The sequence below is a fragment of the Mangifera indica genome, chromosome 17 (genome assembly GCF_011075055.1).
Source record: "Mangifera indica cultivar Alphonso chromosome 17, CATAS_Mindica_2.1, whole genome shotgun sequence".
In the NCBI taxonomy this organism is placed as follows: Eukaryota; Viridiplantae; Streptophyta; class Magnoliopsida; order Sapindales; family Anacardiaceae; genus Mangifera; species Mangifera indica.
The window spans coordinates 370380-644220 of NC_058153.1; the positions used below are offsets into that span (position 1 = coordinate 370380).

Here is a 273841-nt window from a genome sequence, read left to right on the forward strand (position 1 = left end):
TTACTTCATTTTCTATATCTCTATATGGCTCTGGAACACCAAAAAAAGGATTTGAACCATGATGTGTTGAAGTTTCATGCACTAACCCTGATGGACCAATCCCTGTGTTATCGACACCTTCTTCGGGACCATTAATATTATTGACACAATTATAATCGATACCACCATCGTCATGAGCATGATATTCATCTTCTCCGCCAGAACGAAAATCATTTGTTGGTAAGTCGCCCATTTGATAACATCCTTCAGCTGTATCTCTTTCGTCATATGTCCAATCTTGATGAGGATTCCAACTAACACCAACCTCAATATCATCACGATTAACGTCGCCTATTTGATCACATCCTTCTGTTTTTGGATGTTGTTGTTGATTGTTAGCTTGTATATCTTCTACATGTTGCTCAATTTGGTTTGCTACCACTTCAAGAAATACAGAAGACTTTCTCTGTGAGCTAGACAACTTCATCATCATCTTAATATCATAATCATCTTTTAATAAATATGGCAAATCACTATATTCGGTTGGATTTGGCATATAAATTTTTACTTCAAAAGAACTTGTATCGATATTTAAACGAGAAGATACTGCTTCAATAAATCTATTGTAATCGATTTTTCTACTTACTGAAACTAACGATTGAACTCCACCAATATATTTTAAATCATGATGACCTTCTTTATGCCATTGCCCGCCAAATCCAAGCATGAATATCATCTTTATCAAAATTTTCAATTAACCAGATGAAATATCAATTGAAACAAGTGAAATGAGACAAAGATGAATCAGAGAAAGTCAACTGATAAAAGTGAAATAAAGAATGAAAAGGTGAAACTGTGTTTGCGGAGTAAATATCTTCATCTGCCTTCAAGCTAACAATTTAATGCATTAATTATTCAAATCAATTTTTATTTTTAAATTTGTTTGTAGTTGATTAACAATAATCAATTTTTTAGTTATGCAGTTCACGCACTTCGCACGCATCGCGCGCACTCGGAGCGCACCGCGCGCACTCCGCGCACCGCACGCACCGCGCGCACTCCGCGCACTGCAAACGCACTCCGCGCACTGTGCACGCACCGCGCGCACTTCGCACGCACCCTATACGTACTGACCATCCCATAAACTTATTCAAAAACTTCCCGCGCTAGGCTACGCTGACACCTACAGGGCCGAAGGGTATTTTTGAGATTAAAAATGCATTTGCTTATAAAAGTCAAAGAACTGTGCGTGTGCCTAAAAAGGTATAAACGGAAAAAAAATATGCTTATTTTAATTAATATCCCACTAAAAACATTATTTATGTGACGATCACGGGGATGATACGTACACATCTTATTCTCTCATTTATGTATTTTGATAAAAAAATATATTATATAATATGATCTATAATTAAAGTTTAGTCGTGCTCCCCACTAATCATAGCATATTAGCTATAATTCTGCTTTTTAGGATTATTGTATAATTAAATTCTCTGGTCAATAATTACCATGTGTATCACGATAATTGTATTTAATTCTTGGACAAAACTATTTATGGGTAGTTTTGTATGCTAAATTGACTATTAAAATAATATATTATTATGTAATTTTGAATTAGATAACATATCATTTGGATATTTATTTTAATATTTAAAACTAAATATATATATTATTATTCTTAATATTTAGTCAAAAGAGTTTGATTAAGGATGAATTTGATTCAAATTACTCAAATTTAAATTTTAATTTAGATCAAACAAGTCAAATTCAAGTTAAGAATTGAATATTTTGGATTTATTTTCATAAATGAACTGAGTTCAAACCGATTTAAATATTTGAGTTTGAGCTAGTCAAATATAATCTAATACTAAATTATTTTCGAATCCAATTTAAATCTTAACTCATTAATTTTAAACCGATATTGAGTTTGTTCTTTTTTTATTTAAATTGATTTTGAATTTTATCTTATTCAAACTTAGCTTAAATCAAATTTAGTCCTTAGTTTAGTTTGATCATTCAATTGGAGTTGGCCATTCATTACCAAGATAAATAGTTGCTTTTACTATTATAATTATATCGTGTATAGTACAATTTATTATATAACATTATCATGTTACCCTAGTGGTTGAAGTGTGATTCAAAATGATTTGTCTAATTAAACTTGAGTCTATGAGTAGCGCTAAATCCAATTCAAGCTAACTCAATTTAACTTATATACATTTATATCAAACTTAAATTAAATTCAAGTCAAGAGGATACACTTGTTTATGAAATTGAGACTATGAGAGAACTAGAACTTGAATAAGTTTGACTTGGTTTGACAAATTAATTGAGTGATGAATATATTCAGTTTTAAGTTTGATTTACGACTTAATTTGAGTCATATAAGACAATTATCAAAATTACGTTGTTTGTTTATTATTAATTAAAACAATATCATTTTATTAATAAACTATAAATTTGAATTATAAATTTAAGTCGAGTTTTAAATTTCGAAATTAAGAATTAAATCATACTTAAGTCTGTGAGTGACTTGACTCAATTATTATACACCCAATAACTAATATCAATGTATTTCTAATATATATGATAATTAATTTTATCAAACTAATTTTAATACGATCTATCGTGTCTAAAGATTGGATTATGCATAAGACTATACAAGTCTAACAAACTGGCAAGTCTCACGACACTACCCATGACCTTTGGACCGTGCCTTTGTGAATCCTTGATAAGTCCTTACCAACAAAATTATACATATATATATATATATATATATATATATATATATATATATATATATATATATATATATATATATATATATATATTTTTTTTAAATTTAATTAATTTAAAATATTTATAATTTTTGAAAGGATTATTTCGAATTGACTTATAGGACTTCTTCCAACAACCCTAATATGGTCCCGCAGGTATCATATGATCCGTAATTTTGCAGACCGTGATCCATGGGCCGTACAAAAAGTAGCGGCAGGGCAGGGCCCTGCCATGTCCTTCAGGTTTTAAAACACAGATCTAGAACCTCAGTCTCCAAAAATTTCAAAGAAACGAAATAAACAATTTCTTCAATGTTATTCTCTGCTTTCAAAATAAACAAATGGCTTCGAGAAGGCTAGCAAAGTGCCGCTTTAAAATCCTCGAAAACACTTGAACTCTCTGTCGCACAATACGGTTGCCGGTTTTCTAGCTCTCGCCGTCATTCTTCTTCCACATGTTCTTTCTCTAATTCTCTTTCTCGTCCTCCTATTTTCCTCTCGTTTCCTCAGAACGGTGTCGTTTCTGCCGAGTTATTGGCGAACGCTTTCACTCTTCTTCGCTCTTACGCTACAAGCGCCTTCCTGCTTCTTATACCTTTTATTACATTCAATGTATATACGTATTGATATTGTATTAATTAGGCTATTTTTTAAGCTAATATGTTATTTATAAGTATCGTTTTGAGTTTTTTTTTAAAGCTTGTATTAAGCTTTTTTTACTGCAATTCATAGTTCTGAGCTGAATGTGTTGAGGTTGCCTCCATCTGCACATAACAGGTCACTTAAAACCGGGAGGTATTGTCCGCTTTGAGCTTCCATGGTCATATCGCGAGGGGGAGAGATTTTGAGATTGGCATCAGCAGAATGTATTTGGAGAAAGTGAGGATGTTGACGACTTATTACGGAACTCAATTGATACTTCATGTTCTTTATGGAATAGAATTTTCAGCTCTTAATTGTGTCCAAGTCGCTCATTGATTCGTTGCTAAAAGGCTTTTCCAGTTTATTAATACGGGATGTTGATAATTTTTGTGCTTATGTGTCATCAGGCTAATCCAACTGAGTACTCTGAGATGGCATGAGAGGGCGTCGCTGCTGCTGTTGATGCCGCAAGAGTTAGCAGCACCAAGTGGTGGAATCTAAACGTTTGATGTGGGCCCTTTTGGGGCAAAGGACGGTTTAGCTCAAAGAATATTCACTAAGGCGGGGATTGACAACACCTCAATTTTGAAGGCTACAGACGAAGTTATATCCCAGCACCCAAAGGTGTTTTTAACAAATTTTTGATAGATATACTGATTTTAACTGGCTTTGATGATCATCCTTTGCCTTATGGTGATTTAGTTTGTTGGTTTTGTAACTATGATTAGTTTTATTTTGTTGTTGTAGGTTATACACCAGGGGGCCTGTATTAGGATTGCATCTTAGTTCACTACTGGATAATTCTCGAACGTATAAAAAAGATATGGGAAATGATTTTGTGTCTGTTGAGCATCTTTTGTTAACATTTTATTCTGATAAGAGGTTTGGGCAAAACAATTATTCAAGAACCTTTAGCTTAACAAGAAGGACTTGAAGGAGGCCATCAAAGCTATTTGTGAAAATGACAGAGTAACAGTCTAACAGATCAAAGTATGACTAACTTCTTTCTTTTGGGGTTTTATGTTTAATTGTATTATTAGGAAGAAAACTGATCATTTTTTTTTCATGACTGTGTGACAACTTGAGTGCACGGTGCACCATTATTCATAATTATCCTTAATTTTATAGCACCTTAGATACTGCTGCCTTCACATGTCATTTCATTCACATATATAGATCCTGAAGGAAAATATGAGGCACTGGACAAATATTGGAATGATTTGACAGAGCTTGCTAGGCGGGGCAAACATGATCGGGTTACGTGTTGAGATGATGAAATTTAGAGGTGTATGCAGATATTATCTCAAAGAACCATAAATAATCCTATTATTATTGGCAAGCCTGGTGCTGAGGGGTATGTTGTTTGAAACACTTTTTTTGTTTTTTATATTTTGAGAATTTAACTTTGTCAAGACTCTTTTGAGGATTGTAAAATATGTTGTTCCCTTGACATTTATAAGTGAATTATTTCAATATTTCCTCTTTTCTGCTGCAAGTGCATAGGTTATTTTGTAAGTTGAATTGATTTGGTATACCTTCAATTCAAAGCCTGTGGTTTATTCTTGTAATGTAATCTATCATCTATGTAAAAATAATTAATTGATGGGGAGGGAAAATGTTAGTTTGTAAATATTTAACCATTTACATTATCAATAAAAGTAAAACATTCTCCTCATTCTTAGATGATGTTTGAAATAGGTTTAAATTAGTATTTTTCATTCTTATGCAGATTACCTCAACATACTGTGAGAGGGGACGTTCCAGAACCATTGTTGAACAGAAAGGTTTTGATTCTATTTTACTCTTAGCTATACTTTCCTGATTGAAGAAAGACTTAGTTGGAAAAAGATTTGTTTGACATAAGTATGTGACAATTTTGTTCAAAAGTTAGATATGTTCTTTCATAGATATCCCTAGTTGCTGAGCATTTGTCTTTTTTGGACTGTTGTCCCATGGCAGCTGATATCAACTTGGTTGAGTTTGGGTTGTTGAAACATTTTTTGTGAAAATTACTACATTGCCAATGATAATTGTCCCTCTATGATCAACTTTGTATCTTATTTTTGCATTTGCTCTTGTACTATATTATTGATCTCCTTGGCTATGGGTTCATCGGTTGCTGGTGCCAAGTTTCATGGAGATTTTGAGGAAAGATTGAAAGCTGCTGTTGTAGGAGTTTACTGCTTCAAATGCGCAAATTATCTTATTCATTGATGAGATCCATACAGTAGTTTGTGCAGGTTTGCACATCAATCTTCACAGTACGAAAGAAGCTGTTGAGCTTCTGGGTACATCAGGCTTTGGGCCAAGGCCAGTTAAGAGGGTGATACAGCAGTTGGTTGAGAATGAAATTGCAACATGTTGAGAGGAGATTTCAAGGAGGACTCTGTTATTGTCAATGTTGATGATTTCCCATCTTCCAAAGAATGTATGACCCAAAACTGGTTATGCATCAAGTATATGGACAACACTTCTCCCTTTGTTACCATGGTTGCTAACGACTGATTTTGCCCTCTGGAGTTGTACATGTCTTATAAATGAAGTTTTGTGTTTTATCTTTGTCAATATCCAGGATTTTAGTGACTAGATATACACACCAAAAACTAATTCAGTTTTTGGGGACACATCTAAGTAAAACACAAAATAGTTTGTCTTCTTTCTTCTAACCCAAGTGAAATTGTTTTGTACCAAGTCTTTTTGTTTTACATTTTTCGCTTTACTAGTACAAAGAAAGTATTAGTGCAATGGCAGATAAATTTCAAATTTTAGTGAATGTTGGCTTAAGTATGGGTGCCATGGTAATTACCAGTACGCCTTGATCTAATAGCTTCTTTGTTTTCTTATTTACAGACAAGTATGCAAATCCAAGCACCCAGAACATCCCAAAACTTGGTGCATATGCATTTGTCACATGGTAGAAAGGTAAAGCTCTTTACTCTTTGATGATATAGTACATTATCCATTTAATAAATGGTAATAATTTATGTACTCACAGATGGGTATTAACAAATTAATATGTTATCATATAATTAGATGATTTTAAATTAAAATAAATAATTAAATCACCCAATCATGACACGTTATCTATTGGTACTCATTCATTAGTACTTATTGTAATACTCTTCTATAAAGTTCTAACAAGAGATGTCTGACTTTGTAAAATGAGAATGCCCTTTTCTCCTAATTACTATTATTATTCATAATTTTAATTGTAACACCTCTAGGCAATACTTACATCAATGAAACATGATAGACTTATTAGGTATGTATAAATATTTCATATCGTCTAGGAATAATAAGAGAAGATTGGCAAAGCAATATTGGTTAAATAGTTAAATGAACTCTTAAGTTGTTTTACATGTTTTGAGTTATGATAAAGGGTCCTTGACCCAAAACCTAAGCTAACACGACATGGATACGATCTAATGTTAACCCAAAACTTAAATTAACATAATATAAATACGATTTGATGATATTAACTGACAAATCTAAACCAAACTCAATATTAATGGTTTAATATTAGTTTGAATTTGGTTGGGTGAAGAAAGCAATTGAGACGAACTGCCAGGGTTGAGCCAAACTCTATGTTAATGGGTTAATGATAGTTTGAATTTGGCTAGGTGAAGAAAGCGGTTGACACGAAAATCATTTATTGGAATTAAGCTTCTTAGCTGGAGCGAAACTGGGTGTGGCTCATTATCCTCCCAACCTAAGTCTAACTAATTATTGAATTCTTTTAAACTTTAGAAAAAGGCATTCAACAAATTTGTGAGAGGGACATAAATAATGTGCCTTAATTTTTTGTATTGAGTTTAAAAATAAATAATGGATATGGAGACCAAGAAACAAGCTGACAAATTATAGAATTATTAACATTTTCTCACCCAGTGCATTTAGTATAAATCACATTGTTATATAACATAAAGTTAACTTTAAATTCAACTGTAAAAGAGCATTATAGTTATTTTTATTTAATAGAATTAAAAATTAACCTTTTGTTTTATTGTCCTTTTTCGTTTCTCTCTATCCATGTTCCACCTATTTTCATTAACCAATCTTTCTCTCCCCATCTTTACAACCAACCTCTCCCCATTACGAATTTTACTTGCCTTGCCTTAAGCTATTGGATATGTTAAAAGGCGATTAAAGATGCAAACCATAAAATCATTGTCTAATTCTTACTAGCTTCCTTCATTGTGTTCTGCAAAATTTTCAAGCAAATGATAAATATAAAGGGCATAGGGTTCGATTTAATTTGAATTGAGTCCAAACAAGATTTTGTTTGATATTAGTTAGAGATTGGTGAACTAAGGGTTAAGCTCGATTAAAAAGTTATTTGATTTTAGATTTAACTCAAGTTAGCTGGAACTTGAATGTTCAGATCTATTCAAATTCAACTTATTGTATGAAAGTTAGCATAATTTTCAGCTTGAGTTTGGTTTGTTTACTTTAAACTCAAATAAATCAGATTGAATCTTGTCTTGAATCGGTAACTTTAAAATTTTTTGGATACAATAATTTTATATAAACATTATCCAATGTGTTTGAGGGCTATTCAAAGTTGATTAGACAAAAAGGTTTGTTGAAGAAAAAAAATTGTTGGAACTCTTTTGGGCAAAATAATGTTAGTCTTGTATAATGTAAGTTCAAGTTTGAGGGATGTCAATGATTTTTCTGTTTGAACTCTTTTTGCAATAATTCTTTTTCTTTGACGATTCATCTCCATGTCTAATAGTTTCTTTTTTTTTTTCGACGATTCTTATTTTCTCTTTGGGTGTATTATTGTCTTCTCCTACATTATTTTTCACCATTTTAATCCATTCAAATTTGAACCGAAAACAAGCTTTAATTGTTTATGCTTAACTTGATTAATTTTGAATCCATTTGTGCCATTTGTGCAAACTTGACACAAAAAATTAAAATATCAGTAAATTACTATTTCCCGTCCAAGGTTTGGGCAAATATGCATTCCCACTTGAATCTAAAAACCACAGACTGCCACCCAAATTTCAACCTCACGATCTTGCTGAATTTGGCCAATGCTCACGTGATTATAAATTTATTGTTTACTCAAAGTAAATGTTTGAAATATTTGCACAAACATGTTTTATGATGTAATTGCTTTGCTTGTTGAAGAATATTGCATTTCAAATGCTTCAATCAAATTACATTTTTGTGGGTTAAATGCTTTACACTACTAATCCACTAAACTCTAATCATCTTGACGATTACTAGTGATGGTATGAAATAAGAGTGACAAAATAATGTTTTCAAGGAAAATTATCAATAACATCCCACACCATGTGCTCTGAATTTTGACTTTTAAGCCCCTTATTTTCCATGCTGTCATTATTTATCACACCGTAATTTGTTGAAACTCTCGTTCCAGTTTTAAATTTTATTTTGGACAAATTTATCCTTCAGATTGTAGCTATCAATGGATTCAAAATAATTTATACAAGTTTAATTTGTATTTAGAATAGTTAATTTAAGATCAAATTTGATTTATATGAATGATTAGTGAAGAGGAAAAAAGTCAGTGATGATATAGCTTCAGTGCACTAAGAGGATTTAAGATCGAGCATCATGGCACCATAGATCGAATTCTCTCCTGGTAACAAAATAACAAAATGTTGAAAGAAAAAAAAAAAGAGAAACAAAGGGGAAAAAAAAAAAAAAACTTGGTCGCCTAGAGTCTAGAGACTTGTTTCCCTTTCGTCACTAATATTTTAGTGGCATTAATGTAATTAACTATAGCGTTAAGTCCTACAATTAAGAGGGAAAAAGATCTTTGAGTGTGTGAGTTAGGTCAGCAATTGTACGCATCTACCTTCATTGAAGTCAGAGAAGGGTGCTCATGCTTCTACGCCACTGCTTTACTTACACGGTACACCTCAATCCCTACTCTCCTCTCCACCGTATTAAATCTACACCCAACTCCAATCCTATTAGATTTTCAACGGCCCCACAAATCTCTAAAATCTGGCCCACACGAAGAAGCCGATTACCTGGATGGCACAGATGATGCATGATGTAAGTTACTACTGTGGAATGCAAAGTAGTGTAGTACAAATTACACGTCTCCCTATGCCACTAAAGAAAATAATGGACCGGGGTCACCTTGGCTTGTTTACCAAGCTTTTCTCTCTCTTCCACCCGCGTCTTCTTTTTCAAGCCTCTAAATATATTTTTTTATTTTCAATTAAAAAAAAAAACAAGGCCTTGTTTGGAGTTGAAAATGTTTATTTATTTATTTCTTCTTGCTATTGAATATTGATTAGTATTTCCACAAAGGAAAGAGCTTTCGAATTTTAATTGTAAAATAAACTGGATTTAATTGTAAAAATAAATAGTAATAAATCTCGTTGAATTCAATCTAGCTATTCAAACTCTCAATCTTATTCATTCTTGACATAGATTGAATTCTCTAATATTCATTAGAAATTTGTTAACAAAATTATCTTTTCCGACAACTTGCTTTTTCTTTGACTTATTCTCTAGTATTTTTTTTCTCTTACTTTTTCTTTAATAATAATTTTTTTCAATGTTTTTTAACAGTTTCTCATATTAAATTCGAATTAATTTTTATTCAAACTTGATTTAACTCAAATTTACACCTAATCTCCCTTTGAAAAATTGAGAAAGAGATTTAATCTCCTTAGGTATATTCAGAAAAGGCTTATACAAAAATAGTAAAAAGTAATAATAATATTTGGCTGATAGAATATGTTTTCATTTTTTTTTAATTTTTAATATTTTTGTGGGAAATTGATGGTCGTCTTTTGAACATTATTCTCAAAAGGCTATCCAAACGTGGCGTTAGATATTACTGTGTCACAGTCACTGTCTCTTTATCTAGCCTCTAGACAGACTCTGAGAGTGAGGCTGTTTGAACATTTTCTCTGCCATTATAAATTGACAATCAGAAGCTCTTCACTTCAACTCTCTCTCTAGAAGCCAACCGAATCTCAGTTCGGGTCGGGTTGGTTGTACTGCGTGGTGTCTTGTTTTAAATGAAATCAATGTAGTTCGTTGTAATAGCAACATTATCGGTAATGGCGAAGATTCATCAAAACAATGTCAGATCCTTGGTCCTCGACCACCATTCCACCGCCACCGCCAACCATCACCACCACCGTTTCTGGACCGCCGCTTCATTCCGCCGAAAAATCTTCGACGCCGTCAGTTGCGGCGGCAGTTCTCGGTTGCGCCAAGAGTTTCAAGAGGAGGATAATATTTCGATCACTACAAGTTCAAAGAATTTGGAGAGTAAAAATGAAGAAAAGCCGAAACGACGTAGTAAAGGTTCGGAGAAGCTATCGGATCTTCTGAGTTTGGCTGCTGACGCGGAAAGGGAAAGTACTGAGATTGAAACGAGAAAGAAAGAGGAGGCGTTGGAGGAGTTGAAACATGTGGTGAAGGAGCTGCAGGTTGAAGACGAAGTGAAGCGAAGAGAAGGAGCTTGTAAAGTGAGGTTACTTGCGAAGGAAAACTCGGAAGCAAGGGTCACTCTTGCCATGTTAGGAGCCATCCCACCTTTAGCTGGAATGCTTGATTTCGAAGATGTTGATTCTCAAGTTGCTGCTCTCTATGCTCTTCTGAATCTTGGGATCGGCAACGATGTGTGAGTTCAGTTTAGCAGTTTTCTTAGTTCATATGTTTTTATTTTTCTGTAAATTGTTGTAGCTCTTAAACTGAAATTATTAACTAAGACATGCCACTTTCCATGCTTCCATTTGCAGGAACAAAGCAGCCATTGTCAAAGCAGGAGCTGTGCACAAGATGCTACAGTTGATTGACTCTCCAAATGCTCAAAACCCTTCAGTCTCAGAAGGGATAGTAGCAAATTTCTTGGGCTTGAGTGCTTTGGATTCAAATAAGCCTATCATTGGATCTTCTGGTGCTGTCCCATTCTTGGTGAAGACCCTCAAGAATTCAGATGGCAAAAGTAGTTCACAAGCTAAACATGACGCACTTCGAGCTCTGTACAATCTGTCAATATTTCCAGCAAACACTTCGTATATTCTGGAAACCGATTTGATCCCATTTGTGTTGAACACGTTGGGTGACATGGATTTGAGTGAAAGAATTCTATCAGTTTTGAGCAATGTGGTATCGACTTCAGAAGGTCGGAAGGCAATTAGTGTGGTGCCTGATGCATTTCCGATTTTGGTTGACGTTTTAAATTGGACTGATTCTCCAGGGTGCCAGGAGAAATCATGCTACATTTTGATGGTGATGGCGCATAAGTCATATGGAGATAGACACGCTATGATTGAAGCTGGAATAGCTTCATCATTGCTTGAATTAACACTTCTAGGAAGCACATTGGCACAGAAGAGAGCTTCAAGGATTTTGGAATGTTTGCAAGTAGATAAGGGGAAGCAAGTATCAGAGAGTTATGGAGGTGAGAATTTGAGCGCCACAGTTTCAGCTCCCATTTTCGGATCTTCATCAGCATCTACTAATACAGGCGGGGTTACCATAGACGAAGAAGAAGACATGATGAGCGAGGAGAAGAAAGCTGTGAAACAATTAGTCCAGCAAAGTTTGCAGAACAACATGAGAAGAATCGTTAAAAGGGCCAATTTGCCGCAAGAATTTGTTCCATCAGAACACTTCAAGTCCCTCACAGCTAGTTCAACTTCTAAGAGCTTGCCATTTTGATTGAAGAGAACTCGACGTTAGTCTTCTTTTCATAATCTTATTACAGTCACGAGTCTTGTAGCTCTGTTAATGTATGTAGAAAATTATCTCTTTTTTCGAGTTTGTTAATATCTATGAATGAAGTAAATCATGTCCATTATGTGAGATGGATTTTGGCTTGGGATTGGATCTGAACATATCAATTTACCCTGATAAGAGCAAAAACTTGTTGAGAAGTTAATTTGAAGAATACAATCTTTATGGTGGTAGCGGTCATTTCAAGTTAAGCCTTATTAGGGGTTGGTTAGAGATTGATTAGAATACATAAAATGAGACGCGACGGATAAAAAAAGATATTGTTGGTGAAGAAATCGGAGAAGATGGCTACCGTCTATGAAAATTTGTTTGAAAAAAAAAATGAAAATAGGGTTAGACCTGAGCTAAATCGGGCTGATGTTGAAAATAAGGTTTTCTCTAAGTTCATTTATTAAATTTAGATTGAATTTAAATCAGATTCAAACTAAAAAAAATTCAGTTTGATGTAACTTGTGGGTCAATTGTTTGATTTGATTCATTTGAGTTTGGTTGTAGCTCAATTTGAATCAAATAAAAGGATGTCGATTTCATTAGTTTCAAAACTATATTATTTTAGTTAAATCATTCTTTTTAATTAATAAAATGACGTAGTCTTAATATTTATAAATAAACTTCAACCACAAACTCTAAGTCAAGTAGTGAACTTTGAATTTTCTTCTTGATTTGAACTCAAACTTCTTCTAAAATTAAGTCGACAAATTTTAGTAATCTCTTGAGTTAACTTATGCTTGGGGTTTTGCTTTGCTTCTATCTAAATGCATATAAAACACCATTTAAAAGAAGATAAATGTGATAATGATCCGACGAAATTATGTTGCTTTAATGTGAATTCGAGCTGATAATATTTAAGCTTGACTTCAAATTTGTTTAAATCAAATACCGAACTGAACTACGCCCAAGCTGGATTTTGAGGCATGAGAAATGCTTTATAAAAATCGAAGCATTTGACGAGATGCTTTTCTAGAAATGCTTGGCTGTCAGTGTCATGTCATGGGATGGATTACTAGGAAATCAGAGGCTAAATTTTGTTATGAATTATGAGCACCAAGGACCTATTTTCAACTTATTATTGCGACATTTTTGTCCAACTCTCTGGCCCTACTCTTTAATGTCATACGTTGAAATACTCCTAATTGCTCAAATGTGGTGTCGGTCTTTTTCTTCCACGTACATAACAGCGACTATTAAGCCTTTATTTCCATCAGGGAATCCATTTCTTTGTTGGTTTTTTAATCCTGAATGTTATGTTTCCAACAAAACTTTGGTTCTTTACCCTTTTTTCTTCTCTTCAAATGATTTAAACAAATTTGATTTCAAATTAATTATTTTAAATTTGAACTAAATGTGAATTGAGTTTTATATAAGATTAGATTTAAACTAAGTTAACTTGGCTCAGTTTGAGTCTCTCTCCAGTTATATTATTCATTTTATCGGTGATATTATTCATTCTGTCGGTAACTTTTTTATTTTACTAACAATAACTTCTGTCAATTTAAACAAACTTAAATTGACTATTATTGATTTGAACTAAATTCGATTCAACTTATGTTTGGGTTTGGTTAGACTCAAATCTACTCTTACCTTTGTTAAGGTTTGGTTAGCAAAGAATGTAGATTATAGAAGAAGATTTGGTGAATTCATTTACTCTCTATGGCTGTCCTCCCTGGTATTGTACAATGGTGTGAAGCTTCGTTTATTGTTGTCTACATAGGAGTTTCTATCAGAAAATTTTGGGACCATCACAGACATGTTCATTTACATTATTGAATTCGTACGAGACAAAAGCTCAAGAAATGGGTCTTTTTCGTTTTCATTAAATAAGAATCCAATGTTTCACTTGCATCCATAATGAGAGGAAACTTCCTCATTGTGATTCAAGGTTGAAATTAGTTGGTAGTAGACTAAAACTTAGAGTTGACATTTTTTCTGGATTCGGTTCGATTCAAATTTACTTCTCTTATGCCTATTGAAATTTTTAATCAGAAAACAAAAAAAAAAAAAAACATAAATGAGCAATTGATTTTTGTATGGAAACATACGTTTTGGGAAGTTTAAAGATTCGGGTACTGACAGAAAGGCAATATGAGATTGTCTGGTTTCATTTGTAAATAAATGAAAGAGTGGAAATTGAAATAAATGAAGAGCTTTATAGAATTTAGTGTAAGATTTCTGTGTTTCATCAAGCTGTAAGGTATCAATTTGTCAACAATATGCAAAGCCCAAGTGGGAAAGCAAGAAGAATGACATTGACGGATTGGAAAAAGTTTTGCCTTCAGTTGAAAAGACATATATTAAGATGTATTGAAAATTTACAGTGTATAGTATATGGATGGTAGAAGACAAGTTATGGAAGTATTTGTTGTGGTGGCCCAAACCGAGAAAGATTGGCTCACCAGGTTTGGTCAGAAAAAAATGGCTGTCCAATAAATTAATTTTGGTAACATCTCTCAGATCAGATCTAAACACTGAGGTTGGCTGGTGAAAGAACCCATAGAAATGAAGAGCTTTGCCGAGCATTTGCGAGCTCTGGGGCCCAGACCAACAAATTTTCGATTTGAGTGTCATGGAAGTCGGCGTGATTCTCTTTTCATTGTTACTTTTTTTTTTTTTTTAATAATGTAACAAGTAATTGCATTCCATGTTAGGAATAGATTCATAACAAACCAAATTAAGATCAAATAAGTGTTAATTTAAGTTTAATTTAAATTCAAAATAATTAATTTGAAATCAAACTCGAGCCGCGCAAACTAGCCAATATTAATATTGGAGATGAAAAAAATTCATTAACAAGGAAGATGAAGAACAACTAAAAAATGAATTTTAGTATGATAAAATTCGTAAGGCATTGATCCCAAGAGCAACAACCTGAAATGAAAGGCTCTTGAACTCAACTCATTCAAAGTTCAAACCAAACAATGATTTGAGTTTAAACTAATTCAAATCAAATCCTTAATCATTTCTTACAAAAGCCACAAAAACCAATTAGAGAAAAGTAGAAATGGATACAATATGAATTGACTTGACTTAAATGAAAATATCTTGAGATGAAACTCTAGTTTAACTCAATATTGACTTATTTGTCAATATTATAACATTTTTTTATCTTGCCAATGATACTATTCATTCTTCCAATAATATCATTCACTTTGTCAATAATTTTTTGGTAATACTATACACCAATTCGAACAAGTTTGAATTTGACATTATAAATTCAAACTCAAGCTAACCTCATACTTGATTTAACTCGATTTTAATTTACCTCTAATGAAAAGGTAAAGTAGAAGGCCTAATAAATTGGGGTGGGCTACCTAAAGCAAAAGAAGAAAGAGGTTCTTCAGAGGCCAAACGACTATTTCCCACCCAAAGTATGCTGAAATGTCAAGTTTCCACCTTTTATCTTTGATAATACCAAACACCCACCCATGAACAGTTAAAATTAACGGTGGTAAGGGTAAAATCGTCATTTTTTCTATAATATTAAAAATAAACTAAAATATAATCTATTTTTACCCCTCTAAACTTTAAAAACTAAAATTTGCCCCCAGCCTAAGTATTAAAAAATGACAGTTTCACCCTAGGGGTTCTTTTTGAAATCTTCGACGAAGTCCTTCGTCTTCGTCTTCCCCGACGAAGTTCTTCGTCTTCCAAGGCATCTCTGACGCCGATCGGGGCTCCAAATGGGAGGAAAGAGATCGCCAAAAGGAGAGGATGCTTCGAGAGGGAGATACCGTCGGCAATGGAACCGGAGATGTCGTTGGAGATTTCAAAAAAAAACCCTAGGGTGAAACTGTTATTTTTTAAAACTTAGGCTGAGGAAAACTTTTAGTTTTTAAAATTTTCGAGAGCAAAAGGAGATAAAATTTCAAGGGGTTAGGGTTCCGTTAATTTTAACTGTTCATGGGTGGGTGTTTGGTATTATCAAAGATAAAAGGTGAAAACTTAACATTTCAGCATACCTTGGTGGGAAATAGTCCTTTGGCCTTCTTCAGAAGGCTACTTTTTGGGCAAATGGTTGGCCCCTTTATCAGCCCAACAATTCGTGCTTACAAGATGGGCTTTGGTTTAACTTAAAATGCTTTTAAGTCTTTTAAATTATTGAGCGGTGCTAAACAGCCATAACAAAGAAAAAACAAAATTGAAAATTTCAGAAATGCAAAATCCTCAAACACGCCCAAACTTTTGTCACCCAAGAAGGCCAATAATTAGAAAACAATGCATCAATGAACTCCTTAAAATTCAAAATCCTCCAACACGCCCAAACTTTTGTAACCCAAGAAGGCCACAACACATAAAATCTAATGTCCAAGTACATGATACAAATGGTTGCGCACAAATGCCACAAGATTTGCATATGGAACATCCCTAGATTGAAGATGCTGTTTAATTTGCCTTCTATTCAACAATCATGAACAAAATACTGGTTATGAGTTATGCTACGATGAGTATTCTCTGATGGTCCGATATTACGGCCAGAGTACACATGATGACATTTAAAAAGCAAAATGTTATATAATCTAACATAAGCATAAAAACAGGTGCCAGCCACCTAAGAGTCAAAATCCATGCACCTGGTTTCAGGGAGACTCCCCCAAGATGTCTACTTGCTTATGGAAACAGGGAGGTATACCCCTTCAGCTGCCAACCATACATTATCAGCTCGCTTCTCTCGGACACCACATACCTATACATAAATGCAGAGAAAATTAAATGGTTGGTAGCCGATATAAATTGTACAAATGTGAATGCAATGTTTGTTTCTCACCTCCTGTTGCCCCCCGGCTATCCGCTGATATTTTTTGTCATGACTGTGCAAATAGCCACCAGTGTCAACATGTTGCAGCCGGACCCTCTGATCTTGCTTCCATGTCTCACCACTCCCTTCAATCGTAAGCCTAACAGACATTGCCCCAATATGAAGCATCAGACAAACAGAATCATGACAGGTAGCCAACTTGAAAAAAAGTTAGATTTTTGGTCTCACCTCCAATAATCCCCAGTATCAGATTCATGTTCTCCCCCAAAGCAGCTAACCTACACCCAGCACAATGTGTCTTGCATTAGCAATAAAACAGAAATAACAACTTGATTTTTAAAAAGGCTGATTCCAGGTCAGGCCAAACCAATTAACAGTTTTGTCAGCATTGGAATGGAGTGTGGCAATTGTATCTTCATATCGCATACATACAACTGAGATTATTTGGAATTTCACTACCATATGCAGGCAGTGCTGAAATAAGAGCATAAGAAGAACCCAACTAACCTCAAGGTTGCCTGAAATTGGGGATGCATGCAAATGGCTGTGCATCCACTTTCGAGTCCTCATGTGCTGCAGACGGATGATGGTCCCAGTAGTAATGGTGTCACCTTGTTTGGCAGATGTCCCTGGGACAGGCCTAACAATCTGCACCACAAATTCTTACTTCTTATGCAAAAAGAAAATATATACAAAACTATTTTATAGAAAAGTTTTATTCAACATAAGTTTCACCAAGTTTCCATATGCAAAACCAAAGGAACCAGGAAGATATCTACCGAGTGCAAAGAGGAAATACGCTGAGTCTGCTGTGCAAAGATATCGAAGTGATTTAAAATCTTTCCAGACGAACATAAAATTTGTTTTCCATTTCAAACATTTGCTTTATGAGAGAACATAATATTTCCTAGACAAAAGTTATTTATTTTATTCAAGAATTTGAAGGCCAGCAAATCACATAATCGGCAATAATGTAATGCAATATGGACTTAGGGGTGAGCAAATGTCCCGGCAGGAACTGTTAGGTACCAGGCATTTCGGATTTGCTTCTCACTTGGAACCGACTTATCTCAGGTATATTCCATTTCCGGTTTTCAACCTCTTAGAAATCAGATTCGGGACTGACCCAAAAACCCTATCCGATTCCTCAATCGGATTCGGTTCCAACCAGGCACCGCCTGTTTCTGTTTCAGTTCCCCTTTTTTAGCAGGTATCAGACGCGCTCACCCTAATTCACTTCTACAAGAAACTATATTGCCTTAAATGCTGTAATAGTAATAAATAAGAATTTTAACAGAACGCAGAGAAAACAGTACCCAGTAGCTATTTGAGTCGTCAACATTGGGGAAACCAGTGACGGACTGCTGGCCACTACCAGAGCCGTACGGCACATCGTGTGAGTGCAGCCGAAATTTCGTTCGTTCATGCATCAACTTAAGAGCAGTCCCATAAGTAATCTGGCAAGACATTCCAAAGTGTCAATAAGTTTCTTCAACTGAAAGATTCCACAAATCAGATGATCAATGATGACATTGCAAGAAAAATAAGGTCGAAATGCGAAATTCGAACCTCGACTCCTTCAGAGGAAGCAGCAGACGCAGACGAGGGAGACATGTCGTCGACATTGAGACCGAGGAAGAGAAAGATAGCGAGAGCGAAGAAAGCCATGGCGAGGAGGAAGAGTAAAGCTAAGAACCAATTCTGTTGCCAAAACGGAAAATCAGAAGGCGATTGCGATTGTAATAAACTTCTTCTCGCGGTAGTAGTTGACGACGACGACGACGTTTTTCTTCTCTGAGTGAGGCCTTGCGGTGGCCCTGTGGGAGCCACGGTTCGATCCAAGGCTTTATCCAGAGTTCAATGAGAGCGAGCGATAGAAAGATTAAGGCTTGATTCTTAGGGTTTCGATCAGAAAATGCTGGACCTGAATCTGTAAAATTTGCTTGGGGGGGAGGACGAGGATGACACGTAGGATGACTTGGTCTCTACAAATGGGAAAAGTACACGTGGAATTTCAGGTGACGTGGATGTTTCCTATTGAATGGAAGACTCTTGCCCGAAACTAAAATGTGGAAGCAAAAGCCAATTAGGCTGGCTTTGAGTTGAATCCAAGCGTGTGATTATCCACTTTTGGTTTACATAATTAATAATTAGTGGAAGTTCGAATTTTTAATCGTTTTAACTAATTAAAAATATTATTTAAGGCTGTATGTGAAACAAATAATAATATCATTATAAAATAATTATTATTGATAAAATAAATAATATTTTAAAAAATAAATTAAATTATCATTTTAACTTAAATTTAATTTTAATTAAATATAACACCAATTAAATTAAATTAATTCAATTTGAATATATGGTAAGCCAATCCTGCCCTTTTGGGCCAATTTATAGGCCTGTCTCTGATTCAAGTAAAGGGAATATTAACCATATTTTTATTCTTTTGATACAAAAGTAAATATAGGGGGGAGGTCAAAATAATTTAACAATAAAAAAAAGCAAAAAATTAAAAGATGGTGATGCATTTTATTTGACCCATTATTTTATTTCATATCATAATGCAAAGTAAGTATAGCTCAGTTACCTCAATATGAATAAAATCATTATTATTTTATGGCCAAAGGACTTATTTTCACTCAAATTTTGGGTACTTTCTAAACTTTTAGAGTTTTAAAAATCTAAATATTTACTTATAAGTTACTAACTTTAATTGAAATAATTAATTATAAGAGATAAAATTATTATTTTATTATTAAATTTTAAAATTTTATATATTTTTTTATAATTTAAAAAACTAATAAATTTTTTCACCTAAAATTAGAAAATTTTATTTTTTTCCTTAAGATTTTTTTTCATTCTCTAACTATTGAAATTTGTTGTCGTTGTCAACTGGCCATCCCAACATCTTCTTCTTCGATCGTCGACTTTTCCACCAAAATAGGTTCATCAGACGAAGACTCTTCTGATGCCGATTTGACTCGTCTTCATCTAACGAACCTGCTTTAATGAAAAGGCCAACGGTTAGAGAAGAATATGTTGAGGTGATCGACTAATGATAACAATGGATTTTGGTTGTTGGAGAATGAAGAAAAAATTTTAGAGGGAAAAATGAAATTTTCAAACTTTTGGGTTAGAGAAAAATTGTTAATTTTTTAAACTATGAGAAGAAAATGATATAAATTTATAGAGTTTTAGAGTTTAGTAATAAAATAATGATTTTATTTCCTATAACTAACAATTTTAGTTAAAGTTAACAATTCATAATGGAATATTAAAATTTTTAAGATCTCATAAATGATATTTTAGGATTGCATCCAAACCTTGTGGGAATAAGTCCTTTGGCTTTATTTTATTTCCATAAAGATACGCAACATTTTTACCCTTTTTCAAAGCAAACAATTATCTTCTAATTAAAAATAATTTATCATTTGTCTCCATTAGTTTATTCCTTGAAAGCTTGTGTTCCAAATCTAATTCTGGTCCAAATTATAATTTTTATAAAATAAATGCAAAATTATAAAAGTCATTTTAGTGTTATAAATTTTTAAAAGGGAAAAAGACTATTTCCCACCCATATTTTAGGCCTATCTCAAACTCATATCCACGGAAGATGAAAATCTAGTTTTCTCACCCATGACCAAACTGTCGTCAAATTTCTCAGTTAGTGGTAGGGGTAAAATCGATATTTTATTGTTTAAAACTTTAAAATTCACCATTTCCCCCCTCCAGGTTTAAAAACTGTAACTAAACCCATCATCAAAGTTTAAAAAGTTTAGATTTTATCCCTAGGGTTTGTTTCCTTCTCCGGCCACCACCGACGGTCGACGCATTCCATCGATCTCGCATCTCCAACTACAAAGGACGACTCTTCGTCACCCAGATTTGGACGATGAAGCGTCACCCAAATTTGGAAGAGTAGACGAAGGACGACGCTTCGTCATCCTTCGTCATCGCGTCAGGATGACTGGACCAACAACGAAGCGTCGTCCTTCGTCGTCTAATGGAGCGATGAAGAGAGACATTTTCGTCGCACGGTGGTGCAACAAGGAGATGAAGATCTTTTCGTCGCACCACCGCCGTCACACCAAGAGAATGAGGAGGCCGGTGACAACGTCAGAAGATGAAATTAAAGAATGGGGGTGAAACTGCTATTTTTGAAAGTTATGGGAGACGGCTGCATTTTGAAAAATATGGAAACCCTAGGTTTGGGGGTGAAAATGTTAGTTTTCAAAGTTTAAAAACTTTGGTTAAAGATGAAATGTTAGTTTCTAAAACCTAAGGGGAGTGAAAAGTAATTAACTTTATAACTTTTTAATATAAACTGTAAAATATCGGTTTTGCCCCTGTCCCTAACTGAGAAATTTGACGACAGTTTGGTCATGGGTGGGAAAACTAGATTTTCATCTCCCATGGGTATGAATTTGAGATAGATCTAAAAAATGGGTGGGAAATAGTCCTTTTTCCTTTTTAAAAAATAAAAAAATAAAATAAAAAATCAAACAAAATCAATTTGTTGATCACATCTTGACCAATATGATTCAAATCGAATCTAACCAAAGTATTGATGACCGGTTTGAGGTCCAAAATGGAAAATGCATAAATTTGGTTATAATTAAATGTAATTTAAATTTTATATCTATCACGTACTCACATCTTGGCTAATATGATTCAAATCAAATCTAACCAAAGTATCGATAATCAATTTCAGGCCCAAAATGGAGAATGCACAAATTTGGTTATGAGTAAATATAATTTGAATTTTATATTTATTGCATTTTATCAAATTATAATTATGTTTTCCTCACAAATTTCAGTCAAATAATTTTTTATTTGAATTGAATTAAAATTAAAAACATATAAATTTAATTATATTTATATCTATTTATATTCATATTATTATTTATTTAAAAAAATTACCGATACAAACTGGTATATATCAAAATCTTTTTTTTTTTTTTCATACACCCCAAAATCCATATGTTTTTGCCCAAACACGCTAGTGTTTTTGATCGTAAAATATGGTATCCATGCAAATGCAAACGAACAGTCCATCTCAGAGTATGGAAAAAAAGAGCCGTTTAAGAATCAAGCAATCCAGGTTATTCCACGTGGCTCCCACAGTCTGCAAAAATCCAAAAGGCGGATTTCAAACCCCAATTTAACTCAAGATCATAAACACGAGGGAATCCGCGTAGGTAAACCATCGCTAGATTCTGCTTTAAAAGTGGAAGAAGAAAAACCATTATTATTTTATCATATATTACATATATAAATATTTTACAGTCTTCGAAAATTATCTCTATCTGGTATCTACATATTAAAAAAAAATAAAAAAAATTACTCATTCACTCTCTCTGTCTTTCAAACAAACCCTAAGACCTCTCGCTGGCTCGAATCTGGCTCTTGCATATTCGATTCCTGGCTCGTTCTGTGAGTTTTAGGGTTTTAATAGTGTGAAATCAGGGCTAAAGTGTGAGAATTCGAAAGATCTGTAGAAAATTTTGTTGTTTGTTGAAGGCGGAAGCATGGCTTCCTCAAATGATGAGCTCGAGCAACAGCTCGTGGAGGCTGGAAATAGGCTTCTACAATCTCCTTCGTCAGTGGATGAACTCCTTCCTCTTCTTGATGTAAGACCTCTATGTTTCATAGCATGTGAAGTGTGTGTGTGTGTTGTGATCTGTATTGGCTTATTGTGGTTCTGTTTCCGTTATTATTCTAATAAATTGTGATATTTGTGCTGTTAGTTTTATGGTGAATGGGTGCTTCAAGCAGTGATCATTTTAATTTATTCGTGAATATATTGCTTTGTTTGTGTGCTTATGTTGATTTAGATTGTAATATGTAGGTTTATGTGTTTATATTTATTTAGATTGTAATAAACTTTGTCAACATGCTTAACCGACTAATGAGCTGTATTAGTTCTGTTATGTGTTTTCTGATGATGATATCTTGTTTCTGACTTGTTGTTGGTCAACTTGGTGTTAAATTTGAATTTGAAGCATTCTTCTGTTGTTGTGAACTTCTGGAAGTTGTTATTTGTGTGAAGGAGAGTGCGTATTTCAAATAAGAATGTGTGTGCATTTTTTTGAATGTGGGTAAACGATTTTGATTCTGCGGTAAATTAAAAGTTCATATATGTTAATGTCTGAAAAGGAAGGCTTATTGCAAATTAGTGTTATGCCTGGTTGGGGGAATTTGAATTGGTAGAATTAAATTATGCATTTTGTATATATGATTAATTAAATGAAAGGTGCCAGGTTATAAGTATCTGGTGATAGGATAGTTGTCTAATGAATTTCTTACGATAATTAGAAGATCGTATGTTGGGCTTACATATCAAACTTCATTAACATTTATTAATTATATTGAAGCTGGAGATTTTGTTAAAATTCCTTGTTGTCATTTTCTTTGGCTATTTAAAGGAGGGATTAATTGAAGGGATCGTTCGATTTTTTATATAAATCTTCCAGAAAAGGAGAAATGGTTATTATTTTTGGCTTTTCTATTCCATCTTTGTGCTTTAATCACACTAGAGGCTTAAATGTCAATTCATGAATTCTTTCCTTAATTGTTGGTTTTATCTTTCCAAAAAATGAATCGGGAAGAGGCGTTTATTTTTCCCTCATTTCTATTTGCGCTTTTTTACTTTTGACAAGTGTCAAATGGTTTAATTTACCTGAGCTGTGGTTGTAGCAAGTTGAGAATTGTCTGGCAAGGGTGGAACAGTCGCCTGCAGAATCCATGCAAAAGGCACTTTCTTCATCGCAGAAAGCTTTGCTTGCTGATCAACTTTTCAGGCATTCAGACATTGATGTGAAAGTTTGTGTGGCTTCATGCATCAGTGAGATAACAAGAATAACTGCACCTGATGCACCTTATAATGATGAGCAGATGAAGGTGCTTCAAATACATTATCTGGATGTCTAGACGAGCTTTTCATAATAACTGCTATCTGTCTTTGTAATATTCTTCTTCATATGATATTGGCCTTTCATTGTTCCATGTTTTGCATGCGTTGTGTGTGCAGGAAGTATTTCAGCTGATTGTATCATCATTTGAAAACTTATCTGACAAATCCAGTCGATCATATGCTAAGAGAACATCAATTCTTGAAACTGTTGCCAAGGTCAGGTCGTGTGTTGTTATGTTGGATCTTGAATGTGATACTCTAATTATTGAGATGTTCCGGCATTTCCTCAAGACAATAAGGTATGGCCTGACTTGTTTGGCTGTTTTTTTGGTTGTCCTTGTTCCTCCTTCCTCATTGAATGATATGTATTTTTCTGCAAATGGCTCAATTGCTGATAATATGTCACATGGTTCAACATATTTATGTAATATATAAATTTGGGAACAATGAGAAGCACTGGTTTCATTATATAAGTTAATTTACAAATCTCCAATTTCTTAAAAATGAAGCTAGATTTTATGTCTGTGCAATTGATATTATTTATAACTATGGATAATTTGGTTAATTAGCCATCAGAAGATTGTTCATTGTCATAAACTCAGAATTTGTTTTCTTAAGCTTTATTGGTCAATGATTGACTCCCTGAGTTTTATGAGATTTTCTTTGTCTTTTTGGTAATGAAACATCTGGTAAGAGTACATTGGTCAATTTAAAGCTCCTGATTGTGCATCGTTTTGAGGTTATTTTGCTCATTAGTCTTTGAGCATTTCTAGCGGAGGAAAATTAAGGCTTTTACATGTTTCTTTTTTTATATGTGTGTGCCCATCTTTTTAATGCTAATAGTAAAACTTAGTAAAGTTTTTCAAAAGCAAAATGATAATCCTCTAGCAGGATAAACAGTGGTGCTGCCTTCTTTAGAAGTCTTAGGTAAACTGTTAGGTACCTGAGTGGATTTCGGCTGCAGTTCCCCCAAGTATTGGAGTTTCCAGAATAAACAATGTAATCCCAAATTCAATGTAATTGGATTCCCAGCAATAAAGGATCTGCTTTTATATGGAATATCTATTACATGTTATCATTTCCTTTCTCCTCAACTCATTCTAACATTTCCAGGCATAATTCATAAGATCACAACTAACACACAATGACAAAAGGGCTCCTTTTTCATTAATATCACCCAAAAGTTACAGGTATACATGTTTATATCAGTAAAGAGATAATTACAGGAGTTCCAATCACTACAACAGCACAATACTTCCCAAAAATATACAATAAAGCTGCAATACATCAAAATTACACTGTGGCAGTCTCCCAGGCACTTCGAGAGGCCTCATTTAGCTCTGCTACCCGATGCCATTCCCTTCTGAATTCTCTTCTGACTCTTCAGTCTGCATTTGCCCCTTTTTGTTGCTCCCATCTACCAACCCTCTCACAGAAGTCTCCTGTTGCTTCACTGTGATTGGCTGCACTGGTTCTTGTAAACTTGCTACCAGCTTTAGTTTCAAATTGTCAGGTGTACTCATTCTCTTGTCTCCCTTTCTGCTGTTCATTTGGGCCTTTTGTGTGGAATATAAACCTGAGACCTAACATAAACACCCCATTAATTAGTGCTTTAATTTTTGTCATTGACCACCAAAAGAAAATGACCTCCATCAATATTATGGCTAGTATCTGCGAAATTGCAATACCACCGTAAATGGAATCCATTTGGTCTGGTTTTCTAAAATTGACTTTTCTAGGACTCTTGGATCCAACTCTTATTTTCTTGCCTCTGTTTTCTTGGTTCGATTGATAGGGAGAAGTGAAGAGAGACTATAGGTTGAAGATGAAATGGATAAGATAACCCTTGCATTTTTCTGAATTAATTAGTTGTTTAAATAATTCCAAGCATATGCGGGTTCACCCGGTCTATCCATAAAATACTAACGTTTTTGGGTACATGTTTAAACGGGTACAAGTTCAAAAATTGCTATTCTGCAAGTGATGGTCATTAATTGATTGAGAAATAATTTTTGTTCATCTGTGTATGTATGTATTTGTATTTTGATGATTCCTTTTGATTCTTTTTTAGGGATTATCACCCTGAGAATGTCTTTTCATCCATGGAGACAATTATGACTCTTGTTGTTGAAGAAAGTGAAGATATATCTATAGAGCTACTATTGCCAATCTTAGAGTGTTTAAGAAAGGAGAATAAGGTTAGCTATCATTCAAGTGGCCATTTGCCTTATGTTTTTGCTCTTCTATATTTATGATTTGACAAAGAGCTTTGATTATTTTCCAGGAAGTACTGCCTATTGCTCGGAAGTTGGGGGAGAGAGTGCTTGAAGCCTGTGCTGCAAAGCTTAGACCATACCTATTAGAAGCAGTTAAATCCACTGGCATTTCTTTAGAAGATTACAGTACCGTCGTTGCTTCTATCTATCAAGAGTCTGCTGGTTCTGTTGACCAGAATGATGTTTCTAATGAACTTAAGGTAAAATTCGCATAATTTGCTGGATGCTGTTCTATTTTAACTTGAGCACGTCAAATTTTCATTATGGTAATTATTTCTGTCGGTATTATTAGTTTTATGAGTATTTGATTGTAAAGGCTTTTTGTTGTTTATCTTTAATAGGGTGGATGTTTCAATGGAATTTACTTGATCTAATGCTTTTTTCCTCTTGACTTTCTTCACTATTGTTTTGCACTAGATTAAGTGTTTGTATGTGTACAATGATGTGATGCTAGTGCAGTTAAATAATCTTTTCTCTGTGGTTTGTTAATATTCCTTTAATAAAGCTACCTTCACTTCGTTATAGACAACTGATGGGGATAACACTTCTTAGTTATACTAGAGACCATATCTAGCCAGCTTTGCCCCTGCAACCTGAATGCTGTCTCTATAACTACACTGCTGCTGTGACTTCTCTTATCCCAAACCCATCATATCTTGTTAGCATAGCTATTAGTCATTGCTTTCTTTTGAATGTTTCTTGAGAACATCACCTCCAATCTGCTGCCTCAGTCTATCCTCATATTCAGGATTTCATCCATCACTTGATCTACTGAACATAATTGTGTGTGCTTTAATCTTTTCGTTCTATAAGAACTCTTCAACTGAGCTGCATTATTATATCTTTGGACAGAGCTCTTGGCTGTATCTGCTTTATGTTGCATTTTTTCAGAGACCGTGTCTACTACTGGCTAGCATTATTTTTTATTTTTGCTGGATGGTGTAAAAATTAATTTCTTTTTTATTGCATGGAAGCCCAATTTTTAGTGTTTAAATCTGTTGAATACTGATCCTGTTTGCATTACAGGAGTGAATTTGAAATTGGAAGCTAGTATTAATCCTCTGTGAGAGACCTAATTTATTTGTGCAATCTAACATCTGGCTCAGTAGTCATGACATTGATTTATTTCAGTATGCATTTATCTTTTCTGTGTGGATGTTATCTTTATTTGGTTCTATTACTAATTGTGCACAGCATGTCTGCAGGTAGACGAGAATGAAAGCAAGTCATTAGGGGCATCAGTGGATGTGCCAGATCAGGTATTTTTGCTGTGAAATTAAGTCTGATTGTTCTGTTTTGCCTATTAATCTATCTCTCAACATTAAATGTTTTCATCCCTTGTCTTGGTATCTCTAACCTGGAAATGGTAATTTATGTGTCCTTGCAACCATCATTAGGTGGGCAAAGAAATTGCAAGAGAGGCAGCTTCTACTGAGGAAATTGAACCTGCTAATGACAGTTCATCCAAGTCAGTTGTCAACAATGGTGTAACACAGAGCAAAGAAGATGACTCTTCAAAGAAGGAAGAGCATGTTCTTCATGATGAACAGTTCAAAAGTGTTGATACATCAAGCAATGCAGAACCTGATATTTCGGGCACTGATAAAGTGGTTAATGCTGAATGTAAGTCTGAACAAACTACCAAGAGGAGAGGAAGGAAACCTAGTTCTTTGGTCAAAATGACAGAACCTTCCAACACTTCTAATATTGATTGCGAAAAGGAAGTTGAGACACTTAGGGATCATAAAAGCGGCAGCAAGGATGTTCCTAGTTCACCTCCTGGTTTACCATCTGTTGGGGAGGCTGTGTCTTTAGAAACTGAAAAAGAGACTATTATTAAGATTTCATCCCCTAAGCCTGCAGAGAGTGAATCCATAGATGCTGTTTCCCCTTCTGCAAGTGGAGGCCTTCCTAATGAAGGTCGTGCCCAAAGGAGCAGCCGAGCAAAGAGAAAAGAAAGTTTGAAAGAGGCTACACCGTCTGCTGATGATGTTTCTAGAAAGGCATCTGAAGGAACAAGTGATTCAGAAGCAAAACCACATAAGCAGTTGGAGAAAAAGGTGCTTACTGTTTCTGGTAATGAGGATGAAATTCCAACTGGAGAAGGTTCAAAGAAAGAGAGTGGCACCCTTAATGATTCAGAAGCAAAGCTGTTCAAGTCAGCTAAAAAGGTTCATGTCAGCAGTAATAATGGAGACAGATCTATGTTAAAGAGGAAGGAAAAAGCTATTTCTGGAAAAGATTTAACAAAATCATTAACAAAAGAGGATAAAGTACTCCACTTTGGCTTCTTAATTGCAATCTTGCTGTTTGTTAATTTTGTTATGTATAATCATTGCATACCAAATTTAATGTACTGAATCGGAGAGTTGTTCTTAATATTTTTAGGAATTGGTTTCTTCACCAAAGTCAGCTGCAAAACCAATTAAAGATCAGCATCACTCAGAGGATACCCCTAAGACGAATTCCAAGAGGAAGCAGACTCCGGGGAAAGAAAAGGTATGTGTTCTTAGATCAAGGTTGTAATGTGTTTTGTCTTTTCCTCTTTTTTTTTTTTTGTAATTTTTGGGTATCATTATTTAGGTGGACTGATTAACAAAAAAATGTTTTGTACTAGCCATTCTTTTTATCATATGGTACCTTCGCAGTTTGTAGCGAGTAAAGTCCTCTTTAATTTTAGGTTTCTGTTCTTATCAAAACTATCCATGGTTGCTCATATTGAGCTTGTTAAAGTTGATATAACAGACTGAAAATTTATATGTTGACACAACTTGACTCCACAGCTTTTAATTTTTTTTGGGATTCAGTGCTCCAAATCCTTCTTTGTAATTAGACCAAAGATTGTCCATCTTGATAATGACAAGTTATTTGTTCTCCTTGCTGTTTTGGCCTTATTCTGATGGCCTTTCCTTTAGCTTGTGGCTGTTAGTATCAACTGCATGTGCACATATTTTATTTGGTTGACTTCTGCTTGCCTTGACATAATCATTCTTCAGGAAAGGAAATATATGCGGATTCTTGTAAGCTTGGAGCCTCACCTGTTTACCTTTGCAGTTGATTCTTATTAATTGATTGTTGTGGCAGGGAACTGATACTAAGGAATTCGGTGAGAATCTGGTTGGCTCAAGGGTCAAAATCTGGTGGCCAAAAGATCGAATGTCAGTATTGCCTTTTTTTCATCATTTTTCCTGTTGAATATTCACTGTCACACCATATCGTATATATGAGAATTTATATGTAATATCACATTAGGCTGATATTGTGCATCTCTTCAACATTATTGTGGTAACAGCTCCTCAAAATGTATATTCTATCTTGCAGCCTCTCTTTGAGTTTGCTTTGCATAAGATCTTTATTCACACTATTTAGTTTTAGTAAAATGCCTGCTTCGTTTACCTTTTTACTGACTCCAGATTAATTTATGTTTTTCTAATATTTTTGTGAAGCTTGGACTTTAATTAATGAATTCTTTTATTCATTGCTGGCTACTGCGTTTTCAACATGTGCATTTTGTTTTTCACAGGTTTTATAAAGGTGTTATTAAGTCATTTGATTCTACTAAAAAGAAGCACAAGGTGATGCTTCTATTACCGATTCTAGGCCTCATGCCTCCATATTTTTTCTTTATTATTTCATGAAATGGTATTTACTAATACTGTCATTCTTATGTAGGTTCACTATGATGATGGTGATAAAGAGACTTTGAATCTTAAAAGGGAGAAATGGGAGTTAATTGACAACGATTCTGATGAGGTGGGTGGTTTCGGGATCTTTGTATTATTGTCTTTAGTTTTGATACTTGGTTATGAATATAAACTGATAAATTTTTAACAGGATCAAGCAACTGACAGCCCAAGTCCTGATGCTTCCTCTGAAATGTAAGTACTGCATTCTTCCTATTTAGTTTTTTTTTTTTTTTTTTACTCTGAATTGCTGATTTATGTTGCTCCATGTAGACAAAAAATTTTAAATCTTTGGTCTTCTCGCTCTTAATTAGGTTTATATATTATGGTCTAGTAACATGAATGCTACTAGATGTTTGCTTTAACTTATAGAGATGCTGTATGCTTACATTTTATCTGTGTTGCTGTTTATTTCCTGAGTGTGGCCTTTATAATGCCCACTTTCTTATTTGAAGTGATGAAATGATTTTCGGAAGTGTTTTTGAACCATTTCTTAAACTTCAAAATCTCACTCCAAATTTTCCATTCTTACCATAATTTGTTTTGTTTCATGAGTTGTCTAACAGCCAAACTGTGTGGTTGTATAATTTGTTACCTTATCTAATCTTTTGGACTCCTTGGTCACTATTGTCATCATATGATTTTGTAGAGAGTATCTTATGTTAAGAGAGTTTTTGCCTGAATAGAAGTCTTTTACATCATATATTCAGTTTTCCTTAATATGATTATGTTACTCTTCAGCTGCTCTATTTTTTCGCAAGTTTTTGGATCTATTAGTGTTACAGCCAAGGTTGATAATAGAGTGATTGAATCCCCTAGTGCACTTTGAACCATAATATAAAACGGTAATTTTTGCTCTTGTAATTCATTTCACATTACCTTTTCTGAACGAATTGTTTTCAGGCCACTGAAGAAGAAATTGAAAACAAGTTCTGATCAGTCTACTAAGCAGGGGAAGACAGATGCTTCACCAAAGAGGTCAGTGATTTATTCTACCCCACTGTTGCTTCTAGTTTTACTTATGAGTTCTGAAGTTCAATAATTTATTTCTAGGGTTGGAGGGGCTTCTTCTAGCAAATCCAAAGGTGAATCCTTGAAATCTAGTCGTAAGTCCAAGGAGGAAAGTAAAGTTGATGGCAAATCCAGAGATGGTTCTAAGAGTATTACTAAATTAGAAAATGAGAATGTTCTCAAAAGTAAGGATCATGCATCAAAAAGTGGCAGTACATCAGTTGATGTTTCTTCAAAGTCAGCAAGCAAATCCAAGAATGATGCCATTGAAATTGCTAAGTCTAGCAAATCCAAGGAGGGTGGTTCTGGCACACCCAAAACTACTACCAAATCCAAGCAAGACACCCCTAAGACTGGCAAGTCCAGGCAAGAAAGTCCTAAGATATCTTCCATTGTAAAGGCTAAATCCCCTAGAACTGTTGGAAAATCTACTGCTAATGGAAAATCGAAATCTAGTTCATCAAAGTTGAAAGAAATTGAGGATGTGAAGGATTCACCTGATTCTGGTAAAGTGTCAGAAAGTACAAAGGGGAAATCTTCAAGTCCTTCCAAAATTCAAGGAAGTGAGACAAAGACTGGAAAGAAGCGACAAAGAGGATCAAAAAGCTGACCATCTACTTAAAATGTAGTGAAGCTGTTTGTTCTTGTTCTCTTCATATCATTTTGGAACCTGGATCTCCTTATTGCAGCTTTCATCCATGTCCCAAGTGCTGCACTCACAGTAAGCCATTGCGTTTGGTTTTTGTTATTCTCTGTGAGATGATATCCTGGACATGGCTAGCTATTCATGTGGCATCCACAGTTAGTCTTAGCTTACAGTGGTTGTAGGTTTAAGTTAGTTTTATGACTCTAAATTGGAATTTATAATGTTGCCTAAGCCACAGTAGTATACAATGGATTAGCTTTTGTTAAAGAAATTGCTTTAATAGATAGTGTGATGGAGTCAGATACTTGCTCTCCCCATACCCTTTGACCTAATTGCGGTGTCTTTTACATTTTTAGTAGCTTCCAAATCTTCCAATCTGTATTTGTTCCAGGCGAGGTGATTGACTTTTGTTACGATGATATAGAGAGTTATACATCCAAGTGCGGGCGCCCGCATGTGGTACATTGTTTGGGCTAAGCCGACTGGAGTAGTATCCAGTTCACAAGCACATGCCAGGACTCTCTATTTGTTATGTAACAATGGTGTTAGATGTATTCGTCTTGGAATTGTTTTCTTTCTGTTTTCTCACTGGAGTGACGGCTATAAATGGAGGGACAAATGTTGTGTGATCATCTGTTATTTTATCAAAATTAATTAATCATATAAAGACATGTCAGCGTTTGCATCTGTGCTTATATTTAGTGCATGAAGTGTTATTGCTTTTTGAAATATGGAACACAGGGCAGCTGCCATACAAGGAATTTGTGTTTAATTTTAAGGTGCGCATTTGATAGTATTATTTATAGCTAGAGATGATCAAATTAACTATAAGGAAATTGGATGAAAGCTAACTATGGCTATGTATCTATCATTGCTACTAATTCTGATTTACCCGTAATCTGTTAAACTTCCGGAGATTTTCGGACTCTGGTCCGATATGATTTTGGGTCCAACAAATGGAGACGATCACTGCAGGATGTTTGGCCAAATGGTAGGAAATTTACCATTGTTGGTTTCATGTATATTGTTTGTTGTTTTAGAAAATCCAGAACTTGGATCAACCCTGTACAATTATAGGGCTTGCAAGGACACATTTTACTTTGTGTATTATGCATTGGCACGGTTGAATAATTTGATGTCTTAGATGGTCTTTATGGGCGGATTTAAATTTGAGATGAGTTTAAATAAGGGTCAATCCGAGTTTCATTTGAAAATAGAGTGATCAGTGCCAGCTCAAATTTGAGTTTGTGTTGACTCAAATTCAAATCCTGCTGGAGTCCAAGAGCACATTCGAGAAAAAGAGACAATAGATGTGATCCTCGGAGGCTAGAGAATCTGTCGTACCCGCTGACCCTTTTCAGCTAAACTTAATATGTATAGCTAAGCCCACTTCAAATTCTTTATCACATCACCTGCATGGACTTGACTACACTATATATATATATATATATATATATATATATAGTCAAAATTTGAAGTGATTCCACGCAAAGAATCTTATGAATAAAAAAACACTAATTACTATCATGCTTATCATGCTATGATTTGACATGATATGATATGATTTAACGATAATCATTTAAACTTTAGTGAAGACTAAGCCCGCAATCCCCACATTAATATATATGTATATATATATGTGTGTGTGTGTGTAATTCGGCATCAGCCACTGGCATGGTTGTACTGCTCACTTAGTTAGCCTTTTGTTTGTTCGTTGGGTTGTTCCATGAATAGACGGTACCTGAAGACTCAATTTTCTTTTTTTAAATAATAAATATTAGCAGGTATTAATAAATTTATTGATAGCTTTAATTGTTTATCTTATTTTTAATTAAAAATTGTTTGATTATATGATACATGAATTTACTTATTAATATATATAAAATATTATTCTTATTTCATTAGTTATTTATATCTAATTTTTTTTCCTCTATAACATTATTATTATTATATAGCCAAATGTTACTGTAAAAGTGCAAACCTTGTTATATGGTATCTTTAAAAGGACAAGAGAGTTGAAATAAGTTTAAACATAATCACTCTTGGTGGAACTTTGAGCTAAGTCTAAGTCACTTTAAGCCAATAACCTTGAGTGCCTATAATTCATGTACAAGCATTGCAAACTCATGATCAATTGCACAAAATTTATTAAACTCTAACTATTTCTCAAAGATGAACACCCCAAAACCTAGTGGAAAGAATTAGATATTCAATTAAAAGAACAATTTACTATTGTGGAAAAACACTTTGAAGGGCATCACAGAAGGCGTATTGGGTAGAAAATAGAAATGACTGACATATCATAAGTTGTATCATATCAAAGTCTAAAAAAATACATATCTTGGTCAACTACATCACCCCACCAAACCTCAATGTTTGATATGGGGTTGTGCCTATGTAGGCTTTTTTGTGGGGTAGCTTGTAAAAAAATATTTTTTTAATTTATAATCCTTAAAAATTTTTACGGATCACACCGTGCTATCTCATGGGTCTTCCTGTGGAGGTCCTAACAAAGTCCATAAATTCATAGGTTATGCCCAAATTTTACGGGTCGTGCCAACCAGCCCACTATCTCTTCTAGGGCAGCAACATACCCTACCCTTCAATATAAATTGCATCCAAATGGACATTTTGTGATATGAGGTTGGGCTATATTCATCAACCTTGGCCTAATGAATAACAAAAGAGGTCCTAATAGGACAAGATTCTATACAAGTTGAGTCTGAATAAGTCATAGTTTGAGATTTTTGTTGAGATCAATAAGCAGAACTTCAAACTTCACTGAAAAATAATTTAATTTTGGAATCAATCTAAATTGACTTGAAGTTAAATTTATAGATCAATTTGAACTCAACTCATTTATGAAAACAAGTCTAATTTTCAACTTAAACTCAATTCCTTTTATTCGAATTTAAATTTAAACTTGAGTAACTTAGACCCAGTCTAATCCTACTAAATATCAAAGGTAAGAATGAATTTTTTCCAGCAAAAATGGGTAATACATGAAGATAACATATTTATTAATTAATGGGTAGTCAGGCTTGACTGCAACCTCGAGAAATTAATTAAGTAAGATGGATGATTCTAGTGAGAATGAGAACACGAAGAATGAAGTTTTTTGTTGTTTCCCAGCTGAAATGTGAGTGTATGATACTGCGAAGCTATGAATATGGTGAGTTTATTTTATTTTTTTCCTGATGGGGTCGTCTTGGAATTGGAATTATGAGCGGCAGTGGTCCTTCTTGCTAGTTGCATAAATGAAGATGAATGAGAGCGTGGTCTCTGCTTCCCATAAATCCTGATAAACTTTTCCAGTCTGTTTATTCATATATTTGTACTGATTCATTCTTATTTTATCATTATTACTCATCAAGAATATAATAAAATCCTTAATCTTTTTCAATGTGATTTATCATCATGTTTATCTCAGATGTTTTAAAACTCAGATCAAGACTAATCAAACTATCAGACAATTGCAAGGGAATCACCATGTCACAACAGCTTTAAAATATAGACTGAACCGGTCGACTTTATCATGTCTATTATTCGTCTCAATGTTTGAAAATCCGAATCAGATTGGTCGGACCATCATGTTGTCTTCCATTCAACATTGAGTCCTAATAATTGTAAGGGAAGACACTATACGACCAAACCATGAATTTGTGTCTTGAAGTCTTATGCTTTCAGTCAGCATTTAGTTCCAACAATTGCAAAAGAATGCATTATTTCATCAGGCCACCATTTTGCATCATGAAGTTGGCTTAGTGAAAAATGTTACAGATGTTAAGACTCATCTCAAGTCTAACTGGTAAAGGATATGCATCACATACTACAATACAGCAATTTTTATTGGTTAATATTGTTTTAATATTTATGTATTTAGTCATTAATTTGGTTGTCGATTTGATCAATCAAGGTCTAAAATAACCTTTTAATAGGATCAATATTCGATCTAGATTTAAAAACATTAGACTTGATGAGTAAATTTGAATAATATTATGTGTATTTATAATGAGTATTGATTTGGATACTAATAAGGATATGTCATTATATAATTAAATATTAATTTTTTTAAATGACCTAATAACATTATGAAACATCATCATTCTCATATAAATTGAAACTCATTATAAGTACTCATAATTTAAAAAGAACACCTACCCCTTTTGTTATCTTTACATTGGTAAATCCCAAGTATAATTGGAATATCATAAATGAATTTGACCATCTCATTTTGTAATTTACTTCTCAATAAAATTATGTATACATACTTTTGGTACATAATTTACGTATATAGATGAAGTATCATCATGTGATTTAGTAGTTTTAAATTAAAGATAAACTAATATCTAATCATATGATAACACATCATCTGTGTATATAAATTGTGTACCAAAAATATGTATATAACATTGCTCTTTATTTTCCCCCTCATTAAGGCCATGTGAAATCACTATCATTTAATTTGTATTAATTCATTTTTACCTTAAAATAGAAATGATTGAGAATCACTCTCTTGGATAATTTCTTTGTAGGAAACTTTTGATAACCATTTTTATAATAATATTATATGTATCTAAATATAAATAAGATATAAATTAAATTTTAAATCATCATAAAATTAAGTAATTTAATTATTTACTTTAATTATAATTCAATTTTAAATTCCAATTCTTGAAATAAGAAAGATGCATTAGCATTTATATTTTAATTAATTCATAATTGGTACCCATTTGTTGGAACAAGCATAACTAATTTTGCAAACAATGCAACATCCTCCTTTTTGTTTATGCAATGATAATTAATGGGTAAACATATTTTTATTGTATTTAAAAACATGAAAATGCGAGTGGGTTTCATATATAATGAGTGTTCATTCGTTCATAATAGAAACTTAATAATAACTTAAAAATTTATTAATATAGAAAGTTCAAAATTAGTGCCCCATCGTCGCGTCCTTTTCCTTGCAACGTGGAAATAGTACAAATGTTGTACGCCTGCCCGCCCTGTACAAAAACTAGTACACCAAACGAAAAAGAGAGTCCTAGCCTTACTTCATGAGTCAAAACATGCACTGCCCCTTTTGGTAGTGTTTTACTTCAGCTTATCATCTTCTTAGTTACAGCTCACATTTACAGACAAAAAATAGTACAATTTTTGGTCCCCCTCAGTTTAAAACGCAAAGCTATTTCTTAGAAGGAATACTTCATATAGGATTAGATCTGAATTACATTGGTTCAAATTTGAGTTAGAATCAATTTGAGCAAACCAAATTCTGAGTTGGGGAAAGATCTCATCTTGAGTTAAAAGTCAAGCCAACTTAAACAGGGCAAAAGACTTGTTCCCACTCAAAGTATAATAAAATCTCAAAGTTTTATTTTTTAATTTTTAAAAATTTAAATATCTATCTATAAGTAAATTTTTGTTAAAATTTTTAGTTAAAATTAAAGGTAAAATTGTTATTTTAATAATAATATTAAAAATATATATAATTCATTATTATTTCCCCTCTAGATTTTAAAAACTAAGTATTTCACTCATATACAAAGTTTCTTAACTTTAAAAACTCACATTTTTCTCCCAAATCTAAGGTTTCAATATTTTTCTAATTTCAGTTGTCCCCCATAACTTTTAAAAACTAAAACTGTGTTTCACTTCCCTTTTTAAACTTTAGTTTTCGACATCCTCCTTCGTTTGAGCCGAGCTGATGTTATTCTTATCTTGCTCAAACTCCATCGATGATGGAAAAATACCGTGCGACGAAAAGAAGTCTCCTTGTCACACCATGTGACAAAGAAATGTCACTTTGTCACACTGAAAATATCTATGCGATAGAAATATCTCTGTTTATTTATTACATTATGCAACAAAAGAGATATAGATCTTTTTGGCATACAGTATTTTCTCATCATCAATGGATAGAATGACAAGACAAAGTTGACATCGACTTGACTCAGACGAAGGAGGACACCAGAGATGGACGAAAAGGAGGCCAAAAACTGAAGTTCAAGAAAGGGATGAAACTATAGTTTTTAAAAGTTATTAGGGTGGCTGAAATTGGAAAAAAATGAAAACCATAGGTTTGGGGGGAAAATGTGATTTTTTTTAAAGTTAAGAAACTTTGGACAAGGGTGAAATAGTTAGTTTTTAAAATTTAGAGGGAAAATATAATGAATTATATATATTTTTAATAATATTATTAAAATAGCAATTTTACCTTTAATCCTAATTAAAAATTTTAACAGAAATTTATTTATAGGTAGGTATTTGAGTTTTTAAAAATTGGAGAATAAAACTTTCAGATTTCATTACACCTTAGGTAGGAACAAGTCTTTTGGCCATCTAAATATTTTAACAAATCATAAAAAATTTATTGATAGAATCATCTTTTTTAGTGACTTTTAATATATCTTTTTTCTTGACTTTTTCTTTAGTGATTCTTCATTTCTAGCAACCTTTTTATTTTTTCTTCTCTAACACTTTTTGATGGTTTATTTGGAAACCTCATTGTTAAGTCAGGTAAACTCAAATAAGGATGAACTAACTTGAATTCACTCTTAACTACATGTACTATCAATGAATACAAACATAAATAAAATTTCTAACATGTCAATTAAGTGTTATTTTGTCTACATTAACCAATCACATATGGACACTTTTGTCTCATCAGTTATTTGTTTGATGTCTTACACCAAACTCTAGTTGTTACCTTCTCAAGCTGCTCAAAAAGTGAGAAGTAGATCTTTCAATGCCAACAATGATTAAGGGATTATTTGACAAATTTGCCCATTGTGTGTTGTAGTGTTAGAATGAAGAGACAAAGAAAAGTTGCAATGGTAATGGCTGTTGATAAACATGGATATTATTCAAATCGATGTAATTGAATTCATAATTTTGTTTAAATGAGTAAATTTTAAGCCAAAATTATTTATTTTATTGATTATATTTTTATCTTATATTGATTACCTATCAACCATATTCTAATGTTATTGTATATCAATTCAATTGAACTCAAATTTAAACAAAAATTAATCAAACTTTTTTCAATCAAATGCACCTTGATGTTGAGTTGGTCATTTGGACAGATGGGTTTGAGCTGTCTCCTCATATGGCGCAGTCCCATAACTCAAATTCCAACAAGACCGCCAATGACAAATCACCCCAACATTATTATTCAGAATTGAATGGCAGATAAGAGGGACCTCAAAAAGTCTAATCAACGGTTGTAAATCAATCAGAGGTCATAGGCCCCCATGAAAGAGACACGTATATCATAGAAAAATTCTCAGCCAAACAATCATATGTATCTACCAATATGAAACATTTTTGGCCACTCCATTTCTTTCATCTCTTCTTTCTTCAGTTGAAACATCAGCGTTATATAGATAAACAATAATTTATTATTTAATTTAATAATTTTAAATTAAAAATAAATTAACTCTCAATTATATAATATCAATTATATACACCGTAAATTGTTCACGTAATTTTATTATTCTCCCAAATGCTTCTCTGTCGGTTTTCCAATAGGACAATGTTATGTATATTTATTTTCGGATATATAATTCATATATACAATGATATATCATCATACAATTAGGTGATTTTAAAATATGTATTATCATATGATAAAAAAATATTTAATCATATGATGATATCTTATTTGTGTATATAAATTATGTATAAAAAATAAATACACAATAGTTTTATTGTTTCCAATAAAAACCCCACGCCATTATACACGCGCTCAAACTCTATAAGATACCTCGAAGCAAAGCAAAGTAACGACACTTTGTACGAGCATCGACACCTGTACCTCCTGCATGAGTGAGAGAGAACACTGTAGGAGCCTCGGCAAGGCCAATGATAGTCAACGAGATAGAGGAAGAGATTATCCATCTGGGTTAATGTTATTATCATATTAAATCTTGCTTTTTTTTGTTCTTGGTCTGAAAAAACCCTAAGATCGAATTCGTCGTTCAGATCATTATTGAAAGTGTTAGCTTTTATGTTCATGGAGGCTTTTTGTATCTTTCTTTTAATGGATTTCTCTTTGTGCTTAGATCTGACTCATATCTTTTGCTTGTAAATTCCCTTTTCTTCATTTATGTTTTCGGGGTTTCTATTTATAGAAAGTTTTATCTTGATTCGTTTCTCTTTTTTATTTTCATTCTTGGAACATAGAAATTGACAGAAGAGAGTGAGCACACAGAGGCACTTGTATAAGATATATTTTTGCTTTTGCGTGCTCACTTCTCGTTCTGTCAGCTTCCAGTGCCGGGATCTGATCTATTTTCGTGCAGTTCTTGCCCCGTTTTTGTTCCAAATCAATCAACCACTCTACTGCCTCTCTCTCTCTCTCTATACCGGCCGTGTTGAGTACTTGAAGAAAGAAAGAAGACAAACAAAACACCACCTTAAACGATAACGGAGGAGGAGAAAAAGATGGTGAAAGGCTTGATCATGACAACTCTAGCGTCTATGTCTATTTCTTTTCATATTTAATGAAGATAAACAGCTTGAAAGCGTGCCTTTTGATTATTTTTTTTCTTTGACGGTAAGCCTGATCAGTGATTACTGTGCTGATTTTGCGGCAAATTCTGCTTAGCATGGGACCATTTCACGTTATCTAGTAGTAGTATGGTCCTTACATCTGACTTCTCTTCTTTCTTTCCCTTTTTTATTTCCAGCATCGCATGCCATGAATGAGGCACAATCGGGAGTCGATTTGATTCAGATTTGAGTCTGTTTTCACCTGAATCTAAAAAGAATCTGGTTGTTTTCTTTTATCTTTTGTTATAGGCTCTAAAACCCTAATATAGAACTGCTAATGGCTGCTTCTTTGAATGAGATTTGCAAGTTATTTGATGTGCTTATGTGTTTTCATGGTGATTTGATGTGACATATATATTGAGTTTTTGAGGGGAAAGGGAGGTTGATTTTGAATCTATATGTAATTCATCTTGATCTTATGTTTTGTTACAGAGCTGTGGAGTCTTCTAAAGAACCATAAATCCATTTACAGTTGAAATTTTTTCCTTCAATTGATAATCGATCACCCATTAGTGATTTTCAAGATCCTGTGGACTATTACCACCTGAAGTGGCGCAATCTATTTCATTTGGGTCGCATATAAGGTATAGCTAACTACCTATTAGTATTAATTTGTATATTAATAATAATTAATGACTTTGAATTAGAAATAAAATAATACATTATTATATAATGATACATATACAAATTATTTTCATTATTTCTCACATAGTTTTACACTATATAACTAACTGTCTTAACACTTACCATATAATTAACAAGTTCAAACTTAAGTGTCATAATTCATTGACAAGTTTCTACTTCTGCATCATAGTTTCCTTTGAGTTGAGTGGACCTTTGGTAGCTGAAATTGTTTACTTATTATTCTTGTACATAACGCATGATGGTACCCAGTAATATATACTAATAATAAGTTCAAACATTGATATGTTATCACGTATTTAGATGATATCAAATTGACAACATTTAATAACACAATGATATGTTAACATTTATACTCTTTGTTGGTGTAATACATCTAGTATTACTCATTATGTATAATAAAATAGATAAAACATATGTCACACATTCTTATGTGGGAAAATAAGTCTCTTGTCTTCCATTTCACATTTTGATTTGTGCATTCAACTGCTTCCGGGATCAAAAGGGAAATTGTATACACATGATACTGATGAATCAAATTTATTAAGTATGTAGTCATTCTCTAGCTGCCCCATGTAGTTTATGTATTGGTCATATTATATGTTAAGTTTAGGACATATGTTAGCTTATGTATAAAAGTTTCAACAAAGAATTGGCCATATTGGAAGGCTTTGTTTTTGTATATATTAGTAAATTTATTTTGGATGTTGCTTTCGGGATAGAAACACATCAACTAACTTCTTATAGTCATTGAATAATTTCACCTTATCTTCACCCATTCCATTAACTAAGAAAAGGAAATCAACAACTTCGATTATTTTATTTATATTTCATTGTTGACAATGTTTGCATTTGCATCTATGTGTTTCATTTTGGGGTATCATGTACCTATTGAGTTCATAACAATTAATATATATATATATATATCTATCTTACTAATTTATCCATACAAATTAACGTGACAAAATGTGATTCTAGTAGTTGGTATGAGAACTTTGAAGGTAATTAATTGTTGGATATATTTGAAAAACAACTTATAAGGATGACAAGTCAGTTTGTTGATACTCATTAAATGAAAGTGTGAAAATACAAATTTATTTTTAATTTAAAATCATTCAATTACATATACATGTTACTGATAATCATTATCATGTCTCTTTTTTTCTCTTCTTTGGAGTGGGGAGAATTGGAAAAGACACATTGGTAATGCAGTTTTTTGTTCACTGTGATGGTTGTATGTTCTATGAAGTTCATATTTCCATTTAGATTTAGGATTATAACTTCATAATTTACAATTTGCTTTTAATTTCTTAAATTGATAGGAAGGGTTTCCATTTAGTGTATGCATTTTTGTACTTAAACAAATAATTACATTGGAAATAAGGAAATTGACTTATATGGTATTTTTTAATTGAGCCATACCATATTTACAAATTTTTCTCTTACTAATGTCGTTATGTGATTAGATGATTTAATTAATTTTTTTATTTTTATTTTAACATAAGTTTGTATAAATATATTTAGGGAAAATTTGTAAATGAATTGTTATTCTTTTTTGCCTGTCATAGAACTATGCATTGGTGGCACCAAGTTCACGGAGAACCCTTTTTTTAAGGAAAGCCTGAAATGTATCTGTTGGGAAAGGTAACTTTTCTTGATCTTATTTTTCACTATTTACATGTATCTTTCAGTTTCCTAATTAAGTTTTTGGTTAAACTTTAGGTATTTATAAGTTAGATAGCGAACCACAGAATGTTTAAGTAGATATGAAGGTGTAATGTTTTTTCCATCAATGTTTAATTTAGTATTCAATTGAACTTTCAGCTTTGATAAATTTAGCAGTTGATAAATAAATATGAGCATGGTACCTCCATGCAGGAGTCTTATGGCATAGCTTTACTTCCATTGGTGATCTATGATGTCAACACTTATTGTCCATCATTAGTTTGTTGATAAATTCTGAACTGATAGTGATTGATCTTTGACTACGGAGCTGGGGCACAGAATTATATTTATAGCGTTTTGAGTGCAGACATTGCATGTACTTATATGGAGATTTTATCTTATTTACTTGGGCTTTAGCTTTGAACACCCCAAAATAGAGTTTAGCGGAGTCGTCAGCCCGAATCGTCAAAAAGTTGTTGGTAAATTCATCTTCCTTGACCTTTTTTCCTTCTTCAGTGACGTTCTTCTTCCCTGGTGCTTTTCAGTGGTTAGGTTACTCTTGGCGATCTCATTTTCAGCTTGAGCTTGAATCCACCCCTATTTTTCTGCATGAATAATGTCTCATGTTTTTTCTTTAGGTTGTGTTGTAGATGAAAGCATGCAGCGGGTGCAAATGGGTGTTGCTTGGTTCTGAATAATATTCCAAAGCTTACTGATGACCTAATTTTTGCATTTACTTCAGCTATTACATGCAGTGAAACACCAATGATCAATGTCTTCTGAGCATCTAAATGTTTCGGATGCCCAAAATAGCCCTTTAACGGAGTTGAATTCTGTTTACTTTGGGTTATGAGGATCTGTCGATAAGAATTGACAACTTTTCATTCTGTGGTTTTGTAAAGGAGTAAGCAAATTACTCGCCTGCACTAGAACTGTCAGGTATCTGGTTTTTGATTTCTACCCGGAGCAGGTTAACCCTCGGCAGGTTTTGGTTTCAATTTTTGTGGAACCTATTCCTGCTTTTATAGTGGCATACTCAGAACTCAGCTTTAATCTTAACAATTTTATGTATAAGCTAAAACAAAGATGACACATGAGTTGTGTTTTCTCTAGCTTTTGAATACGGTTCTCTCATGTCCGTACCATTCGTATCAGTTGTAATCATGCGAAACAATTTGTGATCTTGAATATTACAATGTTTACTGGTAGATAGTAGAGAGCTAGCGATAGCCAGTCTACATGGCTCTGAAATTGCATATTGTGGTGGTATATGACCAGTTCAAATATAAGATAAGAGACTTGAATTCTTTGTTAGATATTACAACTTACTAGTATGAGGTTTGTATTACTTTGAATTCTCCAGACATCGGTTTTTCCGAGTGGTTCTCCCAAGATTCTACACGAGGTTTGGTGGTAAACAACTGCGCGCTATGCAAAAATGCTTCATGATTTTGCGATGATATTCTGTAGCCATGCATGCATAAAATTGTTACAGTAAGAATTTGTGAAAATCGAATCATATGCAGCTAGTTTGGTTAGCAATTTTTACTTTAAAGATATGATTTTTACTGCGAATATTCATAGCACTTTGATGAGACTTCCGATCGCTAAAGTATTGTGGGTGTTGTACTTTGATGAGTTAGTTTTTTTTTTCCCATTTAAAAAAAAAACTGATTTTGAGTGTAGGATTTAACTTATTTTCAAAACAAGGAATTGGGTTTAAGTTTTTTTATATATTTAAGTTTAAATTGATTTAAATTAAATTATAAATAAATTTGATTTAAAATTTAGTTTCAATTTATTAAATTAGACCAGAGATAGATTTTTTTAAGTGAACTCAATTTAAAACTATAACAAAATTCAAATAAGTAAATCTTGAATTGAAAGTCTAATTCAATAGATTATATTAATATAGACAAAAACACTTTACACTAAATAGGTGAAACTCTTGGACCAATGAGTTACCGGCACCAGATCATTAGAATGTCTACTCCTGTCCTTTGAGAATTTCTCGCTCGTGCCAAGCTACCCTTTTCGGGGGCAGTGCATGGGATGTTGTAACATGACTCCAGGAACTTCGTTCTCTTCAGAGGAGGTTTCGGGAATTTTGCAAGTAAGAAGTCGGATATATTAAAAATGACGTGACAGTGTACTATACATGGCGGCAAAATATTTAGATGATACTCTTTACCATCGCCAGTGTCACTGTCCTCTCCAGTACTCTGGATTGATCCTTTCGGTTTTCGGACCCTTCCGGTTTTGCCCTAAGCAGGTCTCTTGGACCCAGTCAATTCAACAATTTTTATTTGCTTTTTTTCCGTACCATTTCCTATATATTGAATAAAAAATCTTCCAAATATTTTGGGTATGTCAAATGGCATTCCAGTAGAATTAACGCTAGATTAAACTCGGGCTCAATCTAAATAAAACCTAACTTCAAGACGAATTTGCACCTAAATAAATCAATTCCACTTCCATGACTTGAGACAGAAACTCAACTAAAAATAATTTAACTTTAAACTCAATTCAAGTTTAAACGTTCAATGTTTGGATTCAATCCAAAATGACCTATAATAACTCAGATCAAATCTAACCCTATGTTTAATTATTCAGCAAGTTTGTATAAATCTAATTTAACTTATACAACAAACTGCGGTCTTATCTACCATCTTACACAACATAAAAGTTTACGTAATACAATGAGAGTACCAAGCAAATTAAGACTCATTTTATTTAACAAAATTTTGCAAGTTACAGATGGCACAGATTGCCCTGCGAAAAAGGGACAAGAAATTATGATTTTACAGATACAATAGCAATGAAAAAGAATTTATTTTGATAGTACACCGGCAGCAAATAGTAGATTCCTCCGAGAAAACTGTTTTCAGGGAAACATTAGATCATGATCATTTTAAGCCATAGGGAGAAGAACAAAGAAAGGGAGAAAAAAGGTTCGAGCAATACCTGCACAGTATAGACTGGTGTCGACTTTGTTGGCAGAGTCTGCAATGATCTCAGTCTGTTGGGATTTCCACTTCTACAGAGAGTATAAAACCAAAAGGGAGTCAAAAATGGAAGAAGGGTAAATTCTGCTCAATTATCCTTTTAGGGATGAACTTACTTTTCTTCTGTCCTCAGCACCTTTGTGCTAGTAGTGACATCCCATAATTTTACAGTGCTATCAGCAGATCCAGATGCAAGAAGTGTAGCTTCACAACTGGCATGTATGGTAAAGATTTTTGTTAAAAATAATAAACCAGTTGATCCGTTTTTGAAATATTTATGACATCCACAGGTAACGAAAAAAACCTGAACGCAAGTGACCACACGCATGAAGTGTGACCCATCAGTGGCATGACACATCGACCACTTGCAAGGTCCCACATCATAATAGTACCATCTTCATCACCGGATGCCATATAGCGACCATCAGGTGACATTGCCAATGACAGAATCATACTTCTATGACCAATGAAGATCCTAACACAGTCCCCGCTCACAATGTCCCACAACCGAACTGTTTTGTCACTAGAACCAGTTGCAATATAGTTGGAATTGGCATGCCATCTGACACACTAAAACAAGCAATCTAACTATCATTGCTAACATATAACAAAAAAATAATCTAATTGACCAAAATGCATTTTGGTGACTTCTTGCAGGGAACAAGAGCTCCCATAAGAGTTTAATAAGAAGGATGCCATTTAAAGGCACACCAGATCAATTAAAGAACTGATAGCAGGCAAAATCAAGCCTCCATCACCATCGAACAATAACTTAATCAGTATCGTTTTTCAGTCAATGGGAGAGAAGTGAGAAAGAACAAATCTGCTCACGTCAACATCAGAGAGGTGCCCTGCTGCTATTCGTAAAGGCTGTATCCTATCCATAGACCAAACCCTTGCAGTTCGATCATGGGAACAGCTAGCAAAATAATGTCCTAGTGGAGAAAACTGCACCAAGAGATAACAATAAAGCACATTTAGTATAAATACATATGAAGAGGAAACAGACAACCAAGTTTTAAATAGTTGATGGAAGCTATGTTCATCCCTCTATAACCAAAGAAAGTAAACAAAAAATAAAGATCCACAGCTAGAGAACTCAACATAGATAGACGTTTAATAGCATCACCTAATCCAGCAATCTACAACTATTAAAAAGCCTCACACCTGATCACACCCAACCCCATAACAAAAATAATCAAACACTTTAAGAAAGTAAATTGGGCAATAACTGTGAGTTTGTGATGACTGTATCATATGTGAGATTGTCAGAGAAAAACAGTAGAGCAGATATCAGTTCATTGACCAGTAAAATCTAAGGCAATGTCAACTGCAGCAAGAACAAATGCATTTTATTATCAATAAGTTAAAGACTATAAATCATGAATCAAAAAACAAAAATATTACATAGGGAATGGCAACTATGTGTGTTAAGCAAAAACATTAATGTGCAGGATTACGATGGAAATAGTCCCGATCCTCCATATTACAAAAATATCCAATAAAGGGAATAATTTCACACTACTATTATGCTATATTTTAATAATATATAACAAATACCGTAGATTCAATGCAAAATATCAATGTGTACCTGAACATCCCAAACAGGATAGTTATGACCCTTGTAGCAAACAAGATTTGCATTTAGTTTTGTGCTCCATAATCGAACTGCAAGCACAGCAATGCCATTTTTTTGGTATAGAAAAGAACAAAAGGAAAAAAAAAACAGATATCAGCAATCTTTTATAATTGCCTAGAAGAGCATACTTGTTGCATCTGCTGAGCAGGAAAGAATATAATCCCCAAGAGGACTAAAACTGGCAGAATATACTGGCCCAGAATGACCCTGAAATAATGTATAAGCTCTTTTGCTACCATTTGCCCCTAAAGTATCTTCCTTTGCTGTAGTATCATTTTCACCCTGCAAAACAGCTGACACCAACACTGTTTAACAACAAAGTCTCTCATCATCTAAATATCTGAGCATGAAACAAATTCACATATAGGCATGTTAGCCTATTCACTATCACATCTGAAAAGAAGGCAATGATAGCTTACAAGAAGTAAATTGTAGCCAGCAAAGAAAAAAGGATAACCACAAGGAAAGGGAATAATATTTGTACAAACTTACAACTTCCAGTTTGTTGGCCAAGCTTTGCCATATCCCAAACCTATATAAGCAAAGTTCAAAATCAGCAATCAATCAAGCCACAAGATGTAAATTGTGAAAATTAGATAACATACAACCTTCAATGACGAGTCTGAGAATCCACCAGCAACCAAGGATCCATCATGGGATATTGATGCACAATTTAAACTGGAAAATATGAAATTTTGCACAAATAAAAACCATGAATGCCTGAACAAAGTTGACGATTGAACCACTAAAATTTGATTAGATATTACCTATTATGTGTGTTGATAAATGTATAAAAGCAGACAGATGGCAATGCAATACTGCTCAATTGCACACGATTTTTCAAGTCTTCAAGAAAAGACTGTTCCACCTCAGGTGGCCTGCAGCAAAGCAATGACAATCAATAGAATAATTGAAACATATCTAACTATAACCCTAGCTAACATTTTGAAAAAAAAAAAGTACTATGCATTAAAATACATCTATATAGCAGGTAACTCCAGTGATAGGATATAATAACTATATGAAAATATTTTTTAATCAATTGAAGAGGAAACGAGTGCAACAGTTCTACTAAAAGTATAGATAAACTTGGATTTTTTTTAGTTCAAACTATGTGCAACTGGAAACATACCCAAGATACTTCTAAATGTTGGTTACATACCCAAGATACAGGAAAATCATTAAAAACACTAGTAATTATTCATATTTTCTCATTGCATGTATGTGTAGGAGGTGGGATGCATTGAATGCAAATCGTGCTTTTAGACATCCATTTCTGAAAGACTAGTCAGCCATTACGTTTTCTTTTTCTTTTTTTTGAAAGGCTTACTTTTCCGATACAATTTCAATTGTTTGATGACCCTACATAAATTTTAAAAAAATATATTATCATGTCCTGTGTTGAAATATAATTTCAGCTTGAACCCAGATCAAACATCTATAGAGGAAAAATTAGATAGGGGATCTCTGAAAATACATTACGGGCAAAGCAAGCTCTGATTTCACTCGTCGAGCCACTGGCACAGTGTTAGCCTCTGGACGTGATGTTTTTGCTGTTGCATTGATAGCTTTGTCCTTCTTCGACTTTTTCATTGAAGTGCCTTGCTTTCCACCTTCTATTGATCTTTTCTGAACAAGAGACACATAAAAAGCAAAGGTATTAAGAAAAGGAGAACAATTATGATAATAAAAAATATTTCTATACGATAAATAAGAAATTTAAAGTTACTTCAATTATTCCAGTTCTTACATGGTTTCCAAAAGAAAGGCACAGATATTGACAAGTTACAGGCATTGAGGTAATATGTGTACCTTGTTCTCATCTACCTCAGCCTCTTTGTTTTCTCCTTCGGCTTTTTCAGAATCCGATAGTAAACCTCCTTGTTTCTCCACGCGGTCCTCTAAAGAATCTTCAAGCAACTTTAACAAGGATATAATGAAGGTTCAAAGTCAAACTATCATATAGATAGTACATTGGCTGTAATAGCCCTATAATTTTACAAAAAAGGTTTGACACATAATGACTGGGCTGGTAGAAAAAATTTAAGTTAAGCATCAAGTCATAACCGGCCACAAAACCTCTCAATTTTGGAATTGCACTTAACGAGTGGTGTGAATTTGAGAATGTGGTAAAGTATGTTCCAAACATTCAGATACCAATTTCTGGCATGTTAAGAAGAACCATAATAATCAGAGGCCAATTACTCTAAAGAGAAAACTGCAACAGAAATTATGATAAAATGTCGCAGAAGAGATAATACTTGCAGAATTCAAAAGAAACATATAGTTGTTGAAAGTAATCCTACAGAGGAAAAAATCAAAGAAGAGAACAATTCATATGAAACACCAAATATAAGCAGCTGCCCCACCAACTCACCCCCCAATGTACTTCCTTTTGATTTATTTTGTTAGCTGCATCCTGGTTGCTTCCAATAAGTGTAACCATCTCAGCATCATTGGAAATTGAGCTGGGCTTCCCTGGAGAAACTATTCCCAACAATCGAATAAAAGCATCACCCAAAAGGTAGATAAAAAATCTTATCACAATCCAAAAATAGCTATATTAATGCAATTAAACAGAAATGCAAAGCAGTTGCACCTTCGAAGTTAATACGTTCATTGATGATCCCAAGCATTTTAGTGCATTGTGTCTTGTGTAGATACTGTAGCAGAAGCTCATAGGAGTACTGTCAAAATGATAGATAGCAAGTTTAACAACTATTTGCGAGAATCAAAGAACACAGCTCCTGAACTTTCACCACATCCAATCAACCAAAATATTACCTGACATATCTTAATATTGACTTTGCTATGCCTCAGAGAATGAGCAAATTCCATCTCCTGAGTAACAATATCATTGTAAGACTTTTTTTTTCTTATCAGTAGTTTAACCATACTTATTTTAGGGTGTCAACTAACCTCCAGATGAGAGGGAGTAAGAACCCCTTCCAACTTCTGAAGGTCTCGTAAGTGCAGCATTTCATGGTCTTCACGAAAGCTATTGAAAAACGTTCTGGCTGGGGGCATCAACACAATTGCATAAATGCGTATACATATGAACAATCATTGAAATAAGCACAATTAGCGAAAGGACTTGAAGAAAGAGTTTAAAAACATACCATCTTGGATATACTTTTTAGCCACCAGATCCATGAAACAGTGGATAAAGACTGGATAGAGCACACGAAGTAACTCATGCTGAAAAATTCAAAGACAAATTAAGTTACTACTAAAATAAACTTATTCCAATGACCCTAACATAAATTACTAAAAAGCGAAAAAAAAAAAAAAAACTACTTACCTTGTACAAATCCAGTGAGCTATAAGTCCATAACCTCAGTTTGCTATATTCATCCTGGTATCGAGCAGGACCATCCTCTGATCTAAAAAGCATGAATATATATTATTCATTTAAAAATCACTCAAAATGGCAAGCCATAGTGACTATTCTTATGAACTTTGTACAGCCTATTCAAATTTCGCTTATCAAGGTCGCAAAACAAGTGATTCTGCACTATCTGAGGTACAAAAGAGTGCAAATTTGCTCTATACATACTGTCTACTTCAACTTTTAACTAAATACAGAGCACCTAAAACTCTTAAACTTCATCAATATTTTAAATTTTCATGAATTTTCAGCAGCATTTTGCTTCAAATTGCATTATTAAAATCTATCATTGAAGTCGTAAATTACTGAAGCAAACTGAACGAAGATGAACATAAAATACTTATGAATTTCAAAACTTGGAGGATAGATAAGAAATAACAGAGAAAATCAAAGAGATAAAAGAGTAAAGAAATACTCGGAGAAGGAGCGAAAGAACTTGGAGAGTTCGGGATCGTTGAGTACGTTGATGGACTCGTTGCCGGGGCTGTTATTGTTCTTGCGTTGAAGTTCAGCTCTAAGAGCAGTCTCGGCCTCGTTGAAGCCTTTCTTTTTCAGGAAAGTCGTGACGAAATCCGTCAAGCGCGAGTCGTCCATTCCGTCGTCGAAGCTCTGCCTCTGCTAGTATCAGACCGCATATTATTTAATTAAAATCATAAACTATTTCAAGGCTCAACACTTGTTGGGCCTCCACTTCGGCCCATAAAAGAAGCCCAGGCAAAGTTGTCAGAATAAGTAGATTTTGAATTAAAGCCCGAAAGTTCATTTTAGGGTTAATTTGTTTGTCTACCTAATAATATTATTATTATTTTTAACAGTATTATTTATTTTATAAATAACTTCTCAATGTATTATGGGTCAATTTAAGTTTAAATTAGATATTACGACTCTTTAACTTAATTAAAATCAAATCTGCCGATATAACGATATTGGATTGGATACTCGATAACTAAGATTGATACTCCATGTGCCCAAACTCTGGGCTTTCAAATGCCACCCCCCTTCTACATCCAACTATTTAGAGATTGTTATAATAATAATTATACATGGAGTAAAAATAATATTAGTATTAGTATAAATATATTATGTCATTATATTATTAAGTATGAGTATTTCTCATCCCAGGTTCGAAAAACTATAAAATTATATATATTTATTTTAAATATATATATTTATATATATTATTATATAATTAAATGATTTTAAATTAATAATAAAATAATATCAATCATATTATGATATATATAATTATGTGTATTTAAAATAAATATATATAATACTACTCTTGATAAAATAATATATTTTCGTTTTTTAAATTTCAAAAGTTTAAATTTTTATAAGTCATCGATTTTTATTAGTTTAATAAATTACCATTCTTGTAATCTTATCAAATAAATTTAATTTAAAATATTAAAGATATTTAATAAAAATAACGTTTGATCAATTAGAGCAATTTAGAGAAATGTAGTATTAATTTAAATTATAATCTTCGAGTAACACTCTTGTTTTGGCAATAACGGATTAACCACGCGCCCAGAGTTCAGGAATTTAATGGGTGAAAAGTAGCTTTTCCAAACCTTGGATGTAGAACAATTTGCAGAAAATTTTTTCAGATTCTCAAATATTAAATTTTCACTTTTCACTTTTTGTCTTTAAATACAAGTCATTATTATTAAAGTTTCAAGACTGTGTGCTTGCAGCTGGAAAAAGATTTAAACCAGGTGCTCCAATGGCTACTGGACACCGCCACAGCCAGTCCTGTTCTTATATTATCTTCAATGAACACTTTCCATTGGTAAAAATTTTATTTATAACCCATGTCATGGAATCCATAAAAATTTCAACTTTTATTTCTTAGATTGGATTATGCTGAGTAATGGACTGTCAGTCGGTGGAGATTGGCGAAGCCATGGAAGAGGAGAGGCACGTTCTGTTTGGAAAGTACGAAATGGGGAGGCTTCTCGGGAAAGGCACGTTTGCGAAAGTGTATTATGGAAAACATATTGTGTCCGGTGAAAGTGTCGCCATTAAAATTATCAACAAAGATCAGGTGAAGAGGGAAGGGATGATGGAGCAGATTCAGAGGGAAATTTCTGTATTGCGATTGGTTCGTCACCCGAATATCGTGGAGCTCAAAGAAGTGATGGCGACGAAGAAGAAGATCTTTTTTGTAATGGAGTATGTTAAAGGCGGAGAGCTCTTCGCGAAGGTTGCCAGAGGCAAGCTGAAAGAAGATTTAGCGAGAAAGTATTTTCAACAGTTGATAAGCGCGATTGATTTTTGTCACAGTAGAGGCGTCTCGCATCGAGATTTAAAGCCGGAGAATTTGTTGTTAGACGAAAACGGAGATCTGAAAATTTCGGATTTTGGTCTCTCGGCTTTGCCGGAACAGTTGAGAAACGACGGCCTACTCCACACGCAGTGCGGGACACCAGCTTATGTGGCGCCAGAAATTATAAGAAAGAAAGGCTACGACGGGGCCACGGCGGATATCTGGTCTTGTGGGGTGATTTTATACGTTCTTCTTGCAGGATTTTTGCCCTTTCAAGATGCCAATTTGATGAATATGTACAGGAAAATTTTCAAAGCCCAGTTTGAATGTCCTCTATGGATTTCACCTGAAGCAAAGCGATTGATTTCTAAACTTCTTGTATCTGATCCTGGAAGACGGATCACAATTCAAGCCATTATTCGAGTGCCCTGGTTTCAGAAAGGCTTCACTCGACCTCCATCGTTTTCCGTCGATCAAGAATCAGAAAAAGAGAAACAAGAGGAGGACAAAACGTCTAAAATTCCATCTCCAAAGTTTTTCAATGCGTTTGAGTTCATTTCCTCCATGGCTTCGGGTTTTAACCTGTCGAGTTTGTTCGAGAGCAAGAGGAAGACTGGATCCATGTTCACGTCTAAGTGCTCAGCAAGTGCTATCATGGAGAAGATTGAAGAAGCAGCAAAGGGGATGAGTTTTGAAGTAGCCAAAGTGAAGGATTTCAAAGTGAAGTTACATGGAGGATCAGAAGGAAGAAAAGGACGGCTGTCAGTGACTGTGGAGGTGTTTGAGGTAGCGCCGACGGTGGCAATCGTGGAGTTGTCAAAATCCTCCGGTGACACTTTGGAGTATGCTAAGTTTTGTGAGGAAGATGTTAGGCCAGCATTGAAAGACATTGTCTGGACATGGCAAGGTGACAATATCAGTAACGGTGAAGAATCATAGAGCAAATAGTTTTCTTACAAATCTGTACACTAGGTATAAGAGCTTGTGATTGGATAATATAATTATTGTATAGAGTCAATGCTCATCATAACTATGTCGATTGTAGATTAAATTTCATGAACATTAATTATGTTGTAAAACTCGTGAACAAGTAATTAAGATTTTACTTAGAAACCTAATTAGAGAAAAAAACATTGCAAAATTTTGGTAATCTAATATAAACATTACAAATTTATATGATTTAGAAAGGTTAAATCTCTTTTCTAACATCAGAATTAATTTTGATCTGAGTTGAATAAATAAATATTAGTTTAAATTTAATTTAAATCTTAAATAATTAATTTAAATTCAAATTTAACTTATTCAGGAAAAAATATCATTTGAAAATAAATACAAGAATAATTAATGAAATAATCTTTGTTATTATAATATCTATCAACTGTTGATTTGAGTTTATCTCAAAAATAATTGCTTTAGATTGTTGTGATTTGTGAATCAATTACCCAAAGAAACATAAAAACAAATTTTTTTCAATGATAAGTTAAGGCAAGGATTCCAAAGTCTAGACATACAGTAAAAGTTGAGCACATTGAGCAACATCTAACCGGGTCAATCTGGAAATGTGGCACCTTAAAAAATGCAACACACAAATTCCAAATCCAAACGAAACCTCTGCACATTAATTTCATGTTAATGTTAGTTGGGTGTGTGTTGGAGGTTTTACAGGTAGTTAACCTTTCATTTTCATTAGTACTTTCCATCCAAACTCCTTCTGGTGTCCATTTTCCACAAGTCTCCCACAACACTAGAATTTAAAGGTCGGAATAAGACTGGATAATATAATATATATACTTTTGAATATTTAATTAAATATTTAAATAATATATTATTATATAATTAAATATTATTTTATTTTTAATTGAAAATTATTCCCGTTTTCACTCTCCATATGGACACTAACGATAAGATTTGTTGACTTGAAACATTGGCTTACTTGACCAAGACAGGTTCACTACTGGACAAGTCTCAGCCTTGGAACCAGTCAAGTCAACTTGAATTGTCTTAATACCAGAAGTGATAACAGAATACTGATAGGCAGGCTTCATCCATATCATTTTTCATCACTTGGCAGACACAACATTTTTAGGTGTCTTTCAAATCTAATAAGCGACAACTCCTTGTGTCTCTGTCAGAAAGAAGTAGAAGCAACTTAACAAACATGATCAAGATCGAGTCTTTATTAGTACAGCAAGAGGATAGGGTTGCGAGTGCAGAGCGAGATTAACGAATTACTAAGAGAAGTAACACATATGCTTCTAATAGAAGCCTAGGGGAAAATGTCTACTCAATATTTTCATATAAGAGACCAGTTTGGATCTTGATTGGTCAGGTTAGAGATGTTAATGGGTCAAGTAAAACTGGTTCTAGCACAATTCATCGAATTTAAAGATTAAACTAGTTTAATTTAAAAAATATAGAAGTTCATAAGATTGAATTAGTAGCGCTTAAATACATAATTTTGTTAATTTAAGTAAAAAAATAATTTTTTATATTAATTAATTAATTATTTATTTAATTTCTCTATTATTCTAAATACATTTGCGGGTTGATCAGGCTGTCTTATAGGCCTGATTTCTAGGCCCATGGCTCAACTCACGAGCTTCTACTATATGAGTTAACCTCTTATAGGTCGAGCCATTTTAATGTACTTCAAATTGAGTTACAAACTGGTCTAACTTATTTATCATATCTAAATCTAATCATCACATTTGTTTTTAATAGAAACTCTAAGTAAAATAATCATGCTCAATGTTTTTATATTTGAATCGAGTACTGACCTATTCGAAGGGCTGGTCTTGGTATACTGATTCAATTGCAGCCATTGTATTATTCTTCGTCTGTTGATGATAATAATTCTTTCTAAGATTCAAGGTCTAGGGTTTATGATTGAAAATGTAGCGAGTCATTTCTTTTTAAAATCATTATTAATGTAAAATAATTTAGTTACACTAACAAGTCGTTGTAGTATAGTGGTAAGTATACCTGCCTGTCACGCAGGTGACCCGGGTTCGATCCCCGGCAACGGCGGATTATGTCTTTTCGCAAATTTTGTTAGCCCAGAATTCTTTATATTTTTATTTCCTCCTACGGTGGCATCCAATGTGAGCCCCATCAACCGAAATCATTTTCTCCTTTCCAACTAATCTGAGCCCAATAAGCCCAAAATCAATACTCATAGAGGAAGGTGGAGGACCAGAAAAATGTGTGAACCACTTTCATAGGTCCAAGAAATAGTTGAGCATTCAATAGTTTTAAAAAATCTCTCCGACCCATAACAATATTTTATGTATAAGCGATTAGATAATATATCTTATATGATTAATTTTAAATTAAAAATAAATAATTATATTATCCAATCAACACAACAGTTTATTTGTATTTATTAATATTTATTGATTATATATATAGTATTACTTAGCATTTATCAATCTCTCAGAGGCAAATAAAATAAACCCAGGTCGTATTTTTAGTATAAAAATAACTCTTAGATCAACATAAAGGATAATGAAAATCAATGCAAATAATACATCACGCTTTAAGTGTCCAATTACGTGTGAATTGAGATAATATCACCAATAAAGAATTTCATTTTAGAAATGAAGCGTAATTGACTGGAAAAAGGAAAAGTCGGCTATTCCAAATGTACTTGATGCGAATTTCCTCTATCTCACATTGGAACGAGAATTTTAGGTTGGAAAAAAGAAACATTAGCTTATAGTCATAGTGGCATAAACTTTGAAGTTTAAGATTGACAAGTAATGCATTGTAATATTAATGAATGACGTACTTGGATAATAAGTTATTGTGCTTGGATGACGATGAAAAATGACAACATCTTTCCTCGATTTTCCATAACAAAATTGTAAAGAAATCTGGATTTCCCCACGGCAGAAGAAGCCTGATGGTTTTATCATATGGGTTTATATTTTAAAATTGCTGATGTGCAGAAAAATTGATATTTAGTTTAGTTACCAACTTTTGGTGGGCTCTTATGGCCAACAAGGCAGATCAGAAACGACCTGCAATAGGTTTTAAAATATATTTGCATGCATTCATCGTCAACCTCACGTAATGAAGCTGATCTCAGGCTGGCGTCTCGTCGTCTCTGCTGGGTTGGTGGAGATTAAGTTAGGATGACTTTGCTTGACTTTTTAATATCCTAAAGATCAAGTCGACTTTTGTATTCTCTTTAAGATTTTATGATACTGGGGTGCATGCATGATTTTTTTACAGTTTCTGGAAACAGAATAGTTCATTAAAAATATTCTCTGTCATGAACTAAATAGCACAAACCAGAAAAATAATGGTGTTAACTGATGATAACCGCATATATTTCTTCAACATACAAAGGTAGGAGTGGATTCGAATTGAATCCAAATAAGAGCATGACTGAGCTTGACTCGAGTTTATAATGTCAAGCTCTAGCTCACATCTGTTTAAACTAGTATATAAAATCATTAAAGAGTTATATCGGCGAGATGATAGCATTTTTTACAATATAAACTGTGTTACTGATGAAAAACGAAACAAACTTGAATTTAAATCTGAAATAGCTCCGATAATGTGAAAGCCAGATTTGATATTGTAAATTGCTGCCATACACTGAATAGCAGATACAGGTGTGAATGTGATCAGATTCTCTATTCCATTTATAAAAGTCTTTGAGAAAAGAGACAGTAATTGCCTCTCAGTTTTCCTTCACTTTCACATTAACCAAACAGCCTTAACATGTAAATCCCAGTTCATCAAAACTCTTAAGAGTATCTTTCAACGCATTTGAATTTGATGAATAATATAAATTGAAAATTCATCAAGATGACGAAACTGCATTACGTTAATTGCTGATGTCCATCTCAAGACGCCACGATTATATCGTAAATTAGTATGGAATATTTGCAAAGACCTAGACTTCTTGGTCTACATTTTGCAGTCGGCTGATTATTTAGCTATCCAATCTCTTCAAATTAATTTTTATAATGACTTTTTAAGTAACAGAAATTATCTAGATCTTTCATATGCATGTCGATCCATAGAGCTTTTGGAGCTTTAATCAATGAAATTTTAAAGAAACTTAGATCAGTTTGTTCAATAATACTTTAATATAAATACAAATATTATCATGTCATAATATGATTAAATAATTTTGATTAGTGAATAATTTATTAAGAGTGTTATAAAAAATAATATCAAGTGAACACAGTTGAAGCATGTATACCTAGTTTTGAATATCTAATAAATTACTTATATATATTGTATTATTATGTGATTAGATAATTATAAATTAAAAATAAAGTAACATCAATCACATGATGACTCTATATCTGAATACCTAAATTTGTTTTATATAAATAAACTCTCAAAAAGACTGCAGTTGAAATAAGATTACTAATTCATCTCAAATCTAGTCTTGTTCACACCTAACACAATGAGACACATAAAATTGTATCGAAGTCTTGCTAGTTTTGGTTCCAATTGCCAACTTGGTGGTTTCACACTAGCTTGGAACTAATCGTGGTTATGATACCTAATTTGGAATTGATCAGTCAAACTTTTTTACAATAGAGGATCTCGTAACAGGCTGCTAATTCATGTTGTCCCTAATATAAGACAATGACGGTCAAAATTTTAATTTGTACCGTAACTTCAAACTCTTTTTTCTTTTCGATTTTCTATGACCTTTATACATTCATTGATTTTATTGTAATAGATATTTAGATAATATATCATTATATAATTATATATTATGTTTTATTTAATTTAAAATTATTTTATCATTACAAATAAGAAAAAAATTAGATATTAATTTGTTTCATTTTCATTTAAATTGAATTTGAGTTAAGAGATATTTAGATTTGATTGGATGGTAGCAAGACCTCCTTTCATCTGAGATTGAAAATAAGAAATAATGACAGAAGAAAGTGTATGGATAAGGAAGTCTAAGATTGGTTGAAAGCTGGGAAACGCAACTAGTTTCAAAGCCGCGTGGCCTTGGATGGGCATGTGTATGCCATTTTTTCAAGTCAACAATAAGCTGCTTGAATGGACAAGGACAACATCTTCTTATCCTCCTATTTCGTTGGGAAAAAAATTTAAAAAAATTACATTGACCTAATCTGAACTTTTGTGAATAGACGATCATCTTCAACATATTTCATATTTTCACATGCACTTCCACCATGGAGATGGAAAGAGTGGTGGATTTGAGTTAAATCAAAGATCCGCATGAATTTATAATATTAAATTTCAACTCAAACACATATAATATTGTTGAAAGATTATCAATTAAATAAAAAATATTGTCGACAAGATAAATGGTGTCATCAAAAAAATAAAAGAATCAAATTTGAGTTGAGCTTGATCTGCTTAATTGTAATAAGTTTATCGAGAAAGTCACTAGAAAACCACCAAAGAAGGAGAAGATAGATCATTGTGGATGAATTAAAAAAATAAAAATTATCATAAAAATGAATCTATCGATGACTTTTATATGATTTAATTGAGTTAAGTTGAGATATTATTATTTAAGTTTGACTCATTCGAATCAAATATCAATTTAAATTTGATTCAATTTGAATTATATTATGTCTTAAATGACAATAAGTTATTTACTGTATTATTTGGTTTTGTGATATGTATATAAATACTACCATATTATAATATTAATAATAAATATAAATATTAATATATGGTATTAATATTTTATTTTTAATTTAAAATAATTTAATTAGAAAAATTCCAAGTTTATAGCCGCACGAAGAAAGCTCGAGGAAATTGTGAAGTGAGTGAGATAAAATTGAAGTCAACTCAAGGTCCTCTTAAAATTGTAGCAGTATTCCTTCTTGAAGCCAACAAAACTCTTGACCTTGACAATGACAAAAGACAAAGACAAAGAATTCTGATCAATATTCAAAGATTGTCGACGTACATGACTTTCCTGAGTCTTTCTTCTAGATTACTTTATTATTGTCATCAATTTTTTAATTTTAATTTTGACTGTGACCTTACAACTTGATTGGCTTCCCTTGGCTGACTGCTGCTGCTTCCACCAACTTTCCTTCATCTTCTCCTATATATCTCATCTCCCTTTTCACCAATTTTCTCATTCATTTGACCCTCTTTCTGAATTCTCATTTCCAACTTTCTCCAGATTCGTCTTCTTCTTCATAACCCAAATCACCTCAGCCTTCTTCAATGGACTCAACACCATGGCTGGACTTGGACACCAGACTTGACCTCAATCTTAATTCTTTGCCTCACAGAGGTGAAGCTCCGGTGAGTTTTTTTTTATCTTCCTTGGATGTTTTGATCTGGGTTGTTGAAGGAATATATTCTTATGTAAGTTTCTTTTTGTTTCAGAAGAGAGAAATATTCCAGGGAGCTTTCGCTGGATTTGTGCAAAAACCTGAAGAAGTGAGTGAAAAATTCTGGGAATTAATATTTTCGTGGCTAGATTTTGATTTTGAGTTTCTTTGAATCGAGCTTACAGTTTTCTGTGATCAGACTAGCGTTTTGGTGGAGGAGTTGAATCGGATTAGCGGCGAGAACAAAAAGCTGACTGAAATGTTGACAGTTTTATGCGAGAATTACAGTGTTCTTCAAAAGCAGTACATGGATTTGATCGGGAAAAACAGTTCACCAGAAACGGAACTCACAACATCGAAGAAGAGAAAAAAATCTGACAGTGAAGATTGCAGCAAAATGACTGGATTGAATGGACAGATTGAGTGCAGTTCTAGTGATGAAGACTCATGTAAAAGGCCAAAAGAAAACACCAAGACAACTGTTTCCAGGATTTATATGCGCACCACTGCTTCTGATACAGGCCTCGTAAGTTCCCAACTCCATGATAGTCATTTTCCAACAATCTTTCTTGTTGAAGGGTTTCTTGTTATATAGAGGTAAACTTAGTTTTAGTAGCGGAGACGGATCACTCTTTTACTTGAGATTAATTCGAATGGAAAAATCGAGAAAATATGAGCCTCTAGAACAAAGTTAAGGGCAACTCAAATCAACTCCATCTCAAGTTTGAAGTTCAAAATTTAGTTTAAGTGCATGATTTAGATTTGCTATTTATTATAAAATAATATTGTTTTGATAATTATTTAATATAATTTGAATTAAGTAATAAATCAAACTTAAATAGTTATTCACTTTATTTATAAAGTAGACTAAATTAAATTTTTTTTAAAATCAACTCTTTTGATTCAAACTTAATTCGAATTTGATCTACCAGATTTAGTTAATTTAAGTTTAACCTTAGTTTATCAACTTTTTTGATTTAAACTTAATTCGAATTTAATTTACTGGATTTAGTTAATTTAAATCTAACCCTAGTTTATCTATTATTGACTAGCCCGTCTAACCACAACCACGTGTATTAACTCAGGTGGTCTAATCTCTTCCAGTTCAACCCACCATACTCAAAAGTCTTGGATCAACATACTTTGATATTATATTATATATAAATCTTAATTAAGATAAAATAAATCAATATAACTTCGATTTATATTTTCCAACAATTAGAACATAAATTGATTAGCTTGACTCTTGTTGTTTACAGACAGTGAAAGATGGATATCAATGGCGGAAATACGGCCAAAAAGTCACCAGAGATAACCCATCACCTAGAGCTTACTTTAGGTGCTCCTTCGCTCCCAGCTGCCCGGTCAAGAAGAAGGTAATTGCTTGAGCCAAATACTTTAAATTCACAACTGACAAACAAGTTTAAATTTCCTTTTTCCGATTTTTAAATATAAACTTTGTTCATATACATTCAGGTGCAAAGAAGTGCTGAAGAGCCATCTGTTTTGGTGGCCACCTACGAAGGAGAGCACAATCATCCGCAGCCTCCAAAACCTGAGCTATCGTTAAGTCCAAGCCAGGGCTCGACTATTGGACCCGTTTCACCGGCGAGGAGGTCTCCAAGTCAAGGTCCTGGCGGTGTAATGCTAAATATGTTCCAGGGTGGAGTGTTTGAGGAGGTCCAAAATGAAGTTGTGGCTCCTGGCATTCAACAGATTTTGGTTCAACGGATGGCCGCTTCTTTGACAAGAGATCCGAATTTTACAGCAGCGCTTGCAGCTGCCGTTTCAGGAAGATTTGACCAAGGAAGATCATAAAAATGGTAGCTTTAATAGCAAAATTGGATAAGGTTAAGATTTATTCTTGACTTATCTAATATAATGAATGAGATTAATTGTTAAATTCAATATTTTATCTATGTAGAATGCTCTAGCATGGTGAAACTGACAACTCAACCAGGGAGAGTTCTTAGTTCTGTATTTATTTGGCTTGCATTATTAAACTTGGAACATGAATGAAAGTATTCCGTTACGTTATGTTTATAAATTCTTCAAATTAATTAAAAAAACAGTCCTTTTCTTGCTAGCTTAAATTTTGTTGTTGCAAATTAGCAAAAGCAGCTCAAGCTCAGTGCATTTTGTCTGTTCAATAAGATGGAATCGCCTTGTATCTTTTCCTGGAATGTATCCGCGATTGAGTATACCATCAATGTATTTAGACTTCTGACTGCCAGTCTGGGTTAAAAAGGAATCTGTGGGTTAAAAAGGAAACAGAATCTATAGGTTTTTTTTTTTTTTTTTTAATTATTATTTATGAGATCCATTTATCCCTAAACCCCCAAAAGTTTTCTTATTAAATAAGTAATATTACATATATGAATACGTATTAACAAGTATTAACGGTTAACATGTCATCAAATAATTGAGTTATTTAATTGTTTGATTTATTATTAATTCAAAATCTTTTACTCATATGATATGTCAACCTATTAATATTGTTTAACATAATGGTCAGTTTTCTCTGATTGGTAAAAAAGAAATTCTTTGCCCTTGCAACAACTACTCATCCTAACAACATTACATCTCAACATTTACATCCCTATAACTCAAAAAAATATACAAAGACTAGTATAACATTGAAGAAAAATAAATCTAATATACCGATATGTTTATAGTCTCACTCGTAGCTTGCCGGGAAGATTTCATCAACTCCACCATTTCTGCTCCAAAAACAATGAACCATGTCAAAAGATGGCCGAACAAAAATACAATGATTCACTATAAAACATTTAAGTCCCAAAGGAAAACATTAAAATTGTTAGGCTTACTAATTAAAATGGGTATTTGTAATCCAAGGCTGGCTGATAAATGCCCTTATTCTACTTGAGTACCATTGCTCGTTTGTCTCTTGTTTGTTGTGTCGAATCCTAGTACAGTCTTCATACATTGCAGGAGCTTGTGTCAATCAACAAAAATTGCTGTATCTACCGAATGATGATCATTTGATGATGTTTCTCTCCAAGGGACTGTTTTCCGAGTGTAAAGAATCCTTTTTGGCAGAACTCATCTTCAACTTTTCACTTTCTGTTTCCTTCTGCGCTTTCTTCTTTTCAAGTTCAAGTTGCTTGCAGTTTTCCTCGTGTGCCCGGACAAACATCCGCACAAAGTTGAGCAGAGTAGACACAACTGCAAATTTCAGAAGTAAATGTGACACATACCAAAGAATAAGTCTGAATAAGAAACCCTAAAAGACTGCATGCTTGATCGTAGTGCTCAAGAACAACCAGAGGTGACAACCAGAATTCCTGCATCTAGTATGTTCTCAATTCTCAAATAAATTTGCAGAAGTAACTTTCTTTGTTAATTCTTGTCCAGCATAACAAAAGTGCAGGTAAATTAAAACAATCACAACAATTGTTATTAGTATTTTATGATACATGATACATATTGTACAATACAATACAAGTGAAATATAATAAACATCTTATAGTGTATCAAAAAATGGTATGATATAGTGAGTATCTTGTACAAGACAATATATATTACTAACATAGATTAATACACATTTTTTGGATTAGTGATAACACGATGAAGGTATTTTAAAAGTATTTGTGATATTTTTTAAGATGATAATGTGACAATTAAAATTTTTATTAGTTTATTACTATTACTTATAAAAAGACGCAGCCTACAATACGATATGATATGCGATAGACAATATAAAAAATTAGGTTTTCAATACACGATATGATACATCATTAGACTACCATGATCACAACCATACAGTACCTTGCTCAAAAGGGCACCAAGTTGGATCTTCACCAAAATATTGAGCCAATGCATCTGCATTTCTACCCTGAAAATATCCAAATTCTTAAGTATGTCCAATAATACATGCATCTTTGGTTACAAACATACTAAGTGTCAAATTATAACAAATAAGTAAATAAACATACATACCACACCAGAATAAAGTGATGCCAAAGACCTCACTTCACCTTCAGTAAAACTAAGGAACTCCTTTAGAATCTAAACATTTTTTCGAATGCCAAGAAAAAAAGTGTCAGCAATTAAAACAATTAGAATATAAACAACATGCAAGTATAAACATAATCAGCTAATGGAAGGTCATAATCATCAAGGTAACTAAAGTGTTCCTAATGGGAAAAAGGTCATATCCTCCTTGACTAGGGCTATGTCAAGGAAAATATTCTGCCCTAAAGGGAGAATAATGTAACTAGAATGGAAAAGCTTTCACATCATATCAACCAATATATGAAAAGTTGAAGCCAAATTGGTCACTATTCACAGCAAATGCTCAAAGCCAAATAGTTGTTGACACCAACAAATTCTCTAAGATATTAAGCTCATGAAAACACCTGATCAAACATATTTAAAGAACCAATATAAAGAAGATATTTGAAGGCCACACTGGTTACTAGCAACTAGCAACATATATCTCCATTCTCAGAGTTCTGGCTCATTCCATACTGTAGAATCATAAGTAAAATATTCCTTGAGATGTCCAAAGCTTTATTGTGAGCTTTACGAAACAGAAATTATATGCAATACGCATACTTAGGAACCTTCTACAAAGAAATGCATGTGCAGCAGTTGTCCAGGAATTACCTTGCAAAAATTCTCCGACACTTTACCATCATTTTCCGAGGCAGTAAATTCTTGTTCAACCTTCTCCAGTCCTTTACTAATAGCTTGCATTTCCTCTGCCAAATATTTTAGTTGTATCTGCATAATGATCAATCATTTAGCTAGGCAAGCTAAATATAGAAAATTAATTTTCACAAGAGCAAGAAATGGAAGAAAGGGAAGAAAAGAGAACCTTGGTTACAGCCTCCAAACTCACAAGATCTTTTGGAAAATCTAGAAGTTCTGGCAATTTTTCAGCAAGTACCTACAGCTTGCAAAGCCAAAAAATGATCACAAAGGTACAAACAATTCTGGTTTTCAGAGTAGCATCAAGACTGATCTATGGGCACACATGATGCATAAAGAACAAACAGAATAATTTTTATACCAAAAGTTAATATCTAATCACATCTCAACTGTACAGTAAATAAACTGAAGAAAGGAGTTATGCAAAAATTTAGAATTTCTGTTCATCGAATTCACTAAGGAAGAGAAGGCTGTTGAGAAGGGTGACTGATGAAGTTGGTAAAGGTGTTATGTATCAAACAAAAGCTTCCAAGACCTATGTTCTGTGCATTATAATTCCACTTAATTATTCTTGCTCATATGTACAAGGCAGTACAATGCAAGGATGCATATGACTTAAACTAATTGTACTACAGGCAGCTTTACCTCATTTTTCTCCACTTGACTTAATTAATAATAATGACAAAGTTAATAGGACCACACATTATGACTTTGTTCTCTTTTGGATGTTTTCTATCAAAAACTAGTAAAATGCAAAAGCTCACCCGTCACATTTTTCTGATAAGATTTTTGTAATAGGTCCTAATACAATAACCTACACCATAAATAATTTTTTTCCAATTTATAAAATCTCCCCATATAAAACAAGCCATAGTCATGGATATTAATTCCAATTAAAAGATACCAGATTGTGCGCTCATATTAGCATGGCACAATGACATAATATTAGAGATACTCACACATACAGCCGCATCAAATAGATACACATATAAACATTTGTCCAAAGTTAGAATCTAAGTAGGACAAAGAAAAGGTAATGTCATCTATCTTACTAAAAGTATAGACCCATGGACTGGAACAATGTGTACAAGCAGTACATATGTTACCAGGCATTCTACCTTACAAAGGTAGTGCATGAGAGTCATCTTGTTGTTCCGGGCTCGAGTTTCTGTGAGTTTGAGGAGACTATCTAATCGGAATCCCACAGCAGACCCTTCAGCAATAATATTGAAATCTCAACAAGGAAACAAATAACAACAGCATATATGAATGAATAGAATATCAATTGGCCAAAAACAATAATGTGTGAGCAAATGTATGCACCTTAGCTACCTATAACAAAAACCATGCTACATCCAGTACCAATAATAATTAAAAAATAACAGGAAAGTAAAGACAGTGTAAGAATCTATGGACCCAATCATTGAAGGTGGCACAGATACCATCAATGTTGTATAAGTTCTACTCTAAACCTTCAAAATTGTCTCATTCATGTCAGGGTGTTGCTCCTTTCTTTTACTTATACTAGCAAGTCTCTTGCTTTTCCATGAGTCCTAATTTATGTATTCACCCTCCATTTCTTGTCACTTTCAAGTTCATTTCATTCCTAACTTGAGATTGTAAGCTCATTAATTATCTTGTGATGAAATAAATTTAGCATGCAATGATACACAAATATCACTACTTCAGATGGTACACAAAGACAAGTGTTAACAGATGAGAAGTAACTCACCCCTTGCAGTTCCATGGTTCAAAGCATTACCCAGAGAAAGAATAGTTCGCATGATCCTTTTCAACTTGACCGAATTTCTGACCTGATGAACATAACAGTAGCAATGGTATGAAACATGGGAATGTTAAATGAAATTCTATCATTTAAAAAAGCTCCAAAATTAGAAAAGAGAAGCAACTTGCCTCTTCAGATGCAGAATTTATAGTACTCAAATTATTTCTGAGGTCAGAAACCTGAAAAAAGAAAAGAAAATGTTTCATGAACTCTGATAAAAACAACACTGAGAAGCATCATGTGAACAATAAGACCAAATAAATTGTCCTCTCACCTGAGTACGGAATTGTATTTTAAATGAGAAAACTCTGAGCTTTGATTCCACCCGTGGCACTTTCATCAGTTCAAAGAAGAACTGTCACAAAATACACAAGGCCGTTAATTGAAAAAAAAAAAAATAGAAGAGGCAGTTGAATGTTATTTTTTGCAAACCATATATGGCAACTCTACCACTTATAGCTCACAGATTATCATCATAGATCTTTTTCCACTGATTGATTGAAAGAAAGAACATGGAAAGGGCAAGGTAACACAATTTATTTGTAGTATCAGTTCATAAGGTTGGAAATAGCCAAACTGGACTGTGACATAAATTTGAAAGAGAAAGACATCATAAGCAAAAGAATATTTTACTCACTTGTTCACATTTTCCCAAGTTTTCCTTATTGCCATTATAATTCTGAACACAAATGTACAACTGTAAGTCTGAAGAAGCACCATTGCTTAAAAGAAAGATTTCTACTGATAGAAAAGGGAACTATACATGTTATTACTATGGAAAAGTGAACACATTTTCAATACCTTGAGTAATTTCATCTCTTCTTTAGTTGGACAAAACTTAATAAGGTTATCAACCTGATCAACATCCAATGCTGAATCATCCAATGAAAGGACTGCACTCTGTGAGACATTAGCAGGAAAGATACAAACATAAGAGAACTACCCCAAGGGCTCTAATATGTGAACAGCTGAACTGGTGGAAGAATAATTGTCTAATCAGTGAACTATGCTCTCATGAGAAATTAACTATGGAAGTTTTGGTATACATATACTTAGAGGCGTCAATTAGGCCAGCTTGGCCTGAAGCTCAGAAAAAAGCCCGGCACAGAAGGGCCCAACCCGACATGGCCCGTTACTGTTGGCATTTTAAAAAAAATTAATTAAAAATTTTTTTTTAAGAAAATGTAGGGCCTGACCCAGCCATTGGCCTTATACTTCCATCGTGCCTGCCCGACCCGTAAGGCCCACTACTGTGCGGGCCTTAGGCCAAGCCCAGCTCACTGCCGCCTTTATACACACTTTAAGAAGCAAAAAATTGTTTCAATTGTTTTTATTTAAGAAGGAAAAGGAATCAATGAGCAAGATTCACACCTAAGATTTACACCAACCCCATGGTGCCATCCACATAAAACCCAGGAGCAAGTTAATTAAAATGTACCATACAATATGTAAATTGGCTAAGAAAGCGAGAAAAAGCATGATAAGGAGCGATAAGCAAGTCCACAATGGTCAAACGTGCAATATGTTATCATTTTGAATTGAATTTCTTAGAGAACCTAGGTTTAGATAAATTTATCAAGAAGTTTACTTCTGAAAAAAAAAAAAAATCCAATAATTCAGCTTACCATCAAATCGGGCAAGGGGACTTTAATCTTTGAAAGCATAATTTCACAGTTATAAGCCCGCCGAAGTTCAACCTACAAAAACCAGAAAAATATGTGGTGACATGGAAATAAAAGACTTGATAAGAACAGATGATTGATCTTTAATTAAGAAAAGACGACGAAGCAAACAATGTCATCTCTAAGCCCATATGTTCAAAAACAATCAATAAAAATTGAACACTAATTACCAGCTGAACTTTCTCAGATTTGGGTCCTGAGGAACAACGATTTGACTTCCTACCTTTGCCCCCACTATCTGAATTTGGAGCAGCAGCTGAGAAAAGACTCTCCAGTTCTGTCATGTCAAACTCTGGAGCTCTGGCCCAAAAATAAATTAGAACAACAAAATGCCAACAAAATCACAAAGATCAAAATATTATTAGGCAAATGGAACCAAAGAAAGAACAAAAACTAACAACATGATGCATACTTGGAAGCTTCATCCAATTTCTGTGCTTCAGCCCATAAGCTTCCTTGCATTGCTCTGGTTAACTTTAACCAATGATATGGCTTCAAGTTGTTTTTCCTAGGTTGGGATTGACTTTTAGGATTTGAACGTGATATTCCTCGTCCCTTTGCACAGAATACAGGGGCAGAGGGAGGTCCAGGAATAGGAGGGATATTGCCATTACTAATTTCAAAATGAGATTGAGGAGAGACACCACTAGCTTTTGATAAAGGAGCTAGTGCAGGTGGCATAGGAGGAACATTTGTAGATTTATTTGGAGGAGGTGGTGGTGGTGCAGGTGTAGTAATAGAACTCCTAGACTTTAAAGGAGGTGGAGGTGGAGGTGGAGGTGGTGTTGAAGATGTAATAACAGAACCCTCAGACTTTAAAGGAAAGGGAGGTGGTGGAGGAGGTTTCAATGTAACAGCTAAACTCTTTCTAGAATCTGGCGAGGAAGCAACACAAGAAGCTGATGAAATAACTGGATGGGGTGGTGGAGGAGGGGGTGTTGAAAATGGTCCAGGAAAAAAAGGGGGTAGAGGAGGAGGAGATAGTGTTGGAAGTGAGTCCTTAACAATTGAAGATGGAGATGTTCTAGACAAAAGAGGTGGTGGGGGAGGAGGAGGGGGTTTGGAAACTGTGTTATTGACAGAGGAAACGGACATAGATGTACTTACAAACGGAGGTGAGTATGAAGGAGGCAAGAGAGTTGACAATGAATGTTCGGCCATCAGAGGTTGAGATGCCCCCAACAAAGAAGAGGGTGGAGGAGTTGAATGTGAGCTCTTGGTAACAGAAGATGATGCCTCTAAAGTAGAAAGCACTGGTGGTGGGGTAGATGGAACTGATAATGAATGCTCTTTGCTTTGTGATGTGCTTCCAGGAAGTTGTGATGTGCTTCTAGAAAGTTGTGATGGTAAAGATTGTGTTTCCTTAGGAGACGGTTGAGAAGGAGGAGGGGCTACATTTTTTATAGTTTTATGAGCCTCCAGTGAAGATTGCAATGAGGGAGGCAACTTTGGTGGTGACTGTGGTGAAGTAGGCACATGACTCAGCTGCAAAGGTTTCAGTATATTTGTGACGGAAGGAGATGAAATGGTTGCAGTAGGTAGAGGTCTTGTCACTTGATAAGGGACTTCTTCATTATCAGATACATCATGATCTTGCAATAGAGTTGTAATGCCAAGGTTTGCAGGTGCACTATGATATTTTGATATAGACACAGGTGACCCTTGCAAGGAATTGCCAAATGAAGTTGAGTGAGAGAGAGAAGTTTGAGATAATGGCTGAGAAATGATCTTAGATTTAGTAGGTCTTTGGAGAGTAATATGATGTTCTTGGGCTTCAATCTTCTTGGAGGGGGAATTTATATCAAGGGAAGGTTTATACGGTGGTGTAGATTGTTTAGCTTGCGCAATAGATCTAGGACTCTTGATGTTACTTTCTGATGCTTTCAATTTTGGTTTCTCCACAACTTTTTCAAGAGCTAATTCTAGGAAACCATTGCCTTTTATTTGACTTTGGGAAAGACCGTTGTCCAACTTTTCTTGGAGGATACTTGACAGTGTAACATGCTGAAGCATGCTTAGTGCAAAATCTGCCTTCAGATCTAGCCAATCAACATTGTTAAAAATTTCTTGAACTTTAGCAAATGCTTCTATAGGAAGACCATCCTTCTCCTCTACACCCGGCAAATCATATGAAACTAGAGAAGAAGTAGCATCCATCTCTAAGAAAAGAACCTTCATCCAGATACGATATATTAATTCCATAAAATATTAAATAGAATAAAAATATTCAAAAACAGAGGAAAGCCAGTACATACCTCCGCTCTGAACCCCTGAGGAAATTGATCCTTAGCATTCCACAAGATATCAATTTCCTCAAGATTAAGCATCAAAATATTTGATCTTATAAAGGCTGTATTAAACATGACCCGAAACATCATCTCTTCACGCTCTTGACCACTATCCAAACTAATACACTCAACTACAACATCACCTTGAACATGGCAATGGATATTAATTTTTACTAATTCACAATCTGCCTGTAACAACAAACGGGGGAGCTATATATGTGTATGATCAAGTTTGGGAAGAACAAAAGATACACCTTTGAATAAAAGTACTGGAAGAAAAAAAAATCTAGATAATTTATTATAGAAATTTATAAATCTATTGACGAATATCTAAAAGCAAATCTTCATAGATATTGTAAGAAATATTTGTTTTGGAGATTTAAATATTATATTACTTGTTTTAGCTAGATTTTAATCTTCCTAATCAAATTTTCGTTAGTGTTAGTGTATGTGTGGAATTCAGGTTGACTTCAGTACACTCTATATGCAGGACCTTGAGTTAGACTTGAATACAGGAATGCATAACTGAACACCGATATGGAATCTCTCCTTTTTTATATGGAATAACCCATGATTAAAATTGCACAATAACAGGACAAAAAAATAATATAAGTAAAGAAACTTAAAGGCACCTGCTTGTAATGCCGGACAACTTTGCTCTTTTTTGGCGTCGAGAACAAAACTTTGGGTGTTTGATCAGCAACCATTAGAGGATCCTGCCCATATGTCCTAAATATTGGGCAAAAACCCCCTTCTCCATCCAAACTAGGGATGACTCTAAAAATAATACAATCCAGTGTAAGTGCCCTATCCAGTGGAGGCCATTTAGAGGTTACATTCCTTCTTGAGACATACTGAAGGTATCTCAGCTGAGAGGGCAATGGATTCAGTGGTGACATCAACTGCACAAGCCCACGAGGTGCTTGCTTGTAAATCATGTCTAAAGTTTTCGTCTCCCCAGTGAACTGCTTTCTATATATCAAGAGGGCAGCAAGCATAAAGGCCAAGACTGGCCACCCACCTCTTTCACAATGCATCAACAGCACATTCTGTTGCCTGAGAGAGAGCCAGTTTTCACTTGACCTCAAGAAGTGATGCATCATCTCCATTGGGAGTAAGGGGCAACCTTCATACTGACGAGGATAATCCATTACAATCATATCATACTCAGACAATATATTAGAAATCTGGCTCTGATTCTCTCCTTCTCGAAAATTAAACACCATGAATGAAGCATCAGGAAAGTGGTCACGGAGTTTACCCACTATGCCTCCCATATACACCTTATATTCTTCATCCTCCAAAATGTCCATGGTGAAGCAGCAATCAAATACTAGATAGTTCAAAAGCGAAAGAAGAAGAGTTAGTGATTGCATTCTAAGATTACAATTAATGAGTTTTCATTGCAACAGCCACTATTACCTAGAAGAATTATAATCCAGCAACTCAACTTTTGCATGGCATTTGACAAAGACTAATCATGTTGTACCAGCATAGTATAAACTAGACTCAGTGTTGCTTTATTTATGAAATGAAGATGAGAATGATTATTAAACAAAAATGCTTCCATTTATATCTCACAAAGGTAACTATAAATCACAGAGAAACTTGCATGATGATATATCTTCCGTTAGCATAAGGAAAAAACATGTTACGTATAAAACAAATCTATTTTTCATCATCAAGATGTCTGGAGAAATATTAATGGCAAGGTCTCACCAAACTGTGTAACAACATTTAATTCCACTGAGGCATTTTCTATGTACTTCCTTTTACAGTAACATTATAAAATTTAGACAAGAGTAAATAAATATAACATCTCTACACTTGGTCTGTCATGCCAAATAAATAAAAGGCAAAAGGAAAAGAACAAGCATACCATAGACCCGTTCAGAGATCTCCAACAGCCCATCAGGCGGCTTCCTGTAAAAGAATTTCTTAAACAAAGCCATTGTTTTTCTTTTTCAGTGATCCAAAAATATCACCCAAATGTTCGACAAAGTGCCACGATGAAACAGGAGAAGAAAACAATCCAAACCCAAATAAATAAACGATGGGATTGAAGAGAGTGAGTGTAAATTGAGACAGAAGAGACATGAATGAATTTTGCCGGGTTTTCACGAAACACCCATGTGGGCATTACCATTGTTGTCTTGACATTCACACTTACTAGATAAACTTAGCTTTCAATCAACAGAGTTGCCTAAAAAAAGGAAAAAAAATAGAAATAAATGGGATACTCCATGTGGGTATTGAAGGGATAGACATGGCAAGTTTGTTATTGTGAATAAGAATAAGAATCCAAGCATCTGAGGCTGGTCTCTCAAGGTCTCTGTCCCCGTCGTGTGTATTTGTTCAATAGATAATGCTGATAATGACGTTCCTCCGTTACTTTATCATTCTTCTTTGTTTTTTAATTATTATTATAATTATTAGTTTGGCTTTCTCGCTTTACAAGAAATCAGACAAATTATACCAGTACTAGATTGCTTGACAGAGAAAGTAAGGGAGATACAGTTGAGCCGATTTTGAATACATTTGACATTTTATTAGAATAAAAAATAATTTAATTTAAATTTTTATATTAAAATTAAAATTAGTTTAAGTTTGAATTAATTCCTAAATTTAGAGTTTATAATTTAAATTTATAATTTATTAACAAAACAATTTTATTAAGCCTAATAATAAAAAAATTAAAGATAAAATCGTTCTCTTTTTTTTATTGTTCATTATCTTCGTTTGATTATAGAGAAATAATTAATGAAACGTTAAGATAAAAAAAAAAATCGTTGGAGATAAAAATAATAACTGAAGAGGTAAAACAAAATAACTTTAGATTTAAAAGAAAATTATTATTTTTTTAAATAAAAAATTTAAATGAGAATAAAGTTGTTAATTTTAAAACGGTGAAATTCGAAAAAACGGAAATAGAATTCGAATTCTAAAAGTTGAAAAACCTTAAAATGACAACAATCGAAAAATCCTTCGGAAATCTCGAAAATACGAGTCAAAATCTCGTAAAACAGTGAAATTCGAAAAAACGAAACTGAAATTCGAATTCTAAAATTTGAAAAACTCTAGATTAGTAACAATCGAAAATTCCTTCGAAAATCTAAAAAATACAAGTCAAAATCTCGTAAAACGGTAAAATTCGAAAAAGAAAACTGAAAATCGAATTATAAAAGTTGAAAAACTCTAGAATGACAACAATCGAAAAATCCTTCGGAAATTTGAAAAATACAAGTCGAAATCTCGTAAAATAATGAAATTCAAAAAAACGGAACTGAAATTCCAATTCTAAAAGTTGAAAACCCTAGAACAGAAAAAACGGATATAAAATTCGAAAACTACATGATTAGAAACCCTAGATAAGAAAATTCTCAATTTACCCCCTCATGAAAACTTATATTCAAACAGGTCCACTGTTATATGGCAAATATCAGAAAAGCCCGCTGTGTTCTAAGGAATCTACACGGCGTCCCAATATTTTAAAAAAGTTAATTTACCCCCCTAAAAAACGGCCAATTACTGCTGAACGTGGGATGAACGCACTTGACGTGGGAAATACTGTTCCCACGTCAGACTGCTGATCTCTTCGGCAGCCATTTTCGGCCAAAATCTGGTTGTTTCGGCCTCCGATTTCCACATAAAACAAATCTACATGTTGTATAACATAAAACCCCTCAATCAATTCAACCAAAACAACCAAGAATCGAAACATTTTAAGCATTGTTCAACATCGAAACCCTAAAATTTTAAAGCGCAAAATCTCAATCAAATCTCAATAATATGAGCAATAACTTGATTCAAATAAGATTACGGGAGATATACTAACCTTATTTGCCATTTGCGGATGTCGGAAAGAAATAAAATCGACGAAAATCTAGTCGGGCGTGAGATGAACGTGGTGGCGTGGAAAGTTATGATTTTTCTTTGAAATGCACAGTAAAATCGCAAAATTTACCATGGGAAATAAGTAATTTGGCTGTGTTTATATATAAGGGCATTTTTGTTATTTTGCCAAACTCACGTTGACGTGTCAAATTACAAAAAACCCGACGTGGGCTAAGGATCTCCCACGACGCCCCAATATTTTAAAAACGCTAATTTACCCTCCAAAAAAACGGTCAAAGTCTTCTGAATGTGGGATGCACGTGCTTGACATGGGAAACATTGTTCCCATGTCGGACTGCCGATCTCTTCGGCAGCCATTTTCGGCCATATTTTGGTCGTTTGGGAGTCGAATTTTCACAAAAATTAAATCTACACGTTGTATAACACAAAACCCCTCAATCAATTCAACGAAAATAACCAAGAATAAAAACATTTTAAGCATTATTCAAACCGTAAACTCTAAAATTTCAAACCCAAAAATCTCAATCAAATCTCAATAATATGAGCAATAACTTGATCCAAACAAGATTACAAGAGATATACTAACCTTCTTTGCCATTTTCGGTTGTCGGAAAGCAAGAAAATCAATCGAAATGATGTTCGCCATGGGATTGTCGTGGGAGGTGGGGTTTTCTTTGAATTGTACAGTGAAAATTTGCCGTGTTTATATATGGGGGCAGTTTTGTCATTTCACAAAACCTGGGCATTTTTGCTTAAACTTGAATTTTTTGGGCAATTTCGTTAGACCCCTTTAATTTTGCCTATTTTTAATAATTTTCCATTTAAAAAAATATATATAATATTTAATATATATATATATATATAAAACTATATTTAAGAGAAAATTTAAAAAATAAAATAATAAATAAATTTTCAAATTTTATAAAGAACAGTTTTAAAATACATTAAATCATAAATGAGAATAAAATTTTAAACTTTTATTAATTTCATATTGATACTGATTTTGAAAAAACAAACCTATTTAGTATGATTTAAAATTTCCCTCCAAAACCGGAAAGAAAAGGAGAAGCTCTGCCTCTGCCCTGTCATTTCTTCACTGCATTTAATTCTTCATACCGTTAGGTTGTATTGCTCGATCCCCAATATGTACCCTGCTTTTAATGACTCGTCTCCTCGTTTACGAATCGCAGACGTTCTATTAATTCAAGACGCAGTCCAAGAACAGGAGAACGACGGAGAACTGTTGCCGGTGGAGAGCTGTACCGGCGTTGTTTCACGGTGGCTTTCTCGGTTTAGAGCGGCTAAGTTGAAGAAGTTTCCTGGCCAAGTCGACGAGAGCGAGCAAGATGCGACGTCAGATGTCAAGTGTTCGACGGGTGTATTCAACTGCGGTGATTCGCCATGTACGGTCCCGAGGAATCATCAGTTAGGTGAATAGTAGTGAAATTTAGGAAATTCATGCCACTTTGTTCCCCTTTTTGTTGATTTCAATTCAAATATTTGCGTGAAATATGTTATATTGGATAGACATATGGATGACTACACAGTCAGTAGTTTCGACCTCAAGCTCCAGCTATAGAAATTATCCTGTCATACTCGCAAGCCTTTGCTTATGCAGATAAAACGACTTTGTTTTTGATAATTTAAAATGATTTCGTTTTGCATTTAGCTTACGTAAGGAGTGTTAAATGAAGTTCAAAAAAACATTTTTTGCTCTAAGTTTCTTGAGCTCGATTTTAACTTGTATGTATTTGAGTTATGGAGCTCATGTGACCTAAACTTGAGCATCATCCGTGATATCAAGTTCACGTGCAAATTCAAGTCCTTCAAAACTCGTCAAATTCGAGCTTACACTCTACTCAAGCTTGACTTCAATCTACCCATTAGGACACGGTAATAGACGATGGGGTGGTCTCACGTCATCTAATTCTTTTATTTGTGTATTTACTTTTCTTGGTTTGATGAAAGACAAATGGAAATTTACTCGTAGGCCTTCGCTTTCGTTGATGAATAACGTCTATATTTTGAGTTTATAGAAAATGTAAAGTTGCCGATGAAACCTCATGTATGCTGCTAGCCTTTTTTTTTTTCCATGCAAGTATTGCTCAGTGACTTTTATTTGTAATGTTAGGCTGTCCGACGACAGGGCCCTCTTTCAATATGGGAGTTGCTGGTTGTTTGTTATATCTGATTGCTGCAAGTAAGAATGAACTCAATAAGATGATGGAGTTCAGGACCCAGATGGAAATGCTTCTTCAAGATGCCAAAAAGGAGCTGGAAACCGAAGATACATTGACTGACCCGTTCAAGTCCAACGATGAATTTACTTATTCAACCATTGATGTTCGAGAAGAAGTGGGATCTAGTTCTCATCATTCTTTACGGAAACCATCTTATGTTTTACCAGAGTTACCAACAATGAGGATGTGAAATCAGTTTTTGACATGTGACAAGCGTAAATCAGAACATTGTGCAAAAGGAATGGATCGGCTTGAAGCAGAACTTGAGGCGGAATTTGAACAATTTTTGGTGCAATATGCTCAACAGCAAGGCATAGAGGTACCTGAAGTGTTTTCTCTTTTGTGAATGTGGTACTTTTTCTGAATGAACTGATATTAAATTTTGTGTTTCAGTAGACTACTAAACAAATGCGAGTTTAGGGAAGTGTAGGCCTGAAAATTATTTATATTAAATCCAAACGGATCAATTGTAAAAAAACCATGGAGCCACTGTATACTGAAGATCCATTTTATTTTTTAGATTTGAAATTGTGGAAAAGCTTCTGTTTATAATCAAGCAGAAAGCTTTTTGGTTTCCATAACAACGCTGGTGAATTTTGTTTGTGGATTCATAGTTTCCAATTAAATCCAAGCAGTTTAGGAGTAACTTCACTTTTTATGGTTCTCCAAGATTCATGCTCTTGTTTTACTTATAGACATCCATAATTGCATCATCTGAGTTTTAGAGTTGGCAGGTAAATAAGGACACTGATGCCCCGAAAAGTCGAAGTTTTAGTTCTGGAGAAGTAATTGACCCTCAAGTGGAAATACACAGAAGTAGATTATGGAGTTCCACTTCCACCCCAAGAACTTGAGAGAAGATTGCATGAAGTACTGGAGGCAAGGCAACAAGAGCAGATAAGAGAGCTAGAAGCTGCTTTGGAGAGTGCTAGGCACAAGCTTCGCGAGAAAGATCTTGAGATTTCTAGGTGGAAAGACACTGCAAAGTTTCTTTCGCAGCATAATCCGGCAACTTCACGGCCCTAATTCTTAGGATGAAAAAGACTGCAGTGTAGCCTTTGAGAGTGAGTTCTCGACTCTTCATCGTGTATGTTTGATGATTAATAGATAATTTTTCTTCCTGTTTTAGCTTCAGGATTGCACAGTGTGAAATGTAGTTAGAAGAAAGTATAACAGTGAAAAATGAAAAGGTGATGCAGAACTTAGAATTATAAACTGTAAACTGTCATCTTCCGACTGATTTTGTTCAATACATAGGAAGGCACATCAGACTTGTTTCTCTGCATCCACTCAATTTTTGACGTAGTAAGATATTGGCTAGACAGAAGACACCGGAGACAACTAAGGATTGCTGTTTTTTAAAATAAACTATTCTGGTAACCATAGATCATTTTCTTTAACAAACCAATGTTTCTATATATGTCAATGATTGTTTTCTTTCTTTATTTAGGTAGATTTGCTACCAAAAACTGATAACCAAATTGGATTTTTTGGCCAAACACTACCATATAAAGAGACTCTTAATTAGGATAGCTGTATCTGGACATGTTAAGGGGTTAGGTTGGCTTGTGGCCAGCCGGACCCTCTCTAAAAAGGCATGGCTCACGGGCTGTGCTGTATTATTTAGAAAACAAAATCAGAAGTCGTTTTCCATGTTCTTCTTCTTCTTCCCGTGTCCCCACCAACAGCAAACAAACAAACAAACAAGCAAGATTTCTAACATGGCGTCCTATTTTCCTCTTTTCCCAATTGCCTCGCTTTATTCAAGCTTCATAAATCTATCTATCTATGCCTCCCCTGACGCTAACATGGCGAAAACGGAGCCAGGATCATTTTCTGAGGGCATCATTACGCTTGAGTCTGTGAGGGAGTCGTTGATCAGACAAGAAGATACTATTGTTTTTAATCTTATTGAGCGAGCTAGATACCCGCGTAATTCTCCTCTTTATAATCAGTCTTACTCCATTCCTGGCTTCTCTGGTTCTTTGTTTCAATACATTGTTTCTCAATCAGAGAACCTCTATGCCAGGGTCAGTTTCTTTCTTTCTTTTTTTTTTTCATTCCATTCTTGGATTTTTGCATTGCATTTATTAACATTGTTGGAACCCGGTCAAAGGCCCGTCTGGGTTTTTCTTGGCTGGGCTCGTTGGAATGATGATCAGATGGATAGTCAAATCAATTATTTAAAAACACCGTTTAAATATACATTAGTAATATTCCACAAATTCATTTATGGTCTCACGGTGTTACACCATCACCAATTTGAAAAAAAAAAAAACTAGAAGTATGCTGATATCAACATGTTAAAATCTATGGTTTATTATGAACAACACTATTAACCCGATAGAACCATAATTTAAGGTGGTATAATGGCAAAAGCCAATAGATTGTTCAGTCGACCTTTCTTCTGTTAACAAATTAATAAATTGATCGAATATATTTACCCATGTTTAGTTATTTTTAGATTATTGAGATATTACTACACGTATACATGAATGAATAGAAAATGATACTATTTATTCATATCTTATTATATGATTGTATGAATGAGAACCCGTTAGTACCATCTTTGGTAAACAAAGTATTAGTGTTGTTTAATGTTTATATTGTCTGCAATAGAAAATCCCAACAAAAATACTAAATGATCTGTCATGTAACAGGCTGGGAGATACGAAAACCCTGAAGAAAATCCTTTCTTTCCTGATAATTTACCAGGTTCACTATTACCACCTTACAACTATCCTAAGGTAATTTGGTTTTTTGTTTTCTGCAATTTTACTTTTGAAGGAAATTAAGTTTTATCAACTTTTTAACTAATGCCAACTACAGATTTTGCATCCCCCAGCTGCTTCTATTAACATAAACAGCAACATATCAGATAAATATTTCAATCAATTGCTTCCAGTTTTGGTTTCTGATGGTGATGATGGCAACTATGCATCAACTGCCACCATTGATCTTCTCTGTCTACAGGTAAGGAACTGTTTTGGTTCTAATCAATATGAAGAATGAGGGAGGTCAGGTCATGCTTTGTTATGCTGATTGTAAAGGTAAATGGTTACTGATTGTGCCCAGGCTCTCTCCAGAAGAATACATTATGGAAAATTTGTAGCTGAGGTTAAATACAGGGAGGCCCCTCACCAGTATGAACCTTTGATTCGTGCTAAGGTATTAAAGTTTCTTGCTAAGCACTGAAGTAGTTTCCTGCTAGTTAATGTTAGTGTTTTCTTCTCAGCAATCTAAGGAACCAGTGAGACTTGAAAGTTTCCAGGATCAAAATAACTAATCCAGGAAAATAGAAACTGCATATGCATTGTATTTTGCTGCATTTGATGAAATCTCAGTTTACTTATTATCTTTCTATGGTTTGTGGATAATTTTGAACTCCACAAAGTATCATTTGGCATCTCCCATCTCAAAAGCTAATTTAAAATGGTGATATTTTCCCTCATACTTATATATCACAACTAACCAAATTCCTAATCGAAGTGAGATTTCTAACAATCCTCCCTTAATCACATTTGGGTAATCAATGCACTATCGCTCCCCCTCAAACTAGACTAAGCATGAGTTTAAACGTTGTCACAAAATACCCACACTTACCTATATCAGGCCAAACATGAGTTTACATGCGCTACAAAGAGTAAAAGGGTTGAAATCTTCCCTCAACTAGACCTTTAGGAATAGTCTAAATTGGAGCAAAAATTACATAGATCAGAAACCTCCCATTAGAGGGATTGTTCTTTAAACCTTGAATTCTGATAACACTTATTGGATCTCTCCTATCCCAAATGCTAGTTTTAGGGGTGGGTTTTCTCTCACTTATATACCCACACCTAACCTAATTCAAAACCAACGTGAGATTCTTTACATTTTTCTTATATGAAATTCAGTTGTTGTCCTATACAAATATTGAATGAATAAATTTTGCTAGTCTTTTCCTTGCAATTTCTTACTTTCATTTTCTAGAACTTCAGATAACCCACTAATAATCTGGCATATTACTAAGCTAATGTTTTGGTTCTCTCAGAACAGTGATGCTCTGATGAAGTTACTGACATTTGAGAAAGTAGAGGAGGAGGTGAAGAAGAGGGTTGAGAAGAAGGCAATGATATTTGGGCAAGAAGTGACTCTTAGCAGCAATGACACAAAAGGGAAGCGCAAGATTGATCCATCAGTACTTTCTAAGCTTTATGCAGATTGGGTAATTCCTCTTACCAAGGTTGTTGAAGTTGAGTACCTCCTCCACAGACTAGATTGAATTTGAGACAGCTCCTATTTTCTGTTCTTGTTCACTGGAAATAGAAATTTTCCATTCACTGTAACAGAAATCATCTAATTGGACATGGCTGATGTACAGCCAGGCTATTCAGTCGTGTATGCTTAAACCTCCTCTTTGATCAATAAATTGCAAATACTGCTAAATTGTTGCAGGGATTTCTACATCCCAAATGAATTAAGTAGTTGTGTTCTGTTTCTAGAATATATTTGCAAACATAATTCACTTTTGGGCAGCACGGTGGTCTTATATGTCATGGTTTAAAACTAGATCGAATTGATTGGTTCAATCGGTCTGATTGGGATCAAAAATTAATAATGGTTCTGAATGAAAGTTAGCATTAGATTGTTTTGAATTATAACTCAATCAAAAAAGTTATGAGTGAATTAACAATTTAACTACAATTCCTCAAATATCATGTAAATACTAAGAATGAGTCGTAAAAAATAAGAATACATAAAGGTGGTTGGAAAATGACAAGACCAACATGAGATGAAGTTATTTGAGGTGAGATGACACAAAGAGAATGGTGTGAGAGAAACTACCAAAAAGGAGATCGGCGAAAAAGAAGAAAATCTTAATACTATTAGTGTGTAGTTAGAGTTTTTACGATCTCATGTGTTTTTTACTCTTTAGATTATGTGTTTTACTCTTTAAGGAAAATTTTTTTATTTTTTATAAGGAATAAAAATAATAAAATCACTTTTAATATATATCAATTTTACCTTTAAATAAATTAAAAGAGACAAAATCACCCATATATAATTTATTGGTTTAATCACTAATTAGAACGAAGAGACTCAAATTTGAATTTTGCTTTTTATTAATAAGAAATCTAGTCTCTTACCATATTAATTGAAAAAACAATAATTAATTGTAAGATTATGATTGGTCACAAATAAGACTGTATTGTAAATATTTATTATTCAATTAATATATTTAATAAATCTGCTTTAAAATTTTAATTATTCATTGACCCAATCAATACTCGATCTAACTCTAAAATAATCACAAAGTTAACAGGTTCTACATCTAACAGACATTAAGTAAGGTTTTAGACATAAAAGGGTCCAGTAGGTCAGTTTGTGAACTATCAATTTTACCCTTACACAACGGCGTCGATTTCCAGTCCGGCTACAGAAGTTCAACGGCCAGCTCACTAGCGTCTTGTAACCAAGCACTTAACCGTACAGTATCCGTACCCTTCTCCTTTTACAATTCATACCTACAATTCGCACTTACTACGGCCATACCTCTCTAATCAGAGGACATAATTGTCATTCGCCTTACAGTGACATAAAAATTACAGCTTTTTCTCTGCGAATGTGTCTTGATAAAATGCAGTCTCCCACTCACTCTCTCAGATCACTCTCATTAACAAATTGTCTAACCGAGAGTAACTGAACCCTAGAGTGAAATTTTAGCAAGGGGTGTTTAGTGTTTTAATCAACAATCGATTTTACACTCGGAAGATCGAAGAACCTCAGTGTAAGTTTCATCTCTTTAGTTTTTTTTTTTTTTTGGTTAAATAATGGTTGGATGATGTAGTTTCAGTAATCAAGATGTGTCATTTTTTGTTGGGTTTTGTTTTTGGAGTTGATTGAGTGTAACCCACTTGTGTATTTGTGTTTAGTTGAATGCTAAGGAAGATTGTTTCATGTTTGAGTTTTTTGTATTTGAAAAGTTTTCTATTTTTTGTGTTTTGGGGATGAGATCGGTTGCTTTTATGCGTAAAAATGATTTTTGAGGAGTAAATATCGATAAACCTATCCTTGCATGCAGAATGTGATATCCTTTGTATCTCAACTTTTTTTCTTTTGCTGTGGGCCGTTTTATTGTGCGAGCGAGATTTTCAGATATTATGTATAAGGTAATATAATGTATTTAGTATGTGGTTCGATGTAAGTTTCTTTCTTTAGTCTTTTATTCTTCTCATTTTCAGGAGTGAACAATTGGTTATTTTTGTTATATAGAGTTGAGTGAGTGCAACCTGCTTGTGTGTTTGTGTTTAGTTGAAAACCAAAAAAAAAATTTTCATGTTTAAGTGTTTTGTCTCTGAAAAGTTTTCTACTGTTGTGCTCTGGGATTGAGATCATCCCCTTTTATGTGGAAGAATGATTTTTGAGGGTAAAATTCAGTAAAACTGCTTGCATAGTGAGTGTGATATCCTTTGAATCATTATGTATGTATATATGAGCGAGATTTTCAGATGTTGTCAATAAGGTAATGTAATGTATTTATTATGTGGTTCATTGTAAGTTTCATTCTTAGTCTTCTATTTTTTCATTTTCAGAGGTTTCAATAGGAATGAAAATTGATTTTTTTGGTTGGTTTTTGTTATTTAGAGTAGACTGAGTGTAATCCATCAATGCGTTTATGTTCAGTTGAAAACCCATCAAACTATTTCAGGTTGAAGTGCATATTTTTGGGGAAGGTGTGATTGACCTTTTAGGAGGGTGCTAGATAAGGCCTCAAAGCTGGAACTTTACTTTCATGCAGATTGTGATAATCCTTGTTTCTCTGTTTATGGTGTTGCTTTTTTACTGTGTATGTGGTGTCTTGTTTTTCAATATATGTGAGTTTTTTTAAGCTTAAGGTTCAACATAGGTTTTTTTTTTTTTTTATGTGTTCATTCTCAGAAGGAATTGTTTGAATGATTAAAAATGCCTTTTTTTTTTTCAACTAAAGGTGTGTTCGGTTCTAGTAATCTCTTGTTATCAGGAATGAAATATTACCATCAAGAAAAATTACTTGAAAGATTGCTGATTTTAAATTGTCATTATGTTTGGTAAAATTTGTATGTATAAATAATTATTGTATTTAGTTAACTGTCATAGACGAATACTGAAATATTATTTTACTTAAATGCCTTGAGAAGATTATTGGATATAATTTAGTATTGTGTTTAGTTAAACTAATATGTCTTAAGTTAAAATATTTCTTAATATTCTCCATGTTAATAATATATTAGTATTTTTAATGTGGTCAAATTAATTAATTTTTTTAGTTGTCATCGTATTGTCAATATATGTTTTTTCTAAAATATTATTCATGTTACTTGTTATTTTAATTGAAAAACAAGGGTATTTTTATCTTATAAAATTAATAAGTAAGAATAAAATTGTAACGAAATTAAAATTACCTACTTAAGGTAATGATGGTAATCAAATTACTCTCTATATTATCTACTACATCACATTTGGTAATAAAATATTATTAAAATTTTTTATTATTTGACAGACCAGACAAAGTAATGTCAATTATAAAAAGATAGATTACCGAGATAATGAAAGATTATCCCAAACGAAATGTGTCATTAGTGTTGACTGAGTGTAAACTCACACATGTATTTATGTTTAGTAGAAGCTGCATCATGTTTAAGTGGTTGGCTTAGAAAAAAATCTAACTTTTGTATTTTGGGAGTGAGATTTGCTGGGTTTATGGGTATTAATGACTTTGCAGAAGGAAAAATAGATAAAAGACCTAAAAATTGGAACTGGATCACTGCTTACAGGGGCAAATTGTGATAATCGTTGTATCTTTAATTTGGAGTATTTGGTGTTAATGTTCATTACACAATACCTTTTGTTTGATTGCACGGTTAATTTTCTGGCTTTTGTATTTTGATTTTGCATACTCTCTATCTAGTGAGGAATCATTGGATACCAAAGAAGACATAAATATGGCTAGTAAGGTTGAGAAGTGTTCAAGTGGTGTTGATATGGATATAGATGATGATGAAGTCGCTGACTTAAGCAGCATATATGATCTGGATGAAGAATCTGTTACAACTTTCTGCAGAAAGGCTTCTATGTCATTCTTTAATGAGTATGGGCTTATTAGCCACCAAATTAATTCATACAATGACTTCATTAAGAATGGTCTCCAGATGGTCTTTGATTCTCTTGGTGAGACTATAATTGAGCCTGGTTATGATCCATCGAAGAAGAAGGAGTCTTATTGGCAGTATGCTTCTGTAAGGTTTGGGAAGGTCTCTCTTGATAAGCCAAGCTTTTTTGCTGGTACTGAAGGAGGTGTTGAGCACAATATGCTTCCTAGGCATGCCAGGCTTCAGAATATGACATATTCATCCAGGATAAAAGTAAATGTTACTGTTGAGGTGAGTAAAGTTATTGTTATTTCCCGTAAAAGTTTGAATTTGTTAGTATATATATGCACATTTTCTAATGGTGTTTGATATAGTTTGTTGGATGTAATTCTTGATGCTTTCAGTTAAGTGCCCTCCTGATATATCTGAGTGTCTGATTCTAATCTATTTGCAATATTAAGTTTGAAGTTATGATTCTTACCAGAGGCATGTTATAACATTAGAACGGTTGGCTTGAAATTTGGGTTTTGATGTTGTTTTCTGATTATTTGATTTTTGATATATGTACTTCTATTTAGTGCAAATAAACTGCATACTAATCCCATTCTTAATTTACTTCTTTCGTGAATTTCCTCTTTATTGACTTGGTGGTGCAACTGTACTGTTGAAAATCTGAAGACTGTTTTCTTCCCTATCAAAGAACACCTGAGAGTTTCATGCCTTTCTGGAAATTTCTGCCTTTGTCTTTGAGTTTTTTGATAACTTGTATTTCGTTGCTTCTTTGTAATCGATCAGGTTTATACTCTGAAAAATGTCAGAAGTGACAAATTTAAAACTGGAAAAGAACAGTACATTAATAAGGAAGTTGTAAGGTTGGATAGTAAAGATATTTTGATTGGGAGGATTCCTGTGATGGTGAAGTCTGACCTCTGCTGGATGAAGGATTCTGATAAACGTGATTGTGATTTTGACCATGGTGGGTACTTTCTGATCAAAGGTGCAGAAAAGGTGAGTTTGGAGAATTTTGGTTTCTGCATTTTATTTTACCATGATTGCATCTTGCTCTGTTGGTTTTCATGTAAGAGTTAATTAAAATTTCCCTTTTATTTAGTTCTATATAATCAACTAGCTCTTATTGCAAGTTGGTTAGAGGTTTTTTTTCTCAACAATCAAAGGGACGCTGGTTTGAACCTTGAAGAAAGATTATAAAAAATTTGTACGCTTTCTTCTTCATTAGTAATAATACAATCTGTTGGCTGCAGACTTTTATTGCTCAAGAGCAGATTTGTATGAGAAGACTTTTGATATCAAATAGCCAAGGTTGGACTATTGCATACAAATCTGAAATAAAAAGAAACAGACTAATTGTGAGACTGGTAGAGCAGTCCAAAGTTGAAGGTATTGGAGGAGGTGATAAAGTCCTTGCCGTCTATTTCTTGTCAATGGAGATACCAATATGGGTGTTATTTTTTGCCCTTGGTGTCTCATCAGACAAGGAAATTATAGAGCTCATAGATTACCGAGCTGAAGAAGCAAACATTTTGAATATATTCTTTGCTTCTATCCATGATGCTGATAATAAATGCGAGGACTTCCGAATACACAATAATGCTCTCAACCACCTTAATAAGCTGATAAAGAGTACCATATTTCCACCTGGGGAAAGTGTTGAAGAGTGCATCAACATGTATATGTTTCCCAGTCTCCATGGCTCAAAGCAAAAGGCTCGCTTTCTTGGCTATATGGTGAAGTGCCTTTTACAGGCATATACAGGTCGTAGAAAGTGTGATAATCGGGACAATTTTAGAAACAAGAGGTTGGAGTTGGCAGGTGAGTTGCTTAAAAGAGAATTGAAAGTGCATATTAATCATGCTCGGAGGCGCATGATCAAGCTTTTGCAGAGAGACCTTTATCCAGATCGTACAATGCATCAAATTGATTACTATCTCGATGCGTCAATAGTAACCAATGGTCTTTCTAGAGCATTCTCCACTGGAGCATGGTCACATCCCTTTAGGCGAATGGAAAGGATCTCTGGTGTTGTGGCAACACTTGGCCGTACAAATCCCTTGCAGACCATGGTTGAATTGAGGAGAACAAGACAACAAGTTCAGTATACTGGGAAGGTTGGAGATGCCAGATACCCGTAAGTTATTTTGCTTTTTATAGTAGCATGTTGTTATATTGTTATGTCTTGTTTTCCCTGTTAATATTAATTGGTAGGTATAAACATGAAGAAACAACTACACAGACATGCATGAATTCTAGACAATAGTTTTTATGTGTAACATGCTGAAGCTTGCATTGGTATTCTTACATGCCTTGACCATTGAACTGGAGATGCTGTTTGACATAATTAACTGCAACTTGCTTGTTTGTGGATCTGTTATGTAATAGGCTACAATTTATTGTCATCATCATGGTGGTACATATATATTTACGAAGTCACATATAGATGTTTGTGTAATATATTGTTATTGCTTGTTATTTTCTCTTTTTTTTTCCACATATGTTATAGGTAGAAAGATGGATAGCTTTTGTAAAAAGTGAACATGATAGTGTGAGGTCTAATGCAATTACTGGTTTCTTGACTTTTGTTGTTCATAGTCCTTACATTATCGTTTTTTTGGTTAAATTTGCCCCTAAAGGATGGCAAGAAAAGGAATTTATGCTGTTGTAATTCATTATTTGGTCCTTGGGTTGCTGAATCATTTTGACTGTCATTAGTAGGTGAGATGTGTGTGGGGATGCTACTAACTCTCTGTAATATGATTTTCTTAATGCAGACATCCTTCTCATTGGGGTAAGGTTTGCTTTCTATCTACACCAGATGGTGAAAATTGTGGGCTTGTAAAAAATCTGGCAGTTACTGGACTTGTAAGTACAAATATAACGGAACCAATAGTTGATCAATTGTTTAAATGCGGAATGGAGAAACTGGTAGATGATACTTGTACTTCACTGGAAGGAATGGATAAAGTCTTCGTTAACGGGGACTGGGTTGGAGTTTGTAAGGATTCCCTTTCATTTGTTACTGAGCTAAGAAGTAAGCGGCGACATAGAGAGTTTCCACATCAGGTTCTCTCTATTCCATCCCAAAAGGCTTTTAAATTGTAAAATATATTCATTAATGATGTTAGCCATGTCTTTCTGTGCTATTGTTGTGACCAGTAGACTGAATCATGATGGAAAAAATTGATCTACATGGATTGTTACTATGCTATATTCATAATGTTTAGCTAGAACCCATTCTTCTTTCAACCAAGAATAATTTGCTATTATTGTTCTAAAATTTGGGTGACAGCATCTAAGATCTTAAGCTCTAGTCTACATTAGTTCTGTGTAGTCTGGATTTGCTTACAATTTTTTCCATGTAGATCAATGGTCTATATGCTCCTCTATTAATAATTAAGCCCATAATTAAACCTATATTGTATGAACTATTACTTGAATAGCAGAAGCAGTTTAAATTGAGCTTTTAACTGTTGTCTATTTAAGCTAATTTTTTGGGCGCTTATGAAATGTATATATCAGTTATCTTATTGTTTAATTTCAGACAAGCACTCTAGTTCATTTAAATGTTAATTCTCTCTATTAATGGTGATATAATATAAAGAATCATTTTGGGAATGAACACAGAATATTTATCTTTTCTATCTATTCATAATATTCTTTAAGGCCTGAAGCTTTGAATTTTCTTTATTTGCTCATCTTTGGCTCTTTAAATAGAGGGATTGTTGTGACGTGCTGTGTATGATCTTTTTGTTTGTTCTGGTTTAATTTTGTTTTTTTCCTAACCTATATAATATCAATTTTCTCTTGCAGATTGAAATAAAAAGAGATGAACATGAAGGTGAAGTACGAATATTTTCTGATGCTGGGAGGATATTGCGCCCTCTTTTGGTTGTTGAGAATTTGGGCAGAATTATCTCAATTAAAGGGAAGAGTTATAACTTCCAATCTCTTCTTGACATGGGAATTATCGAATTTATTGGAACTGAAGAAGAGGAGGATTGTTTCACTGCATGGGGTGTAAAATACCTTCTGAAGGAGTTGAAAGAAAAGAAACCGGTGAAATTCACTCATTGTGAACTTGATATGTCATTTTTATTAGGTTTGAGTTGTGGAATTATCCCATTTGCCAATCATGACCATGCAAGAAGGGTTTTATATCAGTCACAGAAACATTCTTCGCAGGCTATTGGTTTTCCCACAACAAATCCAAACATACGAGTGGATGCATTGTCGCATCAGCTGTATTATCCACAAAGGCCTCTATTTCAGACAATGACTTCTGATTGTCTTGGTAAACCTGGTTATGGGCTTAACAAAATACTGCCAAGACCAGAGCTCTACAATGGACAGAATGCCATTGTGGCTGTCAATATTCATCTGGGATACAACCAAGAGGATTCTTTGGTGATGAATCGAGCATCTATGGAACGTGGAATGTTTAGATCTGAGCACATCAGAAGTTACAAGGCTGAGGTTGATAACAAAGAATCAATGGGAAAGAAAAGGATGTCAGATGATATGGTGAATTTTGGGAAGATACAAAGTACTAGAGGACGTGTGGATTGTCTTGATGATGATGGTTTTCCTTATATTGGAGCTAACCTCCAGAGTGGTGACATTGTTATAGGGAAGTATGCTGATTCCGGGGATCACAGTATAAAACTAAAGCACACTGAAAGAGGCATGGTACAGAAAGTTGTTCTTTCTTCTAATGACGATGGGAAAAACTTTGCTGTGGTATCTCTGAGACAGGTAAGTTTGCCATGGTACTTCAACTTAATCACTATTTTCACTGACATGAATGTGAAAACACTTTTACTGGACCTGTAAATACCTGTAACAATGTATGCTGTGTATTATTTTTTCCATAAAGAAGATGGCATTTGGTGTATGATGGCAAACATAAAATCATATAGAAGGCGAGATAGCATTTAGAAGTGCCGCTGTCTGTTCTTAAATATGAGTATAATAGTTAGGGGATTAGACTATCGGGATGCTTTCTAGTTTATGGTCTTTATTATGCAGGTTCGATCTCCATGTCTTGGAGACAAGTTCTCAAGCATGCATGGGCAAAAGGGTGTTCTTGGTTTTCTGGAATCCCAAGAAAATTTTCCTTTTACAATACAAGGAATTGTCCCAGATATTGTTATAAACCCTCATGCTTTTCCTTCAAGACAAACTCCTGGTCAACTATTGGAGGCTGCTTTAGGGAAGGGGATTGCCTGTGGTGGTTTGTTGAGATATGCCACACCTTTCTCCACTCCGTCTGTTGAAGCCATCACGGAGCAGCTCCACAGGTACTATGTTGTGTCTGAGTATTTATTGTTACAATTCGACTGAACTATGCATGTTTTTTCTTCAGATTCCTGTCTCATGCAGTGATTGTAAGAAATAAAGATGTTTTGGAGGTGCTTTTCACGTTTAGGGGGTTTGAGTATGCATGCATCACGAAACTCAGTAACCAAACTCTACTTGCTTAGAATTTTTCATATTTTTATATTTGTGCTTCAAACCGGACCCATTTTGTTTGTGTTCAATCCCATGTTTCTGGCTTAGGAATTGTTTCGCATTTAAGTATGTGCATCTGATTTCTAGTGTAGAATGGTCATTGACTGAATTATAATTGTTGAATCTTTGGGCCAGGGCTGGATTTCAGAAGTGGGGATCAGAGAGAGTGTACAGCGGTCGTACTGGTGCAATGTGTAATTCAATGATATTTATGGGCCCTACATTCTATCAAAGATTGATTCACATGGCAGAAGACAAAGTAAAATTCAGAAACACTGGGCCAGTCCACCCGCTAACTCGACAACCTGTTGCAGATAGGAAACGTTTTGGTGGGATCAAGTTTGGTGAGATGGAACGTGATTGTCTCATCGCTCATGGAGCATCAGCCAACTTGTACGAACGGCTTTTTACCCTTAGCGATTGCTCTCAGATGCACATTTGTCGTAAATGCAAGAATGTGGCAAATGTGATCCAACGGACAGTGAGTGGTGGACGCAAGATTAGGGGGCCATACTGTCGAGTATGCGAATCAGTCGATGACATTATCAAAACAAATGTGCCTTATGGTGCCAAGTTACTATACCAGGAGCTGTTCAGTATGGGTATTAATCTGAAGTTTGAAACAGAATACTGTTAAGAGCTTTTAAGGAGATTCCCGGTTGACTATCTTGAATGTTGAATGTTCTTTTGGAACTTATTTCTTCTGACTTAATGTCTCTGTCGTGAATTTTAGATGTACATAAAACATGTTGTGAATCTTTAAAATACTCTTCAGAGGCCAAGTTTGATGTTCGAAGAGCTTTGCAATATCTGCCTTTTAAGAATTGATTTTGTTTTTAGGTTGGTCCGATACGTTGATCTCTATATATTGAATTTATGTTGAAAATTCTGACTTCCCTGGATAAGAATATCTTCCCATTAGGCATTATTTCTGATTTACCCGTGGTCACTAAAATTCTCAGCAAAATGGGTGGATCTTAGTCGCAGGGTCTCAGTCTTCGGTTCAAATGAGTTGAACTAGAGTTGAGGTAAGTTTGAGATCAAGTCAAACTAACTTGAGTTGTGCGAGTGTTTAACAACTTTTCAACTTCTCCATCCAATCATCTCCAACAACCTTTTCTATTCAGCTTCTTTACTGAAACTTGAGCTCAAGCTGAACTTTATGAGCTTGAGCTGAATTGTTTGGATAAACCGTCTACTGTTTAGGTTTAACTCAGTTCAAATCTACCCTAACTGCAAATTTAGCAGTTTTTGTTAGTCAATCGGACCAAGGGCTGTATTAAAACTAAGGAGTCCTAATCTGAATGTAGAAAATAAGAATGTAACCTGAGGCAGAGTGTTTTGGACCCCAAAATCCATAAATCAGACTGTCACAAGTAGTATAAATTTGAATAGTTGGTTGAAGTTGTGATATAAATTATCCAGTGCTAATCTTATTCAGCATCACAAGCCTATTCTAGACACATTTAGCTGCTAAGCAATTACAGCAGATTTATATTTTTAAAAAATCAAATATGGAAGATCATAGACTGTAAAATGGTAGAATCAGTTCAATCCTTGTGTAATCACTGCAGAAAAGTACAACAAAATTTTGGCGTTCCCTCTTCAGAAAGTATTAATCTATCTCAGACATAAGGTTCTCGCGTTGCGGTTGGAAGCTCCAGTTCTGGCTCCAATTCATTCAACGGCAAGAAATGACAGTCAACCATATCTTTACTTACATCTTCTAAACTAGGAGGATCCCACTGCATATTTACAATTCCAAAGCAATACATAATCTTATTAAGCATCGTTTAATAGAAATAAAAATAAAGTTTGGAGTTTTTGGTAACAGATTGTACCTTTGGAGCAAAATCTCTATCCACTAATCTAGCGCGCAGACCCTATCAACAAATGAATGAAAGCAGTAACGTCAGCATAGATTTAACAGAATGTTTGCTATGCTGAATTTTTAAAATGTCTATACCTCACAGAAGTCATTAGAGATCTTTTTGGAGATGCTATTGACGGTAATCCGATATTCACGTGCCAGGCACTGATCAAGAGATTGGAATCTACCTTCTCGTATCTAGAGGTGAGATAAAGAAACTTAGCTAAGCTGGTAATATTCCAAACTGAAACCAAAGATGTAAAGAAGTAGCCTTACAGATTGTAAAGTAACTTTCAAGCTCAATGGGGATGCTTCTTTCATTTTGTTGAGGGCTCTTGTACACCATTCATCATACGAGGAGGCTGCCTCATGTTTCTGAGCACATCAGAGATAAGAGATGAGCCAAAAAAATTCAATCTCAATAGAGTTTACGATTATTAGGAAACAAACAAAAGATTGCACTAAGACATTAAAAGAGATTGTGAATATCCACAAATTGCATGAATACATTGATATCTCCCACAGAAAAAGACTCAATTTTTGAAGTCAGAAACAAGGGAAAGCGAGCCATGCATCTGCTTTAAGCATTAGAGATAGAACGTTCCTCGCCACTGTGTAAGGGCTTCCACTGGTTTTACCATAATGACAAATTAGCCCAGAAAGAACTACATCTTTATACCCGAAAAAAAAAAAAAAACATTAAAATTAACCTCTCTTTCACAAGCAACTTCATCAGATTGCTAGAACCTGAAAATTACAAATGTTCAATGGTGAACTATATGAGTTTCAACCGATTAATCTGACAAGATTAAAACTCTCGACTAGGTGAAGACATTACAAGTTTTCAAATATTATTTCAGATCCATAAATCAGATTTCGGTTTATTCATACTTATGCAGTTTATTTAAACAGTAAACACAGAAAGAGGTTAAATTAAAAAAAAAACAATAAAGCATACCAGAGCATAAAAAATTTCCTCAACTGTGTCATGGCTGAAACATTTATCAATTGTTTCCATCCTGAAACCAAGTAATAAGAGAGTGATAAATATATATAAAAAATATCAATCATGATTTTCGCTTTTTCTTTTTGGCCATCAAGTGTAGCATTTTAAGCACTTGCAATCACCAAAGTGTTCCAAGGGGTGATAAATCACTAATAGAGCAGTGCTAGTCATCTAAAGGAAAAAGCATGTTTTACACTGTAAGATACTGTTCTTGCCTAGATTAATACTGTCTCAGGGGGTTCTAGTCTTACTGTTGTTTCTGAAAATCCACAAAAAAAATAATAATCTGACTTTTTTTTCCCCAAAAAGATGTATAAATGCTATAAAAAAGACTGTAACATAATAAGAAAATATATATTATGAAACATTACTTGTGAAGAACACTCTCTCTATCTGGATAGACGAGGTCACCATATTGAGCAAGAGAATTCTCTATGACAGAAGGAACGTCTGTAATCAATTTACCAAGGCGCTCCTCAACCAAAGCAAGTCTCTGTCAGGAAAAGTCCATAATTATAGGCAGCAATATTAAGAGGGAAAAGGAAAGAAACTGTGTATAGCAAGGTGCTGTAAGCACTAACAGCATTTAATGTATAGTGGGTTGCAAGACCAGAAGCAATCATTTCAACACCATTGAGCTTTTCTCCGGTTAGTGCTAAATATTCCCCTGAAAGAAGCAAAGCCCAAACTTGCAGGTCACTCTTACTGGGTTTACTAGAACAAGAGATATGTATCAAAATACATCAGCAACAATTTTGAATGCAATTACAAGATGGAAGTCACCTAAATAACCAGGTAGCCGAGACAGATAAAATGAAGCCCCTGCATCAGGATGGAACCCCAATTGAGTTTCTGGATGAGATAAAACCTGCAAAATTGCATGCACAATGGATAAATTTCTTCTGTGAATACATTGAACAAAATGATTGCACAAGATTATAAAAATACTAAATGATACAGGTTTTTAACAGTGATTTGCATACAAATTTATCTGAACATCAACAACAACCCATTTATTTCAATAGAGACAAGGACTAAATTAAGTAGATGCCTGAGGATGTATATTTGCATCATTTGAAACTACAGGCACAGAAATTAATTTATGTGATTAACAGAAGAAGAAATCCTCGCATAATATACTATTTCACATAAGTTTATTCCATTCATAATAAAAAATGACAAACCATCAAGAATCAAATTGACAACCTTTATTCAAAGCTGATTACTAAAGTATAGATCGAGTCACATACAGTTTTATCAGTTACCACACAAAACATCCCTTGGAGTGAAATTCCAGCTCCACATCCCATTGTGATACCATCCAATATAGCCACCTGTACAAATATCAACTAATCGTTCAGTCACTGCCCTTAAACTGTGATAACAACTTTCAATAGCTCATGTGAGAATAGGAAAAAATTGGCTTCAAGTAAAGAAGACAAGAACAATAATTGGCCATTTCCCCATGCAAATCACATATGGACTAAAAGTCAAACATCAAACCAATCTAAAATCTCGACAGAGAAATCCAAAAATGAGTTCAATTCTCACATGTGGCTTCAAATATGTTCCTTGAAGGTAAACAAATTTATATAACGTCTCAAAAAAGCTTTTGAAGTCTTCAACTTTCCCTGTGATAACAGTCAGCAAATTATATAAGAAACTGGTCAGGGAAATTGACAAAAGTATTATCCCCTGAAATGAAAACAAAAGAACCTAAACCAAATTGTTTTAGAAGTTGAAGATTGACAAGTATATGCTTGACTGTATACTTTTTTGCCAAATCTTCGAATATAAAAATCCTCGTGTTTTTCATGAGGAAGATGGTGATTAAAACTGAAATGTTCTTTGGTCTCTACACCAAATAAAAAAGTTCAAAACTTTGATTCTAACTATCATAGAAGATTGAAAAGTGATTCACCTTCATTAAGCAACCGATAAAGTGAAACAACATCAGCACCAGAGCAGAACGCCCTGCCACTACCCTTCAAAAAATTAAAAACAGCCACTTAGACACTAACAAATTACCAAATTAGAAGCAAAAAACATGAGCACCTCCACAAAAAACTAAATGAAACTAATACAAACTTTCAAAACTATATTTCAAAAAGTTGATCCAATTGGTACTTAACTCCTCAAAACTGTACAAAATATTCAAGAAGCTATAAAGAATGCCAGAAAAAAAAAAAAAAAGAAACAATGAGCTTATTTGTGTAAAGAAAATTTGTACCTTCATTAATACAAATCCGATATCTGGGTTCTCTTCCCATGATTCATACAATCTATTCAGCCGAGCCACCTTTACATAAAATTCAAGGAAACAAATTTCAATTCATTAAACCGAAACAACGCCATAACAAAAACCCACAAGCCAAAAATAAAACAAAGATACCGCAGAAGTATCAAGAGCATTGAGAGCAGAGGGTCTGTTGAGAATGGCCGCTCTTGATTTAGCTCTTCCTTCAACTAAAACCTGAAAAAATCATAAAGTTACAATCACTAACCCCCAAAAAAAAAACACTAGGAATTTCAAAGAATGAAGCAAATTTAAAACTTTAACATGTAAACTCAACCGGTTCTTGAAGATAATCATGTGGGACATAGTCTGGTAGAGCAGAAAAGCCCCTCAAAAACCCAAATTTCCTAGCAAATGAATGTCTTGCTCTTAATAAAACTTTCACTCTCTGCATCATTTTCTTCTAGGTTTCCAGTGAGAGATGTCGACGCTTACTTTTGGCTCTTCACAGAGGCGTAGTCCAGTTCCTCAAAGCTCTCAAGCGAGTACCGTTTGGGGTGTTGCTGCTCATATCTTGGGCGATCTCAGCCGTTCGATTTGATGACCATCTCCTAAAGTGTCAACTTTAGTTGCACTGTATAGTTCATAGGGTTTTGCTTGGGCCTGGAAAATGGGTTCCCAAAATTGTACATCCATGGGAGACAGATAATTGTCATATTAGCTTTTTTTTTTTTTTCTTTTCATAATATTTCATTTGGTTATAACTAATTGGTCATCTAAAATTCGGACTGGACGCTTTTGAAAACCGATGACAAATATGGTGCAGAATATAACTCGACTCGTTTTAATTATTAAATTAGATTAAACTAGATGAATCATGTTAAATCACAATTCAACTATAAAATTAGACCAATTCAATTATTATTCTAACGTTATTGATTTTTGTGACTGCTCTGACCAATGGACTCATAAATTAACCATTTGATTGAATTAATGTTCAATCTACCTCCAAAAATATTGTTTATAATTTATAAAAAATTAACAATCGTTATTAGTATAATTATTTTTTTGTCATTTTCTAGTTAAGTATTTGTTTCAGACATTCTAGAATAATATAGTCATCAAGTTCAATTAGAATTAAATTCAAATCGAATTACTTGACCTCAGATTGAATGAGTTAAGTTACTAAGGATTAAACTTATTTTATAAACAAATCGAACTTAAATTAATCTAAATATTTAAATTCAAATGGATTAAAACTGAATATAAATTAAAGTTGTCCAAATTTTAAATCATTGATTATTATAATCTTAAACTAACTTTTTTATATTTAAATTGATCTTAAACTAGGTTCACCCAGATTAAATCAAACCTTAATCCTTCCTAAACGTTCAACATGTTCTATCCAAAATGCATAGAATTTTCATCGAGCAAGAATGGCCATTCCTACATCTAGGTATGAATTGGCCTTTCTTTTCTTCAGTTGCCCGGAGCTGGGAGCTTTGTGAAACTTCCATCCAGGTAGACCAAATGGATCATTTGGTAGCCTGAAAAGGACCATTTGATGTGGCTTGTGAGTTTGAATACCTTTCCAGGTTATTGCAGCATTCAGGAGGGTATCCTGAATACCCTAATGAACCATCAGACCTTCCTCGAGGCAGACAAAATGTGCAGAATGTGACCTTAGTGATTGGTTGGGGTCAGGCAGTGTCCCCACCAAAGTCTGGATATCAGAGCCATGACATGAATATTGGATCTGCTACACAAGAATTGCATTGGACCAACAGTGAAAATTTTAGCTCTCACTTTCTTCATTCTGAAGATAGGCGCAGGTATGCAAATGAAGTTTGTTTGAAGCCAGACTGCTTAATCCTGAGCTACCGTTAGTCTGTTGCTATGAAATTCTTCCTATTGATTGTAGAAAAACTTGACAATTCGTATCATCAAATCACGATAGTTCAGGTTTCCACCCCTACCTATTAGTAAAAGAAATCGAAAGGGTAATTTAATATGAATGGGACTAATGAAACATGACAAGTAACAAATTTTTGCGGAAGCGCCCCTTCTTGATTCATGCTTTGTTTGCATAGTACAAAGATAAGCAACCATCAACCACAAAAAAATCCTTCTCTAAGATATGGAGTGCTTTGTGTGTCTGAAAGATGAACCAGATGACTTGGTATCTCCAGGAGCCAATGAAGTGCGGTTTGTGAACTCCCAGATGTCTCAGAGCTCCTGTTCTCTCCAAGTCCTTTACCAACAACCCACAACTTCTCAAATATTCTCCTTGACCGTGATGGCAACAACTGCACAATACTTTGGTTATTTTTGTTGCTCTTAATTAATTTTCCACTCTTCTGGAATTGTTCATCTTTTAACTTCATTCGATTCATCTGTTTCTTGAGTGGTCCATGGCGGTCATCTTCCTGTTCCACTGCCGCTTTCTCCTATTCTTCATTTGCGGTTGTTATGGACTGTGAAGCATCCTGGGTACTGTTGTTAGGGAAATGAACCCTGGCAGCAGCTCTAACCTCTTCAAAAAAGAGAACTTGCACCACAACTCAAAGTGGCAGTCATTCATTCTGTGCTGCATGCATAGATGCATCCATTGTCAGTTTTCTGACATCCATCAGCCCACATGTCTTCTTGCTTTCAGCCTTTGTTAAGCCTGGGTGCTCCAGATGATTTATAAAAAAACCAGCACTTCATCATCAGTAATGTATCTATTATGATCAAATTCACAAGAGTAAATATCTGTAAGGATTTAACAAAATAGGTGTTCAGATACAAGAGGTTTACCTTCAAGTACTCGTCAATGGCTTTGTACAGTCCATCGTGAATTGGTCTTGCAGCATAAGGAATTGACTCTGCCAAGTCGATGAAACCCGACAGAGAAAGATTTGAGTCATGCGTGATTTCCTTGAGGTAACCATCAATTAATTTTCCGACAGCCAAAAAGTGCCCATGCCCCAAAACAATATATCAGTTCCTTGGTCTTTCCTCTCAACATCCAAACCTCGGCTTGACTTTTCCTGCATCATATATTGGTTCAGAATGGAATGGACCAATTCAACATCATATAAAGTGGTTTGAGGAGATCGTGCTGGGATCAATAAATCTTTAACAGAAGCCTCGTGAAACTTTAAACTGATCCTCTTAACCAGATCGTCTCTTGATGAATCATCCACACCAACTAAGATGGCCACTTTCAAAAGTTTCAGCAAGAAACTACATGAACAACCGAGGCCTTTGTCTGAAGGCAATAAGCAAACAATTGTTTCCACCAGAAATTTGTATCTCCTGGTATAAGCATCAGAGAAATCAAAGTGTCAATAGAATCCGTCAACCATCTAACTGCATAGGTCCTCAGTGCCTCACCAATCACTGAACCATCCATTCTTCCTTTGGATTTCCAGTAACCATGACTCGCTTGTAAAGGTCAATCTCCAGCTCACATATATCTTCTACCCACCAATCCTTTGGAACAGAATCATTTTTCTCCCCAAACTTTACATGGTCCTCAAGTAATTTATCAGGCATTGATAATTTCCGGTTATATGTGTAGGACCATGTAGTGTTTGAAGGGTCCACAGAGGTTATTGATGCAATGGAATCTATACATCTTCCAGCAATCTTTAGATCTTCAGACCATGGAAGAAGGGATCTAGTGGTTTGGAGAACAATAATGGAATCTTTCCAGCTATGAAAAATACAGGAATTGAGAAACACATCAATTTTAAAAATTAAATTTCCTCGTTCTACATCCTCAGTCATCTCAAGATATTCAGCTGCGCAATGAGCAGCCACAACATTGTACGCATTAAGAGTAACTGTCATTCCATAGCAGAATTTTGCACAAATTTCAAAGGCTTTTGGCCCTCCAGGAAAATCAACCATATTAATTTCATCAGAATTTCCCTCACCAGCATTCTGCACTAGTTTCTGCAAGCGATTGCTCTTACACAAGAGTGGAAACTGCAAAGGCATATATGAGGAACAACATTATAAATCAGGGCACCCCATGCAGTGGTAAGGAAAAGGAAACTTTTCTGAGAATATATAATTATGATAATTTGAAACAAAGCATCATACTTTAGAAAGTCATTTCAACAGGCATTATTAGAGCTACAAGGCAATTATTAGCTAGAAAGATAACATAAAGAATCTCATGCTTCTACCATATTCAACCTTTGCAAAGAGGAATCTGTACCTTGTGAAGATAGAACTTCACTTCACCAACATTGATGACAACATCCATAGTCAGTTCAGATGTCACATACCTGCATGACAAAACTAAAGTGCTAAGCGCAAAAATAGAGATAGAGTAAGCCTGCAAACCATTTCATCTAATGTGAGACACCAGTAAAACCCAAGATTATCCAAAACACGAGCTACAATTAATTGCATGGCAAATTCAAACTCGTTACCAAGCAGCTATATGTTAACTCATTAATATGTTAATGAAGTAATAACAGACTCATTTGCAACTACAAGCACCCTGCTATCCAAAGAAATGAATAAGACTAAAACATCACAGATTCAACAAATGATTTATACTTTTATCTCTTTTAAAACAAGGGTTAAACCAAATATTAGATCTGGGGCGGTACTTGAAAAAACTTCTAGCAACTAAAAAATAGCACATTTCCTGGTAGCTCAGTCCCTCCACAGGTTAGGTACTCCATACACATGTTTTCAAGAGGCAAGGACCCAAAAAGAAAAAAGTTGAGTTCTAATAAGGTCATTAAAGCTATGATTCTAGCCCTTGTTAATATGCCACACCAAATAATTGAGGAAAAGATCAGTACTCTTCTCACTTATTATTTTCGTTGCTAGGTACAATCTAAGGTCTTTTACATTACAACCATATATCACTGGATTTTTAACTATGTTATTTATAGTTAACAACCTATAAAATATACTGAAAAGATCTCCACATTCTCTTTTCTAATCAACAAACCCAAAACCCAGTGTTTACTCTAAATCTACCAACCATCTTAACATGTGTTTGGACCTAGGGTTATGGAAGTCATCCCAATTCAAGAATAAGGCTGTTGATATAACGTGTAATTAGGGTTGTAGAAAGAGAGGGGAAGAAATGAGGGTTTAGGCAGCTTTAGCTTTGGGCAGCCTTAGGACAGATTTGGGACGTATCCAGCACCTTGAATAGCTGAAAGTAGGAGGCCCTGGCACATCAAATTGTTGGTTTGTCCTTATGAATACCCTTTATCAGTAAAATCAAAGTTAATTTACTCGTTTCCTCAAATTTCTTGCAGTGTTTGGGTGTGTTTACTATTGATTGATTGAATATCGGCTGGGTTCCTAACACCATGCATTTGAAAGGTAATGCACATGCAAGAGGTTCGTCATTCCATTATTAAAACTTTCCTTGTGACAACTCAACAAGGTGATAGTTAATACTATCCATCCCACATGCAAAAGTCTCTATCTCAACAGGGAGATAGATAATGTGTTCAATCCAAGATAAGTTAAAAACCACCTATCATTCCTTGTTAAAATAAGAAATTGTTAACTGTATGTGGAACAAAAACAACTGTTTACATAAAAGAAACACATTAATGATTAAACTCCTCCACCCTTTATGCCTTTACGACATCTGGGCCACTAAAATCTCTTAAAAAAGGACAGTTGGACCTCTGGACCATCCCCCAGATACCCTTCTCTCTTTTCTTCTCATCCACTTTTACTCTCACCCATCATAATACAAATTATAATAATCATGTTTCTTCAAAAACACCCATGTGGTTAAGCTCTTACTTTCTATCATTGAAGTGTTAAATCTCCATCGAGTAAAGCATCAACCTTGTGCACAACTCTAAATAATATCTTAAAAAATAAAAAAGAGAATTTAAGCCAAAAGGTAGAACATATTGCATCTAGCAAGCACAAGGTCAAGTTCATCGGCAACAAACAGAGAATTCTTTTTTCTTTTTTGAAACAAACAGAAATAAATGGGAATCAAAGGAGTGTTCTTGAAAGTATATTGAAATTGAGAAAAACAAAAGAGTAAAGCTTCTGACCTGATGCATTTGCTATCAGCTTGAAACGCATCAGGCTTGGAACCCAGCTTCATAAACTTCATTTTGTCCGGAAATTATTCTAACAAATTTCTTTAAAGAGTTGCAGCAAAAACCTTCAAGAAAGCATAAAAACAAAAACAAGGCTCCGGCTTTCGCTGAAACCACCCATCAAGTCTCTTCCTTGCTGTCGTATTCCAACACTTCCTCTCTCCGTTAATTACCAAACTAAGACAAAACCAGTTGAAGAAACCAAGAATAAAGACCACAAATGGCCTCTCTCTCTCTCTCTTTTTTTTTTATAACTCTTATCCCTGTCTATCCTAACATGGGACTGCACTCCTAAATAGCTCCCTTCTTAATCCTCCTCGAACCCATCCTCCATTTTGAGTCTTCGACGCTAGAATATTAAATAAAAACAAAGCTTTGCGTCAGAAGGAGAGGAAGAAGAAGACGAGAAAGAACAACTCTTTCTCCATCACTCTTATCTATAGATAAGAAATCATAAATTCTGGCCGCCTTTGGTTTAAATCAGCCTGATCCGCTGAAGATCTTCTCTTCTCTGTCTTCTCGCCTCAATCACTCACTAGCCACTCCTTTCCTTTCCCATCGACACGAATCTCAAAAATCAAACGTGACGAATCATTATCGTCCCATCTATCCACATCCTATTCTGACACACACACCACACCACACCACTCGTGTCAACAAATGAAAGCTTTTCGTGCTGTGATGTAGTGTGTCCGTGGCTTCTTCGTGGCAACGTAATGCAGTGAATGTGTATTGGGGAGGGAGAGCGAGAGGATTTTTTTGATTCCCCGTTTTGCCCTCACCGTTTTGGGTTTGGTTTATTCATCATGGATTCCAGCGGAATCAAGTTGTTTTACCTCAGCTTGAATCATCAGGATTCAATTCGAATATGAGTTCGTTTAAATTAGTGTACATTTTCATTGGAGATCTGTTGATAGTGAATGATACATTGAATTTGAATCATATTAGTTTGAGTTTAATTTACTTTTTTATATATAATTAATTTAAATTCATTGAAATTAGTCAAAAATGCTGTTAAAAATATTTAAAGATATTAAATTATATTATTAAAATAAAATTTTAAATTACATGTCAATTTAAATAAATTGATTAAACTATAATTCGATGTTAATAAATATTATTTTTGATAAAAATAAATAACTTAATAAAAAAATAAATAGAATTTATTGAATCATTTAACACATTTAAATAATTAAAACCGAGCTGACTAAGCTCGAATCAATCAGACTTCCTCCTTTTAGTTTGGTTTCGTTTCTTTCCGTTTGACGCGTTGCATTGTCTTTTGACCTTCTTTACGCCGAGCTGTTAGGTATGATCCACTGCTGCACCGGTATTTTACGGTTCTCTGATTCCCCCGGCTTTGTTCCGCCTCGTCTGCCTAAGGTCGGTATCTTCTGTTGCTTGCTTCATGCTCAAGTGGGCGTATACAGTAATACTCGCTTGTGTATTAGTAAAAATCCAACTAACAAAGATACTTCCGCTCAAAAATTTAAAAAAAAAAAAAATAATAATTAAAAATAATTACAGAAATTGATTAAGATTTATATATAACAAAAGTGCTATATGTACAAACTGATCATAATCCTACTATTTTATTGGTTTGATCAGTAGAATTAGATTTTATTTAAGTTTAAATTAAACAAACCGAAACGGAATTAAGAAAAAAAAACTATAATTAAAAAGAGTAGGCGTTGAAGAAACCATAAAAAATAAATAACTACGAGAAAAAGAGAAAAAGTTCCAAAACAGATGTAATGGGTGATAGCTCCGGTGGTGATGGTGTTTTGGTAGGGAATTTACCAAAATTGTTGGTGTTGCAGAAAGATCAGGGGTGAAAAGTTACTCTAGAATCAGAGAGCGAAGCTATGTGCAACTATTGGATCCGAGTCCACCCATGACGGGTCGATCCGATCCGATTTGATTAACTGTCAAATGGTAGTTATTAGCAGTTATTATTAGCAGTTGGACTTTTATATAAAGTCCTAACTGCCTCTGAAAACAAAATGATGAGAAGATGATAAATGAGAGAGAACGCCATTTTTACAGTAAACTTTTCTCTCATGTCAAAACCAGTGCACAGTAAATTAGTCTCTCAAATGAAAATCAGTACGTGGATAAATGACGTCGTGGAAATAGACTAACGTCAACACTTCGTGTAAAATTTGAAAACGTTTCATCGAAAACAGAAACGGGTACGTAAATTCGTATTTACAAATTTCACAGATTATGATCCTGACATGTTTAATTGTTTCTAATAGCAACATTGCATAAAAAGAAGTATAGAGCCCCAACACCTTCCTAGTTCAATTATATCTCACCTAAGATTAGGAGAAATACAAAGTATCGTCTACTCAATTTTCTAAACTCAAACACTAATTCAAAAGCCAATTTTCCTTTAGAAAAAAACAAATATAATAACATACTTATCATTTCTCTTTCCAAACTAAAAACAAAATAATAATAAATATAAATCATCATTTCTCACAAGAAAATGTGTGCTCTAACAAATACGATTTTACAAATTATATTTTTTTAACGTGATTCAAGCCTCAATCTTATCATATTAGGTGTGATTTCAATGATTCTAATTGGAAGTCGAATCTTGATTACAGTTTTGATCATTACACCTTAATTGATGCAAAGATTGAGTTAAATTGACAATAATAGTAATTAGGGGGTAATATGATAATTTTATAAAAATAAAATAGTTTAAATAGAATAATAATTTATTATATTAAATTTGTGACTGGTTTCTTCTGTTAGTAAAATTATATATGGCGGATGAAATTATAGTTTAGCCATTAAAGGGGTGAAAACGTGATGTTCCTGGATCTTGGGTGAAAATTTAATTTACTCTTTTGTACATGTACTAATAATGTTTATTCGATTGAGTATTAATTTATTTCTAATTTGAAATTGTCGGATTACATGACTAGAGATTGACATTAATTGAATCAAGTTTGAAAATGACTTAAATCTAATTTGAAAGAAAAATGAGATGGTTCAAATTTAACTCAAGTTTGTTGAATTAAAGTTAAGGGTAATTTAGAGTTTGACTTAACTTAAGTTTGTTGAAAGAATTGATACTGTCTAAATGACATAGATCCAAACAAAGAGTCTCGACTCTTTGTTTAGATTTCATCAAATTCATACATCGTCGACCGAAGGAAAAACATCAAAGGGAGAGTTGACATTGGGAGGAAGAAAGATCGACCATTGCTCACTGGAAATTCATTAGTGAAATTTGAAAACCTTATATAATGGGGAAAATATCATTTTTTAAAACTTAATTTTGGAGAAAAAATTATTAGTTTTTCAAATTAAAAGGTACAATGATATAAATTTTTATTTTTAAATATTATTGTTAAATAATAATTTTATCTTTAACTTGAAAATTTTAATAAAATTTAACTCATTGATAGGTATTTAAAATTTTGAAAGTTGAAGAATAGGAGTTTGAGATTTCACTATACATTGGATGAAAATTAATTTATTTTTAATTTGAAATTAACTGATTATATAATTAGGGATTGACATTAATTGAGTTAAGTTTGAACATGATTTAAATTCAATTCATAAGAATAATAAGGTTGTTCAAATTTAACTCAAGTTTGTTGAACTAAAGTTAAAGGTAACTCGAGTTTGATTTGATAATAAGTTTGAAGTTCTAAGCTCAACTTGAGTTTACAACATAAATTTATGATTTAAGTTTATAATTTATAGACAAAACGATACTGTTTTGTCCAATAACCAAAATAATATCATTTTTATAATTTTTTAATATAATTTAAAATAGATTATAAGTTAAATTTAAACCAAATTAAATCATTTACTAACTCCCGAAGATTAAACTGAATTTTCTGTAATTCAAATTTGATTGAATTTAAAAAATAAAATGACCATTCCAATTTAATCCGGACTCAAATTTGATCTATGCGAATCCAAATAGGCAAACCAAACCGATTCCAACCAGCGGTCCACCCTATTGACATAATGCTTAATAGACCTATGAGCTAATTAGCTGGTCCCACACGATGAGAAAAGGTCAGAAAGAGACCTAACGTGGCAAAATCAGAGGGGATCATGAAAATTCACCGTACCAATTAGCCCATATCAAACCGGAGAGAAGTCGAGGTTCTCCGGTCTCGTGTTCAGCGTCTGCTTTGCTCTCTTCCTCCATTTATATAAACACAACGGATCTATAAAATTTTCCCATCTATTTTCCCTGGAAACGAACGAACGCCATGGATTTTCGAAGAAGATCCACGACCATCTCTGCACTTCTTCTGCTTCTCAATCTCATACATGGCTCCTTCTGCTTCTACCTCCCCGGTGTCGCTCCCGAGGACTTCCTCAAGGTCAACTTTCGTCATTTGAATTATCTCTTGATGTTGTTTGATCTGAACTGAACCTTAGAGATTTGTTTTAGTTATCGATGATTTGGCTGTTTGCATTGGAAGTCGTTTTTGATTTTAGTGTTCGTTGGATGTAATGCTGATGGATTTGTGGTTAGTGTAGTGAAGAATCTGTTGATATTTTGATTGTGAAAACTATGATTATTGGTAAATAGAGTTAGATTCAAATGAGTTCAAAGTTTGTATTCATGGGATTCGATGTTCCATGATGAAACATTGTGGTAGCTTAGCTGAAATTGTTGAAATGACTTAAGAGCTTTGGTTGTTGGTGAATGGGATTCTGATAGGAGTCTCAACAATTATCCAATTCATCAACCAATGTAAATAAAGTAATTGACAAAGAAACGAATAAAATAGTTGTAATTTGTATTGAATGTTGCTGTGTTCACACAGAACAGTAAGGCTCTTACATGAGCATCCCCCACAATCAGTAAAAAGAAAGCTAAAACACTCCTAGGTTCAGCTTCCAAGAGGCTGAAATCTCTCCCTAAAATTGTCGAGCTCTTGAGAGGCTAGACATTCTCCCTTAATCAGCCAAAGCTGCCCTGAAAACTCAAAACAATAATACCTTCCTTTCCATACTTCCCATGCCTTCCCCTTTATTCCTTTCCCACCAATGTATTAACTCTGAATCTACAATGCAGTGGAAAATGTCATTTTGTATCTTATATTTCCGGATTTATTGCTAATAATTGAAGGCAGGAGTAAAAATTTGGAAATGATTTTTTATCATTAGTTGAAGTGAAAAGATTTTGATCAGTGTTTTGATATTGTATTCTTTCATATATTATTTATTTATTGGCATTCTGAAATATTGCTATTTGACTAATTCCAATTAGATTTAATTGGGAATTGGCTGTGATTAAAGGTTTTCTTTTTTTTTTTTTGGGTGCAGGGAGATGAGTTGAAGGTGAAAGTGAACAAATTGACCTCTACAAAGACCCAGCTTCCTTACTCTTATTATTCTCTTCCGTACTGTCCACCAAAAAAAATAGTGGACAGTGCTGAGAATCTTGGGGAAGTGCTTCGTGGTGATCGCATTGAAAACTCTCCTTATGTGGTTGGTTTCTACTGACACCATATTCTTCTAATTATGGTTGTTGGCATTTTTGCTGAGTCAAGATTTTGCAGTTAAAAATGAGGGAGCCACAAATGTGCAATACTGTTTGTCGGATTGTGCTTGATGCCAAAACTGCAAAGAAGTTCAAGGAGAAGATTAATGATGAATATCGCGTCAATATGTATGGGACTGATTTATTTAGATATTTGAATATAGCTTCTTATTTCATTGAGATATGTGTTGAAGTTGCTATTCTAACAATCTATCATGCACACTACAGGATCCTTGATAACCTTCCTCTGGTTGTTCCCATAAGAAGAAGAGATCAGGAATCTCCAACTGTTTATCAGCTTGGCTTTCATGTTGGTCTAAAAGGCCAATATACTGGGGTATATCCATTATTTGTTAGCGCTGAAGCTTCTTTTTTTCTTGTTCCTTTTTCGTTTTAATGCTCATTTTCTGCTTTTACTTACTTTCTCATGATTAAAATAGAGCAAGGATGAAAAATATTTTATCCACAACCATTTAGCATTTACTGTCAAGTATCACAAAGATTTGCAGACTGACTCTGCAAGAATTGTGGGATTTGAGGTTAAACCATTCAGGTTGGTTCTTCTGGGTTTTCTTCTTGTTTACTGTTCACTGTTATACTTGTGGTGATAGCATGTGTGTATGATTTTCCTGTAATTCGCAGTGTAAAACATGAATATGAAGGGAAATGGGATGACAAGGTTCGTTTAACAACTTGTGATCCCCATACCAAACACACGGTTGTTAATTCCAACTCTCCTCAAGAAGTTGCTGAGAACAAAGAAATAATATTCACATACGATGTTGAGTTCCAGGTGTGTTCCCGCATGTTGAACTTTTACCTGTTGTCTTTAGTACTTTGTGCTCAGTCACTTGAGCAAATTTTTTTTTTCCCAATTTGGGCTCATTACGCTCAAGCTTGAGTTAGGCAATCTGTGTTTCTACTTAATCTGGACCTTCCTGGCTGAGGGGTTGCTGAGCTTAAATTTATTTATCAAATCTTCCCATGTCAAGTGGCAGAGAATGATGGGCTGCTCCCTACAATATTAATTCTCATCTTTTAATGTCCTGATATCTTCCTTGCAGGAAAGTGATGTGAAGTGGGCGTCAAGATGGGATGCATATCTTCTAATGAACGATGACCAAATACACTGGTTCTCCATTGTCAATTCTTTGATGATAGTTCTATTCCTCTCAGGCATGGTGGCTATGATAATGCTACGGACACTATACCGTGACATTTCTAAGTACAATGAACTTGAAACCCAGGAAGAAGCTCAAGAAGAGACAGGGTGGAAGCTTGTCCACGGAGATGTTTTCAGGCCCCCAACCAATTCTGATCTACTGTGTATCTATGTTGGAACAGGTGTTCAGTTCTTTGGAATGCTACTTGTTACTATGATCTTTGCCGTTCTTGGCTTCCTCTCCCCTTCATTCCGAGGCGGGCTTATGACAGCCATGCTCCTTCTTTGGGTCTTTATGGGCCTTTTTGCTGGTTATGCCTCAGCTCGTCTGTACAAAATGTTCAAAGGATCAGACTGGAAGAAAACTGCTTTCAGAACTGCAATCATGTTCCCTGGAATTGTTTCTGCCATTTTCTTTGTCTTGAATGCTCTTATTTGGGGCCAGAAATCGTCAGGAGCAGTGCCATTTGGGACAATGTTTGCTCTGATTGTCCTATGGTTTGGTATATCACTCCCACTTGTATATGTGGGTAGTTATGTTGGTTTCAAGAAGGCAGCAATTGAGGATCCTGTGAAAACAAATAAAATCCCAAGGCAAATTCCAGAGCAGCCATGGTACATGAACCCGATCTTCTCAATTCTAATAGGAGGAATCCTTCCATTTGGAGCTGTCTTCATCGAACTCTTCTTCATCCTTACCTCAATCTGGCTGAATCAGTTTTACTACATCTTTGGCTTCCTCCTCATGGTCTTTTGTATTCTCATTGTTACTTGTGCTGAAATAACCATTGTGCTCTGCTACTTCCAGTTGTGCAGCGAGGACTACCTTTGGTGGTGGAGGTCATATCTCACCTCAGGCTCCTCTGCATTTTACCTCTTCCTTTATGCTACATTCTACTTCTTCACAAAGCTTGAAATCACCAAGCTGGTTTCTGGGGTGCTATACTTCGGATACATGCTGATTGCTTCTTATGCATTTTTTGTCCTAACCGGTACCATCGGATTTTATGCCTGCTTGTGGTTCACCCGGCTCATTTACTCATCGGTAAAAATCGATTGATTGATGCAACTGGGTACAGGGTCAGAGATTTCTTCTTCGCTTCATCATGGATCATCATCTCAAGGTGAGATATAAACTCTCATGTTCATTTTTGGATGGAGGAGATTACAAGTCTGTTTTATACAACATTTTATCTTTATTTTTGTTGAACACCTTTCTAATTTAGGTTGTGAGGAGGCTTGTGATTATATTCAATCTTATATTCTTTTTAGCCTGCTCTGGTAATCATTTTGAATCGAGTAGTGTTATGTGTACAATTTTGTGTAAAAATAATGACGTATCATTATGTGATTGGACAGTTGAAAATTAAAATAAAATAACATTCAATCATATAATAACACCTTATTGTTTGTACACATAGTATTATTATTTTGAATTATATTATCCATGTTTAATGTATTTGAATTGGTTCAAATTCAAGTGTAAGAATATCTGTTCTTGGGTGCTCTAGGAGACGAAACATTTGCATATACTGAATACACAAAATGCACCTTTTTGAATTTTACCGATATGAACCTGTGTAAAGAGTGTAATTAAGAAAGTTAACAGAAGAAAATTAGTAAAAGTTAATGGAGAATTAGGTTTTTGAAAATTACGATAGGCATTTGACTACCATCTAAGCAATGCAAATAATCACACCAGAACTTAGAAAACAGACTACTTCCTCGGATGAGTATCCTCCGGCCAGGCGACATTAGCCGACACCTTGGCAACATCACAGGCGTCAGCTTCAGGCTTTTTCTTAGCATATAGCATTAGGTATCCCAGCGTAGCAACGATGAGGAAGCCGGCAACTGCCATGGTGGTGGGGCTGAATGGCAGATTGCGTCTTTGGTGTAGCACTTCACCAGGGTGTTGACCTGGTGGCCGCCTGGATCCTTCCACACCTGCTTTCTTCACTTCTTCAGGACTCATCTTGTGGGTGTCTGCATTTCTTCTCCAGTCTTCTTCTTCCCCTGCCATGTCTCTCAACTTCTCTTGTTTTCTGAAACTGAATGGGGGTGGTTAAATCTGCCTCGGGGTGAAACTGTCTTGCCACGTTTGGGTAGTTGGTGCTAGCACCAAGGTTTCATTTCTCTACACGTACCGGTTGCGTGGTGTTGTTGCACACTGACAAGTCTCATCGCTGTATGACTTTATCAGTAAAATATTTATATATGTTAACATCATGGTTGTAAATATTGCACAATATCTGATACGAGTGGGACGATATGATCATAGATGGAAAATCATATGGATTTTAAAGTGCATCAAAATTAATAGATATGATGGTTGCATTGAAAGATATGATGTGTATCGATTTTTACCAATAATTTTATTAATACATCCTTATGAAGAAGTGACATGGCATTAGAGTTTATGTGAAGGATTATAAATTTTGAAAATATTTATGATATTTTTAAAAATAATATTATGATTTATAATACATTTTGCAATACATAATACAACAAATTAGCTATGATACTTGATTTGATTATATCATGGGTGATTTTTTTTGCATTGTTGACATTGAGTAGACTCAATTCTAATTTTTTTTTTAATTTATATTAATAAAAAAAGATGAAAAACTTTGTGGAAAACATGACGCAAATATAAAAAAAAACATTTGAGAGAGAGATTTTTTTTTTTGTTTTTTTACAAAGAAACTCTTACATAAATTGTAATATCTTTTAATTAAATGAAAATTTCTCAAATTTATTAATTGATATAATCGTTACATTAAATAAGTTTAATATCAATTTCTTTATAAGTAATTTTGAATCTATATCTCTATAGTTAAAGCAAACTTTTATTTGCATCTGTGCACTTTTTAGAAATCAAATTAATGAAATTTTAGGTGGTTGATTTTATAATTATTATCTTAAACAAGATAATAGTTTAGTTTTGATACCTTTTTTAATGGAAAACTAACTTTTTGCTACCTTTTTCATCTTTGCCCAATTTTTAGCCTTGGGAGTACTGGACAACTGAGACTTCTAGAATTTAGTGTAACAGTACAAAGATTTTAAAAAACGAATTTCACTTTTTCTTTCGACCGTTACCTGTGTCTTTACCGCCTTTTCAGAAACAAATTAACCGTTGCCTCCTTTCCTCGGCAACGTCCAAATACATACCCCACCAACATAGTCAGGAAAGGCCACGCGGCAGACCTGCCATCCTCTTGACGTTTGTAACGGCTACTTCTTCTCTCTTTTCTTTTCTATAAATTTAACAAAACGAAATCCTTCAAAAGCCATCAAAACATTCACACTTCCACATCCACCAATTCAAGCTGCTGCTGCTGCTTCTTCTTCTCTCAGTTCCTATGGCTTCTTTTTCAGTCATCCTCGCCTCCTGTGTGATGCTTCTTCTCTTCTTCACCTTCTGTGAAGCTAGAGATATCGTGGTCGGTGGCAAAACAGATGCATGGAAAGTCCCTTCTTCAGAATCTGATTCTCTCAATCACTGGGCTGAAAGTTTCCGTTTCCAAGTCGGAGATTCTCTTGGTAATATCACGTTCTTTCTTTCAATTTTAGTAAGTGATGCCGGTTAGAGCCTGCTGGCTTGAATTGTTGTATTCAAGTTAAAGTTTCAATACGGTTGTTTAGTTTAAGTTCGGTTTTTTTTTTTTTTTTTTTTTAAATATTGTTTATAATATTTGTTATGTCAATGAGATCTATTATTATTTGTCTTAATAATGATTTCGTCTTGAGTTTGACATAATCAATAAGACTTAAATTTAAGTTAATCTCATATTTAGGTTCAGTTTGTCCGAATTCAGTTTTAGTGTCGATGACTCACTCAGGTTTTGTTCCTATTTAGTAAAATTGATTCAAATCTGATTAGGTCAAAAAGTTAACTATCAAAATTATATTCGAAATGGATAATCCAATCCAAGGAAAGGTTACTACCGGCACTTATATTTGTTTACAAAATGTCCCATTAAACCTTTTTTTTTTTTTTTTTTTCTCTCTCTCCAGTGTGGAAATACGATGCTCAGAAAGACTCGGTGCTGCAAGTGGCCAAGGACGCATATGTTGATTGCAATACTACAAACCCAATTGCAGAGTACAAGGATGGGAACACCAAGGTGGAGCTGGACCGATCTGGGCCCTTCTACTTCATCAGTGGAGTGAAGGGAAACTGTGAGAAAGGTGAGAAGTTGGTTGTGGTGGTTCTGTCTTCAAGGCACAGACTCATTTCTCCGGCACCTTCTCCAGTGGAGTTTGACGGTCCGGCTGTCGCTCCAACAAGCGGCGCTTCAAGCCTGAAGAGTGCCTCGTTGGTTGTGTTAGGTGTTGCTTTTGCAGCCTGGGGGTTGTTTTAAATTTGGTTGAGCAGAGAAAAATTATTATTTCATTCTTTTTTGTTTATTTTTTATTCTTTTTATTATCATTTATTTTCTTTTAAGTTATGAATGATATTTGGCATCCCGATTAAAGAGTCAGTTTTAAGTATTGACCGGTGTTTTGAATGATGGCCTGACCTATGATCCATACAAGTTTTAAAACAATAATGCCAAAAAGGGCTTCCATTCATCACCTGAAAATTCAAGAAGATTGCAAAGGTGTGCTACAAGAGAAAAATTCATGTTGTCATTAAAAACAAGAACACAGAAGTATCACCAATTCAACGACCATTCAAGCTCGGATCAATGTTAAGCTTGATCCCTCTTGTTGCATCAACTTTACTGCATTAAAAAATTGATCCTGATGGTTTACTTTTTCTTCAATTGTTCATACAAAATTGATTTTGATTTTAAACTAACTGTTTTGAATTTAAACCAAACTTGAATAAGCCATTGTTCGGGTTCGAATCCACCCTGGCTTGGAAGTCCAAAATCATAAAAGATACTTTGGCAATTGAAGGGTGTCTAAAAATCCACCATTTCAAATGGTATTGTCATTTGTCAGATGTAGTTTCAATACCTGAGAAAAAAAAATTGTAAAAGCTATTATTGTCATTTGTCAAAGCTAAACAGACAACACACACCAACATGAGCAATGAAATTTTCTTCACATTTCATTTAGTCTTTTTCTCTTTCTGCACACAAATTTTTGATCCCTGATTTTCAAGCAAATGGAGGATTCCTATTTTGATACAACGGCAGCCACTTTTGAGTCATTTTTTCTTCAGATTTTGAATCAGAGTCAGTTGATCTGGATTGCGAGGATTGTTCACTGGCAGATGAAGTCGACTCAGTGGGTTTCTTGAACTGGACTATGATCATAGTCATATTGTCACATCCCTCGCCGCTGGCTGTTGATGGTGCCAAGCACCTCTCAAGCACTCTCTCACACACCACAGAAAGCTTGCTTTCCTGCAAGTTTTAGATTGTTCAGTGCTGCTAATAGAGTAAAATGAATAGTCATTGCCGCATAATTTAGACATTTTATATAGACAATTCTTTATGTACTCACTGAATGTAGTTGTTCATGGATAAAATCCACTAACTGCTGGCTTGACATGCAGTCCCTGAACACAATGAACAGAAACATCATTTCATTACTAAATTTAACCTTGACACAACCTTCCAGTTTGGGCAAAGATTGTCTATTCAATCCATGTTGTACACATTAATCACAGACATGAACAGTATCATTAAACATTGGTAACTAGAGGTGTAATAGAGCCGGGCTTGCCTTGATTATTGTCGAGCTGAACTCAAGCTTGAACTTGCTATTAGTCGGCTTGGCTAGAGTAAAAAAGAATAAACCCTTGAAAGTTTCATATATTTCATTTACACTTTTAAAATCTTTTTTCCTAAGTTTGAATATAGAGATAATTGATAAATATATAAATTATAGAATTTAAAAATAATTTTTTGAGCTGAACTCAAGTCAACTCAAGACAAACACTACTCGGCTCGATTGGATTACACCCCTATTGGTAACTTTTTGATGGAATTCTATGGTTATTTTGATACACGGGTTTCCCTACCAAGTTCATTTTGAATTCAAACAATTTATCAAAACACTGCAACATGTTGAACATCAGCATATAGTCTGCGTGCTTGTCCATTAACTACAAAATTAAGGGGATGGCTTTGTTTCTAGAGGCAGATAACACAAATATCGTCTACTCTTAACCTAAAGTGGAAAGGCATAAGATGCTTACCAGACTCCATCACATGCTAGCACAATGAAATCGTCATCATCACACAGCTCAACCTAAAAGACAATACAAAATGAAACAAATATATGACTATTGTTAAATTTTTAAACCAATGAACCAATCTTTCAGAATTTTTTTGGCTTTTCCTTTCATTAGGACTCATGTATACCATCAAAAGGTCAAAAAAAAAAAGGCCGGTGGCACAAAAGCAACTAAGGACCGCTTGAGAAGGGAGGACCATGTGGCTAGTGACAAATGAGGCAGTTATAGGAGAAAGAAAATTAAGAGAGGGGTGCATGAGAGTGCAGAAAGTAAGGAAATTTTGGGGAAGCACTAGGGAGAGAGTCTAGCCTCTCGAAAGCTGGTCCAAGGGTTGATTGTTATTGCTTGTGTGTTGCTGTCTTTTGTAAAGAAGTGCTGTCACTGTCTATCTATCAATTACAGAAAATAGTGAACATCGCACAAAGGAGAGAGTACATACAGTGTCTACGTCTGGATTGGCAGTTACAATTTGCTTTTCAGGTGGCAAAAATTTATTTTGCTTGAATTCCATGTCACCTGCAATTTGCAGAAGAATACAGTTGAAGAACCGATACTGCTCATCCATGCACATGTATACATGTTAGCATTTAACATGCCCACATATATGAATGAGTGAAAATTACTTCTAAACTGAAAGATGATGGCACTAGCCTTGTGCTCAATGCAATCTGAATGCTTTCTTTAGAAAAGCCCAAAATTTAACAACATAACTTCCCCAATTCCAACGTTGAAGATTGTGAGAAATCACAGGCAAGGCATGAGCAACTGATCATGCTACCAAAATTTTGGTGTAAATCTAGAAGAATTATTTAACTAAACGTAAATGCAGCAAGGTGAATTACCTATAGCTCTTGCAAGATTCAGACAACCGTTCACTCGTCCTGCATGTATAAATCCACCAGCTTTTAAAATCCTTTCCTTTTCAGCTTCAAGATCAGGTTTGTGATCCCTTGAGAGATTATATGCCTGCATATGATAAGATATGTTTAAAAAAAAGAAAAAAAAACCCACGATATTCAATCAGAATCTAGGGGAAAATCTATAAAAATAGCATATTTCCAGTGCTCATAATTCTGAAAACCATGACCAGTCTAATAATTAATGATCAAGTTTGGACAGAACATTAACTATGCATGGTGCAGACGCAACAACAATGTGAAAGTCACTGCCCAACACCTTCCAATTAAAATTTGAAAAAAAAAAATTGCATTCACAGAATCTGAACTGAGAAAAACCTAAAACATATTTCACTCAATCGAAAATTACCTGCCCCTTTCTAGATATGACACAGCGAGAATCACCAGCATTTGCAACAATGAGTTGATTGTTTCTGAATACTGCAACACAAGCTGTGCTCCCAGAAGTTGGTCCAGCAAAGTCAGAGTGAGGACCCTAATCGTAGCATTAAGAAAAGTTTAATTTACAGAATAAAACATAAAACTGCATAAAAGATTGACCAAAAACTTAGTAGTCACATATTTATGAGTGATGATTCATGCATGAAGATGATGAAGATGAAAGGTTGAGTGGTTTCCCTTCCAGTCAAAGAAAAAAGAGTGCACCAAACAGTTTTAACCAGTTATAGTAACTTGCACTATTGTAAAATAACATCACCATTATCTAATTTAAGGTAACTAACACCAATCAATGCTTAAACATGTATAAAACTGATAGAGTTCTTATAAAGTATGAGTTACCCAAAAGTTTTAAGAAAAAAATCCAATAAAAATATATGAATTACCATAGGAATTGCTATACCTGATTCAAAATGATGTTTGGTTAGTTCACTGTAGATAAGAATAATTTTAACATAATGCTTTCAGTTATACCTCCTCAAAAGCCCAATCATCAGGGTGATCATTACCACCACTTCTTGGAGGCCATATCAATCCTTCGATCATGCCTGTAAACTTATTTATTTTATCTCCCAAAACAGCTAATTCTCTCCATCCCCTTTGTCCGCGCATCATCTCATCCATTCTGCGCAAGCAAAATAAGCTTTCTGAACATGAACATCAAATTATCATAGATTATTTTTTGTCATCAAAGGGTGGGAATAAAGGTAACTACATCAATTTCTATGTAAGTTCTATTTTGTTATGCAACAAATATTCCACAAAGCATGATAATGGTAGCATAAAAAACTTTACATCATTTATCATAGACAGAACTGCAACTGACCATTGATCATTTTTAGGTTATCCATCATAAGCCTACCGGCTACCACAATTGACACCTCATTCCAAATATGTTAACATCTAAAAGTGTGTTATCAGCTTAAAAGAATTTTCAGAGAGAAGTGAAATGGGGCAAGAAACTCATGTAGTTAACCTGAAGAATGCTCTCTGAACAGAAGTTCCTATATCTCCAGCTTCATAAGCCTCATGCTTGAGGACTTGTATGTGAAGGAACTTTGCACAAAACTTCGCAACCACCTTACCTGCACCAAGTAGAAATAAATGCTAGTTAAACATTCACAGTAATAACTGTTGATGTGGAAAAATAGGTTCATGCCACTTCCTGGTGTGATGAATGTCTGAAAAAATAAAATACAATAAGTTTATAAAGTCTATTGCCAGCAGAGTCAGCATAATGGAGGAAAACCTTAAAGTAGATGTCTTCTATATAACCAAACAAAATCACCATTTAATAAATTAAAGCCCTGGGCCAGACCAAAATCTTCAGATACCCGTCTTGGTAAAAAGCTTGCAGATTCAATATTAAAAAAGGGTACCATCCTTGACATACTAAAAATATAATTTCACTTGCTTTGAGGTTTGACTGAAATACAGGCACACCAAGCTTTTAAGGTTTTTCATCAGTAACCACATAGTTTTCAGGATCTCAAGGTAAGTCCTTTCACAAAATTTTCAATCAACATGGTCTGTATACCCAAATTTCACAGGAAGTCAACGAATTTACTCTAGAATAAAATTTAAAAAAGAATCTGAGATTTCTATTTATATATATTGAAAAAAAAAAATCTAGGTCAACAACTCTGAGACCATGAACTGCAAACAACCTAGAGAATTTTCCTTGTTATGTCACAATTTGACTGCACAAGAAAAGGAGAAAAAAAAAAAAAAGAGAAAAGAGCCAATAAGGCAGTACAGTAAAGACCAGCTATAATCATACAAAATACCTGAACGGTACAACTCTTACCTCCATGGCCATCATAGACACCAAAGAAAGAAGTGGAATTGTCCAGATCAGGGAATGCTGCATGCTAAGAAAATAGATAAAAATTCAGTATGTAACAGCAGACACCTCCAATATCACGAAGAACTTACAATAAACCTATAATTATAATGTATTATTACTAATAGCATGAACATTAAAAAAATTGAGCTACAAGTAGAAAATGCCTACACTGTTTTTTACTACCCAGAAAGGACAGTGGTGGAAATTATAAGCTTTTAGAGACAAGGAATATAAAGAGAAAATAATCACTTAAGAAAAAATAAAGATCAACTGGATGCATACATTAAATAAATCTAGGGCAATCAAATACTCAGACTTCTACATATTGTGATTGTATTGTACTAGTGAAGGAGAAGAAAAAAAAGTCAAATTCTGATATATAACTCACAGCATCTTCCATGGTGGCACGCCACCCTTGCATGGATGATAAACCGTATCTGAGCTTATCATTTTCACCATCTTCTGAGAACTTCTCGGTCTTGGGACTGCTGAGATATATACCCATCTCTGTGTCAAATCAAACAAAAACATCCCAATCAACACATAAGAAAAGGACCTGCCATTGCATCCCACAGCAAAGCTAAATGCAAACTAGAAGTTCCTAACATCCTAACAACTCCAATGTTCAGTTTGATTTGACAGGCGAAATTTTCAAAATTTAGCCAATGAATCTTGTCGTAACAATAGGACCCTGATGAACCAAAACAGTCTGTCAAGTGAACATTAAGCAAGTCAATAACTGTATATCATAAATTGGACATCAAAGCCTTAGGTTTCAAACTCCATTTCATTTCTTTTCTCAGAAGTCCAGTGGCTGTTTAAGGAATATATTTGATCATATAAAACTGACAGCTGAGAGCACATCCTTAAAATTAGAACAACTATAGCAATGATCCAGAAAAAAAAAAAAAAAAAAAGACAAATTTTAATCAAAATATCAACTTGAACAGAAAAACTAGAAAGCCCAGGAGATAGTAAGTAAAGTTATGAATGAACAAATCAAGATCTACATGAAGGAGACTATGGACAAAAAAAACAGAGAGGTACAAGAATTACATTAAAACACATAAACAGCAACAATAACAATAACCAGTGAAATATAAAATAAGAAAATAACAACTACCCAGATGCTAAATTGAGATGCAGAATTCAAAAACAAAAAGATCCAGAGAAGAAATGGCTGAACAGAAGCTTTACGGGGTCCTCACTTACACGCACAAGTGAGATGTCAGTACAGAACAGAAACGATGAGACAAACAGAAAGTTGTGGATAAAACCAAGAAACAATTATTCCCAAAACTAACAAACACCCAGAAGAGAGAATTTTCAGGGAACCTGATAAGAAGATAAAAGAAGGTATTTCGATGACAAGAGCAAGAAAAATTTGACGAAAGAGACGGTGCATATAAACAGAAAGCTCAACAGAGAGAAACGAGGACTTCTTAAGACAAAAGCAGGAGACTATTAATGATCATTGAAGGACATTCACAGGTACAGTATAACTTCTTCTTTCTCTCTCTATTGAATGGAAGAAAATTAAGAAAACTGAAGCAACTGAGTGTGACGTCGTCCAACCATTAAAAAATGAAATAAAATAACAAAATACTACTAAAAATCCCATCTTATCACCGATATTATTCCGGAATTAAAAATAAAGAAAAAAATCATTCTTGTCTACCGTGTTCAAATGTAGCACACAACGGAAAACATGTCTTTTTGTGAAAAATTACATGCATTCATATTTTACTGTAAATAAGGACACGTGTTGTGAAGGGAGTCGCCGAATGATCACGGTTTTAATTCGATTTGACTAAAACATAGATAGAATATAAATATATAATATTCAACCCGCATCAATGGGGTAAACGGAGTGGATAAAATAAACAGTATTATCAGTTGCATAAACTAGATAATCTTAATTCAAACCAAAACTTTAACTTAACATAAATTTATTTGAACAAAACATTAAATTTGAACCGAGGAACTATTTCGATTTGATCGAAGTTGAAGATTCAAAGAAATTCTTGGGTCCACCCCTGACCATCACAGTGGATCAACTCAAAGTCCAAAGACTTACCACTTCTAACTGTTTCACCACTTGCATCCATACGAGTTGTATGAATCACTTACAAACGCCCAGTCATCGTATTTAAGACATGCACTCACAAACTGGTGTACATTTTCTTTTCTTTGATGTCTCTTTCAGGACAGTTCATATGTTAAAAGTTATTGGGTAAGGTTACCATTTGCATAAATGCTCTGTTTTGTTGTTGCAGAAAGGTCAAACTCATGTTCAGAGCCTTCATTTCGACACACTTACTAAGGCTAGACCACACCAAGCACGTTTGGTTTCAAAAAGTTAGCTTAATTTGATTTGGCTAAATTCAAATTCAAATTAAAAAAATCAACATGTTTTTGAAACTGAACTAAATTCAAGTTAAATGAAGTTTAATTTAATTCAATTCATGAGTCACATAATGATTCAATTCGATGCAAACTTAAATCATGATTCAACCCGAACCATAACAAGAAATTATCAAATAATGTCATTTTACCCATTATTAGATAAATCAACGTAGTTTTATCAATTAATCATAAATTCAAACTACAATTCTGAACTTTAAATTCAAATTGAACTTCAATCTTCAAACTATACCAAACCAAACTCAATGCAGCAAACTAAAGTCACATTAGTCTAAACTTGAACTCAGTTAGTTTGAATCCAACTATCCAACCCTATTTCAAATCACAAATCAATGAAGCAAAAGAGATCAGATAGGGCATGATGTAAACTAAAAATTACACTGTAAAAGCTGTCCAAGAAACTGAGAGGACATGAAGATAGATAACACAAACAAGCCAAAGACAAAAAGGTTCTTTATCCAATTGATTATCCTGTTGTGGCCAGGTAGGTGACAAAAACATGGTACATATGAATCCAGAATCTAATGAAGGAACAAGATCACAAAGTTCCTATTCATCTCGAGCATCCCAGGGAAGAACAATCTGGCAGCAATCGAGAGAACACATTATGTTTTTCACTTTGAACATTTGAAACAAAAAAATAAAAAGCATATACAGCAAATTAAGGCTGCTCCCTGGTCCATTGATAGTAAAATGTAAATTAAAGATGACAATTATAGGAAGTATAAGATGATACACCAGCCAACCTCTCATTATGTCCAAACGGGTTCCAATGAAATCAAGAGAGTAAACTTTCACAAGCCTGAATTTCAGCTACTTGCGCCTCCAAAAGTTCTTCCCCATAAGGGGTGGAACTGATGCTCCTCATAGCAGCATCGAAGATTGTCTTCCGGAAAAACTCCTTCTCTACCTTCTTCAAAACCTCTTTTACAACCTTGAAGTCCAAACCTCGAGCTAAAACCAACTTCCCAACCACCTCACCAAAGTTATTTGGTGCTTTTGGTAAATCTATAGCGATATCATCCAACAAAGAGCCATATAGAAGACACCCGGTTCCTATGTCTCTGGTCGTCAAGACATTCTTACTTAGCAAGAACTCGAGAAGCCTTCCTACTGGATCTACACATGGAGGGAACTTCCCCAGAGCAAGGGCAATAGCTTCTTTAACGACCTCAGGATAATATGTTGGGGATTTCAGTTCCAACACATGCTGTAGTGCTTCATTGAGAATTCGAACATCGAAATATTCTTCAAGCAGAGAGATGGTTTTCTCGCGAAGATCTGCGAGATTTAAGTTTGTTACAGGTGCCACTACCTTCTCAGGAGAAGCAACTACTGATACAGAAGGAGCAACAGTCTTAGAATACTGAGGTACAGGTTCAATTTCTGCACCAAATCCAGGTTGGGATGGTGCAGCACCAGCACCCTGAAACAAGGCACTAGTTTTCCCTGATAAAATACCACCACTGCCTAGAGGCAAAAGTTTTAAGTTGAGAGATGGTGTTTTGCTGATTAAAGGTGACTGGACCTGTCCTGCAAATTGGGTAGGACCTGTGCCATCACCTCTTGGCATCGATCGGGAACGAGGAACCTCCCAATTATTAGTATCAAGGCCCGGCATTCCAGGCATTTTCTTGGTTCCTGGCATTCCAGGCATAATACCCCCCAAACCAGGTCGTGTAACAGGTAAGTCTCTAGGGCTCATACCCCCCAGAGCCCCCGTACGACCGTTTCTCATCATTGCAGTTGCACCAGGACGCAAACCAAGATTCTTCTCTGCCTCTGAATGAATTTCAGTAATGGTCTTAGCTTTCACCTGTCAGAAAAGCCATCAATTAGACTATCAGATGCTAAAAATAACGAGAATGTATAAAGGAAATATGCAGCTGCGAACAGACAAGACAACATCTAAATGGGAAAAATGGTTCATTTGTCCAAAAATAAAATTATCCCAGCTACAAGACAAAGAAGAGGGAGAGAAATAATGCGTTGACAACATGTGAAAATTAACCTCTTCACGTCGAGGGACCCAGTTGTTGGTTCGCAGATCTAAAACATCGCGAACCATGAACCTCAAACGTGGGGCAAGTTGTTGATTTGTGGTCAACTCCTTCAACCTACTAATATAGCTATCATTGACACGCCTTGATTTTGGACTCTCATCCAGCTGCTTGCCAATGGTGTTAAAAAACTGACATATAGCCTCAACATTCTCCTCAACCGGGCATGCTTTACTGTCACTTCCTAAAAGCTCCTGCACCACACAAGAAAGATACTAAGCCACTGAACTAATCAATGAACTAAATGGAAAAGTCTGATGGCCTTTCAGAGGGACCTGAACAATATGGTGAACAATCTTTTCAGGCACCATCTTTTGCTTTAAAAGTTCCCCAATAAGGCGTATGTTCCCCAAAGTTCGCAGCTTAACAAGTCGCTCTTTATCCCGTCGTTCCATTTCTAATTCAGGGGCAGTCATCTGCCTAATTTCAGCTCTCAGGTTGTCAGCACCTTCAAATGCCTCCTGACACTGATTCAGAAGTATCCGCTTGAAAGTGATATCTTTACCACCAGGTTCATCAGATGGAAATGGAGGAAGCCTCGTGTTCAGGTCAGAGCATAAAAGAGCATACATGGGACAAAATGTAGGCTCTAGAACAGCCTTATCAAATATCAATGAGATGACACCCTGCTATGCAAACAGAATCCTCAATTTTGACTTACAAAAGAAAATAAAAAGGATAATTTGCTCCTCATCAAGACAACAAGGAATGTGATGTAAAGGAACCTTCAAAATATCTGGGGTTGTAATTCCAGAGTCAATCAGCTGACCTTTGAGAACATCAAACTTCTCTGGGGTCAATTTGTTCAGTATACTGCACAATAAGTAGAACAGATGTCATGATCATTCTATAAACCGCATTCTTAAAGTCACAATAAATATTATGTCTCCACAAATGAGCTTTCTGATAGACAATCCTTATTATACATCCTTGCCACAATTTTTTTGGGAAAATGTATCATACAAACTGTGATGTAACAAATTCAGGTAGGAATTACCCTTTGATTGTCTTCAGAACACGTTCCTTGTCTGAGAGATTTCCCCTTCGAACAGACCATGGAACTTGAGCCTTAATTAGAGCTGGAGCAGGTCCCACCTGGTTTTCATAGAAACTGGAATTATGTCATCTAGAAGCCAAAAATGTATGCTATTCTTTAATAGATAACATCAAAGCACTTACAACCCACACCACCAACCCACCATACTTGATCACTTGCATCATTAACAGAAAAAATTAAAACAACATCTTCTCATCAACAAAAAATAAATATGTTCCCATCCCTCGGAGAGAAATGAGTACATTTTTAAACTATGAAACTAAACCTCCTACACATCACTAACAGCAACAGAATCAAAATGTTTATATCAAGTTCAAATTTCATCAAACTAACAATACCAAAATTTTCTACAGCAAGCACAAATTTAAAGAGATTGTAAGAAGATATCTGCTAAGAAAATGTTACCCCTTGGTTAGAAGAGATTTGAGCCCTTGCAAACTGGGAATTTAGTTGGTCCTCACCAGCGTTGAATCCCTGTGGCTTCGACTCAAATTGACTGGAATCCTTCTCTTCTCCAGCAGATCTAGTACGCCAATCACGATTGTCTGTCTCGGAATAACGACTTTGGGACTGAGGTTGCAACTAAAGAATAGATAAATAAATAAAATTTCCAGACATCCATAAAGTTACAGAGAAGAATTATTAGATAGAAGTATAGAATCCATGAGAAGAAGGAAACACGGAACAGGTTGGAACCACAAAAGTATCTTGTGTGCAACAAATATTAATTCTACCAAGCAATATAAGCATTGATACTCCCAATAAAAAGTACTACTAGGAAATATAGCATGAGGAAACACTTACATTTCTATCTGCATGGCCACCCCAAGTTTGAACCTCGCCATCAAACTCAGACTCAATCTCTTGTTTAATCATTAAAATATCTTCAGGTATGTCAGAAACCTGAGGAAAGAGTCAGAAGAAACCACAATTTAAAACACTCAACATAACTAATGACCCAATGGAAAACTATTAAGAGAATATTAGTTACATAGTTTTAGCTCGACAGTTGAATTTGTAACCCTAGAGATAATATCCATGGAATTTAAGTCAACATTCTCTCTACTGCTCCATAATAAATGCTAAAAGAAAACATTTGAAAATTAGGAAATTAATACTGATAAGCACCTCCTTAAATTGCAACAGCTGGTCTCGGGTATATCGAACACATTCCTGACCTTCAAACCGCAAGTCCCCCTTCTATTAAAAAACATAAATCACGTGGTTCAAAATATGTAATATGTAATTAATGAATAACAAAATGTAATAATGCAAAACTATGTATGCACTCATTAAAAATTTGTCTACAGTACATCCATGTAAGGTAGGTTCTTTATGGGCATGAACATACTCATTACATGCCCACCTAAATTCCACACATTGCTATCTGTCCATATTTACAGCAGGTACACAAGCTTAAGTGCCCCACCAAGAATTAGGACAGCAAAATAAAAAAATAAAAAAACTCCATAAAATTAAACTCCTCAAGCTTATTAAACAGCCTACAGCTTTCAAGCAATGGGCAACAGAAAATCTTACTAATAATGATAAAAGGAACTTAAAAAACACGTCGCTGTCTTGCCTAGAACAAAATTTGGAAATGATAATATGAGTGATTATCTATAACATATTATGCTTAGAGTTGTACAATTTAGAAGAAAAAAAAATCCCATAAAGCTTACGAGAGGAAAACTATAACTCAAGAATTAAAACCCATGTATTCATTCAAATAAAAACCCTAATTATCCACAAGAACAAAAGAAGAGAAATAATAATAATAATAAGAAGAAGAAGCTATTAAAAACCATAGATCTGGAAACAAAATTATACACATAAAACGCATTTATAGATAAAGTTCTACATAAATGAGAACCAGGTTTTTCGAAAGGGGACCTTAAAGGCGGGATTGAGACCGCCATGAGAGAGCAGAGCTTGCGAATCAGAAGCAGACGAAGATGAAGCAGAAGAAGAATCGAAACGATGGATAAAGAATCTAGGTCCGAGCGGACCACTACCACCTCCTGGTCTCAAGCTTATCACCTTCTGATCTGACTGCATACCTTTAAAAAATCGTTGCTTCAGCGACAGCGAGGGAGAGAAAAAGGGCTTTTGAAGTGAGCTGAACAGGGTTTAGATTTTAATTATTATTTGTTCAAAAATTTAGAAAATTTGGTAAATACAGATAGAGATAGAGATTGCTGTAATATCTCTATCTGTATCTGCGTGCTGCTGAGTGATGAAGCGAAGGGCGGCTCTGAGAAACCCCTTTTTTTCTTTTATATTGATTTTTTAATTAATTTTTTTAAAATTAAATTATTTAAAATAAATTATAAAAAATTAATAAATAACTCGATTGAAAAAATATATTTTTAATATTTTTATTAAATATATTTAATAAACTTACAATTTAAGAATTTAAAGATGAAAACCTGTGATTTTTCGTGGAAATATTAAAGGAATTCTTCGGGTTCTCTTTGTAAAAGATAAATTTAAAATCTAAAATTTAATTTAGTCAGGATAATACTATCAAGTCAATCAATCAATCAGATGTGGGTCCGCCCTTTGATTGGATTAACACCTAACATTGTAGATTATAAAAAATTAAATTAAACAAGATTTTATTTTATAAAACAATCCTTTCATTTATTATTAATTAAAAAAAATCAGAGAAATAGACCGCGTGGAACATCTGCATCCACTGCCAAACTCATTCCAAAGGCCGTCGGCGCACCTCGCCTTTATTTCATTGAAGAGCTCTTTGAAAACGCCTAACTTCTCATCTTCTGCAACGTTTTGTAACTTGCTTCAAAGTTCATAATCAATGGCTTCTTCTATGCGTTTCTCTGCTACTTATTTGTCTACAGCTTTTCACGCTTTTGCACAATCCAAAACACACCCAACTTCTTCTTCTTCTTCTTCATGGCCTATCTTGGCTTCTTCATCGATTCCATCCCTCAAATCTTCACTTGAGTCCTCTAAATCCGCCTTTTTGCAACATGAGTTCTCTCTGCAATCCGTAACTCTTCCTGGGTTTTTCATTAAAGCTCGTTCCTTCGGTGTTTTTGCCAGAGCTGCTACGGAGATATGACTTTACATGACTTCACCGTTAAGTTAATTTGTTAGTAGTCAATGGACTTACTTGTCTTTATTTTTTAATGGCTGTATTTCTGAAGATTTTTAAACTCTTTATTATATTTGTGCTGCTTTCTCTTTGTGTGTGGGCTAGTCTGGTAATTAGTTCTTAGCTTTTAGCTTATTTGATACTGTGGAAAAAAAATCTAATTTGTTTCAGCAATCTAAACTCTTTATTATAACTTTGTTTGTTGAATGTGACTAGTATTGTGAATTGATACAGAAAATCAATCTTGTTGTCGTTATTTGCATTTGCTTATTGATGGTTAAAAGAAATCCTTTTTTACAGGTCTATCTCTCTCTGGTTGGATCTCATACTGCAAATCAAATAAGGAGGCAAACAATTGATAAACATTCCGAACCTGAGTCACGACTTCGTGATGGCGGAAAGGCTCTTACGCAACGTGTTGGAAAATTTCTCCAAAATGCGGAACAAGAGTTGAATGCAATAACTACTTTTGATCAATTGATTGAAGCAAAAGTCAAAATAGATGTAGTCATGTTTCTTGCTCGTTTTTCTACTGGGAGACATGTTGGGCTAGTTGCTGAAGACTGTTTTGGTATGTCATGGTGGCTTCTTGATAGTTTGCATCTACTTTATGTTTTCATTTCCATACAATGGTCCGAAGCCCATGAATAGGGATGGCAATGGGGAGGGGCGGGGAGGGGATATCAATCCCCGTCCCCGTCCCCGTAGGGGATATCAATCCCCGTCCCCGCCCCGTCCCCGTTACGGAGATAAAAAAGAATCCCCGTCCCCTCCCCGCGAAGGAAAATCTTCTTCCCATCCCCGCCCCATCCCTGCGGGAAAAAATCCCCTCCCCATACCCGTAAATATAAATTTTAATTCTTTTATGTCACTTTCTTCTTCAGGTCCTCCAGCGCCGCCTTCAACTGCTGAAGCTGCGGCATACTTAGCTCATTCACCGGATTCGCCCACCAGCACTGCACCTGAGTCGCCTTCCGTATCTGATTCAACTCTTCACCACGCTTCTTCTCCGCCTCCAACTCGCTCATCACCTGAAATAGTCATGTTTAACATTTATTATATCATCAAGACTCCTCCATGGCAAAATAATAATAACAATAAAAACTGTTTAGCACAGGTGTTAGGGTTTATCTCGGATTTTATTTTGCCCCTTGTTAATTGCACAACTCTACTCTGGAGCACAGTGATTGGATCAAGGGATTCCATTTTCGAATCTGGGTATATATATACATATATTTATATATATAAACTTGGGTGAGTTGCATGTTGAGCTCGCGAACGGTGGCGTTGCGGTGAGCCTCAATGAGTTGATGGGTGCCGGAGACCGGAGGGGTGGATTGGGTGAGATAACGGTCGATGACCGTCTCAACACAAGGGTGGCCAAAAGAGAAGACCTTTTTGCCGGGGGAGAAGACCACCAGGGCGACTTCAGCACCGCAGAGAGTGCAAAGTTCGTTGGCCTTTTTGAAGAGGCCAGAGCGGCGTTTCGAGAAGGTCACCTGGAGATTGCTTTCATTATTCATTTTCACCATCTCCACCTTTTGGCGACCCTTGCGCGTTCTTCTTCAGGGGATGGGCTGGGCCGGGCCAGGGCGAAGCGGGGAGGGGAGGGGCGGGGCGGGGCGGGGACATATGTATCCCCATCCCCGCCCCTTTCCCCGTTTTTATCGGGGAATCCCCTCTCCGTTAGAGTCGGGGAGGGTCGGGGCCCCTAAAATCGGGTTCAAATTGTCATCTCTACCCATGAATACTCGTCAGCTTTTCACCTTGAGGATAAAATAATTCTCAATAAGTGGGACAATGTTAGGGTGTATGCGGAGACGCTAAATGCAAAACAACAAAGAGGAAGGTTCAATTGGGTCAACAAACACACATGACAACTAAAGAGTGGAGCAGATGACAATCTAACAGCTAAAAGGCAAAGAAGTGGAGCAGATGGCAATTTCACAGTAGAGCAAGGACCACCAAATTTTGAGAGAGAACATGGCAATTCATGGGAAGGTTTGACTGTTATGAGGGTAAAAGGAGAAGGGAAGGAGACAAAAAGAATTAACAGAATATTGTGAATAAGTTGGGTTAAGGGTGAGCTCCTATCTGTTGAAAGTTGGAAGGAGGTTGCTGCAGTAATTTCGGGGTTTTACCTAAGAGATTTCTGGATTTTAATGTCATTGTTTCTGGTTTTCTTATTTAGCAGAGTGGTGAATAAGAAAGCTTGATGTAAAAACCTTTTTCTTTTTGGAGAAATTAAAAGATTTCATAAAAGAAAAAATATAGTACAAAATAAGAGGCGCATACCCCAAGTAATATTGATGCGCAAGACTAAAGCAAACACTAAGATGTCATAAACTGATAATAAAATAAAACCAAAAATATGAAAAACTTAAAAGAGAACTACCTTGGCAAATGTCATATAGCTCGAAACTGTGACAAGATATTATAACCATGCCCCATAGAGATGATCCTGACATGAACAACATCACAAATATCTTAAACAATCTCTTTGCAATGTCTATTAGCATGATAGAACACCCTGTTGTTGCTCTCATAGATGTAAAAACTCTTTTATTAATATTTCAAAATATAATTAATACAATTTTCTTTACTATTACATGTGAGTTTTAGATTACACAAGGAGTACATATACATTACAGTGTATGTTCAAATTTCCAACCCCAATACAATTTTTTATATATTACAAAGTATGTTCCCAATACAATTTTCTGGCAAGCATTCCAGTAAGTGAGTTCTTGGGCTGCAGCAGGAAGTCCAGTTGCTGAGTTTCCCAGGTTATCAGAAGACCAAACCAAGCTCATCTCCAGGTACCTATAAAAAAATAAGGTTCATTTGTCCAAAAAAAATAATAATAATCCCAGCTACAAGACAAAGAAGGGGGAGAGAAACAAAGCGTGAACAACATATGAAAATTAACCTCTGTGCGTCGAGGGACCCAATTGTTGGTTCGCAGATCTAAAACATCACAAACCATGAACCTCAAACGTGGGGCAAGTTGTTGATTTGTAGTCAACTCCTTCAACCTGCTAAAATAGGTATCAATGACATGCCTTGAATTTGGTCTCACATCCAGCTGCTTGCCAATGGTATTAAAAAGCTGACATATAGCCTCAACATTCTCCTCAACTGGGAATGCTTTACTGTCACTTCCTAAAAGCTCCTGCACCACACAAGAACAATACTAAGCCACGGGCTAATCAATGAACTAAATGGGAAAGTCTTATGGCCTTTCAGAAGGACCTGAACAATATGGTGAACAATCTTTTCAGGCACCATCTTCTGCTTAAAAAGTTCCCCAATAAAGCGTATGTTCCCCAAAGTTTGCAGCTTAACAAGTCGCTCTTTATCCCGCTGTTCCATTTCTAACTCAGGGGCAGTCATCTGCCTAATTTCAGCCCTCAGGTTGTCAGCACCTTCAAATGTCTGCTGACAAAGATTCAGAAGTAACTGCTTGAAAGTGATATATTTACCACCAGGTTCATCCGATGGAAATGGAGGAAGCTTCATGTTCAGTTCAGAGCATAAAAGAGCATACATGGGACAAAATGTAGGCTCTAGCACAGCCTTATCAAATATCAATGTGATGACACCCTGGTATGCAAACAGAATCCTCAATTTTGGCTTGCAAAAGAAAATAAAAAGGATAAGTTGCTTCTCATCAAGGCAATAAGAAATGTGATAAAAAGGAACCTGCAAAATATCTGGGGTTGTAATTCTGGAGTCAATCAGCTGACCTTTAAGAACATCAAACTTCTCTGGGGTCAATTTGTGAAGTATACTGCACAATAAGTAGAACAGAAGTCATGAAAATTCCATAAAGCGATGCATTCTAAAAGACACAACAAATATTACTTCTCCACAAATGAGCTTTCTAATAGACAATCCTTATTATACATCCTTGCCACAATTTTTTTGGGAAAATGTATCATACAAACTGTGATGTCATGTAATAAATTCAGGTAGAAATTACCCTTTGACTCTCTTCAGAACAAGTTCCTTGTCTGAGAGATTTCCCCTTCGAGCAGACCATGGAACTTCAGCCTTAATTAGAGCTGGCACAGGTCCCACCTGGTTTCCATAGAAACTGGAATTATACCATCCAGAAGCCAAAAATGCATGCTATGAGACTAGGCTTGTCTTTAATAGACAACATCAAAGCGCTTACAACCCACACCACCAACGCACTATACTTTGCATCATATGTATGCACTCATTTAAAATTTGTCTACAGTATCTCTATGTAACGTAGGTTCTTTATGGGCAGGAACATACTCATTACATGCCCACCTAAATCCCACACATTGCTCTCTGTCCATATTTACTGCAGGTACACATGCTTAAGTGCCCCACAAAGAATTAGGACAGCAAAATAAAAATATAAAATAATACTCCAGGTACCTATCAGAAAATAAGGTTCATTTGTCCAAAAAATAATTATCCCAGCAACAAGACAAAGAAGGGGGAGAGAAATAAAGCGTTAACAACATATGAAAATTAACCTCTTCACGTCCAGGGACCCAGTTGTTGTTTCGCAGATCTAAAACATCATGAACCATGAATCTCAAACGTGGGGCAAGTGGTTGATTTGTGGTCAACTCCTTCAACCTACTAAAATAGATATCATTGACAAGCCTTGATTTTGGACTCTCATCCAGCTGCTTGCCAATGGTTTTTAAAATCTGACATATAGCCTCAACATTCTCCTCAACTGGGCATGCTTTATTGTCACTTCCTAAAAGGTCCTGCACCACACAAGAATGATACTAAGCCACCAGGCTAATCAATGAACTAAATGGGAAAGTCCAATGGCCTTTCAGAAGGACCTGAACAATATGGTGAATAATCTTTTCAGGCACCATCTTCTGCTTAACAAGTTCCCCAATAAGGCGTATGTTCCCCAAAGTTCGCAGCTTAACAAGTCGCTCTTTATGCCGTCGTTCCATTTCTAATTCAGGGGCAGTCATCTGCCTAATTTCAGCCCTCAGGTTGTCAGCACCTTCAAATGTCTGCTGACAAAGATTCAGAAGTATCCGCTTGAAAGTGATATCTTTATCACCAGGTTCATCGGATGGAAATGGGGGAAGCTTCATGTTCAGTTCAGAGCATAGAAGAGCATACATGGGACAAAATGTAGGCTCTAGCACAGCCTTATCAAATATCAATGTGATGACACCCTGCTATGCAAACAGAATCCTCAATTTTGACTTGCAAAAGAAAATAAAATGGATAAGTTGCTTCTCATCAAGGCAATAAGAAATGTGATAAGAACGAACCTGCAAAATATCTGGGGTTGTAATTCCAGAGCCAATCAGCTGAACTTTGAGAACATCAAACTTCTCTCGGGTCAATTTGTGAAGTATACTGCACAATAAGTAGAACAGCAGTCATGATAATTCTATAAACCGATGCATTATAAAAGACACAATAAATATTACTTCTCCACAAATGAGCTTTCTAATAGACAATCCTTATTATAAATCCTCGCCACAATTTTTTTGGGAAAATGTATAATAAAAACTGTGATGTCATGGAATAAATTCGGGTAGGAATTACCCTTTGACTCTCTTCAGAAAACGTTCCTTCTCTGAGAGATTTCCCCTTCGAGCAGACCATGGAACTTCAGCCTTCATTAGAGCCGGAGCAGGTCCCACCTGGTTTCCATAGAAACTGGAATTATGCCACCTAGAAGCCAAAAATGCATGCTAAGAGACTAGGGTTCTCTTTAATAGATAACATGAAAGCACTTACAACCCACACCACCAACCCACTATACTTGATCACTTGCATTATACACATAATATACATTCAAAGATAAAGTTATACATAGATGAGGACTAGGGTTTTGGACAGGGGACCTTATAGGCGGGATTGAGACCGCTATGAGAGAGTAGAGCTTGAGAATCAGAAGTGGACGAAGATGAAGAAGAAGAAGAAGAATCAAAACGAGAGATAAAGAATCTGGGTCCGCGCGGACCAGCGCCATCTCCAGGTCTCAAGGTTGTCACCGTCTGATCTGTCTGCATACCTACAAACACCGTTGCTTCAGTAACAGCGAGGGAGAAAAATTAGGGGTTTTGAAGTGGGCTGAAAAGGGTCTAGGGTTTAATCATTATTTGTTCCAAAATTTAGAAAATTGGGGCAGATTCGGGTAGAGACGGGTGAATAAAAGGAGGAGGACTCTGGGAAAATTGGGGTGAACCCCTTTTTTCTTTTATATTAATATTTTAAATTAATTTTGTAAAATATAAATTAAAATTTTGATGTAATTATATGATAAAATAATAATTTTTAAAAATAATTTTATGAAAAATTTGAAACTTTATAATCTAAATATTATTATTAATATTGATATTTCATATTTATCTATTTGTTAATAAATTTTCAGATTGAAAATTTATTTTTAAAGATAATTTTTGTCTAAACGTATTTAACATGATTATAGGACAATTTTTCAATTGTGATATATAGTAAAATGGTTGTTTTTTATTTTATTTATTTATTTTTTTATTGATAAAGATATCAACACTAACAAAAAAAAAATATAATAAAACGTTGGCAAAATTCTATACAATGACTTGAAGAGATATAAAGATAAGTTGATAGTTGGTTTTAATATGGTTTTGCGAAAATTTTTTGAGCTCATGTTTATGATAATGGTATTTATACGAGTAATGTAGGTTGGAAATTATTAAAATTAAAATTAAAAACATATAATTAGTTAAGATTTTATTTCATAAAATAAAATCCTTTTTCATGTATTAATTAAAGAAAAAATAAATCAGAGAAACAGACCACGTGGAACATCTGCATCCACTGCCAAGCTCGTTCCAAAGACAGTCCGCGCACGTCGCCTTCACTTCATTGAAAAGCTCATTGAAACCGCCTAATTTCTTATCTTCCACAACATTCTGTAACTCGCTTCCAAGCTCATAATCAATGGCTTCTTCTATTTCTTTCTCTGCTACTTATATGTCTGCAGCTTTTCAGGCTTTTGCACAATCTGAAAGACACGCAACTTCTTCTTCTTCATGGCCTATCTTGGCGTCATCTTCACTTGGGTCCACTAAATCTGCCTTTTTGCAACATGGGTTCTCTCTGCAATCCGTAACTCTTCCTGGGTTTTTCATTAAAGCTCGTTCCTTCGGTGTTTTTGCCAGAGCTGCTACGGAGAAGACTTTACATGACTTCACCGTTAAGGTAATCTGTTGGAAGTCAATGGACTTACTTTTCTAAATTTTTTTATCGTTTGTTTCTTTTTTTTCTGAAGATTTTCAAAGTCTTTATTATATTTGTGTGCTTTTTCTTTTTGTGTGTGGGCTGGTCTGGTATTTAGTTCTTCGCTGTTAGTTTATTTGGTACTGTGGAAAAAAATCTAATCTGCTTCAGCTATCTAAACTCTTGATTATAAATTTGTTTGTTGAAAGTGATTGGTATCGTGAATTGACAAAAATAATTAGTTAATTCTATAAGAAAATTTGAAAGTTTGGATATAGGAAAATACGAAAGTTCAATCCTTTCAATGAAAAAAAATTGATAGTTCGATACCTTAGCAAGATATTATCTCATATTGTGGACATTGGTAGGTTTCTATGTATGTGCTTATGGGTTGTTTTTTATGCAGGATATTGATGGGAAGGAAGTTCCTCTAAACAAATTTAAAGGGAAAGTGCTTTTGATTGTGAATGTTGCTTCAAGATGGTACAATCTCTTATGAGTATTTGTTGTGAAAATGTTATTTTCATATCTGTTTCAAAATGTTTGTTTGATGTTTAATCCTCAAGGTCTAACTGAAGGATTTTGCTTTGCATCTTAGTGGCTTGACTACTGCAAATTATTCGGAACTTTCTCATCTGTATGAGAAGTACAAGACTCAAGGTGGGCTAATTTTTAGATGAAAGAATCTTTTTTTTTCCTTTTTTGTACGATCTGTCTTCTGACACATAATTTTGGAGTTAGCGTAGTGTGCTCAATACCTTCTGATGGCAGTATATGCAGCAAAGTGTAGATAGTGATCTGTCTGCTTGATTGCCACATATTTTCTCACCTCTGCTTTGCAATCAGGATTCGATATAAAATTATTTGTTGGCATTTAGATTGCCTGGGATGCTAGCCTTGCTTAAGAAATGAGGTTTCCGTTGATGGATGCCAACAGAGATTCATAAGCTTTTTGGAGTTGCCAGAAGCGATGTTAACTCTGATTCTTTTTAATTATACTTGTTTGATAACCAGTAATTATTGCATGTGCTTGCCCCCAGCATCCATTTGATGTCATTTTGACTGTGTCTATTTTGTTGTTTCGTGATACTTGTTATCTGTAAAGCATCAATCTTTAGAGTTTATAAATCAACAATGAGAACTTTCACAATTCAAGAAACATGACTATATATAAGCCTAGATGGTTTTATAAAGCTACAGGTTATATTTCTTCAACTAATGTGAAAATTAAGCTCAGGGGAACTTGTTTCTTCCTTGAATGACTCCAGTGAAATTTGTTTAACTTCTGATACAGGATTTGAGATTCTAGCTTTTCCGTGCAATCAATTCGGTGGGCAAGAGCCTGGATCAAATCCCGAGATCAAGCAATTCGCGTGTACCAGATTTAAGGCAGAATTTCCCATATTTGACAAGGTGAGTTAAATTTTTTTCCTTGTGCTTATTATAACTTGCATACTAAAGTGATAAATGAGTCTATGGATAATTGTTTATAAAACAGGTTGATGTCAATGGACCAAACACAGCTCCAGTTTATCAGTTTTTGAAGTCAAGTGCTGGAGGATTTTTAGGCGATTTGATAAAGTGGAACTTTGAGAAGTTCTTGGTTGACAAAAATGGTAAAGTGGTAGAGAGATATCCACCTACAACATCACCTTTCCAAATTGAGGTATGTTTATAACCGAACATAAACTTTTTATTCATTTTGCTACTTAAATATCTTAATGGGATTTCATGTTTTCTAGCTAGAATAGGAGCAATGGATTATTAACGATACTAGGGGTGTAATTGAGCCATGTTAAGCTGAATAATGCTTGTTTTGAGCTTGGTTGAATAAAATAAAGGCAAGGCTCAAGCTCAAGGAAGGATTGGCTAACTCGAGCTTGGCTTAAAATTTAACTTAAACCCCTTAATTTTTAAACAATTTTATTTAAACCTCATAACTTGTATATATTTATCAATTTCTTTATATTCAAAGTGTGTAAATGCAAGATTTAAAACTTTTAGTGGTATATTATATTTTACTTAACTATAAGCTTAGGAGCTCACCGAGCCTACCACCAGCAAGCATGAGCTCAGCTCAGTTCAATTTACACCCCTAGTAGACATCATGTACATACCTTGTAAATATTTTCTCTTTAATGCAGAAAGTATAACAAACACATGGGTTTATAGTAATACCTTAATGGACTGCAAAATGTTGAATTCTTTATATGATCATTTTTTTAATTTCATAAGGAGTCAACTACTTTAAAGGAAAAAATAAATGAAGTTTTTGTCGAGTTTATCATCTGTTTCTCCTCTTTGTCTGTTACAGAAGGACATTCAGAAGCTCCTTGGGGCATGAGTTTCGATCTGCTCAGAGTGTTGCCATTTTAATCGAGAAGAATAAGTGAACATATGTAACTTTGTCAGTGCGGCATCCCAATTCCTACAAATGTGTCTGTAACATTGTAGGTTTTATGACTTCCGAATTTAATATTTAGTTATTTTTTCTTTTTCACTGATTTGTTCCTAAATTGCTGATCTCAATCTTTCCCACGATAAAAGAGGGGGAGATGGATTCACCTCTCTTTGCTTTAAAGCATTTTTCATGAGCATACTATGTGAACTAGTCTTTTAAATTTGTTAGCGCTAGGTTTGTGATAGGAAACTTGGAAGAATCACATTTCCTAGCTTAGTTGTTGAGATTGGAGAGTTAGAAGCTTATAAACTCCATCATAAAAGTTTATATATATATATATATATATATATATATATATATATATATATATATATATATATTTTTATATGAGATCCAAGTTCCATTCTTTACACCTGAGATTAGAATGTATCACTCTGCTCTATAACTCTGGAGCCCACAAGGGTTGACTATGTGTAAGCTATTTTTTACTGGTTCTGAGTGAACATTACAATGTTAGTGTTATCATATACATGATTGGAATTGAGAGATGATGGTGACTCTGGTATCAAATTATACGAATCTTCAGAGAATCATACTTTAAAAATTAATTATTAATTAGAGAATATAAAATTATATAAATCTCATACTAAAAACTTATATTTTTAATGTTGAATTCGAGTTAGACATAATAGTGGAGTTGTGCATATCATGTATTATATATCGTATTGTATTGTAAAATTAATTATAATAAAATAATTAAAAAAATCTACCTTCCATGTTATCATTTTGAAAAATTTTTATTAATATCTCCAAAACTCTAAAATTTTTTAAATACAGTATTATCTACATCATTATTTAAAAAAAAAAAAAGATGCACCAATCTATAAGGTATAATTCGTATCATATAAATTTTGATACATGTTAAGATAGGTGTTATTTTAACCTCAATTATAAAGTACAATGTGTACAATACTAATAATTATGAAGTCCTATACTTTTCCCTTGCAACGGCTTGTTGAATTCTTCGCCACTCTCAAGCCTTCTTAAATTCTTTCTTTGTAGGATGATATGGGGTTATTGTCCGGTGAGCACAGAATATGTATTCTTGTGATTTTGTAGGATTCTCTTCTTGTTTTATACTGAAGCCAGAGATGACTTGCTGCAGACATTTTTCTTCGAATAGAAAGTTCTACTTATTTTAGTCTAGTCTCAACCATTTGCTTCTCCACAAATAATACTATGAGATTATTCATTATCCATTATTTTAAAGGAACATGATTAGAGGTAAATTTAAATTCAAATCGAATTTATAACGTTAAGTTTGAACTCTATTGAAGAGGGTGAACAATATTATAAGTAGAATGAATACTAACATCAGATGAACAAACAAATTGATTTATTGAATTAGAACTTCACTTCGAGATTAATTTATTCAGATTAAAACTTATACCATTTTCCCATTGACGGCTTAGAAAGCAATTTATGTTGCAACTGATATTTAAGATTAGCCAGTGGAATTGAAGTGACAGTGTCAACATCCAAAATTTTCCCATAGAATTTGACCATTTGGTGTGGTAAAGAAATGCTGCTAAAAAATAGTGAGGAGACTTGGGCATGTGGGTTGGTGTAAAATATTCGTCATCAATGGCCTCACCTTCATTATAATATGTCAAGATTAAAATGATCAACTTGTAGAATGGGTGATCTAAGAATTAATTCAGCAGTAAAGTCAGGATCTTGGACAATGGAAATGGGAAAGGCTGACAGCCCGTTGGCCACTTCAAGATCTTGAAGACAAGTCAGAGATTTGCCTCCCAATCTCTATTACCACTTTTAGAGAAGCATGATCTTGTCCTAAGCCTCAAACATGGAGCCTTTACAAGACCAAGAGCTTGAAGATAGGCCTCTCATCAATGTCTCCAAACAAACTCCAACTTCAAACCAAAGCCAGAACCAACATCAGTTACCAGAACCAGAAACCCGCACAAAACCCAGTCCTTTCTCAGTTTTTCTTGAGCCCTTTCAATGGCTACAAATGCTTTCTTCCCAACTAAGCCCATCTTTCATCTTTGGTATAGTCCTTGTTTATGGTCTCAGTCAAGGCTTTTCTGGGTCTTTCTTCAGAGTGGTAACAGACTATTACTGGAAAGATGTTCAAAAAGTCCAGCCTTCAGTGGTGCAAATCTACATAGGCTTATATTACATACCATGGATTATGAAACCAGTTTGGGGTCTCTTCACTGATGTTTTTCCCATTAAAGGGTATCACAGAAGGCCTTACTTTATTGCAGCTGGTGTTCTTGGAGGTGGCTCTGCATTGATGGTTGGCCTTCTTGGTAAGTTGCCAAATGCAGTGGCCTTGAGTTGTCTGATTGGGATGACAGCTGGTGTAGCAATAGCAGATGTCACTATTGATGCTTGTATTGCAAGAAATAGTATTGAAATGAGGTCTCTGGCACCTGATATGCAAAGCCTTTGTGGGTTTTGTTCCTCTGCAGGAGCTTTGCTTGGCTACTCTACTAGTGGTTTCCTTGTTCATCATCTTGGACCTCAGGTCACATTAATTTTCTTCTTCATGCTTAAAAGGATACACATAGTTTTCAGTTCTTTTCCTTGCATAAGCAATTAGCATTTAACTTAAAATCTGTTTTATGTTTTGTGTAGGTAGCATTAGGCCTCTTGGCAATCCCAGCAGCTCTGGTGGCTGTTCTTGGTTTTGTGATTTATGAACCGAGATCTACAAGTCTCCAATCGAAGAAGAAAAAGGTAGACTTTTCTCACTTTTTTTTAAATTCAAGTGATGTTTGTTTTGGTGTATAATTTATCTTGTTCTTTTGATATTTTACATTTGTTCTCAGTATTGATATAGTGGTTTAATGGTTAAGATATATGAATTTTTCAATGGGTTTAAACTAAAAACTATTTTAACACTCGACAGTTATATCTGATATTTAAAATTTGATGATAAAAACAAACATCTTTAAACTAGATTAAATTGTTCTTCGTTTATACAAACATTCAACTTAATCAATTAATAATAATTTCAAGGAGTGCCGATAGAAAGTACCTATTACATTTAGTCATTGGCATGATGTGCCCTATTCTTTTTTCTTTCTTAAGAAATAGAACTTGTATCAATATTATTAGACCTAAATTAGACACTGATTTAAAGTGAACTTATATAAGTGTTTTTACACTTGGACCTAATGTTGACCTTATCAAAGGGTAAGTCTGATTGGCTTGTTGAACCATTGACATCAACATGATAATTAAACTAGTCTAACTCGACTGTTGAACCATGACCTTGACCAGAATTGGCAATAACTCCCTGCCAGATTGGCCCATTCAGTCTGGCTTTTGAAAACAGTGACTTGTATTGAAAAGTGTTACAAGAAGTGGAGAACTTCACGAGAGCCAACAAAAATCCAGCCCTAGTCATTGCCATCCTCAATTCGGGGACCTTTAGTATTCCATTATAAGATATGATTTATGTCAATTGCTATCTATCTTAGATAGCATCTGAACTGAGAACTAAGTCAGCCAAACCTCAAACTGATCGAGCTTGTTCCCTAGATGCCCTCTAACAAGATGGTCTAGCGGGTAGAAAACTGTACCAAGTCCTTCTGTTGGCCACAAACATATTCAATCTACAGTGGAAAATTCTTGACATAGTTTTACTTTCATTAATGGTGACAGTCTAAAGAGCCAGATTATTGCTTTCTATCAGAAACATTGTTCTTTTTGTTCTTTTGGTTCTTTAATTTCATTTTCTTTCCAACTTATGATTTTTATATCCAATATTATCATCTGCAGGCTTTGGAAAACTTAGAAATGGCAATGAAGGGCATGTACAAGTCCATCAAGTGCCCTCAAGTCTGGAAGCCATCACTATACATGTATTTGTCTTTCGCTCTTAGTATAAGTACTCATGAAGGGCAATTTTATTGGTACACAGATCCTAAAGCCGGTCCTGCGTTTTCTCAGGTCTCTCACTTTCCACCTTCTGATTGAAATCAAAATTAGAGTTTGAATGTTAGCTCTTAATCAAGCCTTCTGGTCAATAGTTCTTAATCCAAAGTTTTGCACTGCAGGAGTTTGTTGGGATAATTTATGCAATGGCTGCAGTAGCTTCTATGGTAGGTGTTTTAATCTATCACAAAACTCTGAAAGACTATCCATTCAGGAACCTCCTCTTTTTTGCTCAGATCCTCTATGGCATGTCTGGAATGCTTGATCTCATATTCGTCCTGCGATGGAATTTAATCCTTGGCATTCCAGATTACTTCTTTGTTATCATAGAACAATGTGTCTCTCATATCATCAGCAAAATTAGATGGATTCCCATGATTGTATTAAGTACAAGGCTTTGCCCTAAAGGCATCGAAGGAACTTTCTTTGCGCTTTTAATGTGCATCGATAGCCTTGGTTTGCTCTCCTCCAAATGGGGTGGAGGCATTGTTCTTGATCTGTTGAATGTCACAAGGAATGATTTCACAAACTTATGGCTGGTTATTCTGATAAGAAACATTTTGAGACTTGCAACTCTAGGGCTGATTTTTCTTGTTCCTAAGGGGGATCAATCCGATGAACTGATTCCGACTGATCTGTTAACAAAGAATTTGGATATAACTCCTAAGGACGAAGGCTTGCAGCTGGTTTCAGTCAATGTGAAAAATGCAGTTGCTTGAGAGTCAATTCAGAAGGTGAGCATTATTCAGAGTGAACAATTCTTGTGAGGCAGAAGAGAACTCGTTGAAAGCCACAGCTCAAACTCAACTGAATACTTCTAACATAAAGAAGCACCAATTCTTTCTTCTTCTGTTAACTTAATTTCAACTTTCTCTTCCAAATTAACACTGTAAAGTTTCTTCATAGTTCATACAATCGACTTGTGCTCCATGATTGTTTTCTTTCATAAATATGAAAATAAAAAAGAACAAAAAAACGACATTATGTCTTCTAATAAACTTTGTAGTGAGCAATTTCTGGGTTGTAAAATGTCACATTCAACCTCTAAATTTATAAATAATTTAATGATTTTAACCTGTAGAATCAAAAGTGGGACCCAAGATCGTGTTTTTGGAAGCAATGAGTGTTTACTTAAAAGATAAAAAATAAAATTCATAAAGTTAAAATTAAGGGTGGGTTTATGTTGAGTCAAAGTCAAACAATGTGAGTTTGAATTTAATTTGATTTTAGAAACCAAACTCAAGTTTGAGTTTAATTTGGTTGAAATGTGAATAGTAATATTGGAATGAAGAAGAGTTGTTAAAGAAATAAAAAAACTATTAAGACAGTAAAATAATTGTCAAAAAATAAGAGTTAAGGTGTAACAACATTATTGAAACAAAAAAAGGAAATATCACATATAAAAAAGAATAGATATTAGAGAAAGATAAAAAATCCCAGAAAAAAAATAATTACTTAAAAAGAAGAGTTTCAATGTGGTGAGATTAGTAAGTCTTTAAACTTGAATTGGGTCAAAATTTCAATTTAAGTTAGACTAGTTTAAATCACATAGAAATTTGAGGCTAAGTCAACTTTTGATATAGGCTCAAATCCACCAAGTTCTAAGTTTAGAAACCAACGAATGCTCATGAAATGGCAAAACATAGGGGGGTTCAAGTGAATATGTAAAAATTATTATATTTTTCCGTCATAATGGGTGCCAAACCGAACTATTACCATACAAAGCAGCTGTAGCGGCGCCGTTTTGACAAGTCAACCTCTCGTCAACGGCGTGTTGGCTGCGAAGGTTCCCTTTTGAACCTCTTTAAACTTGTTCCTCTCTGCTGCTCTGTAACCAGACGCTATATTTGTCTCAGTCCCTTGAAAGTCAAGAATCCCGCTTTCCCTTTTGCTTTGCCTCTTCATCTAACATGGTAATATGCTATTTTCGCCTCTTCTTCTCATTGTAATCTACTTTAGCAGTTTCACTGTACTTTTTATTATGTTGCGATTTCTGTTTTGCAGTAGAGTTTTCTTCATTACTGTCCTCCTCCTTTCTCTTTTCACTTTAAGTTTTGTTATTTTTTTTCAATAAAAAAATGCTTTTATATGTTTCCAGGTGAAAAGTTGAAAATTTAGTATTCGTTTCTACTTTTTAATTTTGCATAGATGTAACCATCGTTGAACAGACTGATCTTGGCATGCGTCTCAGCTCTAATGTAAGGTACTGGAGTTTGACTGGAGGAGACTTCCTATTTTTTTTTTATTTGAACGATGAAGTTTTATCTAGCTTAGGGGTGGATTTGAGCCAAACTGAGCGAGTCTGAACAGGGTTCAGTTTGTACTTGATGTGAATTCAGAAAGTCCAACTCAAGTTGGCGATGAGTTAGCTGGAGCCTGTTGTAATACGTTGGAACACCTGTAAAGAAGAAGAGTCATTGGAGACGAAGAAGAAGAATTGATAGGGAAGATGAAAAATCGTTGTAGAAGATGAATCTGTTGGTGACTTTCCTACTACTTGCTTGATTTGAGCTAAGGCTACTCCAGCTTGAGGTCAACTTGTTCAAGCCGAGCGGCTCAGATCCACCTCTTATTGTGACGTTGAATTGTTTGGATTGGAGATGTAAAGTAGGGTGTGCAAGCTGATTCTTTTTTATGCTACAACCATAAAATTTTCCTTGCATTTATGTTTAGAAAAAAATGGGAAGCAGCATCGTTAATGGGTTTTGTTGTGTAGCTTGTTTGATTGCAGAAACTTGGCAACACTTTTGGGTTAGGACCTACTTGTATAGTTCTGTTGGTAGTTGGCAGTTTTTTTACTTCTGTTGGAAGAAACTATGTTTTATTTGGCGAGTCTATAGATTGTCATTGTTGTGCTGGATATTTTGTTGTGAGGATTATTGAGTCTTTAGTCAATATTTGATAACCATAAGTCTCCTTCAAAGGAGAATTATGGGAAGTAGTTAGCCCTTTCACGGATTATTTTGCAGTTGTTCTATAAATTCTTTTCCAGAAATATGTGCTTTTATCTTGTTCAGGTGCTGACAATGGCTTTTTCCCTTGTGTGCAGGCTAATAAGCACACTATTATTCTGATGCAGACTTCTCAGAACAGGGCTACAAGGACATTTATGGATTATGGTTCCATAAATCAAGCTATGGAAGGTATGTTTTACATATTATGTATTTATTCACTAATCACATTATTGTTATGTCTGCTAAGGAAGCTTTTATCATGTGTAAAGGTGTCAGTGAGTAAATAAATAGTGTTATGTTATCAAATATACGGTCAGATCTAAGCAATGTCAAGTTGAATCACCAGAGATGAAGAGTTTATACATTTCATATTATAAGTTCTTTATATTCTTGTTCATGTTCATGTTCATTAGAGGTTATTACTTTTGGAAATATACAGGTATATGCGCACTGTATGAAAGGAAGCTTAGGGAGTTAAATCCAGCCATAAGAGACATCACTTATGATGTTGCAGATCTCTACAATTTCATTGATGGCCTTACAGACATGAGTGCATTAGTGTAAATCTCTCTTTCCCTTTTTCAGTAGGCACTATGATGCTGGCAACTGAACAACGATAGAATTCTGTATTAATGATCAAGCTTATAAGATCTATCGCATTTCACTGTTTGTGCTTTCAAAGTTTTTTCTTTTAATGAAGAAAGCACTTCATAAACAAATGAGATATTTTATAAAGAAGTGGAGTTGAATTGCATTTGAGACAGTTTGATGCCCATAGCAGTGAAGGGTTAGCTCACTGTGTATATATGTGCTGTATCTCATTTGATGGTTTGAACAAAAAAATTTTCAGCCTGTATGGTTGTGTGCATGTAATGATGGCTCGATGAGTAACTAATAATTTTGTTTTTGTCTTGGGTCTGCAGTTTTGATCACTCAATCCAGGCTTTTTTACCATATGACAGACAGTGGATCAAACAGCGAACCTTTCAACACCTTAAGAAAATGGCGCATTAAATGACTCGTATTTGGCAACTTATTCTGTAACTGTTTCCGAAATTTTCTGTCTGACAGTGGGCATATGATCGAAGTATAGAAACAGGTTATTATTTGGACTGTCGTGCTCTTGAACTAAAGGTTGTATAATATTGACTGTTGTAGTATCTCTCTTAAAGAGTAAATGTGGCATTCTGCAGAAGTTTCTGGTATTGTTTGATCAGTGTGTTTTGTAGAAAGATAAGCCAGCATCTACCAAGCTTGGCCTTTCATATTCAGCTATAATATGCTTGCTTGTTGCATGATTTGCCTGCAAATATATTTATTTCACCTGCTGCTTATTTTTTATGTGGAATTACAGATCTTAATATCTGACTCGTAGCCTATTTTGGCATCCTTATCGACACTAGCAATATTCACGTCATCATTAGTACAATTTGGGAAGCTGTTGGGCAAGAAGTAACAATTTATGCCATTCTTAACTTATACATTGTTACCCTTAGGTTTTAGGGACAAAACAGAATTGAAATGTAAAGAGCTTGAGGTAAAAAGGTGGATTTGAATCAAGTTTAAATAAGGTTAATAAATTTAATTTGAATTTAAAATAGGTAGTTTAAAGTTAAATTTGACTCGTTTGATTAGAATATAGTATTTTTGTAAAAATAAATAAATTTTAGAAAAAAAAAGAAAAACTATTTGAATGTAGAAGAATCATTATAAAAAAAACATGGTTTGAATTTAGAAGATTCCCATAAAAGTAAATAAAATTGTTTAAAAAAGAACTGTAGACGAATTCTGATTAAATAGTACTGACAAGATAAGATGGTTTGCAATTCCAATTTGAGCAATTTGCATCAAATCTACCCTTGGTGGGGCAGTGGCAGTAAAATAAACCCTGTAATTTGTAAAGGCCAAACGACTATTTCCCACCCAAGGTATGCTGTAATGACAAGTTTCCCCCCTTTAACTATGGAAATACCAAACACCCACCCATGGCCAGTTAAAAGTAACGGGGTTAAGGGTAAAATTGTCATTTTCTCTATAATATTAAAAAATAAACTAAAATATAATTTCCTTTTGCCCCCCTAAAGTTTGAAAACAAAAATTTCCCCCCAGCCTAAGTTTAAGAAAATGGCAGTTTCACCCTAGGGTTTGGTTTTGAAATCTCCGGCGACCTCTCCGGCTCCGTTGCCGACGGCTTCTCCCTCCCGAAGAATCCTCTCCTTCCGGTGATCGGTTTCCTCCCATTTGGAGGCCCGATCGTCGCCGGAAAAGCGGTGGGAGACGAAGAACTTCGTCGGGGAAGACGAAGTTCTTCGTCTTCCCAGACGAAGACGAAGCCGTCGTCTTCGTCTGGGAAGACGATCGTCTTCCCAGAAGAAGACGGTTGTCTTCCCTGGGAAGCCGATCGTCTTCCCAGACGAAGACGACGGCTTCGTCTTCGTCTGGGAAGACGAAGAACTTCGTCTTCCCCGACGAAGTTCTTCGTCTCCCACCGCTTTTCCGGCGACGATCGGGCCTCCAAATGGGAGGAAACCGATCACCGGAAGGAGAGGATTCTTCGGGAGGGAGAAGCCGTCGGCAACGGAGCCGGAGAGGTCGCCGGAGATTTCAAAACCAAACCCTAGGGTGAAACTGCCATTTTCTTAAACTTAGGCTGGGGGGAAATTTTTGTTTTCAAACTTTAGGGGGGCAAAAGGAGATAAAATTTTCAGGCGTTAGGGTTCTGTTAAATTTAACTGGCCATGGGTGGGTGTTTGGTATTTCCATAGTTAAATGGGGGAAACTTGTCATTACAGCATACCTTGGGTGGGAAATAGTCGTTTGGCCATTTGTAAAAGGCCAAACGACTATGTCCCACCAAAGGTATGTTGCAATCTCAAGTTTTCATCATTTAACTATGAAAACACTAAATACTCATCTATGACCGGTTAAATTTAACAAAACCCTAACGGTGGTAAATTTAATCTCATTTCCCTCCTAAAAGTTTAAAAACTAACATTTTTTTCCTAAGCTAAGTTTGAAAAGATCGTATTTCCCCCTTAGGTTTTATTTCCAAACCCTTTCACTTTCTCTGATGCCATCACTGGCCGTCTTCCCCTCCCGACGGTTTCTCTTCCACCGACGGCCCCCCTCAACTCCACCCCAACTCATCCGACGCAGAGAGACGTCGTTTGGGAAGAGAAATCGTCTTCCCAGACTATGAAGACAAGATCGATCGATCTCGTCTTCATCGTCTAGGAAGATGCGATCTCATCTTCGTAGTTTGGGAAGATGATCGTCTTCCTAGACGAAGACCAGACGACGATGAGTCATCTCTTCTTCGTCTGGGAAGACGATCGTCTTCCATGACTTCTCCAATGTCGATCAAGCGTTTAAATGAGAGGAAAGAGATTGTCAGAAAGAGAGGATGCTTCGGGAGGGAGAGGTCGTCGGCAATGGAGCTGGAAATGTCGTCGAAGATTTCAAAACAAAACCCTAGGGTGAAATTGTGATTTTTTAAAACTTAGGCTGGGGGAAAATTTTAGTTTTTAAAGTTTAGGAGGGCAAAAGTAGATTCTATTTTAGTTTATTTTGAATATTATAGAGAAAATAATGATTTTACCCTTACCACCGTTAGGGTTTTGTTAAATTTAACCAGTCACAGTTGGGTGTTTGATGTTTCCATAGTTAAAGGGTGGAAACTGAGTTTGCAGCATACCTTGGTGGGAAATCTTTTGGCCTTTGTAAAATCCTACAAATTTGTTTCCATCGGTAGGCGTCTGAGCTTGATTGCTTTAACGCGCCCTAATTCAGTACACGTGGCCCAATCAGTTTAGTGCTTGCTGCTGACTATGCAACTATATAACCGTCTCACTTAATCCTTTTTTATTTTCACTCTCATTTTCTTCGCGTGTGCATATCCAGTCGACTCAATAGCTCTGTCGCAAAGTCTCTGAATTCAGTGTCTCTCTGACTCTGAGTAGAGGTTACAGTGATTCAAATCGCTTAAATCGGTTCGCGCTCCTCAACCTGTTGCGTTGCTTGTCATATTCACATTACATTAGAACTTTGTTTTAATTTTTTTGGTTTCTATTGAGCTACGAACCCTAAATTTCCCTATTAATTTTTTTATTTTGCATTTTTTCTTCTGTAGAACCCTATATTTGTCTTATCTCTTCCAATGTTGTAAAAATTGTGATTCTCTTTTTTATTGTTTCTCTATATTATCTTCCTCTTGCTTAATTTATTAGGGTGGGTTTTAGACGTTGATTGATGTGTTCACTGATTTATTATTTGTGATTTAGAAAAAAATATCATGGATTTTGAATTTTTATCTAATTTATTGCAGAAATTGTTTACGAGAAGTTGGATACTGGAAGATGAGTTCCTTCTCCATTACACGGAAGAAGACTCCTTTTCAGAAGCATAGAGAGGAGGAAGAGGCTAAGAAAAAGGTATGTGATATTGATTTCTGGCTTCTGGGAATTGTGTTTTGATAAGCTGATGGTGTTGAGGGGAAGGAGTTAGAATAACTGTCTAATAGTCTGATTGCATCAACTTTATGTGTGCTCTCAGAGAGCAGAGGATGAAACAGCTCGGTTGTATGCAGAGTTTGTTGAGTCATTTCAAGGGGATTCCGCTGTTGGGTCTAAGACTTTTGTTCGAGGAGGAACAATCAATCCCAATGAAAAATTGAGGGATTCTGAAGGTCAGTGTGAACAAGGAATCCTGTGTTTTTCTTTTGTTTCTACTTTATTTACAGTTATTTCTGTTTTCAGCGTCAATGTATATTCTTATTTCATTTCACACTATGGATTGATAGAATAGTATTTCTATTTATGGGGACGCATTAATAAAAATATGGACCTTTTTTATTCATTCGCGGATGGCAGGTGAAAAGTCCAAAGATGGGGTGTCTGTTCCAAAGAAGGGAAGTAGGTAAATAAATGCTTTTAATTAACAATGTTATGCTACAGTGCTAATGCCTAATGCTCTTTTGATGAGGCTTCAGGTGTAGCCTTTTGCTGCTTAGGTCTTAGGTTGTGTTGAATCTTCTTTTGATGATAGCCTGTTTGTTAATGTATGAAATAAATTATCTGGAGAAGAAGATTCTAGGTTTGGTGATTCAGAAGTTGCCATTTTTTGTCAGTTTTGAGGTTTCTTTTTCTCATCTTGTTTGTAATTTATGTATGCTTATGGGTTACTCCCATTTGTATTAATATTGGAGATTCTAGAACTTGGAATTTGTTTCTTTTATGCTATGATATTTGATGGGTTGGGCCTTAGGACACTACACTTTGGACTTTTTTGTGGTGGTTCTGCCAGTGTTGATGTTGGTTGCAAAGACATTGAAGTCACTTGAGAAGAGTTAGATATCTATTTCCTCTTTTTGGGCATTATAGTTTGTCCAATCGAGATATTACATTACTATGAGCCATGATTTGCATTAGACCATAGTTTGTAGTTCATCCTAGCTCTTGATGCAGAGTAGGAAGAGAAAGGAAAAATGTAAGTGTTGAGAGAACTATTTTTACTGCACTTCTAGGTGGATTTAATGGTGCATAATAAAAATGAAATGTTGTGGGATAAGATCAAGTTTAAGGCCTTTCTTTTGGCTTTTTCTTGAAAGACTATGTGGATACCTCTTTTTTTAAATATATTTTAGGGATAGTAAGTTGATTATGGTATTTTAGGATTTGTTCATGCCGTAGTGTTTTTTTTTTTTTGGGTTTGCACGTTCATGGTACTCTTTTTAAAGTTGTAGCCCCTTATAAGATGGGTTATGTTTGAAGCTGTGTATTTCTCATCCAGAATTTAATTATGATTGGTATCTCCACCAAACAACTTAATACAATCCCTCAACAAATTTGAGAGTGCTAGATTCTCTTCTCAAGGCTGGAATTCCAGAGTCAGGTCTCACCTAAAATTAAACCCACAGTTATCAACTTCTTCTCTGCTCTCCACAATTCTCTTTGTCTTTCCTTTTATTTCCACACTAACGGTTTTTACTGAAGTCCCAATCACCACTTATCACGTGGCCTTCCAAATTCTTCTTGTGTTACATCTTTCACATCCTCTGATTCTATCAATTTTTTTTACATTAATATAGATACATTTCCTATAAAAAAATAAATAAAAAGAAATGATGTTATAGATAGTAAGGATGCTATTTGAGCACATTAATTTTCCTTTTGTCAAATATGATAAGAAAGATTCGATTCATCAGTATTCGAAAAAAGTTTATTTACAAGTATTAAAATTAAATGAAACTATGATAAAGGCGTACATTTAACTGTATTTGCCAGTGTGATATGCACATAAAAACTTGCAGTAATAGTGCATATAGAAAATCAACCTAGGGATAAGCCCAAAGAAAGGTGTAGAGAAGTCTTGTTATCATATTACTAGAACAGGGAAACACATGAGAGATTTTGTCAACGGGGAAGTTTATCACGATACCATTTATGCAGGTATGTTCCATCTTTTATACCACCTCCTTTGGCAGCCAAGGGAAAAGAATCAGAAAAAAAGGTTAGAATGCTAATAGTATTTGTAGAACTGATTTATATTGTTCTCAAATTAGTTCCTGGTCTTGTAATATGCATATTTAATTCTAAATTTTTGGATATATTATGTAGAAGGAGGATAGGCCAAAGGAGAAGGAGAAAGGGAAGTCTCGGAACATAGATCATTTCATGGAGGAGTTGAAGCATGAACAAGAGATGAGGGAGAGGCGAAATCAGGAACGCGAACCTTGGCGTGATGGGCGTCATAGTGAAAGTTCTGCTGTAATGTTTTCTTAAATCTTTTGAGTACTAGCGATTTTAATTTCATCTGATTATAGGACAAAGATTGCTAAAAGAAACTGGTGCATTACTGTTTTCTCTTTATTTATTGCTGCCTCCAAAAATTGTTTTGTACATTAGTGCATAAATAATATTCAAGCATGGTCTGCATCCTTATTTTTATGCAGATGCATAGACATAGCCTTACTTGCATATGTTGTGTAGTTTGTGTACTTGATGATCTAAGTGCTTGTGCTTTAGAAATCTTTTGTCGCTGCTAATAGATTTATCTGTACCATATACTCATTTTATATATAAGTTTATCTAATCTTTCTCTATTAGATGTTGATTTATGCTTAGCACCCATTCATCTCAAACACAAGGGAACGTATAACTGTGTTTGATTTTTTTCAGCCATCTAGCCGATTTGATGAACTGCCTGATGACTTTGATCCAAGTGGAAAGCTTCCTGGATCATTTGATGATGGTGATCCACAGACTACAAATCTGTATGTTGGAAATCTCTCCCCGCAGGTAATATTATAATTTTTTAAGTCCTTGTATGATTACTCCAATGTGGGTCAGCTTCTGCTATCTGAGATGGTAATTATTGTCTCATCAATCTAGGTTGATGAGAATTTTCTTCTGCGGACTTTTGGAAGATTTGGGCCTATTGCAAGTGTAAAAATAATGTGGCCTAGAACAGAAGAGGAGCGAAGGCGTCAACGTAATTGCGGTTTTGTAGCCTTCATGAACAGAGCTGATGGACAGGCTGCAAAAGATGAAATGCAAGGTTCAGTTTTGTAGATCTTCATTATGAACACTTTTTAAGAAATAGTTCGTGTCATTTTTTATATGCTATACCTGTGTATTCTCTTCATTAGGTAGGTATCATATCTGAGAAATTTTGCTTTTTTGTAAACATTTATGTTTATGCAATTGTGCTTTTGGAGATGGTTTCATGGACACTGCTGCTCTTGGTTGCTGTCCATATTCTAATTTATATTGAAGGATAAAAAGTTTCATTTTTAGGTTCTCTTCCTGCAAGTTATAGTGTAGTTATAGTTTTGTGGTTTGAGATTATATAGTATGCCTTTTACTTTTGATCATTTATGAATTGGATTTTACTCATTGCAATTATAACATTTGATAGATGGCTTTTTTATGTGCCATAAATGTCTTCTTAATTGCAATAATCATAAATGTTTTGTTAATGATTGATTTTAATTTTGTGGGGAATTTGGAAGCATTATCTGAAAATTTTATTCTTTTATGATGATACTGAATGCACTCAGATAACAACTATATTTACATGCATTTAGTCAATGAAATGATAAAAAGGGACTGAATATATATGTATATATATTGTGTCACAGGAGTTGTTGTTTATGAGTATGAGTTGAAGATTGGATGGGGAAAATCTGTTGCCCTTCCTTCACAAGCACTACCTGCTCCTCCTCCAGGACATATGGCCATCAGGAGTAAGGAGGTATGCTATTCTTTCAGTAGAACCTTGAAAGCATGTTTTCCTGATTTTATCCCATTAAATTTGATGCTTTGAGACACATTTTTTAAACATTAAAGAGGAATTGTCTACTATTGTTATATCGGGATCTTAAGTGTGACTGGACAATTTACAAAAGTTGCTCTAATTATCTATCTAATCATCTGAAGCATGTTTGATTATTTTTTGACAGGGTGCTACTGTGATCTTGTCTGGTCCATCTGGTCCGTCAGGTCCACCAGTGACTTCTGTGCCAAATCAGAACTCTGAACTGGTAGGTTAACTTGATTCTGTTCGTATTGTTTTGCAGCTATATGCCTCGTGAATATGTAATAAATCGCAATATAAAATATTTAGCGACTCTGTTTTGTTGGCATCTGGATTCCTTATGTCCTGTTTTGAGTCAATATGCTTTCTTTTATATATATATTGTAGGACTTTTCTATTTTCTTTTTAAATACTGTCATTTAATCTTGGAATACTGTGCTGCTTTTGCTGCTTTTGAGCTGTAAATTTCTGCCATTGAGATCTATTTTCATATATGGTCTGTCAAGGCACTGAGGTTTTTTCCCAGTTAAAATAGACCTTAGATTATATGCAATACTATAGATGTTTGGTTTCTTGATTCATATGTTCTCTCATGATATTTTGTTGGCCAAATTGTTTGTGAGTTGACATGATCATCTTTTTAACCATGAATTGTCTTATGGCTGTGGTATATATGGCCCTTTTTCATGTTTTGTCTCTGCACAAATGTTGAGTAGACGATTGGACTATACGGATAGGGTTAATTTTCTTTATTGTCTGGTTTCTCATTCAGATTTTCTTTTGCTGAATAGTTGAGAGTAAGCCATCAAGGTTTGGTTAACTGTCTTCAGGCAGATTGGTCTATCTTCATTTCTACATTTTCCATTAATCATGGTTTTGTAAAAGTTACTAATTGCACATAATAGAGTATATGCCAATTTATTTGTGCTCTGTCTTCTAAAGTGATTTATTTTCTTGTTCTTGTTACATTCTGATGATCACTTGATTGGGTTGCATAGGTTCTTACTCCAAATGTTCCAGATATAATGGTTGTTCCACCAGAGGATTTTCATCTACAGCATGTGATTGATACAATGGCTCTTTATGTTTTGGATGGAGGATGTTCTTTTGAGCAAGCTATTATGGAAAGGGGTCGAGGGAATCCCCTTTTTAACTTCTTATTTGAACTTGGGTCAAAGGAGCATACTTACTATGTTTGGAGATTGTACTCTTTTGCACAGGTATATCCTGTTATATGACTTAATAGATATCACTGATTCTCAGGATTGTTTCAGAATGTGGGCATAATAATAATTAATACTTCTCTCACTATGATGGCACCCTAACTGTTATTGCACTTATGAAGTTGACTGTCCTAATAGTTCATGTCACTTTTATAGTATGAGGGTAAAGCTGTATTGATATAAGTTTCTTCAAACTGATTTATTTTTTTGGTATATGCAGGGTGATACACTTCAAAGGTGGCGAACAGAACCTTTTATCATGATAACTGGCAGTGGAAGGTAATGGAAGTCCGTCAACATGTTTCTTTGTCATTCTATGTGTCTAATGTCTTTAGAAGGTTTATTTATGAATTTATTATGCTGTATTAACAATGTAATATTTTGTGCTTTTTCCAGATGGATACCACCGCATCTGCCAGTTGCAAAAAGCCCAGAGCATGAAAAGGAGTCTGGTGCCACATTTGCTGCAGGAAGAAGCAGGGTACTTGTCATAATTTTGGGTGGATTATTAAAAAATCTTCCTTTGCTTTACATATTTTAAATTATAGTTTCTTAGTCATTTTACAATTCATTTCCCTCATCAATATTTCCAGCGCATGGAACCAGAAAGAACATTAACTGATTCGCAGAGGGATGAGTTTGAGGATATGCTACGTGCATTAACACTGGAGAGAAGTCAGATAAAAGAAGCTATGGGTTTCTCCCTGGATAATGCTGACGCTGCTGGGGAGGTAAATTATGTTTCCAAAGCAATCACAAAACTGGCACTTGGGACAGTGTGCTCATTTGTTCATAGGTTATTTGCAATGTGTATCAATTTTATTTTAGCCAGTTGTTCTTTTCTGGACTTTCGACTGTTTTTGCCTCATTGACATGTCCATGGGGATGTTATTGAATTTTGAGAACATGAACAGAGTTTTGTAAATTATTGAACAGGAGAATGTGAAAAAGATCAGGTTTGCATGCCATCTCCTGAGTTCTTCGCTGTGAAATTTAGAATTATTTGCTGAATGCATGCAGCTTTTTGTGTTGCAGATAGTTGAAGTCCTGACAGAATCTTTGACTCTTAAGGAGACCCCAATTCCAACCAAAGTTGCTAGGCTCATGCTTGTATCTGATGTTCTCCATAATAGTAGTGCTCCTGTAAAAAATGCATCTGCTTACCGTACCAAATTTGAAGCAACATTACCTGACATAATGGAGAGCTTTAATGACTTGTATCGTAGTATAACAGGAAGGATCACTGCTGAGGCCCTAAAGGTTAGCCATAAATGAAAACTTTCAATTTGACTAGTTATATTTTTTGTTTGTTCTGCTTCTGGTTTTGATGTGAGAAGTATTTGAGTTTTGGCAGGAACGAGTTTTAAAAGTATTGCAAGTATGGTCAGACTGGTTTCTGTTTTCAGATGCATATGTGAATGGATTACGAGCTACTTTTCTTCGGTCTGGGAATTCAGGTGTGACTCCTTTTCATTCCATCAGTGGTGATGCTTCTGAAATAGAAAAGAAAACTAGCTCCAAAGATATTAGTGATGGGGGTAAAGCGAACCAAGATGCTGCATTGGCAATGGGAAAAAATGCAGCTATGAAGGAGTTAATGGACCTTCCTATGGCTGAGCTTGAAAGACGTTGCAGACATAATGGATTATCTCTTGTTGGTGGTAGAGAAATAATGGTTGCACGACTGCTGAGCCTGGAAGATGCTGAAAAGCAGCGGGGCTATGAACTGGATGATGACTTGAAATTTGGTCAGGGCCATTCAACTTCTGGCAGATATCCAAGTGGTCGGAAAGAAATGAATGTTGAATCAGAGCCAGTGGGATTTTCAGGATGGAATCGTTATGGGGAGGATGAGAAGTGGTCACAGACCACAGGTTCTGTACCTTTGGCTACAACCATAACTATTCCACAGCCTGAACTGAAGACCTTCACAAAAAAAGAGAAAAATGATCCTGTTCTTCCAGCCTCAAAATGGGCTGTTGAGGATGATGAAAGTGATGACGAACAAAAGAGAAGTTCCAGGGGACTGGGGTTGAGCTACTCTTCTTCAGGAAGTGAGAATGCTGTTGATGGTCCTAGCAAGGCTGATGATACAGAGCTTGCAACTGATGCCAGCATTCTAGTACAATCTGACAGTGGAATGAATGAAGAGCAAAGGTTGTATTGTGCTTCCACCTCCCTCTTGCCTACAGTTAATTACAAGTAAACTAATATATGTTTTTTTTTTTTTCTTAACTTAAATTGTAGTTCCTAGAAATAAAGTAGTTGAGTTATGCTGATTTTCTTTTCCAGGTTTACAACTGTTTATTATACAATCCCTTCCTCCACTTCTAAGTGAAGGTAGAATTTTTTTTCTATGCAAAACAAATAATTTGATGCCTGACTGCTTATGTTACTGCAGACAAAAGTTGAGACGTTTGGAAGTTGCTGTAATAGAATATCGTGAATCCCTTGAGGAGCGGGGTATCAAAAGTGTTGAGGAAATTGAGAAAAAAGTTGCCATCCATCGCAAGCGGCTAGAGTCTGAGTATGGCCTATCAGATTCTAAGGAAGGCATTTCAGGAAACAGTATGTGCCTATAAGTGAAACTGATACTTATGATATATGGATGATTAAATTTATAGACTACCACCATCTGTGTTTCAACTTTCAAATACTGTTTAGTTTTTTGTTCAAATTATGTATCGCTTTTTCTGCTATCTATGATCAGTCCAGTGATGACATCTAGAAATTTTTCTGTTTAGGCGCGTGTTTATGAATTATATGTCACCAAAATAGCTTAAATTTTCTTAATGAAATTCTGGTAGGAGGTTTAACTAAGGTTAAGCTAACATGTCTATTGGTTTTGTCTTTGAAACTGCAGAGAGGAGGGATAGAAGGGATGACGCCCGTGATTCTACAAGAAAACGACAGCGCAGCCGGAGCCAAAGTGAGAGCCCACCAAGGAAATCAAACAGGGAAAGGGAGAAGGAAAGTGATTTAGATAGAGATCGAGAAAGGCATAGGGATAGGGATAAAGCTCATGACTTTGAAAGCGAAAGGGGGAGAGAGCGTCGTGAGAAGAGTGGAAGCAGAGAGAGGGATGATCATGACAGAGATCGGGATAGACGGAGACGAATGAAATGAGTCAATGTTCATCCAAAAGGGTAAGTTAACTGCTATTGTAAGAATGAGTTAAAAGTATCTTCCCATCTTTGGGTGATCAAAGTTTCTGGGTCTATGACATGGAAAATCCAATTTCAAATGATGTGAATAATGAACTTTACATTTATTACCAGTCTCAAAATTGTGAGGAAATCTGTCTGTCTCCTGCAAAACATTTTGTAGTCCAATGTGTTCTTTCACTTTTAAGATTTATGCATCATGGTTTTAATTTAGTGCTTAATTAACGAACTTTTGGAATTTCTTATGCTCTCTCCTTTGAGGCCTTCCCAATTGCGTACATTTTTTGACATTCAGTGTTTTCAGAGTTAGATCGGGTATTAAACTATTCAAGTGATTGGTTTGGGTTTTGATTTGGCCCATCATTTTGATCCGATAATTAAACCAATGACAAATTAAATAAATATTAAAACAATAATTAATTAGTTAGAAATGTGGTCTATTGATATTTAATTAACCATTGCAAAATTATACAAAACAACACAATATCGATCTGACTAATTGATTAGTATTGAGTTTAAACAACAAACCGGTTTGATTGGTTTTGGTGCCACCTAGACGCTCGCAATCAGGCAATAATTAATGAATTTTAATTAATTTGTTGTACTAACTGCCTACTGCGGAAGCAGTGAAAGTGATTGCAATGCAATATTTTCAAATTCTTAATATTTTAAAGATAATATAAGTGATTAATCTTACAACCAAATAAAATTACAAAATATGATTAATTATACTCCACTCCACTCCACTGGTACGAGCTACAAAACTTGTTTACACTGCTTAAATCTCTAAATCTGCTCAAACATACATCTAAATCTAGGTCTATTCCTTAAACCCTCTTTTGAACTTAAGAATTATGACAAGATAAAACATTGTTACACAAAACCTGAAAGCTGCAACTACGGGCGAAGCTTTCTTAGTAACCACTTTTTTCGCAGCGTAAAATCCAACGCCAAGAACATCTTCGCTTTTCTTTCATCTTCTAAGAGATCACAAGCATCCAGCAATAGCTCATCATCTATATCCGGTATAGCTTGAAGTGCGCTGATAGCAGTTTCTATTGCTATGTGATTCTTATTCTCTTTCTTGCTAATTAATGATGTGGCTACATCACCCATCTCAGAAACACCATTCTGCATCTCCTTGCCGGTTTTCTGCACTTTGTTTGACCGTCCAGGGACTGACAGTGTTGACAATGGCCGCTTTCTATGTTGATCAAGTATTAGATCATCTTCAACCCAATTTTGTAATTCTCCAGAGATTCCTTGTATCTCTAACTCAAGTGTTTCATTATGAGGCTCAACTCCCATATCCTGCACTTCTTGTCCTCCATTAAACACTTCATTCCCATAAATCTTGCATAAATCCCCAAAATTGCCCAAGAACTTGTTTCTGTAGGAGATTGCATTTGGATATTCCTGCAATATTGGACACACAAACACTCAACAAACTGATAGAAGGAACAACACATATTGAATTTAGAAAAATGACTGTTAGGACCTAGGGGGACCCTTCTCCTAATTTTGGAGGGGAGAGTTCATCATATAAAGAAAGTCGGGCTTATCAAAAGGGGAAGGAAGAAAAAAAACATGCTTTAGCCAGCTATTGGCTGTGGGCAGCCTGAGGACTTACGAGGAAGGATTCCAGTGCCTTGAGAGGACCCAGCTCTTCAAATTGCCAGTTTAATGTTATAAATCCCCTTTTATCAATAAAATCATCTCTGTTTTCTGATTTGTTTGTGCTTTCGGTTGTTTTGGTTGAATAATTGGTACATATGCAGGAAGGTAAGACTCAATAGAATGTGGTTATAATTAACAAAACTCTGGACAATGATATAATTAACACACCTTGATATAAGTTTCCCAGACAATGTCATCACCGATTACCATTTGTTGAGTTTCATCCCAGGAAAACCCACTATGCTGGAGAAGGTTGCAGATGTCTTCATGCTGTTTCATCAGGCAGAAGCACTGATTTTCCAGAATGTATTTGTCAAAGTGAAGTCCAAATTTTGTATTGAATGCTTCAACTATGTGATCCCATGATTGCTCATTAAAACTGTGATTAATCTTATTGCCTTCATTCCACTGCTCCAACAAAAGGTCAATAAAATATTGTTCCATTGGTGGTGTCCATCCAGTTTCAAAAGGGTTGATACTTGTAATGAGATCGTCATTTTTTTCAAAAACTGCAAATTAACAAAATTTTGAATATGTATAAATATTCATCTAAACATTAAATCACTTCCCAATTAACAACACTCTACCTCTGTCCATGACCAAGAATCATGTTGAAGTCCTAAAATATGTGATTTAACAAAGGATCAATGTAACTGTAAAGAAGATTCAAATTCATCGAACCAAATTCAACATCTGATTCTTTTGCCACAGATAAGAAATTATCCAATCAAATTATCACAAGTTAAACAGAATATTTACCAGTCATCAGAACAGGAATTTCGCAGTTGGAGTCAATAGTTTGAGCCAAACGATTGTATCTACCATCATAGATTTCTTCTCCAAATATAACACAAAGTTTAAGATAACTTGGCACTGTTTTTACTCTATATGATCGAGCATCGGGATGTTCCTGCATGTGCAATACGTAAGAAACAGTGCAACAGTAATTCTTATATTCCAATTAAAATAAAGAGCAACACACCTTAATATAAGCATCCCAAATATGATCTTCAGCAGTTACCATATCTCGTGTCTCATCCCATGAGAACCCACTGTGCTGAAGAAGATTCTTTATTTCATTGTACAGCCTCCTCAAATGTTTGTATCGATTCTTCAAGACATCTTTGTCGTGATGAGAACGGAATTTCTCATTGAAGGCTGTAATCATGTCATTCCAAGCCTGACTTATGAAAGTCTGGCCAAGCTTGTTTCCTCTGTCCACCTGTTCTAGTAATAAGTCAATGAGATAACGATCCATGGGCGGTGTCCAGTATGTTCTTGTTCGATCATTAACATTAGGGGTTTGGCTCCCTTTTCCTTCACCTACAGACACTAAAACCTGCTTGTAAGAGTAACTTATTTTGCAACATGACATCGTGGGCAAAAGATTGTGGACCAAATTATAGATCCTACAACAATTTCAAACAGAAGTAAACAAAACTAGTGAAGGTTAACAGTACTCACCAGCCTTTATTCCCACATTGCAAATCTCCAGCTCATTGTCCTGATGCAAATGACTGCTAATTTCATTGTCAACCGTGTCCCCGTATATAAGAGCCAAATCAATGTAGTTTGGCAAGGTTTTCATCCTGTACGCCCTCGCATGCGGATGTGCCTACGTTCAACTTATGTATATGCTCATTATCAAAGGAAAATATTTAAAAAAATAAAAGAATGACAAAGTTTTTAGGCCTGTGTACCTTGATATAAGCATCCCAAACAGAATCGTTGGCTGCAAGCATTTGTTGTGTTTCATCCCAAGAAAAGCCATCCTGTTTCAGAAGAACCTTCACATCACTAAAATACTTCCACAATTTCTTGTATCGATGTCTTAAAACTCTTTTCCCATGTTGTGCACCAAATTTTGCATTGAACAAAACAAGCATATCTGTCCAGGCTTGTTTGCTGAATGTATTATCAGTCTTATTGCCTTTTCCAACTTGGTCCAACAGAAGCTCAATGAAATATTGGTCCATAGCTACTGTCCACTCTGTCCTTGAACGCTCGTTACTTATTGGGCCAAGGCTGCTCATTCCATCACCTATCGATTGATGAATATAATACAGGTGTTAACTATACTGAAAATAGTCCACCTCTTCCACTAATGCACCGAAAAATTAAATATCACAAGCAGTGAAGACTCATTCCTATTGCAGACAACTCATAAAAAATTTTATGCTACGTGATATTTTCACCAGGGCCCACAGGCTGCAATTACTTTGGTGATTGTTTCAAGTAAATCACAGCAAACTGAGCAGATAACATATTTCTAGCTTGACAATAGATTCTGGCTACCAGAAGAAAGTGGGCCAAAGAAGTGGCATCAGGACCATTTACAATTTTGAAAATTTAAGCAGCCTGGGCAATATCATTGAGTATGCTTCCTGATCTGGTCAGACATTAGCACGGTAAGGAAACTCACATCTTTTTCCTTCAATTATTTGTTCAATTAATTTTTTTGATTCTCAATCCTCATGATTAAAAGGTTTATTAAAATATTTAAAAAACAGCAACGACTAGATTATAAAGAAAGAATGCTGACGAATTGATTTTTATGTCCAGATGAATTCAACAATGTCCAAAATAATTCATTAACAGAAAAAGATACACACCCATATTTATTCCTTGGACTTCATCATCGAAGTCTAGATCATGACTTGATAGGCTGTATCTTCCATCAGCAGTTGTATACCCATATATCAAGCACAAATCAGTAAAATTGAGCAATGCTTTAGTCTTGTAGGATCGTGCATCTGGGTGAACCTGCATTTATACGTTATTTCACCAATATGGAATAAATATTTTCATGATATTTTGATAGAAAAGCAATGCAACCTTAATATACGCATTCCAGATACAATCATCGGCAACCACCATTTGCCGATTTTCATCCCAAGAAAATCCAGCCTGATCAAGAAGATTTTTTACATCATTGAATTGCTTCCACAAATTTGTATACCGACTTTTTAAGACATCTTTGTCATACTGAGATCCAAATTTTGCATTGAACATGGTAAGCATGTCAGTCCATGCCTGCTTATTGAATGTATGGCCTATTCTGTTTCCTCTGTGCATCTGCTCTAACATAAGATCAACAAAATACCGCTCCATTGTCGGTGTCCAGTAAGTCCTCGACCGATCATTGGTTGCTGACATCTGACTAGCCATTCCTTCTCCTGTAAACTTCAAAACTCAATAACCAGCCTTTACTCTCCAAATCAATAATCTTCTACACAAATATAATATTCAAGCACAAAAAATTCATAAGAGTAATACACACAAAAAAGCTTCAAGTAAATGTTTTTTATCCACTAAACAAAAATAATTCTCATTAAATCACCAAAACAGTAAACCAAAACCCCATAAGAGTATTACATCAAACTAACCAATGCAACTTTACCCATATAAATATAAGAGCTTCCTATCAACAACACATTAAAAAACAAAGAAAATTCGAATTATTTATACTTAGCAATCCACACTAGTTAACCCTTGTTTACCTCACTTAAAAAGTGTAAGAAAATAATCCATTATAATTGCAGAAGAATAAAATCATAAATATCTCACATCCAGTGTTGTAGGATCAATGGAGAGCTTCATGATGCGCTCTGAAACTCTTATAATCCCGCGGTGAAAATCTAGTACGTGGGTGACTAAATTTTGTACAAATCACGGCACAAAAACTTCTCCCTCAATTAATTGAATACAGAGCTTAATATGAACGTGTTATTCCCAAATTAAAAAAAAAAAAAAACTATAGCTCTGTTCAAAGCTCCGCAGAGTTATATTATTAATTATCTGTCGTAAATTGTTACCAACCACTAAACAGTTATCTGAGCATTCACCAAGTAAATAGCCTTGCTAAGTGCACTCAGAGGTGCAAAGCATTAGGCCAAGCCCTAAATGCAACAAGGTGGCAGTATAAGACTTCAATATGGCTATAGAAATAAGCCAAAATTCAGATAATAATAGCCGAAATTTCATAATTACAGTAGAATTTCAAGCCATTGATTCAATGCCGCAAAAAAATTGACCAAAAAAAAGCATAATTGAAAGCAAAATTAAAATTGAAATTGAACATAAATAAGAGAGAAAATGAAGAGATTGAGTTAAGGAAAGTAATTGAAAGTAGAGAATGGTTAAAAATTTTTTACCTTTTTTCTTGATTAGCTGATGTTTGTACAGACAGAGAGAGAGAGTTTGGCGCGCAACAGAGATGGTGAGAAGAGTTTAACCCTAATCCGGAATAAGAGCCATTGCTGTTTGGTTACAGAGACAGTCTCTCTCTTTTATACACTTTTTTTTTTTTTTAACATTTAATCCTTTTTGGGCTAATAAATGATGTAGGCTGGTTCAGCTTTTGGCCCAATAAAGTCCAAATAATAAGTCCAAACCATTTAATTAAGTTGATAATATTTATTATATTTTCCAAATAAATACAAAATTTAGCTTATTATTATGCCATATTTTAGAAGCGGAATTTTACCATTATTTTAATTCTTTTTTAATTAAAAATATATAAACTTGAATATTTGCTTTACAAAAATAGGATTGGATTTGAATTCCAGCTCAGATAGAACAAGTCAAATTTTAATTAAAAACTGAATTTATTTTTACAAACGAATCGAGTTTAAATTGATTTAGATCAAATATAAAGTAAATTATTTTTAAGTCAAGTTCAAATTAACTCTTTTAAATTCGAACCAATCTTAAATTGGACATTATTCAAATATGACTCAAATTGAATCCAACCCTATTTAAAAGTGAATAATACAATTTTTTTGCCAAAACATATTCAATTAAAATATTTTAAAGTTATCCAACAAACACAACTATAAATATTTTTTTGTTTTGCTTTGAAAACAAAATGATTAGTTTGGTATATTCAATATTCAATAAAAATAGTGATAGTTTAGTCTATTAAATAAAAAATTTCGAAAGTTTGGTCTATTTAATAAAAAAATTCAAAAATTCAATTTCATCAATAGAAGAAAAAAGCAAAATTCGATACATTCTATAAAAAAATATGTGATTGTTCAATACCATCAGATGTTGTCATTTCTACTATGATATCCAATTCTACAACTTAACTTACAATCAAAATATTATCTACTTTAAATACGAGGTAAACTAACTTTTAAAAATATACTTTAATAAAAGGCCAGTCGTTACATAGTATTAATAATTAATGTTAATAGCTTTGATATCAGGTTGAATTTGAGAATAAATAAATGTATGGCTACTGAAGGGCCTAAAAAGAGGCTGCCTTGCAATTGTGTAATGTTTATAATTCAGATTCCTTTCAGTCTCAAGTAAATTTTTGCCGTCTTGTTCATGCTATCTACTATCATCATCAACACCATTAACAAGGGCTACCAGCTCAATATTCTCAGGTTCCTGATCGCTGTCGCAGGTGGCCTCTTCTGAACTTGGAACTTCATCAGGCAGGAAGGAGGAATCCGGATCACCTCTGGGCACCAAAAATATTATACAAAGTGGAGCAAGTCTTGATATGTTTCTGATTATAATTGCCAGCCATAAGTTGTCAAATTGGGACCTTGTGACCTTCAACACATGCAGCAGCAGGCCGCCTAGCCAGGACGATGACAGGAGTCCAGCATTGTCAATGGACATAAGAAGAGCAAAGAAAGTTCCTTCAATGCCAGAGGGACAGAGCCTGGAACTGAGCACAAGGAGAGGCATCCACTTCATTTGGCCAACCATTCTTGAGACACCTTCATCAATGACAATGGCCACAAAGTCTGGAATGCCGAAAGCCAGGTTCAGCCGTAAAACCAGCATCAAATCCAGCATTCCGGATAAACCAGAAAGCAATTGAGCCCAGAATAGAATGTCTCGAAAAGGGTAATCCTTCAGAGAATTCTGATACAGTATTGCTGCCAACATGGAGCCGACTGGACCAATAGAGAGTATGTATCCCACAGTTTCCTGCATTAAGCATGTAAGGCAAGTAATGATTTATCAGAGTTCCTGGAAATATTAGTCACCTACTAAGTGCAATTATAGAAGATGCAACTTACACCATGACTAATCCATAACTTCATACAGGTTTTAATGTGTAAGAATTATTTAGATTGACCATGGATTTTGTTGGAATTGGCAACCACTTTGTCTATAAAACGTTACATTGACGCATACAAGTTGCATTGTTTGGTAAGTGGGCGGGGCCCCAACCACTAAACTGGTAAGTTGTGTTTAACTACCCGCTACTTATCATGTAGCAAATAGTGTGCTACCCGCTACTTATTATGTAGCAAATAGGGTGCTATCCGCTAGATGCTACCCTAGGGCTACAAACGATCCTAGCTCAAGTTTGGATTTTGAGCTAAGTTTGACTTTAATATTGGCTTGATTGTTAAGCTCGCGAGCTCACAGTTTGACTCATGTAATGTATCAATAAGCCCTTAAAGTTTTAAATCTTGTACTTACACTATTAAAATCATATCTCTTAGCTTTGAATATAGGGGAATAAGTGATAAATAAAGTTATGGGGTTTAAATGTAATTTTTTAAAAATTAAAAGGTTAAATAAACTTTGAACCAAGATTGAGTCAGTTGTTTCTGTCTAAAGCTTAGGTTTGAGCTCGAGCTCAAACACTATATATATGTTAATATGTTGAGCTTGAGCCAAACATTACACAACTAACCTCATTTACACCCCTATCCACGCTAGTTGCTATTTACGATTTCAATTTATCTCATGAAGAATCATTATTAGGATTTCCCTGATGAATAAGAATCTTAAAAATGTTTGGTTTACTAAAAAGATCCTAATCAGGTTTGGTTTAAGAATGATAATCCTAATATATAAAAATATATTATTCTTTTATATGTGTAATATCAATTTTGTGGCAAATATATTCATTGTAAGAAGAGGGAAGAAAATATTGAATAATATTGATTCTATTGGACTAAACCCAGTTTTAAGCTAACCAAGATAATTTATGCGTCCTATTTTCTTTATTGTATGACTATTTGCTTTATTGATCTCATTCACAATCTCTAATCCATTTTCTACATATATTATGCATGATCTCAAATTAATGTTCAGTTTTTGTTCACAGGTTAAAACATAATACCTGGGAGAAGGCTGGACCAGCTTCCGAGTCTGTATACCAATAGAACAATCCTTCATAGATATTCAAGCTCAATGTAAATGACAGATACATGTACAAACATGGCCTCCATACAAGTGGGAACTTTAATGTTGTCCACATAGCCTTTCCAGCATCAAGAAACTTCTGGTTCACCTGAGCCACAAACATAGAATTAATATATGAATGTATTATCAAGTAAAAACAAGATGAAGTGATGACGGTTACCTGTTTGTAATTGAAGTCTGGTACTTGGGGCTCATTGAGCAGAATTCCAACTAGAAAGACAAGTCCATATGGAATTGTCATCAAGCCATAGACTCCCTGAAAGGGAAGATGAAAATATCTCCAAAGAGTGGAATAATCATATTACTACATGGATGAAAGAGGTACTTTTGTTAATGGTATTGAACTATTCTTTTTTTTTTATTGAGTGGACTAAACTTTGTTTTTTTTAATTAAAATGACTGAACTTTTCAATTTTATTATTGAAAGGACCAAACTTATATTCTGTCACACAAACACAAGTTTATCCTGTAAAATTGTTAAAAATTAATGACATGAAATTTTGTATTAATTCATAATTGTTGACCAAGAAAATTTTTGGTTGACGCAGACAATTTCAGGGCTTCTATGAGGAAGAGCAACTGCAAGTCAAAAAAAATCCTAAGTTAACCCATTTCATAAATTTTTTTTCCATGAAGGCCACAAAATCCAAAAAGAATAAGCAAAACTCAATTGTTTAATGATTGAATTTTAGGAAAGAGTATAATTTAAGGTTTTGTAACTTGCAAATGTTACACATTAGTACACACTGTCAGCGTCAGCATTTTTAACAAAAATAATTACTACATCATTCATATTTGATGTTATTGGAAACCTAGTGATAGTTTGATCACTTCAATAAAAAGTTGTGAAAGTTTGCTCTCTTTAATAAGAAAATCTGATAGTAGAAAGAAAAAACAAAGTTTTATCTCTTCAATAAGGGAAAGTGATAGTTCAATGCTCTAAGAATTGTTATCTCTTTGTTAAAATCAAAAGAAAACAATTGATTTAAGAGATTCAGATAAAGTAGTCGAAACAGAAGCTAACCTTAGGTCCTATTAGATGAACAAAAATGCCACTAATGGAGTAGCCCACAAGAGCCCCAATTGAAGCACATAGAGTACACAAGCTCTGCATATCAGATGCCAAAGAAGGATGACTAATGCTGTTCTGTGCAATACACGCATCAATCGTCACATCTGCTATGGCTACCCCAGTACTTCCTGCTGTTAATGACAACACAGCTAATGCAAGATGCAGATTTTGGAGTAATGACAGCACTAGCATAGAGATGACACCTAGAAAACCTGAAATTTACAGAGAAAGAAGTATCTGCTGAGCCAATTCTATGAATCACAACACAACCCATCCAGTCTGCAAGGATACTAGCTAAATACAGGACAAGATCTATTATGCAATATAAGTTGTTGATGTTGTCTCAATTTTCATATAGCAGGTAAAAAAAATTCGCAAGGTATTGTTGTTTTGAACTTTGTTGGTCCCACGGTTTTTCCCTTAAAAGGCATCTTGCAAGGGGAAAAGAGAATGAATTTATATATACTCAAGGCCCTTTGCCCTTGTTCAATGTGGGATTTTTAGCATCAACATCAACACGAGCCTCTAGTCTAAGGCTTAAGAAAGTAGTTGACATCATCACTATAATCGACACTACTATTGATGTTACATCAATTTGCAAATAGAAGGCTACTTAAAGCCGTAAGGTATTGTCTATTTTACTCTTTGTTGATCTCATGGTTTTGTCCTTCAAAAAGGCCTTACGAAGGAGAGGGAAACAACAGATTTATACTGACCTAATTCAATGTGTGATTTTTAGCATCAACATAAATTAAATTTAAATCTATTAACATTGAAGTATGAAATCTCAATTTCCTAAGCTAAGATATTCTCAACTCAAGGAGAACAATAATTTAAAAATTACCAGCTAAGATGAAATAAGGGCGTCTTCTGTACCCATAAATAGGGAGAACATCAGTGAGAAGTCCCCAAAGAGGCTTGACAATCCAAGGAATTGAAGTGATTCCTGAATAGACCTGAGACTCAGAAGGCTGCACCTTCTGAACATCCTTCATGTAATACTCAGTCCCAACACGAAAAAGAGCTCCACCTAATCCTTGGCTGATTCCATAAACAACCACAACCCCAAACACAAAAGTCCAGTGCATTTCAGTGGCAAGCATTTTGATCCAATCAATTGGAATCCAAAAACATTCACAGCAGCTTCCTTTTGGGGGTTCATTTTCCTCTTTAGCCTCTACAGGGCCTTCCAGATTCATTTCCTCCCCCATAATATGCTTCCCTAACAGAAATCTAAAGAACCCAGTTCCCAAAAATAAATCTTTCTAAATCCAGTATCTTCTACCTAAAGTCCTCACCATAAAAGAACTGAAAGCAGCTTCAATAAAAACTATGTGCTTCAACTACCAGTCACCTTGAAACTGAATAAAACTCCTCCAAAAACTGCATCTTTGACAGATAAAAGCAAACAGATAACCATCAACTCAGTTCAAAAAATCTGTGCTTTCTGATCTTACTTTGAACACACCCAGTTGATGAACAAGACTGAAACTTCTTCCAAGTGATAATATACTATAATTGAGCTCTAAATGCTTCTCTGAAACTGATCTCAAAATACAAAAGCAGCGAGAGAAAGAAAGTTTCAATGCAGATCCAAAACACAATAGTTTCAAGGTAGGGGAAGAGTCTCTCTCTGTTACTTGGTTGACCAACCAGACTCTTAACCAAGTAGCCTCCTTGTCCAAATCCTCTTTCTTTTTTCTTTTTTTTTTTCCCAAATTAACGGCGAGGCTCACCAGATATGCCGAGAGCACCAATCAAAAGAGCTGAAGAGAAGTAGACCCAACATGGGTTGAATGTCGTACTCGTGTTAAGATTAGAGCAAGGTACCCACGTAAGGTTCACCCCAAAAAAAAAAAAAAATTCAAATACCACAATTTTCACTCCAAATCAAACTTAGTTGAGAAGAAAATTAACATCACAAGGATAAAATAGTATAATGTAGTGATTTCACTATCCAGATAAATTAGAAAAAATAATTTTTTCAGGTCTCACTTTTAACTTTTAATCATAATAGTTTGGCCATTAAAAAGTTAAAAAATTTACAATAAAATCTCTATAATAATGGTGAAAACTCTGGTTGTCATAATTTTCGATGAAAAAATGTATTTCATTGGTGAAGTTGTAGAATATATATTTCAATGGTGAAGTTGTATCCTATAATTTAAGTCGACGTAAACCTTAATTTGTAGTTAAATATTAAAAAATTTAAAAATATATAAGAAACCAACAATATTGAGATCAACACTTAGAATGAGTATGAAAGTCAAATCAATATAAAAAATGAGTCATCGAAAATATGAGTAATAACTAAGATTTGATGGATATCTAAGAAAAAAGGTTGTGAGGGTGAAAAAAATAATAATATTAATTAAAATTTGAATAATATGACGTTTTTTTTTTTTTTTAACCATTAATTCAGATTTGATTTTGCTGGAGAAAATATAATTTATGCATAAAAAAGATGGGAAAATGCTTTGGAACTAACCAACCATTGGATGGGAAAACGTAATTTACTCTAGTGGATAATCAAACAGGGAGGATTTCATCATCAAGCACTCAGCTCAGCCTAAGATTTGATAAACACATGGCTGAATATAATTGGTCCTATGAAGTTAAAGGGACAAGATCTGTGGATCTTGTTGCCATTAGATGTGAGCATATGAACCAAAGGCTTTCTGAAAAGGTGTTCACTTCCAACGTTTGTGGATTTCCCAAAGAGAACAGCAAGACAGCTTTCATGTCACTCTCCGCTTTTGTTTGTATAAATAAATAGTCTTTCATTTTCATCCTTTTTAAGGTCCTCTTTACTTTCACCATGGTTAGATGATCCTTAAAAAATTATTTCTAGACTTTAATTGGTTGCAATTCACACATGTTCTAGGTAAAAATGTAGCGTAATCTTACAATAAATATTATGTTGAAGCAAGGTATTAAGATCCGGATTGGATGTTTGACCCGGTGACATTAGCATGTAATAATAACATTTTAAAATTCTAAATGTTAACTCTCTTTGCCAATGATTTGTTTTTTTTTTTTTTTTTTTGTGTTATTGTTTATCAATTTAAATAAGTTAAACTCAAATTTACTATATTAGATTCAAACTAAACTTAAATTCAAATTAAAATTAAAATCAATTCAAATTCATCTCTAAATTAAATTAATGTCCTATAAAAGATTTTATTAAAGGTGATTTATGTTTGTTGAAATCATGCCCAAATTTAGTATTAAATAATGATGAACTTTCCCAACATGGCATGATTTTTGTCAATTTTGTTGTTATTGCATTGAAGCAAGGCCTGATGAGATGTGAAACTTGCTTTTAACATTTGCAAATATTAAAATCAGGATAAGGCATTTTCCTGTAAAAGGCGAAGAGTTGATGTGCTTTCATTATACATAACCAGTTGATTCCAAGTTCAGCAAATGCCAGGAGATAATAGTGATAGGTACTATGTCCGACAATCCAATAGAATTTTAGATTCAATCTAAGTTGGCTCAGATTTGGATCAATATTTGACTCAAACAAATTAAAATCAAATTAGGATAGCCCCAATTCAAATTCGAGGCAAGTTACTAATAGATTCATATTCTCTAACAACTTTTCAATTGTTTTGTTTTCCGTACAATTCTTTATTTTTTTGTTTTTAACAAATCTTTTTTTTTTTTTAACAAACTCATTGACTGCTCAAACAAGCTCGAACTTGAGTTGGGCTTTGTGGATTTGAGCCGAGCTCATGGTTGATTGATATTTGCTCACTCTATAGCTCAATTGATATGACAAAAATGGAAAGACTTTTTCCAAGGCACAGGATTCTCATTCACTGAAAGATGACCCATCTGGGAAATGTTATCACCAAGGTTTTGTGGAAGGTCAGAGGACAAGCAAGGACATGAATATAATGCTCAGAACAAGTTCATGCAGAGTCTTCTCTTGTTTCCCTAACCAAAGCTAGAAAGCTATAAACACATCATCACAAATCTCCGTGCAAGAACTTGTTATAATGATTTTGCTACATATATCACTTCACTAACGAAACATATCCTCAAAAGTAAGCAATTTTTGGCTACAAAACCAATATCAAAATCTTGCATTAAAATGTTCAAATCTAAATCTATATGGTAATTTTACTGTTCAATACTACCTAGTGTAAAATCTGAGCGCCAGTGTCGGCATTCCTCACCAACTGTTAGATGACAACCGGTTTCAGTCATAGATGCAATATGGAAAATGCATTCAGGGTATCCTTCCCCATTTCATGTAGCTGCTGATTCTCTTGATTTGATGGCTTCATTTTCGATGTATTTTTCCAGGTAGTGATGCTTGTCCTAGACATTCAGGCAGCCCAATCAAGTAAAGTGGCTCTATTTGAGACCTGCTTCCACCATCCATGAACTGTAAAACTCCTGGTAAAAGAAAGGTTTGCCTCACCAAAAGATCTCTGAAAACTAACAACATAAAAGAGAGAAAGAAATAACTATTCAGTATGGACACCTCTGGAAACCAATACTGCTACTCCAGCCAAACAAGGGCCATAAATAGACCACAACTGAACCCTACTAGGTCAAGAAAATCCAACTCAACTGATATTCTTCAAAATAAGATCTAAGCCAATTTCAAGTAAATAATTTAACTACTATATATAGTATTTTTCTTCAGTACTCTTAATGAGGCTCACCCTCATAACCTCACAGTCACAGTAAGAAGTCGGAGAAGATGTCCTCTAGCTTCAAATGCCAGTGTGTATTCAAATCAGAGACGATCAAAGATAAAATCACATGCAATCTATTATTAAATTGTATCTTCCACGTTACTGGCACACAAGTGGAACAAGAAAAACACCATAATCCCTTTGAATAGAACACCCATAAGAAACAGCTGTTAACAGTCCACATTCACTTATCTCAGTTTATTTACCTACCAATTTTTCCTTTATACTACAACAACATACACTAGTTCTTACACTAGACCTGCAAATTTCTAAAATCCTTATTACAACCAACCAATACACAAGAACCCAGCAAAACTAAACATCCTAGAAACTAAAGCTCCCCCCAAAGGATCAATCAGAATAACTACAATATCCTAGAAACTAATGCTACTCTCAAAAGATCAATCAGAATAACTACACATCCTGGAAACTAAAGCTCCTCTCAAAATATCAGCAGAATCAAGTTTCAGCAGTGGTAGACCCAAGAGGATCTATGGGATCAGCTGAACCGCTGACTTTCAAAAAATTTTAGTTTAATATATATAAAATATTAATATAACTTTTAAAACTTTACATTAACCCTCTTTAGATTTCATTATTTCTTATTTGACTTTCTTATATTTTATTTTTAAACAATCTTTGACCCTTCTAAGTTTTATTTCCAAGTCTATCACTGAGTTTCAGATATCTAGACATAGGCAGTCACCCTATGAATAACTTTTGAAAGTGAACAAAAATCCCAAACTCACTGCTCCCTCTTTTATTCATATACATTTATGCATCCACACAGTTTCTACCTATACTAAGATTCAGATGCATCTTGGCAAACCAAAGAGACCAACAGGGATCCCAAATTCATTGCAAGAATGAAATGAATCATCCTACAAACAAATTTGGGCAAACTGCATAGCAAACGAAATATAAAGAACAAGAAAGCCAAATTCACACAACCCATATTCATTTTATTAATCCATTTATTCACTACACCGCCAGCAAGTTTTTCATACTCATACACAGTCCTTCGAACCCAACAACCATATAGCTTTAGTATAAAGTTAACATCTTCCAAACAAATTCTGACATTCCAGCACATAATATCCCAATACGCACAAAAACACAGCTATTTATATGCTTATAATGCTTAACTATAATAAACATGATACACAAAGGCCTAAACATTAAGAAACAACACGACCAACAACCGGATACTTAGCTTCGAACTTCTTCTCCCAATCAGCAAGAACACCGATCTCTTTATCGGACGGACCATCGAGAGAGGAAGTGATATCCTCGTCGTTCTTGCTCATTTTTGCTAAAGCTCTGCTTGCATCCTTGCCTGCGAACATGGCGCACGCACCGCCTGGGCCGTAAAAGGTTTTGCCAGTTGTCACATCGAAGACGCAGCCTTTGATGGCAACGTAGAAGGGTGTTGATGGGTCGGTACTGTTGTATTGCAGAAGCTGCTGTGGCGTGAACTCCATTGTTGTTGTTGTTGTTGTTACTCTTTAGTTCGGAATCTTTGGATGGTCTAGCAGGGATACTAGCTGTCTTGTTCTCTCATCACGCCTGGTGGGAAGTGACGAAGAGTCGAAGAGTTGAAGACGGATGCACTTGTGATATTTCAAATTCAAACCAGGTGGGCCACACGAGTATCGGGTGGTGGGGGGTTTAGGGTCAGTTTCAGTATACGGGGGGCTTTTGGTAATCAATCACGCGGGCGCGCTTGCTGGGGTTTTCCTGCGATTCACCACGCATGGTGGTGGGTATTTTAATTTTTTTTCAATTTTGAGGGTTTTATGATATTTACCAATTTTACAGGGCAACTTTTAAAATATTTCATTTAACTTTTTTTATATGTAATTTTTAAATTTTTAAACTATTTTTCAATTAAAACATATGTTATGATAATTGACCTATTTTTATTTTATTTCTTATAAAAAAATAGTTTTAAGCATAAAAAAAAAGAGACGAGCCGCTCAAAGAAATGAGGTTCCTTTCAAGTGCCATTTTAAGGCATAGGTGACCATGCACAAGCATTTAGATGAAATATTCATTATAAGATTCTAATTGACAAACATATTTTAAAGTTTTATTAGATATCATAAAAAAAATATATTTTAAAATTTTTGATATAAAATTTGAAAAACATCAATTTACCTCCACATAATAAAACACCCATTACACTCATTTTGAAGCTTATTTTATGTTTCATAAGTATTAGTATTTCAACTAAAATTGATACAAAATTTAATAAATATCAATTTATTCTCATACGTTAAACTAGCAATTTAACGCCTGTATAATTGAATATCAAAACACTGCATGAAATACTAATCATTTGCCCCTTGGTCAATTATCTAATAACACCCCACATTGACAAATATTAATTGTGATGCATTTTTGTTGAGGCATGGTTGGGGTTTATATAGAAAATTTCGAGGATAATTTTGGTATTAAATTAAGGATTTTGGTCATATATGTTTAATCCCAAAAATATGGTTAAGTTCCTTTTAGTATCTGATGTAATTAATTTCCCATTCTACAATTATTTTATCCAAAAAATATTTCACTTTCTCTTATTTTATGACTAGTAGTCAACAAACAAGATAATGAAATCAAATTGGATTTGATCTAAATTGTTCGAACTCATTTTCAAATTTAGATTGAATGAATTAAGTTGTTAATCCAAATGATTGAGTTTGAAAAGTTTGAATCAAATCTAAAATTAAATTATTTTAGAACTAAATTCAAGTATCAAATAATTGATCTCGAATTGAACTTTATTGAGGCTCAGCTCAAATTAAATCCAAACCTAGATATAAAATTTTGTAATATATTTTCGTTCTTTCTAAAGTTCATACATAAAAGTAAGGGTAGATTCTATCTGAATTAGCGTAGTTCGAAATAAGTTATCCTTAAAATTGGAGTTCAGATCAATTCGAAATTGACTTGTTTGTATAATCAATAATACTATTCATCTCATCGTTGATCATTGATATTGTTCACCCCTCAAACAATATTGTATACCCCAAGACAACACTACATACCAACTTAAACTTGAATTGAGTATTATAAATTTGATCTAAACTTGACCTAACCCCAAACTCATGATTGAATCCACCCTTGCCATAATGCAAATATATGCGATGATATTCTTACCTTTGGTCCCAATTTGATTAGAAATAAAAAGGCCAGATTCATTGTCAGCTTCATGTTTATAATTTGTAATCCGATTTCTAATCATACAACGTTAGACTGACATTCCATGAAATGACAAAACAGCTATCCATAAATTTCAACGCTCGGAAGAAAATTGAAGTCCTTTAGTTGAAAAAGGTCCATCTGAATATGGGAGTCAATAATAATATCTACCAAGTCATAGTAAGTGTTACAAAAACCAGTTTAAAAGACTAAAAACAACAATATGTGCTTGTATTGCAATGTCTCTGGCGGCCACACCACACAAACAAGCCTTCAACCCGGAATACCTTTTAAGTTTCAATAGCTCTTGTAAATTCTCTCCACAAAATTCTCAAAGAATACTTGTAAATTAAAATCGAACAAGAACGTTAACGAAGAGGAATACCGCCTCCTGAATATTCAACTTCCTGAAAATTAACCAGAAAGCAATAGGCATTAGAGAAGACTCTAAAAGAACCAACAATATACATACAAATCACCCAAAATTTTATTTATGCATGATAAAAGCATCATAAATGGTTGTTAAGTCCACAACAGATTATTGCCTCTCTAAACATTTTCGGCAGACTATACAATCCTTTCCAATGCTCCTTTCAATTTCACATGTACAGAGGTAGGTGATTTGGGGTAAGGAAGAAGAATTAAACCTGAGCCGGGGGCAACGATGAAACCCAATCAGAAGCATGGGTCGGAAGAAGCCCCAACGTGTTAAGCTGTCAAAGTCAAATAAATGAAGTATAAGAACAATAATTAGCTCCTTGATGTTTAATTTTCAGGAAGAGAGAACCCATTCAAAATGTAAAGGTAAAATGAATCTCACCTTCCAGACACCAAGTGCTAAACCTCCCAAATTAAGGGCAATGAAAAGCAGCTTAGGCCCCAAAAGATCAACTTTACTGTCTTTGTAAGGCTCAAAAACTGCAAAATCAAAGTAAATGAACTTGATGAAAATGTTTAGACATTTGGTAGCTCAAGACACTGAAAATCATGTATACATTTGGTAACAATGAAAATTTCCACCAACCAATAAAAAAAAAAAACAGATCTATTAAAACACTAGGGGAACTGTTCGCATATGCTGATATCCCATGGTTGGAGTCTTTTGGTAGACATTAGAACTTCAAGTAAGATGCAAGATTAAACAATGAACTTGTGCAAAATTTTAATAAAATATACCATCTCCCACATGTCGATGACATTTTACAAGAAAATAAAAATATTTATTCAGATCCAAAATCTAGATGAACAGAAACATGATATATCTTGAAAGCATTCCCTGGCCATAACTTCACCTTACACTTAAAAACTCACACGGTATTCCCAACAAACATATAAATAGCCCTTTCAGAATGCAAGCAGAGAAAAAAGGGCCAAACATTTGTGGACACAAACACATGGCAATCACAATAAATACAAACGACATGATTTCTTCCAACTCCTCTCCAATAACATTTTAATCTCTGAACAACAAAAGTATGCTTACCTGACATGGAAGAGTCCTGGAACATAGATAAATACTTAGCGTAGGCAAGAGGAAAATAATTGCATTATACAAATCACTAGCATTGGGCTTACCCTTTCCGACTCCTTGAAGAGCACTTATAGGCTGCCAGAGAGCTGAAAAAGTAATACCAATGCTGAAAAGATGTACAGTACTTCCAGCCATCCACATCATGAACCCCATCATTAGCAGATTCTTGAAAGGAGCCTGTGCAACTTCCCAAGCTTTCTGAATATAAATAAGAACACCAATCTTGTTAGTAAACAACAAATTTTTTTATTGTAAATACTACATGTACAAAAGATGGCTAGCATATAAGCATGGTGATATGTCATAATGTGATTAGACTAATCTAATTGTTTAGTTTATCTCTAAATCAAAATAACCTAATTAATTGATGACAATTTCCCTTCCTAGACGACATTTCTCGGCGTCGGATGGGTTGGGGTGGAGTTGAGGTGGGCTGTCGGTGGAAGAGAAACCGTCGGGAGGGAGAGACGGCCGGCGATGGCGCCGGAGAAAGTGAATGCGTTTTGAAACTAAACCTTAGGGGGGAAATGCGATATTTTCAAACTTGACTTAGGAGAGAAAAGTTAATTTTTAAACTTTTACAGAGGGAAATGAAATCATATTTAAGTTTATTTTTAATATTAAATATAAAATGACGATTGTACTCTTACTACCGTTAATTTTAACTGCTCATGGGTGGGTAAACAGTATTTTTATAGTTAACGGGAGGAACTTTGAGAATTCAGCATAGTTTGGGTGGGAAATAGTTCTTTGGCCATTCCCAAATAACAACAGAATTTGAAATTAGTTAAAGCACAAGTCCAAACCCAAAAATGCACCGAATTGAATAAATCGAGTGGAAATCTAGCAGTTAACCTAATCAAACAAAATATACTGGTATAAATTTAAATGGAGCAACACTACATATATTGGTTATTAATGAATACAAACAAATTATATGATCAGGTGATCTAATTGCTTAAATTTAAAATTACCAAGGTGACTGGCAAGTTTGTTCGTACTCATTAATACCCACCATTTGTATCAGAAGCTGCAAATTACCTGAGCCTTCCAATTAGCTTCGGCATCTTTCTTTTGGCGACTGGTGGTTGAATCATCCTAATAAGATTTCAAATTCAATAAGTAAATTTCTTATGCAAAATAAACAAGACAAAATTAAGAGAACAAATAGATAGACCTAAAAGATAGAGAAGAGAAGGCGGCGAACCTGATCTTGAGAAGCACGAGTGAAGCCAGGAGGATCAGGAATATCACGTGAGGACGGCGTGGTTGAATTGTTTGTGAAATCAATTGCCCATCTTCGCCCCGAGCCCATCACTGCTTTACCCTTCTCCATTAGTTTCGATATAATCCACTGCTCTTTCCGCTCAGCTTCTTCTCTTAATTGTTGGAAGGAAATGCTATATTTCAACAGTCTTTCTCTTTTTTCCTTTTTAAAATTTTTTCCCAAACCCGACCTTAACTTTGGAGCCGGCCAAGCCAATACACTTATTTGGACTCGGATTTAGTTAACCACAGCCGGACTGGGCCGAGTTTATGGAAAAATTAATTTTTTTTTTAAATGTATTACATATTCAATCATAGGATACGCGCTTGTGATAGTAATAATAATAATTTCAATTACCACATTATCATATATTATACAATCTATCAAATTTTAAATTTTCTTAAATACCTCTACCATTTTATCACTTCTTTAAAAAATTTGTATTAATTTATATTAATAATATGATTATGTCATATAATGCATATTCACAATATATATAAACTATGTTAGGGCTTTAAGGTTTGTTCTACAAGTTGATTAAATATGACAAAATAAATAAATAATTATATATAAATATATAATATGATTAATAAATCTATATGAATTCAAGAAAATACGACTTAGAAGTTTTGAACTATACCATAAATTTTATCATATTATAAGTTAGTATAGTCCATAAAACCTTTTTTTTTCACAAATTTTGGCATAACATTGACTCAACAGATTGTGTCAAACTTGACCCGACATGACCCGGGACCATGTGTACTTGTGGTAATCAAGATGGAAAATTTGTACCCGTCAAATATAATTGGAGTCTTCCAACCGCGTTAGGCAAATGTTAATGAATATATTATATTATTATATTATAGCTTTTGAAAGGTACGAAGTGTGAACACGTGCTTGGAATAGAAGACAAATCAAACTTATAATAGTCAGGAATTGCAGTTAAGCATCAAAATCTATGAATAAATATGATAAATGGGTAGAAGAAAAAATGAAACTTTAGGTAGTCCAGGAATACAATACTCCAATTCATTACTCTTCTTGGCGATGATTCATAGAGGCTGGGGATGGAATTGCTTTTAGCTAGCTTTTGGCGATAATGGTGAAGCCCACTATACACTTTTAACCAAAATTTCAAAAGGGTTCATAATTAAGAAGAAAAATGAATGACCCACTATGGGTAAAACAGTTGGCTAGGAAGAGCTTCCACCTGGGTTGGTTAGATTATTCAATTTGAATAAATTTCTCTCAAATTAAAAGTCAGACCGACAATTCGTAATGAGATTAATGATTTTATTTATTTAATAATACTATTTATTTTATTGTAATATTGTGTATTCAATTAAAACTCTTTTGATAATACTGTATATCAATTTAAATATTTAAATCGACTCTATACTCAATTTAATTTTATTTTGCTCGGATCTATTTTATAATGGTTAATCTATGAAATCTCAAACGTAAAGTTAGAGACCTAAATATTTTATAGATATATTTAAAAGCATATATTATCATATTTTGATTTATCAATTAAAATAACATACTTTAACAATGAATTGATGGATTAATATCCTTAAAGTTTCTCGGGTTGGTGATTGGGCTCCACCCAAGCAGAATAGTCAAGTTTCAAAGAAATTTTGCGAAATTTCCACATATCTTGATTCGGCATGTTTACATGCGTGCCAACAACGATACCCGTAATCTTTTCCCAGTTTCCTCGTCAATGGCTTCCCTGGTTACCACTTTCAATCCTATGTTTACTAATATAATGGAACACATAATTAATTTTGTTGGCATTGGCCCCATTGAAGATTTCTTCGAAGAAGACTTGACAAAGAAGATACAGTGTTTGTGTATTTATTAAATTTTTTTTAGGTATTTCTAGGCTAGATTCGCTTAAGTTATTTCTATATCCCAAATCCGGATCAAAGAATTGAACCCACCCTTAAATTGACATATAAAATTGAAAATAAAAATTAATCACGAAAAAAAAACAATTTTATGTGATTTAATTAATAATATTTACTATAATGATAACACTATCGTTTCTTATTTATTAAATAGGCTACATAAATAAAACAAAAAATATAATGGCTTATTTATATAAAAATTTATAATAATATAATTTTACCCACAATCCCCGAAACAACCTGCAAGTTGGCCAGTTATTCCCCAAGACGATGCCGCTTTCTTCACAACCCTTTGTCATCTCTTATCTCCATCATTTTTAATTAATATTTAATTTTTTAATAAAACTATTATATACAATTTTTTTAATAGATAATTAAGTATTTAGATAATACATCATAATATATATATTTAAAAAAATTATGTGTAATAGGATTATCCTTAATTTTTTAATTAAAAACGAAATAATTTATCTCTAAATCATCACGTAACAATTTAGCAATGATTGATTGGAAGATGGACGGTTCTGATCCAGTCGGTGGTGGTCCTTCACAGATCATAGAAGTCAAGACCCATTTGGTTACGTTGTGAAAATTAGAAGTTCAATTCCAACCGTGTGATTCATGTCACGCACGCGGAGACGGAAGAATTTTTTCTACACAGTTGCATCGCATGCCACTATAAGAAGATCTCAGCCGTCGGTTCTGAACCATCTAACGGATATATTTGCCAATGATTTGCATTGGACCCACCAAAGAGCAACTAAAAATTCGTTATTTTAGAAAATTAAATATAAATAAAAGGTAAAATTGCTATTTGTTTAATGATTATAAATTAATGTTCAAATGATATTGAAAAGGTAGGAAACAATTATAAATTCTTTAACCTCAAGTAATAAAACTAAACTAGAAAATTCTTGGGCATTTTTCAGAATAGATTTAACCCAAATTATTTGAATTTGAATCATAATTTAATTCAAATAAAATGAGTTTAAGTTAAAAATTAAATTATTTTTATAAGCAAGTCCAATTTTAAATTGATACAAATATTCAAATTCAACTATAATTTGGATTAAATTTAAATTTAAATTACTTTTAAATTGAATTTGAGTTTCAATTTATTAACCTTACGATCTTAAATTATCCCTTTTTGAACTAGGTCTAGATTGACTCCGACCCAAGTGTTTTCCTTATATAGTTCTAAGGAATTTAGTGAGGATTTCCTTTCCGCTGGTCCCAAGGAATTTAGTGAGGATTTTTCTTTGTCTAATTTGACTTGGTTTGCAAGTTGACATTAAGGCATGGAACTTGACTCCATCAAGGGAATGGTTCGAACTATACTTGATCTGGTCGATAATTGAATTAATAAATTATTTAAAAATATATTTAAATAATATTTAATTAAATAAAATTATGATATGATAATATAGTTAAATGTTATAATATTGTTGTAATGAATTGATCCAATTAATTTAGAGATAAACATAATCAGATATCATTTATCAGATTCAATTACGAATCAATATGTTCCAATGGTTAATATACATTTAAACATCATCACAGACCAAGCTAGCCATCGTGGTGGCTCGATCAAACTGGTTCAACTGATCAATCCTACTCTAAATTAATTTTATTTTGAGTTAAATTAAATTAAAATGGATAAAAATTTAATTGGAAAAAGAAAGAATAGTAATGATTGCAGGAGAATTGAAGATCCAATGAAGAAAAAGTCAAAAACCAGTTCCAAATAAATTAATATTAATAATAAATCCCAATCATTATCATATCAGTTTGCCCAAGATTGCCGTTCGTTGCCCTTCTCTTTACCCTTCTTCTTCTTCTTCATCTTCCCGTTGAAGCAAACAGGCCACCATGAAGAAGAAACAGTCAGAAAGCAGAAGAGAAGAAGACGATCGAATTCGACAAAGAACATAGAAATATACATGAATGAACCCATTTCATCACTCTTCCTTTAATCTCAAGACAATAAAAAACACAGCTTCATGATCTAATAATTCTCAACTTTCATATATATTATATAGGAAACGAGTGTTCTTACTTGTTGTACGTAGACATGAACCCTAATCTTGAGCTTTCTGACGGGGTGAGGTTAGTGGAAACAGAGTCAAAAGCTCCGGCGGCTCGCTTCCTCTTGGTGTATTTAAAGGCGATGGGTGCAAGTAAAAACCCTTTTCAGCAATGGCTTTTTCTTCTTCTGAAAGAGCGGGGGAGGAAGGTGAAGCAGTACCTGAGCTGGGGAAAAACAGAGAATCGGATCCCAGTGGGGTTACTGGGCTAGGAATCGGTGAGTCGAGTCGGTGAGTTTGGCGTGGAGAGTAATGATTTGTTGGGGTACGGAGAGTGGTGTGGCCTAGCTTGATTTCGAGCTTTCTCGTGGTGTGTCTCCGCTCTTGAAGCTTGAAAGGCGACCGGCGCGGGGCGGTTGGGTCGAGTGGTATGGCGGGTTTAGAAGGGAGTCGAGAAGAAGGGCCGGGGGTAGTAACGGGTAGCTTTTCAGAGTCGGAACTGGTCAAGCCGGTCAGCCTTTGGACCAAGTCTCTGAAAGTGTTGGCATCTGCTTGAACAAAAGTAGTTGGTGACGGCGATGACGGCGACGAAATAATGGTGTGGTGGTGGAGGTGGTGGTGATGGTGGCGGTGCCTTTCCATTTTGTTGGAGAAAGTTAAGAGAGAAACTGAAGTTGATGTGTTTATCTGACTCAGAGAGAAGAATTTTTTGTTCAAGATTATGGGAGACAGAAACAAATTTAAAGTCAGCTTGAGAGACTGTGTCCGTGTGTATTCGTATGTACATTTATATTTATATTTATATTTATTGACTATGTATTGAGGACTTATTATAAGGAGACGAGTCTTTTGGATACATTGTTTTTCTCAAATAATTGATTGAATTTTCTATTGTATGTTTACAAGTATGACTGGATTCAAGCTGAGCGGCTTAAATTCATAATAGTTGCTTGAATACGACTCCTAGTCTGTTTGGATGTCTCATAGATGATATTGAAAGATCATTGATAAGAGTAATAATATTATTATCAACGAGATCATTTATATCATCAAATGTATAACGAAAATGAATTGATTTAATTAATTTAGTTTAAATCTAATTTTATTTTAATTATTAGTGTTCAGAATGATTTAAAATTTAAACATTTTTTATTTCTTCTACAAAGATATTTTTGCATGTCTACAATTGACAAGTAACAGTAGATTCGAGCTCAAATCAATTATTCTCTTTACTAGAATCAAAACTTACATTGACGATTTTTCTTCTTTTTTTATAATTAATTTTACTGAATTAAACTTTAATTTAAACTAACTATTTTGAATTTAAATAAAATTTGGAATGACATTGGTTAGTTTCAGTTTAACTCGTATCCACTGTAACTACAATTGCTACAGAAATAGCAATATGGATAATGCAAAGCAAAAGTATTTTCAAAAATGCCTTTAGGAATCGTCTATATAAATTATAATATTCATGTTCAAACAGAACCACTAAACTGTCCAATAGGATATGATTCAAATTGCTTGACCTCAGTTTCAACAATGGAGTTCGAACGTGGAAACTTTATCAAATCGTAGAATCAGATTAAAATATCAGCCATTATCAACTGTTTTCCATTCAGAATTTGAAGCTGAAAACTGAATAGATGCATTCATGCATGTTTGATTTGCATGAAACTGCAGGCTATACAATTTGACTTACAAAGTCTTGAATTCGATTACGTTTCAGCTAATTTGATATAACAAAGAGTCTCTGCATGAAGCTGGTCAGTCAGCCACTCCATTTATACTTAACACTGTGTACCCAAAAGTAAGGTACTAATAGATATACTCATTGGATTTCATCTGTCTAACATTCCATTAAAATTTAAGTTTGGGTGCATTCAATTTGAACTAAGTCCAGCTTGGGCCAATTCGAGATAGGATCGAATCTATTATGATTAGTTTAAGTTTATTTGAGTTAATCACAAAGTCATTAAATGACTATTGACAAGGTGAATAATATTGTTGGAAAAGTGTATAGTATTACTGATGAGATCAACAATGTCACATAGTAGATAAACAAGCTAATTTCAAGTTGAATTGGAGCTCCAACTCAAATTATGGATTCAAATCGAGCCAGTTCAGATTAGATCTACCCTCAGATTTAAGTCCCCTTGACTTTTAAATAATGACATGTCTAGCTACTCAATTATTCTGCACATGGCTAGATACGATTTAGGCTAAGTTTGATCGAGACCCAATTTAAGAGTGACTCAAATTTAAAATAATGAGCTCGAAATCAACAAGTTAAAACTCAAATTAGGCTTCAAAGTAATTTAACTTGAATTCGGTCTATTGGTTTGAACTCGAATATTTGAATCAACTTAAATCCAAAAGTTAGCTATAGATCAATAAATTGAGATTCAAACTCTGCTAATATGATTTAACTTTAAATTTGATTTGAGTTAATTTGAATTTGATTCATTTATTAAAACAGACTCAATCATTGGTTAGAACTCGACTTGTTTATTCTAAGCTCAAGCAACTCTTTTTATAACCAAATGACACAAATGTTTTCGAAAAGGTTTTCAACTAGTCAATACTCCGTTGGAATGTTGAGTTTGATCATCTCTATAAGACATCTTTGTAGGATTTGCATGGAATTATTATAAAGTATAAGACTTCTACATAAATATACGGTTATATCTCTTGTATCTTATAACCCTAAAGTTAATAAAAAGCATAGTACAATCGTGGACGTAGACATTATTAGTCTAAACACGTAAATATGCCTTATTTAGTGTGATTAATTTTGATTTTCGATCAATTTCTTTTTGCTTAATCCGTTTCCTAACATAGTCAAGAAAGAAATCAAACATACTAAAGAGTATGTAATATTGTAACTTACATGCATAAAATAATCCAACTACCTGTAAAAGGTTTATTGAGAAGGGAGAAGGTGACATGGGTTGATAAAGATTGAAGTGTTAAATTTGGTACGGGGAGGTGAAGGGTCAGTGTCAACAAGGCTTTGATCTTGCAACAAAGGGGTAGGGCAATTTTGCTTGATAATTGATGTAAGCAGTTGTTCTGTGTGCATTGCATTATACATATCTCTTATCACATTTCAAGTAAATCCCCAAATCCCATTTGCTCCAACTTTATCCCAATAAAATCCTCACTTTTACATCACCAAAATCTTTCCAAACATCAGTTATCTTATCAACAATAATGCTGTTCTTCATAATTGTTTGTTTGCTTGCCATTTAAAGAAGAAAAGAGTGTCACCCACCACTCTCGAAAAACAACTAGTTATGATGTAAAATTTCACACGTAAAATTAAAAAATTTAAATTCGACTTCATATTTCACAAATAGATTTGAATGTATATACAAATATTTTTTGATATATTTGTATTGAAATGAAAGGCTTTAAAGGTGGGTTGTTGGACTAATCACCCTGAGGTTTATCTACTTAGTGGTTGGGCTTCATCTCAAAGAGGTGGTTCAAGTTTACCAAATGCGATTCTTTTAGGGGTGAATTTCAACCGAATTGAATCGAGTCAAGGGTTAACTCGAGCTTAGATCAAATTCATAATTCCTAATTCGAGTTGGAGTTAGTGTTGGGTTATTGGTAAAGGTGAATTTGATCTACGTTAGCTTGGATTGAATCTACATCTCAACTCAAATAAGTCGATTTTGACCTAGAGCTCTAACTCTATTCAAGATTGATTCATTTTGTTCATTTGTTGACATTGCTCATATTGTTGGTGATGTTATTCACCCCTCCGATGATACCATTCATTCACCTATAATCCTTTGATGATACATTGTATCAATTCGAACAAACTTAAGCTCAAGCTAGATATTATAGCTTTAATTCAGACTCAAACTAACCCCAAATTTGACTTAGTTTAGATTAAATCCACTCTTAATTGTCAAACTATTTTTTTCTAAATTTACTAATTTAGTGATCTGATTTTAAATCGAGTGATTAAACTTTGTTAAGTGGGGTTCTACGTCACAGAAGAAGAAGTAAAGGGTGTAAAAAATTGGCACTTCACCTAAGTAGAAAATAATTATGTAGAGAAAAATGAAAAGACGAGGAGGAAGTTACAATAGAAATTTCAACCAGGTTTACACACAATAGGTGAGGATGACAAACCCTTAGGTAGGCCGACAGTGTCCTTGTCTGGTTACAGTGGCACATTTTTAAATATTGCCTACTTGTTATATAAAAAGAGTCATTTTCTGCACTTTTAGGTAAAATTTGATGCTTCAAAACAGTTTGAAGCATGGGTGGTAGCTTGGGGAGCTTGATGGCAAAGGGAAGAACAAGAAGTGGGTGCATGTTGGGTTTCAGCTTCTAAGTCAAGAAATTTAATCCATCAATCAATCAAACAAAGATTATAATTGATGAACTGATCCATGCAACTGCAATCAAGTCAACTCACAAGAGAGAAAACTCACAACTCTTAACTAGGGCTTGAGAGAGACGCCCCAACATTTTAATAGGTACAGGCCCGTCAGTTCAAACTTGCATCGAAGTTATATATCCAATTTGAGTTGAATTTGTATGATTTAATATATAATATTATTAAAAAAGAATTAATAAAATAAATAATATCATTAAAAAATTGAATAATATCATCGATAAAATAGATAATATGGTTGATCCGATAATTGATCTTGAGATTAAAACAGGATCCGGATTTTAAAATAGTGTTATGGATATATAAACTATTAAACGATAACGTTTTTGATAGTATTATTATTTGAAATTAAGAAAAAATAATAATTTACAGATCTCATGGAATATGACTTATCATCTTAGGCGTAATATTTTAACTTTGCTGTCAATAACTTTCCGTTACACCATTAAAGTACAATTAAAATAATAATAAAACAAAAAGATGTCATGTCACTTATTCTCGAAAATTAGTTCACTGAACCATTGAGGGCTGGAGGGTGATGGGTTTGAGTCCATATTTGATATTTGGTTTGGAAGAGATGAGCTTAAATTAAAATTTTGATTCGATAATTTAGTTTGGGTTTGAGACTTGTCAATGATTCTTTGTCAGAACGCATTTGTTTCATAAATTCCTTTTTTTTTTATTTTTTTTTCAGCAATTCATTGTCTTCTTAAATATTACTAGTTATCATTTGAATTTTAATTCAAATTGATCACTTTAGATTCAAATTAAATTTAAATTAATTTTTATTTAAACTTAACCGATTTGAATTAATTCACCTTTACTATTCAAGTGTTATATATAAATATATGTGTGTGATGCATTTTCTAAAATTACAAAATATTTAATATTTTTTAACATAATTGACGTCTATGGATTAGATTTGAATCAAGTTAATTTGGTTCGATTTAATATTTTATATTCAAACCAGACTTTTAATTTGGTAATTTAGCTCAAGTTTAGCTTTAATCCTTCTTTAAATACGTTGTTTATTTCATTAATAATATCATTTATTTTATTAATGATACTATTTACTCACCAATAATCTTCAACCAACTCAAATGAATGAGCTTGGTTGTCCATTTAGTCTTTGAGTTAAGCTCGAGCTAGCCCCAAGCTTATGAGTTTTTTAAAATTTATGAGCTTGTCAAATTAAACCCTTGCCAAACTTAAACTCGACAATAAAAATTCCATCATATTTGTGGGCTTTAAGTCGTTGAGTTGTTAGGTGTACATCAAAAACTTATCACCTACAATTGGTGTTGTCCTAAGTACAATTATTAAAGGGTGAATCCTACCCACATAACGGTTTGTATGGCAAAAAGCAATAAACATATGCCTAGTGCATTAGAAAAGGTATGTTTTTGCGTGTATATGAGATTCTGATTCAAAAGATCTGACTGAACAATTTGGGTAGATAAATGGCAAAAAATATTCCTTGTATATTGCTGCAACTATGTATGGTTTGCTAAATGTCTGCTGATTCACATTTAAAGAGAAAATGAATCATAGAAGTCCAATAAGATAGAGAGAATAAGGCCTTAACGTTTGACAATCAACTCTGAAATACAAGATAGCAGGTATTGTTTGCTGATTCACAATCTCCTGTGTGTTCTTATGAAGTTTGTAGTGTTCATTGCAATTGCAGTTGAGCAAGCATAAATTCCAGTCAAACATAAGGTTGCAGAGACCACAAAGAAGGTCCTCCATTGCCTTCCCGTAGCTAGAATAGCCAGTGCTGAAAAAGCAAGAGCCGCTGCCACAAGTCCATTTTTCCAAGTATAGAAAGCTTTGACAACACTGCTGCAATTCTTGCAATGTATCACATGTCGAAAGTATCGATTTGCTGTATTCGGAGCATGCATTGTTCCCAGGCCGCCCTTGGCTGGTGAAGAAGCTGAAACTCCTGCAACAAGCCCAGCCGGTGCATGTTCCACCACAGCAGGCTGTTTAGGCAGAGAAATGGTGCTGTGCCCAAAATGGTAAGGCATTCCATGGCCAACTTTGTCCATCCATTTCCTGTATTCAGCAACCCATGTATCTAAAGACCTTAAGTTAAGATACAATTGCTTTGTGGGCACTTTTTCTTTCATTAAAACCTCATTTTGGGATGACAGAAACCCCATATCTTGCTCAAAAACCTTACTTGCATTCTGATGGAAATACCATTGTGGTAAAATCTTTGACAATGGTGATCTTATTGTAGCTCCAAATCTTACAATAAGCATGGACTTTCCCTGTCCTGTTGGTCTACAAAGGAAGAGCCCTGTGAAGTAATGCTTCACACCATCCTTGCCAACAAATTCTCTGTTATTCTGAAGAACACAAGGTGCTTCAAACCGTAAGAAGTTTGGCATGGAGCCATCTGATTCCTTCCCCCACCAGCCTGCAAATCCGCGGTCTGATCGTTCAGTCACCTTGAAAAGGAGCGGTTGTGCGTCTTCTCTTTTCGCAGTCCAGTCTGTCCTATCATGTGAGATGGGAATATGAGCAGGATCCATCAGGTTCTCTAGGAGTATAGAGTGATCGTAAGGAAGCTCATGGATGGTTGAAGTGTCTTGAAAGCCTGGCCTTGCAAAATTCTCAAACCAGGGAATTTTACCAAAGTTTGGAGGTGTCTTCTGTGACATCCACACCCACACAACTCCTTGTGATTCCTTCACTTGATAAACTGAAACACAAGCTGATTTTGGAATTTTGGCATTCGCCGGAAGCTGAGGTATCTTAACACATTTACCCTCACCTTCAAATTGCCAACCATGATACAAACATTCAAGTCTTCCATCAACCAACTGCCCCTCAGAAAGTTTCGCCAACCTATAAAATCAGCCATAGCGCAGCTAAATCAGAGATTTGAAAAGTAAAGATGGAAAATTTACCATCCTACAGTGTAAAAGTCCGCACCAACGAGAAGTACTCTGATTCTGGATGGATTTGGGTTTAACAATATGAAAAGACATACACTGATACTGTTTATGTCTTAGTTTTGCTGTGTAATTGAGTATCTCTCCTCTTTCCCATTGCTGGGAATTTATATTAGTAAGAGTTAGAGTCACATATATAATTGTTTAAGCTAGTGCCGAAGTTAGTGTCTTGATAGACCCTGTCATGGTACCAGCATGGTAAGAGAACAACTGCAATTGCCATTGTCAAAACTAGAGGAGTGTTATCCTGACAAAAGGAAAAAATCATTTAATGTTTGATAGATCGCGGAGTCATGGAAGATTTCATCCTTTCTGGTTTCTAGAAGAAATTGTGTCCTGAGACTTCTCCTATTAACTACAACCTAGAGCAATGTTCATCTGCTAATTGACATTACAACATCATTATATCTAGTTTCACAAAACTAAGCAAATAAATCATACCTGTGGGGGCAGCGATCTTGAAAACAACGAAGCTCCCCATTGTCATCTTTGTACAAGACTATTTGCTTATCAAACACGGTGAGGCCTAAAGGGGCATCATCTGGGACATCTTTAGTGAGGTAAAGCGGGTACCATTCTTCAGTCCAATCATAGTCTGCCACTAATCTTTCTCCTCTCCTTTCCTCTTCACTGGAAGGATCCACAAGAACCTGGTGATCTTCATCTTCCTCCACACTACCACTGGTAGGATTACTTATATCAGCCAGTGCTTGGCATCTTGGGAAGCTGCTGGTTCTCAGAGTAGTTGATGATTTGAGATTTCTGTGGAGGGTTACGTTTGCAGTGAGTTTTGGTGGAGGGAAGTTGAGGAGGGATTTGAAGAGGGAAGTGGAGTGGGGAGAAACAAATGGGTGCAATGACAGAGCCATGATCATGAGGTGTTGGAGAAGAAGGAGATGGGTGGAGAAGAAAGAAGAAATGATGAAGCCATGGGAAAGGAAGGAAGAAAAGGGAGCTTGAAATCAATCCAAAGTGGAAACAGTCAGTTGCTTGCTAGATGGATGCACCACTCTGGGCCACACAATCCGTGGAAAGTATGCGGACTATCGCTAAGAATACTGAACCTCAATTTGTATATTTTTGGAACCCCTCTTTGAAGGGATAATAACTTGCGAACGTATCCAACTTTTTTTTTTTTTTAATTAAACTTTTAGATTTTTCATAAGGGAAATAATATATTTTTCTGTTAAATATATTTCCTTCCATTGAAAAAAAAAAAAACTAAGTATATTTGTTTGATATTTTAATAAAAAATATTAAATATTTGGTTAATTTTTATTTTTCCTTTCACTTTGAATCATTTAATCACTTGTCCGACAATTATAGTCCTTAGATTACACTTTGTTGATGTAAATTCAACCATTAAATTTGAGAGATTGTCAATGAACATAACGGATTGAACTAGTTATTTGATCTCGGTTAAATTGGATGATTCAGTCCAGACTTTAAAACAGTGATTCTCTGTAAGACAAGTAGAACAGAAAACAAGCTGTGGCTGCCATAACTTCTTCAAGGGAGCAATGAATTTCTCGACCATGCCACCGAGCTCGGCGGTTTCGTGGGACACAAGGGAATTGAAAACGATCTTAAATGCTTGGACCTTGAAGGGATTACAGTGCTTCTTCCTTCTATCTACCTTCTGACATTACCAAACTCATAAATAAGGCTTTAAATATCCTTTGAGAAAGACGCGGCTCTCTTTCTGATACTGTTTGACATGAAAATAGTAATGACTAAGCTATGACCTGTGTTTTAATTATTTTCTTGTCAAAACCACAAATGTGAGGGCGAATTATAATAGTTAATAATAATATGGGTATTAATAAATAAAATTCATAAGATTTTAGAAATTTAAAAAAAATTTGAACTTTAATAGTTTAAAAGATGATAATCACACCCTCAAATCTATCATCAATTTAAAAAAAGAAACATTTCAAGAATGGTACATATGGAACCGTATGGTTATGTATTTTGCCGACAGCGTTGAAGTCCCAGTTAACTGTGGTTAAGATGGGCAACTCAACCAGCTCCTGATTGGGTGCAGCCCAGTCCAGGCATAAAAACACTGGCTAAAAGCAACACTTTCGTTGTTTTTTGGTAGGTGAACCAGCTCTTAGTTACTTGTAATACATTCTCTTCGAAGTTTCCATGGAGAAAATACCACTTGTTTTTCCTCCTACGGCTATTCTATACAGACTTGTCACTTTTGTTATGGTCGTTCTTGCTCCTTTTCCTTCTTCTGCCGATCTCTCTTTCAACTTCTATGCTGCTTCGTGCCCTTCTGCTGAGTTCGTCGTTAGAAACACAGTGAGATCAGCCACCTCTGTTGACCCAACAATCCCTGGGAAGCTTCTTCGCCTGGTTTTCCATGACTGCTTTGTGAACGTAAGTCCTTTTATTATTGGAAGAGCTTTGTAAACTTTGATTCAAAAAGGTTTTGAATTTCTCTCTGTCTGTTATGTCACCAGGGCTGTGATGCATCTGTGCTGATACAAGGAAATGGAACTGAGCGAAGTGATCCAGCGAACACCTCTCTTGGAGGGTTTTCAGTCATTGATTCAGCAAAGAGAGTTCTTGAAATATTCTGCCCTGGAACAGTTTCTTGTGCAGATATTCTGGCTTTGGCTGCAAGAGATGCTGTTGAAGCTGTAAGATGCATGCTTCTCTCCTTTAGTGCTTTCTGTTCTTTGTCATTTTATTGTGTAATTCTTCTGGTTGGCCTCTCCATTCATGAAGACTTGAAAACAGGCTGGTGGACCAGCATTTCAGATTCCCACTGGTAGAAGAGATGGCAGAGTTTCCACAGCAGCAAGTGTCAGATCCAACATTGTAGACACAAGTTTTACCATGAATGAAATTATTAAAGTCTTTTCCTCCAAAGGGTTGTCCCTCGATGACCTTGTTGTTCTATCAGGTAAATTTTAGCTTCATTCCGATGGTTTTCTTTCTTGGATGTTGGAGTGGATTCTATTTGTCGAATCCATAGATTGGCTCAAATGAACCGGTTTTACGTTTGAACTCTAGTTGGAATAGTGCATACCGTGTACTTTTGAGATGACAGGTTATTCTATAAAATCAAGTCATTAACATATTTTTGATCTGTTGCCTCCAATTCTTAAATTTTAATATATTAAATTACCCATAAAATTTATGAACCATTACAAATATATAAATATATATTAACACTTAATAAATATTTTATTATTTATCTAATAGAAATTAAAAAAAAAAAGTGTGAAGAATTTTGTTGCAGAAAGGGAATAGAAATTAAGGTATTTTGCTCTTACCTATCTTGTTGCATTTCTAAACTTTACCTACTTTAAATGATATTGTATATCAACTTAAACAAATTCAAACTTAATCTTAAATTAGATATTATAGATTCGATTTAAGCTTGAGCAGACCTTAGACTCAATTCGAATAAGATAGAATCCACCTTTATATTTATAGAACATTTCTAAGCAAGGACGAAGCTTATGATTTGGTTTAGCTATCCAGGAGCTCACACAATCGGATCAGCTCATTGCAGCTCGTTCAGTGATCGGTTTAGGGTGGACTCAAAGGGGAAACGCTCACTCATTGACGCATCTCTTGACGGGAGTTATGCGGATGTGCTAATGCAGAAGTGCCCTTTAGGAGCAAGCTCATCTGTAACAGTTGATAATGATCCTGCGACATCATTTATCTTCGATAACCAGTACTACCGAAATCTGATGGAGCATAAAGGGCTCCTTCAGTCAGATTCTGTTCTTTTAACTGATAAGAGAACAAGAATAATGGTGGAGACTTTTGCTATTGATCAAGACAGTTTTTTCCAGAGCTGGGGCCTGTCATTTCTGAAGCTTACTAGCATTGAAGTGAAGACTGGTGTGGAAGGGGAAATTAGACAAACTTGTTCACTCAGTAATGGTTGAAGAAGATTAAAGAATCAAAGCAAACTTCATCCTTAAAATCTAATACTTGTTAGAATTGACTGTCACTTTGTTAATAAGGTATTATGTTGATGTATATAATCATGATGCCCAATTAGTAGAGGGGCTCCGTTCCCCAATGATCGGGTTTTTTTCAGCATTTTCTTAAGGAATGAGAATGTTAGTGGATCCAGATTAGTAATAAGAGTCCTAAAAAAGTTTGACTTATGGATGATAATCCATATAAATATATTGTTCTTTTGTGTGATTGTAATAATAATTCGATAATAAATTTGTTCATTTTATAACAAGTTGAGAAAATACTGAATAATACTGGCTCTGTTGAATCTAATTCAGTTTTGAAGTACTAAGACATACACCGCATTATTTTTTTTATTATGCAACTATTTGTTTTAGTGATCTCATACATAATCTCTTATCCCTTTTTCAAATCACATAAATAATCATAAATTATTCATTTATGATTCAAATTAGTTGAACTCGAATTAAAGTTTCAATTTAACTTGTGTTTAAGGGCTCATTAATGATTATTTATTAGAGTTTTTCTTCTGATATTATTATTTATTATTCGAATTGATTTAAACTCAAATTTGAGTTTGGTATTATAGATTTGAATTAAGTTCAAATTGACCCTTCATTTAAATTCGATTCGAGTTCACCCAAGGTCTTAATTTATGGGCTATTACTAAAATAGTAATGTGAATCCCAAAGCGAAACACTAATTAATTAATACACGTGCTAGAATTATTTGTTTGGGTCAACACCAAGTCCACCTCTGCAAAATTTATTTTAATAAATGAGACATTGATTGAGCCCTGTAAATGTAAATGTGGATGTAATTAAACAGTGTTCTATAGGTTCAAAGTAGAGTCTTAATTTGGCAAATGACCATTTCCCACCCAAGGTTTGATAAAATGAAAAATTTCACTCTTTAAATTTAAAAAAAAAATTCTTCCATCTATCCATATAACATAATACATATTTTCTATTTACTTAAAAGTAGATATAATTTTTTATCCATATTATATTGTTTGAATCATGTGTTAGAAAGGGTCCCAAAGAAACGAGAGATTAGAAATTTTAATTGGGCCTAATAAATCCGGCCCAATTCATTCCCATCGATCCAATCTAATCAGAACACTGGAGTTTTTATGTTGCCGCGCCTTAACCAAAAACCCTCGGAACAGTATTGCTTACTTTGCGCAACAGGGCATTGATCTCTAATCGTCAATAGAGCCATCTCTACAGCTGGGATTCGACAGAATTCCTAGCTGAAACTAAAACCAATCGAAATCATGGGGGACGTTTTGATTATGAACCAGACGGAGGAGCTGGCTTCTCGTCTCGGTATCGATCTCATTCAAGTTGATCTCGATTCTATTCATGTCCTACCTGGCGAAAACTGTGGCATCGTTAGGTATTGTTCATGCGTCTCTACTCTATCTTGCATTTGTTTTGTTTGGTTGACTAGGAACTGTACGGAATTAAGATATAAAATTTAGTTTCTAATTTTATGTTGCTGTGTTTGAGGCTTGGTTTCTGAATACCAGGCTTCGTGGAGTTCAGCGTCTGTTATCGTTTATTAAATCTAAACTCTGTGAAAACCAAAATTAAATAAATTAGGGTTTTTTTAAATATTTTTTTTTGTTTTAGGTAAATGGTGCATGTTGTTCTAAGTTGAGTTTTTTCCCTGTTGGCAAAACAAACATCAATGTGGAACTAGTGGTGGATTCATTCCGAGCTGGCTTGGCTCCAGTGAGCCGGACTGCAGCTCAGCTTGATTATGGATCATTAATCTTCTGCTGATACTATTCACCTTGCCAGTAGCATTTTTGTTTATCTCGGGGGTAACCTTCCAACGAATCTATACACCAGTTCGAACAAGCTTGAGATGGGTTTGAGCCAAGCTCGAGCTTGCCTTAGGCTTGCTTGAATCAAATCCACCCCTATATTGGACAGGTGGACCAAATTTTACACTACAACTTATGTGTTATCTTATTAAGCTTTAACATGTCTGAGTATAATGCTGAAAGTTTTCTCCATTTTTGTTTCCTCTGTTTTTATTGGTAATGTTTGCTGGTTAAATTTTCTGTTTCCTTCATTACCTGATTTGTGTGTGATTTAATTATGGCCTTTTATATTCATTTGAGTAGTGACGATGAGGATGTATACGAAGATGATCAGATGGAACTTGATTCTGGATTTGGTAATGTTATTGTTGTTGATAATCTACCTGTTGTTCCTCAAGAAAAGTTTGAGAAGCTTGAGGCTGTTATTCGCAAGATCTATAGTCAGATTGGTGTTATTAAGGAAGACGGATTATGGATGCCCAGAGATCCTGAAACCAAGAAGACGCTAGGTTACTGCTTCATTGAGTATAACACGTCACAGGTAATTATATTGAATTGTTTTTTAGAATTTTTTGCATGTCAGTTTCTATTTATCGGAAAGTCTTAACACTAAACTGCAGATATTGTTGCATGGAACTATGATTCAACTTTGGCTATTGTTGTAGGAAGCTGAACTTGCAAAGGAAAAAACCAATGGGTACAAGTTGGACAAGGCACATATTTTTTCCGTGAATATGTTTGATGACTTTGATAAGTTTATGAAAGTTCCAAATGAGTGGGCCCCGCCAGAATATAAGCCATACACACCAGGGGTAATTATTTTACTAAGTAATTTACTTGTGATATTTAACACCTCTTTCCTTTTTTTTCTCTCTCTATGTGTGAACTGATGTTATTTGCTTGTGTATAATTTCAGGAGAATCTCCAACAGTGGCTCATGGATGAAAAAGCCCGAGATCAGTTTGTGATACGTGCTGGCACTGATACTGAGGTTTTATGGAATGATGCAAGACACTTGAAGCCTGAGCCCGTTTACAAGCGCACTGTGAGTGAACTTGCATTTGCCTGACTTTATCGAATGACATTGTATTTATTATCCATAGTTGTATCTTTTTTTGTTCAAAATTATTGTTTCTATACAACAAAAGTTAAGTCATAGTTTCCTTTTTCATATTTAATAAATATATGGTATGATGAATGACTATAGTCTGTTTCCGTCACAGTACTGGACCGAAAGTTTTGTGCAGTGGTCACCACTAGGAACTTACCTTGCCACAGTTCACAGGCAAGGTGCTGCTGTTTGGGGAGGTGCTGCGACTTTCAATCGTTTAATGCGTTATGCTCATCCTCAGGTAGATTTTGATTCTTGTTTCATACTGTTCTAGTCTTATCTCTTGTTCTTCTTCTATAAAGTCTTACTATGACAATTGCAGGTTAAACTGATTGATTTTTCTCCTGGTGAGAAATATTTGGTTACCTATAGCAGCCACGAACCTAGTAATCCTCGTGATGCAAATGTGAGATGCTTTTTCTCTACTTATTTTCATGGTTGATTGTTACCTCTGAGCCATGCCTCATATGGAATAAATTTAATTTTAGAGGGTTGTTTTAAACATATTTGATGTGAGAACTGGTAAAGTGATGAGAGATTTTAAGGGAAGCGCTGATGAGTATGCAGTTGGAGGAACAGGAGGTGTTGCAGGAGTGTCTTGGCCTGTTTTCAGGTGATTTTTCTTTCTAATCAATCTACTTGCGGATGTAAAGAGGTTTGTTTTTGTCTTCTATGTAGAGTCTTCTCCAGTACTGATGGATTAGTGTGTAAATTTCTCCAGATGGGGTGGTGGGAAAGATAAGTATTTTGCCAAACTTGGAAAAAATGCAATCTCAGTCTATGAAACTGAGACCTTCACCCTTATTGACAAGAAATCTTTGAAGGTTGAAAATGTTATGGACTTCAGCTGGTCCCCAACTGATCCTATTCTTGCACTGTTTGTTCCTGAGCTGGGTGGTGGAAACCAGCCTGCTAGGGTGAGTGCCTATTTCAATTGGGAGTTGCATTTTTTTTTTTATATAATTAGTTCTTATTTTCTATGTTTCCTCTATTTCCAAGGTGAGTCTTGTCCAAATCCCAAGTAAAGAGGAGTTGAGGCAGAAGAACCTTTTCAGTGTCAGTGACTGTAAGATGTACTGGCAAAGCAATGGAGACTATCTTGCTGTCAAGGTTGATCGCTATACAAAAACCAAAAGAAGCACATATACTGGCTTTGAGTTATTCCGAATTAAAGAAAGAGACATACCCATTGAGGTTTTAGAGCTTGACAATAAGAATGACAAGATCATTGCCTTTGCTTGGGAGCCAAAGGGTAACAGATTTGCAGTTATTCATGGTGATAGTCCAAGGCCTGATATTAGTTTTTACACCATGAAAACCACAAGCAATACTAGCCGGGTATCAAAGCTCACTACTCTCAAGGGCAAACAGGCAAATGCTCTTTTTTGGTCACCATCTGGCCGTTACATAGTTCTGGCTGGACTCAAAGGTTTCAATGGTCAGTTGGAATTTTACAATGTTGATGAGCTTGAAACAATGGCAACAGCTGAACATTTTATGGCCACAGATATAGAATGGGATCCTACCGGAAGGTAAATTTTGATGATATGAAATAGGAATCATGATTTTAACTGTTCCATGGCAAAGCATATTGACTGAATATAATTGTGAAACTGTTCTAAGTAGTCTCTGGGAAAATTTTGTTTTCATTCTTCTTTCTTTCTCTCACGATGTTTGTCAACCCATATCATTTGTAATTTAGTGGTGACTTTGTTACCTGTTTGCATTTTTACAGGTATGTTGCAACTTCTGTGACTTCAGTTCATGAGATGGAAAATGGTTTCAATATATGGTCCTTCAATGGCAAGCTACTTTATAGGATTCTGAAGGATCACTTTTACCAGGTAAGATGAGTCATTATTACTCTTTTTATTGAATGTTGATAAAATTTTGTCAATCAGTTGCCTATTTTATATTTTGCAATACTTGGAAGAAATGATTTTCGTGATTTATCAGTTGGAGAATACTTCCGGTTACATTTTGTAATTTTGTGTGAAACGTGGCATTGATCATAAGTAACGTGTGCAGAATGAACTAATCGCATGGGGCCCTTTTTTTATTTTTTCACTGTAGCAAATAGCTATGATAAAAGTTAATTATATGTTTGGCTAGTTTAACTTTTCTATGTCACTATTCTGATACGATTGGGTTTCTTTCTTTGATTTTTACAGTTCTTGTGGCGGCCAAGATCACCATCTTTCTTAAGTCCTGAGAAAGAAGAAGAAATTGCCAAGAATTTGAAGAAATATAGCAAGAAGTATGAGGCAGAGGACCAGGATGTGTCATTGCAATTGAGTGAGCAGGAGCGTGAGAAGCGGAGGGCATTGAAGGATGAATGGGAGAAGTGGGTCAGCAAGTGGAAACGTTTACATGAGGAAGAGAAATTAGAAAGACAGGGGCTGAGGGACGGGGAAGCCGGTGACGAAGAAGAGGAATACGAAGCTAAAGAAATTGAAGTTGAGGAGGTGGTGGATGTTTCAGAGGAGGTTGTCTCTTTCGACGACTGAATTTATAAGGTGGTCTTTCTATAAAGCTTTGAAGCTGGGACACCCTCCTCTCTTCAAGGTACAACTTGCAGCACCAGGTATCTTGTAGACAAACAATTAAATGGAGCTCCTGAGAAGCTAGTTTTTTGTGTTTACTATTTCCCCTTTTCTAAAATCTAATTTCTTTAAGAAACTAACATATTTCTTAATGTCATACTGCATTCAGATGTCAATCAATTTTGTTGTCTGGTTTTCCATGTTTTAATTGTAAGTGAAAGTTATGAATGAACATCAAAGTAGTCATTTTTTTCATCCTTTTTTAATCAGAATAGTTTTTGGTGGACTCGCAATTACACCAGTGGGATTTGTTTGAATATTAGCGCCTTCATCTGAGGGGAAAGTTCTATGTATAGAATAATGCAACTGACCGAAACAATGCCTTGTTTGCTTTTTGCATCCACTATATTCCGAAAGCTAAATATTATCTTTTATTGGGATTATGGTTAGGGGTGGATTCAAATTTACGTTCGGTACTAATGAGTTAAACACAAATTAAAACAACTTTTAACTTATCAAACTCAGCTCGAGAGAATGAAGGTAACAGAGCTTGTCATATTGATGGTTTTTTTTTTTTCTCTTTTGAATGATTTTTCTCCTTTAGCATCACTTTTCTACCTTTTCAATATAATTGTTTATTAGCATGAGTGAATCGAGCTACATGTTCTGAATTCAAATTGGATTGTGTGTTGTGTTATGTTTTCGTAAACTTAATTTATTGTATTGATTATTTTATTATATAAAGATTTAAAAAAATAATTTTTAATTAGTATATTATCATTTTAAAAAATATAAATTATTATAACAATGAATACGAAGGTGCTGTGCTATTCATTACGTTAGTGTAGATGAAAATACAAAATAGTCACACAATAATGTTACTGTATAATTGCACTTCTGTAGAAACATATATGTATGTGAACAGGTAACAGGTAATAAAATATTGAAAATAAGTTCACATTCACAATAACTCTTAACTGTTCAACATCTTCTTCTTCAATCTTCACCTCTAATTTCTTTCTCTCTCTAGATTCTTCTTCCTCTATTTCATTGTTAGCTTGTTTCTCACTCCAGAACACATCAAAGCCATTCTGTTATCAACGAAAGTTATCAATGTTTGCGACAGTGTAGTTATCGACACTTTGACAGGAAGAGTCGAATGTTTTAGTTGGCTGGATGCAAGATTTTTCGTCGGCAGTTCACAAGTCATAGTTGAATCGCATGCAAGAATCTTGTGTCGGGTGGATGCGCTTAGTTTGAGCTGAATTTGCTGAATGAGTTTAGTATTAGGGTTGTTGTGCTTCGAGACTGCGCTGCAGAAATTTTCTAAAAAATTTGCACTTTTCTTTCTGTTTTTACTAAACCGGACCTTAATGAACCGGCTGAAATCTTGAACCGCAGTCAAGCCGCTGGTTCAGCCGATCGGATTGGGTTTTTGAAACCTTGGTCTTGACCGTAAACACTGGCCGCGACACGGTAACTTACTTTATGTCCAAGAATTTCCTTAAAGTCTGGCTCAACTTCTCCACGGACTTTTTTGGTTGATTTATATGCAAACAAAATGGACTTGACATTTGTTTCCTTATAATTTTCTCCAAGATAAAAACCTGTAGAGAATCATACCCAATATAAAATTCAAGTATTTTACCTGACTTTGACTTTTGGAATCATAACATATCACTATAGGTTGACTGTGCGTCAACTTTGATGAAATTCATATATAAATCTCACATTAAATATGGATTTAAAATTTATACCAAAGATTTGAAACTTAGGAGGAGAATTGTGTCTCAAAAACTAATTTGTTAAAGTGAAAACACTTTTTTTTTTTTTTTTTTGTTTTGACATGGTTGTTGCAAAGATTTGGTGCTTCCCCTTTGTTGATCACTTTTCTAGGCATAAACTCATAAGCTCATTGGTCACTCTTTTCCAGTGTGAAATCAAGAAAATAGGTTCAACCAAACAATTTCTCTTGCTCTCAGCGTGAATAGATTACAGCTTTCTTCCGTCAATCACTCAAAGTAACTGCTTGGCTGGCCAAATTCATGGAAATTCTATCAAATAAAACAAATAGTCAGTCATACGGTATATACAAACAACCGGCGTAATTTTCCTGCTTTCTCTAAAACTGGGTTAATAATGTCTGTCAAAGTTAATATAATTTAATATTTTCTCAATTCTCTTGTTACTATAAAATATATATATATATATATATTACGATTATCATTTTTTTTTTCATTAAACTCTATTCAGATTTTATAAACGAAATGGTTACCAGATTGTTGTACGGTAGAGAAACATATTCTGTCCTTAGTTGTAAATAATATATTATGGGTTTGATAAAATGGAGCTTTCATTTTCAAAAATTTCAGCTTCTTTCTCTTTTCTCAACTATTGATTAGTTGGATTTGGATGCATCTCCGTTGATTGGTAATGGAAATCCGAAATTCCATGAGGTGGGAATATTTGAATAAATCAAATATAAAATAAAATCAAAATTATTATTTTTTAATACCAATGGGGCTAAACGTGACAACTTTTTCACAAATCACAATCTTCCACTTAATTAACTTGTCTTATTTATAAATCCATGTGCATTGGTTGGTCAGTCTGAACGGTAAATAAATCGGTGATGAATTATATTTAATTATAGTTAAAACTTGTTTTAACATTAAACAAAATTGATCTTAAGTAAAATTAAATGAATTGTAATGGGTTTTCATTGAATTAATTGATCAATCGCTATGTTGATATTACTATAAAATTCGACATAAAATTTTAATTATGTTATTAATCTAATTAGATCAATTAAACTGATTAACTTGTAAACCAACCTCTAATTGGGCCTAAAAACATTGGTCTGAGTATGGGTTTAAATAATTTCTTAAAATGATCCCAAGCAAACATGTGAATATCACCATTTACTAATTATTTGGTTAATAAATACAAATTGCGGACCTTGTGATTACTGTTTTATTTATTTCAATATTAAGATGTAAAGGATACGCAAGATTCTCCATATAAATACGAGACTGGACTCTCCGCCAGCCTCACTATTCCTCAGCATATTAACAAAGCTTCCTTCTTCCTCCATGGACATGGCTGCTCCTACCATTCTTTTTCTTCTCCTTTCACTTTACCTTATCGGGTGCTATTCTGTTGACGGAAAATCAGAAACCTATGTAACTATTCGACTCTCCTCTCTTCTGCCTTCTCCTGTTTGCAACCCTTCCAGCTATGGTATGTAACTTCATTTCAATTCCGAATCTCTTAGATTTTACTTCATATTGGTTTTCATACTCGACCGGACGTTGACCCGGCAAGGGGGCTCGTCTATGTAAAGGTTGGGACTCAGGTTGGAATTGTTGAACCATGAACCAATGGGTTTGAAGTGGTTCGACAGAGTTCCACCTGGTTCAAAGTCTCTAACAAGTTTTAAGCATTTCCAAAACGAATTGGCTCTCGGTTTCAGTGGAATCAGTCAGACCAACCGGTCAGGTTATTAAAACCATGATTCCACCACCTGGTTTGCAGTAAAATTTAGATTAATAATGGGATATGAATTGTTGTTTTCAGCTAGTGGAAGGAAGTCGTCATCTTTGGAAGTAGTTCACAAGCGAGGTCCCTGTTTTATTAACGGAGATCACAATTCAAGCTCTGCATATTCTCACTCAGAGGTCCTCCTCCAGGACCAAGCTCGAGTTGACTCCATTCAATCTAAACTCTCCAAGAACTCCGGCCGTGTTCAGATAGACAAGGCCTCTAAACTTCCGGCGAAGGACGGCAGCGTGGTGGGTTCAAGCAACTACATTGTTACAGTGGGACTTGGGTCACCAAGGAAAAAACTATCTCTAGTATTTGACACAGGAAGCGACCTCACATGGACACAATGCCAACCTTGCATTGGTTCTTGCTATCACCAAAAAGAACCCATCTTTGACCCCAGAGCTTCCCATTCATATGGCAATGTTTCTTGCTCATCGTCCTTGTGCAGTTCACTGTCCTCAGCCACAGGTAAAGTTTAAGAGCGATACTACTCTGAATATAGTTTTGAGTATCTAATTATATCAAATTGATACATAATTTGGTTTTATCCAATCATATAATAACACTTCTGAATCTGAATATCCAATTGTATAAGTAGTTGTATTGAAATTTAATGCATCCTCTGATCATTTGTGTTCGCAGGAAATGCGGGGAGTTGTGAATCATCCACCTGCGTTTATGGCATCCAATACGGGGACTCTTCATCCTCCGTTGGATTCTTTGCTAAAGAAACCCTTACCTTAAGTCATTCAGACGTTTTCCCTGGCTTCCTCTTCGGCTGCGGCGAAAAGAACCAAGGTTTATTCGGTGGCGCCGCCGGCTTGCTCGGTCTTGGCCGTGACCCAGTTTCAATAGTCTCTCAAACTGCAAAAAAATACAAGAAGCTTTTCTCTTATTGCCTTCCATCAACACCAAGCTCAACTGGCCACCTCACTTTTGGCCAAGGCGGTGGCGGCGTCTCAAAATCTGTACAATTCACTCCATTATCTACCATCTCTGAAGGGTCTTCCTTTTACGGCCTTGAAATTACAGGAATCTCTGTCGGCGGCCAAAAACTACCCATTAAACAATCAGTTTTCACCACGGCTGGAGCCATTATCGACTCAGGAACCGTGATCACCCGCCTCCCACCCGACGCATACTCCTCTTTGCGCTCAGCGTTCCGTCAGAAGATGTCGAAATATCCAAAGGCGCCAGCTCTGTCGATTCTTGACACGTGCTACGATTTTAGCAAGTATAAGGAGGTTTACCTGCCTAAAATTGCCTTCTCCTTCGGCGGTGGTGTCGTAGTGAACCTTGACAAGATGGGGATTATGTTTGTGAATTCTGTTTCACAAGTTTGTCTGGCGTTTGCGGGCAATCGTGATGCCAATAGCATCGCCATCTTCGGGAATTCGCAGCAGAAGACCCTGGAGGTGGTGTACGACGCCGCCAAGGGGAGGATTGGGTTTGCTCCCAATGGCTGCTCTTAGTCAATTCTGTCAACAGGAAGACAAGAATATGCCGACCTTTTTATCTCAGTTAAAAGGTTCTCCCATTTCAGTCAAAGTCCAATCCAGTTGTTAGAGTTTGCAATCAAACCTGGTTGCTCGTGAAATTTCACTCCTTATCTAGCTGTTCTACTCTGTTTCTTGCTCATCGTCAACAGTATTTTCATATTTACGACTTTTTTGCTTTATATAATCAGTCTATCCTGTGGATGCCATAATGTGATCGTTCTCTCTTTTTCAACTAGATGTTACAAAATGAGCTAGCTACGCTTGTACAAAACTATATATACCTAAAAATGAAAAGCTATGTAAGTTTGCTAAACAGTTTCTTGTTTAACCAACCGAATATGCTACAAATTTTAACACAAGCTTGACAATATATAACTTTTTGACTTGCACTTGTTTAAGTTAAATCATTCTCAAACTAAGCTGAAAAATTAGTTTAATTTGAATTCAATTTAAGAATTTTTTTTTTTATATTGAGAATTCAATTCGAAAATCAAGAGTCATTCAAACATCTTTTAAGCCCAATCGAGAGTTTGGATTAGTCTTAGATTGAGACTTTGAATTGGGATAAATCATGATCGAACCGGCTCAAACCCATCTATTGGCAGCACAAAATAAAAAATTTTGAACTTGTTGAAACTTAAATCCAGCACCAAATTCTTTGTTATGTTTGATCATTGGTTAACCCCATCAATCCCTTCATTGGGTCTACGTTCAATCCAGGTATGAAAGCCAGGAGTTAAACATATAAAACTGAACGTATTAATGTTAAATTACCTGTCTCAATTATATATGCAGGGAGTGGATATGGCATCCACTATGGAGACACCTTAACTTCGACAGGGTTTTTGGGCAAGGAAACTCTTACCTTATCCTCCTCCGACGTTATCCCCGATTTCTACTTCGGCTGCGGCCTAAACAACCAAGGCCTTTACGGCACAAAAGCCGGTTTACTGAGGCTTGGCCGCCACCCAATCTCCTGCGTCTCTCAAACCGCTGCAAAATACAATAAAACCTTCTCCTACTGCCTCCCTTCCTTAAACAGCTTCACGGGACACCTCACTTTCGGCAATGCCAGCAGTAGCCAATCAAAAGAGAAATTTACTCCTGTGTCAAACGCCACTCGCGGCACGTCTTTTACGGCATTGACATTACAGGCATCAGCGTCGCCGGCAAAAGACTGAATATTTCATCAATGGCTTTCAAAGCAGCAGGTGGGATTATCGACTCTGGAACTGTGATCACACGCTTGCCACAGGCCGCTTACGATGCTTTGCGGTCGGCATTTCGTGAAGGAATGAGAAAATATCCACGGACACCCAGTAATTCGATTCTTGATACGTGCTATGATTTTCGTAATTATGCGACTATTGATGTGCCTGCTGTGAGCTTCTTCTTCAATGGTGGCGTTGAGGTGAGCCTTGGCGTGACGGGGACCATGTACGTCATTAATGCGTCGCAGGTGTGCCTTGCCTTCGCTGGCTATGAAGATGAGACTCGCCTGACAATTTTCGGGAATGTACAGCAGAAGACGCTGGAGGGTTGTATATGATGGCATGGGAGAGAAGGTTGGTTTTGCTGCCAAGGGTTGCATCTATATTTGTCAATCGTGGGATTTGATCCAAGTTTTGCTGCCAATGGTTTTGCTGCCATGGGAGAGAATTGAATTTGATCTAAGTTTTTTAAACTCAAATATAAACTTGGATTTGAACAAATGAAATTCAAATCGATCGAAACATAATTTAAATTTGATCTAAATTGGATCAAATCCAAATTAAATTACTTTTAAGCAAACTTTGAGTCTTAATTCATTAATGTTTATCGAGCCTTCAAGTTTGTTAAAATACTTGATCTAACAACAATTTTGTAAGTAATATATTATATAATAAAAATACGTTTTAAAATAATATTTAAATAATAATAAAAAAATTTGAATTGTTATCTTTGTCATCTTGACAAAATATAAAAAAACATCATACAGCTTTCAAATTTCTTATATATATTTTAATATGTTATAATTTCTTCAAAATAATATATTAGTTCTTATTGATAAAGTCATCAATAGATATTGATATGTATCGAATTTATAATATATTTATTATATTATATTAAATTTTAATTTTTCAAATACATATTATTTTTTACTCCTATGGAAGACAAGCTTTGAACCGTACAATCAATATAAGCACTTCACACACAATTCCTTAACACTAAATCATGTCAATCGTGGGTGACACGTGAAAAACCGTGTGCTTCACGGGGGAGGCCTTAAGAGTCAAGCACTTCACTCTGGTAAACGTTGAGTCTATCAAAAGTGGCCGGGCAACTTCAGCACTTGGCATTCTGATTGAATTATTGATTAGTAGATTGAAAAAATTATTGGATTGGTGGTGGAGAAATATGTGTATTGGCCAGCTGAATGCAAATGGGGTTTGTTAGATAGAAGCCATTTACATTAACAATATTAATTATGCATCCACTAGTTTAAGAGAATGGGGTCCACCATTAAACAAGATTCCAATCTATTTAAGCTGTCATTTTAGACCCATCAATGATTTTCTTTACAAACATGAAGGGATTTATTCAAGCTAAACTAGTTTATTATATTCAAATTCATATTTGGATTGAATGAGTTAAATTCGAATTGAAATTATATATCAATTTAAGTTCGATTCGTTTATTTTTTTGGTGATATTATTTATCCTTCAATGATACTATTCACATTACATACCACCAATAATCTTTTGACCAACATGAACGAGTTCAACCTAACATTGCCACCCTTGCTCTAGCTAGCTCTCAATTGAAAATGGAGGAGACAAGGAGGTAACATGTAACAAGCAAGTGTTTGCATGTCCCTTATATGAGGCACTACTCAGTTAGGACCACTCATTAGGTGGTCAATGTAGAAGGGGCTCTCACAAAATGGGTTACTAGCTAGCAACCAAAACAATGCTTTAGGCAGACAAATTTGGTGGGGAAGGAACATAACTACGCTGTGATGCAAGAGTGGTGGCAAAATCAAGTGGAGAAGGGTAAGATTTGGGGGAAAACGGAAGGATGATAATGGCCAAATTAAAAAGGAAGATGAAAGGAAAAAAGATAAATATAAAACTATTAAGGTGAAAATGTAATTTGTTCATACTAATAGGGTGGGGATGTGATTTGACCTGAAATAAAAATTAAAACATATAACTTATATGAGTCATTTATCAAATTGTTAATTTCAGTTCCTGAAAAGAGAAAAAAACACACCCCTTATACGAGAAAAGAACACCAAAACATATAATAAAATAAAATTATATATGTATTCAATTTTAAATATTCAATTGAGTACATAAATGATACTTTATTATATAATTAAGTAACTTTGAATTAAAAATAAAATAACATCGTCTAAGTATTTAAATGAATATTTAAAATTTGATACATATCACTTTATTCATAATTTATAGGAAGAAAAGAGCACCAAAACGTATATTAATGAGCAATGGAATTAAATTATATAATAGTCAAAAGTAAGTTGATTTTTAATCAAATGGAGAATGAAAATAAGAAATGAGAAAAGCATCAAGCACTACAGGAATATTAGGTCCAGGGCAATTGGGAAACTAGTGGTGGAATTATTTTATATAATTTTGTGGAAAATCTATCGGAATCTCCAGCTCCAAAAGCTTATAAAGCTACCTATCTAACCAGCTTAAGAGTGAGCTTATTGTAAATTGTGAAAGATTAGTGTATTAAGCTAGCTAGGTACATGGCCAGTACTGTTTCTTTTGTTCTTCTTCTTCTTCTTCTTTCATCATGCCTTGTTTGCTGCCTGAAGAATGGCTATGCTTTTGAAGAAAAAGATGGACATCATCATAATCATTCATACGCCATACAACCCACCTCTCTTTTGCAGTCACCTGTTTGCGATCCTTCCACCAAAGGTAAGCTTTCACTCTGAGTTCTCTATCTGCAATCTGCTACATTAAGTTATCTCCTTTCATAAATGTTGCTTAAAATTTGTTAGGAAACGAATAAAACGAAAAGAAATTGAAAGTCAAATTACATGTTTATGTCCATGGTTGTATTATGTTTTTTTATTAACTTTAGTATTATAAAAGTACAAAAGATATTTTACTCATAAATCCAGCTTCACACACCTACAGTAGCCATGCTCACAGTTAATCTGTGTTACATGTTTCAGCCAATGAAAGGACGTCGTCTCTGAAAGTAGTACACAGGCACGGCCCATGTTTTGATCACAATGGAGATGAAGCAAATTACTCTCCATCTCACGCTGAGATTCTCCAACACGACCAAGCCCGAGTTAACTCAATTCATTCAAAAGTCTCTTTCAGGAAGTCACGCCAAGTTGACAGAAAGAAAGCAAGCGATGGCACCACAATCCCAGCAAAGGATGGTTCCTCAATGGGAACTGGCAATTACATTGTCACCATTGGCCTCGGCACTCCAAAGAAATTTCTGTCGCTGATTTTTGACACGGGTAGCGACCTTACTTGGACCCAATGCAAGCCTTGCGTCAAACATTGTTATTCTCAGGACGACCCAATATACGACTCTACTGCCTCCAAAACATATACCAATGTTTCTTGCTCATCAGCTATGTGCGGTGAGCTCGTGTCTGCCACAGGTAATTATTTACCTCTCTTAAATGTTCAATAATTCATACAATAGGTATTGAATTATTACTTTTTTTTTATTAAAAGTATCACCATAACTATTTGATATAATTTAAATCAAATAATAGCTAAGTATTTCAATAAAAAATTAAAAATTTAACATTTTCAATAGAACTTTAGAAGTTAGGTTATTTTAATAAATAAAAAAATTTCATTTCTTTAATTTTTTTAAAAAAAAAAGTGATAGGTTGGTATATGCTGCTACCACTACCACTTAAGGACTCCTTCAGATTTTATTTCTCATCATTATGTTGCTATATGCAGGCAATTCTCTCGATTGTGCATCTTCAACATGTGTCTATGGAATCGGATACGGAGACAGTTCATTCTCCGTTGGATTTTTCAGCACGGATACACTTACCATAACCTCTACAGATGTTTTCAAGAACTTCTACTTCGGTTGCGGCCAAAACAACCGTGGCCTATTCGGCAGGACAGCCGGTTTGCTTGGTCTTGGCCGGAACCCAATCTCTTTAGTCTCCCAAACTGCCACAAAATACAAAAAATTATTCTCTTACTGCCTGCCTTCGTCAGCCAGCTCAACAGGCCACCTCACTTTCGGAAATTCCGATGCCAGCCTCTCGAAAGCAGTAAAATTCACCCCACTCTCCGCTCTCACTGAGGGCACATCTTTTTACGGCCTCGACATGGTTGGACTCAGCGTTGGTGGTAAAAATCTATCCATTCCCGAGTCAATTTTTTCAAACGGTGCAATCATCGACTCAGGCACCGTCATAACTCGCCTTCCACCGGCCGCCTACTCCTCCTTGCGCTCAACGTTCCGTAAATTGATGGCTGCTTATCCAAGAGCTCCCGCTCTATCGTTGCTCGACACGTGCTACGATTTCACTGATTATAGTTCTGTCGATGTGCCCACGATTAGCTTCTTTTTCAAAGGTGATGTTGAGGTGAGCATTGACGTGACAGGAATTCTGTATGTGAACAGTCTGTCGCAGGTGTGTTTGGCAGTGGCCGGCAATAGTGATGCACGCGAGGTAGCCATATTTGCGAACACTCAGCAGAAGACTATCGAAGTGGTGTATGATAGCGCTAGAGGAAGAGTTGGGTTTGCTCCAATGGGCTGCAGCTAGAAATTCAGAGTTATAAAAGCAATAAGTGCAGTGCTACCTGCACTAAAAAGTATCTAATGGCGCATGTGAATAATAATATGTTATTTTATAATGGAATGTTATTATATTTTTAATTTAAAATTATTAAATTATATAATAATATATTATTTAAATATTTAATTATCTATATAAATATAACTATATTTATATTAACTAATAAATAATGTTACAGACATCAATCAATTTTTTTTTTTAAATTAAAATAACTAAAATTTATTGCTCTGAACAAAACTTTTAAATTTTGTTATTAAATGTAACGAGCTAAATAATTTTAATTATATTTATTTAATAATTTTTAATAAAAAATAATAAAAATTTGATCTTTTTATAACCTAAGAATTATAAGGTTCGAACATTCCTGCATTTTGCTCAGAGATACAGCATGCTCTGCAATGAGACTAAAGTTTCTTTTTTGAGCTTCCTAAACCCTGAACCAATCGATGCAGTCAAGTTACAAGAAATCAGAATTAATTGTTTGGTTATTTCAAATCAAAACGACCAAGGAATTGCTAATGCCTACGCCAAATGTTATCAAAATTATTGTTCCTGTATGAGATCATTTTCAATCCACTTTTTGTCTCGACCTGTAAACTGATATGATATTTATTCATGAGTCGTGGATCATCCCTGGAGGTATCATATCATATCATATCTACGAGTTGGACAGGACTCATGTGCAGAAGTTTGGCTTGAACAGGCAAAACCTCCTAACCATTCATGCCTCTCAACACAAAAGGAAGGTTCGATTCCAAAACCTAAATCTAAATCGAAAGGCGAAATGAATCAATTTTCCCATAATTACACCTCAAACTTTTATTCTGCCTGCATCTTACCAGGAAGGAATTTTAAGTGCACTCTTAGCGTTACTATCATCGGAATCATAATCCCACCGCCGGATTTCAGTCCCCACCTCCACACCACTGCCACCCTCCCAAAACATCAAATTCCCCAACAACAAAATAAGAGACACTCAGATTTTCATTCATGATAGACCTGATCCAATTCTCAAGACTCATTCTTATTTTAATTTAACCAAAACAAAATATTTATATTAATAGATCCGACTGAGAAGAAAAAAAAAAAATTATCTTGTAACTGTTGAAGAGATTCACTGTATTATAAATTTCTTCTCGAGGTTTGGACTCCTCGGAGTATAAAGTTCATTCATATTCCTATACTTTAGATAGTGTTAAACATTAAAAAAAAAAATCTCATATATAATAAAAATATATAAAATAAATAATATATAAATATAATAAATTAAACTTTAATACAAATTAATTAATTTTATGTAATATAAATTTTAATTTTTATATTTATATGTCTGATATATTTCGATAGATAATAATTTTATCTAGTCTTCGAATTGATTCGGGTAAATGTTTGGCAAGTAAGAATTTACCTTAATACATAATGTTTCCTTACGACACTTGGTTACCATTTTATTATCTACAACCATGGAGCCCCATGAGAGAGGGAACCCGAATCACATTAGCATCCGAAAAATACACATGAAATAGAAAATTTTCCCAATATATTTTCTTAAATGTCAACATTTTTTATCCTCGTTTTCACCGCCGCCGTCTTCACCGGATTTCTGATGGTGATTAACCTTGGCTGGACCCAACCCACGCGCATTTGTCACAACATGTGGCGAGTCAACTACAAATGCCGAAGACATTTCCATCTGGCAAACCCTAACTGCACCAACTAACCTCTCCGGCAATTCATCCTCTGCTTGCGCCTCCACCAGAAACCCCATGTCTATCGTGACGCACGTCACGTATCCCAAAGCCAAGTGCAAAATCGCACTGGCGATCGTCGAGCTAGTGATATCCACGTCAATCTCCAAATAGTTATGTCCTCTATGGTAATTACACGTCAGAGCTTTGCCTAGCAAACACGCACCGTAATTTCCCACCGCTTTTTTCACGATCCACGGCCCTTTCACGATTCTGTTCACGATCTTAAACCGCTGGTTCCTAAACGCGTCGTCTCCGTTGATAAACCGGTGAAGTAACGAACCGGAGGGGATAGGATCTTCCGTGGCGAAATAAAATACAGCGCTGTGTTGGTCCTTGCCCGGAACTTGAAGATTGACAGCGAAGATGAAACTCTTCAATGACTTACCCAGAGATTGCGCTTTTCCGAGAGCGTGAGCTACACGGTTGTCGGAGCGGGCAAGTACGTTATCGAGTTTGGTGCTGGACCTGAGCCAGTCCATGCCGACCGGAGAGAGAAGATAATCACCGCCGGGTGATTTTTGTCGTTTTGTAAAGTAGTTTTTCCAGCGCAGGGAGAAGACTTCCCCGGGCGGTGAAGCCCAGCCATTGACTCCGGTGTGGAGGTCGACAAGGCGAAGGGAACCGCCGGCAATTGTCTCGGTGACCCAATCGGGAGTTGGGTTTGAGGAAGATTTGGTGGCGTGTTGTTGGGTGCATGATATCCGATGCTTTTGCTTTGAAGGGCACATGGTGATTCTTTTTGTGACAGAAACTCCTCTATTCTTTCTCAGTAAATCCTACTCTTTTTCTTCTTTCTTTTCCGCTTTCTCCGTTTCAGAGTGTTGGACTTCAGAGAGACTGTATTAATGAATAGGATGGATGCGAATACTTGTTTACCTCCTGAATTTTGATGAAGTATCCATTTGCATTAAAGTAAATTGTTTTGTTTCATATAAATTAATAGTTTGTCTTTTTGTTGCCACCCCTTTGTGTAGGTATGCCTATGTGCAAACCAAATCATCCTTCCCTCATCATGTTGCATTGAAATGTTGTTTACTATCAATGCCGCCCTCATCCATACTGCTACAGAAACTTTATGTAGGCTAAATCTTGTCAATTCAGTCTACTCTAAGTTGTCGAACTCTTGTTATTATGTGAAATTGCTAATCGTGACTCTCATATTTAGCGACTTCTCCACCATTTTCTACTCAATCTTATAGTCATTATACATCTGTCTCAACCTAATTTTTGTCAACTCATCTTTGTCCATGTATCCAATACCGTCAATAAATTGTGCACACCCCAATACACTCAATCACACATGGATGTGCCGCCTCTAACCTATATCATGTTGCCCAACCCTTAAAATGAGCCCCCATCAACCGGAAGTTTGTCATTATTAGATTTGTGAGCAATCAAACCAAAGTTACCAAAGTTGCTACTATTGCCCGTCTGTCATCGTCGTTGTAGGAATTGCTTGAATTGTTGTCTGGATGATTAAGGTTTGCTTTACTTAATTTTTTTTTTTTCAAAATTTATGTTGTAATAGTTTTGATTGCTTTTCCAACCATCCCCCTTTGTCGTTGTCAACGCAACCCTCACAATGTTGTTGTTATTCCTGACAACTTGTCCATTGTTGAAGCATCAGCCACCGCCCGTGCAAAATAAATTTTTGTCATTTTACGTTATGATTCTTATTATAAAAAATAAATGATAATTTGATGAAATTTTCAAACTTAAAGGTGTAAATTCAGCATTTTATCAAAGTTCAAGTGGAAAATAAGCATTGAGAAGAAGATTACATGATTAAGGTGTTCCGTTTCTATGAAACCACGTTAGAGCCCATCGGCAGCAAACTTTATTTTAATAATTCATCTTATTCTTCCAAAATAAAAATATTTTCTAATATTTAATTTTGTACGGGAATCTATATCTCTCCCCTCAACAGCTAATCATACTTAGACAACTTATTATTAATATTAATAATATACCCTAATTTTCCCTCTCTTTCGGCAAAAAGGCCGATAATCCTATGCAATGCGTGGCAGTCCTTAATAATGCTGTGTTTGTAAATGCAGAGGGCCAGCTCAATAAGCCCTGAATTGTAAAGAATTATAATATTATATTTTTTTTTCCTAATAAAAATATGAACCTTTATTTTTAATTATATTTTCTTTTATCCTGGAGACCGAGAGGAAAAAAGGTTGGCGTTCTATGGAACAAAAGGAGATGGTGTTGGGGCAAACTTGTAAAGTCAGTTCAACAATTTCAATCATTTTTATTATCTCTTCGTATTTTCATCTCGTATTTCCCCATGATAATCTTCTATTAGTATCCTCCATGACTACTATATCCTTATGAGATAGTAATTATATCATGACACGAACAATATATTTCCTTAATTAAGAATTTTACTGGACTTCAAAATTCAACTAATAGAGTCTACCCGCATTCAATTACCTAATTATACTATCACTCTTTAATTTTATCCTGTAAATTCAAGATTTTACATGGACAAAGAGATGACAAATCTTATGCTCTGTTATTATACTGATATTTCACCAAAACAATCAATAACATTACAGTCAAAATAAGCTTTCGAGCCAAAAGGTAAATGACTTTAAAAATACTTCCTTTATCATTATTTCTAGTATAGCTTCTTCGTGGGTTTTTTTCACCACCAACAATTAAGTTCTTTAAAACTATCGAAACAAGTATTATTTTATAGTTATTGTTCGCCCATATGTGTTCAAAATTAGAGATCAAAGACAAAAGCTTGTTCTCATCTTCACCTAAATTATCCCTTGATGACCAAAGAGATGATGGCCTCACTTTAACTCGATTTGCACAAAAAAAACAAAAGAAAAAACTGAAGACAAGAAAGTTTAGGAATCAGGAAATGCCACCAACACAAACCGCGTGATCATAAAAGACAAATTCACAAATTCTTTTAATACTTTGCTTTTTTCTATCACAGGTCATTGGAATCAAAATCAAATTTCCATTATGTCCTTCAAATAATAATATTGATAATCTTTCTACTTTCTACCGTCCAATTTCTTAGAAAAGAAATCATATCCAGATAGTTAGTACCTAATCTGCCATCCTTTAATAATAGATAGTACCTAAGATAAGCATTTTAAATAATAATAATTTTCTATTACCACGATATCATTTTTTAAAAAACCATAAATGCTTCCAAAGTTCTAAACCTTCTCAACTAAGTCTCTGCCACATATCACTTCATCAAAAGAGTGTATGGGTAAAATTATTTATACGTATGATATTATACAATACGTCTATTCTATTATATTAATTTTTGATATATCCTAAGAAATATATTATTTTCCAGCCCTATAGTATGGTATTGTACGATGCACGATACTTACTGCACATTAGAAGATACTAATAACCATGAACTTGTTAACTATAACCATCTACACGCAAAAGCAAAGCAAAAAAGGGAAAAAATGTGAACATTTGCTGATATGTCTTCACGCAAACTTCGCTTACGATTTTGGTTACTGGAACTTACAATCCATACATTTCCTGATTTGCACGTCTATTTTTTTCCCACAACAAAAACTGTTACTAAACTAATTCTACCATACATAAACTAATAGGTTCTGACATAACATAATAGCTATTCTATATGCTATCAAATAATTAAAGCCTAACTTACCTATATTTGAAAAACCAACCACCATCCAAAGTGTGTAAGTACTCTATGCCCACAGAAGGTATGATGAGAGGCCAAGTGCCTCAAATTCAGTTGATCTTTAGTCAGCCCCCACCTGCCCTACCAGGTGAGGATTTGAAGTAATCTTCTTGTTGTAGTTGAGAACTAAGGACTGGTAAAATTTTGTCTAGGGGTTGATTTGTTCCGAGCCAAACCACAAGTTAGCTCAAGTTCGGATCAAATTCATAATGTTTAGTTCGAGCTTGAATTTAAGCTCATTCAAGCTACTACACAATATAACTAGAAAACCACCAACTGAATGAATAGTATTATTGAAAGGGTGAGCAGTATCACCAGATGAACAAATGAACTAATCTCAATCCAAGTGTCACACTAAAGCTCTAGCTCTAGCTCAACTATTTCGAGTTAAACAATAGATCAAATCAAGCTAAGCCAGCTCAAATTCACCCGTAATTTTGTCTAATTTTTGAACAATGGGAAATATTAACTAAACTTAATACATGAGGATGCTTTTCCTTCCCTTTATGTTTTCTTTTTCTTCACTAGATAACCCTCAAAAGGTTACCCAGGAGCTTTAGCTCATTAACTAGATTTTTGTCCTACTGTTTTGGCCACTGTTTTGCCCATAAAAAATTATCAAATACCAACAAGTAAATCGTCTTAAAACTAGCCAAGTCCTATAATTCTAGCATGGTGCAGACATCCTCAGTTGTGCACCTCTCTAACAATAAAAATTCATCCTAACTAAATGTCATCTCTACTTCACAAGGAGTTTCTCATCATGTTTACTATGCAAAGCATGTCAACAGATCAAAAACAATTTCAGTGCAAAAGTAAATAAAGAGTTACGATATATCTCTGATAATTACTTTAAACTTCAAAATCAAGTATACCAGCTAAATTCATATGATCTCCGGACCTAGTACCATTTTATTATGTGACTGCTATAGGGACCTATGAAAAGCTATACATGCGCACAAGTGCATGCATGTCTTGGGTAAACAAGAGAATGAACACCAATCCCAATGACAACACATTTGAAACTGTGTTTATGTAAAACAGCCATGATAATTAAGCAGCTGAAGTGAGTATATATGAAGACAAAGCAAGATCCTTCAGAGAAATAATGTACAGACAGGAAGTTGCTCCTCTGATACAAAGAAAACTTAAATCAAAAGAAGAGAATTACAGCCTGTTACAATGTTGTAAAAACCCTCTCTACACTATTCTTTGTACCAATTCCAAGATTGTCAATGAGGGATGAGGGAGGAGGGAGGAGGGCGGGCACATATCCAAACTTTACAACATATCAATGTTCACAGAATACATAACTTAATTGAGACTAGAAATCCAGTTTCCGGTATTCTTTATAAATATTAAACTTGATTTGATTAAATATGCAGTAATTATAAATCTGTCCTTGATGAGACTAAACGGAGAAGAGAGACACAGTCCCATCCATGGTTAAAAGAACATGAGGGGAAAAATCAATGAAACTAAGAAACAATTATGTATCACAATTAAAATTTATCAGCTTATGATTCGAGGTTTCATTTCATTGGCAAAGCAGCTTCTTCAAGCTTTAGACAAATCATTTCATAACAGTTTATCAAGAGTTAATGAGGGAACTTTCTTCATTGAACATTTCTAATAAGTATTCCAGCAAATTCATGAATAAATATAACTTTACTGAGACTAGTATTCCAGTTTTTGTTAGTCTTTATAGATAATGGACTTAGTTTGATTAAATAAGCAGTAATTATAAATTGGAAGTTGACAAAAATAAAAAAGAAGTGACCATCTAAAAATCCACAGAATGCATCACTTGATTGAGACTAGTTTTCCAGCTTTCTTACTATTTATAGACAGTGAACTCAGTTTGACTAAATAAGCAGATAAATCCATCGTTGATAGGAATTCAGTTGAAGTGAAACACAGCTTCACCCATTGTTATAAAAAATAAATAAATAAAAAATTCAATTCAGTTCAATTAAATAATTCTGTATTTAAAAAACTGGCTTCTGCAAGCTTGAAACAAAATCATTTCATAGATTTATCCAAAGATACATACACTGTAGACATTCCTCTTGATTTATTCAAACAAGCAAAACCACATACTTATTCAAAGTAATACAGATGAACAGTTTATCATGCATCAACACTTTAACGTACAATCATGTCCATGTGAAGTCTTGAGAAATTCAAAACTTCACATTTCAATTTTTTTATCCCAGTAAATAATGTTCACAAGGATTAAGTTATCATGAAAAAGAAAATAAGAGCCATTGAAGTACTACCTCTACTAAACATTAAGAAAAATATCTCATATCCGATCAAGCCACAGAAGAGCTTGATCAGGAGGTAAAAGTAACAGAAAATGGTACCAACACAGCAGTCCTCTTATGCCAACCATAAGACTTAATAGATCCGAATTCGATCCAAGATGTTTGGGCTCAAATCAAACTAGCTGATTTCAAACTGATTCGAACATTATCGGCTCGATTCAAATTCAAAGTAAAATTGTTATCGACCTAAGTTCGACCCGTAGCTCCTCCATCCTGAGCTGGCTCTTTTGGATTAGAAATCGTCTCAAGCTAGGCCTTGTTCAGGCTTTGCCAAGATTGAATCCAGCACTAGCACTCAAAGGTATAAAAAATATCCTTGAAACTAAAATAAATTCAATTGTTTAAGAAGTAATGTTAAAAGGCATGATAGCAGTAGAAGATAACGGCGTGTATTCAAATGATTATTTCAGTTACTTAATTTTGCTACAAATCAACACGATAACTTAACAAAATGGCAATCCGCACTCAAAGATCAACCAAATTTCGGATAGATCGCCATAAAATTAGTTTAAACCTAGCTCACTATCCACATCCAAGCTTACAAGTGAACCAAACACGAGCATAGATAGCTTGAATATAGTATGGAAACAATTAAAAAAACGCAATTATTAAATGATAAGCAAACCTTTGTCTATATTGAAGTGTAGGTTTAGTGCGCCTTTCGTCGCTGAGGCTGTCTATCAGTTGCTAATCTGTAAATCCAGTAAGCCTAAATCATGTAAATACAAAAAAGAAAAAAAAATCAATTATCTATTTCGAAGAAATCTACACAAGTTAATCGCTGGTTAAAGTGAAGTGATTATCGAGACTACCAAAGCGAAGACATGAACGACAATTAACAGAACCACCAGGTACGGTACCAAGTCGAGGAACCATGGCCGCAAAATCTGTTGCTCATTCGCCATTTGTAGAGTGAAGATAGCTTGAAATTTAAATTTTAGAGCGAGAACAAATGGCAAGCAGAAAAATGCGCATTCCGCCCTGCCAAAAAAGGCCAGACTTCTTCTGAAATTCACTCCCTTAGGAACGCTGAAGCCGCTACCGACTTGAGATGGGCGGATAGGTTCTCTATTGGGTCGGGTCTATATATTTTTTAATAACTCAAAATTCTTCTATCGAAAGTAAATCAAGATACAACTATGAGGCTGGACATGCTCCCGCCCAGCTTAGTGCTCAGTTTAAAGGAGTCAAGTCCGAACAAAAGTGGCTTCATTTCAAAATTGCGTATCTGAAAATCGTGTCCAAGAACTGATTTAAAAACAATTTTGACTGAATAACATTTCCTTAATATATTCCTCATTGCAAGACATGCACATCATATAATAATTTATCCAAACTCAGTTTATATCGTAACAAAGTTTTTGGGGATTCAATTTTCCAATGTTAGTTTAATATCATGTATATGTATGATGATGTGGTACCACATAGCTTTTTATATATATATATTAAGGTGCTCGATTGATAGTATAAATAATTTGATGACATAATTTAATTGATTAGTAATACTAATGATACAATACATCTACCTCTATACGAATAGAAGGATTTGGTAAAATGAAATTTTTGTGAATATTAATATTGTTTAATATACCTATAGTAAAAATAATATGTATCTTTATATGTATTAAAAATTAGTATAATATCATGTATATATAATATAATATAATAGATATTATCAATACGATATAATACAATATATAATATATGATATAAAAAATTAAGTTTTTTTATATACGATTCAATTTTTATGAAAATTTTGACCAACTATAATTATGTCAAAAATGGCCTAATAAGAAAACATTAATTTTTTTTGAAAACAATGTACCAGTAAGATACTAAATGTAAATTTTATTTCATATAATATCTTTATTATTCCATGGCCAAAAATGTACCAGTAAGATCTATGCACAGGGTCTTAATCTTTTGCTGAGCAAATACATGTACCAGCTCGCAAGTAACATTTCCCTAACCCTAGAGAATAGCGATCGTCAGCACGAGTATAAAGTTGATTCATTTCCTTCTCATCATTGTCAGATTCAGACTTCTTTGGCGGGCAATAACAACGATGCGTTTGCAAGTCACATTTCCCCGACCCTGTAGGATAACAAGCATTTTTGCACACGTCGTCTTGATTACAAAATTGATTCTTTTCCTTCTTATCGTTGCGGTTGTAGGTGCCGGCAGCTTCAACTCCAAGTCCCCCAAACCAGTGATTCACCTGCCAGTACACAAAATTTAAAATATACAGATGTCAAGTTTTTGTTTTATATTTATAAGTATGATAGTTAAATTATATATCGAAAACTTAATTTTATGTTTTATATATTAAATATTATATCGTATTATATTATATATTTTTTAATAAATAAAATAATAAAAAATATAATTGATGTATCATTATTTTAAAAAATATTATAAATATTTTTAAAAATTTAAAATTTTTTACACATATCACGTATATCGTATTAATTGTGATACATTTCATATAATATATATTATTTTTTATTTATATTATATTGTATCATAGATATATATCGTGTATTATAAAATACTGATAATTATGATTTTTAGCATAATATTTTTACATATACATCTGCTTATTTTCAAAATCAATAAAATTATATGTACTCACTTTAAATACATAAATATATACACAATTATATATATCATCATATAATCTAATAATTTTTTAATTACAGATAAAATATTACTTAATTATGTAATAATATATATAAATATATACATATTTATGTATTAAAAATAAGTATATATAATATTTTTCTTCGAAAATATATTATTTGAATATTTTCCACGGGTACTTACAAGAAGCGTAGTAGCCAGGATGATCAACCAAGCTGCAGTGAAAGAATTATGAGTGTTGGGACTCATTATCTTCAACTTTGAAGTATAATAACTGGTAGTTGTTAGTAGTAGGAAGTAAGTTGGATACGTGAGATGTGCAATTTAGGTAGGTTTTTATAGGGAAAAACATAATGAATTTAGGGTGCGTTTGGTTGGCGAAAAGATAAATTACCTTGGTAATCTATCTTTTATTCCCTTGTTTGGTTTGTCAGTAATAAAAGATTACAGTAATCTTTTATTACCAATGCTGACATAGCAGGTAATATAGGTGGTAATCTGATTATCACCTTCACCTTAAGTATTTAAAGATTACTGGGTAATTTGAGTTTATTATAGAAAAATTATTATTTATTAATTTTTTGAGATAAAAATAAATTTTTTTTTAATTAATATGACAAATAATATAAAAAATATTTAAAAATAATTATATTCAAGGGCATTTAAATAAAATAATTTACTAGTAATCTTTTATTACTTTTAACCAAACACAATAATTATTTATACCTATCAAATTTTATCAAACATAGTAATCATTTATACCCAGTAATCTTCTAAGTAATCTATCTTCAAGGTAATCTTTCTATTTTAGTAATAAAACATTACCCAAATCAAACACCCCCTTAAGGTAAGTGCTCAGTTTGCAATTAATATGTTGCTCAATATACATTTTACTTGCCTTCTATAGTTTATAAACCATTCAATGAATGATTACCATTACCATTACTTCATTGCCTTTTATAGATTATAAACCATTTACTTGTCTTTTATTGATTGCCATTACTTCATTTCCTTAATGGAGTTATGATGCATATTTAAATTTTTTAAAGGTCAAAAGACTTATTCCCACCCAAGGTATAGTGAATACCCAAATTCTCACCCACCAATTTTCAAAAACTCAAACACCCACTCATGGTTTGGAAAACTAACACTTATCTTTCAAAATTAAGTTAAGATTAAAGGTAAAATTGTCATTTAACAATAATATTTAATATTTATATCATTTTATCCTATTAATTTGAAAAACTAACAATTTCGTCTAAAATTAAGTTTTAAAAAATAACATTTTTCCTCCTATATAGGGTTTCTAATTTCGTTGACGAATTTTCGATTAACAATGGTCGATCTCTCTCCCTCCTAGTGTCACCTCTTCCTCTGATGTTCAATATTGGACCGACGACATCTGGATTTGACGAAATCTAGACGAAGAGTTGAAACTCTTCATCATCCAAAAGAAGTCGGCGTAATGAATTTAAGGCAAGTGGTTTGTTTGCAATTAATATGTTGCTCAATGTACATTTTACTTGCCTTTTATAGATTATAAACCATTCAATGAATAAACATTACCATTATTTCACTTCCTTAATATGAATTATGATGCATATTTAAATTTTTTAAAAACCCATTTGAGATAAAAGGGAATTTTTTATAATTTCAAAAAATAAGAAAAACATAATGAATTTAATAAAAGCCCATAAGTGTACATGAAATAAGTCTTACAAATAATTTCAAGTTCCACTCTAACTAACCCTTGCATGAAAATATAATATTTTAATAGTGTATTAATGCACATACAATTAGGGTGAAAGGGAGCCAACCCTCTCATGGCTTCACTTATTTTAAGGTAAACTTGATTTGATTAAAATCAAACTAAATTCAAAATTGATGTTGGTAGGGTTAAAACGCTTGTAAACTTAGGGCTCAACTCTAGTAAAATATAAATAAAATTTTAGAACCTTTAAATCTTACATTTACAATATATACTTTTAATTCATGTAGTTAAATAATTTAATTTATTGTTATGAAATTAATAATATATAAATTGTGGGGTTTGAATATAATATTTTAAAATTGAAGGAGTTAAAATTAAGAGCAATATTATGTATACAATTAGATATAAAGATAATGAATAATCATGTAATTTATTCTTCATTTAAAATCGTTTAGTCACATGATATCATATTATCTCAAAACCTAATTATGTACTTATTTGTGCATATAATTTTATTGTTATCAAGTTATGCAATTATAATTATAAATTAATAATAAGATAACAACTTTAAAAAAATAATTTAATTTATTAATTTTATAATTTGAAAATATGAAAAATTTTAATATATTATTAACATGATGAATATTTTAGAAAATACACTTTAATATAAGTAATGTTAATATAACTGAATACAATACTAATTTATATCCAATAAGAATAAAATAATGTATAGTTTGATGTAACAATATGTGATTAGGTAATCTAATTATTTATTATTTATTTTATTTTAAAATCATTTAATCGTATGTTATCATATTATATTATATATATAAGTTAGTAAAATTTATTTGTACATATAATATTACTCTAAAAGATCATCCAAACCGAAAGCACCATAATTGTTTAATTTTTTTGATTTTTCATATTGACCATAAAGCTATTGTTGAAGATTTGGTTGGATTTGGCTTAAATCACACCAACTAAAATGTGATATTGTATGATTGTAGCTACCTTGGTGTGATTCAAACCGAAATCGCATTTGGTCTTATTCTAATCACATGACACCTCTTTTAATTCAATTTTGCCAGTACTGCAATCCAGCAAAGATCAATTTCCTTTTTAATTTTGAAAAGTTGAAATGACTTTCATACCCTTTTACTTTTTTTTAATTATGCAGTTGCTTTTTGGATGAGAATTTGTAGTTTAAGAATTGAAAGGGTGAAAAATGAGATTTCCCTCTTTTCTCTTTCCCTCAGTATCGTCCTTTAACGCTTCAAAGCTGCGATCTGACTTCTACCTCTGGCGCGTTTTCACGACTTCAAACCTTGCTGGTTTTCTCGGTAATCATTCTTTTGGATGGGTTCTGGTGATTGACACCCTTCTTCAGACTTCTTCCATTTTTCTGGGTGATATGCTCATTTTGTCTAGTTTTTTTCAATAGACTATTTCCCTTGGCTTTGGGCTAATGCAACTAGTGCTCCATTTGAATCGCCTCAAATTCTAACCAGGGGTAATTAGAGCTCAGCTCAAATATAGAATTATCAATTCGAGATCAAAATTGATTTTAACTTATTTAATATCATCAAAGAAAAAAATCAATAAAAAATAATAATAATCATTTCAAAAAAAAAAATGATAAAGTAAGTTTTGATGTGATCTCACTAATAACAATCAAAACTCAAATTAGGTCAAATCGGATAACCATTAAGGACAATGAACTTTTATACGTAATCTCAGAATTACAATAAACCAAACTAAAACGCAGGGATTGAGTATAGAGAAAGTCCGAAAGAAAAAGTTTTCAACATAAAAAATTGAATCTCCTTAAAAGCCTATTTCCTCCTCGATTATATTGTCGTGTTTCTGAAATTCCGGATTTTGAAAGCTGGAAGAGAATTAATTTATGGAAAGAACAGAAAAATTGTCTTGGTCAGTCAAGTGTCATAAATCGAACTTGAGATGGGTGCCACGTGGTAGTCATATGGCATGTCTTATTCATACACCGCATTGCCCATGACGGGGCGGAGAAGGGTGCGAAAGAAGCTGAAAAAAGTCGGTTCAATTTTTCCAACATCACCAATTTTAATCATTGTAGTTACACTTATGTTAAGACCACAAATAATAAATTTGTATATAAATAATAATATTTATTATTTATTTAGATATTATTTTTTATTAATTTAAAATTTATTTCATCATTATGTGTAAATTAATTTATTATTGAAATTAATATAAATTATGAATAAAAAGTATATGTAATAAAATTTTTTTAAATAAAATGTTATCTAGTTTTAATAAATAGTATAATTAATGTGTAATTAATATTGTTTTTATCTTTTTAAGTTATCAGACTCAGAATTTATCTTATTTAATATGATTTATTTAATTCTGAAAATGATAACTTTATTTAGATAAAATTTTTTGTTATAAAAAATAATAATAATAACATAAGTGGGAAAGTATATTATTTAAAATTTAAAGATGAAAAAAATATTATTGTGGAAAATAGTTGTTCCGTCTTAATTTGTTAAAACACCTATTTACTTAATTAACAATTGTCAGCCCATTTTAATCTTTCAATCATTAACCACAAAATTAGGATTACTTATTAAAATAATTCAAAAATGAAAATTAAGAAAGTCAAAATGACTTTTATACCCTTTTATATCATTAATTTTTTCCGACAAGAGAGTAGGTTTTCATGGATACTAAGAGGGTAAAATGTAATTTACTCTTCAAATTATTTAAAATTAAATAAATTTTAATTACATAAATAAATTGATGTATTATGGAATTATTTAATTTTTAATTTGATTTAAATTTAATAGCTAATTGCAGTTCCTCATTGATGAAAAGGGAAATTGACCAAGTACATCACAATAAAACGAAATGACCCTACAAACTCTTCTGCGTGTGCGCCACGTGTTAGATTCAACTCATCGTATGAAGACGATTCGCTATTTTGATGTAGCATTGACTCAGTCCTATCGTAAGCTCCAATTGCGCTACAGCGACGACGCGTATTGCCAACTCTCCCCCATTTTTAACATGAAGCAACAAACCCACTTTGTTTTTCTTCAAGCCAAAACCAAAAACCCAATTCTCTTTTTTTCTTTGGTTTTAATTTATTTTTTTAGTTTGATTTTTGTTGTGCCTGATTGCGTCTTCTTCTACCCACAACAAAACCAAAACTGAAACCAGCATTAAACAGAATTGATCTCTCTCTTTTTTTTCCCTTTTAACTCCTTCTTTTTTAGCTTTCTCTCTGTTATGGCATTTCCTCTTCTCTTATCTTCTTCTTCAGGTACTCCTAATTATCTGTATGTATGTATATGTATTCTTTGATTAGCAATTTGGCTATGAATTTTTCTAACACGTGCTTAAAATAAAAGGATCTGGGTATTTCGTTTTGATTTTGTTTGATTTTGTTGACGTGCAGGTTGAGCTTGATAATTCGTGAACTTGAATGATCTGACGAATGTATACAAATACAGTCAGCTCTTAAGACCGAAACAAAGACTGTCTTTGATTTTACTGTTAATTTTATTTTTCTTTAATTTTCATCTTAGAGTGCGGTGATCAAATTGAATTAAAATTGCAAGCAAAAACATGGGTTATCTTAACGCAGTCTTGTCGTCTTCAAGCCAGGCTCAAGTTCATTCTGTTGATGCGCCAGTTAGCGGAGGCGGCCTTAGGTTTATTTCTGATCCTTGATTAGATCTACAAAATGACTTGATTGGCTATAATTCGTTGGTTACTTGCTATATTTGTTATCAAAATCATGTATATGTTAATAATGTGCTGCATATTATGTGATTTGCCTTTGCATGTTAAAGGCCTGTTATGGTGTGTCAAATTTTGTGCATTTATTGCGAATTATGAATGTCGGTGTCTTGCTTATTAATAATTATCTGCTTATATTGTATCGTTACAGATTCCTGTTTTTAATTCCCGGGTGATATGTCATTTTGTTAGAATATAATTTACGTTTTAGCAGAACCATGGATAAATCTCGGTTTTAAGGTTTTTATAGCTTATTTATGAAAAAAGGGGAAATAGCATGAGGGGAAATTCATTGTCAGTAGTGTCGGGATTTCATTTGTTGACTTGTTTTGGGAATTTTGTTGGTTGCAAATTATTGCTACTTGAAGCTCCTTGAATTTTGAAAGGTTTGACATATAGTCTCTTGATAGTATGTTCCTTTGTTGATTGTACTGGCGTTTGTCATTGTTACATCATTATGCTGTTTCTTTTTGCAATTTGTCAACATTCAACATGAGAGAAACCTCATGTTCAAATCACATTTTGTCATATCGGGTATTTAGCAGTCACCCTTTGTTCCTTGCTTTCTTGGGTTTTGCATAATTCCATTTTGTCGTGGAATACTAATCTGTCAAACTCTAATCAAGAACATAATATTAGTTTTTAGCTTGTTTGTGATGTTGACTTTATATATCCGACAAGCATTTATTGTACCTTTTCAATTGTGTTGAACATTCTAGCAAAGAAATCCATGGTATCAGTGTATAATTGGAAATGTGGCTTTGAAATCTAGATGTAGTTTTTAGATGGAAATGCCACATGTAAACACATAACACAGATCTTTGCACGTGATTCTCAAGAGAGTGATAGTTTTTTGCCTAGAAGTTAACTACACGGTTTTCACTAAAAGTATAATAAATTGTCATTTTGTTTGTGACTGCAAAATTACTTTATTAAACTCCAACTGTTTCTTAGTGATGGTTGGCTCTTTCAGATTGTTGGACTTCCATAAGTGAAAATAATATTGTTATGTAAAATTTATTGCATCCCATGAAACCTTCTTTTCATTTTGAAGGTCAAGATTCTTTTTGAGACTGTATACCATAATCACATTAGCTGTATGTTTTTGTTAATAGTTTTTCATGATGTTATTCTTCTTATCTATGGTTGTGTTTTCTTTCAATTATTCAAATACAATTCAGTCAAAAACTACCAGGCTTGAGCTTGGCTTAAGAAGAAAATTAGAGAATTCTTCAGTTGGTTTATCTTGAAACTGCTATGAAATATGCAAAGGAATTCAAAATATTGGGCATTTCTTTTAAATGTTATCTGAGAGTTATAGGCACAATATGTGCCTGACCCTTAGTGTGGCATGTTTTTTATGACTACAGTCAAAATGGAAAGTTCAGCTATGGATATGCAAGCTCTCCAGGGAAAAGATCATCAATGGAAGACTTTTATGAAACAAGAATTGATGGTGTTGAAGGAGAGATAGTTGGTCTCTTCGGAGTTTTTGATGGTACTCACTCTCTCTCCCTTCTTTTTAACTTGTAGTAGTAACTAATGCCTTGAGATTACTTTTTCTAGTATTTTGACCTTACAATTGAGACTTACGAAACAAATTTTACATAAGTGTAAACTGCACAAAAGTTTGTTGACTTATTGAATATATTACTGTCAGTAATCAGATGGAGAAAAATCTCCTCTATTTTTGGCATGGGATGAAGATTAAACTGATCTTTGAGTTTCGTACTGCATATTTATAGAAGTGTTTTCTATTTCTTTTGTAATATGGATAAGGTCAGTTATCTTTTTCCATCTAGATGTTTAATTAATATTGAGAGGTTTGGCTGAAGGGATTTTGTGCAGATTCTTGTATCGGGTATTTACCACAATCTAGTTACAGTACTTGAAGCCATCCTCAAGGTCTGTTTTTGGCTTGGATGGGGGATTCAATATCGGTTGTCTCATGCCTTACCACATCCTTGTAAAAGTGGATTGCCATGTGATAGTGGCTATTTGTATATATTTCTGACATTATTACTCCCTAATGTTTATCAATAATCTGGCTTTGAAAAATTGTAATTCTCCAAATGGTTGTTTCAGGTCATGGGGGTGCACGAGCTGCTGAGTATGTGAAGCAAAACCTTTTCAGTAATCTGATCCAGCACCCAAAGTTTATCTCTGATACTAAATCAGCTATATGTTAGTAACTTCATACTCTTCATGTATTTATATGACATTACGACTTGGCTATTCATCAAACTGATTTCTTGTTTTTCTAAAATTGCCCCATTCCTGCAGCTGATGCATACAGTCACACAGACTCAGAATTTCTGAAATCAGAAAATACTCATAATAGGGATGCTGGATCAACTGCTTCCACAGCCATCCTTGTTGGTGATCGTTTACTCGTCGCAAATGTCGGGGATTCCAGAGCTGTTATATGCAGAGGTGGAAATGGTATGACACTGAAACTTTGATTTGTTCTGATCCTTTTTTGATTTTCTGAAGAATCTTAATCTTTCTGATTCATCCTGTCACTATCATGAGCTTGGGCTACAACTTGAGTTCCTTCCAGATTTATTTTAAGTGCTGTTTTGATGGCCTGTCTTCCTCATTTTGTAATGCTATGAAATAAGTTGATGTCCTATGTGCTAGTCTGTTTATAATGTTTTTTTTCCTTATAGACATCATTTGTATCTATGCATGTAGAATATGTATGCATGCAAGTGCATACATGCCTACATATACACACAGCAACTTGTCTACATATGTAGATCAATTGTCATGTGATGAATAAGTTCAGTCAATAATAATTCCAGTTGTTATATGGAAAAAAAGAATCTTCTTTCCAGATTATCTTTCTTAAACCTATAAAACTTATGTGGACGCACCTCTCCCTCTAGAAATCTATAGTGTCACATGCAAGCTGTGTGCTTCAGCTTCCCCTGGGCTTGTTATATATGCATATGTATACATACATACATACATGCATATATATATATATTTATGTTTTTTGGGTCTCTGTGCATTGATTTGGATGCTTTATGGATGTTTATCTGATCATAACAACAATAAAGTAAACAAAAAGTCAAGACTTTGTGCTGTTTCATAATTTTGGTGAAGAACTTTTTTGATAGCCATTTTGCTACCGTGTTCAATTACTACATAATGTTCTTCCGTGAAAATTGTGATTTTCTGCAGCTGTTGCTGTATCTCGAGATCACAAGCCAGACCAATCTGATGAACGTCAACGGATTGAGGATGCAGGTGGATTTGTGATGTGGGCTGGTAAGTACATTTAACTAGGAATCATATTTTGTTCTGATCTCACTTCCCTCTCCACCCTCTAAGTACATAAACTTTTGTTATTGATGACGGAAATTGTATACAGGAACTTGGAGAGTGGGAGGTGTTCTTGCAGTTTCTCGTGCATTTGGTGATAGGCTTTTGAAGCAGTATGTTGTTGCCGATCCTGAAATTCAGGTCTGATTCCCAATTAGCCGCTTCATAAACAAGACAGAAATGATCAAGTTTTTGACCATCTATTTAATAAGCATTTAAATTATTACTTCTTGAATGTATAAAACTGTCATTGTTACTTTTAACATCCATGGATTTTATATATTAAGTTCTTCAAGGATGGGGAAAGTGGTTGAAGACTCTGTTGTTAACTTAGACAGAATCCTGAAATTCAGGAACTTAATTTGAGCAACTGGAGTAACTCTGCTTTCTAGATTCTATATGGGAAGAATAATCTTACAGTCTGACCCAAAATATACATGCATACATACATACATATATCCTCTTATGTTTTGTTTGCACTAGCTTCTGACGTCTCTGAAAATTGCAGGAGGAGAAGGTTGACAGTTCTCTTGAGTTTCTTATCCTTGCTAGTGATGGATTGTGGGATGTTGTCACAAACGAGGTATGCAATACTTTTTTTTTTTGCTTTTTTAATAAATCTCATTTTCTTTCTTTGATGAGCCTTAATCTGGTAAAGATTGTTTCCTCAACTAGTTTGATTCAAATGGATATGCCTTGTCTTCGAACCTGTTTTTTGGATTTTATACTCTTACCGTGAAACGGCAGTACACAATTCATTTCACTTTCAAGACAATTTGAATGATTCGTATATTTCTTGATTCTAACTTTGATCTTCTGCACTATGATTTTCTCAGGAAGCTGTTGCAATGATTAAACCAATCCAGGATCCGGAGGAGGCAGCAAAGAGGCTGATGCTGGAGGCATATCAGAGAGGCAGCGCAGACAATATCACTTGTGTTGTTGTTCGCTTCCTTGCTAATCAGGGTGGTTCATCTCGTGGCAGCTCTGCATAAACGTCCTTTCCAGCTATTGCTGGATTTTGTTTCTCTACCTGGTTGCAATATGAACTTGCCAGTCTACAATTGGTCACAGAAAAACTAGAGTCTTTCGTCCAGTGTAAGTTTTAACGATAGAAACGCAAACAAACGGACTTACCAGGCTTGTGATGTGTATTTTGCATTATCAGTCTCTCTAAATTAGATGTGCCTCAGTTTAGCATCTGTTTCTGGTTCTTGAATGTAGCTAGAAATGTGCATGTATGAATGTGTAAAAAGTCTTAAGAGTGAAATTTGAATTTCCCATGTTGTAAATGTAGTTGAAGCTTCTTATATGCAATTAGTCTTTCTTCTTCGAGTTTTAATTGAGTGTATAAAATTTGGGCATCACCATTGATGTGATGTTTGAGATCTCTCTCTGTGCAATGGGCTTTCTGTTTGAAATGTGAAAGCAAAGCTAATCCCATTGTTTACTTTATTTTTACATCTTGTTTCATTTTTTGGGGCATTAGAGCTGGATTCCATCTGGGTGGGTCATTAAAGCTGCATTCTCTCTGGGTTGAGTTCGAAAAGGGTAGCATGAGGTTAATTCTTATAGAAGAGTCAATTTATCATTGATAAGCTGAGACTTGAATTTGGATACACGGCTCAATTTGTGATCTTCTTTCTTTTTTATTTATATACTTCTATAAAATAATATTTAATCATATATATATATATATATATATATATATATATATATAAAATGAATATGTATAATATTATTTTTATATGTATCTATTTTAAGTATAAAAATAAGGATATATTTTATATATATCATCAAATAATTGAATAATTTTGAATTAAAAGATAAAATAACATTTAATCATATAATAACACACACAAGTGTATTTATTTGTGTATTTAAAATAGATATGTATAATATTGTTCTTTTATTTTTGACCCTTTTTAAGATCATCAAAAAAGGTATTTATGTGATTCGAGTCGATTCAAGTTCATCTTGTAGTTCAAATGGAACTAGTTTCAAACCTAATCTAAGCTTGAATCAAAGATTGGATTTGGTTTTATAAATGAATCAAATTTGAATTAATTCGAATGTTTGTATCAATTCGGATTGAGTATAAAATTAAGTTACATTTGAGTTGAGTTTAAGTCTCGTTTTTATGAATCGGATTGAACTCAAGATAAAAAAAAACTAATTTCACCCATTTTTAACTTACCCTTATTGGAACTTACTATTATTTGAATTTGATTCAATCTGAATGTAATTACATCATCAATCCCCTTTTCATATCGAATGCAAAACTCTCTTTAAAACTCATCATCTAATCTGATATCTAATGAATTGACTTGTTAAATATTTTAAAATCTGAATCGAATCGATCAATTCAATTGAGATTTAATGCTCAATCCAATCCGGTTAACTATTAGATGGCTTTAAATCGATTCTTATATTAAGATCGATGGTTTAAAATCCAAACCAAACTAATCTAGATTTGTATCCATATTTTAAAATCCAAACCACATTGCTTTAGTAGACAGAGACCCCAATCACCAATTTGGTCTAACTAATCATCAAGCTTAAAAGTTCAAAAGCTATTAAACAATTCTTAAAGGCCAAACGCCTTTTCCTACCCAAGGTATGTGCATTTCCAAGTTTCCCCCCGTTAACTTTAAAAATCCCATTTACCCACCTGTGCACAATTAAAACTAACGGTTTCAAAGATAAAATCGTCATTTTGTTTGTATTGTAAAAAATAAACTTAAATTCAATTTAATTTCCCCTCCTAAACTCTAAAAACTAATAATTTTTCCTAACTCAAGTTTTAAAAAATAACATTTTTCTCCCCTAAAGTTTTCAATTTTTCAGATTCGATTTTTCGACGTCGTTTCTTTCTCTTTGGTGACCTCCAGACGATGTCTCTTCCTTTCCGATGCGGTCTCCTTCAAGTGACTCTCCTGGAAGCAATCATCGATAAAGACGACTTGTCTTTGTCGATGATCACTCCCAGAAGAGCACTCGGAAGAAGACCGTGCTGGAGAGAAAGAGTCTTCGCCTGGAGGTCATCGGAGAAGAAGAAACGACATCGAAAAATTGAATCTGAAAACTAAAAACCTTAGGAGGGAAAATATTATTTTTTAAAACTTGGGTTGGGGTGAAATTATTAATTTTTAGGGTTTAGAGGAAAAAAATGATATAACTAACAGACTCAGTTAATTTTAACAGCCTATGGATGGGTAAATAAGATTTTCAAAATTAACGGGAGAAAACTTGAAAGATACGTATATTTTGGGTGGGACATAGTCCTTTGGCCATTCTTAAACAACAAACTCAATAGACAATAAAATTTCCACCTAACCGATGGTCCACAATCCATCGATCCATCAAACATCTAACCCTACTTTCATACACTTTAAAATAAAAAATAAATTTATCGGCATGACAGAACAACGTTGAATCTGTACATACTACTACTACTACTACTACTGCGATCAACATCTTCCACAACTTCCATGTCTATCCGCTTCGCGAACCTTCCTTTCATTCTCGGCCTCATCTCTGCATACGCCTCTCTCGAAGCGTACCGTATCGTCTTCTCGAACTTTTGATTCCTTCTCCTCTCTGTAACTCAACACATACACCTCCCTGTCCGCTGATGGAAGCTACACTGTCTGATTTGTTGACTCTGTCGTCACATTGCCATCTGGCACCACTCTAGCGTTCAGTGACAACGACGATACCCGCATCGCTAACCACACAATCACCCTCAGTTCTCAATTTATTAGTACGTGAAATTAAAAAATAATAATAATAAAAACTTACACCATGACTAAGACACTGAGTATTGAATCCGTAACCGAAAGATTTAGACCTGGATAAATCTGGGTCAGGATAGTGGGCATGGATGTTTTTGCTTTGTACGGAGACCACTGTTTTGAAAATTAAATATTCAACTGATTAAATAGGAAATCGGCTCCAAATTCAATCCAGTTAAAATTAAAAAACAATTTATTTATTGATCTGATAAAATCTAATTAAAATTAATAAATCAGATAAATTTATTAAAATTGATAAAATCAAATTTAATCAAAATTTAAGATATTCAAAAAAAATTAATTATTTTTAAATAATTTAATTATTTAAATTATATTAAATGAATTTTGAAAGATACAGAAGAAAAATATAAATTCAAAAATTAAATAAAAACATATCTCATATGTTTTGTATGGACAATAATTCGTAAAATTATATATTTTTTTATATCATGTGATGATGATATTTTTAATCTAATTATTTTATTGAAATTAGATGAAAAATTTATCATTACTTAAAAATGATATGTTTTAATTACTATAAATCGGAGTATCCTGATCAATTTTGTTTCTTACAAATTTTTCTAAAAATTTGTTCATTGTAATTTGATTATAGGTTGAACCGATTGAACTATGAATCAATGAGATAATTAATTCGATCAGTGGTCTGGTTTTAAAAACATTGATGGGACAACTCATCAGTGCCTGAACTGTTCTGTTCTTGGGCCCCCAGTTTCGGATCCCCAGGCCCATAATTTAGATCCAAATACAGATCCATATCCTCTACCACCTTCGGGTTTGACAACAGCCACAAGACTCCTTCAGCCTCCTTCCTGCTCGCATCGCCTCTCTCCACGTTATCGAAGAAACGTTCGTCGTTGAAGAAGTTGACGACGCCGTTATGTTTGATGACAGAGTCGAAGAAGGGAGTAACCGGTACACCCTCGTGGAGACGAGCTAGGGGTTAGCCGAGTGGATGTCGCGGTCGCAGGTGACACAGAGGGCGGCGGCGTCAGCCTTGCATGTCACATGCATTGGCTCTTGCTTGCAGACTTCGCACACCTAGACTCGCGTCTGACGGGACGCGAGGTTGTTGGCGTTGTGGATTTTGGTGTCGCAGTTAACGCATAAAAAAGCGGTGTTCACCCGGCAAAACAGAGTGGCAGCGGCGGATTTGCAAGAATCACAGAGCTTAGACGCCATTTTACCTCAACTTAGTGAAGATGACAACGACCGGAAATAATATAAAGGCCAAAAGACCTAGGGGCGTTTTGTTCCAAGATTTAAAGGGTATTTTGGTAATCTATTTTTTATTATCTTGTTTTGTTTGTCAATAATTAAAAAAAATTACAGTAATACTATTATCAATATTGGCATAATAGATAATATTGGTAGTAATTTGATTACTATATTCATTTTAGATAAAATTAACAGGATAATCTTGATTTTATTATAATTATATTATAATTTATTAATTTTTTGAGACAAAAATAAATCTATTTTTAATTAATATAACAAATAATATAAAAAAATATTTAAAAATAATTATATTCAAAAGCATTTAAATAAAATAATTTACTAGTATTTTTTATTACTTTTTATTAAACACAATAATTATTTATACCTACCAAATTTTATCAAATATAATAATCATTTATACCTAATAATCTTTTAAGTAATCTATTTTCAAAGTAATATTTATATTTTGATAATAAAATATTATACAAACCAAATGTTCTTTTATTCATTTCTTAAACTTAAATTTCAAAAGCTTATATGCTTACCATTTTGATTAAAGGAAAGTTATTATTTAAAAAAAAATTAAAAAACTAAAATTTTATGTTATTTTTTTTCTTTTTAATTATAAAATTAATAATTATTTTCTATTTAAAGTTAAGGTTATCGTCTCTATTTTGACCGATGGCAAACCTTTTCACCAACTTTCTTCCGTCCATCTTCAAACGTTAACAGCCATTTTCGTTAGACATAGGTGATTTATGATATTAATAACTAGGATTCCATTAGATAATACAAAGTTTATTTACAGCCAATTCAAGAGGCTGGTTGCTTTATTCATGGTGGTAAAGTTATTCATCTTACAGAAAGAAATCTCTCACGGCAGGAGAAGGAGATTGTTTACATTAATGTTTTGAGCCCTGTTTTATGCAACAGCAATAGTATTCATTTTGGCATACACCATCTGAATAAAGTTGACCGAAGGCCCTAGGACAGAACTGAACGCATATAGCATCTGTGCAGTGGAACTTCAGACGAACGGTAGGAGATACGCAGTCTTTCTGCTGGTGTACTGCCTCTGCACCTGCACTTCTCAAACATATATAAATCACCACCAAGAAGATCGAGAAGATTCAATAAGTCAAATATATATGAACATAAAATATACCTATCTTCTGTTGCTTGAATATGGAGACAGATTCCCCACATGATAAGAATACCAGCAACAAAATCGCAGTAAGCTTCAAGGAAGAAGAAGAAGAAGAAGAAGAAGAACTCCACATCATGTTTTAGAGAGGAATTGAAAGATTATTGTTGAACTTCAGAGAGAAGGTAGAATTTATAGTTAAACATTCTCAAGTATTAATGGCAAGTATATCCAGTGGAATGGAGCACTGGTGTCTTACTATAGTTAAAACGCCTTGATATTTACAAGTAAATTATGTTAACTTGCCAAACTTAATTATGTGGCAGGATATTTAAAATTAATGGCCTAATCTTTACTTGGAAGGTATAGAAAATTTACTAAATTATAGTATTAGAGACATTTGATACCAAAGTAGAACCGAACATCGATATGGTGAGGGGAACGGTGTATATATATATATGTAAGCAAAATCAAATAATTTCAGGATCATAGAAAGCATACCCGGTTTTCTAGAATCTGAACAATTGGAGATTATTTTGTGATTCAATGCACTCCTGGAAATGTCCACAACACGATTTGCTGATTATCTCTTTCGTTTCTGCAAGAATTCTCCCAGAGAATTGATTTGGGAAGAGTAATGTTATGCTGTATTTGTTTTCTTCTGTGTTAACCTCCCAATGGAAGTTACATGCCATTTAAATAAAGGAGGGAGTGGCAGTTATTAAAAATAACTGTCAAGGGCAAAATAGTAAAATGCCAATCATGGGTTAACCTATAACCCTAATGGATCGGGTCAACCCATCATGGGTGGACCGGATCCAATATCTCCCACTCACACATGATGGGTAATCCGAATCACAATACTCTTTTACAGAAATCTTACAGAACAGAGCAATTCATACTAGCAAACGTGTCGTGCGACCTTGCGAGCAACCTGCACTTGGGAGCTAATATACTATGCATCTGTTAGGAATAACATAGTCGCTTCAACCCAAAATAAAATAAAGCGTTAGTCTCGCAGCACCCCAGACTTACTCGATAACACTAGCTCCCTTTAATCCCTCATTCATTATAGTGTTATATTCCTATGTATCCATGATCAAGTCCAATCTCCTGTATGAGTGACATGACCGGCCGGCCAATGGACACACGTAATATATAAGTCTTCCTCATCTACTCGGAATTCTCAATTTAAACTTAGCTGCTTTTCTAGTCATGTTCCTTAGACTGAATCATTCATAGCCATAGGTTCCAAGCTAAGATAGCAACACTAAGAATAAACATCAAATAACAGCAAAGAGTCAAAGGGTACAATCATGAGGTAATCCTCATAAAGTCTCACACAGTGAAGGAGCAGAGATTCATCCTTCCACTACTTCAAGCGGTCGTCTTATTCATGCACACATGGTATGAATCATGTGCTACAATGTGTATCTTTTCAAAATGTCATTACCAACATTGTACAGATCTTAGTTCAGTCGCTGCACTCAGCGCCTAACCTGAGTTCTTAATCATCTCTCCAATCTTGCAGGTGTCTTTATCTATTAAGAACTCACATCTGGCATTCACAAGTTATTTGGACGTGGGGAATCCAAATCGGTCATTTTCAAATCTATCAAGTCATGACCTCATCTTGATTAATCATCAAGGCGACATATCAAATAATTCATTTCTTGAACAATTCTCATTTTCTAAGTGCGTTCTTCAAACCGCATCAATCTCAAGAAATATGTCTCATCTTTGCACGCTCTCCTCAGCGTCAAAGGCGATTGCTCGTGTGAGAGAGCCAATCAAACTTGTGTGACATTATCATCTTGTTGAGATTTCAAAAATAAACTATGTGTATATCTATAAACACCATGAATTCAAACACATAAAATAAATTCAAACTCTTTGTTGTTCTAACGTTGTGTTACAAGTACAATATATACTCAACAAGTTATCTATCATATTCTACGCAAGCCAAGGGACTTAACATGTGCAAGATATACATCTCTTGAGATCGGTTTAGTTAGAGGATCAGCAATCATGTTATGCGTAGAAATATATTGTACGATCACTTCCTTCTTCGAAATGATGTCTCTGACAAAGTTATATCTGGTGTCGATATGTTTGGTTCTATTATGGAATTTGGGATCTTTTGTGAAAGCTATCGCAGCTTGATTATCACAATGCATAACTATAGGACCAACTGATGCATCCATTACACCCAAATTCTCAAAAAATCTTTTCAACCAAACAGCTTCTTGTACAGCAGCAGAACATGCTACAAATTCTGCTTCCATTGTGGATAAGGCTATGCACGTTTGTTTCTTACTGCTCCAAGATATAGCGCCATTTTGGAGTAAGAAAGCATAACCTGAAGTTGATTTGCGTTGGTCCAAGTCACCACCCCAGTCAGCATCCGAATAGCCAACGATACGCAAATCTTTTCCTTGGTAGCATAAACAATAATCCACAGTGCCTTTCAGATATCTCAATATCCTCTTTACAGCCTTCCAGTGCTCCCTTCCTGGATTTGATTGATATCGACTAACCAATCCGACAGCGAAGCATATATCGGGACGAGTACACATCATCGCGTACATAAGACTTCCAACCGCATTTGAATAAGGTACAAGAGACATTTCATTTATTTCGTTTTGAGTCTTTGGACACAAGTTTTGGCTCAATAAATCGCCTTTTGACACAGGATTATCTACGGGCTTGCAGTTTCCCATGTTGAATCGTTCTAGAATCTTTTGGATATAACGCTCTTGTGACAGAGCCAAAAGTCTTTTTGAACGATCCCTTTTGATTTTTATACCTAAAATATAATCTGCTTCACCCATATCCTTCATGTCAAAATTTGCAGATAACCAATTTTTAATGATCATCACATATTCCAAATCACTCCCAGCTATCAGCACATCATCCACATAAAGAGATAGAATTGCAAACTTGTCATCAGATCTTTTCACATAAACACAATGATCTTGTTCTAACATCTTAAAATTATAAGACAATATTGCCTTATGAAATTTTAAGTACCATTGTCTTGATGACTGTTTTAGGCCATATATAGATTTTTGGAGCTTGCATACTTTACGCTCTTGGCCTTTTACCACGAAACCTACAGGCTGATCCATGTAAATTTCTTCGTCAAGCTCTCCATTAAGAAAAGCTGTTTTGACATCCATCTGATGCAATTCTAGATCTAAGTATGCTACTATGGCTAGAATGACACGGATTGAAGTAAATCTCACTACAGGCGAAAAGGTTTCTTCATAATCTATACCTTCTTGTTGAGTATAGCCTTTTGCCACTAGCCGAGCTTTGTATCTATCTATTGAGCCATCCGCCTTTCGTTTAATTTTAAGAATCCATTTATTCCCAATGGGTTTTCGACCCGGCGGTATGTCCACTAGACTCCAAACTTGGTTAAGTTCCATGGATCTCATTTCTTCCTCTAATGCTTCTTGCCACTTTTCCTTATTAAGGGATGATAGAGCTTCTTTGATATTTTTAGGCTCATCGTCTTCCGGAGGAGCAGTTATGAAAACTTCATTTTCAATTTCGAAGCGTCTCTTGGGGATTCGAGAACGTTCGCTCCTTCGCAATTGAGGATCTTCGCTCCCACTATCCGAAATAGGTTGGAGTATAACCTCATTGCTCCCACTATCTGTAATAGGTAGAGACATCGTCTCTTGTGACACAACTAATGGTCGCTGGGACGAACCTTCTCCACATTCCTCTTCCGTTTCATACAGATGAAGACTTTTATCGATATCACCCTTTTCAGGGAATTCATTTTCTATGAATGTCACATCTCGAGATTCTATTTCAGTCACTCTTCCATCAAAGTCCTCTCCTATGAACACGTACCCTTTGGAGTGCTCAGAGTATCTTATGAAGATACATTTCTTACCTCTTGGACCCAATTTTCCGAATTTATGGAATGTGTCATGGATATATGCAGCAGACCCCCAAGGGCGCATCATATTTAATTCAGGTTTCCTACCTGTCCATAACTCATAAGGTGTAGAAATTACTGACTTAGTAGGCACACGGTTAAGTATATAAGTCGCAGTCATTAAAGCATCTCCCCAATACGAAATTGGAAGATTTGCTTGCGCCATCATAGACCTAACCATTTCCAACAGTGTTCGATTCCGTCTCTCTGCTACACCATTTTGTTGCGGAGTTCTAGGAATCGTCAATTGCCTCATAATTCCTTTTTCACTACATAATTCCTTAAATTCGGTAGATAAATATTCACGACCTCGATCAGTTCTCAAGGCTTTTATTCTTTTGTCTATTTGATTCTCAACCTCATTCATATAATGTCTAAAACAATCTATTGCTTCTGACTTATGGGAGATCAAATAGACATAACCAAAACGTGAATAATCATCTATGAAAGTGATGAAATAGAATGCTCCTTTTCTAGCTCTAACATTCATAGGTCCACAAATATCTGAGTGCACAAGTTGCAGAGGAACTTCAGCTCTAATAGCTTTGCCAAAAGGTTTTCTAGTAGTTTTTCCTGCTAGACAATGCTCACAAATAGGCAAATCTATTTTCGTGACAGGTCCTAATAAACCTTCACGGGCCAATCTGTTCATTCTCTCTTGGCCAATATGCCCTAATCTAGCATGCCATTTATTTGCATCCACATCTAGACTATTAGGAGTTGCAAATAAAGAAAAACTAACAGTATTATCATTAATACAATTTAAGGTGTCCAGCACCATAAAACCTTCAGACATAAATCCACATCCATAAAACATATTGTTATAAAAAAGCTTAACCAAGTTCTCAGAGAAAATAAAACAATATCCCAATTTTAACAGAACCATTACAGAGACCAGATTTCGTCGAATTTCTGGAGCATATAAAACATCATGTAGGTACAAGGTTTGACCACCGCACAAAACTAATTTGCATGTGCCCATTCCTTTCACTTCAACTTTGGTATTATTACCTACATATATCCACCGTGTTTCTCTCGGTATTCGACGAAATTCTACGAAAGTGTCTCTGTCACGAGCTACATGGTTTGTTGCTCCTGAGTCTACAGTCCACATAGGATGAGATTCAGTTAAGAAAACGGTACTGGAAACATAAATCTCACAATTTGAGACAAGATAAGACAATACCTTTTTCGGCTCCGTGCATTCACGGGCGAAATGACCCTTGTTACCACAGTTATAACAGGTCAGTTTAGACTTATCTCTTTTCCCATAGCGCTTGCCTCTTTTGCGCTTGAACCGTTTGTTCTTGTTCACAGGTCCTTGGACGATCTCTTTTCCTTTTCCTGATTTTCGCCATTTTCTCTTATAGCCAGAAAACTTCTTCGAACTGGACTCAGCAACATATGCTTGAGCATTTAGTCCAGCAGCCTCTAGGCGCTCAGCTTCCAGTTCAAGATGGCGAGCAATATCATCAAAAGTCCTGATATTGTCATTATGGGTCATGTTCACTTTCATATGCTCCCAACTATCAGGAAGAGATCGTATAACAGCTTGCACTTGCTGTTCATCAGTCAAATCATGCCCAGCTTTCTTCAGCTCAATTATCATGTTCGACATTTCCCTCAGATGTTGCTTCATTGGCTTATTGGGGACTTTCTTATATGTGTCGAACTTGATGGTCAACTGCCGCAGTTTAGAGACGGTCGTTCCTCCAAACTTTTCTGTCAATGCTACCCACATAGCATTTGCAGTTTTAAATTGCTCATATTGATAAGCAATATCATCATTCATTGAGCTGATGAGTATTCCTCTGGCAGTCGAATCTTTCTTTTTCCAGGAATTATAAGCGTCCATATTACGCCTATGTTGGGCATTATTAGGATTCTGCCCCTCAGCCAGTTGGGGTTCATCCATAACCTGATTAACAGCTTCCAAGGCATCCTGTTCATCTAGGATATAGTGCATTCTCATTCTCCATATTTTATAATTGTCTCCATTCAATCTTTCTCCCTTATTCAAATCGGCAATTATGTTTTTCGAAGCCATTTCAATATATAACTACAGAGATACGCAACACAACACCAACAATAAGATATATACACATTTTATTGTCGCAATTGTGCATTTAAAGATTAAAATATGTCACATAAGGCATAGAGTCGAAAGTTCACCATGTTCCCAATCATCGTCTATAACACAAATGTTTTATATTTTAACAATTAATCCAATCGCGTCAATGTATATTCCAGACGAGAATAAATTAATTCTACCAGTCTCAGAATTCTCACAAATAATCCATAAAACATATATATTATATCAACATTGAGAGTTTAACATAATCATAATTAAAAAATAAACAAATATGCATGAAATAAATATGGACATGAAATTCAACGACTATGACTAACTTCTGAACTATCCTTTGTTTGAGATTTGTACAATTTAAAACAGGGCATCTTGTTAATCAAACGCTCTCCATATTTATAGGGATTTGATCTCCACCAATCAGATTGAGAAAAAACATTTTCTCTATCTCTAACAATACTAGGAGTAACTTTATCTAAGATAAAGTTATTATCATACTTGCGATAGCCTACATGCCTCGCACTACGTTGATTTGGGAAAATTGAGAGTGATGTAGATTTTCTTATATTCATTACAATTCTGCGTTCTTCAGCGAGCTGTAATTCATCCACACATTGCCAATAATTCTTGAATTTCTTGCCCCGAACAAGATTAGAAATTATTGAAGTCCAATAATCTGGCAATGATCTTAGTAATCCAGATATCCTCTCCTTTCCAGTTAATTTTATGCCCTTGTCTTTTAAATCGTTATATCTCTCATGCATGACACCAATGTGAGTGTAAAGATTGTGCACTGGATTCATCTTATAGTTCAGATAGTAGTCTTTAGTCAACATGTTCACCCTATATATGACCAACAAATGGACAATAATAAATTATACATGCATAACAATATAAACAACACATGTTCACATGTTTAGCAAAGTATAATTCAAAACCATGATCAAAATAACACATATAAGTGTTTAATTCATGTATAAACAGATCACAAAGAACTGAATCTGAGCTAATATGAGCTGCCAGGTATAAATAGAAGCATTCACGTGCTCCCACTAGCCAAAGTAATGTCTCACGCGCCTACACGCTCCGGGAAATGCACGTCACGCGCCTCCACGCGCCGGACCATGGCCCTCACGCGCTCTCACGCGCGGTCAAAGCATTGACCGTTGACCGGGTTACCTCGGGTCAGGATCCGGGCTGGATCGACCCGGTTGACTAAACGGTTTGAACCATTGACGGTCGGGTTTGACCAACCCGTTGACTACTCGGGTCGGGCAATTGGGTTTTCCCAAACCGATTTCGACCCGCGACGCAGTACGAACCCTAATTATTTGACGGCAAAATTGGCCTTCTTCCGGCCATCCTCAGGCGACAATTGGATAGGGCTTTTGAAGCCCATGACACGACGATTAATATGAATAAATTTTCAGGCGACTAAGTCACCGGAATTTGGCGAATTAAATGCATGAATGTTACGGTTTATGGGTGAAGCATAGTCCTCTGAATTTCGTCCAATTTCATGCGGTTTCGTGCAATTTTTTTCTAATTAATCATGAAACTCATATTCAGGAATCATCCTAACATGATTCTAAGCATTAATTTCACAAAATTGCAACAAATCCATCATTAAGCAAAATCATCCGTACGCATTATTTAATAAATAAAATACTGTTCACGTAATTCAATCCCTAAACATGCTTCTTAATCATGTTTATATCACCAACATCACAATTGAACAGATATAAATGGCTCTGATACCAATGTAAGCAAAATCAAATAATTTCAGGATCATAGAAAGCATACCCGGTTTTCTAGAATCTGAACAATTGGAGATTATTTTGTGATTCAATGCACTCCTGGAAATGTCCACAACACGATTTGCTGATTATCTCTTTCGTTTCTGCAAGAATTCTCCCAGAGAATTGATTTGGGAAGAGTAATGTTATGCTGTATTTGTTTTCTTCTGTGTTAACCTCCCAATGGAAGTTACATGCCATTTAAATAAAGGAGGGAGTGGCAGTTATTAAAAATAACTGTCAAGGGCAAAATAGTAAAATGCCAATCATGGGTTAACCTATAACCCTAATGGATCGGGTCAACCCATCATGGGTGGACCGGATCCAATAATATACATATATATAAATAGTATTATGTATATAGTTATTGTACATAACTTTATATACAATAACGTGTTATCATATGATTAAATAGTTAAAAATTAAAGATAAAATAATATACAATTATATAGTAACACATAATTGTTTATACACAAAAGTTATGTATATAAATTTTTATTTTTATCTTTTGACCCTTAATAAGATTAAATATAAATTATAATAGTAGTTTATGATAATTGATTTTTTTTTTATTTAATGGAGTGTTTTTATGGATTTTTAAAATTGCAAGGGTGACTATAACCATATTTAAAATTATATGGGCAAACCTAAAACCTGATTCAGTTTAATAAACTAATCCTAAACTTGAATGGGCAACTCAAAGCTCGAGCTCAAAATTTTTTTAAACTTAACCGTGAATAAACTAAGCACAATTCAATAGGTATGATTGACAAGTGGAATTATTAATTATGGATGTAACACTCCGATCATACTAAACGATGCTAAAAATCTTATATTGCATTCACATATTTTTAATTATTCCTATCTCACGGCAACATGCATTATGTTCTTACAAGATCCTCATCACTATTACATAGCATTATTTGTACGATGTTCAGAAGCACATACATTAGTCGGTAACAAGAAATATTATAATTAGTTTTCTAAGCAAATAACGTTACTTCATTTATTGTTTCATTCATGGGAGTCAAATTGTATATTATATTTATAGGCCAAACGACTCTGTCCCACCCAAGGTTTGATGATTTCTCAAGTTTTCACCCTTTAACTATAGAAACACCAAACACCCACCCATGACCGATTAGATTTAACAAAACCCTAACGGTGGTAAATTTAATCTCATTTTTTCCCCTAAAAGTTTACAAACTAACATTTTTTTCCTAAGCTAAGTTTGAAAATATCACATTTCTCCCCCCTAGGGTTTGAAAATATCGCATTTCCCCCCTAGGGTTTATCTCTCTGGCGCCATCACCGGCCGTCTTCCCCTCCCGACGATTTCTCTTCCACCGACGGCCGCCCTAAACTCTTGCACTACTCATCCGATGCAGAGATAAGTCGTCTGGGAAGAGAAATCGTCTTCCCAAATGACGAAGACGAGATCTCGTCTTCGTCGTCTGGGAAGACGATCGTCTTCCCAGACGACTTATATGACGATGACAATCATAGTTTTCTTCATCGTAGTTGGAAGATGAAGACGAAGATTAAGCCCGATCGCAGTTGGAAGATGAAGACGACGACGACTGGGAAGACGAAGAACTTCGTCTTCCACGGCTTCTCCGACTCCGATGGGGGGTCCAAATGGGAGGAAAGAGATCGCCGGAAGGAGAGGATGCTTCGGGAGGGAGAGACCATCGGCAATGGAGCCGGAGATTTCAAAAAGAAACCCTAGGGTGAAACTGCGATTTTTTAAAACTTAGGCTGAGGGAAAATTTTAGTTTTTAAAGTTTAGGGGGGCAAAATAGATTCTATTTAAGTTTATTTTTAATATTATAGAGAAAATGACGATTTTACCCTTGTCACCGTTAGGGTTTTGTTAAATCTAACCGGTCATGGGTGGGTGTTTGGTGTTTTCATAGTTAAATGGTGGAAACTTGAGAAAACATCAAACCTTAGGTGGGAAATAGTCATTTGGCCTATATTTATATTGAAAAATTAATGTTCTATATTATGTATTGCATATCTTATAATAAAATATATTTTTTAAATATAATAATCATAAAATAATAAGAAAATAATAAAAAAGTCCGATTATCATCTTATTATTTTAGAATTATCACAAACACCTCTAACATTCTAAAATTTTATAGATACATTCTCATTTCACTATCATTTTTTTAAAATGATGTATCGATCTGTATCAATAATATATATCGTATTATATTATTTTACACAACATATTTAATTTATCTTAAAATTTTGATACACCTTAATATATATATATATATATATATATATATATAGCCTTTTAACTATATAATCGTATCATTTTTTTTAATGTTTTTTATATAAATAGTCTCGTATCATATACCTTACGATATTAATTAGATAATACAATGTTTATTTACAGCCAATAATAAATAAGGCTGGTTGCTTTATTCATGGTGTTGATAAATCTATTCATCTTACAGAAAGAAAGCTCACGGCAGGAGAAGGAGATTGTTTACATTAATGTTAAGTTCTTTTCAATGCAACAGCAATAGTATGTATTTTGGCATTCAACTTCAAAATGATCATCAAAGACCCTAAGACACATCTTAACGCATGCATCCTCTGTGCACTCGACCGGCAGACGAATGATAGGAGATAAGCATTCATTCTTCTGGAGTACTGCTTCTGCACCTGCACTTCTCAAACATATACAAATCACCACCTAAAAGATCGAGAAGAATCAAGAAGTTATATATATATATATATATATATATATATATATATGAACATAAAATATACCTATCTTCTGTTGCTTGAATTTGGAGACAGATTCCCCACATGATAAGAATACCAGCAACAAAATTGCAGTAAGTTTCAAGGAAGAAGAAGAAGAAGAGCTCCACATCATCTTTTAGAGAGGAAAGATGATTGTTGAACTTAAGCGAGAAGGTAAAATTTATAGTTGGCAGTTTTTTAGTTACCATTGGAATGGAGTACTGGTGTCTTTCTCCTGTCAAAACACCTTGATATTTGCAAGTAATTTATGTTAACTTGCCAAACATAATTATGTTGCAGGATAATTAAAATTAATGTTCTAATCTTTACTTGGAAGGTACAAGAAAATTTACTAAATTATGGTACGAGAGGACATGATATCCATGTTTCATAATTGGATTGGATGTCAACCCGGTGAGAGAGATAGTTTGTTTCAACTGATTGTTGAACTGTATGTTTATTGGTTGAATCGATTAACTATTTCTAACGAATAATGCCGTGAGAAATTCATATTAGTAAAGGTTTTTTTTTTTGTTTATATCAAAGTTTATATTATAGTTACTGGTATCATAGAATACAAGATCTGTATCATAGGATATAATATGATATGAAAGGAAAACAATAAATTTATTAAGGTGTATCGAAATTTGATAAAAATAATGGGTATATTATATTATATAATATATATTTGTCTGTATTATTAAAATTATCGATATAAATGTATATATATTTTTTGAGAAGTGATAACCTGGTAGGGTGTATTTGAAAATTTTTAAAACTTTATGGGTGTTTGTATAGCTCAACTCAAGTTGAGCAGAACAAATTAAACTCAATTTAAGATTGGTGTGAATTGCGCAAGAGTCTGTTCAAAATCAATTTTAACTTGGTTTGTAAATTATTTTACTTTTCATTCAATTTAAAGCTATTAAACTCGAATATTTAAATTAATTCAAACTTAATTTGTTTCATTGTTTATAAAAATAAGTTCAATATATTTTCTAGCATATAAAGTTGCTTCATTTATTGTTTCATAAGATAACCTAAAGTATAGGTAAATTCAATCTAAGTTGGTTTAAACTGTTTGTTTATACGATAATACTATTTATCTTACTAATAAATCTATTAACCTCTTGGACAATAATGTTTATATCGTTGGTAACCCTTTAGTGATATTATATGCAAATTTGAACAAACTTAAGCTCGAATTTGAGCCAAACATTATCCCTTCAATCCGAGCTCTCAGGTCGAATCCACCCCTAAAGTCGCAAAGTTTATTTACAGCGAATACGAAATGTTGGTTGCTTTATTTATGCAGAGAAAATTTATTCATCTTACAGAAAGAAAGCTCTCGTCGGGGAGATGGCGATTGTTTGCGTTCATGTTTCAGTCCTTTGGCGTGCAGCAGCATATGTATTTATCGCGGCACACACCATCTGTATTCAGACCATTCCGCTTAACGCAATTCTGAATGCACACATCGTCTGAGCACCTGAACGTAATAAGAATGAGAGGAACTAAGCATGCTTTCTCCTCTCCTGCCTCTCTACCTGCAATTCTCAAACATACACAAATCATCACAATATTTAACCCAGAAGATCAAGGGAGAATCAGTAAGTTATATACATACATACATACATACATACATACATACATACATATATATATATATATATATATGAACAGAAAATACCTATCTTCTGTTGCTTGAATATGGAGAAAGATTCTCCACATGACAAGAACACTAGCAATAAAACTGCCGGAAGCTTCAAGGAAGAAGAAGAACACCACGTCATGTTTTAAAGTGGCACTGCAACAAATTTCACAAAAGATGACAAAAATGTTTGTCACACGAAGTGAAAGAACGCTAGACCAAATCGTTGCTGACAATGCTCAGGTTGTAGAAACTATGCATTGGTGTTTTCTCTTTATATTGAGATGGTGAGAAATTTAAGGAGAATTGCACGCCAACCAACCTGGGTCACGCCTTTCTAACATCATCTTATATAATTTTTGTTTGTACTTTTAAATATTATTATTTAATTAGATAATTTTAAATTAAAAAAATTAATATTCAATTATATACTAAAATATTATTTAAATATTTAAAATTAAATATTCGTAACATTGCTAATAACTTTTAATAATTTTTATTATTACTCCCTTGTTTAATGAGATGTATTTAAGAGAGAATTTAAACAAGTTTATTCAGGTCATTGTAGTTTGTTAACTAGTTAGTTACCCTAGTATTAGGCAAGTAAATGCTGAAAAACCTTAAGTAAGAAATTTCGATTTGATATGAAAAACATCGAAATAGTCCTTTGTAATTAAGCTTATGAGACTCACTGCTCATTCAGTTAGCAAACGACGAGGGCAATGTATTCAAACCTATAAGTGATTTAGGTTTAACCCATAAAGAGTTAATTTAAAATTTCCCTTAGAAAATAAGAATTTTAACAAAGATCCGATTAGGAATAAGAATCTTAATATGATCTTTTCGAGAATAAAAATCTAAATAAATAAACATTTTATACCTTTTTATAAGTGATATAATAATTCATTCATTATTACGAGAGAAGTAAAAGAGATATTGATATATTATTGACTTTGTTAGATCGTATTTTAGGTGAATTAAAATAAATCTTGCGCATCCTTTCTTTTTATTGTGTATGCCACGATATTTGGATAACCACGAATTGTAGAAATAAATTAAGCGTCGATTGTACAGTAGTGCATCCCTATAATTAACAATCATGCATTGTCTTTATATAAGGGGACACAATTTCACAGTTTTATAACTTTTTCACCCAAACACATTACGTACACTCATACATATAAACGCTTTTCCCTGTGCACAATGTTCTAATAAACTGTTTGTACTTGTTTTGACCTTCAATCATTTGTGTTTCTTGTGGATGTTAAACTTTTATTGAGATGCATTTTGGCATATTCCAATAACTTATGAAAGATGAAAGAGCCTTCAAACACTAGTATGACTTCTTTGAACCCTTTATAGTTGTTTTGCCATGTTGGATTATAACTTGTGTTAAACAGATTATGTAATAGATTTATGGCAAGTTTATGCAAACTATAATAAAATTTTAAATTGTATATTTCACTGACATAGTTGTATTATAACCATAAATCCTAATTAGTAGAACCTTCTCTAAGGATTTTCTTATTCTATTACATGATAATAGCGAAAAGTTATCTTCTCCCTGTAAAAATAAGACACTGTAAATAATATTTTTATTTAATTATAATATAAATAAATTTTTATAATCATATTTGATACTATAAATATGTGTCAATTCGATTGAGGAAGCCCAAAACTTAATTGTTTGAATCCGAAAAATCAGTTGGATCATAACTCAAGTCTCAAGCGGACCTGAACAAAATTTGCCCATTATGCTTTTGGGCTTGGGTTTGTTCAAGCCTAAGACTTGATAGAATCCAAATCTTAATTCTTGCAAGAATCTTAGTTGATTAAAGCATAACTAGAATATGACCAATTGTTACTGTTATGCAGAAAAATACTCTAAGACACGTTCCCTTTGATGACACAAAACGATTTTTAACGTGGTTTATTCTACTATTTGAAACCAAGAGAATATATAATAAAAATTATGAAATAGACTCAATTGATGCATTTAAAAGGGTGGTTGCTTTATGGAGAGGCTTGTTGGATTTAACGAGCAAGAGAAAGAGGGAGAGTCAGCCAATAGAAAAGGGTGGTTGCTTTATTCATGCATTTAAAAAAAAGATTAATGTTTCAGAAAAAAAGGTATGGTCAGTCAGCCCTTCAGAACGCAACAGCACATGTATTTATCGCGGCATTCACCAATAAAATGAAACGAATTTAGACCATTCACCATACGGCAAATCTCATCGCAGGCTTCCCTTGAGCATCCCTTATCTATACGAATCATACCACCTGAGCAAGCCTCCTTCTCTGCTGCCTCTGTACCTGCATCCACTTCTCAAACATACCCAATGTATATTAACCCACTACACTCAGTAACTTTCATATATATGGAGAAAGAAAGATTCGCCAGTACTTACATGATAAGAATACTAACAACAAAATTGCCACAAGCTTCAAGGAAGAAGGAGAAGAGCAACTCCACTTCATGTTAAGAATGACAGACCAAATCGTCCCAAAAGCCTAGAAAAAAGAAATTGTGGGTTATAGTTGATTGTACAAACAAACCATATATATAGTGGTGTAAAGGCGTTTTCTGTTTTTATTGAAATGTAAGAAATTTACTGAGAATTTTACATGGAAAGAAATTTAAAAGAATAACCAACCAACGTTGGTGAGAAATTTATTGAGAATTTTACATGGAAAGAAATTTAAAGAAAAATTTAAGGAGAATTTTAGAGGGTAAAATTTATATATTGAAGTAGATGATAAATGAAACTTAAAGAATGAATATTTGTTGTGGAATTTGGCTTTTCTCTTTTTTTTTTTTTTTTTATGTGCACAAATAATAATACAAATCTGAATACAAACAACGATATATTATTATGTATTTAAATATTTTTTAAATTAAATATAATATAATACATAATCACAAAATAATATATCATTATTTATAATTAAATTTATACATATCACCGGTGTTTCTCTTATAAGCTTTGAGATTATATATAAAAATATTTTAACATGAATTAAACCTTCCATTTAGGACTATATTATCCGCATAATGGCTTGAGCTCATTCAGGTTGATGATGAAGTCTTCAAAGTTCAAAGAAACCTTTAAAGAGAGCCAGAAAAGAAGAAGATTCATCAAAGATGAAAAGAAGGAATGATTAAATACGTAGAAAAAATTGTCAGTTAACGATTTGTTGGATTTGAACCATCTTTGATTCAATCTTGAGCTAGAGTTACCCAGCTCAAGTTTGATTCGAGCTAAACACCGCATCAACCATATGTATTTATAATTTTTCTTCAATTTTTTATAGCGTTTCATTCTAGTTATTTTAACCTTCAAACTATGTGCAGGCAGTGGTTTAATGGGATCTTCTCTCTGTGGTTACAGGATTTGTTCTTGATTCTCTCTGTTGTTTTCTTCATGAGAAGATGTCAATGTTGGTTCGTGTTCATCAGCCATTTCTTTCACTTTCTCCCTTTCTTTCTTAACGATCATCTGTTTGCCATAATCGATTCTGCATACAGGCGTGGCCAAGAAAGTCGGTTTCTCATCACCAGCCATTATAACCAAAATTTTCTCTTCATAAACCTTTACTGCTGCAGCAGAACCGCCCTCCTCCTGCTCTTTTCCGCCACTCTCCAAATCCCTCTCACCATTTTGATCACTGCTCGAAAATCTCCAATAAGAAGAGCAAGCCAAGATAAAGAAAGCGAAAGCTATCAAGCCCAGCATCGCCGCTAAGCCTCCAAAGAAGAAAGGCACAGACGTGTGCCACGATGACCGCTGCTGCGCCACCATAGCCGGCGGAGAAAATGAAACTTCAGCCATTTTCTTGATGAAAAGCCAAGAAGAAAAGAAGAAACGTGAGCCTTGAGAAGCAGAACGTGAAGGTAAATGTCTTTATAAGCATAATACTGCCTTTTTATTTTTATGGTTGGAGATCACGGATTAGGCTCTGCTTGGTTGTTGGAAACAATTAAATTCCAGAAAAGGCAGTGACCTACACGGATGTGTTGGTTGGGCCCAGTGGGGCAGCCATAGTGGGCCATTTTTAAGTGGGTCCAAGAACGAGGTTGGTGTTAACGAGGGATTTATCAGATTTAGATATTTAAAAACGTATTTTAATTATTGTTTATTTAAGGTTATAATAATTTTAAAAAATAAAACAATAATTTTATTTTTTTATATTAACTGACTTTAATTTTGGGTGAGAAATGTAATTTTGGTTACTAAGGGGCGAAAAAATGTGTTTCGAGCAAAACCTCAGGGGGAAATGAATTTACTCTTTATTTAATCTAGAACCGTCCTTGATTTGGTCAAAGCGCTCAGAACCACGTGTGTCATGCTACCTGTCATCAGTACAACGCGCCATGTGTTTTTCTCTGTGAACAAGCCGGACTTCTCCAGTTCTCGGAGCCAAAAACCCAGCAGTGTCAACGAAGTTAAGAAACAAAGTATTAAACTGAATAGAAATCGGGCAACGTCAAATGAGAACCATCGTGTCACGGTTGATTCATTCAAAACAATCAATATCTGGACTCTAGTATGTAAAGCTTTTCTTCTTTGTGTTTCTTATAAAGTTACAAAATTTCTTCGGTTTTCTCTTTGGTTACGAATGATTATGCTTTTTCTTTCTTCTGGGTTTTGGAAATTTTGCATATTTATAATGGATAGTTTTAGAGGTAAAAGAGTGGAAATGAAGTGAATTTGGATTCTCAGTATAACCATCAAGAGCCAAAGCTTGTGGTGGCTAATATTTTGGGCATTTTATTATTGAATCATATGAACTATTAATTTTGACTTTCTGGGAATATTTCGTTTCTCGTGGTTGGTTTTACCATCAGTTGAAGCTAGGGCTCCATCCAAATCGAGCCAGTTCAGCTGAATCATTATCCAGTGATACTGTTTATCTGGCCAGCAATAATATTTAATGACACTATTCATCCTGACTTGGTGCAAGTGGCTTTTGTTATTTGTGATAAAAATTTGAATGAAATAATGAATGCTTTCTCTTGCTAATTATAAACTGTTTTTTTTTTTTTGGGGTTTATTCCTGTTCTTACATTCCTATCGAAACAGTGTGGCAACTACGTCAAGGGTTGTGAGATATCTTTCGAATGATTCTAACAAAGTTGATGAACCCCATAAGGTTGAGGAAGCGGAGACGGTAGATGTGCCTCCAGCTACGTCAGAGAAGGTAATGTTTTGCAAAAAATTTGCTTAACCATCCTTGAGATATGTTGTTTCATTGTATGTGTTCCTGCGTTTTGACTGACATGTAATTTGATTCAGTTACTTGTTTTGGGCGGCAATGGGTTTGTTGGATCACATATATGTAGAGAAGCTTTGGATCGTGGTCTGCCTGTTGCTAGCCTTAGCAGGTATTAGACTCCTCTGTGTTGATAAATCACTTGTAGGCTCTGATTGTTACTTATTGTTAACTAAATGGTTGCTAATTAATTTTGACTGCAATGCTAACATTGGCCAGTTAACGCTTACATAGCCTTTTTTATTATCTTGTATAGCATCTTATTCATCCCATTTTCATTAAGTGACTGTTACTTACTTTCAGGTCCGGTCTATCATCGTTACATGATTCCTGGGCTAACAATGTAATTTGGCATCAAGGTACTAATTCTTGGCTAGTACTTATCATGATGAACTTATACTCGATAAATAATAACTGTAATCTGTCTTGCAATTCCAGGAAACCTTCTTTCACCTGATTCATGGAAGGAAGTTTTGAATGGGGCGACTGCTGTTGTAAGTTTTTCTTATTAGCCCTTCAATAGTGAGTTAGTTTAGAAAATAGCAAATCTATGCTTGTGCATATACACACAAACTGCTTTAAACCACATAATAGTGTTCTTTGTTGTATAATCATTTCATTTGCTAGTTACTTTGGAGATGATCATCTTGTCATTATTGCTTTTCACTAGTGAGATGACTGTCTCTCTGGCTAACTTGAATTTAATATTCTAGATCTCCTGTGTTGGTGGTTTTGGATCCAACTCTTACATGTATAAGATCAATGGGACTGCAAACATTAATGCAATTAGAGCTGCTTCAGAAAAAGGTATGAATATGTAGCTGTTTAGTTCTTTTGTTTCAGTATGATTTGTTTTTTCTATCACCTTTTTCTAATTTAAGGTGATACTTGCAAAAGGTGGTTTGGAATTCTATGAAGGAAAAATTTCCAGAAACATTAGACAAAATTATTTACTGATGGTTGATGTTGTGCCTCATCCAATTTGATTCAGTCAGTGACTTCCTCCAAAAGATTAAAGCTTTTCTAGTAGTCTATTATATGCCAGGCAATGGGATTATTTCACCTCTGTTGTCCCCGATTAGTCTTTACAATCTTTAAATCCTATTGAGGTGTGACATTTTTTACATAGTGAGGCTTTTTTTTATGTTTCCATGTTCTTGTTTCTTTGTGCTTATTTTCATGCTACTTAATAACCTAAGGTAAGTAAATATGGTTAAAAATTCTGTAATCTAGCAGTTTTTACAATATAATTACCTTTTCTTTTATTTTCTTTTCAAATTCAAAATTAGATTCATTTGACATTTCCTTTTGTTTGACATGCTCTCCAATAAAATTCCATCAGAGTGGGAATTTATTTTTAGGCCTTCTTTATCGGTGAAATTTTGCTCTATATAGGCTTGATTGATCATGTATAGAAACAGAATCTAGTTACTTGGGAGCATTTATGCTTTCTTATATGTGACAGGGAAGGTGGTAACAAACGCCTACCCAGTAGAGTGGACTATCAAAGAATAGGAGTTTGATTCTTTCAATGCAATATTACTATATTAGCCAGCTCCTAATAGGTCCCAATCAAAGCTACTATAATTTTTATGTAAACAGGACTCTACTTATGGTGAGAACAGACCACAATAATTTGTTGTAGAATGAACTTGTTTTGTTACTGCATAACTCTTAAGTTTAAATACATAAGAAATAACTAACTCTTCCTAAACTTACTTCAACAATTACTTTAAATTAGGACTCTGACAACGGTACTCAACTAAATAGCTAGCACTTATTTAAATAACAAACTAATAGCTAACAGAACTGGACTCATTCCTCTACTAATAGTGGAAGAAGTCTTCCTGAGATTATGCAATTATTCCATCAAATCCTCAACAGCTCCTTGCATGGCTTCTGCACTTCTCTTTTCACGTCCCAAGTACACCATGCATGTTACATGCACAATTGTAACCTTCTATCATAAACCTTGGGTTCTTGATGGGCACACGTTGAGATCTTCTTGGCTTAACAGCTCCATTGGTTGATTGACCCTTCATTTTTTTTTTTTTTTTTTTGAATCCTGTAGGTGTAAAAAGATTTGTTTATATATCTGCTGCTGATTTTAGTGTAGCAAATTACTTGCTGCAAGGATATTATGAGGGAAAGGTAATCTTTTCTGGTATTGCTGGTAGTGAATTGGTATTAAGGATCAATAAAGTTGTTGAGAATTGGAATGGTATTATTTATTATCATTTCACAAGGATCCTTCTAACCTACATTTCTATCCTGTTGTTTTCATTTTGTATAGAAAGCTGCTGAAACAGAGTTACTGACCAAATTTCCTTATGGAGGTGAGTTTTCCCATGTCTAGTGGTAAGCTTTTGTAGTTTTCTAATTGGTCTAGTCTTAATTAAACCATAAAAGGATTGAGAGAGGAAGCGGCAAGTGTAGATTTTTTTGAATCCAAATAGCATTATCAATTAAAAAAAAAAAAAGCAGCTATGGATTTGGGATTTGTGGGTTTAGTGATATAGTGTTCTACTATCATTAGCATATGAAACTAAAATCATTTTGTGGTTTGCGCTATGGAGACTGAATTTTCGGGTAATAGTTCTAGCTTGTTATTTATCATCTTGCATGTGTTTCTCTATCTTTCAGGAGTGATATTGAGACCTGGATTTATATATGGAACTCGAACTATTGGAAGCGTGAAAGTACCTCTAGGCATAGTTGGTTCTCCCCTGGAGATGGTAAATAGCCTGTGCTTCATATCATCTGATGATCTTTTTTATTATATTCTATTTTTTGTTCAACATTGATGGAGTTGCTTTTAAACATTGAAAAAGACCCTAAATTTTTCTGCTCTTGATAAAATAATTTTAGTTTCTGCATTTAGCAGAGGAACCTATGTCATATGGATTATTGACTAACTTGATACTGAAACCTCAACAGGTTCTGCAACATACGAAACCATTGACCAAGTTGCCACTTGTTGGATCCCTGTTCACTCCTCCTGTCAATGTCACTGCTGTAGCCAAGGTTGCTGTGAGAGCTGCAACTGATCCTGTGTTTCCTCCTGGCATTATTGATGTCGATGGAATTCTTCGTTATAGTCAGCAGAAGTTGAGATAGATTTGTTTCAACTCTTTCATTTTTTTAAATTGATAGAGCTGTCAATACCAGACGATAAATAGTCTCCTGTTAAATGGAATTTCACAGAATGTCCGGCGTTTGGTGTTTGAGTTTTTAGCAAACTGAGATGAAAGGTTTGTTTCAGTTTGTGTTCTTTAGAGCATTAAAATCCTTCAAATTCTGCATGCGGATGTGCCAACATCCACTGCATTTGGCAAACTGGCCTCCTTTGTAATAATGTTTTGTTTCTTTGGACGAGAACGGGCTTCAAAGAAGTTCTAAACCTATACAAAGGGCCCTTCTGAATGTTTCTGTTATCGGTTAATATTATGTGCATTTTATATGTTTTTATTTATAGGACAATTTTTTAATGTTGAGTCATAGATACAAGGAGGAATATTATGTATATTTAGGTATTAATGATAATGTCTTATCATATATTCTGTTCGAATCCATCCCTACTCCTGATGATTGTGTTTCCTATGGATTTTCTTGTAAAAAATAACAACTAATACTCCTCACCAAATAGGCTTTCCAATGAAGTTGTACCATCAAAAGAAATATCAGAGAAATGTAGTTTTATGTCCATGGTTTTACATTCCAGATCATCTGAAGGTACACACATCAGTTGGAAAAAGTTGCTTTTTTGGAACTGATTTTGAGTGATAACAAGTAGATCTTAATTATGCCATAATTTGTTTCGGCCTTATTTACTCGAATCAATTTACTTCTACTCCCTATGCTCTTGTATGGTGACATCAGAAATCAGGACTTTGCATCAGAAGAATAAATAATTTCGCAGCTTCATCAAAATGATGTACTAGTAAGAATGCTTCATACAGCCTATGAAACCCAACAACGTCTAATTTCAAGCCTTATCTTGCGACACTTCTCTCCATTATTTCCAAGTCGTAAGTACTAACTAGTTCTTGGGAGAGACAGGAAAGAATAATATAGATCTTACTATTTACAGGGAGACACTAATGGCTGAGGAGAACATGATACTCTGCTTACAAAACTTTCCTATCATTTTTTGTACTCAAGCATAAATTTACAAGATGTATCATGGAAAATATTGTTCAAGACACTCTTTTAGTTTTTGAAAAGTGACAGGCTTAGAAACAAACGAGTCCATACCATTTGCGTAACATTCTTCCCCACTCTCTGATAATGCATTTGCCGTCATCTGCATTTGTACCAATTTCTTCATTAGCGTATATGATAAATAGGCGAATGTACAATGATCACCACAATAGCATAATCTTTACCATATAAATCAACTTATATGGTTGGATTATCATGACAATAAGAATGCTGCACATACAGATAACTATAGCCAGAAGAAAATTTTCAAAATTATCTGAAGTACAAGGGCAGAACTTGTGAGGGTCATAAAGAGTCTGAATACTCACTGCAATTATAGGAATGTGCTGTCTTGAAGAACGTTGTAAGGAATCTGGAGCTTGCTCGATTCCAGCCTTCGCTGCAGCATCCCAATTTCCAGTGTTTTCAAAAGAACGAATTATTCTAGTAGCTTGAAGGCCATCCATAACTGGCATGCAAACATCCTACAAATTTTGTTTGACAAATGGTTTCAGAAGTTGCAAGATTGAGTTAATGAATAGCAACTCAACAGAAAGCAAAGGCCAGCAAAGCAAAATTATTCAAATTCTAGAAATTACCATCAAAACAAGATCATAATCATGGCATTGAACTGCCCGCACAGCTTCAACTCCATTATTCACAACATCTACACTGTGGCCTAACTGTTTCATCATTGACTGGGTGACCATCACATTAATCTTATTATCTTCTACAAGAAGAATCTTTGGTCCTGGTTTTGTTTTCAGCCCTTCCGGACTGCTGGTTGATGTGCACTGTGAACTTGTGTCAGATTTATCCTGGCTTTGACATGGTTGTTGGGGTTCAAAGCTCTTTGCCACCGAAACTGTTTCCCCATCAGCCTCAGAGTGACTAGGGGACTGTGTCATAGAGCTTTGTAGCCGATTATTCTTGTCAATGTGACACTGTTTACCTCTAGAAACTTCATTTTCATTATCAGTTTCAGGGCTGTGACTAAATAAACTTTCAGGTTCTGATAATGGCTCTGCAACTTCTGCCACAGAACAGGCGTCCTCAGGTGAAGCAGTCTCTTTTGGTCTAACATTATTCAAGGGAAATGAATATGCATCCTCTGAGAATCCATTGAGTTTAGCACTACTTAAAACCATATTATTTGGTAATAATTTTTTAGGCCTGCTCGATCCACTAGAAGAGAATAGTGAACCCAAAGTGCTTGGTTGGAATTGGAAAAAGCCGGCTGTCAAGTCATCACTTGCAGCATCATGATCAGCCATATCTGAGAGTTCATCAGGATCATCAGAACAACCGCTGATTGGTGAAACACAGTAAGGAAGTATAAAAGTAAATGTAGAACCACAGTGCACTTTGCTAGTCACAGTAAGACGACCCCCATCAGCTCAACCTATTTCAAATGCACAGAAAAGTTAGGGGAGTGACCTTGGATTGATATGAGTAAACAGAAGAAGGAAATTCCAGCCTAGAGTAGCATCATTCATCATGGCAAGAATACTTTACCAGTTGTTTGCATATTGCAAGGCCAAGTCCTGTTCCACCATACTTCCGAGCATGATCCGCACTAACTTGCATGTACTTTTTAAATAGAATTGGTAAAGCATTTTCTGTTATATGACAATGAAATCAGTTAATCTTTCTCTAAGGATGAGCTAAATTGAAAACTTGGAGCATAAACGTACCAGGTATTCCAATTCCAGTATCATATACATCACAACGAATCCAAACTGTTGTTTGCTGCTCCTCTGAATCTTCATCCACTGAGTTTCCATTCTTAACAAGGGTTCTTGGTTCATCAACCAACAAACGGTCTTGGAAAGAAACTTCACTATGTTTTCTATCATGAAGTCCTTTTTGTTCATTGCCGTTTTGAGTGGTTGGTTGGTCTTTCTCTTTATTTGTTGAAGTTGTGATTGACTGATATGCTTTTGTCTTTTGATATGACCCTTTTGCAAAAGGCGGCTCAGGTACCATGTAAAGCTTTATTCCTACCTTCCCTTCAGGAGTAAATTTAATCGCGTTGCTGCAAGCAATAAAAGACATTGAACATGGAGATACAATCAAAATAACAACTAATTTAAGTTTTGTGGAACAATCAGTAATGAACCCTACATAAATATATTACCTGATCAAGTTGGTGAGAATTTGTCGAATTCGTAAAACATCTCCAATGACCTGACATTGAAGCACAATTTTTTAATATAACTCATAGAACTAAAGAAAACATGGAATCTTTTTATTTTATATTGATGAAGTCGTAAGTGTGAAAATGATTAACAGATTTCTAATGGAGACTCAACAGCTCAGTGCCAGTCTACTCGGATCCTTAGTCCAGGAGAAAAGCATGCCATTTTAAAAAGAAATCTGGAACTCATGTGCATGAAGGGCCATCAAAGTTTTCATAGAGTTGTTATATTGTTGCTAAAAGCTCACCTCAATTGGAACATCATCTGCTATGTATCCTTCCAAAGTAAGGATTTTTTGTAAAGATGCAGCAGCAGTATGAAGTACATGCTTTACTACCTCTCTTGGCCGGAATTTTGCTGCTTCCAACTTCATAACACCTAAAGAAACCAAAATGAATTTCAAAGTTCCAAATATTGATAATAATATTAAAAAATGGAACATAAGAAGTCCAATCATCAAAAAAGTGATTTAAGAAGACTAAAGCACTCAAATTTTAACAAGGTTACCATGCACTAAAAAACATAATTATTAGATAAATAGATGAATTACAAACCTGATTCAACTTTAGAAAGATCAAGGATATCATTTATAAGTTGAAGTACCAAATCTCCAGAAGATATCATGACATTCAATAAGTTTCGTTGTTCATGATCAAGGTTTGTATTGGAGAGAATCTCAGCTATACTAACAATGCCAGTCAAAGGAGATCTAATCTCATGAGACATGGTTGCTAGCATTTGTTTTGCTCGCATTGTCTCCTCTGCAAAATGTAATAAGTAGTCAACTTTGCTGCTCTAGAAGCCTAGTTATGCGATTACACAGTCCCTCATGTTTCCACAAGGTAGACAGACCTGTTATATGGATTGTTTTGTTTAGTTCTGTCTCCTTGGCCTTTTGTACAGCTATTTCCTCTCGTAGTTTTGCCATCTTTTCTCTTTTTCTTACCTGTTGATGAAATCAGGAATATAAGAGTACAATTCCCTTATAATGACAATACAAGAACTGGAATGAACATTCAGAAGAAATGCATCTACCTGATCAGTTACATCCATTCCCATATAATTGACTCCAATTGTCTCTCCTGCCTTACTAAAGACAGGTTCAACATATATCAAAAAAGTTTTTGATCCAAATAATTCTGTCTCAAACGTAATTTCCCTCTTCGCCGATAATCCTTTTTCCAAAACTTCTCTCTTGAAATCTTGAGATTCCTTGACACCAGCTCCAGTAAAAATTTCGACATCTGTTTTCCCCAAAATATCCTGTAAAATTCAATGAGAAAATATGAGATTTTGATGTTCCAGAGTGCTAACAAATGAAAAGTGAAAAAGGATCTAGCTACGAAAGGAAAAAAGAAACCTACATTAAAGGTGAAGTACATTCCTGGGTTTCTAAGCCAAACATGATAAAATATATAGCTTGATACAAAAGGAAACTTACAATGATTACATCAATTGCAATATATTACCTCCTCTTGCAAACTTGGAAAATGATTATAGATAAAACGGTAGCGTAGCTCTTTATCCTGAAAGCAAAGGTTACAAACAAAGATCAATCCCTCAACTCGAAGACCAGCTATATGACGGTAAATGGTGGACAGGATTATCTGTAGTCCATGATAAAATTCAAAACAATGCAGAACAACAATAAAATATGGGATCTGAGCAGCTTCATCCCATTTTGAAGCTTGTGTTTACAAGTATTAGTTCACATTATCCCTAGATACAAGTAAAAGCAACATGACAACATGTGGAGCTGGTAATAAACTTTCACAATATGCTCCTAGATTAGCAGTAAATGACCACTCCAGCAGTAAGTCAAGCTTCATGCAACCACTTAACGAATATGTCCATACCAAAATCCCCATACAACAAGCAAATGCATATCTATTTTGCAAGAAAACTTTTCATCAGGTGTACATTATCAGTTTCATAGTTACCTGATGGCCCATAACAACAGGTGCATTTTGAAGTACAAAATGTAAGAAATTATCTGCTCTTTTCAGAATTTGAGACAATTCTTCCACCGGAGAGGATTGTTTTTCCAGATTTCTTATGCTTTCCTGCAACTTCTCCATAAGCACCTGATTCCGCTGGATGCTTGCCTCCAACATCTTTTCTAAATTCAAGGCCCGCTGCTTCCAGTACACAACTGTATCATATTCGGCATCTATTTCAACTCTGTTACTTTGAACAATAACATCACTTTTCCTCTGAGGAACATCTTTCCATATGTCGTAAGCCTCCTCCATGATTGAAACTGGGCGTTTATCACACCCATATTGATCTTCAAAGCGATGCTCCTCCAATATCTCTAATTTCTTGAGCTCAACTTCTTGCCTTTGTCTGCTCAGGTTGGCAAGCTCCTCTCTAAGAAGTCGAACTGCATTTTCCTGTTTATATTCCCACTGTTTTACAAGGTATGCCAACTGAGAAGAGCCCTTGTCAGTATAATCTGTCAGCTCCAGAAGGCGCTTAAAATCAACTATGGTTGGATCCTCAGGGATCTTAACCTCCTCCAACATATCTTGATCTCCTCCTGGCTTTTCTACATTGAATTGCTTCCCAACATCACTTCCCACATCTTCTGGCCACATTGAAGGCAGGACTTCAACCTCCATGTCTTCAAGTTGATCAGTCTCCATCTCGCAAACCATTTAAAAGCAGTCACATCCAAATTATATGTCCACAAAGTCCATAAACTTCAAAATCCCACTAAGCTATTCTTCCCAGTGTTCAACATACTTGAAAACCAAGAAAGAATTATAATACCAGATCAAGTCAGGACCTGCAACATATGGGAAATAATTCTGAAGGTACAAAACTTGAAAGCTTAGAAGATGAGCGGCACTTGAACATATGAAAGAAATCCCCACAAAAAGACCAGAGGCAAATATGCCACAATCAAAAGCTTGCAAATTTATTGGTAGGGGACAACCAGAAGAAGAAAAATTATGAAAAGGAAAAACATAAGCATGTAATCAGAAAAAGCTTCCTGCCTCTATCAAAACTTTTTTAGTAGAATAAGTACTTCACATCCAAATATATATGAGCAAGCAAAAAGAGAATACTCACAAAAGGTCAACAATGACCAGAAAAAAAGTAATGGAGGAAACCAATGATGAACATATTACATACAAAACATCTCTACAGTTAACCCCATTTTCCTTAATTGATTGACAACTTAGGCTTAGTTGGCCACAGTTGCAATTTTAACAAAAAGGAACTGTTGAATTATGACGTTCTGAAGAAAATAAAACGAATTTAAATGAGAATGAGACGAATACTAGAATGAATCCAAAACCAACCTTTGTGATGGAAACTAAGGAATGAAGAGAGAGTACAGAAGGGGAAACAAAGCTGATAAAGGCAGAGGCTTTTACTGTAGATCTGAGGAATCTGTTTCAACTGATAAGTCAATGGAGCTTCAATGGCATTGAAGAGAAATTAGCAAACTAATGAAAGAGCAAAGAGATAAAGAAAAAGAAATAGAAAGGAGAGAGAGCATATGATGTAAATGAAAAACAAAATTGTGGAGATAAGAGAAGCTCTAGAAGCCATGTGCATTTGGAGGTCAAAAATATCAGAGAGTCGGCCTTTTTTTCATTTTTTGTAACAATTATTTTATTTCTAATAAGGGTTCTGTTTTTGAGGTTACATTCAGGGTTTTCTTCTGCAAAAGTTTCAGACTTTACATTGTAACCATCTTCTTCAGTGGTTTTTTTTTTTTTTAACTTCAAAAACATCATTTTTTTAAATGTGAAGGAACTCCTTCATGTTACCCGCCTTTTACTATTTCTAGGTGACGTGTTGGGGCGGCGCGTTTGATTGACGCGCAAGTTTTGGGACAAATATTATAATTTGGTTAATTAAGATTAAATTTTCTAAGATCCAACAATAACGCCCCCTAGGGCTAGGACTCAAATCGGACCACCATTCTATCAAGGGCTGGTTTCAAACTGAACTTGCACATAAATTTATTTAAATTCGATTCGAATTTATAATAATTAGTTTAAACTCATTCAAATTAATTGAAAATATTGTTGGAAGATTATTTGCAGAATAAATATTATCGCCAATAGGAGAAATAGTATCATTAATACGATAAACAATATTATCGAAATAGGATTCAAGCCAAAAGTATCATCAAAAAAAGATTTAAATCAAACTAAAATTGAACTATTAAATTAAAACTTTAACTCAAATTTAACTTCAATCTAACCAAATATCAAACTAAATTAAACTAGTTTGACTTAGATTTAACTCTAATTATCTTAAACTTTTACCTCTAATTTTTCAATTTACTTCAATTTAATCAGAATTATTCAATTGCACATTATAATATACAAATCCAAACAAATTTTAACTACTTAAAAATAGTTATAATAGTATAAATAAAATTATTAAATTTATTATTAGATTCAATTTTAACTATTCAAAATTATATTGAACAAGTTGAGTTTGAGTTTTATAATTGAACTCATTTTTATAAACAAATTAAGTTCAAATTTATCTAAATTTTCAATTTCAAAAATATTTAGATCAAATTTAAAATTAAATTATTTTTAAATTAAGTTTAAATCTTAATTTATTAATCTCAAACTAATTTTAAATAGATTTTTTTAGAATTAAATAAGTTTGAGTCGGACCTCATTTAGGCTCAATCCAAATTGAAGCCAACCTTATTCCTAATCATGCTTAAAGGTTCCATGATGGGATTGGCTAAGTGGCCCTTTTGTTTTCTAAATGGAGCTCTTAAAAAGGAAGAAATTTAATAATAAAAGGCATTCATAATAATTTATACAAAATTAGTCAGAGAGACATGGCGTGTTATAAACTTGCCTATTAATTATTTAATTAAAAAAATAATTAAAAAAGGGCCATATTCCCCTCTCCACTCTCTGCCTTTTGGACTTTGTCTACATAGCAAAATCCCCAGGTGACTCCAACTCTGCCACTTCATCTCACAGAATGCCACGTGGGCACGTGTCTAGACTTCTGAACACGTGGCACTGCGGCATGAAATTGAAAATCAAAATTAATCATAGGAACATAACATGATAAATTTACGTTATTCCATTAATAAAATCTACATTTATACTATTGTGAAGGTCTTCCTTTTTTATAACCGGAAGTCGATATATATTTATTAAAAAAATAAATTTAAAATATAATAATAAATTAAATCGAATTCAAATTGAAACTTTAGCAATTTGATAAGTTGCCCGTCTCTCTTTTTTTTTTTTTTTTTTTCCAAATGTCTTTGTGGTGAACACAAGCCAAGTTGGTCAACCATATCATGGGAAATTAAGCTTGATAGAGAAGAGAAACATTACAATAATCAAGGGTGACAGGACAAAAATCCTTCTTAAGTTTAAAAAGTTGCATCAAATTTGAACAAGATTTTCTGATTTAGTTTGAGATCAACTAATATATAAATGAACTAACTCAAGATTAACAAATTTAAATTTAAATTTGATTTTAAAACATTTTATTTTAAATTTAGATAATTTTATCTTAACTGATTTAAATTTAAATATTTAAATTAACTCAAATTCAATTTAATTTATTTAAACTTGAATTCATACTCAAACAATTTTTCTCGAAATTAAACCTTTGCCCAACATGATGTTTGTTGGTAGTCTGGATTAACACTTTATTTAGTATTGATTTTAGTCTTTGCCAATGAAACGTCAACTTTGTGGAGATACCTTGAAAACGATTAAATATTAATTAGGACAGCTCAGGCAAGCGTTTAAACAATGTTATAGCCATTGATTCCTTAATTAATTAAACAATAAATTGTGATTAACTCATTAATCTAATATCCCAACCACCAAGTAAACCCTACTTTTACGTGTATAAATTATGAACTGGGTTGAAAGAGAGAGAGGTAAATCGATCGATCAAACAAGCAAATTAAATTTACAATGCATGGGTTAGTTGATTAATTATATTTACTGGTGTTGTTTGATATGATATGCAGGATGAGGAGTATTAGATTCGAACTAATTCGATTTAGTGTTTGAATTCAAATCAAACAAATTCAAATCTAAAAATTTGTTAGAAAATGTCAGTCGTTTCATCATTTTTCAATCAGTTACTTCTTATCATATACTTATAACTTATATATTTATTTATCTTTTTTCTTCTATTCAACACACTGATATATTTTGGTTTACAAGAACAACATTTTATATATATATAATTTTAAATATTTAATTGAATAATTAGATAATACATTATTATGTCATTAAATATTATTTTATTATTAATTTAAATTATCTAATTATTCAATAAAGTATTTAAAATCTAATAAAATAAATATGTGAAAAATAGGGAAGAAAGAGTTGGATGAAGTCCATTGTTAACTTTGTCTTCCCACTTAAGTGTCAAAATTTTCGATGGATGATCTACCAATGGCTCCTTAAACTTGGAAATGAAATTGAGTTGGCGGGTTGGATTAGAGGAGGGACCAAAAGTAATTAGGTCTAGACATCAATTGATCGGATTTGAGTTTGAATATAAACTGATTCAAATTTAACTTGAAAAGATAATAAGATAGTTTAATTTGATTCAAGTTCTTCAAACTGTATTAAAAGAAAATTCGGTCTCAATTCAAAGAGAAAGTTTAAAGCTCAAAACTTAGTTCTTATTAGTGGTTGGTTGATTTGGTTCAACTTTTGGCAATTAAATCCATGTTATTTTCATAATAATTAAAACAATATCATTTTGACAATCGATTAGTTTAACTTAATTCAAGTTATAAGTTAAGTTCAAACTTATTTAAGCTAATGTTATTAACTTGCAAATTGGATAGAGCTAAACATCCTCCAATTAAAGTTCTATTCAATCATTAGTCGAGTCCAAAACTCTGAGTCAAATAAAATAAAATAACTTAAGTATTTTTTTTTGTAATAAAAAATCTTATTTGAGTTATAGGTTTCTTTCAAAATAAAATTAATTATATTAAATAAATAAATTTTCAGATTTAATAACCAATTTTATAATTATTAAATTAAATAAATTAAAATTTTAATTTTATAATATTATTAAAAGGAACTTAAATATATACATTTTTATATATAAATTTTTTTTTTTTTTACCATTCAAATTTCGCTTTTGTTGGAGCACAATTAAGTCCAACTAACGTTTGAGCCTCGAGTGCAAACACTTCACCTGGCTCTGCCAAAAGCTCTTTTATGAGACAGCTCAACCATTATCTCATTGTCATGTACTCGATTGCTGACGCACATTTTTGACTTTTTCTTTCTTTTTTTAATTTTTTATTTCTAAAAATGAAAAATTTTTAACCAGTGGAGACCAGAAAGGGGGCCCAAAAGTCAAAGACGTCCATATAATGTTAAAACAAAATTTGTCTTGGTCAGCAACTGTCGACCTTATTTGTTCACACATGCTAGATTTTTTTTTTTTTCTTAACCAAAAATCTAAACCTGAGTTAAAAGTATTTAATCACATTAAATAGGTTTTATTTTTAATTTAATAATCAATTATATAATTATCATATTAGATAAATTAATTATTTTATTTTATTTTATCAATAATAGGTTTGAATCATATTTTATTTATTGTTTGAATATTTTCGTTTTTACTATTTAAATTATCTCTTAAAGGTTATATGTTAGAATTTCTTTTTTTTTTTAAATCTTATCCAAGTTAAATCATCATTTTAAAGATAAATTAATTAAATAAAACAGAACAAACTTTAAGTTCAGTGATAAAATTTATTTTTATCTTTGTGTTTGTTTCTTGTATCTTGATGCATAATCTAGCTTTTTAGTTTTATCAATTTTGGTATTGATAAACTAAACAAATACATACAAACAAATTAGTAAAATGATTTATGCTAGTTCACCATAAATAAGGTTACGTCTGTATCATTTCAATATTTCTTCAACTCTCTCGTGATTATGAATATATTTACTAATGAATTATTATATCACTTATATAAAAGAATAATGTGTTTTCATATATTAGGATTTTTTAATCCTAAAACAAACTTTTTTAAGATTCTTGATTCTAAGACAAACATACTAGGATTTTTATTCTAAAACAAACCATAAAATGATTCTTCGTATGTTAAACTCAAATTGCTTATAGACCCAAAAACTATTGGTGGATTTGATCCTTATTGGTATAATTCGAATCCAATAGTCAATCTCGATTTGGAGTTTTAATTAAGTTATTAAGTTCAAAATTGATTTATTTATCCATTTAGTGATATTAATTATCCTATCGATGACACAGTTTATTACTCTGATGATATCTTTTATCTTTTTGACGATATTTTTTATCGTACTAATAATTTTTTATTGATATTATATACTAACTTAAATGAATTTAAATTAAATATTATAAATTTAATCTGAATTTAAACTAATCTTTAATATAATCCAATTTTAGTCTGATTTACCTCAAGTAAAGGCCAGTTTGTGTCATGTCTTGTAATCAATATGATCACTGATTTCCACACTTTAACCATAAATCTACCTGCTATTAAATTTAATATTTTAATTGTCATGTCGTTTTACTAATTTATATTGACTATTGATACAAAGTCAGTGTCGTTTCACAGAAATTGAGTAAATTTGGTGCACAAAATAAGGAGTGGACAACATCACTACTCCGGGTTTTCTCACCTAGCATTTCTAACGAAGGATCCATTTTCATTCTATAATGGAGAAGACAATGACAATCAACGTCTAACATTTCATATCATTTAATTAAACCCACCAGTAATCTCCTTTAACCTTGAAAACAATTTCACTTTGTACACATAAAATATCAATAAAACTTGACTGTAACCATTTGCATTAACATATTGGGTGCAAACAATAAGAAAAGGTTGATATGTCTATAACTCCAAGTGATAATAAAATTAATAAAATATTAAAATTTATAGGAAAAAAACTCATATTCAAGTTTTTTTTTATACTTATAAAATTTTAACTTATTTAATGTAATTGTTATAGATTCGATCATTATATTCTTAGTAACTAACATAGATAAAATCCTCAATTACCAAAAAAAGTTAATTATTTATGTACATAATTTTATTAAGGGTGTAATTTAGTTAAGTTGAGTTTAAGTGTTATTGATTGGTTTGACAAGCTTGCGAGTTCACAACTCTATTCGAGTATAATATCAGTAAACCCTTTAAAATTTCAATTAAAAATCTTTTTCTTTGACTTTAAATATAGAAATAATTGATAAATATATAAGTTACATAGTTTAAATGTACTTTTGAGCCAAACTCGAGTAAATTGTTTATGTTTGGAGGTTGAATCAAGAACTTTCCCACTTGACGAACTTAAATTTGAGTTTTGCTTTCGAATCAAGTTCAAATCAAACATTATTCAACTTGATCAACACAATTACACATCCATTTGTACCAATTATTAGTGTATGAAATATTAGTAATATAATTTTTACATTAATCCTATTAGATTTTATTATGAGTAATATTTTGTGTATATATTTTTAGATATACAAATAATATATTATCACTTATCATATGATTGAGTACTAGTTTATCTTAAATTTAAAGTTATCCAATTATATAATAATATATAATTTATATATTTAAAAATACATAAATATAATTTTAAACTATTACTAAATTAATATTAATTATATAATAATATATTATTTATGTATTTAATTATGTTTTTAAAAAGAATTGAAGTTTTCAGGTCGGAGAAGCAACCGAGGGCTTTGCTTTACGTAAATAAGGTCAAATTTTGGTTCGGTTGCTTGTGCCTCGCCATCAACCAGATACTTCGGCACAAGCAGCCGCCCTCAATAAATTAGCAATTAATAAATATATATTTAAGGATTGTTGATTACCATTGAATTATTGAAAAAGTGATCGTGAAGATTGTCTTTTGGGCCAGGTCACAATATAGAAAGCCCAATTCTAGCCCACTAAGTTCATTACAAGACAGGCCCAAATGAACTTGGGCTTCTGCTTATGAGTGTCTGAAACGAAAGATCTAGAATCTGTGAGACAAAAAATTACGTTTGAGGTCGATTTAAACATCATGTCTAACTTATTAAGCCACCATTAATGTTTCAGATGTGGATCGAGCTCGATTGGATCAGTAACGTTAATACGGTGTAATTGAATTATGGTTGAATTGAGATTGAGTTTAATAACATAATTGCAAAATTTTTCAAAAAAACATGGACATGATGTTGATGTTAGAGAGACAATCTGATCGAAGCAACCCATGGTTAGACATTAATGTCATGCTAACGTTGGCATTATAGTTTGACCAAATCAACCTATAGTTGAATTCGATTTGGTTCGATAGTGCAATTGCAACATTTCACAAAAAACATCAATATGAAGGTTACTCAAATAGAAGTGGTTGAATTGAACTCTCGTATAATGCAATGGCACAATTGAAAATTTTTTTAAAACAACATAAAACTTGTGCTGACATTAACATGATAGTTTAATCAAATAACTTTGTGATTGAATCTCAGTCCGTTCTAATGGTACAATTGTAAATATTTATCAAAAAAATATGATCATTCATATTGACGTCAATATAATAGTTTAATTGGATTTTCCCATAATTGAATCTCAATTCGATAATTTAATGACTAATAGAAGTTTAAATGTCGGCCTGAACCAGAGCACACTACCATTTAACCCACCGCTTAACAATAATTATAAAATAATCATGCCGTAATTAATTTCCGTTTTTCTCTTCGAGACAAATTCTAATTTATTGGGATAAAATTACCACGAGGCCACTAATAACAGAAAGGAAAAAGGAGCTCTAGACGAATTCTCAAAATTTCACACAGAACGTGGCACGTTTTGCACAGTGGCGAAAAAACCAACAAAATAAAGGAAGACGAAAAATCTTGAAAGCCGAGGCTGATTCGAGAAAGAAGAAGAAGAGAATTGAATTGAGAGAAAAAAAAAAAAAAAAAAAGGGAGAAATTGTGCGTTGTTTAGATGCATGTCGGGGGAGGAATAACAGTGGATCTTAACTGGTTCGTGCAATTCATATTGACTTCGTTTTTAATCTTCTTTGGATTGCTTCACTTGGTCAAGAATACAGCATCTAAGTACTTCGAGGTAGACGCCAATTTCGAAGGCACCGATCGTAATCGCCACGACTTAATGTCCTCCTCGATTCCCATCGAAAACGACGATTTCTCTTGTGTCGTCTGCGCCAATCCCGGCACCAAAAAGTGCTCGCGTTGTAAATCGGTCAGATATTGGTATTTAATCTTTCCTTTTTTGTCTTTTATGGTGAAAAAAGAAAAAAAAAGTTTTTTCCAGAGATAAAGTTGTGTCTTTTAGTTGGTTTTGAATGCAATTAATTGCCGAAAGAGAAAGAGAAAGAGAAAGGTTTGTCATCGAACAAATTAAATAGAACTTATAATGGTTCAATTCCTTAGGAAAAGGAGCGAGTTTGGAATTTGATTGTCAGTTGAAATTTATTAAGTAATTCGCTGACTGAAATCAACCCATGGTAAATCACACCCAAAAGCTGGTTATTGATATTAGAGAGTCCAAGACTATGCAAACCTTACACTAGAAGCCCCTACTTTTCTAGGTAGGATCCAAGTCTCATACCTTGCAAATACTACAATGCCGGTGTTACTACATGTTGTGTACGATTGCAATTGAGAGATGTAATAGTGGTTCTAATACGAAATAATAAGAACCTAGTGGGGGAACCACATGTTAAAATTTAGCTATTGAGATTAGAGAACTCAAAGCCATATAAAAATACGCTAGAAACCCAAACTTTCCGATGTAGGATCCAATTATCATACTTTACATTTGAGATTGTGGCACATACTTCTGGTTTCCTTGTTTCATAGCTAAAAATAAGAAAATAATCAAGAAATTCAGCTGTGTTACTTTTAAGAATGAATTTGACAGTTTGATCCTTGTCGGAGCCTGTGCAATTTACTTGTTTACAAGTTTGGAATTTGATAATTGTGAGAATAATGTTTATAGAATCAGAAATTAAGTCACTGGTGTTAAGTTAGAAATGAAGAATCTGGTGCAACCGAATCTCATTGCGAGTGCAGGGCAGTGTTGCAGGTTTGTTATTTAAGTGAAGAATATTTCCTACCTTAGTATCTCATGGTAAGGTAGAAGGTCTGTAGTGATCTGAAATCTTAGCTTTGGACAGCTAATATGACGTTAGCTATTGTTAGGATTGGTCCAAATGCTATCCTTGTAGTTATGTTCAAAGGTGGATTTGAGCCAAACCGAGCCGATCTAAGCTGATGGCTAGCTTGAGATTGGCTTTAGTCCAGAACAACAAATTTGAGATCAAGCTTAGCTCGCTCGACTAGTAAACAGTATCATATGAGAAGTAGAAGAACTGCTGGAGAAGAAGAAGAATTGCTGCCGAGGCATCAATCTAGAGCTGAGCTTAAGCTGAAGTTTATTCAGTTCGGACTCAGCTCAAACAATCAGCAATCTGAGCCTGATCCGGCTCAGATTGCGTCCACCCCTGGTTATGTAGACTTTTGGCATACTTTCAATGTTGAATGTGGACATAAATTTGAGTGGATATACAATTTTCACTTTGTCTCTAAGAAGTTTGCATTGTGGTGTGAGAAAATTGTTTTGTTCACTGTGTGACTGTTTTTTGCACAAAACATCACTTACTCTTTTACCTTGGGTGAAGACTGCCTTTAGCTTTCTTGTATTTTGTGTTGCTATATGTTTCAGAACAGCTGCATAATTTTCACTCTCCTTTTGCTTTTTTGTTTATGATTATTGCATTAGTGGCTGAGTGTATTTGATTTTTTAAAATACTTATGGTTCTCCGTTTCATTTTTACTATCATTGTAAAATGCTTAAAACTTCATGTATTGCTTTTATTTCCAGCTCATCGACGTGCCAATCAACTCATTGGAAATCTGGTCACAAGACAAAATGCAAGGATTATGGCAAAGTAAATTCAGTGCAGTCTGTGATAACTAATTTTGGACCAAAAGCTTCTTGCGGTGGAGGTAAAAATATCAATGGAATCGCACTGGTTCCTGCCCAGGGAACCTGTAAGGTTTTTAAAAAACCTAGAAAGGTAAATGTCCTGACCTTTCTTTTTAAGTGCAATTTGGATTAATTTTGACACTCTTGTATCTAACTATGGTCCAAGGTTAGATTTTCAGGTTCTTTTTCCATATGATGAATTTGTGAAGTTGTTCAATTGGAACAAGCCTGGATTCCCTCCTTGCGGGCTTTTAAATTGTGGAAACAGGTATGAGCATGCCATACTTAAACTTGCTGTACTACCATTAGTTGGATGCTTTCAGCTGCTTGAGAGCTATAAATGCATGGAAACTGCAAGCTTGCATAGAAAACACAATTACATGCAAACACCGGCTTATAAATGGTAGTTTCTCTTCCGTTGACTACTCTTTTATTTTTTTGTCCTTTCCTTTGTTTGCAGTTGCTTTGCAAATGTAGTTTTACAATGCCTTACATACACAAGACCTTTGGTTGCTTACTTGTTGGAGAAGGGCCATAGGAGAGAATGTAATATCAGTGACTAAAATCTTGTATGGTCTTCTTTTATGTTACTTGCTTGAACAATTCCCGACGCTAATGGTTGTTGTTTTTTCTTTTTTCAGGTAGACATGATGATTGGTGCTTCCTATGTGAACTTCAGGCACATGTAGAAAAAGCATGCCAAAGTCAGCATCCCTTTTCACCAATGAGTATCCTCTCACGGTTACCTAACATTGGTGGTAATCTTGGTTATGGAAGACAGGAGGATGCTCACGAATTCATGAGGTTAGCATCATGGGCATGTCCTATTTAATTGATTCTGAGCAGAAATAATTGACTTATACGTGTGCTTAACATAAAGTTGAGTTTAATAAATGATCAATCACCTTCTTCTCTTCGTAGGTTTGCCATCGATACAATGCAATCAATTTGCCTTGATGAATTTGGTGGAGAAAAAGTTGTTAAACCGAGCTCTCAAGAGACAACACTTATCCAACATATATTTGGTGGCCACCTTCAATCACAGGTGATTGATCTTATCTATTTTTTTTAACGCAAGATGTTCTTTGAGCTTGCGAAGTCTTTCATATCCTCAAAGCCTGCTATATCACAGTTATGTTGGCATGTCACTATCTCAGCCTAGTTTCTTTCTTAATTTCACTTGAATGAAGGAGTTTATGCATTGTTGAACTCAGAGGTTTCCTACTATATTAATCTTGATGATAGACCAACCATTAGTTAAGACATTCAAATTCCTTTATGGTATAAGATATTTTGTTCCATGAATTTCTGACTACAAGGTTTGTGGAGCTTTGCAGCAGTCCATAGTTTTGAACCTAGTGAAATCTGTAGGGATTTCTAGGTTGCTAAAAGAAGTATTGTTATCCCTTTCTTTAATTTTTTAGGACTCGTAGAGAATAAATATGCTATGCCTCAAACGCTTCATGTTATGACTGCTGTTTTATTCTGATTTGCCTGATAAGCATTCCATTGAACGATAGTGACACTTCAAAGGTGTTAGGCTGTGGAGCCTTTCGATCAATTTATACCGGGGGAAAAGCCTGCCTTTGGATGCTGGGCAAGATTTTAAGATATGATAACTTATCATGTGAATTCAGGACCATTTTGTCTGCATTTACAGTTGGGATGGCTTTATGTTTCATACCTCAGAGATGATTAGAGACTTCCATTTCAGTTTGGTTCATTTTTCTGCAAGTAATCTGTTTGGATGATTTCATATGTTTTGGTATAAGATTTGATTCCTACTGATATATAAGTTTAAATGTTCTGACATTTTGTGCTCCTTTAAATTTAGGTGTTATGTACAAAATGCGGTAACATTTCAAATCAATATGAAAATATGATGGATCTGACTGTCGAAATTCATGGAGATGCTGCATCATTGGAAGAATGCCTGGAACAATTCACTGCCAAAGAGTGGCTTCATGGAGAGAATATGTATAAATGTGATGGGTATGGTTGCTTCCTTTCTCTGATGCTCTAAAACTTTTAATCCTATGCTTAATGGCTGTTTTGATCTTATGTTGGATGTATGCATCTTAGTATTCTATTTACTTCACATGGTATGAACAGAATTCTTTTTTATCTTGCCTTAGTAGAGGATGCCGATATCTTTATATGCACTGTACTTGATTTGATTCATTGGTTTAATTGTTTTGATCATTCATTTAGATTCTAGGCTTTCAATTCCAACTTGAGATATGAGTATTTAATATGATATCCTCTTTGCAGATGCAATGACTATGTGAAGGCATGGAAGCGTCTTACTGTTCGACATGCACCAAACATTCTCACAATTGCCTTGAAGAGGTTTCAGGTCCGCGCCATGCCTATCTTGAATTTATAGTTGTGGGGCCCAGTAAGATAGAGACCCAATTTCCATAGCTGTTTTTTAATATCGTACTGTTGAATGCATTCAATATGCTTATTGTGTTCAACATAAATGTCTACGGTATTCAAGAGATTTTCACATCCAAAAATTATTAACTAATGCTTTTTGTTTATTAACTTCTACTATTCATATTAAAATTCTATTGAATAATGGTTTTTTCATGTGATTTCTGAAATTATCGTGCTGGAAAACTTTGTAGAGTGGGAGGTCTGGGTAACTGAACAAAAGAGTGAGTTTTCATGAGGCTAGTCTATAGATTTTCACATCCAAAATTTATTAACAAATGCTTTTTTTTTTTATGAACTTCTTCTATTCATCTTAAAATTCTATTGGATAATGGTTTTTTCGTGTCATTTATGAAATTATCTTGCTGGAAAACTTTTGTAGAGTGGGAGGTTTGGGAAACTGAACAAAAGAGTGAGTTTTCATGAGACTTTGGATCTTAGCCCTTACATGAGTGAAGAAGGAGGTGGTGCAGATGTCTACAAGCTTTATGCAGTTGTTGTCCATGTGGACATGCTGAATGCATCTTTTTTTGGCCATTACATATGCTATGTCAAGGATTTCAGTGGAAACTGGTACAAAGTTGATGACTGCAAGGTACAGATAGTCTTTCTCTGTGTCTCTCTATGTATTTAGGTGCATTTGTGCACATCTGCATGTGATGTTATTGGTACTCTTTGTAAAGGTTCTACATTGGGACCCATCTATTGGATTGCATGGCTATTGGTCCCTGCTCTCTTATTAAAACCAATGTTGCTGGAAATCACTGGAAAATGCTTCAAAACCGGTTTTCCTCTTCAAACAAGGAATCGATTGGATTTAGCAACTTGATTCTGAGTGACTGACAATTATTTCTTTTCCACCCTTCTACTTACACTCAATTTTTAGTTATCAGGTGTAGTACTTTGGATTATTAGTTTCTTCTAACTCCTCATTCACAACTGTTCATAGGTTATGAATGTGGAAATGGAAGAAGTACTTTCTCAGGGAGCATATATGCTTTTATACAGCAGGTGCTTTTTCTCTATCTATTAATCTCTACTTATTCCTCTTGATTTTGTGTGTGGATATCTCAATTCACCTCACATATTAGCAGACAGTTTTGCCAAAAAAGATGGTGGCTGGTGTAACAATGCTAAAATAGGCATTTGACTCTTATACCCATTTGGAAGTAAACAAGTTTGGAGAATTCAAAATATGGCTAGAAAAGACATTTCAGGTTAATATTATCAGTGTCTGAATTTTCCAGAGATGTCAATAGCATGGTTTGTATGGAAAAAGTGGTTTGATGTTGGGATAAATATTTAATAATTCTTTTGAGTTATATTTCCCAGACTGAACAACTGTTTGACAAAATGACCAAGATTCTACATGGATTGAGGGATGTCGGATGTGTGATACTATACATGAAGTGAAAGAGTTGCAAATGAAGTTCTTGTGTTGTTTCTTCTTTCATTTTTTATATTTTTAGTTGTATGATTCATGCAGATTTGTTCAGTTAAGTCAGTTTACATGGTAAGACAAAGAACTAGTGATCTTCAGCTCATTTATACATCTTAAGGGTTTTATCATGATCTGCAATTTGCAAAGATTGTAT

The 273841-nt window shown here is 34.3% G+C and overlaps 40 protein-coding genes, 5 long non-coding RNA genes, 3 other non-coding genes and 3 pseudogenes across 81 annotated transcripts in view; 26 read left to right on the top strand and 25 right to left on the bottom strand.

Annotated features, from left to right (window-relative positions):
* Positions 1–472, bottom strand: part of LOC123200834 — a 2314-nt gene extending 1842 nt beyond the window's left edge. Inside the window, exon 1 of the mRNA XM_044616230.1 lies at positions 1–472. This exon is cut by the window's left edge and continues 1227 nt beyond it. Within this exon, the coding sequence (XP_044472165.1) occupies positions 1–472 (472 nt within the window).
* Positions 473–2999: 2527 nt separating this feature from the next.
* LOC123200403 lies at positions 3000–8583 on the top strand. 5 transcript variants are annotated; one of them, XR_006498551.1, is made up of 6 exons: positions 3000–3368; positions 3489–3635; positions 3806–4022; positions 4146–4388; positions 4575–4752; positions 5128–6171. It is a non-coding gene; the product is annotated as an uncharacterized LOC123200403 (long non-coding RNA). The 5 variants fall into 5 exon arrangements; XR_006498550.1 differs by having other exon boundaries at positions 3002–3635; positions 5128–5182; positions 5529–6171; XR_006498549.1 differs by having other exon boundaries at positions 3002–3368; positions 3534–3635.
* Positions 8584–10269: 1686 nt separating this feature from the next.
* Positions 10270–12223, top strand: LOC123200405 (protein spotted leaf 11-like). The gene is made up of 2 exons (XM_044615567.1): positions 10270–11022; positions 11141–12223. The coding sequence occupies exons 1-2, from the start codon at positions 10454–10456 to the stop codon at positions 12063–12065; spliced, it is 1494 nt and encodes a 497-aa protein (XP_044471502.1). The 5' UTR covers positions 10270–10453; the 3' UTR covers positions 12066–12223.
* A 4119-nt stretch (positions 12224–16342) lies between these two features.
* On the bottom strand, positions 16343–18866 carry LOC123200406 (stromal cell-derived factor 2-like protein). Its single transcript, XM_044615568.1, has 6 exons — positions 18463–18866; positions 18210–18350; positions 17401–17541; positions 17122–17171; positions 16903–17032; positions 16343–16821 (listed from the first exon to the last, which is right to left on the bottom strand). Exons 1-6 carry the CDS (start codon positions 18559–18561, stop codon positions 16738–16740), a joined length of 645 nt encoding a protein of 214 aa, XP_044471503.1. The 5' UTR covers positions 18562–18866; the 3' UTR covers positions 16343–16737.
* A 3320-nt stretch (positions 18867–22186) lies between these two features.
* Positions 22187–32093, top strand: LOC123200375 (muscle M-line assembly protein unc-89). Of its 2 annotated transcripts, XM_044615546.1 has the most exons (14): positions 22187–22523; positions 23590–23793; positions 23924–24105; positions 25878–26004; positions 26091–26282; positions 27288–27341; positions 27480–28355; positions 28471–28581; positions 29167–29240; positions 29606–29657; positions 29755–29835; positions 29917–29960; positions 30669–30743; positions 30819–32093. In XM_044615546.1, the coding sequence occupies exons 1-14, from the start codon at positions 22422–22424 to the stop codon at positions 31384–31386; spliced, it is 2742 nt and encodes a 913-aa protein (XP_044471481.1). In that variant the 5' UTR covers positions 22187–22421; the 3' UTR covers positions 31387–32093. The 2 variants fall into 2 exon arrangements, with proteins under 2 accessions (XP_044471481.1, XP_044471482.1); XM_044615547.1 differs by lacking the exon at positions 23590–23793.
* Positions 32094–39202: 7109 nt separating this feature from the next.
* LOC123200203 lies at positions 39203–43616 on the top strand. 5 transcript variants are annotated; one of them, XR_006498523.1, is made up of 3 exons: positions 39203–40559; positions 42186–42761; positions 42921–43616. It is a non-coding gene; the product is annotated as an uncharacterized LOC123200203 (long non-coding RNA). The 5 variants fall into 5 exon arrangements; XR_006498525.1 differs by having other exon boundaries at positions 42186–42261; positions 42496–43616; XR_006498524.1 differs by having other exon boundaries at positions 39203–40197; positions 40408–40559; positions 42186–43616.
* A 1372-nt stretch (positions 43617–44988) lies between these two features.
* LOC123201181 (transcription initiation factor TFIID subunit 5-like) lies at positions 44989–50953 on the bottom strand. 2 transcript variants are annotated; one of them, XM_044616655.1, is made up of 19 exons: positions 50730–50952; positions 50228–50309; positions 50046–50124; positions 49846–49943; positions 49711–49767; positions 49526–49613; positions 49304–49413; positions 48739–48846; positions 48404–48555; positions 47694–47804; positions 47535–47604; positions 47419–47458; positions 47055–47219; positions 46879–46955; positions 46119–46235; positions 45592–45857; positions 45404–45499; positions 45247–45319; positions 44989–45160 (listed from the first exon to the last, which is right to left on the bottom strand). In XM_044616655.1, the coding sequence occupies exons 1-19, from the start codon at positions 50906–50908 to the stop codon at positions 45113–45115; spliced, it is 2016 nt and encodes a 671-aa protein (XP_044472590.1). In that variant the 5' UTR covers positions 50909–50952; the 3' UTR covers positions 44989–45112. The 2 variants fall into 2 exon arrangements, 1 of the variants encoding a protein (XP_044472590.1); XR_006498747.1 differs by having other exon boundaries at positions 45111–45160; positions 45400–45499; positions 50730–50953.
* Positions 50954–51986: 1033 nt separating this feature from the next.
* Positions 51987–53662, top strand: LOC123201044 (CBL-interacting serine/threonine-protein kinase 5-like). The gene has a single exon (XM_044616495.1). The coding sequence runs from the start codon at positions 52188–52190 to the stop codon at positions 53520–53522; it is 1335 nt and encodes a 444-aa protein (XP_044472430.1). The 5' UTR covers positions 51987–52187; the 3' UTR covers positions 53523–53662.
* A 1876-nt stretch (positions 53663–55538) lies between these two features.
* TRNAD-GUC lies at positions 55539–55610 on the top strand. The gene has a single exon. It is a non-coding gene; the product is annotated as a tRNA-Asp (tRNA).
* A 4066-nt stretch (positions 55611–59676) lies between these two features.
* Positions 59677–61921, top strand: LOC123200125 (probable WRKY transcription factor 40). Its single transcript, XM_044615259.1, has 5 exons — positions 59677–59855; positions 59940–59993; positions 60084–60410; positions 61144–61260; positions 61361–61921. The coding sequence occupies exons 1-5, from the start codon at positions 59775–59777 to the stop codon at positions 61700–61702; spliced, it is 921 nt and encodes a 306-aa protein (XP_044471194.1). The 5' UTR covers positions 59677–59774; the 3' UTR covers positions 61703–61921.
* A 488-nt stretch (positions 61922–62409) lies between these two features.
* On the bottom strand, positions 62410–72725 carry LOC123200007 (formin-like protein 18). Of its 2 annotated transcripts, XM_044615081.1 has the most exons (18): positions 72194–72725; positions 70947–71647; positions 70282–70503; positions 68439–70198; positions 68197–68326; positions 67970–68041; positions 67146–67244; positions 66982–67023; positions 66619–66699; positions 66473–66523; positions 66291–66372; positions 65677–65771; positions 64725–64796; positions 64514–64630; positions 63845–63913; positions 63674–63740; positions 62713–63070; positions 62410–62604 (listed from the first exon to the last, which is right to left on the bottom strand). In XM_044615081.1, exons 1-17 carry the CDS (start codon positions 72264–72266, stop codon positions 62883–62885), a joined length of 3921 nt encoding a protein of 1306 aa, XP_044471016.1. In that variant the 5' UTR covers positions 72267–72725; the 3' UTR covers positions 62410–62604; positions 62713–62882. The 2 variants fall into 2 exon arrangements, with proteins under 2 accessions (XP_044471016.1, XP_044471017.1); XM_044615082.1 differs by lacking the exon at positions 70282–70503 and having other exon boundaries at positions 72194–72724.
* Positions 72726–75275: 2550 nt separating this feature from the next.
* Positions 75276–77651, top strand: LOC123200416 (protein POLAR LOCALIZATION DURING ASYMMETRIC DIVISION AND REDISTRIBUTION). Its single transcript, XM_044615581.1, is given in 4 exon segments — positions 75276–75599; positions 76301–76728; positions 77144–77226; positions 77228–77651. Coding segments are annotated over 4 exon segments (1005 nt in total). The 5' UTR covers positions 75276–75313; the 3' UTR covers positions 77436–77651.
* A 379-nt stretch (positions 77652–78030) lies between these two features.
* Positions 78031–80830, top strand: LOC123200415 (chorismate mutase 2-like). Its single transcript, XM_044615580.1, has 5 exons — positions 78031–78439; positions 79070–79156; positions 79239–79382; positions 79485–79577; positions 80440–80830. Exons 1-5 carry the CDS (start codon positions 78062–78064, stop codon positions 80668–80670), a joined length of 933 nt encoding a protein of 310 aa, XP_044471515.1. The 5' UTR covers positions 78031–78061; the 3' UTR covers positions 80671–80830.
* Positions 80831–81770: 940 nt separating this feature from the next.
* LOC123200651 (DNA-directed RNA polymerases IV and V subunit 2-like) lies at positions 81771–90849 on the top strand. The gene is made up of 8 exons (XM_044615957.1): positions 81771–82176; positions 84337–84808; positions 85313–85525; positions 85780–86663; positions 87304–87595; positions 88343–89284; positions 89558–89829; positions 90176–90849. The coding sequence occupies exons 2-8, from the start codon at positions 84371–84373 to the stop codon at positions 90675–90677; spliced, it is 3543 nt and encodes a 1180-aa protein (XP_044471892.1). The 5' UTR covers positions 81771–82176; positions 84337–84370; the 3' UTR covers positions 90678–90849.
* A 545-nt stretch (positions 90850–91394) lies between these two features.
* On the bottom strand, positions 91395–95832 carry LOC123200011 (3-hydroxyisobutyryl-CoA hydrolase-like protein 2, mitochondrial). The gene is made up of 14 exons (XM_044615086.1): positions 95490–95832; positions 95309–95389; positions 95147–95215; positions 94838–94901; positions 94468–94547; positions 94167–94250; positions 93700–93784; positions 93498–93583; positions 93288–93409; positions 92869–92929; positions 92187–92285; positions 92007–92108; positions 91882–91923; positions 91395–91785 (listed from the first exon to the last, which is right to left on the bottom strand). Exons 1-14 carry the CDS (start codon positions 95607–95609, stop codon positions 91666–91668), a joined length of 1215 nt encoding a protein of 404 aa, XP_044471021.1. The 5' UTR covers positions 95610–95832; the 3' UTR covers positions 91395–91665.
* Positions 95833–97041: 1209 nt separating this feature from the next.
* Positions 97042–102121, bottom strand: LOC123201179 (annotated as a pseudogene).
* A 3202-nt stretch (positions 102122–105323) lies between these two features.
* LOC123199997 (transmembrane 9 superfamily member 8-like) lies at positions 105324–109320 on the top strand. The gene is made up of 7 exons (XM_044615064.1): positions 105324–105599; positions 106552–106716; positions 106788–106897; positions 106997–107105; positions 107209–107321; positions 107411–107561; positions 107833–109320. The coding sequence occupies exons 1-7, from the start codon at positions 105486–105488 to the stop codon at positions 108988–108990; spliced, it is 1920 nt and encodes a 639-aa protein (XP_044470999.1). The 5' UTR covers positions 105324–105485; the 3' UTR covers positions 108991–109320.
* A 47-nt stretch (positions 109321–109367) lies between these two features.
* Positions 109368–110085, bottom strand: LOC123200001. Its single transcript, XM_044615069.1, has 2 exons — positions 109604–110085; positions 109368–109506 (listed from the first exon to the last, which is right to left on the bottom strand). The coding sequence occupies exon 1, from the start codon at positions 109951–109953 to the stop codon at positions 109648–109650; it is 306 nt and encodes a 101-aa protein (XP_044471004.1). The 5' UTR covers positions 109954–110085; the 3' UTR covers positions 109368–109506; positions 109604–109647.
* Positions 110086–111204: 1119 nt separating this feature from the next.
* On the top strand, positions 111205–112427 carry LOC123200000 (early nodulin-like protein 1). Its single transcript, XM_044615068.1, has 2 exons — positions 111205–111476; positions 111951–112427. The coding sequence occupies exons 1-2, from the start codon at positions 111296–111298 to the stop codon at positions 112295–112297; spliced, it is 528 nt and encodes a 175-aa protein (XP_044471003.1). The 5' UTR covers positions 111205–111295; the 3' UTR covers positions 112298–112427.
* A 413-nt stretch (positions 112428–112840) lies between these two features.
* On the bottom strand, positions 112841–118927 carry LOC123199998 (probable protein phosphatase 2C 60). 3 transcript variants are annotated; one of them, XM_044615065.1, is made up of 11 exons: positions 118663–118927; positions 117716–117834; positions 117289–117352; positions 116458–116566; positions 115956–116106; positions 115393–115518; positions 114969–115092; positions 114566–114642; positions 114088–114140; positions 113391–113445; positions 112841–113290 (listed from the first exon to the last, which is right to left on the bottom strand). In XM_044615065.1, exons 1-11 carry the CDS (start codon positions 118730–118732, stop codon positions 113042–113044), a joined length of 1197 nt encoding a protein of 398 aa, XP_044471000.1. In that variant the 5' UTR covers positions 118733–118927; the 3' UTR covers positions 112841–113041. The 3 variants fall into 3 exon arrangements, with proteins under 3 accessions (XP_044471000.1, XP_044471002.1, XP_044471001.1); XM_044615067.1 differs by having other exon boundaries at positions 118540–118927; XM_044615066.1 differs by having other exon boundaries at positions 118451–118926.
* A 1262-nt stretch (positions 118928–120189) lies between these two features.
* On the bottom strand, positions 120190–125093 carry LOC123200798 (eukaryotic translation initiation factor-like). 3 transcript variants are annotated; one of them, XM_044616181.1, is made up of 9 exons: positions 124762–125093; positions 123997–124065; positions 123673–123771; positions 123274–123450; positions 122809–122906; positions 122537–122624; positions 122087–122437; positions 121763–122005; positions 120190–121567 (listed from the first exon to the last, which is right to left on the bottom strand). In XM_044616181.1, exons 1-9 carry the CDS (start codon positions 124924–124926, stop codon positions 120530–120532), a joined length of 2328 nt encoding a protein of 775 aa, XP_044472116.1. In that variant the 5' UTR covers positions 124927–125093; the 3' UTR covers positions 120190–120529. The 3 variants fall into 3 exon arrangements, with proteins under 3 accessions (XP_044472116.1, XP_044472117.1, XP_044472115.1); XM_044616182.1 differs by having other exon boundaries at positions 123274–123438; positions 123997–124068; XM_044616180.1 differs by having other exon boundaries at positions 123997–124068; positions 124762–125092.
* Positions 124184–124289, bottom strand: LOC123201231. The gene has a single exon (XR_006498790.1). It is a non-coding gene; the product is annotated as a small nucleolar RNA snoR103 (small nucleolar RNA).
* A 157-nt stretch (positions 125094–125250) lies between the features above and the next one.
* LOC123200801 lies at positions 125251–128270 on the top strand. 2 transcript variants are annotated; one of them, XM_044616187.1, is made up of 3 exons: positions 125482–125979; positions 126290–126560; positions 126874–128270. In XM_044616187.1, exons 1-3 carry the CDS (start codon positions 125953–125955, stop codon positions 127245–127247), a joined length of 672 nt encoding a protein of 223 aa, XP_044472122.1. In that variant the 5' UTR covers positions 125482–125952; the 3' UTR covers positions 127248–128270. The 2 variants fall into 2 exon arrangements, 1 of the variants encoding a protein (XP_044472122.1); XR_006498676.1 differs by having other exon boundaries at positions 125251–125986; positions 126290–128270.
* A 264-nt stretch (positions 128271–128534) lies between these two features.
* On the bottom strand, positions 128535–132185 carry LOC123200800 (eukaryotic translation initiation factor-like). Of its 3 annotated transcripts, none has more exons than XM_044616183.1 (10): positions 131857–132185; positions 131555–131652; positions 131275–131362; positions 130825–131175; positions 130501–130743; positions 129972–130069; positions 129692–129779; positions 129242–129622; positions 128919–129161; positions 128535–128812 (listed from the first exon to the last, which is right to left on the bottom strand). In XM_044616183.1, exons 1-10 carry the CDS (start codon positions 132022–132024, stop codon positions 128780–128782), a joined length of 1791 nt encoding a protein of 596 aa, XP_044472118.1. In that variant the 5' UTR covers positions 132025–132185; the 3' UTR covers positions 128535–128779. The 3 variants fall into 3 exon arrangements, with proteins under 3 accessions (XP_044472118.1, XP_044472121.1, XP_044472119.1); XM_044616186.1 differs by having other exon boundaries at positions 129242–129592; positions 131857–132184; XM_044616184.1 differs by having other exon boundaries at positions 131555–131683; positions 131857–132182.
* LOC123201228 lies at positions 130238–130343 on the bottom strand. Its single transcript, XR_006498788.1, has one exon. It is a non-coding gene; the product is annotated as a small nucleolar RNA snoR103 (small nucleolar RNA).
* Positions 132186–132825: 640 nt separating the features above from the next.
* Positions 132826–135813, top strand: LOC123200680 (phospholipid hydroperoxide glutathione peroxidase 1, chloroplastic-like). The gene is made up of 6 exons (XM_044616008.1): positions 132826–133198; positions 133623–133699; positions 133815–133876; positions 134511–134629; positions 134715–134882; positions 135531–135813. Exons 1-6 carry the CDS (start codon positions 132938–132940, stop codon positions 135558–135560), a joined length of 717 nt encoding a protein of 238 aa, XP_044471943.1. The 5' UTR covers positions 132826–132937; the 3' UTR covers positions 135561–135813.
* Positions 135814–137334: 1521 nt separating this feature from the next.
* Positions 137335–140578, top strand: LOC123200679 (probable folate-biopterin transporter 6). The gene is made up of 4 exons (XM_044616007.1): positions 137335–138171; positions 138282–138383; positions 139431–139601; positions 139709–140578. Exons 1-4 carry the CDS (start codon positions 137485–137487, stop codon positions 140303–140305), a joined length of 1557 nt encoding a protein of 518 aa, XP_044471942.1. The 5' UTR covers positions 137335–137484; the 3' UTR covers positions 140306–140578.
* Positions 140579–141281: 703 nt separating this feature from the next.
* Positions 141282–143835, top strand: LOC123200681 (enhancer of rudimentary homolog). The gene is made up of 4 exons (XM_044616009.1): positions 141282–141499; positions 142636–142729; positions 142980–143100; positions 143464–143835. Exons 1-4 carry the CDS (start codon positions 141497–141499, stop codon positions 143552–143554), a joined length of 309 nt encoding a protein of 102 aa, XP_044471944.1. The 5' UTR covers positions 141282–141496; the 3' UTR covers positions 143555–143835.
* LOC123200682 lies at positions 141506–142540 on the top strand. The gene is made up of 2 exons (XR_006498656.1): positions 141506–141789; positions 141926–142540. It is a non-coding gene; the product is annotated as an uncharacterized LOC123200682 (long non-coding RNA).
* Positions 143836–146400: 2565 nt separating the features above from the next.
* On the top strand, positions 146401–155461 carry LOC123200541 (protein RRC1-like). Of its 4 annotated transcripts, XM_044615749.1 has the most exons (18): positions 146401–146529; positions 146865–146970; positions 147092–147224; positions 147409–147454; positions 148987–149047; positions 149155–149304; positions 149716–149835; positions 149929–150094; positions 150678–150790; positions 150999–151079; positions 151852–152073; positions 152297–152355; positions 152473–152557; positions 152670–152807; positions 153112–153336; positions 153431–154233; positions 154478–154644; positions 154940–155461. In XM_044615749.1, the coding sequence occupies exons 2-18, from the start codon at positions 146896–146898 to the stop codon at positions 155200–155202; spliced, it is 2907 nt and encodes a 968-aa protein (XP_044471684.1). In that variant the 5' UTR covers positions 146401–146529; positions 146865–146895; the 3' UTR covers positions 155203–155461. The 4 variants fall into 4 exon arrangements, with proteins under 4 accessions (XP_044471684.1, XP_044471685.1, XP_044471686.1 ...); XM_044615750.1 differs by lacking the exon at positions 147409–147454 and having other exon boundaries at positions 148987–149046; positions 149153–149304; XM_044615751.1 differs by lacking the exons at positions 146401–146529; positions 146865–146970 and having other exon boundaries at positions 148987–149046; positions 149153–149304.
* A 412-nt stretch (positions 155462–155873) lies between these two features.
* LOC123201165 (L10-interacting MYB domain-containing protein) lies at positions 155874–161185 on the bottom strand. 5 transcript variants are annotated; one of them, XM_044616634.1, is made up of 9 exons: positions 161072–161185; positions 159753–160093; positions 159530–159680; positions 158618–158958; positions 158382–158532; positions 157900–158240; positions 157677–157827; positions 157086–157426; positions 155874–156656 (listed from the first exon to the last, which is right to left on the bottom strand). In XM_044616634.1, exons 2-9 carry the CDS (start codon positions 160083–160085, stop codon positions 156138–156140), a joined length of 2328 nt encoding a protein of 775 aa, XP_044472569.1. In that variant the 5' UTR covers positions 160086–160093; positions 161072–161185; the 3' UTR covers positions 155874–156137. The 5 variants fall into 5 exon arrangements, with proteins under 5 accessions (XP_044472569.1, XP_044472565.1, XP_044472567.1 ...); XM_044616630.1 differs by having other exon boundaries at positions 157900–158249; XM_044616632.1 differs by having other exon boundaries at positions 157900–158249; positions 159753–160100.
* An 863-nt stretch (positions 161186–162048) lies between these two features.
* LOC123200996 (probable folate-biopterin transporter 2) lies at positions 162049–166993 on the bottom strand. 2 transcript variants are annotated; one of them, XM_044616435.1, is made up of 5 exons: positions 166016–166991; positions 165124–165383; positions 164260–164355; positions 164017–164187; positions 162049–162866 (listed from the first exon to the last, which is right to left on the bottom strand). In XM_044616435.1, exons 1-5 carry the CDS (start codon positions 166380–166382, stop codon positions 162255–162257), a joined length of 1506 nt encoding a protein of 501 aa, XP_044472370.1. In that variant the 5' UTR covers positions 166383–166991; the 3' UTR covers positions 162049–162254. The 2 variants fall into 2 exon arrangements, with proteins under 2 accessions (XP_044472370.1, XP_044472369.1); XM_044616434.1 differs by having other exon boundaries at positions 164017–164355; positions 166016–166993.
* Positions 166994–170824: 3831 nt separating this feature from the next.
* Positions 170825–171500, bottom strand: LOC123200397 (probable steroid-binding protein 3). Its single transcript, XM_044615562.1, has one exon. The coding sequence runs from the start codon at positions 171362–171364 to the stop codon at positions 171062–171064; it is 303 nt and encodes a 100-aa protein (XP_044471497.1). The 5' UTR covers positions 171365–171500; the 3' UTR covers positions 170825–171061.
* Positions 171501–173210: 1710 nt separating this feature from the next.
* LOC123200061 (ER membrane protein complex subunit 4-like) lies at positions 173211–176056 on the bottom strand. 2 transcript variants are annotated; one of them, XM_044615157.1, is made up of 6 exons: positions 175823–176047; positions 175657–175713; positions 174660–174813; positions 173905–174002; positions 173732–173797; positions 173211–173491 (listed from the first exon to the last, which is right to left on the bottom strand). In XM_044615157.1, the coding sequence occupies exons 1-6, from the start codon at positions 175949–175951 to the stop codon at positions 173453–173455; spliced, it is 543 nt and encodes a 180-aa protein (XP_044471092.1). In that variant the 5' UTR covers positions 175952–176047; the 3' UTR covers positions 173211–173452. The 2 variants fall into 2 exon arrangements, with proteins under 2 accessions (XP_044471092.1, XP_044471093.1); XM_044615158.1 differs by lacking the exon at positions 173211–173491 and having other exon boundaries at positions 173768–173797; positions 174568–174813; positions 175823–176056.
* A 3471-nt stretch (positions 176057–179527) lies between these two features.
* LOC123201035 (VQ motif-containing protein 4-like) lies at positions 179528–180557 on the bottom strand. The gene is made up of 2 exons (XM_044616480.1): positions 179852–180557; positions 179528–179638 (listed from the first exon to the last, which is right to left on the bottom strand). The coding sequence occupies exon 1, from the start codon at positions 180459–180461 to the stop codon at positions 179874–179876; it is 588 nt and encodes a 195-aa protein (XP_044472415.1). The 5' UTR covers positions 180462–180557; the 3' UTR covers positions 179528–179638; positions 179852–179873.
* Positions 180558–185733: 5176 nt separating this feature from the next.
* Positions 185734–188248, bottom strand: LOC123200921 (protein TIC 55, chloroplastic-like). Its single transcript, XM_044616305.1, has 2 exons — positions 187638–188248; positions 185734–187089 (listed from the first exon to the last, which is right to left on the bottom strand). The coding sequence occupies exons 1-2, from the start codon at positions 188069–188071 to the stop codon at positions 185868–185870; spliced, it is 1656 nt and encodes a 551-aa protein (XP_044472240.1). The 5' UTR covers positions 188072–188248; the 3' UTR covers positions 185734–185867.
* A 966-nt stretch (positions 188249–189214) lies between these two features.
* LOC123200306 (peroxidase 46-like) lies at positions 189215–191355 on the top strand. Of its 2 annotated transcripts, none has more exons than XM_044615451.1 (4): positions 189215–189581; positions 189665–189844; positions 189945–190110; positions 190716–191355. In XM_044615451.1, exons 1-4 carry the CDS (start codon positions 189345–189347, stop codon positions 191108–191110), a joined length of 978 nt encoding a protein of 325 aa, XP_044471386.1. In that variant the 5' UTR covers positions 189215–189344; the 3' UTR covers positions 191111–191355. The 2 variants fall into 2 exon arrangements, with proteins under 2 accessions (XP_044471386.1, XP_044471385.1); XM_044615450.1 differs by having other exon boundaries at positions 189217–189581; positions 190695–191355.
* Positions 191356–192293: 938 nt separating this feature from the next.
* LOC123201016 (eukaryotic translation initiation factor 3 subunit B-like) lies at positions 192294–196887 on the top strand. The gene is made up of 11 exons (XM_044616460.1): positions 192294–192545; positions 193282–193519; positions 193644–193790; positions 193895–194023; positions 194202–194330; positions 194412–194495; positions 194578–194702; positions 194811–195006; positions 195089–195621; positions 195825–195933; positions 196261–196887. The coding sequence occupies exons 1-11, from the start codon at positions 192424–192426 to the stop codon at positions 196594–196596; spliced, it is 2148 nt and encodes a 715-aa protein (XP_044472395.1). The 5' UTR covers positions 192294–192423; the 3' UTR covers positions 196597–196887.
* A 2752-nt stretch (positions 196888–199639) lies between these two features.
* Positions 199640–201990, top strand: LOC123200176 (aspartyl protease family protein At5g10770-like). The gene is made up of 3 exons (XM_044615318.1): positions 199640–199872; positions 200209–200646; positions 200821–201990. Exons 1-3 carry the CDS (start codon positions 199725–199727, stop codon positions 201648–201650), a joined length of 1416 nt encoding a protein of 471 aa, XP_044471253.1. The 5' UTR covers positions 199640–199724; the 3' UTR covers positions 201651–201990.
* Positions 201679–203392, top strand: LOC123200836 (annotated as a pseudogene).
* Positions 203393–205320: 1928 nt separating this feature from the next.
* Positions 205321–207541, top strand: LOC123201021 (aspartyl protease family protein At5g10770-like). The gene is made up of 3 exons (XM_044616466.1): positions 205321–205606; positions 205867–206313; positions 206627–207541. The coding sequence occupies exons 1-3, from the start codon at positions 205432–205434 to the stop codon at positions 207451–207453; spliced, it is 1449 nt and encodes a 482-aa protein (XP_044472401.1). The 5' UTR covers positions 205321–205431; the 3' UTR covers positions 207454–207541.
* A 1367-nt stretch (positions 207542–208908) lies between these two features.
* LOC123200730 (protein ENHANCED DISEASE RESISTANCE 2-like) lies at positions 208909–210897 on the bottom strand. The gene has a single exon (XM_044616080.1). The coding sequence runs from the start codon at positions 209963–209965 to the stop codon at positions 209042–209044; it is 924 nt and encodes a 307-aa protein (XP_044472015.1). The 5' UTR covers positions 209966–210897; the 3' UTR covers positions 208909–209041.
* Positions 210898–211739: 842 nt separating this feature from the next.
* LOC123200731 lies at positions 211740–216383 on the bottom strand. 6 transcript variants are annotated; one of them, XM_044616086.1, is made up of 3 exons: positions 216074–216383; positions 215887–215970; positions 211740–214066 (listed from the first exon to the last, which is right to left on the bottom strand). In XM_044616086.1, the coding sequence occupies exons 1-2, from the start codon at positions 216164–216166 to the stop codon at positions 215911–215913; spliced, it is 153 nt and encodes a 50-aa protein (XP_044472021.1). In that variant the 5' UTR covers positions 216167–216383; the 3' UTR covers positions 211740–214066; positions 215887–215910. The 6 variants fall into 6 exon arrangements, with proteins under 6 accessions (XP_044472021.1, XP_044472020.1, XP_044472019.1 ...); XM_044616085.1 differs by lacking the exon at positions 211740–214066 and adding an exon at positions 214987–215474; XM_044616084.1 differs by lacking the exon at positions 211740–214066 and adding an exon at positions 214987–215555.
* A 6296-nt stretch (positions 216384–222679) lies between these two features.
* LOC123200636 (probable protein phosphatase 2C 59) lies at positions 222680–228064 on the top strand. The gene is made up of 9 exons (XM_044615933.1): positions 222680–222916; positions 223052–223307; positions 224766–224893; positions 225481–225579; positions 225679–225837; positions 226582–226668; positions 226772–226863; positions 227231–227305; positions 227559–228064. The coding sequence occupies exons 2-9, from the start codon at positions 223222–223224 to the stop codon at positions 227715–227717; spliced, it is 885 nt and encodes a 294-aa protein (XP_044471868.1). The 5' UTR covers positions 222680–222916; positions 223052–223221; the 3' UTR covers positions 227718–228064.
* Positions 228065–229984: 1920 nt separating this feature from the next.
* LOC123201144 lies at positions 229985–231716 on the bottom strand (annotated as a pseudogene).
* A 12918-nt stretch (positions 231717–244634) lies between these two features.
* On the bottom strand, positions 244635–245388 carry LOC123201124. Its single transcript, XR_006498716.1, has 2 exons — positions 245184–245388; positions 244635–245040 (listed from the first exon to the last, which is right to left on the bottom strand). It is a non-coding gene; the product is annotated as an uncharacterized LOC123201124 (long non-coding RNA).
* Positions 245389–247212: 1824 nt separating this feature from the next.
* LOC123201054 lies at positions 247213–247680 on the bottom strand. The gene is made up of 2 exons (XR_006498707.1): positions 247553–247680; positions 247213–247466 (listed from the first exon to the last, which is right to left on the bottom strand). It is a non-coding gene; the product is annotated as an uncharacterized LOC123201054 (long non-coding RNA).
* A 641-nt stretch (positions 247681–248321) lies between these two features.
* Positions 248322–249066, bottom strand: LOC123201055 (protein GLUTAMINE DUMPER 5-like). The gene has a single exon (XM_044616509.1). The coding sequence runs from the start codon at positions 248972–248974 to the stop codon at positions 248528–248530; it is 447 nt and encodes a 148-aa protein (XP_044472444.1). The 5' UTR covers positions 248975–249066; the 3' UTR covers positions 248322–248527.
* Positions 249067–249477: 411 nt separating this feature from the next.
* On the top strand, positions 249478–253987 carry LOC123200734 (uncharacterized protein At1g32220, chloroplastic-like). Its single transcript, XM_044616087.1, has 10 exons — positions 249478–249689; positions 250226–250343; positions 250439–250527; positions 250719–250774; positions 250854–250909; positions 251129–251222; positions 252487–252566; positions 252709–252751; positions 253059–253150; positions 253353–253987. Exons 1-10 carry the CDS (start codon positions 249634–249636, stop codon positions 253530–253532), a joined length of 864 nt encoding a protein of 287 aa, XP_044472022.1. The 5' UTR covers positions 249478–249633; the 3' UTR covers positions 253533–253987.
* Positions 253988–254335: 348 nt separating this feature from the next.
* Positions 254336–260069, bottom strand: LOC123200735 (histidine kinase 5-like). The gene is made up of 12 exons (XM_044616088.1): positions 258754–260069; positions 258283–258339; positions 257849–258076; positions 257666–257759; positions 257368–257574; positions 257061–257191; positions 256753–256802; positions 256310–256650; positions 256118–256234; positions 255215–256011; positions 254945–255100; positions 254336–254718 (listed from the first exon to the last, which is right to left on the bottom strand). Exons 1-12 carry the CDS (start codon positions 259468–259470, stop codon positions 254596–254598), a joined length of 3018 nt encoding a protein of 1005 aa, XP_044472023.1. The 5' UTR covers positions 259471–260069; the 3' UTR covers positions 254336–254595.
* Positions 260070–267610: 7541 nt separating this feature from the next.
* Positions 267611–273841, top strand: part of LOC123200766 (ubiquitin carboxyl-terminal hydrolase 18-like) — a 7376-nt gene continuing 1145 nt past the window's right edge. The window contains exons 1-10 of the mRNA XM_044616136.1: positions 267611–268072; positions 269706–269901; positions 269990–270078; positions 270271–270356; positions 270452–270614; positions 270732–270855; positions 271645–271802; positions 272082–272166; positions 272629–272841; positions 273196–273257. Coding sequence (XP_044472071.1) covers positions 267804–268072; positions 269706–269901; positions 269990–270078; positions 270271–270356; positions 270452–270614; positions 270732–270855; positions 271645–271802; positions 272082–272166; positions 272629–272841; positions 273196–273257 — 1445 coding nt within the window. The 5' untranslated portion in view covers positions 267611–267803. The remainder of the gene's footprint in view (positions 268073–269705; positions 269902–269989; positions 270079–270270; positions 270357–270451; positions 270615–270731; positions 270856–271644; positions 271803–272081; positions 272167–272628; positions 272842–273195; positions 273258–273841) is intronic.

Excerpts from the sequence above, each read along its gene's own strand:
- LOC123200730 (XM_044616080.1), bottom strand. The coding sequence starts at position 209,965 with ATGTGCCCTTCAAAGCAAAAGCATCGGATATCATGCACCCAACAACAC.
- LOC123200125 (XM_044615259.1), top strand. The coding sequence starts at position 59,775 with ATGGACTCAACACCATGGCTGGACTTGGACACCAGACTTGACCTCAAT. Across the intron at positions 59,856-59,939 it reads CTCACAGAGGTGAAGCTCCG|AAGAGAGAAATATTCCAGGG; the intron begins GTGAGTTTTTTT and ends TTTTTGTTTCAG. Across the intron at positions 61,261-61,360 it reads GCTGCCCGGTCAAGAAGAAG|GTGCAAAGAAGTGCTGAAGA; the intron begins GTAATTGCTTGA and ends ATATACATTCAG.
- LOC123200306 (XM_044615450.1), top strand. The coding sequence starts at position 189,345 with ATGGAGAAAATACCACTTGTTTTTCCTCCTACGGCTATTCTATACAGA. Across the intron at positions 189,582-189,664 it reads TCCATGACTGCTTTGTGAAC|GGCTGTGATGCATCTGTGCT; the intron begins GTAAGTCCTTTT and ends TTATGTCACCAG. Across the intron at positions 189,845-189,944 it reads CAAGAGATGCTGTTGAAGCT|GCTGGTGGACCAGCATTTCA; the intron begins GTAAGATGCATG and ends ACTTGAAAACAG.
- LOC123201055 (XM_044616509.1), bottom strand. The coding sequence starts at position 248,974 with ATGGCTGAAGTTTCATTTTCTCCGCCGGCTATGGTGGCGCAGCAGCGG.
- LOC123200007 (XM_044615081.1), bottom strand. The coding sequence starts at position 72,266 with ATGGCTTTGTTTAAGAAATTCTTTTACAGGAAGCCGCCTGATGGGCTG. Across the intron at positions 68,327-68,438 it reads AAATTGGATGAAGCTTCCAA|AGCTCCAGAGTTTGACATGA; the intron begins GTATGCATCATG and ends TTTTTGGGCCAG. Across the intron at positions 67,245-67,969 it reads TCCCCTTGCCCGATTTGATG|AGTGCAGTCCTTTCATTGGA; the intron begins GTAAGCTGAATT and ends AATGTCTCACAG.
- LOC123200405 (XM_044615567.1), top strand. The coding sequence starts at position 10,454 with ATGGCGAAGATTCATCAAAACAATGTCAGATCCTTGGTCCTCGACCAC. Across the intron at positions 11,023-11,140 it reads CTTGGGATCGGCAACGATGT|GAACAAAGCAGCCATTGTCA; the intron begins GTGAGTTCAGTT and ends TTCCATTTGCAG.
- LOC123200996 (XM_044616434.1), bottom strand. The coding sequence starts at position 166,382 with ATGGGGGAGGAAATGAATCTGGAAGGCCCTGTAGAGGCTAAAGAGGAA. Across the intron at positions 165,384-166,015 it reads CCCTTATTTCATCTTAGCTG|GTTTTCTAGGTGTCATCTCT; the intron begins GTAATTTTTAAA and ends TGTAAATTTCAG. Across the intron at positions 164,356-165,123 it reads TTCATCTAATAGGACCTAAG|GGAGTCTATGGCTTGATGAC; the intron begins GTTAGCTTCTGT and ends CTTCCCTTTCAG.
- LOC123201044 (XM_044616495.1), top strand. The coding sequence starts at position 52,188 with ATGGACTGTCAGTCGGTGGAGATTGGCGAAGCCATGGAAGAGGAGAGG.
- LOC123200921 (XM_044616305.1), bottom strand. The coding sequence starts at position 188,071 with ATGATCATGGCTCTGTCATTGCACCCATTTGTTTCTCCCCACTCCACT. Across the intron at positions 187,090-187,637 it reads CAAGATCGCTGCCCCCACAG|GTTGGCGAAACTTTCTGAGG; the intron begins GTATGATTTATT and ends CTGATTTTATAG.
- LOC123200651 (XM_044615957.1), top strand. The coding sequence starts at position 84,371 with ATGGCTAGTAAGGTTGAGAAGTGTTCAAGTGGTGTTGATATGGATATA. Across the intron at positions 85,526-85,779 it reads TGATCAAAGGTGCAGAAAAG|ACTTTTATTGCTCAAGAGCA; the intron begins GTGAGTTTGGAG and ends TGTTGGCTGCAG. Across the intron at positions 89,830-90,175 it reads ATCACGGAGCAGCTCCACAG|GGCTGGATTTCAGAAGTGGG; the intron begins GTACTATGTTGT and ends TCTTTGGGCCAG.
- LOC123200061 (XM_044615157.1), bottom strand. The coding sequence starts at position 175,951 with ATGGAGAAGGGTAAAGCAGTGATGGGCTCGGGGCGAAGATGGGCAATT. Across the intron at positions 174,003-174,659 it reads TCTTCAAGGAGTCGGAAAGG|TTTTTGAGCCTTACAAAGAC; the intron begins GTAAGCCCAATG and ends TTGATTTTGCAG. Across the intron at positions 173,492-173,731 it reads CATCGTTGCCCCCGGCTCAG|GAAGTTGAATATTCAGGAGG; the intron begins GTTTAATTCTTC and ends GTTAATTTTCAG.
- LOC123200375 (XM_044615546.1), top strand. The coding sequence starts at position 22,422 with ATGGCTTCCTCAAATGATGAGCTCGAGCAACAGCTCGTGGAGGCTGGA. Across the intron at positions 28,356-28,470 it reads CATTAACAAAAGAGGATAAA|GAATTGGTTTCTTCACCAAA; the intron begins GTACTCCACTTT and ends TAATATTTTTAG. Across the intron at positions 29,658-29,754 it reads CTACTAAAAAGAAGCACAAG|GTTCACTATGATGATGGTGA; the intron begins GTGATGCTTCTA and ends ATTCTTATGTAG.
- LOC123200406 (XM_044615568.1), bottom strand. The coding sequence starts at position 18,561 with ATGGCTTTCTTCGCTCTCGCTATCTTTCTCTTCCTCGGTCTCAATGTC. Across the intron at positions 17,172-17,400 it reads CAATTTCAGGCAACCTTGAG|GTTAGCTGCTTTGGGGGAGA; the intron begins GTTAGTTGGGTT and ends TGCTGGGTGTAG. Across the intron at positions 16,822-16,902 it reads TAGCCGGGGGGCAACAGGAG|GTATGTGGTGTCCGAGAGAA; the intron begins GTGAGAAACAAA and ends ATTTATGTATAG.
- LOC123201165 (XM_044616630.1), bottom strand. The coding sequence starts at position 160,085 with ATGGCTAGTCAGATGTCAGCAACCAATGATCGGTCGAGGACTTACTGG. Across the intron at positions 158,533-158,617 it reads TTTGGGATGCTTATATCAAG|GCACATCCGCATGCGAGGGC; the intron begins GTACACAGGCCT and ends AGTTGAACGTAG. Across the intron at positions 158,250-158,381 it reads CAATGTGGGAATAAAGGCTG|TGTCTGTAGGTGAAGGAAAA; the intron begins GTGAGTACTGTT and ends AGCAGGTTTTAG.
- LOC123200397 (XM_044615562.1), bottom strand. The coding sequence starts at position 171,364 with ATGGAGTTCACGCCACAGCAGCTTCTGCAATACAACAGTACCGACCCA.
- LOC123200636 (XM_044615933.1), top strand. The coding sequence starts at position 223,222 with ATGGGTTATCTTAACGCAGTCTTGTCGTCTTCAAGCCAGGCTCAAGTT. Across the intron at positions 226,669-226,771 it reads TGGATTTGTGATGTGGGCTG|GAACTTGGAGAGTGGGAGGT; the intron begins GTAAGTACATTT and ends AATTGTATACAG. Across the intron at positions 227,306-227,558 it reads GGGATGTTGTCACAAACGAG|GAAGCTGTTGCAATGATTAA; the intron begins GTATGCAATACT and ends TGATTTTCTCAG.
- LOC123200001 (XM_044615069.1), bottom strand. The coding sequence starts at position 109,953 with ATGGCAGGGGAAGAAGAAGACTGGAGAAGAAATGCAGACACCCACAAG.
- LOC123200681 (XM_044616009.1), top strand. Across the intron at positions 142,730-142,979 it reads CATAAATCAAGCTATGGAAG|GTATATGCGCACTGTATGAA; the intron begins GTATGTTTTACA and ends GGAAATATACAG. Across the intron at positions 143,101-143,463 it reads ACAGACATGAGTGCATTAGT|TTTTGATCACTCAATCCAGG; the intron begins GTAAATCTCTCT and ends TTGGGTCTGCAG.
- LOC123201035 (XM_044616480.1), bottom strand. The coding sequence starts at position 180,461 with ATGGAAAGGCACCGCCACCATCACCACCACCTCCACCACCACACCATT.
- LOC123201181 (XM_044616655.1), bottom strand. The coding sequence starts at position 50,908 with ATGGACGACTCGCGCTTGACGGATTTCGTCACGACTTTCCTGAAAAAG. Across the intron at positions 49,414-49,525 it reads TGAACGTATTAACTTCGAAG|TTTCTCCAGGGAAGCCCAGC; the intron begins GTGCAACTGCTT and ends TGTTGGGAATAG. Across the intron at positions 47,459-47,534 it reads TCTCAGACTCGTCATTGAAG|GTTTGGGATATGGCAAAGCT; the intron begins GTTGTATGTTAT and ends TTGCTTATATAG.
- LOC123200000 (XM_044615068.1), top strand. The coding sequence starts at position 111,296 with ATGGCTTCTTTTTCAGTCATCCTCGCCTCCTGTGTGATGCTTCTTCTC. Across the intron at positions 111,477-111,950 it reads CCAAGTCGGAGATTCTCTTG|TGTGGAAATACGATGCTCAG; the intron begins GTAATATCACGT and ends CTCTCTCTCCAG.
- LOC123200541 (XM_044615749.1), top strand. The coding sequence starts at position 146,896 with ATGAGTTCCTTCTCCATTACACGGAAGAAGACTCCTTTTCAGAAGCAT. Across the intron at positions 149,836-149,928 it reads TTGGAAATCTCTCCCCGCAG|GTTGATGAGAATTTTCTTCT; the intron begins GTAATATTATAA and ends TCATCAATCTAG. Across the intron at positions 152,356-152,472 it reads ATGATAACTGGCAGTGGAAG|ATGGATACCACCGCATCTGC; the intron begins GTAATGGAAGTC and ends TGCTTTTTCCAG.
- LOC123201016 (XM_044616460.1), top strand. The coding sequence starts at position 192,424 with ATGGGGGACGTTTTGATTATGAACCAGACGGAGGAGCTGGCTTCTCGT. Across the intron at positions 192,546-193,281 it reads GAAAACTGTGGCATCGTTAG|TGACGATGAGGATGTATACG; the intron begins GTATTGTTCATG and ends TCATTTGAGTAG. Across the intron at positions 194,496-194,577 it reads GTAATCCTCGTGATGCAAAT|AGGGTTGTTTTAAACATATT; the intron begins GTGAGATGCTTT and ends ATTTAATTTTAG.
- LOC123199997 (XM_044615064.1), top strand. The coding sequence starts at position 105,486 with ATGGATTTTCGAAGAAGATCCACGACCATCTCTGCACTTCTTCTGCTT. Across the intron at positions 105,600-106,551 it reads CTCCCGAGGACTTCCTCAAG|GGAGATGAGTTGAAGGTGAA; the intron begins GTCAACTTTCGT and ends TTTTGGGTGCAG. Across the intron at positions 106,898-106,996 it reads GATGAATATCGCGTCAATAT|GATCCTTGATAACCTTCCTC; the intron begins GTATGGGACTGA and ends TGCACACTACAG.
- LOC123200734 (XM_044616087.1), top strand. The coding sequence starts at position 249,634 with ATGAGAACCATCGTGTCACGGTTGATTCATTCAAAACAATCAATATCT. Across the intron at positions 249,690-250,225 it reads CAATCAATATCTGGACTCTA|TGTGGCAACTACGTCAAGGG; the intron begins GTATGTAAAGCT and ends CTATCGAAACAG. Across the intron at positions 251,223-252,486 it reads TAGAGCTGCTTCAGAAAAAG|GTGTAAAAAGATTTGTTTAT; the intron begins GTATGAATATGT and ends TGAATCCTGTAG.
- LOC123199998 (XM_044615065.1), bottom strand. The coding sequence starts at position 118,732 with ATGCACCGTCTCTTTCGTCAAATTTTTCTTGCTCTTGTCATCGAAATA. Across the intron at positions 113,446-114,087 it reads CTAGCATGTGATGGAGTCTG|GGACTGCATGTCAAGCCAGC; the intron begins GTAAGCATCTTA and ends CATTGTGTTCAG. Across the intron at positions 113,291-113,390 it reads TCCATGAACAACTACATTCA|GAAAGCAAGCTTTCTGTGGT; the intron begins GTGAGTACATAA and ends TAAAACTTGCAG.
- LOC123200801 (XM_044616187.1), top strand. The coding sequence starts at position 125,953 with ATGACTTTACATGACTTCACCGTTAAG. Across the intron at positions 125,980-126,289 it reads TACATGACTTCACCGTTAAG|GTCTATCTCTCTCTGGTTGG; the intron begins TTAATTTGTTAG and ends CCTTTTTTACAG. Across the intron at positions 126,561-126,873 it reads AGTTGCTGAAGACTGTTTTG|GTCCTCCAGCGCCGCCTTCA; the intron begins GTATGTCATGGT and ends TTTCTTCTTCAG.
- LOC123201021 (XM_044616466.1), top strand. The coding sequence starts at position 205,432 with ATGGCCAGTACTGTTTCTTTTGTTCTTCTTCTTCTTCTTCTTTCATCA. Across the intron at positions 205,607-205,866 it reads TTGCGATCCTTCCACCAAAG|CCAATGAAAGGACGTCGTCT; the intron begins GTAAGCTTTCAC and ends TACATGTTTCAG. Across the intron at positions 206,314-206,626 it reads TGAGCTCGTGTCTGCCACAG|GCAATTCTCTCGATTGTGCA; the intron begins GTAATTATTTAC and ends TGCTATATGCAG.
- LOC123200679 (XM_044616007.1), top strand. The coding sequence starts at position 137,485 with ATGGAGCCTTTACAAGACCAAGAGCTTGAAGATAGGCCTCTCATCAAT. Across the intron at positions 138,172-138,281 it reads TTCATCATCTTGGACCTCAG|GTAGCATTAGGCCTCTTGGC; the intron begins GTCACATTAATT and ends TGTTTTGTGTAG. Across the intron at positions 138,384-139,430 it reads TCCAATCGAAGAAGAAAAAG|GCTTTGGAAAACTTAGAAAT; the intron begins GTAGACTTTTCT and ends TATCATCTGCAG.
- LOC123200011 (XM_044615086.1), bottom strand. The coding sequence starts at position 95,609 with ATGATGCAGAGAGTGAAAGTTTTATTAAGAGCAAGACATTCATTTGCT. Across the intron at positions 94,902-95,146 it reads TCGGATTTGTATTAATGAAG|GGTAGTGGCAGGGCGTTCTG; the intron begins GTACAAATTTTC and ends AATTTTTTGAAG. Across the intron at positions 92,930-93,287 it reads AGAGAGAGTGTTCTTCACAA|GATGGAAACAATTGATAAAT; the intron begins GTAATGTTTCAT and ends ACTTGGTTTCAG.
- LOC123200800 (XM_044616183.1), bottom strand. The coding sequence starts at position 132,024 with ATGCAGACAGATCAGACGGTGACAACCTTGAGACCTGGAGATGGCGCT. Across the intron at positions 131,653-131,856 it reads GTCTCAATCCCGCCTATAAG|GTGGGACCTGCTCCGGCTCT; the intron begins GTCCCCTGTCCA and ends TATGGAAACCAG. Across the intron at positions 131,176-131,274 it reads CAACCCCAGATATTTTGCAG|GGTGTCATCACATTGATATT; the intron begins GTTCGTTCTTAT and ends TTTGCATAGCAG.
- LOC123200415 (XM_044615580.1), top strand. The coding sequence starts at position 78,062 with ATGTTCTTCTTCTTCTTCCCGTGTCCCCACCAACAGCAAACAAACAAA. Across the intron at positions 79,157-79,238 it reads CACCTTACAACTATCCTAAG|ATTTTGCATCCCCCAGCTGC; the intron begins GTAATTTGGTTT and ends TGCCAACTACAG. Across the intron at positions 79,383-79,484 it reads TTGATCTTCTCTGTCTACAG|GCTCTCTCCAGAAGAATACA; the intron begins GTAAGGAACTGT and ends GATTGTGCCCAG.
- LOC123200731 (XM_044616086.1), bottom strand. The coding sequence starts at position 216,166 with ATGGCGAATGAGCAACAGATTTTGCGGCCATGGTTCCTCGACTTGGTA. Across the intron at positions 215,971-216,073 it reads TCGTTCATGTCTTCGCTTTG|GCTTACTGGATTTACAGATT; the intron begins GTAGTCTCGATA and ends TACATGATTTAG.
- LOC123200735 (XM_044616088.1), bottom strand. The coding sequence starts at position 259,470 with ATGGTTTGCGAGATGGAGACTGATCAACTTGAAGACATGGAGGTTGAA. Across the intron at positions 257,192-257,367 it reads TCTTTCTAAAGTTGAATCAG|GTGTTATGAAGTTGGAAGCA; the intron begins GTTTGTAATTCA and ends TGGTTTCTTTAG. Across the intron at positions 256,235-256,309 it reads TACTGGAATTGGAATACCTG|AAAATGCTTTACCAATTCTA; the intron begins GTACGTTTATGC and ends GTCATATAACAG.
- LOC123200798 (XM_044616180.1), bottom strand. The coding sequence starts at position 124,926 with ATGCAGTCAGATCAGAAGGTGATAAGCTTGAGACCAGGAGGTGGTAGT. Across the intron at positions 124,069-124,761 it reads GTCTCAATCCCGCCTTTAAG|AAGGGGGACTTGCGGTTTGA; the intron begins GTCCCCTTTCGA and ends GTTTTTTAATAG. Across the intron at positions 123,451-123,672 it reads GTGGCCATGCAGATAGAAAT|TTGCAACCTCAGTCCCAAAG; the intron begins GTAAGTGTTTCC and ends TCTATTCTTTAG.
- LOC123200176 (XM_044615318.1), top strand. The coding sequence starts at position 199,725 with ATGGACATGGCTGCTCCTACCATTCTTTTTCTTCTCCTTTCACTTTAC. Across the intron at positions 199,873-200,208 it reads TTGCAACCCTTCCAGCTATG|CTAGTGGAAGGAAGTCGTCA; the intron begins GTATGTAACTTC and ends TGTTGTTTTCAG. Across the intron at positions 200,647-200,820 it reads TTCACTGTCCTCAGCCACAG|GAAATGCGGGGAGTTGTGAA; the intron begins GTAAAGTTTAAG and ends TTGTGTTCGCAG.
- LOC123200680 (XM_044616008.1), top strand. The coding sequence starts at position 132,938 with ATGGCTTCTTCTATTTCTTTCTCTGCTACTTATATGTCTGCAGCTTTT. Across the intron at positions 133,700-133,814 it reads GTGAATGTTGCTTCAAGATG|TGGCTTGACTACTGCAAATT; the intron begins GTACAATCTCTT and ends TTTGCATCTTAG. Across the intron at positions 134,630-134,714 it reads AATTTCCCATATTTGACAAG|GTTGATGTCAATGGACCAAA; the intron begins GTGAGTTAAATT and ends TTTATAAAACAG.